Here is a 288,358-nt window from a genome sequence, read left to right on the forward strand (position 1 = left end):
CATGGGATGAGCCTCTGACGCACTGGCAATAGCAACAGGGTGGAATTCAGATTTAACAGCTCACCATTTATCCTGTCCTCTTTCTGTCCAGCTTGGTCTTCCCTTTTACATGCACTAGGGACTGGAAAAAACCCAGACTGCCTCAAACCAGAATCCCATGAGGACATTTTCACAGGAGTTAACATACTGTGTTAAAATTAGGCACCCACACAGTTCTAAATCCAAACAGTTGATTGAGGTGAAAACTACCAAATGCCTTGCTCCAACCGGGATGAGTTAACTTGAGAGACAGTTCCATGTCTAAACTGAGGCCAGAAGTGTGGGTGTACTTGATGTAGGCCCAAATGTTTTAAACTGGGTAGCTCAGGTAGGGGTAAGAGCATCTCTATAGCAGCACAGACATCCCTGGAAAACAGCAGATGAATGTCTACCCAAATTCCCTGACAGATTTTTTTTTGATTCCTAGTTGATTCTGCTGACCATATGAAACAGTGTGCTGTCACTTCTTAACAGCAATTTTAACCAAAGCTGACTAGTTTAAAGTTACTTTTGATACCTCTTCAATTCTATCTTTGGGTACAGAAATTACCTTAGGTAACTTATCTGGCCATGTCTTCCTACATTTTTATCATAGGAGGATTCTGTGAATTTCCAGCTGTGAGATACCACCTTTTATAGAAGGCAAGCAGTGGGGAACCTAAAATCAGGCATTAAATGTAGCGCATTTTGTCGTACTTCTTTTCCCCCTTACAACTCTGAAAAATAAGATACAGAAAAAAACCCACACATGAAGAAAGCATATTACAAGAACTTCAATCAGTGGGTTGTTTTGTTTTGTTTTGGTTTTTTTTGTTTTGTTTTTTTTTTTTTTTTTTTTTTGGGTGGGATTGGGGAGGGGGGAAGGAGACTTGTTGGTTGTTTGGTTTTGTGGTGTTTTTTGGCTTTTTGGGATTTTTTTGGGATTTTTTTGTTTTGGATTTTTGTTTTGCTTTATTTTTTTATTTGGGGGTTTGTTTTTCCTAGAAAGGAATTACAACAACCAGCCACATCCACGACTTTCCCATAAGGAAATCTACCAAGGAAAGAAAAGTCGCCCTAGAACTCCAAATCTACGGGTTTATAACAGAAGTTCATCCTTTTCCAGCATTTACACCTCGTAAACCCATCCTGCGAGGCGAGTCCTGTGTCCGGCGCGGCGGGGCCGCAGAGCTCCACGGCAGGTGAGTGGCGGCCAGCGGGCTCCAAGGGGAGCGCCCGAAGGAAGGAGAGCTGCCGGAGGGCGACCTCTCCCTGGGGGACAGAGGATTTTGACACCCGAAATCTCTGCCTCTCAGGACGGCACTGCACCCACTGTGCTCAAATTACGAGGCGTCTAATTACCTTTTGTCTTGGCGAACGCCGCCAGGGACGCGGAGCGCGGCCACCAGGAAGCGGGCGGGCTGCGCCACCGTCCCTCCGCGGGTGCAGCCCGGGGCCGCCCCGCCGCCCTTCGCGCCGCAGCCCCGTCCGCCTCCGCCGGGCGCGGCCCCCCCGCCGCGGCGAGTGTCGCCCCGGCTCCCCGCCCAGCCACCCACCCCCTCCACCGCCTCCGCCTCCTCCCAGAGGCCCCCGGCCCCCTCCTCAGCCGCAGCCGCAGCCCCGGCCCTCCCGGCGGCAGAGGCGGCAGCTCCCGGCACCCCAAGGTACGGGTCCCGCCAGGCCCGGGCGCGGAGGGCGGACGGGACCCCGCGGGCGCCGGGAGGGATTGGCCGGGCGGCGGGGGGAGGCGGGCGGAGAACATGGCGCCGGGGAGCGGCGCGTGCTGAGGCGAGCGGAGCCGGCCCGGGCGGCGGCGGCGGCGGGGAAAGGCCGGCGCTGGCGGCGGGGCCGCCAGGGATATGCGGCAGCGGCTGTTCCCTGTGCTGAGCCGGGCTCTGCCGGGCTGGACGCGCCCCTGGGCCGCCCCGGCCTCGCGCTCCTTCCCTCAGGGCTGGCGGCGGAGCTCTTTCGGGTACGATGCGAGTGCGGCGGGACCGGGACAGGGCCGCGGGTCCCGGGGCTTTGTGACCCGGGGCCGTGTGCCCCGGGGCCGTGAGGCCGGAGAGCCCCCACGGTGTTGTGTAAGAGGCGGCGGCGCGGCCGGGCGGGGGCACCTTGTGAGTCCAGGGGAGCGCCCGCCCTGCCCCGAGTGCAGCGGGGAGCCCGGGGAGGTCGGGCCGCGGAGCGGGGCTGGCGCCGGAGCTTTTCGGGCAGGCGGTGGGCGAGATGGGGGCGGCGGGGCCGTGTGTGCCGAGGAGGCCTGAGCCCTGCCTTGTGTCCTGCTCTGCTGCCCGGGAGAGCCCGCACTGACGTACTCCGGTGTTTGCAGCTTCACCTCCTTTGACAAAGCAGGCTTGGTCATCAGCCGTGTGGCTTTCGTTGCCCGGGGGCTTGCTTTGTTCTTCCTTCTCAAAAAACCTCCGTGAATTGTCGTGTTACTTAACTTGCCGTGTCTTCCTAAGGCATAATTATGAAAAAAAAAAGAAAAAAAGTTTAAAATCTTTAAGAAGAGGCTGCTCTTAGTTACCCAAACTTGATGGGAGCGGCCTCTTCAGTTTCTGACGAGTTATCAGGCAGTGGCATTGTGCGGGGCTCGTTATTGAGTGTTTGCGTTACCGGAGTCACCAGCTCCGGTGGAGAGAGCGCGACTAACCTCGATCAAGGGAGGAGCGGGCGGGAGGCTTGGCACGGCTCACTTTTAGGGGCAATTTAAACTGCGTAACAACTCGGCAAAGTTTCTCCGGGAAGGGAGCTAGGGTCAGGGACAAAGGCTGAGTTGTTTTCTTTCTTTAATTAACACTGTATCTATTACCTTAGTAGCCAAACCTATCTTTGACACTGCACGAGTTAGAGACGTCAAAAGTAGCATCTTTTCGGGGAAAAAAGTGAGTTATGATGACTCATACTGTCGGCGCTCGAGTGTCAAAATTCGGATGCACTGTTACTGTTCATTATTGGCATTTATGCTTCAGAATTGTAAAGGTAATCCACAGTGTGGAGAAAAGCCAATGCTTTTCTCTGGCTGTAGTTTGTCTTGTTAGATTACTCCTCTTTATGCATGTGAATATATGCAGTATTTGGACTGAACTTTATGTATGTGAGTAGGCCTGTTGTGTTTTCATACTGCCTACAACCATGATTTAATCATCCATTTAATTTTAATTGTGAATTAGGATTTACATAAATGATAATGAAATAAGAGCAGGCATAGTTCTTTCGTGCGATAATTTTTTTGAGATGTGAAAATCAGGAATCTTTTTCTTCAGTTACATGTTCCCTGTTTCCATCTCTGTATTTTGTTCATGCTTGAACTTTTTATTTTCGTAGCATTTTTAACTTTCATCTTTATGTCAAGTAGCAGATATTTTCTCATTTACAATTTACCTTCTTTTCATCTGATGTACAGAATTAAAATGATCTATTCTATTTGGGAAGTCCCTAGAAGGATTCTTATGTTTGCCTGCTATTTTTGCTTGCTTTCTGCTTTTTGTCTTCAGCCAGTGTAAGGCCGTGGTCTAATCCCTTGGTTGAAATTCCCCTTTGGGAATTGATTGAAGTGTAAAGTATATAACTTTTTTTGCACATGAATACAGAAGCACTCCCCTCCCCTGTAAGAGTCAGAAGAAAGAGGGAAGGGACAAGAAGTTCCTTACCTCTGGTGTTTCTCTGTACTAGAAAGTATTAGGCTCCTAGCTCTAAGGGTTATTGCTGGTTATTGTTGAAGTCATTTACTAAAAGTACAGTCAGACCACTTCAGAAATGGCATGTGGAGTTGATGGCAATGGGGTATACCATTTTTAATATATTAATTCTGTTGTATTTGATGTTTTTGTAGTAACCTTGGTGTCCAGTCTTCTAACAGCATAGAGATCAAAAAGTTCATAATAAAAATCTAGAGAAATTGCTTTGATCAGTTTTGTGTCTGGTTGTCTATTTGTATATGCATGATCTGTCAGTGAGTATCTTTGCTTTCACCTTTTATGATGCCTGTAAGTTGCTAAAATGTTCTTACCACATAGTACTGTATGTATGTAATAAGGTGATTTTTGATGGATCTTGTTTGAAAGTTGCTCCACTACAGCCTTCTATTAAAATCTTGCCTTCTGCACCTTGTTTTTGGAATGAGTAAGAACTATAGCTTGCCTGAACAATTGATATGGAAATGAATGCAGTAGAGCTCAGAGTTTATTTATAATTTTAACAGTAGAACCAGAATCGTCCAAAATAGTAAAAACTAAACTACAGAATAGGTGAACTTCATTTGTTGAAACACACCGCTGACTCTTGTAAACTGCTCATTGTTATGGGTTTGTTTCTCATGTCAAAGCCCTAGTGTTAGATGAACAGTTGTTTTTAATGTGGGATTACAGTGCTGTTAATTCTTCAGAATTCTGAATTCTCTCTGTTTTTGTTGCTAGATCAGATTTTCTTGCCAGTTCTCTCATCTTTCTGTGAATTTCTTGTTGTTATGCAGTACAACTGAAGTTTTAATCTCATCTTGTTTTGTTTTTTTAATTCAAACCTCGCAAATTTTTCTTTTTGAGTGTATAAGACAGATGGTAGCATAAAGCATTAAGTGAGTTGGCTTTACAGAGAGTTTTGGGCAATCTGATGTGCTACTTGCACATAAAATCTATGAAATACACATCAGAACACAGTTAGAATAAAGCAGAGATCTCTCCTGTAGCATTCAGTTTAACATTTCCCGCCATGTGCACAGAGCCACATGCTAGACACCAACGCTGTCCTGGGGTTGTGGAGCAAGCCTTGCAACTGTAGGGTGATGGAAGAAAAATGTCATGGGGAGGAAGAGACAATGAGAATCCCTGGTCTGCAAGTATTCTTTGAATAAAGCAATTAATTGAATTAATGAGTACATTTCTTAGGAAAATCTGTAAAATATGCTTTGAAGCAGTTGGTCACGTAGCACAGAAACTAGTCTGATCAGTCATGTTCTTAACATGCAATTTGAAAATACTGATGTAAGCCAAATTACTATGCCAGATGTGTGAAAATTTTAATGATACTATATTTTAATGATATCTAAAGATTAAGACCAGATAATTTTACTTACCCGCCCCCCCATCCCCCAGGTCTTCCAAATAATCGAACGCTTCAAAACTCTTTTGGAATTCTGTAAAATATTGAAGCAAAGAATTGTTAGGGAAAGATTAATTGTTCTATTTCTGGTGAATGTGGTCAGAGATTATTTACTTTGGAGTTTTGGATGAATTGTTTGGGGCAATTTTTGAGGACATAGGAAAACTAAGCTCAAGTAATTAAGAGATTAAGAAAACCTTGTTATCCTTTATTACTCTGTGTAGCATCAAATTGTATAAGGTCCTGCCTTTTAGTTTGACTTTTTTTACCCAGTGCTTTGGAAACTGTGGAATGGTCAAGTTAAGGACTGTAGATGTAGGGCAGTAAACTAGCTTTATGGTGTCTGATTGTATATGCCATCTCGTTTGGCCAGCGCCTCATTGTAATTATCAGGCCAGTTACTCAGCTGGGCCCTGATTTCACATGTGAAACTTCCAGGGAGGGCCCTTATTTTAACCAAGGTCACACGTGGTGTGGTCTCATTAATACCACTGGTAATTCCTGTACACCGGTGTTACACACCAGTGTTTCTGCTGTCACGTTGGCAGTGCAGCCTGTGGCAGACCAAGTTTTATCGCTGTGATCTAGAAGTTGTAGAAGCTGGACTCTGGGAAACAAGAGCATGGCAGGCCGCTGCCCTGACCACCATCATTAGGAGGGAATTTTTGGAGTCAGTTACAGACTTGGCAAAAAGCGGCAGACTGAGGTTCTGAAAATGCTTTAATTGTAGTGAGACTTTAGAATTTCTTCAAAATGAACTACATAACAAAACCTTATAAATATTCATCATCTTCAGACTTGCCTGATTTGGTGTGATTAGTTGTTAATAACTTGGGAACACTGATTAAATCATTGTGGGGCTTTGTAGTTGGACCTTTTGTGTATGAAGTAGTAGGCTGAATTCCTGATGAGTTTAAAAGTGATAAAACATCTTAGTGTTTTGAGCACGTTACGCAGTCTGTCTGCCTGTGCATGCAATCAGAATTATTTAGATCAGTATCAGGAATGTGCTGGGATCTCATACATTCTCTAGCTTCATGGCAGCGCAAGACTGATGCTTTATGGATGTTGAATCATGAGGTATTTTAATCTCTAAGTGTCTAAAAGAACAATTGATGAACATGTAACCTGAAAAAGTATGGATAGTCTCCTGAAGAATCCTTTTTGGTAATGTTCAACATGAATTGATTTTACTTTCCTGTTTAGTCTAAAATAAAAATTATTATACAGGTGAATGGAAATGTTAAGAGTAGCCAGATTCCTGATTGTTTTACTGCTAGCATAATTCTACTGCTCATGATCAGGAGTAGGTGCTGGAGACAAAAAAGAGGGGTGCAAGAATGCAGATTTACTTGGTTGTTGCAAAGCCTTGAGCTTGTGATTGAAGAAGTTCATGGACTCCTCCAGAGTGCTCAGTTTGGTGCTGTCATCCTTGTAAGAGGTGAGAAAACTCTGGCTGTAGTTCTGCAGCACTGGGCCTCCTGCCAAAGCATACAGCGCTTCTTTCACTCCATACATTGGCAGCTGGAGAAGTCTTCATGTAAACCAAGATGGATTAGTAAACAGCACAGAGAACATGTTACCAATGGTAACTCCCTTGCAGGACAGAACAGAGGTTCTCACTCAGTGCAGGTTTCACTTCACTCTGGTAAATGGTAAGCAATTAGTTGCATAAAAACTTGAAGCAAACATCAATTTTAAGACAACTGATAGAAAGAAAGCATCAAAACCTGCTGAGATGGTAACTTGTCTTTCATCTGGAGCAGACCTGTGTACTAGTACTTGACTTCAGTGTGTGCATAATGTCATGACAAAAAAAAAAAAACTTGAGAAGCTCTTTGGAGTTTGTGCCTTGGGGGTCATATTTTTATTAGCTAGTCACATTCTTGCATTGAAGCAGCCCTCAGGAGTTTCTGTTAATTGGTTTTCAAATATGGTCCTTTAATTGTTCAAACATTGGACTTAGATTTGACTACACAGGCTAATTTTTAATTAAAGTAACTTTGCTAAAATAACTCTGAGAGATTAAAATAGTGAAGCAGAATCATATATCACTTAATCCCACTCTGTAATACTCTGTTTGCAGGTGAAACCTGGCATCCCCAGAGAGCCTTCCAAGGGACTGCCTGCCTGGAAATGATTACAAAAATGGAACCTCAAAGAATAGAATATAATTTCACTAGAAGTTATGTAATTGAAAATTCAGTGTTGGTTTTAAATGTACAAGTGAAATAGTTTTGATGAGGAGGAAGAATATTTCCTATTCATTGAATAGGGACATTGTTGTCAGCTCAGAAATCCTTATTCTTTTTTTCTTTCTACCTTTGTAATCTTTCCACCTGTAATTTTTGAGCCAGTGGAAGAATTTCCACTGCCACAGGAATGCTTCATATTGTTCCAGCTATTTTGGCTTTATCAGATCTTTCTCTGTTGCTTCTGCTTTATGAAAGTAATGAGGCAATATTTCTATTTAATGTTTTTGTTAGACTATTAGCTCTGCAATAAACATAGCACTTCCTTTGTGGAAGAATTGTTTTGCTACTGACCAGCAGCATCCAGTGCTTGCTGTAATGACAGTACAGCAAGTAGCTGTAGCTTTTTAGGACAGCTTCTGAACATGTTCTTAGAAATAAAGCTACTTCTCAATAAGTACAGGATTTCTGGTTTTCTTTTTTTTTTTTTTTTTTTTTTTTGCCTGTGGTTAAAAGCAGTTCTATTGTCAAAAAGTGATTTTTAGAATTTTAGGATTCTGGTGGGAAAGAATGGATTGTGGTATTTTATAAAGCAATTGCACTTACGTAAAAGCTGCACAGGAAAACAGTCGTATGAGGGAATGTTTAGTATTGAGTCTTACAGTTTACTCCTTAAGAAAACATAATGGTATAGAAGGTCTCTCTAAAGTGAAAATTTTTCTTCTCACTTTTGTATTGTAGTAACATATCAGGAGGAGGAACTGCACATAAGCAGGAAGGTGTTGGTCTTGTCCCTGTGACGTATTTGCCTTCCAGGAGTACTGCATAGTTGATCAGCCCTTGCTTTTATTCGAGTTGTCTGGTGCTGTGATTCACTTTGCAGCAAAATAATTGTAGGTAATCATGCAAACCCATTTGAAGTTAGAGAATGTTGTATTCACAATGCCCACTGAAATAACAGTGAAGGTGGAGATACAAATTTCAGTCCTTGAAGACTTAATTACTGATGTCATCCTTTTGAAAATTGTAGCTTTTTCCTGCACTGGAATTTCACTACCAAGCTGGATGTAGCCTATGAAGGAGGCAGAAGTAGGGAATCATAATAAAATGAAGTGGAGGTGTACAGCTTTATGAGACACCAATTGAAATCTCATAAGGTTTCATAGCTGCATAATTTGATGAATCACATTGGAAAGATGAGTCATCTGAACAAACAGTAAAGTTCTGTGACTTAGTTATGTGATATAGAAATAACAAGGAGATATCAGATGTTAAGGAAATTGTATAACATTTTAAAAAACCCCAGAACTCGAGTAGCTTATAGTATATATGTGTCTTCTGACAGGCAGCTAGTATCTTATAGAGATAGAATATTCTAGCTGAAAACCAAGGTATAGGTATTCATTAGCAGACACGGAATCAGGAGCTTAAGGGATGTCCTTGTTCTCCTGCATGCTTAGATCTGTCAATGTGTGCAAGTGAAAAACAATTAGGAACAGTTTAGTTACTGATTTTAATATATGAGAAGTATCCACACTCACTTAAAAATTTTACACAGTAGCTTAAGTTTAGTAGAGTATTTCTTAAAACTGAATATGGAGGCATCTTTTAATTGTTAGCGTGGCTTGTATCAGTGCTGTTGATGCAGAGAAACAGAGATGTGGTGCTTGGAATAATCTTTGTATTTCAATGGTATATGCATTTTTTCAGTGGAAGAAGGCCCATAGACATTCCAAGCAGGATTAGCCTGAGCAGGGGGTTAAACTAGTGGATAAATGACCAGTTTAAATGAGAGTGTACACATTTAAATTTAAATTCAGCATTTTGGTTACTGTTTAGTGATTACATTTGTTTTTTAAAGTATTTCATAGTGAGAGAATGATGTTTTACTACTTTATATGTTTCCTTCTAAAATGCATTGAACTGCACATTTGAAAAAGTTATTTGATACTGTTTATAGCTTTTGCTTGGAGACATTCAGATTCAGTCACACTTTCTTAGCATGTCAGAAGGGTATCTTGTAGCATCTGTTAAATTAATGGTAGGAGTTTAAATAAGTGAGCCAGTCTATTCCTGTTTATCATGGCAGTTCTGTAGTCTTTGTATTTTTGTGGCTCTGTTGTAAACAGTGTTACTGTTTCTTGCTTGAGTGTACAAATCCAGTGGTCTGTTAGTAAAATTTTGTTATTTGACCATCAGAGCTACAACACTTATAGTATAATCAGCAATTCGGATACATGAAATACTTTATTGAAGTTTGAAAGTATACTTGAGATAGCAGTATATGCTTCATTTGACTTAAATGTCAACCCCTTATTCGATTATGATAAAAATTATTAAGTTTGGGTTGTTTCAATTACAGTTAATGTGATACTTGAAGCACTTAATTAAGTGATGTACATCTTTATTGTGTTTCTTGGTCTTCAAGGTTTATTTTTTGTTTTACCAGCAATATCTTTCAGGGTCTGAATTTTAGGCAAATTCAGTGAATTTTGCATGTAATAGAACTTCCAGCTGTTGGTATTGCCCTGTATTGTCTAACATAATATTAAAAAATTAGCAATGCTTGAGTGAAAATAATAAGAAATTTCTTCTTTTTTCTTTAAGGTTTCGGAAGGAGTCAAACAACAAAATGAACAATCCAGCTATTAAGAGAATAACAAATGAAATTATCAAATCACCTGAGGATAAACGAGAATATCGTGGACTGGAATTGGCAAATGGCATTAAAGCTCTTCTCATTAGTGACCCCACCACAGATAAGTCCTCAGCAGCACTTGATGTCCACATAGGTATTCAATTCATATTGTGTTAATTATGTCATTAATAAAAATGCTTCAAGTTCTGGTATCTTGATGCAAATTAACTGACAGGAGTGGTATGCAGTTGGCAGCATAGCCTTTTATTGTAATTTATAGTTTATTTAATTCTTTGACACATCAAGTTCAAAATTATTGGAGCTAAATGCTCTTTCTGTACTCTGTTTACTCAAGTGTAGCTCAGTCAGTTGAAAGACTGCTTTTAACCATTAAGTTTCATGTTATGAAAGATCTTTTGTAAGCAGAAAAGGGGTGGGGGCAAGTGCAATTATTTCAGACAGCTCCATCTGTCATCTCAGACATTTTTTTCATGCTAAGTTGTTGATGTGTAGAGGTGAGAAAATGCTGTAGTGCTAGAGAAGTTGGAGAGGCACTCCCTAACTTCAGTGGTGCCTATGTGTGCAAACAGAAATATAGGAAATAGAACGGGGAGGCAATCACTTTGACTCTTTGGAATAATGGAAGCCTTTTCTTATATCTGAGATATATCTCAAGCTTGTGTAGTTTTTCAGTTGATTGGAAGGTAAGATGCAATGTGTGCATAACCTAATTGCCATGTCTGTAGTTGGGAGCTCTCGCTGCTCTTCGTGTTAGGGCAGAAGTAATAGATGGACTTCAAAAACTGCTGGCCTTTTTTGTTGCAGGGATGGCTGTTGCAGATCATTATCTAGTTCAGAGCATCCCAAATGTGGTTTTGTTTAGGTCCTGTGACATTGGTAGCCAACTGCAGCATCCAGTTCCTGCATGTGTGCTGGAGGAGAAGGGTCTGTTGCCTTCATCTCCACTGTCCTACTGCACATTCCTGCACACTCAGAGATGTGACTCCCGCTCTCCCACTTCTGCCTTTCTGTTTCCATTCTTCCAAATCATTGTTGTCTTTTAATCTGTTTGCCTTCACACCTACTAGCTGGTCATCCATAGCTGCTTGTGTTCAGGCAATTACAGGTTATCACTCATCCTATAAACCACAGGATTATTACCTCTCTAATTATGGTTGGCAATTGCTGCCTCTTAACACAATGCATTTATTAAAGTCAAGGTATAGATTTCAGAACAGTGTGATTTGCCAGGTCTTTACAGATTATGAGTCATGGACTTCAATTGAAAATCATCTGTATAAGGAAGTGGAAGCTGATCTGGAGAGGCAATTTGAGACACTAATTGGTTCAGTTACTAATTCTAATTTTTAAAATATTTTTTTGAGGATTAATTTTAGTTGACTGTAGTTGCACAAGTGTCTTCTTACAGCCACAGAATTGATATAATTGATATGTCTGAAGCAGCATACTGTAATACAGAGTACTTTAAAAGACTTAATGTTTTAGTATTAATTCTTATGAATGGCTACATGAAATTTTTCGTCTTGCAGGATCCTTGTCTGATCCCCCCAACATTGCTGGGCTTAGTCATTTTTGTGAGCATATGTTGTTCCTGGGAACCAAGAAATATCCAAAAGAGAATGAGTACAGCCAATTTCTCAGTGAGCATGCTGGGAGCTCAAATGCTTTCACAAGTGGTGAACATACCAACTATTACTTTGATGTGTCACATGAACATCTAGAAGGTGCACTGGACAGGTAAACACATTTTTTAGTATTTAAATTTTTCTTATGGATGTTCTACTTGAATTTATTACTGTAAAAGTTTTCTGATAGTTCTATCATTATGATATTAAAAAAAGGTAAAGCATCTTTTGTTAAAATTGATAACCAGGTATTTTTCAGTTTGAAAGTCTTACTCAATTTTTTTTCGTCTAGGAGAGTTCTTTATCAAAACAGAATTTTTGAAGTTTAAATGTTGTGTTTACACTGAATATTTTTGGAAATGCGAGGCACAAAATATGATCGCGAATTTGCACATTGTGCAAACACTGGGATGCTGCAATCAAATTCTGTGCTTCCCATGGGATCCTTATTGACAGCAAAACAAGGGTGAAGTTTAGAAATATTTAAGGATGCTCTTAGTAGAGGGAACTTGCTGAAATCTCAGTGTTTTGTGGGAGGGGACAGAAATTGAAAGGTGTGTAGCCAGTGAGGTAGAGTGAGTTTTCTCTTTGGCTTCTCCCTGGATGTCTAACAAGACTTATTTGATTGGTGAAATTAAGAGCCTCTTGAATAAAACTCAGAATAGGAGAAATTTTCACTGTGGGAATTGTGATGTAAGGCCCTTGATTCTTGTACTACCTTATATGATGAACATGTTGTTGTCTGCATTTATAAACAAAGAAATTGAGAAATAAGGATATCAAATCAGTGTCAAAACTGTTAAAGAATTTGTAAGTTCTGCGTGAAAAAACAATGTATTCACCTGTTTTCAGGAGGAACCAAGTTTTATACTTTTCTGTTACAATTTATGTACAGTATTCTTGACTTGAAATAAATTTTTTCTCTTTAGATTTGCCCAGTTTTTCCTGTGCCCCCTGTTTGATGAAAGTTGCAAAGATAGGGAAGTGAATGCTGTTGATTCTGAGCATGAGAAGAATCTGATGAATGATGCCTGGAGGTTATTTCAATTGGAGAAGGCTACTGGAAACCCCAACCATCCCTTCAGTAAATTTGGAACAGGTTTGTCAGAATATAATTATCTAGTGGCATTCTGTGTAACATACACAGCATTATTGTTTATATAAAATTGCTAAAGACAAACTGTAACAGTTCTCTTATTTTCCTCTTCATACATGTTTATTATGGTGCAAGTTTTCTTGTTATCCATCTTAAGGAAAGCAGACTGATTAATTTATATATTTCTTTTTGATCTGTAAGTTCATAACATTAAATATTGTTAAAAATCATGTATTGTTAATTGTTTTCATGTTACAGGGAACAAGTTCACTCTGGAAACTAGACCAACCCAAGAAGGAATAGATGTAAGGCAAGAGCTGCTGAAATTCCATTCTACTTATTATTCATCAAATTTAATGGCTATTTGTGTCTTAGGAAGAGGTGAGTTCTCCTGATTGAGTAAGACTTTATGTATATACTTTAAAAAATGGAAAAAAAATCGAGGTTCCAACTGCTTAGAACGTTCCACAGCTGATGTTTTACATAAGTTTGCCAAAGGCTTAATAATAGTGTGTTGAAAACTGTTTGCTTTTTGAAAATGTTCTGGCAGACTAGTATTTGTATGGTGTTTCACAGTAATGCTTAGGTGGTGAGTACGAGTGGAAGTGAGCTTTTTATCTAATCAAGAGCAAGTTCACTGAGGAATTTTATGTGGAAACTTTTACAATAAGAATCACATTGGCAATTGTAAATCTGTACTAAAGAAAACTGTCCCTGCAAGAATAAATGAATGTTTATTTTGCTGATATTCATAAAATTCGGTGTCTTTTAATAGAATACTATACAGTTCACAAAATTTTAATAAATAGTGAACCTCTTGGTTTATATTGTTTTGTTAGTTTTTTTCCCCAGCACAGTTCTGGTAGTGTAGTGTAGGAGCCTGCATATATTGGGCAGGAAAGATTCTACTTTCTCACTTTAACTGGGATTGTTTTCATTACAAGGTAACTGCTTTTAGAAATACTTGAAGAATTGAGAATGTATTTTGAGATGTCCTTGCAAATGATGGTTTTTTTCTTCCAATTCCCATCCTTGGAAGTCTTTCACTAAAAAATTGTCAGAAGAATCTTTTTTTGTCTTATGCTCACTGTGAGAAGTGCTCCAAAATGCATTTCTTGAGGCAGAAGGCAATTTTGAGGGCAGCATTTCAACAGAAATAGTTTAGGTCAGTTTGGGTGAGTTAATGCACATCGTCATATTCTTTCTGCAAAAAGTTTTCTATAATTCTTGCAAAGTACTGCAGTCACAGACTGAAATTAAAATGGATGGAAAATTAGAAGTGCTTGAACAGATCACAGGTGTGTGTTTTTTGTGTGCTAAGGACAGACCTGGCTCACAGTGTACTTGAAGTGCGGGACATGAGCTGAGGCTAAAGAAAATTCAAGTTTTGGCAAAGCTACTTTCACTCTAGAAAATTTGCAGGTGTAATTCTATGTCCCTTAAACTTTTGTGGAATGTTTATTTTTGTAGGTGTTCAATATCTGATGTATCTTTTAGTTCTAGCTTAGTTTAATCTGTAAAATGTTAAGATATGTTTTCAGTTACAGGATTTATTTTATTCATGATTGAACCCTTCCGTTAATAAGAATGGTGCTTCTAGCATGTGACAGTTCAAAATTTATATATGAATATTTGTTTTCTTTCTGAAATTAAAAATCATAACACCATTATAACTATTTTCCTGTATAATTCATGACTCTCCCAAACTATATTAAAAAAAAAAAAGTTTGTTGGACTCCTTATATAATGACTGTGTTTTTCCTAATGTTTCTTTACTCTAGAATCCTTGGATGAGCTGACTTGCTTAGTGGTAAAGTTATTTTCAGAAGTAGAGAATAAAAATGTCCCTATACCAGAGTTTCCTGAGCATCCTTTCCAGGAGGAGCATCTCCGGGTACGTATAGAGTTATGTCTTCCATCCAGAGTGTATATTTTAAATGTTATTGTGGACTTCACTACTCTTTTATCAATGTCCCTGTTAAATTCCATATTTCTTTATTGATTTTCCACTCACTTTTCCATGCTGAGTGTACTTTTGTATAGTTTATAGTAAAGGTTGCACATTTGGTTGCAGTTGTAAGCAATTGTGAGATAATTAGTTTTCTTTGTTTTTATCATGAATGGCTGAAGTGTTGCACTAAGTTTTAGATACTTTTGAGGTTTGGGAGATGTGTTTGTAATGTGTGTGTGTATGTGAAGGGAACATGATACATGCTCCTGAGATGAATACAGTGAATGTTTCCCTTTGTTTATGGGTCTCCTTGCTTGTTTCTCTCCTCAGCAACTTTATAAAGTGGTACCTATTAAGGACATTAGAAATCTTTATGTCACATTTCCTATACCAGACCTTCAGAAATACTATAAATCAAACCCTGGCCATTACCTTGGCCATCTGATTGGGCATGAAGGCCCGGGGAGTCTTCTGTCAGAGCTTAAGGCCAAAGGTAAGTCCTTCAGGGGTGGAGAATTGAAAAAATATTTGATCACACAGTTTTTTAAACTTGAGCTATGTGTCACTTAAAATAGACTTATGTGTTAAAGCCTTTATCTATTTGAGTAGTTTGAACTCTAAGTCATTTTGTGCTTCATTTTTGTTTCTGCAGCAGGGAGGAATAAGTAGGTAACAGTCACTCAGGCTGCTGAGGTTTCTTAGACTCCCCTTTATGTGCCTTGTTTAGAGAGTTATTTGAACTTCAGCATAATGATCTTGTCTCTATTCTGTCACTAACTTTGAGGTTGCTGTCAGGTCACTTAATGTCTGGAACATTATAATGGTGTATCTTTTGCTATTTTACTTTATATATTTTTTTTCCAAACAGAATCCAGTAATCAAACGATCCACTAATCAAACGATCCTGAGTTTGTCATATCACTCTGAGTACAAAATCAGATGGAGCTGACTTGGGTTATGTTTTACTTACACTGTTGCTGTAGGCAATCATGAAGTAAAGGAAAACATATAAATGAATCAAAATGGGTTTTAATATTGCTGAAGCATGCAAAAAGTTGCATAAATTGTTATAGATTTGTTTATGTAATACAGTTTCTTTTTAATGACATAGGGTGGGTAAATACTCTTGTTGGAGGCCAGAAGGAAGGTGCTAGAGGTTTCATGTTTTTCATCATTAATGTGGACTTGACAGAAGAAGGACTTTGTAAGTGAAGCTCTTTGTCTGTATTCCATGTTATTACTGATGTGATGATTTTGTGTTTGTATCTGAAGAGACTAATTGTTATTATAGCTTGAAAGCCAGTTTATTTTAGTTAATTTCTTATTATTCTGTGTTTAGTTCCTCTACGTATGCTAACACACTTCACCTAACATAAGAAATCAATGTATTTAAGGTTATATTAAATTACCTGATTAAATACTTTAAATAAACTTCTTTAAAGAAGAAGAGCTTTTAATACCTTTGTGTGCTACCTATTCATACTATTTAGACCCAAGTTAAATTATATTGTAAATCAGTATTTTCACATAGACATGTTCAGTGCACTTCTTGGAATTAGCTGGGGACATACACACTTACCTTAAATTCATGTCTGAAAAAAGCAAGTTTAACTTTTTTGGTGGGATTGCAGATGTACTTGAAGATCTTGATGTATCAAAGTGTAATTAAAAATAAAACCATATTTGTGTTCATTAAATTTCTTCTCTGTGCAGAATGGAGTGAATTATTAAGTATTTTTTCTTTTCAGTGCATGTTGAAGATATTATTTTGCACATGTTTCAATATATTCAAAAATTACGTACAGAAGGACCTCAAGAATGGGTTTTCCAAGAATGCAAGGTAAGTAATTGGGGCTGTACCATATGAACCATATGTGGTGGTTGTCTTTTTACAAACTTTTTTTATTATTAGATTATATAACTTATGTAACTAGCATTTAAAAATCACATGGTAATTAAGTTTGTTAATTTATAAGATACAACGTGACACAAATGACAAGTACACTCAGAATGCACTGTCTTAACATAGGTGTGGAATGCCCTTATAGAGATGGGATTAGGATGGCACAGTGGAGGTGGAAGAAGAAGGATCTTGCTCTGTCCACAAGGATTTTACATAACTTTGCTTAGTCTTCACTGAAGAAGGAGGGAAACATTTACTGTGGGGAGTAACACTGAAGTGGAAATTTAAATGGCTGCTATTCTACCCCTCCCTTCTTTCATGTGTGAAATTGTATATTTGAGATTGTAAAGGATATAAGACATTGAATCTGCTGTTTGTTCCCCTCATCTTTTTGAAAAGTCAGCTAAAGGCTTTTCATGAAGTACTTTGGCAGTACATGTCAGTCTTTTTTGAAGTGTTCATGCTTCTTACAATTCTGGATACTTCTGTGTACTCAAAGCAAAACTGCAGCATCCTATTAGATAGCACTGCTCTTTTCAGTGTCAGTGTGAAACAAACCCAGTTTTAATTGGTTCAGTACAAATGCTTGGGTAAAGATTCCTTTTCCCATCTCAGCTTTGTTTGATCCAAACTATTGAGTCTCTCTGAAAATAGAAATTCTGTAGCTGGGTTAACTTTGTTTCATACACTTGGACACTGTATACCTGTGAAAGTAGTCTCAGGTCTTGTTATTCTCTGCTAAGAGTCCCAGTGGATTTGTTTAACTGACAGAGTAAGCAGATAGAAGGTTTGGAAAAGGTAGGTCCATCCTTCTGTCTCATTCCTGTGCCTTTCTCTTGCTCCTCTTCTTGCAGTCCCAGAACTCCTGAGACTGTGGGGTGAGTCAGAAAGCTGGCAAAATAGTATAAAAGAATCTTTGAGTTTACTTTCAGCTGAATTGTTGAGTTAATCAGTCTCTCTGCATGGTTTCATGGAAGGATGGACTGTCCTTTTCACTGGCTTTAAAGTCTTAACTCTCTTTAATTCACCCTTGCCATTGTATCCAAAGAATGATGTGTTCTATTTCTCTGGCTGAGACAGCAAAAAGAAACACACTTTTCCTGTCTCTAAACTTACTCTTGGCTGACTGAACAAAAAGAAGAGAAAAGGAAGAGAGAGAGAGAGAGAGAGGCTTCAGTTCATTAATATATGACAAACATTGCACTGGAACACTGTGTACTGGTGGGATCAGAATTGGTGTGTTTTCAGATTATCAGGAAATTTAAATATATGAGAGATGAGGATGAGGCAGATCTCAGTATGAAAAGGACTTACAAGACTTGTGTGTAATGCTTCACATTACGAGACGATCACAAATTGCTTGTGAGTTTGATGCAACTTAAATAATCCTGAAAACTTATTTTAGGTACTTGTCTGCTCTAACATGAATACAGCAAAAGTACTTCCTTTTCTTTCATTATAAAATGAATTAGGTAGCCAGTAATTATTCTTAAAATAGGTAGGCTTTAATTTATGATCTTTAATTATTCATACATTGTTTTCTAGGACCTAAATGCTGTGGCATTCAGGTTTAAAGATAAGGAACGACCGCGAGGTTACACATCAAAGCTTGGAGGAATGTTGCACGTAAGTGGAGGGGGTCGTTTTTGTTTGGTTGTTGTTTTTTCTAATAATAACTTAACAATGTGTTCCACTTAATAAATACAGGCGTCTGTGAGGCCCTTTACACTTTTTGTATGCTGCATAGGCCTTAGTTTTGGCAGTCAGTAAGTCACATTCTGCTCACTCTACCATTTTATCCTTCTGTACTTGGTAGAACTGATTATACAGTAACTGGAGGTGCTGTTTGATCTGTTTCAGTGTTTCTAAAGACATGTGTACCTTGCCATTGCATTTGGTAGCTACGTGTTCTCTAGGGAAATATTAGACAAAGAATATTTTATCATAAACAGTGTTCCTTAGTCCACAGTGTTGAAATACTGCAGTAAGCAGAAATGTTTGTACTAAGATTGCAAATTACAAATGCTTGACTTCACAGATATGATTGCATATTGGTACTGAAAGAATCATATAGCTTTTACTTGGTTTTTCATGCTTCTTGCAAAATTCCCTCATTTTGTGCTAATGGAAGATTTAGGGGGGGTTGCTGAGTTTTTTTTGTCTAGTGAAATTACACAACTTTTATACATTGCAGCCATTCGTCATTTTATACCTAATGCCTCCATCTGTTCAGAGAAACGCTTGGTTTCTTTGCAGGAATTACTGGTTTTGATTGTAGACTTTTAATCTGTAAAGTCTAAAATAATGATGTTTCATTTTCAAATTTTCTATTTGTATGCTGAAAAGTGTTAGACTTGGCTGAAAACATATAAATGGATATTTAAAGAGCTCCTGCGTGGCATGCTGTCTCTTGCTTTTGTTCTGTCCAATGCCTAACAAATCTCTAACAAATGGACTTCTGACTTCTGAAACAGTCTTTCAGTATTTGTTGGATTATTTCTGATTACAATTGCTGTCTCCAAAAATCAGGCCAGGAAGTTGCCAGCAGTGTTCCAAAGAGCAGGGTATTGAATCAGGCCTTTTCTCTTAAACTGTCGTTCTTTTGCTTTGCACTGTGAATGGTAATTTTCGTTCTGCTTTAGTAGTTAAATGACCATCAAATTCTGAATCTTCAGCATTCACACTGGAATTTTTAATAACACAGGTTTGGTTCACTGTCCTTGATCTCCAACCCCCACCACCCTTTCTCTTTTCCAGAATCCTTTTTGTGACTTACTCTCTGTTCTGGAAGTCATTCCACTGTAATTTTTTGTATAATGTATATAATTCAGAAAGCCATTTTGCAATAATTCTGGTTGAGAAAAGTACATTGGTATGGCAAAGTGCAAGTACTCAGCACTTATGTCACCTGGTGATTTTTCCTTGGTAAACAGGTGCTTATCAAGAAAGTTTTCCTGTCAACCACATTAATCATTTTCAGATGAGTTTTAGCTGGTTTTTTTCTTCTTAAGTTGCCATGTACCTTAAGAGATTTTCAGTTTGACCCTTAGTAAAAAGTGTTATTATTTTTATTATACTTTTAGATTTTGAAATATTATTTTCTTTAAATCATTGTAAATAAGAATTGAACTGTTTGAGAGTCCTAAAAAAACCTAGGTTTTTTGATTCTTTGTTTTATTTTGCTTATTTATGTTTTGTTTTCCCTAAATGCACTCTCATGAGTACTTAGTCTTCTTTTATCTTCAGAAATATCCTGCAGGGGTCAGCATTTACCATGTTATTTTTACTCTAATCAAAATACCATTTAAAGGTGGGTGACTTTTATATTGAGACATTAAATATTCTAAGAGAGAAGAATGGTAAATATAAATTATGTAAAATTGCCTCATACTTGAGAAATATGATTGCATAGTTAGAATGCTACTCCCTCTTGTTTAGTTTTGAGGGAGATTTTAAAACATCCTACACATCCCTAATTTGAAATTACCAAGGTAATACAGCTTTAGTGACCAGGAGTGTTTGCTTTTGTTTTCTCTACTGAACCATAGCTTTTTCATGCTTACTTTTGTTTCATTCACCTACGTATTCCTTGGCTTTGTTTTTTAGTATTATCCTATAGAAGAAGTATTGGCTGCTGAATATTTGCTTGAAGAATTCAGGCCTGATTTAATAGAGATGGTACTGGATAAATTGAGACCAGAAAATGTTCGGTGAGTTAAACTGTATTTTAACACAAAAATCTTAAGAAAGCAGATGAACTAATGGAAACACAAAATCTTAGGTGTCTCTTGCAGCTCCAAAGTAAATGTGATTGAAAAACATTCACTATGTTTCTTTGCATGAGAAGGTCTTAGATATGTGTTAATTTATTTTCAAAGGTCGATGTATTTCAAATAATTATTCGATCAAGTCAAATAAACTTGAATTATGAACTATATTTGCAAATGTGATGGGGTTCTGGTGGTTCTGGGGATATGCAAGTAATGATAGAATAAATGGAGTTGCCTATATCAGCAACAGTAGTTGCCATAGTAATTAATGCCCTTTGAAGAAGGGCCTGTATCTTTGTGTGTGGGTGTGCATCAGTGTGTAATGTGTGTGGGATACTTCAACTGAAGCTTGACTATGTCAAAAGATCATTTGAACAAACAATGCTTTAATTAAAATCTCCAGTTCTCTTTCCCAAAGTATTTAATACTTCTCTATTTTGAATGTATTTTCATGTCACTCTACCATCCAAGTTCTTGGAAATTTGATACCTCTAACATATAAGCACTGTTTTTAGTATTAACATAGAGAACGTGGAATTACTTGCTCTCTGTAGAAAGCTTAACCAAATTCCACACGAATGTGAATTTTTACCTAGTTTTAGAATTGCTTACAAGCAATAGGTAAACCTGAGCTGATGCTGATTTAGTAAAGAAGCTGCAGGTGTTGATGAGATCTGATGTTCATTGTAGCTTCACATAGCTTTGAAGTGTAGCTCTTAACATTGCAAGAAAATAGTCAATATTATCTGATTCATAATGTAAAATTGGGTCTTTGTTACTGCCCAGAGAACTTCTAAAACATCTTCTTTCTTAAACACTGAAAAATTGCTGGAAGAAATTAGTACAGGTACATACATTCATAGATTCTTTAGTTTATCAGATGCTGTTGCATGCTACAGACCACTCACCACTTTTCTGTGTTAATCCTGTTGCTGGCTGTGCCAGTCTTTTGACATTCTTTCCTGACTTATCCTGTGAAATTAGAAGAAGAATGTAATGAACTGCAATTTTAAAAAATCTTTTACTTAACTAAGATCCTTCAAAGTTTAGTAAAATATAACAGGAAATAAAATTTTATAGTATCTTTTATTTTAAATTGCGGGCAAGATAAGTTATTTTGGGAAGGGGAAATTTACTTGAGTATTACTAAAAGTGATTTCATGGTACCTTATGAAGATTCAAAAAGGCCACTGCGGATTTTATTTATTGTGGGCTCTCTTAAAAGAATGAGTTGAGATTACAGATGTTAATAAAAGGGTCCCTTTGTGATACACTTTTTTAAAAATTACATCTGTATCTATATGAATATAATGAATTACCAATTCAGTAGCCTGCTCCCTTCTTTGTCTTTTTTGAACAATTTTATGTGCTTGTAAAAAAACTTGTGCACATCTGCTTTCAATATCTATATTGTTTGGTTATCCACCATTTACTGATGTGTATGCTCATGTTTACCTTTCTGTTCGCCCTTTTTATGAAAGAATTATTACGTGCTGCATCCTAACTTTGCCTGTTGTTTGGCATTGTTTTTTTTTTTCCTTTTTATGTCTTGCATATGTTCTGTCTTGAGGTGCTTTACTTGGCAGTGATTTGAATTTTTTCTTTGTATTGTGGTTTTATTTATAATTTCTTTTCCATTCACCTATATTAAGGACCTCTTTGCATAGCTATATTGTAGTAACTGCATTCAGTGTCTTTTCCAAAAGTATAGTTCTTCAACTGTTATTTTCTTAACAAACTTTGAGTTTAAAAAGTATGATAAAAAATCATACTCACAGCTGGTATGCATAGAAGTATGCATGTGCTTCCATTTGACTGACCCATAATAGAAAGTGTTCATATTCTCCCACTTCCACACTACTTGTTGCATTTAGTGCCTTAATTTCACTAAAACAGAAATTTTAAAATGTAAGTATTATTTTTACTTGTTCAAACTGTATTGGGTTTTACCAACCATCTGTGAAGATAAGGGAATAGACTTGGCATGTATAGCAATCTTAGCTGAAAAATGTAATTTTCCTATCATTTCCAAGGCATTTTCCCCCTCAACATCTGCAGAATAAATGCTCTTATTAAAATTTAAGAGGATAGTGACTCACCAGATTAAGCAGCTAAAGAACATTTTCCCCTGGATAGTAAGTGGGTTTTTTTTCCTCTATTGATAGCAGAAGTGCAGCACTAGTACTGTCCTAGAGGGAAGAAAAATAAAATGAAAGCCAAAAGTGTTGATAGAGAAATTTCTTACTACTGGAATTTCACAGACTCTCAGCAAAGTTATCTCGGTGCACTTGGTGATGCTCACCCTGAAGGTAAACATGCTAGAAATGTATCTGTTTGTTTTTAATTGCATCAGATCTGAGCATCCATTTTGAAAAATGACAATTTGTTCACTTATTTCCCCCCACAAATCCTTGGTAGCAACTTAGTTTTGCTGAACAGTAAGAAATAACTTGTGCTTCTGCAGTGTTCAGAGTGCTGTACCCCACCCAGCAGCAGCTCTGTGTGTAGTTTCCCCTTACTCTGGTTTCTGAGGGGGTTGATATGTGAGGGCCTTTGAGCAGCATGTGTTGCCTCACATCAGTTTTACTGATCGTTCTGAGGGAACTTATGGACAAATGTAGGCTTTTTTTATTTTTGTCTCAGTCATGTTGTGTTATGTATTTGAATGAGAAAAAAGTAATTTCTTCCATTGTTTGATAGTATCACAATTTGGAAGACAAAGTTTAAATGAGGTCCAGAAAAAATCAGTCCTTTATAAGAATAGATTTGCTTTGACACATTTGTTACTAATGTCACAGATACTAAGTATTCTAAGTCTATTACTTTTCCACCTTTAGAACCTTGAGTTTCTTTACATAAATCTGGAGTATAATAGTTGATAATCTTTTGTGGAAGTACATTCATTTTAAAGCACACATCCTCTTCCCAAGTAACACTGTCCTGTGGATTTCTCACCCGTAGCTTCAATTTAGATTTCAGGAGGGTGAAAAACAGGATGGTGTTTAGTAAATATGCATCACATTATAGAAACTGTGGTTGTTTCTGAAATTGGGTACTACAGCAGTTTGCATGTATAGGAATGTATATAGAGAAGTAAATAGCATTTCTAGTTTGTTGTGTTCCATATCCATGAATGGCTCAAGCCTAAATATACTTAAACAGGTCCTGTTGAAGTTTACCTGTCTTGATTTCCCAGTGCATTTCCACACTGTCCTAAAACATGTGGATGTTCATAGTGCTGTACAGCACAACAGAGAAATGAAAAGCAAAAGTAATGTTACATAATTGGTGACCTTAGAGATGGATTACAATATACTGAAATGCCTGCATGGCATAGCATTTCTACCTGCTGTGCTTCTCTTCTCCTCTTTTTTTTCTGGTCTTCTTTCCTGTTGGTCTTAAGCTGTAATTCTTGGGCAGACAAAATGCCTTTTGATTTGTTTCTATTGTTGTGGGTATGTTTCCGACAGCTCAAAATGTCATAATCATTCCAGTAGTGATTTGGGATAAATCATTGTTCTGTTGAAGTAGAACTGCTTGAAGAATTACAATGTTGGTTTCCACAATTTTGTTTTCTATACAGTGAGTAGACAGTTATTTTTAGCTCCTGAATTGTAGTATGCTCCTGTAGGAAATGTTTGGGTACTTGGATTGTCACTACTGCTTGAGCGTCAGTATGTTGGAGAAGGGTAGGAGGAGGAAATGTTGAATAATAGACATATTTTAACAGTATATTCTAACATTAAACATCTTTGTCTTGCTGCTCTAGCCATATGATTATTGGAATTTTATTAGGATAATTTTTATACTTAGGACTCTAAATTCTTCTTATTATTATTTACTGTGCAAAAAGATCTTGTAGGTATCTTGCTCTGAAATTCTAAGAGACTTTATAGTTTTTGTAGTCTCTTAGCAACTTTGTACCTGTGTTGTGGTTTAACCCCAGCCAGCAGCCAAGCTCCACACAGCCACTTGCTTACCCACCTACCAGTGGGATCAGGGAGAGAATCTCAAGGGTAATAGCTGGAAAACTCATGGTTTGAGATACAGACAGTTTGATAGGGAAAGCAAAAGCGAAAAAAAAAAAAGCAAAGCAAGGAATCAGTGTGCTGCTTCCCAAGGGCAGGCAGGTATTCAGCATGTCCAGGAGAGCAGGTAGTTGTGCTACCTTTTTTGACCATTTCAAGTTTCTTAGAAACATCTATTTACTCTTGAAGCTAGCCACTTCCATTGAATAGTCTTTTGTGTTGTACATTGTTCAATAGAATTAAAGGAATTTTCTTGATACCTATCATGCACGCTACTAACAAAATACTGATAAGTTTGTAATTTTCTTTATTCTGGATTTCTTTTTGAGGTGTGTTCTTTAGTTCAGGCAGCACCTTGATGATTGGAGCTCTTAGTCACATGGTTTAGTTTTAGGTAGTCCTGCAAGAAGCAGGGAGTTGAACGTGAGATGATCCTTATGAGTCCTTTTCAGTGTGAGGTTGTCTACAATTCTGTGACACTAGGAATGGAATAAAATTTCTATAATCAGTATTTTCACATATTTGGATGTTCATACAGGTGATATAGAAAATGTAATCGCTACATCTATTTTCTAGAAGACTGCAAGAGCTGCTTTGTTTTCTGGAGCAACAAGAGTCTTAAAAATTGCATGCCACACTACTATGGTGTAACCCCAGGTTGTAACACTTCAGAAAAACAGTGGCATTAAATGACTGTGGTAACCTGATTTCATGGTTAAGCTTAGCATGTAGTTCAGTATACTTATACTTGCTCTCCTGCCCTGTAATTGTCTATGGACTGTTTGCAGAAATAAAGGTGTTCTGGTGATGGAACAGAAACAGTGCTTGAAATAATGTCTCAGTCTTTTCTCAGACCCGCTCATGCCAAAGTGTCTCTTTGTTTTCAGAGTTGCAATAGTTTCCAAGTCTTTTGAAGGAAAAACTGATCGAACGGAAGAGTGGTATGGAACACAGTACAAGCAAGAAGCAATTTCTGATGAAGTTATTAAGGCATGTTAAAATTTGTAACATTCTAATATCTGCAAATGAAAGTCAGTAGTAAATTCTTTGTCCAATTTTCCATATATTTGAAGGGGGAACTTAAATCCACTGCTTTTCATAGCATGAAAATCATACAATGAGTCTGTTTAATGTTAAAGGAAGTAAGGATGTTATATTAGTCTTTAGATTTCAAATATTTATTACATAGGAGGGGTATATTTTAATGGTTATAAACCATGTTAAGTGCAGGGAATGTTCTGTGTAACTGTTTCTGAAGTTCATTTTTGCAACATAGAAAGCAAATATGTTTTGCCAGTTAAATGAAATTGTAAAAATCAAAACTCAGAAAAAAGGAGGTGGGCAAATTCTTGTTGAAACTTGTTGTTGTTCTGATCTTCTAAGAAGAGATGGCTGTAAAATTTACCTTAGGGCTGAATTGAACCTTCTGAGTGTGCTGTGAACAGACATTGCATAGGAGCACTTCCTTGGGCTTGACCTTACCTATGTTCTTAATTAGAATTCTTGGTTAAGTGTTTAGTTTAATGTCTTCATTTACGGTTCATGGTAGCAGAAAATACAACATGTAAACCCACCCTCCTCTCTACTATAAACTTTTCAAAATTATTTGTCTGTCATCCTCCTTCTGAGAGCAATTCATCCTGCTGGTAGCCTATTCCAACTTTTTTTTCCCAGCTATTTCTCTCTTTCCCTATTATCTTAATAATATTTACACAGAAGGTACTGGAATACATTTTTAAATCTTTTGTTTTAGTGTAAAATAAATAAGCCCATATATGCTTTAATTAAGCAGAAATTGGCATAGCTTCATTGTTTCTCCTATTGATCTAGAAATGGCAAAATGCTGACCTGAATGGGAAATTCAAGCTTCCAATGAAGAATGAGTTTATTCCTACAAACTTTGAGATTTTGCCATTGGAAAAAGATGCAACACAGTACCCTGCCCTTGTCAAGGTAAACAGTCTGTATTTGTCCTGTTTACTGCCTAACCTTCTGGGAAGTTAGAATTGAATTCCTCTGTTTTATAAAATACAGATCATCTCATATTCCAAAGTATAGAAAACAAAAAAGTACAAAACTTGAATGTTTTGCTGCGGAGACATTCTTGCTGAACTTTGGACTGTGACAATTTGTGTTCCTAGGAAAGTGAATCTAGATACAGCTTGAACTCTCTCTGCCCTTTTGAAAGTGTGTCAACAATTGATAAAAATAGCAATAGAGCTGTTTATTCAGCAGAAGGGTGACTGCCACTCTTACATTTTTTTGACCACTGTTGAGTAAGTTGAGGATATAGGGAAGACTATTGTTTTGTAACTGTGTACAGAAAACGCCTGTGATTGCATGGAAAAATGAGAGAAGTGTCATTTAGTGATCTCAAAATATAGTGAATATATATTCAATAAGCTGAATATATCTATATTCATTATATATATTGAATATAGCAATTCAAACAATATGAATTTAAGGGGATAATTCTAAAAAGCTGTGGCATATATTGCAGTTAAATGTCAGATGACTTAACAAAACCTCTTTTCTTGACACAGGACACTGCTATGAGTAAACTATGGTTCAAGCAAGATGACAAATTTTTTTTGCCAAAAGCTTGTCTCAACTTTGAATTTTTCAGGTATGCAATGTTAAGTATATCACATAAAGTTGTCTCCAAAAGTTTCTTATTTATTGGGAATCTGCATTTGTGTGGCTAACTTTCTTGCACTTCAGAATCCTTGTCCTTACTTTGAATATATAATAAAGCTTAGATGCAGGAAGGCACATCTAAGATATGCAGTAATTGAGTAGCAAGAAATTTTATGTGCTCCTTCTATATTGAAAGGAAAAGTTTACCTAACAGTCCTTTTAAACCAAACTTTCTTTTATATTTTATTTGCTATACCTGAAATATACCTGCCAATAGAACCCACTATATATTGCAATATCCCTCTTTAAAAATCATTCTGTATTTTTAAATTAATTACTAAATCACAGCTATTTTAACATATGTTTTCTTTATGAAATGCTATTCTGATAATAGTTATAGGCTCAAATTCTGTTTTCATTTGCATACTGCAAATCTGTTTAAAAAGTGCTTAAAATGTTGGGATTTTACTTAACTGACACCCGTAACTGATTGTACTTTTTTTTTTTTAAGAGCATTGTCTATATTATCAATGAGTGTTTGATTCTGACCTCAAGATGTATGATAAAATGATGTAGTGTTAATTCTGGTCTTGCATGACTTTCATTATAGGAAGATAATCTTTTTTGAGTGAGCATGACAATGATGGAACTTCTTAATATTCCTTTCAAGTAATAAATTTCTAACTTTTGAATTAAAAAAAATACTGCTGTTTTTAAAGTGTAGCTGATTCTGTGTTGAATTATTGAAAGCCAGAAAAAATTCAGGGACTCTCCTTTTGCCTAAATAAATTATTTGGTGATATTGATGGAAGGGCCATTGTGGGGGCTCCCACAGATGCACTGTTGAATTCTTGTTTTGAGAGAGCACTTGAAATTTTTCTTGCAGGATATTATACAGGGTTTTTTCAGTGTGTGTCGTGGCTTGGTACTGGTTTTGATACTAGTTGGGGAGAATAGGTTGCTTGAGCATTTTCTCTTTTTGCTTTTTGAAACCACAGGCCGGATGGTAGAACTGTTTCCATGTGTGTTAGAACTTCAATGCGTCAGGAAATGGAGGATCAAAACGGGGGCTCCCCCTCTCTCATTCAGAGAACAGCAATTGCAGAGCTTTGCCTTCTTGTTCATTCTTGGTGGCTTTCCCTTGTGCTATGTTTGGCCAAAATCCAAAATAGGATTTTACTGATGGACACTGGGTTTACAGTTGTGGTGTTTTTTTAAATCAGTTCAGGTGAACTATAGTGAACTGTAATATCTAACAATCTGTGAATGAACAAAAGATAATAATTGGGTTTATGCAGAGCACACAAAGGTATAAGTGTATACAATACACACAATATCTTAGAATTGTTTGTTTTGGAAGCGACCTTTAAAGGTCTATTCCAGGCCTCCTGCACCAAGCAGGGAGGGATATCTTATCTAGACCTGTGGAGATGGTATTTCCCAGTTAGATTTGTGCTTTCATCTCAGCGTGCCCTTATAAAAAGCCAGAAGTACTTGAGCTTTGCTGACCATTGTAATGGAATAATTTGCGTCTTTCCTCCTAGAAGCAGTTCCAGGTGAGAGCTGGCTTTTTTCCTTAGTGTTGGGAGCAAGGGTTCTTTCCTTTTCCTTAAAAAGGAGATGGTAATTGTACATGAGCAGGAGTGAGGAGATTTGGACAATACTGAGTACATCAGCTCTGAAAGATGTTGTTAGCAGGTTTGTATAGTTTGGCTACTTAGAAAAGGTCCTTGGAGAATCTGTCTCTATTTGGTCGTGGTGATGGTCACTGAAGGAAATGGTGAAATGTAGAGTGTTTGTTAACGAGACTTGATGGAATCACTCATATCTCATGGGACCAAGTGAACTGGTGAATAAAGCCACCTTTATGACATAGGTTTTCATGAAAAGTCTGAGCCTCAGTTCTAGATCAGAATATGAAGCCTGTGCTGCCTTGTAGTGGATTACAAGAGTTTGTTCACACTGCAGACTGCTTCAGTATGATAAAAAAAAACTAGAGGGATTTCTTCTGCCTGCAGCCTTGATCAACATGAAGCATAAAAGGAATCCTGGTCCAGATGTTGTAGTAGCAATTGCTGTGTAGATAAATTAAGAGGAAGTTGATGAGGTTGGTTTCTCCCTTAAATATACAGATTGCACAGGAACAATATGTGTATGAGCCTCTTGAAGTCACCTTGTTCCAAAACTGGAAATCCTTACAGGTATCCTTGTGTTAAAGAAACATCACCTTAAAAACACCCGACTTACTGCCCAGCCTAAAAGAAGATGATAAGCTTTTGCATTTGTATGCAAAATTGCAACTTAAGAACTCAAAAAGTGTCCTTTTTTAAAAGGAAGTAAAACAACCATGTAATGTGGTGGTGCTTTGAAACGCAGCCCTTCAGTGTTGATTCCAGCTAGGTCACTTAAAACAACAATTCAATCATTAGTGATTGAGTTATTCTACTTCTTCGAGTCTAGTGAAGAAAAGATAAACTAGAAATAACCATTTGTTTATAAAACTGTCAATAATAGGAAGCAACTCCCAGAACACTGTTGTAATAATTGTTTTCTGTTATTTTTCACTTGAGGATTAATGATCTAGTAGTTGTGATTTTGTTCAAAATTCCCAGTTGGCCTTTACCAGCTCAGCGAGAGTACAGAATTTAGAACTGATACAGGCATAGTAATCACTCAAACTGATTAAATATCAAAATGGTAAAGAATTTAAGAGTCTGGAGGAAGGTTTATAGGATTGACCTACATCTCACTTTAAATCTGGTATTAATTAAAAAATTCAGTAGTAATTGGATTTATATCATTTAGCATATTAAAGTTGCTCATTTTTGGGAAATTCTCATTGTAGGGAGAATGCAAAGACCAGTTCTTTTGTCTTTTTACTGACCTGTTTGTTTAATCTGGGCTAAGATTTCAGACTGTAGCAGGCTCTGCTTCTCAAATACATATATTTGAAATTATTAATTTAGTTTGTTAAAATATCTTCCTGTCCTTCCCTTCCTTTTCTTAATCTAAAGGGAAGGCGAAGTTAAAAGCTACGAGGAACCTTCTTAAAAATATCTTTGCCATGTGTTTTAGATATCAGTTTGTGTGTTGTGTTCTTGTTTTACTACATTAGTGTTGATACACACAGTGGAATACCCTGCTGTATAGATGTAAGCATATGTAATAGCCTGAATATCTGACTAGAAGGAAAAAGTCAGGTTTGAATTGTAAGCCATATCCTGACAGCAAATGCTTCAGATACTGGTGATCAGATCTGTGACATTGATAATGAATTTACATGCACTTCAGAGATTTTACCAATACATATAGTACAAATAACTTGTCTTCTCAAATCTTTAAAACAGACAGGTATTTAACAATTAGCATGGTTGAAGCATGACTTGAGTCTTTGAATTGCATTTCTCTTTTTGAGAAATTCACAAGAGTGTTGTGTATGATCATGTGCTCCTAATGCAACAGTAGGTTTTGGAGAGTTGTTGCCATTAAAAAAAATAACACAAAAAAATTACAGTAGTAAGAAAATGGATAAACAGACTTATCTCATGAGCTGACCTTGGCATATACTGCATATTGTCATACCAAAAATTGTTCATTTCCTAATTTTTGTAATATAAACTGCTAGCGTATGAGTATTAATTAATTAATGTTCGGTACATGGACTTTCATTTTGGTCTGTTAAATTCTGTTGGTATGTTTTGTTTCTTTTACTCCTGGTGAATTCTGACTGTGCAGCCAAGTAAATAAAACATGTCTTGATTTATGAGTATAAATAGAATATCTCTGGGATCTTGAGTGTATTTAGTCATCAAACCATATGCAAGCTAAGTAACACTTTTCAGATGTGTTCATATTTGGCTTTGAAATAGGAGTCCTTCAGAATGGGATCCATCAGCATAAAAACACTGAAAATATTGTTTCCTTCAGATCAAACTTAAAAGGCCAAAAGAAACAGAGAAATAATTTTATACTGCATATTTTACTTTCAACATTTTCTTCCAGCCCATTTGCTTACGTGGATCCCTTGCATTGTAACATGGCCTATTTGTACCTTGAACTACTCAAAGACTCCCTCAACGAGTATGCATATGCAGCAGAACTAGCTGGCTTGAACTATGATCTCCAAAATACCATCTATGGGATGTATGTAAGTACTCAAGTCAAGGAAGAGCTTAGAGCCTTAAAACTACTTCCACTCATCAACATTTTTATATTGATTTGATGGAAGGACTTTCAAATAAAAAAATAAAGGCTGTTAGTCCTTTTGATCTTGGTTATTAGCCATCCTTTCTTTGATTTGAATTTTAAGTTGAATTTCGTTAAAAGTCTTCAACAGTCTTTTAGTTCACATTGAGCAAATTTTCTTCTTTATTTCTATATCATTCGTGAAATTAATTAGTTTGTAAGATTTCTTCCTCCATTAAAAGAAACCACAACCCTAATCCAAGCTTACATATTTGTCGGTCAGATATCTACTAAAAGCTTTCTGACCTATGGGGTAAAAGACCCCCTTTTCATGCTATTAAATAAATAGTATACTTCTGCTTTCCTGTTCAAGAACTACTGATCATGAGGCTGCATATACATACTCTTCAGTCATGTTTCTTCATCCATTACCTTGTCACTGCCTGAGGTATCAAAGCATTTCTTTTGTTTTTCTTTTTGTTAGTCGCTACATTTATGCTGATCCTCTCCATTGCAACATGACATACCTGTTTATCAGGTTATTGAAGGATGATTTAAAAGAGTATACATATGCAGCACGCCTCTCAGGTTTGGTCTATGGCATTGCATCAGGAATGAATGCAATACTTGTAAGTAAGAAAAGAACGCAGGAGGAAATGAAACAGCTTGGGAGTTGTTGAGCTTGGAGAAAACATTGGACTTCTGCATTTCTAAATGAGATGGTTAATGGGTTTTTTCCTTGCATATATCTCATGAATTAAAGGCAATGCAAGACTGTATTTTAATCAGTACTGAGTGACCTGTTTTAAGATTGCAGTGTCTTGTGAACGTGTGTAGTGCAATCATTGCATTCTGGTTCACATTTTTACTTGCTTGCATGATAATCTGGAAAGCAGTATTGCTGGTTTCTGTATAAAAATATTAACTTTTCTGTCGAATGAATCCTCAGCTTTACAGATTTTGTTATAATTCTCTAATTCTACTGTAGTGAGCTGTGGAGATGGATTGTGCATGTGTTCATTAGAGTGCAGTGCTGAATATTTATGGCTTTTTCTTTTGTTTTTGTCACGTTTTATAATCTGTTATAAAGCATTGACAATACTTGATAAATACTAATATTATGATAAATTCTTATTTCTTATTCAGCTTCTCCTATGAGATTTATGATAGGAGATTTTAGTAGTCTCTCTTGAAGTTTGGTTAAAAGCTTTTATTAACCACCCTTCTATGCCAGAATGTGTTTTGAAATTTTCTGTATAAGTGTTACTTTCCAAAGTATTTTTGTAGAAGAATGTACTGTCTTTACATTTCTATATGAGAGAGTGCTGCATTTTTTAAAATCAAATGCAAATATAATTTCCTGGTTACATTCACCAAACGTACTGCAAACATTAGGTTATCCTCAGTTTCAAAGCTTGCTATGTTTGTATGATCAGGGTTAATTCCTTCAAAAAAAAAGTGTGTAATTTTCTTAATTTTTAGTCATGGTTATTTTAAATATTATTTGAGAACTTGTAATATTATTTTCCATATTGTAAGAAGTTTTATAATTAATAAGTGTGACTTATTAATGACTATACTGGTGCTTTGAGCAAGGGCAGATGCTACTCTGAGAAGTCACCCATGGTGGTTGTTGAACTCTTTGGGTTCCTATGCTAATTTAGGATACCAGCCTTTGTCATAAATCTATTTATGATAACGTTGTCTTCAGATTCATTGTTCAGCTATGTTTCAGCAACTACAGAACAATATATTCTTCCTACTGAAAAGCAGGAATTCTATATGTTGGTTTGTATTCTAAAGTTTAGTTTTACTCTTAATTAAACTGCACAAATCCAATCAAATTCCTGGTTAGAGATACCAAATGTTGAAGTTTTTCCCTGCAAAAAAAGACTTATTAATGCTTTTTTGCCAGAGAAATTTTCTATAGCTTGATAAAATCATGCAGTAATTTTTAAGTTTTCTGCTATTTTTTAAATGGGCAAGTCTATTTCATTTTTACTTTCAGAAATATGTATGATCAGATCAATGTGTCATTACAATTCCAGGATGACTACCTTGATGCTTTAGCTCAGCAGCATCCTGGTTATAAGGTGTGCTGCTGCTTATACACCCCTTTTTTGTAATATTGCTTACTTCCCCTTAAATATTCTTTGATCGACAACATAGATATGAATCAAGTATTAAAGTAAATTGGAGAAGTAAATTTTAGAAAGTTGTGAATCCAGACTTCACTACTAAAGCGAGGAAACCTAGATTAAAACCATTTCCGTACTCCAAGACTCAACACTGTAATCATTAAAAATCTGTATTCTGAGTACACTTTACTTACACCAACATGAAATTACATTAATTCTGTGCATTTAGAACTCCCATGCAAATATGCAATAATGTATTTGTCAGTTAGTTACCTTTTGATGGGTAAAGGGATTTAACTTAAGAATGATTAAATGTTCCGTAACGGTGAATTTAGCGTAAGTATTGGAAAGTGTCTCGCTCCTGGCATTGTACAAGACTTGGTAATGGGTTTATTCTTTTACCTTCCACATTTAAAACAACTTATGCACTTTTTCCATAGCTCTCTGTAAAAGGTTATAACGACAAGCAACACATCTTGCTCAAGAAGATCATTGAGAAAATGGCTACTTTTGAGATCGATGAAAAGCGATTTGAAATTATCAAGGAAGCGGTAAGCTGTATGAGAAATTCACATTTTGGAGTAATTGAAAATTAAATGCATTGACCTGATAGGAGATCTGAGGGCTGACAATCCGTGGAAATAGAGAGTGAAATGCTGTGTTAGTGGGACTTCAGATGGCTTTTTTTTTTTTTTGTGGCTGTGAGCTTCTCAGAGTTGTGTATGCAACATTCTTTGGTTAAAAATAACTGGTCCTGGAATCTTTTTTTAGTCAGTCTTTCTTAAGACGTATCAAGGAAGCACAGCTTGCTTTGGTAGGAGTAGAAATCTAAGTAGGGGGATGGAGGGGAAAATCTTAGCTTTAAATCCTTTTTGCAATTTGGAAAGGCTGCAGTGGGAATTAGGCATAAAAGAAGTGGGAAGTAGATGAAGGGGGAAAGGAAGTCTTGAAAAAGTTTGCAACATTTCTTTTCCTTGGATTTGTCTTGGTTCCTGGGCCTTGATCCTTTGCTGCAAAGGTAACCACCTGGTTTAGTACATGCTGATTTCTAGGAGTTACATCAACTGGGGAAATTGCAGTTTTCTCCCCATGTCTATGTCAAACAGATGAGGCAGATACCAGCTTCCGGCTTCTGTTTGGAGCAGATGTGCTTGTTGGTCACTCGTGCCCTGAAATGAGTTACTTTTTTCCTACACTGGAAATGCTTGCAGCTTGCCAAAACTATTAGTTTGCACTTTCCAGTTTCTCTGGTAGAGGAAAAAGGTTTTGCTTATTTTGTAAAAGTGCAGCTGGACTAGAAAGGAGGTTTTTTGCAGAAGCTCTCTGGTTCTTCTCTCATACGTCCTTTATCCATGCAAAACATGCAGAGAATTTTCCAGATGCTCCAGATTTTGTCTAAACAAGTCAGCCAAAGTAGGTGACAGGGAGAAAAATGCATTTTCTTTTAGCAGTGTTCCCCCACCCCTGGTCAGCCATCATAGAAGGTGAATTTCCTGGGTGGAACAGCTACCCAGGAAATTTGATCTAAACTCTTGTTTACTGCAATAATTTAAGTTCTAGGCATTAATTTTATGGACAAGTTTGATTTCATGCACATTTCAACCATCTTAATGGTTTCTGCTTAATCCAAAGGCTCAATAGACTGCATTATTACTAAGGTGATATAACAATTTTTTTAAGACTTCGGAGTGTTCTCAACAGCTGAACTGTATCTTTTTGATACAAAGTTGAGAGTACAATGTTAATATGTTTAGAACTCTATTTCTGAATTTCTAATTTGCACCTGATTTTTTGGTTTAGTACATGAGATCACTTAACAACTTCAGGGCTGAACAGCCTCACCAGCATGCCATGTATTATCTCCGACTCCTGATGACTGAAGTTGCTTGGACCAAAGATGAATTAAAAGAAGCTCTAGATGGTAATGTTCTGCCACTTTATTATTCTTTCCCTTATGTTTCTTAACTATTGAGGGTACCTGTTTTGAACTCTGCTCACTATTCAAGGGAAGCCCCTGCAGTGCCAGGCCTGAGCTGATGCTAGCTGTGCTGCTCTTGCCCTCCAGTTGCAAGAAAGTAGAGTAGTTCTTGGAAAAGGTCTCAAATGGCAAAACTTGCAGATAAAAGTTTAGGCAAAACTTTACTAACTTCGGGGTGCATGAACCTGGATATGGTGAATCTAGTACATAATCAACATTGGCAAAATCATTTGGCTCTAGTTGACATCTTACAGGCACACTGGAGTGTATCTGTGTTATACTTCCCAATATGCAAACTATTTTGTTTTTTCCATGATTGGGGAATCCTAGCTTATGTTTCTGTAGATAATAAAGAGCTGTAGCTAATAAAGAAAAAGTGCATACTTTCTGTAGATGATGACAATAATAATAAAGAACATTGTGGCTCTTAACACAAAGTAGGCGCCCCAGTATATTTGAAGGAAGAAGAAATCACTTAAATCTCTTAATTAAAAATTTTTCAAGTCCAGATGGAATGGGATTCTGAGCAATGAGCCTAGTAGATGGTGTGCCTGCCCATGGTAGGGTGTCAGAACTAGATGATCTTTAAGGCCCCTTTCAGCTCACGCCATTCTGTGGTAATTCTGTGTTTGCAGTAATAGCTGAAGAGCTTTTCTCTATCTGTATTTTATGTGTTGTATTAAAAGGCTGTTCCTGGGACAGTTTGCAAAATGTCTTGTAATATCTTCTTGGAATACACCGACATGCTTTTCAAGAAGAATACCTGGCTTTTGTACTTATTTGAGGGGTTTGATTCAGAACAAAAATCCATGAATACCCCATCCAACCATCTTTCCTCTTACTCCATTGATTCTATATGTTAAATTATATTTTGCACTATGTATGAAAACTGCTTTGCAAGGACAGGCTGGATAGAATGTGTGTGTATGTGTTGTGCATCTAGGATATATTGTCAAAATATTTTTCTTGTGTACCCTTTGTTCCAAGTTAATATCAAAACACTATATTTGAGTTGAGGTTCTTTTTTTTAGTCTGAATGCACAGAGTCTTTCTTGAGCATTATAAACTACATGCTGCTTGTTTAGTAAATAACTAAGGCTTTTCCTTGGAACACCACCTGAATGATTGCAAGTGTGTTCTCTGGAGAATGAGTGTTTGTTCAGCATGATTGGAAAGGCAGCTTTTTTTAGGTTTTTTTTTTCCTGAATCTGGGTCAAGACAGCATGTGAATTCTAAGTGAAATAAACTATATGATGAGTGCTGCTATTTGGACCTGGAAGCAGTCCAATGCTGCATTTTTAAGGAGAGATTTTTACTTCATTCTAGTGACAGATTTCTCCTCCTCTGAGAAATGCACTGTATCTAATGATGATTTAGGCCTAGGTCCTTCATAATGTAAAAATGCATTTGAGTGATTTAACTGTCTAAATATGTATTGTAGATGTCACCCTTCCCCGTCTCAAGGCCTTCATAGCACAGCTGTTGTCACGGTTACACATTGAAGCTCTTCTCCATGGCAATATAACAAAACAGGTTGGTTTCATATTTTCTTAATAAAACATTTTTTATTTAAAAGCAGCATAAAAATGAGGCACTAGTTTAATCTTTGCAGATCTTGAAGCAGTTATGCCAAATGTGATTTCATAATTTAACTTTGTATTTTTTTATCTTTACAGGAGCATGAGAGAGTAATTTTTTCCACTTTAGATTTAGTAGGCTAAGTGCTGCCTCTATATTGCTCTTGGAAATTTAATGAAAACAACTTAGGATCTATGTATTTGAAAGTCTATGTTCCATGTTGTTACTTTGATCAAGCTGCAGAAGGAATGATGTGCTGCAAATCTTGCTTTTTTCTACTGAAAACTTTCAGAATAACTAGCAAAGGTTTAAGAATCCAGTATCCTTCCAAATTAAGTCATTTGCACATAGCTAAACAGGAATGGCGGACCATGAAAATGCCAAGTGTCAGCTCTCAGGGGAGTAAAACTCAGAAAACATTTGTTTTGTCTTCCTTTAAAATAGTAACACTTTGTATTTGCATATGAAATCATAAGAAATACTTTAATATATGTCCCAATACAAATTTTAATACTTTTTTGGTATGTTTTTGTGTTCTTTTTTCATAAGGCTTGTTTATAATATTTTGTGTTAGAACAGCTCTGGGATAGTGTACTAGCAAGGGCTGTTATAGACGCTGCTTGTGACTGCTGAGTGTATGGAGGAGAAAGTTAATTTGTAAAGTGGGAAAAAATAAGATAGGAAGGAGCTAATAGCTTGGAGAGACAACCTTTTCTTTGTCAAGAATATCTCTAAAGTATCTGTTAAAAATTTTTACAGGGTGTTCTTCTTGCAGAGAAATTTAAAAATAGTCTCTTTTTCCTTCCTTATTCCTTGCATGTTTGTATATGAAAGTCAATTGCTTCTGGAAATAGAACTGAATGCCCAGACTTTTTTAGATTTCCATGATGATGCAGTTATGTCAGAGAAGTGTATTCTTTACTTGACATAATGGGTGGCTATTGAAAGTCCTACAGCTAAAGAACTGGGAGGGATGTCCTGGTGTACCCATAGCTGTGTAATGTTTAGAAATTATCTGCAAACCTCCCTGAAAAGTAGAAAAAGTTGTCTTTGCTTCAGTACCCATGATGTGATAATCACTGATAAAACTCAGCAATTTTAACCTGGACCTAAGAAATTTTTCCAACTAAAATAAATCAAAATTTACATTGTCTTGTGACACCTTTCAATCATGAAAAAACTCTTCAGTGAATCTGGACTTGAAAAATTAGATTTATATAGCTGCTTGAAATTCCTGTTTTTTTCTTTAAATTCATTCTGATACTTGGGGTTTATTGACAATTTCTTTTATTTATTTGCTGTAAGTGGATGAAAAGTAAAGTAATCCTGTTTGGAACATCTGTCTGAGCAGTCTTGTTGTCAGTATTTTAATACGATGACTTGACTGAAAGAATAAATAGTTTTTTTCTCTAACTTTTTAAACTGTTGTTTTTAAACCTCAGTCTTTTTTGTCTTTGATACTGCATGGGGGTTTTGGAGGTGTTGGTAGGATGTATGTTTAATAAGTTTTCAAACCTTTTGCATGTTTTTTATAAAATCACGTGTTGTGAGTTTATGGCAATGCAGAATGAGAGATTTTAGCTTCCAGCCAAAACTACTTTAGCAAGTTCCTGTAATTTCCTGTGTGCAGGCTACAAGAACACATAACCCTTAAGAGATGAAGCTATTGAGGTTAAATCCTTGAATGAAAGTAATGACTTTGGATAGTTTTTACTCCTTATATATTTTTTTTTAATTCTTACTGTAATCCATCAAATAAAAGAAAGTATTTGCACAATGAGTCCTAACACCACCAGCACATCAATGAAATGCATGCTTTACCTTAACCATTTGTTTTCTTAAAATTTTCATCTACTGAAATGCCATTTGCTCTCAGACATACGTTTAAGATATCTCATTTTCACTTTGAAAGATGAGCACATCAAGTGGTGGAGGGAAAAGGAAAAAAAAATGCCATTGAGCTTCAATTTCAGAAACACTGGGGAGAAGTAGGAGTAGTTAAATGTGTAGACAATTTAAACATAAAGAAGACACAAAAAAAACTCTTGCCCTCCACACTCCCTCTCATCTACTTAACTTCTACTGTATTTGTATTGAATTACAGTATCCCTACTTTATATTTCTGATTTTTTTTTCTTTTCTCTCACAGCACCATCAGTAATTGGAAAGTCTTGCGCTGCTGTTAAATAAAGAATAACTACTGATCATGAAAAATCCTCTTATGTTTTCTTTTCCAGGCTGCATTAGGAATTATGCAGATGGTTGAGGACACTCTCATTGAGCATGCTCATACAAAGCCACTCCTTCCCAGTCAGCTAGTGAGGTACAGAGAAGTGCAGCTTCCTGACAGTAAGTTAAATGATTGATTTATGATATTTAAGGCACATTAAATTGAGATTCTCCTTGCTCACATTTTAAAATGCATATTACTGTGTTGCTAGGAGTGTGTTTTGAAGTCAAACTTGCTTCAAGTTATTCTAAACTTAAAATTCAGAAATATAGTTAGGGTGTGGCTTTACTGATAAATTTATGTACTAATACATGACCTTTCTAGCATACTTGACAATTACTTTGATTTCATTTGTAATTTGTGTATGTAAATTGGACTTCTTAGGATGACATGGATGATCTTTTGGTGACTGCCAACTCAAAGCCCTTCTATGGTCATACAATTCTGCACTTCAGTTCCAAGTCACTTGTTATAATTTATAGAAGTAAGAGGCCTGTCCCAGTCTCTCCTACTCAGAGTATATACATTTGAGTAAACACCTTTCTTTGAGGATTTCTGAGTATCAATTGACCATTAAGATCTGCACATAATGACTCTTTGCAAAAACAAAAAGCTCTTACACAAATAATTTTTTTTTCCCCTACACAAATTCTTTTGATCTTGTATGTTTTTACTTCCATGGTGAAAAAAGTGTTTTTTATAAAAAGGAGGTTCAAGGTATTGCTTGGAGTGGTGACATATGTAGCTGTACAGACAAGATAAATTACCCCTAGCTGATCATCTATGGAAGATATCGTATACAAAAGAAGTTGTTGGTATTAAATGCTGAATTATTTTTAATGTTCATAATAATTTCTGGCAGATTGTCTTTAGAAACTGTTTACATAGTAGAGCCAATGCAGAATTTCATTGCAGTTCCAAAAATACTTGCTTGAAGAGAAGCAGCCAGTTTCAATTTACTTGCTAATATTTCCAAGCAGTAACATTTTGATGGTAAAATGATGCATTCTTTTCTTGTCTTATGAAAAGTATACTCTTAGTGGAAATTCTGCTTTAACAGTCCTAAACCACTTATTATAAATCCATTCCACAAACCTTAAACCATTATGTTTTTAGTTGTCAACAGTAAGAATGTATACTTGCATGAACTTCCATGTTTTAACTTTGTCTTTTAGGAGGATGGTTTGTCTATCAACAGAGAAATGAAGTTCATAACAACTGTGGCATTGAAATATATTACCAGACAGACATGCAGAGTACTTCTGAGAATATGTTTTTGGAGCTCTTTTGCCAGATTATCTCCGAGCCATGCTTCAACACCCTGCGCACCCAGGAGCAGTTAGGTGAGTTCTCAGCAGTGCTGGGTGTGCACACAGAGTGCCACAGTCACGCGCTCGCACGAGACCCGAGGGGTGCTCTCTCCCTGCTTAGTGAATGCCATTTAAAGGGCACTTGCTAAATGCAAATCATCTTAACTGCTGATGACTCAAAGAAATTCTACTGTGCACAGAGTCTAAAATAAGAACAAGCAGGCATGATTTTTAAGATGTCTGAAATATCTGAAATCAGCTCCAACTCAAAAAAGTGCGATCACTGTACAGAAAACTTCATGTTAGAATTTGCCAAAAGGAGATTGGATCAGTCCCCTCAATTTTTAGATCTTCTTAAAGAATCAATAGTAGTTTGATGTTTCCTTCTTGTGACCCTACTTCTAGGTGCACTTCATAATTCATAAAATCACGGAATCCTTTAGGCTGGAAAAGACGTCTAAGATCACTGAGTCCAACTGTTAAATTATAAGCCCTATCTTAGAAATACTGTGGGTAATGGTAAGCTGCTGTATTGGTGAAAGCCTAAATACATTTCAGGCTTTTTAAGACTATAGCTGTTCACCAATAAGTGCAAATAATTGTTACCTGAACCAGTGTGAGGTTATTCCAAACAGAGTAAGAAGGAGAGACAGAGACTTTGCATGACAGCTCCCATGATTGTAATACTGGTGAGGAGTACAGGTTTTCCAAAGGTGAGTAGCAGACAAGTATTTCAGTGTGATGACTGCCAGGGATGTCAGGCAAGATTAGGCTTTTCATGAGCAACTGGCAGAACCAGCCATACCATATTCATCACAGGAGTTTCAAGTACCTCTATACCTGCTGAAAATAGGATAGAACCCAGGTTATTTAACAGGTTTTTGAAATGTGCTAGTGGCAGGTTTTGTATAGAAGTTGGAAGTAACAGCTAAAGAGAGAGGGGGAGGAACTGAGGAAGAACCAGTTTAGTCCAGCACTTCATAATTGCCAAATTATAGAGCTCATGATACTTAGGAGGGGAGACAGTAGAAATACAGTCAAAATCCAGTAAATTTCCTGGAATTTTTAGTAAGATTTTTAAGTGAGAAAGCTTAGGGAAAAAGATGTTAAAGAGTTAGAAGTTTGCTAAACAGTAGAAGTAGTAACAAGAATTCTTTCAAGAATTGGTTAAGCAGTATGAGAAGGTGGGGGAGAAAAGTTGGCAATGATGGGAAAAAATCAGTGTTCAAGTAATTAAAATCAAAATGTTCAAATCATCAGAAAATTCAGGATGGCTTACTTGGTTTTCACTTAATAAATACTGGATATCAAAGTTCACGTCTTACTTTTGAACAGGAAAACAACAGATTAATCAGATTAAATTAGAAGCCTTTAAAAAGTTTAAAGTGTGATGAACTCTGCATTCTATTCCAAAGAATGAAATTAGGAAATCCTGGAATTAAAAGTCTTATAATGGAAAATTTGGGGATGATAAGGCATTGGAAAGATAGACACAGCTAAATGCTACATGTTTCTTTAAAATAAAGGGAAGAGAAAAAGCAGGGAAATTCTAGATCAGTCAGTTTAATTCAAATTCCAGGAAAACATGGAATAAATTTTCAAGCTAGTTCTAAATTCATAGAAGGTAACTGAGAGACTGTTACTGAAGTACCTAGGCGGAATAGCTACACATTTGGGTACAGGAGTTTGGAAGGTCATGACTGGAGAATAGAGAATAGTTCATTTGGAAAGTGATGTTCTGCAGAGCTCTGCTGTGATCCAGTGTTCCATGCTGTATTCATCAAAATTCTGGATGATAGAAGAGTGAGGGTATTCACTGAATCTTCAGATAATACTAATTTGGGAGAGGCTGCAAGTGTGTGGGAAGGTAGAGTTAGAATTTAAAATTAGGTTGACATTTTGGAAACATGACTTGAATGAAGACAAGATGGAATTTGTTAGGAACAGTCTGGCAGGAACAACCAATGGCACAGATACAAGCTACAAGCCAGGAAGCAACTGGCTAGGTAGCAATTTTGTAGAAAACACTGCAGGGTACAGTGGATCAGAAGTAGGACATAAATCAGCAGTGTCATGCTCCTGTGTAAAATGCTGGGATATATAAATGGAAGCATTCAAGATGTACTCACAGTAATACTCCTAAATTGTTTAGATAAAAACTCTGAAATACTGTAACCAGTTTTCACCATGAGCATCAGGAAACTGTAAGAAAACTATAAAAGAGCTTTTAAAGGACTGAAATGTGATAGATTTGTTATTAAAAGGGTAGAGGAAGACTGAAAAAAGGATAAGTTGTTCAGATGATAAAATAATGCAACAAAAAGGAAGGGAATAGTACTTTTTATCTAACTGATAATATGGGAAGTAGTGGTCTTACATTACAGCAAAGAGAATTGGATTGGATGTTATGAAAAAATAGTAAGTTTCTAATATTGAGTCTAATGAAAAACTAGAGTACAGCTTCATTTCTGGTAATCCAATCCTGATGACAGAATTGCTTTTTGTTTTGTCTTAGTGTGCCTCATCTCCTCCTTGCCCCTCCCCTAAATTAATATTGACCTCAGTGAAATAAAGATGTTCTAAAAAAATACAGTGTCACATTTTGAAAACCTGCATTATTTTATTTATAACACAGAATTAAGTTAGCATAGAATTGCCTTCTTGCCAAACATGCTGCATTTGGCAATATCAGTGCTGTGACAAAGGATTTCTTTTCATTTGTGGCTGTTCTTGTTTTGCCAAGGTTACATTGTGTTCAGTGGCCCACGTCGGGCAAATGGCATCCAAGGACTGCGATTTATTATCCAATCTGAAAAGCCACCACACTATTTAGAGAGCAGAGTTGAAGCATTTTTAAAAACTATGGAGAAATGCATAGAAGACATGACAGAAGAGGCCTTCCAAAAACACATCCAAGCTTTAGCAATTCGTCGTCTAGACAAACCAAAGAAGCTGTCTGCAGAATGTGCTAAATACTGGGGAGAAATCATTTCCCAGCAGTATAACTTTGACAGAGGTAAGACAAATGGTAATTCCTTTACAACTGAATGCTTTAGTTTGGCTACATTTGTGACTGTTGAGTGTCATATTCATTTGGGAACAACTTAAACTTTTACACAGCCTATACATAATTTACTGTCTGTTTCCCCGTGATGCAGTCAGATAGGCACTGACATTCCTGACAGTACACACATTTATATGAACCCTATTTCTCTTTGCGTTGTGCAGTTGTTTTGAGGGAGTGCTGACAGAGGCAACAGCAGGTATCATAACTAACATGCAGTCTGTCTCAGCTTAGAGTGGATTTGAAGAAACACTAATTTTTTGGTTTTTTTCATCTGTGGTGCTTTGAAGGTTATACGTTTGTAGGAGACCAAATGAGATACAGCTCTAGTATTATTACTGAAAATGGACTGACATTTGTTTACTGTGTGGTCCTGCACAATATTTAAGTTGTACTTTTTAAAATACTTTTAAAATGTATTTTAAATTTAAAAAAAAAACAAACTGAGATGCATTACTAATACAGTTAGACACATGAGTAATACAGTTTCTAACATTAAAAAAAAAATCATTTTAGGTACAGATCAGTTTTTCCTGACAGTTTCATGTCTCGACTCTTATTCACAGCTCTAATTTTCTGTCTTCATGCATAATATGCTTCCTCCATAAAACTCATTCTGTATTCTGTGACTTCTCTTCTGCTTTATGTGTACCATATTGGCTTTCCATGATAGCAAATACAGTCTTTTTGCTTCACGATGACTCACTGAGCTGATTAATAATGAAGAGTTTTGACTTGTCATCTAGCTTGGTGTAGAGAGCGTAAGAGCTACTGAAAAGTTTCATGCCTGAGCATAAGAAGTGGAATGGAAACTTATCACTTCAAGTACTTTTTTTTTGTGTCAGGTGAAATAGTGTGGTTTTAAGTGTTTCTGTTTATACCATAATTGGATCAATAGTATCTCTTTGGAATTTCTTGCTGCTAAGTGTAGCCATATTTTTAATACCTAAATTCTACTTATTATTTCCCTTGACTTTTATATCTTTAATTCCCCTCTGCCCACTAGTAATTTTATGTCATTAATTATTTTAATATGACTAGAATTGTCAAAATCAGAAATTCGTATTCCAGCCTTAAGCAGTGAAAGGACATTTTGTTTGTACATTTTTAATGTTACTACTTTTACTGTTTTCTCCCAAATCTTACCTAGTTTTCCAAACTGTATTGTTGATGTTTTTATTTCATCCATGTAGAACTTCATATTACTTTAGCCTGCATTACAGGCTTGTTTGCTCTCTGTTCTCTTGCACGTGTTTCTTCCTTGGTCTCCTTGCTAATCCTAAGAAAAGCAAGCACGCCTACAGGAGACCTTCCTGCTTAAGCAGCAGTGATATTAGGTGATTAGTCCATGACAGTTTAATTAATATGAAGGAATGTAGCAACTGAAACACATTGTCCCCAGATATCTTAAAGGTGTGACTACTTCTTAAGGGGGATGTAGGTACCATTCCTTAACATTTCTGTAAAAGTATGTCCTACCATCCTGTTTCCTAACTGTGAATAAAAGCCATCTGTAACCCGTCTGCATTAGAAAAGTGTAACTGATTTGAAGATAACATACAAAAGTAGGCATAGCTATTTTAGCTACTGAATATCCCACAGTGCAATCAGTATTCTTCAAACGTACATTTTTAGTAAGTCAAATCAAGTAGACTTACTGAAGTATAATTTTCTGCCAAGGTTCTACTGACACTTTTAGTGAAGCAAGTATTAACTTGGAAGATAACAATGAAAAGCTTTTCATTTGCAGTCAATTACAGCGTCTGAATTTGAAAGAAATATACTTTGTATAAGCAGTGTGCTAATAACAAGCTGTGATCTGCAGACTTACTCCAATTTGTACTGTTGTTGTGCAGATAACATTGAAGTGGCTTATCTAAAGACCCTGACCAAGGATGACATTATACAGTTCTACAAGGTAAGTTAGTCATGCAGCTAAAATGTTACTTAGAAAGAGATGGAGGTACAACTGAACCTTATTTTTGTGTGCTCTGAAGGGATATACTGACACCTGTTTTAGGTAGGTGGTAAAATGGATGCCGGTATCTTTTATTTCCTGAATATCACTTAGTTTAATAGCAACTGTAAAAATTGCACAGAATGATAGGATTTCGTTGTGTTTTTTTCCTTGCTGGCTCTTATTCTTGTTTCATTTATCTTTTTTTTATGGATATAAAATGTGCTGCTCTATGACCAAGCCTGGCCAAAATTGCACATTTGTTCTTTTATCTTTTTCTTCAACCAATCAGTGATTCAGCTTATTTTATGGGAATGAATTGTGAATGAAACAGATATTTTTAAAGCTTTGTTCACTGTAAATCAGTAGGGGGTTTTGTTCCTCTAATGGTTAGGTAGAGCAAAGGAACAGCATAATGATGCAGTAAATGTACATTTTAACTCAGATGGATATCCAGTGTAAATGATTCAAATGTGTCCCTGTCCTTCCCCCTGTCACCCCCCACCAGTATAAAAAAAACTTAGGCATCATTCTGTCTGATTTATAATGTGTAATAGACTATGGTATTTCACTTTATCGCAAAGTGCTCATGGAGTTCTATTACTTATGGAGTAGCTGGTAGCTCAGGGAGTTCTTCGGAAAATAAGATCAACTTAATGTCTTCAGAATTTACTGTTGGGTGGAAAAATTTCTGCCCGTGAAGAAGCATGGGCATGTTTGTGTCTGTCTTCTTTTTAACTCTGTTGGGCAGAGGGGGTTGTTTACTTTTAATTTTTTTAATATTACAATAGCATACTTGAAGTTGTGCAGCAAATGCCAAGTTAGTAAATGGAATTTCAGTACCTGTTGTTTAATAAATGAGATTTTTTGAATGAATATGCATATTCTGGGTTTGTAGGAGTATCTACTATTTTACTTACACCAATGCTCAGTACACGATTATCCAGCATTCCAGAGCAGAAATAACAGGCTAGATTGGATAGTCCAGCTGAATTTAATGATTGGGTTCAGAGTGATGTGCTTCCAGGAGGCTGCTAGGGATTAAAAGTTCTGCAGAGATTTTAGGTTGCATTCCTGATACTATAATAGTTAATGGCTGAATTTCTGTTACAGTTTTTCTGAGTTACAAGCACTACATGAATTGCTTAACTTGATTGTAAAATAATTCACGGGTACTGTATGGATGACTTTTAATAATAGTTGAAGGCACATCCCAAAATTCATCCCCCATTTTAAGGTTTAAATTAAAATTTAAAAGCTCTCGTTCTTTTTACTATTTTATAGTGTCTAAGGAATACTTCCTACACCTAAGGACTTGATGTTTTTTCCTGTAGGTGCTGTTGGCAATAGATGCTCCCAGAAGACACAAGGTATCAGTACATGTCCTTGCAAGGGAAATGGATTCCTGTAAGTATTGTGCTGAATATAATATTTAATCCTGTTTAATTTAATTCCTGTTCCAGCAAGTCATAGTTACAGATAGCAGTGTTATATCATACAAATCCACTGTAAGAAAAACTCAGCTTTGGAGATGATATACCTGTCAGAGGAAGGAGGTGGGTTTAATCCTAGGTGTACTTCACATGGGTGCTTCAGATTTTTTGTTGGTTTTTTAGACAACTTTTTCAATTCATCCATATTCTGAAGTATATTGATAATATAACAATATATCCTTAAATAGCACTTCTGTTTTCAACAAGATATTTTCAAACAAACATTAAACTTTGTAATAGTCCTAAAGGGGAGAAAAACCCCCAACCAGCCTAAAATTAGAATGTGCAGTTACCAATCCAGTGTGAGCGTTTTTTTGCCAAACTAGCAATGAATGTCCACAATAGTAATTCAAGCACCCTCAAAGGGGAAAACAAACAAAAACCAAAACCTCTGGGAATGTCAAACATTTTATTTAAACTTCAGAAGGTCAACCTCTATTTAGGTTGTATTTTGAAGTAATATAGATCGGTTGTGCATTCTAAACTGTATTGTTCCATTTTAGAATTCAAGAAGGGAAAGGCTAGAAGTGTTTCTGGTTAATAGGAATAAACTGAGAGGAAAAACTTCTAAGGTTTTGTTTGCAAATCTTTCACCATTTTATACTGGACTTAAATTTCAACATGCATTTGTTTGCGAAGTCAAAAATGGTGTGTAGTAGAGAGAGAAGCTCATACTGCGAGCATGCCATGAAAACTCCATTCTGCCTCAGGATTGATTTTTATGGTGGTGTAGAAATTGTGGCTTTGCAGCTGAGTAAAGAAGACTTGCTTCAAAGCACCTTTCCAGTTTTCATGACTGGTAATTGCTAAATAGGAAAAGTTTTAGAACTATTTATATCTAGAGAAGACTACTTAAAGTGTAGTAATTGTATTGCCAGATTGGGTGTTACTTACTTGGAATGGTATCCTCCCAAGACAAGGGTGAGCTTGCAAAACAACCTGACAAGTGATTGCTTACAGAAATTATAACAAGTCCTAAAACAGCTCCCCAGTCCTAAATCTTTTAATCTGCCATTTGGCCTCTTATGCCATGAAAAAAAAAAAGAGATTAGAAATGCAAAAATAAGTTTTGGGGTAATTGGAGTAGGACATGCATGGTTATAGGCAGGGAATACTTGGGGTTGCTGTCCAGATTTTTGGTACCTGGAGAAACTGTCGGCATGTCTTTATGAAATGATGTGCTATTCTTGCACTGCTCTTGTATGTACTACTGGCATTTGCTACTGTTCTTATAACTTGTACTGAGAAGCAGTTTTAAGTGTTTATTGAGCAACAGATTAGCAATTTTTATTTCTATGTTTTCTTCATCTATAAGTAAAATGAATAAAAGCCCCTGCCTCAGCTCAAGTTTTCAGATAAAATAATGGATTAATATCTGTATTTCTAAAGACAGACTTGTAATATAAAAGCAAAATGTTTATAAAACCTTATTTAGTGATACTTCAAAATTTAAATATTTAAAATTTTTTACTTTAGATATTAAAATAAAGGTGCTTTATTTAGACACCTGTCTTATAAGAGAAAGCAGTTAATCAGTTATGTAAAAGACAGTCATTAAATTACGGTCCCAAGTTATTTTTTCTGATGTTAAATAGGTCCTGTTGTTGGAGAATTTCCATGCCAAAATGATGTGAACCTGGCACCAGCACCACCACTACCACAGGTAAAAAGAAACAGCACTCAAAAAAAAATCCTAGCCTGCATTCTTAATCTAGAGGTTTTGTATCATTAAATATAAGTTTATAGGGAGAAACAGACCTCTGGAAATTGCTGCTGTCATGGGGCTGGTGTTTTAGCTCTTTTCTACCTGCATTTTTGTCCTCACTAACAACAGGGATCTTGTTGATTTTTTTAATCCATTTTCCTCAATTTTTTTTAGTCCTCTGAAACAAAAGCTAATAGCAGTAGTAAAGTGCACTGGGTATCTGAATTGTGGATAAAATACAGATGATTGTCTGAAAATACTGATTGTATATGATCAGATAAATCAGGTGTCAAGATAGAGATGCATATGCATCAACAAATTTATCATCTTTGTTTAAAAAAACCCAAACAACCCACCAACCTCAAAGCAACAGCAAAACCAACTACCTGGTCATTTTCTTAAAGCCTAAAATATTAATGCACATTCCTGTCACTGTGTTTAATTGTGGAGGAAACAACTTGGCATATTCTATTCATACAAGTATTACAGATTTCTCTGTGGTTGGATAGGACAGCAGTGGGCCCTTATTAGACCTTCAGTGACTTTTCTTGAAGGATGACAGTGTTTGTCCCAAGTGATTAACTTTTCACCATGTGATATGTCTGTGTTCTTCATCAGAAGAACATTATTTCACCTGTAAGGTGAAATAATTGCCATGAGCAGAAATTTCTGTATGAGGATATATTAGTCATTATGACTGAAATATTAGAAGCTTACTTTGTTACTACATCTAAAAATAATAGTGCATAGAATAGCTGTTGTGGTTATGATCTCAGTCTGATGTTTAAAGGACAGGTGGGGTGCTCTGAAGTAGAATGAAAATGAAAAGATGAGCTCTGCATTTATTGGAGATTCTGATGTTGGCAATGCAGTTACTGCATTATAGCTGTTTGAATGATATAAATGTCAAACTGGTTGTTTAATAAGAAATAACATTGTATTTTGGAGGTTCATGTAATAATGAATTATGAATCGCTAATATTGTAGAAAAGAGCAAGACAGGTGTATTTATCTGCAGCTGTAGCAACAGTTGAAATGAAAAGCTACAAAAGAATTTGCCACTTTTCTGATTGAAGATACTGAGCAGACTTTTTCTTGCATGCACTTTTTTGCAGCCAAGTGTGATTGAAAATATGACAGAATTCAAGCGCAGTCTGCCGCTCTTCCCACTGGTGAAACCACATATCAATTTCATGGCTGCAAAACTGTGAAGAACCCCAATGGATGAAGAAATGCAAATGATCAGTACTGACATGTTTTCAGGGGACTTCATGATGAACAAAATTATTAAAGATCATTGGGATAAATGGTTCTGTTCATTATGAAAGTCCCAAATTCCTTCTTGGTTAATTTAACATTAGCTGTGTGTTAGGGATAGAGGGTATATAAAAATCAGTTGTGGTCATGTGTCATTTATATTACAGACAACCTGTTAAAAACCAAAATCAACTGAAACAATAATAAAAAAAAACTTGTAGATGCAGGATATTTTTAAAATAACATATCCCTCCAGAATTTCATTTTGATGAAATAACCCTCCAGAGCAAATGAAGTTGCTTGAAATGTGCTTGTTACTCCTGAAAAACACCATTTAGTATCCCAATAATTATCTTATTGGGATTTGGAGGGGGTGAGATAAGTAAGTCCTTTTTGGGATGGGGTCAACAATTTTTCTTAAAAATAGAGACTTTCACATTTTTTTGAAGTGACGTGTTGAATGATACTTTTTTAATTGATCCTTAATGCAACCAACATATTTTCTATTTAAGTTTTATGAAGACCAGTGGGGCTGAAAAAAAGGAAATTTGACAACACAGTAATAGGTGAGAGAATTGTCTTAATGAGAATAATTGAAGATAAGGGCATGATTTTAATCTTTCTATACAAATTCGGGGACATTTTATATTAAAACTAGTAAAATGCTGGAAACACTTTATTAGTGCATCTTATTTTTGTTATCAAAAGTGTTGTCCCAGTCTCTTGATACTGTCAACATCCTGTTCAGTTTTATAGCATTACTGTGAACTGTCCATTTGGTATATCAAATACTTTTTTTGGTGTCATCTTTTGTTTTCAGTTGCATATGTCCTGGTGGAGAACTCAGTCTGTTTTGCCTCACCTGTTATGTTTGGTCTCAGTCCGGCAAAGCACTCATTAGTGCAGATAACTTTAAGCACACACAAGTTCTTCACTCAAGAACAGGTGCATGTCAAATAGGGGCTCTCTAATGAGTCAGATGCATCATTATTTTGATACTTGTATGGGTCCTTCTTGTCCTTCAGGAAGGTGTTTGGGACAGTGCAGTGCTGGGGTAGCAGTGCTACAGCACAGCCTGTGCTTCAGGTTACATCACAAAGGGTTTGTTTGCTCCTGCTTCTGGGAAGAAGGCAGAACTCAGAAGGATTAAGAACTATGCTGAAATAATGTTTATATCTATAGATAGATATATATATTCCATAATGTAGTAAAATGATAAAACAATATAAGGTGTCTCACCAACTTTACTGACTTCTGCAGAGTGGTCTTGTGCTTGGGACAGCACCCAAAAAGGAAAAAGCAAGGAGCATGAAGTTCTCCTACCTCTGTAATACATCAAAGAGATGGCACTTAGACAGGACAGAGTATGTAAAGCATTGAAGATATAAAATCTGCTCATCAGAGGTGTTAGTGAGAATTTGCTTCTTATTAAAAGAGCCTGCAAGTAATCCCCTGATGTGACAGGTGTGTGTGTCAAACATCAGAATCCTGGTGTAGTCAATAGGGCTGTTCTGTGATTGAATCAATGTTGGTTCTTACATTGGCTCTGAGGCCAAATTTAAATGAATGCTTGACAGGGAAAGGGCCTTAAGTTGGGCTTGGGAGTCTCTTCTAACTGAATAAATATGGTGCATTTAAAAGTTTTTTCAGAGGCTAATGGTACATGTTTCAGTATCTTTTTAATAAATTTGGTGAGAGTTTGTGATGTAACCTGTTGCCAAGGAAGGCCACTAGCATCTTTTTTAGCCTAATGAAGAGAAAAAAAAAAAAAAAAAACAGTCTAAACAAAATCAGTAAAGATGTCTCTGCTCACATTTTTCATGGATCCTTCTCATGAGGCTTTTTGCCCTCTTGGATTTCACTTTTGTTTATAGTTTTCCTTTACTAAAAGTATTTGTATTATATATATTAAAAGTTTTGACAACATATTATAAAAATATATATTTTGGGATTTAGTATTTAAACATACCACTCTTATGGTGAATATAATGAAATGGCTCCTATTGTGTGTAAAAATAAATATATATATATTCATGGAAGTACTATCAACTCTTAACAGATTATATAAATAATTGGAATTGTAGTGTATCTAACACAAGCTCACAAATCATGTTTTCCTGAGGAAAAAATGTATACCCTCAAAGTTCTGTGACTGGATGTGGAAACCCATGTAGTTTTCCAACAACTCTTAATTGCTTTTAAGTGTTCTCCAGCATTTTACAGTTTCTGAGTTTGATATAGCAGTAAATTTTGATAAACTCAGGCATACTAATGGGTTCATTTTAATGGATCCAAAGCTGCAGTGTCTACAAGCAATAAAGAACTACCTAGAATACACTGTAATTCAATTTTAGTGCTTGTTAATTAGTTTATGTAAGAAACCATAAATTATTATTACATAACTGTAATTTTTGCAAGTGCTATTTTAAGCAGTTGATGTGGAATTGGGTGCATGTGACACAGCCAGTATGACAGAGTGCTAGAGTTATTCTGTTTACAATAAACAATCTGAATTTAATGTTTGGAGTTCTTAATTTGTTTCATTTTAATTTTTGCATACTGGTAATGTTACATCTATCAGTCTGTGCATGTTTTTTATTAGACATTAAATGGGATTTTCTGATATCCAGCTGGACTAGTTTAGGCCAAATAGCATTGCTGCAGGAGTGCTTCCAGGCACTTCTTGGGGAGTTTCCGAGGACTTCCCCATGTGGCATCCCACACCTCTTAGGTAGATCCACCTCTGTTGCCCTCAAGTGTATGAAAAACTTAGTAATATAAAGGTAGGAATATTTGCACAGGACAGAATTTTAATTATCAAATCTGAAACTGTAAATTTAGGGTATGGCTGCAGCCAGACTGAATCTTGACTAGTGCAGCTTTACAGTGTTGCTTTGGAGAAATTACTTTGCCTGGTGATTTTCTTTGTTCTATGCACACCAAAAGACTACATTTCAGAAGGTGAGGAGGGTGTGATTGTTAAAGTATTAAATATTGTCAATTCTGACAGCATAAAGATGCAAGTCTGAGGGGACTCCTTGAAGTAATACATGACAGAGAGACAGGTTTTGTTCTTGGCATTGGGAAGAGTGGCTGGTACTCTCAAGGGAGAAAGAAATTCCAACAGCCCACCTAGAGAATTACTTGTCCCCAACACCAGGGCTTTGTCCACTCCCAGTTGTTAGGGCTTGGAGTAAATCTTGACTTACTGACTTTACTGTCTTGTAAAAACTCAAGTTATCCAGATGTACTTTAACTAATACCATTAGCCATAAAAGAGTGCTTGAGGTTGTTCAGATGATTTAAGTGCTTGGATGTGAGCAGCCCTTATTGATAATGTGTTCCACAGTGTAATCATAGCATCTGGAAAATGTTACACACCTTTTTAACTTCATTTATTATTATCTAGCTCTTGTTTTAAAACAGGATCAGCAGAATTTTATCTTTTCTTGCCTACTTAACTGGTTAGTGTGCTTTTACTGTAGGTCTGCTGTAAAGTGAAAAACCATTATCTTTTACATTTTTGTATGTTTTTCCCATGTTCTTTCAGTAGGTAACAATTGAGCTGACATGGCTATCCACAGTGACACTGGGGCCTTTGCTTGAGCTCATACCTAAATCCAGGTCTGAAAAATTTGGTTTGCAAGTCAGTTTTTAATATTGTTGCTAGTACAAGGCACCTCTAGGTATTTTAAAGCCAGAAGAGATCAGAAAGTCAGGCCCCTTTTGTTTAAAATAAGCCTGGCCTATACAGATTCTGCTGAAAGGCTTTTATTTGAAACATTTCTATTTACCATTCAAAGAATATAAGTTACAGTATGTGTTGTGGGTGGAGTATAATGGTAATAGTGGGTGAAGTTTGAATTGCAGTTCAGAGGAGCAAAGTGTATAAGGCCTAAGGCCCAGGAGATTGTCACAATTAAATCAACTTACTTGAGCTAGCGTCTAAACAGAATTTAAGAAAAATATTTATGGTTTTCTAAATTAACATTTCTAAGCCCAAGTGCAGCATTAAAGGATGTAGACATCGCATTGATGAGCATTTGGCACTGTTAATTTTTAAGACTCTGTCTTTAGTGGTGCAGTGCAAAATTCCCAATTAAATTCCTTGACTGTGCAATGGGTGGGGGAAGAGACAATGGATGGGATTGCTCCAAGTGCAAGGAAGTGACCAGGCTTAGCCTTTGGGAAACTCCAGAGAGAGCCATCCAAGTTTAAATCCTACATATTTCTGAGGATTTCCCACCACTTTACTGGGTGTTAGGTGTGCTTCCTTCTGCATCAGATTTCTATTACAGATTTTCACTGTCTGCTCAGCTTCCTTTTCTAAAAGGGAAGCAAGGAGTTGCGGTACTTCTCCAGTGACTACCAGAGGCATGTAAAATTTTACTGGAGCAGCAGCTGGAACTCAGGACCTTTTCCAGCACTCCCACCCCACCTGTACACAGAACTGGGTGTCCTGTGGTACGTGTGGGCTCAAACACACATCTGCTGTGATGGGGAACACTTACAGAATCAGCACAGGTTCCACAGAGGGGAGTGAGGGGAGGTCCTCAGCCTATGTTAGTAACCTGGAAAGTGGGAAGAACAGGCTAGGGAAGAATCTAATAGAAAATGGAAATGAGGCTGATGTTTTGGTAACCAGCCACGTGTTTTGGTAACACAACCACTGTGTTGTGTATTGAAGAGCCTATGTTTAATATGAAGTCTGTTGTAAAGGAGGGACTCCTGTGATGGCAGAGAAGGAAGAGCTATTTGTGAGTTCCAGGCAGATGTAGGAGACCAATGCTAGTGCATTTTACATGATTAAGGCTGAGTCATTTTAGAGCATGTGCAAAAATGGTGTTGTGGGGTATTGAATGTAGAAAATCTGGGTTTGCAAATGTCAGTGAAAAGGCAGCCCTTTGAAGATGTAAATTTTAGGTGTGATGCCTTTTAGTGTACAGAGATCTTAGAAATTTCCTGAGCAGTACTAAAAGTGGTGGCCTTGACAAGGCAATGTTGGAAGTAGTTTAAAACACCAGAAATACATAAACATTTCACAGTAATAGTGCTCAAAAATGGTTCAGTTAGTCTTTTTTAAACTTTCCAGCTTGCTTTGGAATGAAGTAAGTTTGGCAGGACAGATTTTAACCCCAAACAATTATTTGTACGTGTATGTGAAAGCTAGGGAAGTTCACAAGCTTAGTGCCCATCAGTGCTCTGGAGTCAGCTGTCAAAAAGTTCAGCACCTCCTCACTTTATCCCATTGGCATTACAGTAACTTTTAGCCTGCTAACAGTTCTGCAGGGCCTGAGGCATGGAAGTGTTTTTAACAACCAATTTCTTAAAACCCATTAGTCCAAGTGAAGCTGTTTGTTTTGACTGGGAGATACCCATATCATTCACTGGCACATACATGTTAAGGGGGAAGTTTCAAGCATCTGAAAAAGTCTATGCAAATAATTCTGTTCACAGATTATTGCCAGATAAGATTGTTGGAAGAGAAAGTAATAATGACAATTCTGCGGCATTAAATGTATTTTAGGAAGACAGGAATCTGTATGTATAACTGGATCTATCATCTCCACAAGCTGATTGTTTAGTTCTGCTACTCTGTGTGTCACCTTCAAAGGCAGAGTGGCTGCTGCTCACCTCACCTTGCATGACATCTCCCTGCCAAGGTGAGGTTAGCAGACACTGCCATTGTCACACCAGCCCAAAATGTCACTGGTGTCCCTTTAGCACTGGCACACACTGTGTGCAGGCACCATGCATGTGCCCTAGGATATTTTTTCTGTGATTAGAGTTTGTCTTCTAATCCTGGGAAGCTGTACCTATGAAGTTAAACAAAGATGGCACCTACAGTATGTCCAAGCCTGCAGAGCCATCCTGGGCTGCTGCTGGAGCTCAGCAAAGTGGAAGATTTAAGCAAGTAGAATGATTGCAGAAATAATTTGAAAGCAGGTGCTACTCAACTGAAGCAGGAGACATCTGCTGATGTATGCACAACGATTCTATTGCTGTGAATAAGCTAAGAAAAATGTACCTTATGCAGCCTTTCCCTGGAAGTAGGAAGAGTAGAATAGTTAAGAGTGGAATAGCTTATAGGCTCTGTGTAACTTGAAGAATGCATATATAAAGAATGCTTGTAGTTTGGATTGTCCACTTGAGTTTAAATGTCAGTGATTGTTAGTTTAAAGATACAATGAATGTGAAAATACAAAAGATTGTATTAAGCTCAATGTATACAAAGTGCAAGTGTGAGCTGGGGTGCTGGCCCACACTGTGAGCCAGTTCATAAAAATAATGTTGAGATGGAAGATAATGCATATGAGTTGCATGCCATTTTGCACTTCTTGTCTGATAACCATGTCTGTCTGTCATGTCATTGTGTAAAAATTATAAATTTCTGGGAAAAGGGGTCATGTTACTGTGTGAACTACCAATGCACAACTGTGGTGCTGTACAGCTAAATAATATGTGTTAGGCTTTTTTTAAATGTTGAATTGAGTAATTTAGAGTGAAGTCAAGACCTTCATTTCAGGACAGCTTGTAGTGTCTAAGCAGTCCTAAGTTTCTTTGAAAGTAACAGAATAAAATTATCAGAATTCTCATTGACTTTATTAGCTCCACATTTTCTACCCAACAGACAACAAAAATAATTAAGGCAGTTGAGATAATTGATAACTAAATCCTTAAGCTGGCCTGACAGCTTGAGTAAATGTGTTGCCTTGATAGCCCTATTGATAGCCCTAGATTATGAAATATGTATATCTTAACGATGGTTTTGGCATAAACTCTTGGCTAGTCATTTTAAATTATCTTAAATACTTTTTGAACAGCTAATAGTCCTGGAAGTCTTGCAGTATTCATGTTTTTGTTTTGATCTGAGATCCACTTACAGGATAGAAATATTACACAAGTATCTATGTAGATAGATACATACTTTCTTGGATAGAAAGAGTCCCATAGTTCCACAGATTGGTGGACTGAGCTTTAATTTGGTAATGGTGTCAGAGATCTGTGACAGGGATGTTACAAAGATGCCAGAGGAGCTGCCTTGCTAATTCCCTGGAGCCACCATATACCATGGAAAAAAGCCAATAATATCTGTCTACTTTTGTGAAGTATGCATCTGTAGAGTAACATATCTGGCACTTTTCCTTAAGCTGAAGTAAATAATGTACCTTCTCAAAACTGTGGAAAGATTTAATAGATCTGGTTGACCAGCAGCTCAGCAGAAGCATTTGTTCAGAAAATGGACTGCAGCTCAAAATCAAAGCCAAGTGTCAATTTAGGTGTATAATAAATAAGACTATAAGGGATAGCACAGTGAATCAATTATTCTACTTAGGCTGGTGGTAATTTCTGGTATACTGAACATGCTGAGATGCCCCCAGCAGCCATACCAGCAATGTCCTGGCACCACTGTGCACAGTCTTGGTGCTCTGGCATTGCAGGAGAGAGTGCCCAGTTCAGGGAGCTGTAATGAGAGTGGGGAGCACTGCAGTACCCACAGAGCCACAGCAGATCAGTGCTATTTGTGATGTGATGTTTCTTCCTGGTCCTGGAAGTGAGAATGGCCAAAGCTCTCTGGAGAGGAGAGCGATCCTGCCCTTACTGGCCCCTGGCGATCTCAGATGCACTGGGCAAGCATAAAGTTCTGTTCTTGAGCAGCAATTCCATCAAATCACACCTCCTTACTCCACAGGTCTTTCCTTGGGCTTGATTTAATGTTACATGTTGCTACCTTTTTCTTGTCAAAAAGGAAGTTTAATATATCTCTTTTGCATTATTTCTAGTGCATTAATTAGTGCTATTTCCAGCCAGTTACCTGTGCCTACAGGTAATGGATGTGCATAAGTATTTGAAATTGCTTGTCACATCTAGTTCTTCATCTTTGAAATGAACAACAGAACTGGGTGTTTTATTTATGGTGATGCAAGAGAGTGAAAGACCTGAAGTATTAATTTTTGGGTTACTTGTTGAGTCATTAGAGCTGGGACTTCCGAAAATATTTTTGAAAGTCAAGTAGAAGTGACTAATTGGACAGTAAATTTTGAACTCTTTAGTGCCATTTTTATAGTAATAAATAAAGGAGCAGGACTGTGAAGAATGTGCAAGTTCATGATGTAGTTGTACATATTCAATAATTAGTTCCTGCTGTTTGACCAGGCTAGGGTAAGGGAAGACTAGGAAAGGAAGAATTAATTTTTTGGGTTGGGTTTTTGATTTAATTAGATTTTCTTATCTGTTTCAAAGTTAAAAAATATGCTATGCAAGAAAATAAGTAAAATTTAATATCTTAATTCTTAGAAAGTGTAAAGTTTTTAAACAGGTATATTTTAGTTTTTTAATGAGAAGCTTAATTTTTGTTGCTTGGAAAACAGCATATACTTCAGAGTAAAAACGTCAGTCTAAATGATATACCATGAAACAAGAAGCTTTTGTGGTACCTTTCTTTCACACTGTAATTAAAATTCTTCTTGGTGCTATGCGATACAAGGTTTGCTGTTCTTCCCTGTAACAATGTGAAGAGTTGTGCATCTCGCCGTTATGCATGAAAATTATTTCCTTCGTTCCGAAGACGAAAATCGTGTTTGTACGATTCTACAGATAAAAACTCAAACGGAACTTTGAATGCTTAATCAGAGAAAATAAATCACTTTTAAATCGCAGAACTAGTCCCGGTGTGTATTTTCTAAGGAGCAGGACGTCCTTATCTCCAGCAGCTGCGGCCTGGCGCTGCTTCGTTCCGGGGCTTCCCAAGGGTTTTCCAGGCCCGGCCTTCCCCTCACGCCGCGGGCCCCGGCGGTGGGGGCGGCCCCGGGGGGCTGCGGGCGGGCAGCGGCCGGGCCGCGGGCTCCATTTGTGCGCCGCCCCTGCCCTTTAGGGCTGTGGGGTGGCCGTGAGTTACCGGGGGCGTGTGAGGCAGCACCGAGCGCGGCCGCCGCTCTGCCCTGCGCCCCCCGCCTGGCGGACGCGACGCGCCGTTCTGAGGGCAGAACTGAGCCTGCCCAGGAGGCTGTGCTGGGGCACTGCTCGGCACTGCGACAGCTGCCACTGCAGAGCACGCATGGAAACAACAGCAGTTTTGCCCACGGATTAGGTTTGAGGGACAGTGGCGCACAGGCGGCTGAGGGAAAGAGAATGGCTCTGGTCTGTCCCGGCGTTTGGCATAATGGGGCCTTGATGGTAACGTGCTCGTAGCACAGACTGGTACGTGCAATTGCCAGGGGTTCAAGCGAGGGAAAAGGGTCAGTGCGGGACGGCTTTCATTCCGTGGCACCTGGTGACACCACGCGCGTTATCTGGCGGGGGACACACGGGCCCGTCACGTGCAGGACGCGTGTGGCCGAGCGATAAGCGATAAGCGCCCGGCGCCGCCGCTGCCCGCGCTGGAGAGCAGCGAAGGGCTGAGGCACGCACCCGCTCCAGCCTCACACGGTCACCGACCCACTGACTTTTCTTCCCGACCATCCCCTCCCCGTCTCCGATCCACGTCCTTCTCCTCCGGCCAGACTCAGTCCTCATCTCCTCAGCCATTTGTCACCTGCCTCCTTCAGCCCGTGTGTGATCAACATCCTCCCACAGCCTCCTGCAGCTCCCGGGCTCGCTGTCACAGAGTAATGCCAGCCAGCTCTTAAGCGCTTTTCTCAGTGACGGCTCGGTCCCCAACCTCTTTGTCTTTCCTTCATTACATGTGTTGCTAAAGCCACATTTCATCTTTTGCCTTGGAGTAGGATATGATAAACAGGGAAGTCACCAAGAGCTGTGGAGGACAGCCTTTTTGCTTTCAGGTCCAGCCATACAGCACTGCAGGTGGTGATAAGGTGCTGAGATCCATCCCTTCTCTTAATGTGGCCCTTAAGAAAACCCAAACCCTTGGGAAATTGCAGTTCAGTTTCATCCAATCCCAGCCGAGCAGCTTCATCCTTCAAATTTTCAGGGCGTTTGGAAGATTTCTCATACAATGCATAAAGCACACCACCTCAATCAATCTGAAGTCCTCCCTACCACCCAATTTTCAACTCCTTGCTTCAAACTGTAAGACTGTCAGAGATCTGCTACAATTCCCCATTAAGTGTCCAAACTATGATGGAAGACATCTTCCATAGCTGCTCACTGAGGCCACAGAGCATGGTGTTTGAAACTCAGTGTGAATCTTAGCAATTATTAAAGGAATTACCAGGCAATCAGGTGGTGATAGCAGCATTCCTGTGTCAGGTGGAAGTAGAGGAGGACAAGGAAACATCTTACAGAGCTCTGTAACTTAAGGCTGACACACCCTTGAATGCAATCTTGGGTATGATTGCAGATGTGCAGATTGCAGATCCTGCACATCTGCCCTCCCAAAGTCTGTACGAACAGCGTCCTGTTGGCTGGACTTCCCAAGGGGGAGCTATGAGGATGCACAGGCGGTGTGCAGGCACGTGAGCTCTGAGGGAAGGGCAGCAGAACAAGCCTTAGGACAGCACAAGAACAGGAACTGGCAGCAGTATCTCATTAACTGCAACACGTTGCACAGTGAGCAAAGAACAGAATTACAGAGCCACAGGCCCCTTCCTCTGTGCTTTGCCATGCAGCAGGACCTTCTTTTTCCCCTGGGTCAGACTTTTCTGCTGGGTGTGAGCGTCCCTGGGCTGCACCTGCTGTGGCGACTTGCTAATACATCTGCTTGGAAGAGATGCCTTGTTTGCACATTGAAAGGATAAACTGCTTATCCTGTTTTCTGTAATTCTGTCACAGAGAGGAAAAGCTCATCTGACTGGTTTAACTTAAGGGTAAATACAAGGCAATGTGGTTGAAGGAGATAGAAAATGGGGAAGGGACTCTGAATCAGCTGATTTGTATTTAAAGGCTTTATTCTGCTTGCTCTCCCTTTCTAAAAATATTTTTTCTGGTTTGGAGAAATAATATATAAATGATACCTTGGCAAGAAGTGCATGAAATCTGACAGATGAATAAATTGCACTCTCCAGAGCTGTAAGCTTGAAAAGAACATTGCAGAGATAATGAATCTTCTTGGCTTGAGAGAAATCCTGTCCATTAGAAATATACCTCTCTGAAGATTGATCTAAACTTTTGAGCTTTCAGCTCTTTGAGATTTGAAAAAAAAAAAAGCATTTATTTAATTTCCCATTCACCAAAATTGAATAACACTGCAGTTGGTGATTTAAAATGTTGTTGAATTAATTATGACATTTTGTTAAATTCCCTTTTGTCTTTTCTTTGTCCGTTTTTTATTTCAAAGGCCTCAGTAATAGGCAAAGTGTATCACCCCAGTAGAGATGAGAGATGAGTCAGAGATTTGTCAGCTTGAATGGCCTTAGACCTACACTTATCCCTGCTGACTACCCAGATGCAAGTATGAAGTGATGTTACTTGCATCTTAAAGAGCAAGACTGAGAAAACTCAAGCTTCCTTGCTCAGCTTTGTTCTGACCTTCTCTGCTACAGCCTGTTACAGCAAACAGGTCAGATTCACACTCACAAAGCTGTAATAAATAATCTAAATCTGGCAGCAAAGGAAAAAGTGAAAAGGGGTGAGTCTGAAGGGTGGTTTCGCGAGTGACTGCATCAGTCTCATGCCTGTATTGGGAGGATCGGGTGTGTATCTGCATCCTCCTTTTCAGCCACACACCTCACATTACTGTGCCTCAGCCAGGAGTTGGGAATGGGCAACTCAAACAACTCGTGCTAGGAAGGACAGTACAAACCATTAGTACCCTGGCTCAGCTTAAACCGTGCCCCTGCCCATGCAGATTTGTGGGAAATCTAAAATGGTGTTACACAGAGTATGAAAAGAGTAATCTGTTGTTCCAGCATCTTTCTTCATTCACTCTTAAATTCAACCGTGTAAATATGAAGTCATCTTAAATTTTTAAGTAACAGGTACTTAAGTAACAGCATTAGCCATGAATGTACAGCCCTATTTGCAATCCTGGACAGGATTATGGCATAGATTTCTATGACTTTGCAATATGAGAGTGAAATCTCCACACAAACAGCTGCTTGCCTGAGTCAGGCCTTTGACAGACAGACTGTGTGTGCTGCCAGCCCCTGCCCCTCCCACCCAGCACGTGAGCTCCAGTGCAGCAAATTTGGTCAAAGCTGCATCAAATATGAATGCTTCAGACCACAGGCATTGTTCAGACCACAGTGACCCTTTCATATGATCTGCCTCATATCCACACTGCAAACCAAACGTGCTACCCATACTGAAACAAGGAAGGCCTGCAGCGATGATTTAGAGAATACATGGTAGGGAAGGAAATTACTGCTGCGCTGATGAGAGGCCTGTCAGTTCCTCTTAGGATGTGGTACATAGGTTTGCAACATTTCAAATTTCAGCTGAAGACAAATTTTTTTTCTGTATCATATAGCTAATTTTTATGTCATCCCTGCAATTTTATTGTTCTGTGGCATAATTTACAGCAAGCTATTTATGGGACTAAAATAACTGCCAGCTTGGAGAAAGGACACATTTTTTCTTGTATGTAATGGGGGTTAGAAGACTGTTAGAAGGTTCCTGTCCCAAAACAGACAGCAGGATGGATGCCTGTACAGGAAAGGTGGAAAGATTTGTTTCTTACTCTGTTTTCTTGCTGTCTCCTATTATTGAACGGTTGAATTTTAATTTCAGGATTCTGCATTCTCTTTCTGATTTAGGTATGCCATTTTATATACTCACATCATCAATGCACCTAATATTACAGCTGATGACTATTTTTAATTATGAGAATGATTGCTGCCATATAAATTTCTCTGAGATGCCATTCTTCATTTAAAAGGGCAGGCACATGTTTTGCTACTCCACTCATCTGCACTTTGGTGCACTGGAGCAAAATTTATTTCTGAGAAATGGGCTTTGCATATTTTTATGTATCCTTTTAACACTTCATTAATTTGAAGCATCTTTTGGTGAGAGAGCATATCAAGAGGCTAAACAGTAATTACCTCCCAGATATCACCCATCCTTGGTAGAATAAGCCACCAGTGTTTGGTGGCAACCCCTTCATAATGAAACAGAATGCTGGATTTATGAGGTACAATCCGAAGATAGCTGTTACTGAGACAAGACTTCACAAACCTGAAATGCAAGTTTAAACCAAAATGAATTCATATTTTGGGTTTACAGAGAAAGGTGAAGGCTAGAAAAACATCTGCTGAAGAAAATAGTGCATGCTTATCACTTGAGGCTTGCAAGCAGATTCAAAAAAAATCTCAGCTCAACAGCAGGTGCCCATAAGGCAAAAAAGAGACCTTCGCTTAGGACTTAGTCCTCAGACTAACAACATCCTGCTGCTCTTGAGAGAGGAGTTATCCCTGGAACACTGCATTTGCATTGTGTTTGCTAACGTCAAGGCTTAGCACAGGACAAAAACATCATGAATTTAGCAGAAGTACTAATTCAGATAAGTACAGGCTCAGCTGTTGCTAAATTGGCAATTATAACTAGATAGTCTCTGCTCCCCTGCCATCATCATTGTCGGCGCTGAAGTGTTGTCTCAGTTCAGCGAGTATTCTATTTTCTAAGCTCTCATTTGTCTTCTGTTTGACAGCTTACAGTGATTTTGTTTAGCTGTACTGATGAACTGCTGTCAATGGAAAAAACTCCAACCACCAGAGGCATATGAGGATTAGCCAAAATGTACAATTCCTACACAGTTGGAAAATGGGGAGATTAACTATAAAAGGACTGAACCAGAATATGAGATCAGATCATCTTCTCAGATACCGCATGTGTTCAGGATTGCAAATCCATACCCAACTATCTTTATCTCTGACCTTTTAAAATAACTTTTCAGCACTACTGCAGCTACTGGCAGGAGCAGTAGAAGCCAGAAAAAGAAAACAGTGCTGGCAAGTCCAGCATTTTACCTGCTGGGGACCTAGATCTGCTTTCAGCTGGTGCAGAATTCTGAATTCCAGCATCTGCTCTAGGCTTACATTGCTGTGATAAGGAAGGATAATCTTGTTCTAGACATTAAATGAAATCCAAATTTCTTTTTTCCAAGCAGTTGGTACAGTTCCAGAATTCTGCCACAAGGCTCTCATTTCCATCTTTTGTGACTCTGCGCACTCTGAGGCCAACCTGGCTTCTGTAAAGTTGTACTGTGGTCTGTCTGCATTGGTATCAGAGCCTTATAATGCACCACTTGAGGATTTTTTAAACATAGTACCTTCTGGGAAGAAAGAGGCCATGAAGCTTGTTCCATAGATCAGATCAGTCTTAGCCCCATTCAAAGCAAGTAACAGCCAGCTCAGCAGTTTGCATTTTGGTTCTGCTCTCCCAGTACAGCCATGGCACCCTGTGCCCTTCACGCCTCTGACTGCTGGGCAGTCTGGCTGCAGGACAGGGGCACTGCTGGGCACTGCAGGTGCTTCCTGGCAAGGAAACTGAGCCCAAAGGCTGGAGCATCAGGGTCTCACCTAAAAGATTCCTAACAGCATCCAGCAATCATGTGGAAAGTAGCAATGGACAAGGTGCAGTAGAATTTGAAGCATCAGGTGGCATATTCATCCATGGCTCATACAGTCAGACAATTACTGTTTGTGCATCTGCTTGTCCAGAAGACATCATTCCTGAGCTGTGTAACCGCACCTTAAACCAGCTGAAATTTAATCTGCAACAATATCCAGCTGTGATAGATTTGTCAGAGGTGCTAGAGGAATCCCAGTCCTCTGTGATGGAGAGCTTATGTTGACAGGTGGTTGCTTTGTTTCTATAGATGGAAGAGGGCATTTGTAGGACTTCTGGGACTGAAAAACCAGATTGTGGAGCTAAAAGTGGCCCCGCAGTCACTGCCTGTAGCAAGCACCTCGTACACTTGAGTCACCTGCAGATTTTGTCTCGAGTGATTCTTCCCAAGCTCCTGCTGTGCAGCAGTGCTGCTCCCTCCAGCCAGTGGGACCCAAAAAGGTGAACAGAGCAGAACTGCAAGGGCAGCATGGCCAAGGCACTTGGCTCCCACTCCGGGTCTCACTTTTGGTTGGGCATCAGTTTTGAACAAAAAGGCAGGGTCTGTGTGTGTGTGTGAGCATGGGTGTTGTGGTTTATCTAATACTGATTAAATGTTAATTTTTAAAAATGCAAATAAATTTTAAAAGACAGCACCAAATTTGCCTGTTAATAAGTATTAGAATTTAACTTCATTGTACAGTTTCTTCTTCTGCTTCCTTACCTACTGGACAGGGAATATCAAGTGTTGTTACTGCATTTTGATGGCTATACTGTTCTGTTCCTCTGTAAGTCAATTAGTAAAAAAAGATACTCAACTTTCAAAAAAGGGTTGTTACAGAAAAAAAGCATATTTTGAAGCTATCTAATTACATCTCAGAAATGCAATCATAAGAAAAGAATTTGCTTTTAGAATACAAGACATGTTACAATGCAAAAATACACTTCTGGAGTCTGCCTACTATGAGCCATGTAATTGTGGTGTATATTTGACTTTCCCTTGTTACGTTTCAGCATATTTATTTGCTTTTTGACTGGAGCAGAACTGCCACATGCTGATCAATTCAGCTTGCTTATGCCTTTTGTGCCTCTCCTGGGGTGTGCAATATGAAAAGCCTTGTTGTTTTAAAAGCAGAATAGCACCAAACCAAAACTAAAAATCACCCTCCAAGCTGTACATCATGGCTGATGCAGAAATACTCCATTTCTCCTGGTCATGTTCATAGGTCTGCCAATGTGTTTTAACATTGGCTCAGTGGATGCCATTCATAAAGTGCAAGGAAAGGATTACTTGACTTCCCAGATGATGATGATGCAGCTGCCAAAAGGGATGAATTCATCCTAAGCACTACTTTTAAAAATGCTTTGTTAATTTGCTCGTGAGGAATATCCAGATGCAGCTGATTATCCTGTAATGAGGTTCCTAAATCTGACAAGTCTAACAGGCTTTTGAAGGTGTCTAGCTTATTATACAGAATGATTTTTTATTACTTTTTTTAAGCTCTTCATATGTGGATGCCATAAATGGATGTACTCATCAATAATGAGACAGTCTAAGAGAGGTTTATGGGAGTTAATTAATGTGGTAACAAGGAAAAATAAGATAACAATGAAAGATACTTTCTGCTTGTGAGCTGGAGATTTGCAAATAGTTCCTTATGTAACATCTGAATTACAGATGCAATAAAAAAGGACTGGGCCATCATTTTGAAATAAGAAGCCAGTAACATGAGTTACTATATGCACCTCATAGAGTTTTGGGAGGCTTTAGCACTCTTGTTTCCTTTTCTAAGAATATCCTGTAGTCCCATTATCTGCAAGGCAGAGGTTTATCCCTATCTTGGTACTTGGTTGAAAAGACCAAGGCACAGAGAGCTCAGTACAACAAGCCACATGATGCTGCCCTTTGCAGGGGGTGGACTCAAGACTCATGCCCCGTGCTGCTCAGATTTTTGAAGAGACAAGATGATTTCCCTGACATGTGGGGCAGCTCCATCATCTGTTTCTGGAATTAGCACTAAAATGTTTCCCCAGATGCTACTAGTAAAGCTGGTTTAGTTTTTCTTGGTCCTAATCTGTAGATTAGGGCAAAATATTTCTGTGGGCTGCTAATAATTCTACTCTTCAGTGTTACATAAAGGGATTTCAACACACAGTGTGTGTCATTTAGCTCAGTGAGACCAGAAATGCTGGAAGAATGTTAAAGTCTATCTATGGTCACTTACTCTGACTCTACCCAGAGAGCTTCTGGCCTCAAGGCTCAGGAAATACACATAGGTTTTCTGTCATTTGGCATACAGTACCCCTATGTAAATGTTGTACCTGTACTTCAAAAAAAAATTAAATAAATGGATGTAATGAGTCTTAGCACTTCTGTGCCCCTTTAGAAAGGAAAATAAAAAAATTTGTGTTAAAAAAGGATCTAAAGCTGAAAAAAGAAATGGAAGCACTCATACTTTTGAGATCACTTGTGAATTTACTCTTTAATTTTATCTGCATTTTAATTAATCTTTGAAATGAGATGGGAAAAGCAGCCTAATTATAAGTAAGGTGCTATGTAGCATAAATCCATAGCACAATTCTGTGTCTGCAGTAGGAGACACTTGGCGCTTGGTAATGGGGGAAGGCCAGTTATATTTCCCAGTACAGAATTTATGCTAAGTGGAAAGCACCTTCTTTTTTTACAGTACTTTGAAATTTAAAAACATGCTGAGTTAGAGAATCCTGCTGTTAAAAGATGCCATTTGTTTTTTCAAAAGAAACCAACACAAGAACACAATAACAATTGTTTTGCATTTAAAAGGTACCAAAAAATTTTAAAACCTGAAATATTTGTTTAATGAAATTCAAACTGAAATATTTTTATAGGTTACCACCAATTTTCTATGCTCCTCTCAGCAATTCCAAAAGAATTGCTCTTGTCTTGGTTACAAGAAATCCCACTACCCTTTCACAGCTTCATGCTAAAGGAATTTGGTCCAAGTCTCAGATTCTGTATGTCAAAATGGCATTTCCTTCTATTTCTGTTTTTATTCCTACACACATCCACCCTTCCCCCAAATGCCTTTCATCATGTACCTTCTGTTCCATAGAGCTACTGCAGTGCTCTTGATCCAGAGGCAGTTATTGTAATATTTTATCTATACTTAACCAGCATCTGTCTTGGATTAATAAAATAAAATAAAATACATAAAGCCCCTGAACCACAAATATATTGGATAAGCAGGACTTTCCTCCTGCACTGTAATCTTGGTTTGAAACAGAATAAAGCAACAGAAAAGCAGCAAACTATGATTAGTAACAAACTCTGAACTACCCAAGGGAATGATCTAGTTTAACCTAGAACCCTGCAAGAGAGGTAATGTAGTAGAGACTTTCTTCCATCAAGTCAGTCAAACAGTTCTGAACTAGCCACCATTTTGCTGCAGAAAAAAAACCCCAAAATCATTCTTACTTTTCATCAAACTAAGAATATATAAGAATAGAATTAAAAACATTTTATCTTTTGTGCATGAGAAGTATTTAGAAAATTACGAAGGGGAGGCTCTTTCAGAGGTAGCTTCTTGTAATGATTCATGTCAGAGAAATGACAAAAGCTGACAAAACAGTCCTTAAACGTGCAGTAAATACTCAGAGCAGTGTGTTCCTTTATCAGCTCCCATTAAACTGCAGTCAAGTGTTACTGAGTTGTAGAAAGAGCAGAGGAGCAGTTGAAAAACGCTAAACACCCCAAACATAAAGCTGTGCATGCTCTACCACAGAGTGGTCTGAAGCCAGGAATTGCTTTTATTTTTTATTTTAAAAGCACAGTACTTCCTATGGAGGACCACTGCTTAGGCAATTGCTTTTCCTTGGCTTAGTCACCCAGCATTAAATGAGATGCCTGCATGATATGTTTTGACAGGTGCTGCTGAGTTGTTTGGTTGAGGCAGTTTCAAGTCATGTCTCCTGTTTGCTTTTAGTGGTTCTGGAATGGAATTTTTCTACTCAACAACTCAGTACAGTACACCAGAAATAACTGCTTTATGCTCACGATATTCAGCAGAGCAAAAGCAATAAACTATCCAGAGCATGTGAATAATTAACTGGCAAGAATGGAAAAAGTGGCCACAGGTCTTCAAACCTTCTGAAGGCCTAGGAGCCATGGTCCAATGGGTAGTTCATCCCTGTCTGCAGAGCACACTTTTCACTCACAGCAATACTTTGTGCACATGTACTGGGAGCTGCCCTTCTGGAGAGTGAGTTGTATCACTCAAGCTCTTGAGTAAGCCTTTAAATGAATTCTTGAAATTAACTGGTAAACCCTATCTGGATTTCTCTATCTTAGTAAAGCAGAAAGAATGCTTGGCAAATTTTGGCACACATACTTCTAAGTTTTACAGGAAAGAACCACACAAGCAAAAAAAAAGAAAGGTGAAGGAGGGGTCCATCTAAATCTAAGAGTTTAAGGCAGAAGAAAAGAGAGAAGGGCAGAAGCATCTTCTGTGTATTTGCATAATCACAGTGCAGATAATTTGTGCCCTTATGTTGATGTAATGGCAGTCTAAGAGAAACCATGTTACATGTAAGAGTATACTGAGAAATGCCAGACAACATTTCATAGTCCCTGCCCTGAAAGTAATGGGACACAAATTAGCTATCAGTGAAAAATACGATTCCTTCAGCCAGTATTATCTTTCCTGATGAAGAGGGATTAATGTATTGCCCAAATCAATGCTGCACATCAGCCAGCCTAAAGATATGTAGTCACTTCCCCACAGTTCTGTGTTACTGCAAGTTGCTCATATTGCAACAGTTCTTTTGCTTTAAATGTTTAAGAAACACATTCCCCTATATCACTTATTTATCTCTAGAGAGAAGAAAAAAAAATTGATGTCAGACTTAAATCTTAAAGTAATTCTTTCTTCATCACAAAGATATTTCTGTAGTCCATCAACATAAAATTAATTATATAAATCTTAAGGCATGCATTAAAAAAAAACACTTTCCATTCAGAAATTTTGCTACAGGCTTTTTGTTCAACTGACAAAGTACACTAAGGAGTGTAAAAAATATTTATTCAACCTAATTCAACAGAACTATAATTTTCAATACTTAAAAACAAGATTTACAGAGTAATGACCTTTAACCACTCATGTGAAATCATCTTACAGTCCATACAGTGTTTTATAATTGTATTTTTACAACAGCTTTAACTTCCAGAGGAGACAATGAGCTTTCCCATGAAACAAGTTTCAAACTCACTAATTTGCATCATTCAATTCTTTCCATAAGACTTTAAAAAACAGTAATAAATTGCTTGGAAATATATACAGTGAAGACCACTGAAAAGCTGTTTTCTTGAAATGAGGAATTCTGTAAGAAATACAAATTATATTGTTTCAAGACTATCTTACAGAGTGTAGCAACTTTCAGAGGTTGCTACTCAGTTTAGGTTTTATATAAAAGTGAGCCTACTAAGACAAATATAATCAGCAGACTTACAAGGTTATAGTAATTCTTCCATTACAGCAAGAGCCTCAAAAGTATTTGATATTGATTGAGCATATAATTTTTAACACCTGTATAGGTTTTTAATACTAACTGGCCTTTATATACACTTTTGTACAGTTTTAAAATATTACATCTTGGTAATTAAGATAAACATACTATAGAAAAGGTACCTTACTTTGAATTTCTCCTAACATACATTATTGCAGTCAAATAGGAAGTCCATTCTGCATTTACTTCATTTCTGGTGAAAAGAAATATTTACTAATGAATAATTCCACTCAAAGATTTTTAAGCTATTTTTCATGCATTTGACATACTAATATGAACAGGAGAAAACTTGGAGAAAAACAAAGAAATTGTTGTTAAGAAAGAACTTCAAATACAAAATCCAGATTAGGTCTGGTATGAATATGCAATGGCCGTATAATGTTTGTCAGAATTTACCTTCACAAAACAGTCAACTTCTGTTGAAATTAGGTTTAGAAATACATCAAATAATGGAAGTGCTAATGTCTCCCTCAACTGACTACTTCAGACATATGGGAACAGTAAAGCTTACTGTATAAATAAACTTTATTACACATTTAAGATTTATCCTGTAGTCCTTTACAAAATGGAGCCCAGTTACCTTAAGCCAAGTACCCTGCTGGCAGGATGCTCAGCTCAGGTACCCAGAGTGTAGTGTCAGCCCCTTGCAGCCAGCACTTCCACTAGGGCAGGAGAGCTTAGTCCTGAGCAGAGCCAAGTTACACACTCAGGTCTGGATGCTTCAGGGGATGCCCTGCTCTGTCAGTTCATGTGGAGCTTTAGTGTTCAATGCTGCTTTCTCACAGGTTTTCTATGGGTATTTACACAACATAAAGGAATACAGAAACTAAACAATTGTTCTAAAACTTAACTACAAAATAAGCAAGTGAAATTTATTTCCCCCTTGTAATTATTTTAACTGTGGAGGAAAAAATGCAATCCAGCACCAGTTACAAACCAGTAAAGCCATGAAAAAATTACACTAGGCACTGCAGAAGATACAACAGGACACTGAAAATTACCAGTAATAAAATAGTCACCTGAAAGCCATGCTAATTTTAACACCTAATATTTAGGTGGTTAAAGCTGACATACAAGTCCTGTAGAGAATGATCTATCTTCTGCTTTCTCTGTCATTTGGGTATTTCACACTCCCTGTTTGATACCAGCAAAACTCAAGGAAAATTATTTCTCCTTGGTAATGACTCACATTCCCCTTCTAAAGCAATCTCCCCTCATTGTGCGAAATGCTAAACTGAATGACAGCATGGGTACTAAATCACCTAGAGAAAAGGCATTTGGATATAGCCTACATAACTACACTTAAAATGTTCTGTAGTTCATTTTTTTTTTTTCCATTCAGTATATTGGCTCAAAGAAAATAATTGAAAAGCCTATTGCCCAACAGAAATACCCAAAAAATAATGAAAGCCAAATCACATTCTTAGGTTCAGTGGTTGCTGAAAGGATTTACCCTGCCACAAGACAGTGCTTTATTGTATTTAAAGGAAAAAAAATAGAGGAGCAGCAACTTATCACAATTTCCCACTACTGTGCAATAACAATGGAACCAATACAACATGGAGACCTGTTAGGTGAGACTCTGTGACATCTGGAGGTTACAGCCTTATGCTCCTTCTTGTTCAGGATAATTTAAAATTTTGCGGTGAGCTTGGCGCAAATATTGCTGCTGCTTGAAGTAAACCTTAAAAGCTCCTTTTATAGCAACAAAAGCAATTCCACCCTGAAATAAAAAGATATTTTGAAAACCTGCACAGTTCAGTGTCATATCACTGCAAATGTTCTTAAAAATTTCCAGTCAGAGAAGGTTTGTTTTCTAAACATATGGTATTTTCTTCTAAAGATTAACTAATTAGTACAGTTCCAAATGAGTATTTCAAAGTTTTCTGTCACAATGCACTATTACAGAGGTTAACTTTACTTAAAGGGATTACAGACTGAATCTATAAAAGCTTTTATTTCCTTGGAAGTCTCACCAGTATTCTAAATTTTAAAAATCAAAATCTTATTTCAAGAACAAAGAAAATGCAGATATGTATCTGCTTTCCTCCCTTCTCTGAATGTATACTATACACACAAGGCACAAGGAATAGTACTGATAACCATTCTATAACTAGACTGTGAAAAATGGCACTTGCCAAAAGTGGAGTAAAATAAAATCTATTTTTGTAAAACAACCTTTTTTTCCCTCTAGAAAGCTTTACAATATGTTTATCTCAAGTCTTCAAAATGAGACACCAAGAAGTTTTTAATCTGCATGAACATTTGCTATATCACTGTTTGATCTGCATAAAAGAGAGGTGTGCATAAACATGCAGGAATTGAAAACGGGCTGTGATGACAGTCAGATGAGCAGGGATTCCATATTACGAAACTCAGTGTACTTGTCCTTGAAAGGCTGCAACCAGAGAGGTTATTCACAAAGGAAGAGATTGTCATTCTCTCTCCATTTGAACTCTATGGAGAGTTAATTTTCCTCTCCTTATTAAAATAAGAAACAAAGGGTTTCTCTCAAGATCAGTAAACAAAAGCTAATATGAAAAGGTTTATAATATAAATCCCAGTCTTCTCTTACAGAGACTGTTCTTAGAAGATGCTGGCTCCTTATCTTCATTGTCAGCCTTAATTACTGCTAAGGCCTGCCTACTAGAGTGGCAGATAAAACTTTCATCCTTGTCATGAACTGAGATTAGTTTCAGTCATAAAGACAGTCTTTCACACACATGATGTTTGTCCACTGCTAAGACAGGCAACCTTAAAAAAACCCCTTCCTTTAATCAAATACCATTCTTAAAATTCCAGCTCAATTTATGTTCCTTTTTCCTTTGCCTCCCTCCTTCACAACACTTCATATTCCTCTAGTATAATAATTTATGAAACAGAGTATTGAATCTTACCAAGATTGTCCTTTGTAAATTTGAGTTAACACTGCTGAACATCAGCTTGCCAACTATTGTGGCAATAGTAGGGAAAACTAGAGCTCCACACAGAATACGCGTGGCAGAGACGTGGTCTGCCAAAGGGTTGGCCTCTGCAGGGATACGAGGAACAGGACATCCAATGCCTAAAGGGATAAGAACGAGGGAAGAAAAGGTTACATAGCCTATACTGCCTCAAAAAAGAACACAGAGTACATTACTGTCCAGTCCCCACTCCACTACAGATCTATAGCCCAATTACTTTTTGAGAACTTTTGATACTTTTTGAGAACTATCCCTCTTCTCAGTGAATATTCTGTTTCCATTAAATGACTGCAGGTTTACTTTCAAGTAAGACCCATGAATTTTAGTAACTTGTTTTGTTACTAAAGCCTGAACTGAAACCATGTTCCTGCAGCTCCTGCCACACCTACCTCAGGACATACTACACAAACACAATCTAAACAGAATGAACATGAAAGAGAGGGATAGTGTTAATCACCTCTACTTAAAAACAGCAAAAGCTACTTGCCTATCCCCATCTCCTAAAGGCAGAAGTTCAATCCTGGCATTTCCTTTTAAGCTTAATCACATTACCTGGAAATATGCTGTTCAAAATTTGTAGCTTATTAGAGTATTTGCGCCACAGTCTGAGCACATAGTCCTCCCAACGGATCATCTTGCCCAGTATTAGCATGACTGGGATAGTGGGAAGGCCAATCAAAAGGAATAAAGGATCAGCTCTCTCCATCACATCAAGACCTTCTTTGTGACCCACAACCTAGAAAACATGCATATAGTTCACAAACGTAACAAAGGCCATAACAATGTTACAGTGTACAAATGAACAAAAATGTAACTTAAAAAGTTGAGTTTGTTTGAAGCTGCCCGCATGTTTTAAGTTAAAGAAAAAGACCACTGTTTTACCTAATTTACTCAATTTTCTCATTGTATCCTTGGTTCCTTATGGAGCATAATGCAGGTGGGTGACCTACCAGCCCTATTTTGCAAATCATTATTATTGCAGGGAGCTGTAACAGAATTCCCTACCACCTCAAGAAAGGTTTCATGTGTTTCTGTGTAAGTAAAAGCCTAAACATCCGAAACACTAATAATACAGCAAGCTTTTCAAAATGCATTTAAGAATTTACAGTTTTATAACAATTCTACACTCAGAAACAGATCAGATTCTACTGTTCAAAGGATAAATTGATAGTAGGTAGCTCAGAATGTTTTTATCAAAATTTTATGGTTTTCAGGAATACCTTAGATAACAGAGATCCCAGTATTTAACTTTTGTTTCTTTGAACAATGCAAGAAGATGAACACTATTTTCAACTGTAGAGGAAATATCTTCACATATACCTTATTTTCATATGTAGTTAGTTCAAGGATTTTAAAGGACCATAATTACTGCTATGTCTAGACTTTTCTGCTGATATATAAAAAAATTAATCAGACTTTTCCATTTATAAATTTCACAGGTTACAACTGTAACAGAATGGTGCCTTATGGCTTTTGAAAAGTACACTGCTTTAAGTTTAAATATACATAATAGGACTGAAGATAAAGAATTACATAGAGTGGTAGATATCCTCTAGATTTATCTCAATTTAAGCAGTATAAATGCTAATACAGTCCTTGAATTGCTTCCAGGAAGAACAGGCTCTTTCATTACTTTTTCTGTAAGAATCTGGGAGGACTAAAAACACTAAAATAATAACTATGTTTGTCAGGCACTGGATTTTCTGTGTTTTCATTGACTTCTTATTTTCCCCACAAGTACAATAACTTATCAAATCTTCAATTGCACAAAATATAGAATTAGTAAGTAAGAACATGAAACAACAGCAAAATTGCAAAAAATGAAAATAATAAACCCAGTACTTCTGGAATAGGTAGGACACAGGGAAGAAGCTACAGTAATGTACCACAGTACCTTCAAACTGTACATTTTTGCCTTGCTCTGAAAAGCATTCCATGTTACACCTCTAGAACAGGAAGTTGTGTTATATACCACAACCTCTAAAACTAGGCACAACCAATATTGTTGCTGCCAAAGATTATTCCTGAAAAAAAGTTCAGCATTTGTCTTCCAGCTTCTTCAGTATCTTCTACTCAAGCTGTGAAGTCTGACACTATCCTTTTTCTCCTTATAGTCATTGTCCATCAAAAAATGCTTCAGTATCTTGTATCTTTCTGCTTTACATTACTGTATTTCTCTGCTTTCAGAAACTCCATCTGACTTGTTACTGACTTAGCTACCACAATGTCAATTCTGTATTTATTTTTCTGCACCTGAAGTCTAAAAATAGCTTCTGTGCTTATCTCTGGCCCTTCAACTAAAGGAAAGGAGTCTGAAATGCATTAGGAGAAAAATTGTATTAGAGCTAGCAAGGCTGGGGTGGCAAAAGGGGTGGAACAGTTTCCCTCTACTACCCACTCAATTTCCTCCTCTACAAGCAAAACTAAATTATTATCTTGCCCAGCATGCCATCCCTAGAATCAAAACATTAAATAATGAAAATAGCTAATTCTTCATATCTGGGATGTGACCAGCTGCCTAAACTAATGTTTAGACAGATCCTCACTTCAAAAGCAAAACAACTTCAGAACAAAGCATTTATTTTTCCATCTGGCTACAGAGCTCTAGGGCAGCTAAAAAGGTCACAATTTCCTACAGAAAAAGAGCTCAGTGTAGCAGTGAGCAAGGAGAAAAGGACTGGTGCATTTCCAGTGTCTCGCTGAAGTATTACAGATGGTTTTAGTGCTCCTGTTGGAGCCACAACAACGAAATAGCCAATGAAAAAATACTTAAGTGCACCACTCTGTAATACACAGACTCATCCACTGGAATGAAGGGGGTATTGAAAGCCATTACACATCACCTATGCAGCTGCCCAACCCATGGGCACACTGGTACAGGGAAACTGCAACCACTCATTTGGGCTCCATTTCTGCTTTCAGATCACATAGAAACTGAACCAAAACAGCCCACCATCTTGACAGGGAGTGACCTGCAGAACTGCAGGGCAGTACCACACATCTCAAGAACTAGTGCCAAATGACTTATGAAGAATCAGGTTGTATGTTTAAAATTACAACTGTGTAGAGGAGTATTTATTAACATATTGGTTTGTTAATTCTATCTACAGCTGAATTAGCATCAGAAATACTTTCATGCTTTCAGGCAAAACACTGGTTATAGGAATCGACAACTAAAAGGGTAACGAAGTGCTTCTGATTGTACAGTCTCTGAAAACTCTGGTCTTGTGGTTGAACTAGAATCACCATGAACAAGTCTTTCCATAGTTAATAGGGTACCACCTGTCAACATAACTTTTCTATTTAAATAGAAAGTTCACAAGAACAGAAGCAGGAAAACTATTTTTCCCCTTTCAACTAACCATAGAGTCTGAAGTAATTAAAACATTAATTTGCAGTGTTTTGTATTTCTTGTTTATGAATGAATTGCATCATTCAGAGCATGTATTTTCCTTTACACAATTTAAAAAAAAAAAAATCACATTATCCAGAAAATAATTTACCATCTTTCAATTTCAACCCTTTGAAGGTTACTAGCAAAGTTTTTCTCAAAGTAAAAGAAAAGATTAAATCTCATGTATTATTGGCAGCTAGGTGGTAATGGCACCTTTCCCATGAGAACAGAATTGGGTTCAGCAGTCTGCCATACACAGGGCAGCCAGCTAGAGCAGTAGTGGATTTTGGTAGTTGCAGACTGAACCATGCCCCAACAGGCATACTTGCAGTTACAAACTATGACCAGTTAAACATGAAAAGCCATCTTGAATTCACTGGTAACTACACTGAAAGCAGCTGAGCATGTTTTAAGCCAAGGAAAGAGGAGTCTGGACTGACTTTTGCTTTCAGAGCGGGCAGGAAGAGGGAAGACGCGTGTACCTGCATGACCGTCACCGCTCCATACGTAACAGCTGTCCAGTATATAGAGCCCACCATTATTCCAGCTGCAGCAAAGGGACATGCCTTTGAGATCAGGCGATCTGCAAGATCCAAAACGTAAACAACTGGACCTATGATAAAGGAAAAGTAAGGTTTCAAGAGAGATATATATATATAGATACACACAGATAAAAGCATACTGTAGAAAAGTCAGCATCTATCACCAATAAGAAAGAACAAAAGAGGCAAAGTACAAGTATGACATACCACACGTGCTGTTTAAGTGAATATATAGAATATATTATATAATTAAAAAGCTATTAAGCTAAACCTGTAAATTCTGCCTACCTACCATTTAATTTTTCCAGGAGATTGATGCACTGCTTAAAGCACTAATTTACCCACCGATTAGCTTCCTTTGTGTTGAGTAAGAATTGTTCTTTTGTAGAAACCACTTTAGGCTTAGTGCCTTTTTTATTTGTTAGATATTTTAGTTTTCTAAAGGAAAAAATACCGATTTGTTGTAATGAACTTCATGTCTTTGTCTTTGACAGCTTCACCTGAAAATTCTGTCACTAAACTATCCTGCTATGTAGTAAAAAGTAGCACAGTTAATACAAAAGATTCCTTCCACTAGAAGAAACTGCATTCAGTTTAAAGGATCACCTCTCAAAACACTGGAGGAAAAAATACTCCTATTCAGGTTATTCAATGCCTTTGACAACAACACATGAATAGGTTCATTGTTCTGTCTATGCACAACTGCACTTTCCAGACTTACACAGGGCAAGACAATAAATACCCTGACTACCTTTGGTGAGGTAAACAAGGGCAATGCCTGCATCTTTTCTTTGAGGGACTGCAAGAGCATGAGTGAAGCAAAAGCCAGAACACTGAAATGTACACATGGAAGTGAAAACCATCATCACCATAATCCGCATTACTTTTGTATTTGTCAACAAATTCTACATACAGTACTCCCACAGCTCACATGCATGAACAGTTCCTGTGAGCTCCCTCCTACTTTTTCCTACCAAAATCAGTGAAAATTCTCAAAACCAGCCTACAGGCATTCCTCAAGTAACTAATCCTCCATGTCTCTCAAAGTTTACCCACAGTGACAAAATTGTGACTCCCATTTCATGACTTACTTAGTTCTTTTTCTTGAGAACAGCTCTATTGTGAATTATTTCAAAATCCACTGAGTTCCACTCAGCTTAAGTCAGCTGGTGGAAAAAAAGCAACAGGAACATGCATTTCAACTCTTTATAGTTGTGTTTGACTTTCCAGAACACACTTAAGAAGGTGCTGAGATGTCTATCAGTATGCTGGAAGTAGCAACAAGGTCATAACTGCAAGTACTAAATGCACAGTAGTTTACACATCTTGACTGTTTCCCAGAGTCACTGAAAAAGTTGTTTGGTTTTACCATTTTGAAAACTTATATTTGAAGACAGGAGACTCAAATGACACTGAAGGTTGCCTTATAACACAAGTACTAACAAATTACACCTACTGATACTAATCATTAAGAGAAACCTGGCTAAAGAATCAGGTATCGAATCTTGAGAAAATACTAGAAAAAAATTAGTGAAACAATCTTTTAATTAGACCTTAGGAAGGAAGTAGTGAGAAAGGAGGACAAAACTGGTTTTGCTTTTTAAGGTGCTACTAAGGAAGAAACAGGAAAATAAATATCACTGATACTCAAATTAAAGAAGGACATATGAAATAAAAATATTTTTCATTTTGAAAAATATACCATGCTTTAAAGAGTTTTTTTCTGCCAAACAGTTTTCTTTTTATTAAACTGAAATACTTATCTAAGAGATACTTTGGTTACTTTCAAAGTGGTAACAATATTTTTTCTATTTAGTGAAAGTTCTTGAAAGAGCAGAAAACAGCTCACAGGAACATAATTATCACCAATCACCAGAATTGACAGGCAGTATCAAATGTAAAATGGAATTATGACTTTGAGATATTTCAAGAGAGGTTGTTTTGAACTAGTAAATATACAAAGAAACACCTACTGTTACTTATATTCACTGATGTCTCCTCAAGCCGATATTACTTCTAAACTATAATCATAAATTAAATTTGTGATGAGGGTATCCTTTCACAGAATTTTTAGAAAAAAGTTTCCAGTAGTACATTAAGGGAAGTGTTAAAGTAAATAAGTTTCTGAACTGTGATGCCTCAGGGAAGGGTATGACTAATACTGTCTTCAAAAGACACCTGCTGCAGAAGAAACAGGGCCACTAGCAAGTCTTCTTGGAAAATTCTTACTGTCCTTACTCTGCCTGGTGTGACCTTGACTGACTTGTAGTTGAATTGTGCTAGAACAGTTTTGGGTTACTAGAAGGAGTTACAGAGGGGCAAGACTGGCTCACTTGTTTAAGGCACTTCAAGGTCAAGATTAATGTTCCATGGACCCACATTAATTTCTCTGCTCTACTACCAATGTCTTGTGTACTCTTACACAAGTCTGAATTTTTATGCCCTTATCTTTAAAAATAGAAGAAGATGGTATTATGAGGAAAAATATATCAAAAAGGGAGTCTCACATACCTGCATACAAGAACTGAACAACCTCATGCAAGAATTTTAGGCCAGCTTCAGAATCCAGGAATGTTGGAATCTAAGCTTTCAAATACAGTGTGCCACAAATTTCAGGAACAAATTAAAATGCCTGTTATGTTAATGTATCCTGTCCAAATTATAGTTGCTACCCCTTTTCGCCATCGTCAAAATGAAATGCAAACGCGTCTCACGTTACAATTTCATCAGTCAAGATACAAACAAGAATTTCAAACAGTATCAAATTTTGTGGTGTATTCTGTGTCCAGATGGAAACCCAGTTTTCTTCCCAAAGCCAATGCTAAATGTTATCGTTTGATGCCTTCTTTATGATGGGGAGTTACCCTACTCAGCAAACCTGAATTGTGGCTGTTATATTAATAACTTGTAGTAAGTTTCATACGTGTTCATGTCTTTTTTTATATCAACAATGCAATATTGTTGTGTATATTTTCTTTCCCATATCTCAGTGTTCAATTATGCAAGTAAATGTCATCACTCAAAATTCCCTTGACACCTTCATTTTGTCAGCCCTTAAGAGGTCCTATCCCAAAGAACTGGCAGGGAGTTATTTTCAGCTCTTTCATTACAGAAATAAAATACTTTAAAAAAATCTTCTTTAAAATCCTCTAAATGTCTGCACTCAAATGCTACATCACCATTCCTCTAACAAGCAGTTTTACTTTTAAACAAAATTGAAGTTTCCATGGCGACATTTCATTTTCTTGATTTGCCTAATATAGCCCATAGAACACATGGGCAAACGAGGGCTGAAATAACAACAAGCACTGCTAATTTAAATACATGCAACATACTGTGCATTATCCTACTTGGCTACTCAAGTAAGAGACTCTGCAAGACCATGTCCAACTTTTTTTTTCACCTTGACAAACAGAGCTACAGCAGTACCCAGCAATCATAAATATTCTGCCTCATGATTACAGGGCAATACTTTCTCAGAAACACCTCCTGACCAAAGTGAAAGTATGTTTTTCCAGTAATGCCACGTGCTGCTTAGGAAATTCTCATCTGAATTTCCTCTGATAAGCCTCTCTGCAAGCTGAATCAAAAAAAGGATGTGTTTATGTGCTGTGTGGCAATTGCTGAAAGAAGTCACCTTCTGCTCAACAAGAAAAACAATCCCATTAGCCAGGAAATAATTACAGGTCAATCACAAGATCTATCTATATACCTAAATGGAACAGATCCAAAATTTTTAGAAGGTATTTAACTAAGCCACCAAATAGGATGCAAACAGAATCTAAAGTTATTTCTTTCTGTCTGGAAAAGGGAACACACAAGTTTCCAACAGAAGTGGTGCTCTGAGCACATGAAAGGGGAAAAAAAAGGAAAGCAAGAACAAATAAATAAGCAACAATTTAAATTATCCATATCTTACCTAGCTTTGGAAATACTATTAAATATTCTGCATTGCACTGAGGACAAGCAACTCTAGCAGTACTGTTTCCTCTTTGCTTTTCATCCACCCAGCGCTGCAGACAAGTCTGATGCACCCATTTGGTGGAGCCCCTGCACCTGCAGGGCCTCACCCACTCTGCTGTCCGATCATCCTCATCGGTAGCAAAACAAACCCAGCAGCTTCTGTAATCACAGGAAGGAAAAAAAAGATATTTTCTGCTACTTTTACATGCTTAAAATAAACATTCACATGTGAAAGCATACAGCTTAAGAAAATGTGCATCTAGAGGAGATGATGGTTATTACTTCACTCTTAATCACCAGAAGTGTAAGTATTTTGTACCACGGTTTTGCTATAAAACCAACATAATAAACATAATTTTTCAGATAGCTAAACAACTGCTTTATACATTCTGAATTATTAATTAAACTTTTAGATAATTTATGATTAAAAAGCATTGAGACTATAGTCTGACCTTTGAATAATTCAACATATGGAAAATCCATATTTTTTAATGTTTTATCATCTCCTTCTACAACATTTTGGTAAGATTTTTTAATTTTAAAAACATCAGATCAATACTGTAGTCTGTTACTTGGGAAACTAAGTACAATCCACTTAAATGATAAAACAACACAAATGATACAATATATCACAAAAAACTCTAAACAATTATATAAAATTCATTTGCTCTCTTTGAAAAGATGAAGTATTTAGTTCAAACAAGTTGACTTTGTATAATATAAATTAAGTTACAAAGTACTTAAAAATACTTTTGGACCAGTAGAGAAGGAAAATTCTGCTTTGGACAATTATGTGGGCATAAAAATTCAAATATATTAATTCTGTAAGGAGAAAACACAAGACTGATTGATAGCAGCTTTGCTTTCAGGACCTCACTGTTTTGGGTAGTATTCTATTTGTAAATTGAAACTGTTCCTTCACAGAAGAATAGCCATGCTTTTTTAACAGAAATAACTGTGCCTATAAAGTACTTGCAAAACATTCTTTAAAGCACTAGATCTTTTTAACATCTACAGTAGTAGAAGTATGTTGAAAAAGTTGCGAGTGTGTCAGACCAGAAGGCAACTTGGACCAATTTTTTGCTTGTAAAAAGGGAATATAATTGAGCACATTTAAAAGGCATATATACAATTGGCATACTTATAAAAGGGAATACAATCTGAGATTCAGATTCCAGGGAAGACCAGAGAAAAAGCATATTGATTAATATTGAACAATCCATAAAATGAACCTGTAATGCCCATGTGTCCAGTTGTAAGTACAGAACATATTATAGCAGGTACAGATGCAAATTTAAACTGTGGTTGTCTAAAACTTTGTCAGTTGATGACTGACATCTGGAATCAGAACTGTAGTTTCTTCCATTCATCTTAATAGGAAGGTGAAATCAAAGTCTGACTTGGCTTTTTTCTGTCCTTTCCCCACAGTGGTTTGTATCAAAACTGTCATGCTATTCACTCCTGTAACACCACCCTTCTTTTGCCTCCATGCTCCCAATGTGCACCTCCTGCAGTCCCTGGTGAAAGGACACATCAACCTTCCTGAGCAGGAGGGGCAAAGACAGACAAGCCGCAAGTTAATAAGGATCTCGATGAAAATGCTGAGACCACAACTAAGATTTGTAAGCATTACAAAGCATGGCTGACAGTTTGGTTCATTGCACTCAATATCAAGCTCTTATGGAATACAAGTTCTTGCATTATTCACTGATTTTTATTTACATTGAGAATCCCCAAATTTACTTTAACAACAAATAATACCATACAATACTATTGATAATTGTTCCTCTTCAGAAGTTTTTTTTCTGCATTACAGGTAAACATTCACTCACTCATTCCACATCCTATTTAAGTCTACAACTGCTCTAAATTTGTAATTCAGATTTTTATTTATAAATTAAAGGCTTCACAACAGAGCTAGTTAGGTCTAAGGAACCATCACAAAATGCAAGTCTACAGTTTGTTCAAATAATGACAGATTTAAGCATGAACATAATCTTGCTACACTGCAATTTTAACTGAATTTGTGCATGACAATGGTTATAGATTAAATTCTGTTCTCAAGTTCTCTGTCAAGGTTAGTAAGTCAAGAAAAATATGCATCTTTTCTTTAATTGCTTCTTGCCAGCCAATCATGCTTGAAAACCTGAAAGACCTATGAAATGAATAACAAAATCCTTTACAGACTTAAACCTTCAGCAAGTCATGAATAATGAACAGTAAATTCCCTGTACACTGTCATCAGCTTTATCTCTTTCCATTGACAGCAGCTGTAGCAGAAAGGACTAAATAAAACCATTTCAAAACAGGTATCTAGGCTCTTGCCAGATTTTCCATTTTCTTGTACTGAATAAAATATGATCTTGATTCTTACCACTGAATCAGGCTGCTACTCAGATAACCTGAAATAGAAAGGGCTGAAAAGGTGGAACAAAGCATTGTTTCTCATAGAAACTTGAACCTTTTTCCTTGATGACTTTCTACATAGCCAAATCAATAACACTAATGTATTTTTCCACACTTCCTTGGCTCAAAAAAAAAAAAAAAATCAAAACAAAACATACAAAACTCCAGACCAATATCACTATTGCAGCTCTGAATATAAGGTTACAAATGCCTTTTAGATTCAGCTCCCCAGCAGATTAAGCTTTCCAGTCTCAAAAATTCTATTCTGACTCTGAGAATAAAGCATTTTTTGGATCTGTTTTTTTTTTTTTTCTCTAGCAAAGACAAACTCTTTTCAGAGCACTGCCTGTGTTAAGAGCAAAGCAGATGGGGAGAAAGCTGTATTGAAGACTAGAGATCCTATACTCCAAATGTTACATGACTAAGAAACCCGGGCCTGCCTAAAACCAGGTTCCTTCAAACCACAAATTTCTTACCGGTAAAGGAGCCCCCTCTCTCTGGTACCTGGCTGGAGATACAGCTCCAACACATCCCTAAGACCTCCAGGATCAGACATACCTAGACTACTTTCCTTTTTATTAAGCTATATCCCTTCTAAAGGTTACTTTTTTCCAAAACCAGTCTTAGATGGAAGAGAAGACAGTAGCTAATTCACGTTATTTAAATCAAATCTGACTCAATTTGTGAAAGCTGAATCCATCTTGAAACAGTTTTGTTTTCAAGCAGGCGTGACTGTGTAAAGCAATACAAAAAAGTAATTTCAAAGCAGTATAGTGATTCTTTATACACACTATAAAAGGTTTGTAAAAATTTCTAAAGCCCCAAAAGCCCAGCAGATATCCTCGTATCCACAACACTTAATGGAAGATGATTTGCTAGACTGGGACAGTACAGTTGTTTTATAATCTGGTTTCAAATATTCAGTACCGAAGTAGGAATAGAAACATCTTGTAATTTACCCCTTTATGTTCAATGGCATACAAATATGAATGGTCAGCAAAACCAGAAAACTTCTCAGAATAGAAAGTCCTATTTGACTTTTAGACCTAACTCTTACTGTGGGAAATGCAAATTTGAACATGCATGATGTCCTCTAGAATCATGAGCTAGAAACAGTTTCCCTCTCATTACAGTTCATTCATAAAACAAGAAGTTTTCTGCATTTCTCTCACATCATAAAGCTCTCTTCCTTTAAGTGGCAGGAATTTGCTGATATCTTGCTAAAGCATCCTGCTAAACACAAGGTGTCAGAGCAGCTTATTGCAATTGAATTTCACATCCAAAAAGAAGAAAGTGAAAAGGCTGAAACATAACTGATAGTAACAATAGCACAGAGAGCCAAGTCAGTGAGGGGTGAAAAGGTACCTTGAAAGAAATTACCAAAAGCATTCCAATCACTAGCCATAAAAAGGCACTGTTCTAAAGGATGACCCACAAGTCTGCTGTTTGGAAGAGGCAATTTTTCATGAGCTTCTATAACAACTTTTTATGCATAGTCTATGTCAACAGATAAAATATCTTAGATGATGAACAGTGATATGCTTTACACTAAACTCGCCAGCTACACTCTTAAGTACTACAGGATCATGTTTAAGTTGGAAGACTAGGATGTCAGAAAAATGGAGTTACCTAGTAGCATTAGGCTGCTTTGGAGCTGGCTGGAACTTTAGCAGGGGGACAGCAAACTGTTCTCTCAAAAAGCAAGAGAAACACCTCATTGCAAATGCTACCACTAAGTATTTCCTTTTCCAGAGTGTGAAGAACCAGCAGCAATAAGATCACGTGCTACAGGGACACTGCCTGGTCACAAGAGAATGCAACCATAGCCTACAAATCCCTGATAAGGCTACAAAGGAATACCATTAACCTGAGAAATGTTAGCTTATGTCATGCTTCACAGAGGAGATGAAGTGCCAGAAGAGATGAACCCACTTGCAGGATGGAACACTGCTCTTTCCCCAGTATTTTCCCGGCCATCAAACACACCAGAAAATACTTTAATCTTCAATCCAACAGCCGCCTATCAAACTCAAAACACCCTTACACTATCTTAACAGGAAAAACACAAGGGAAATACACTGAGTGAAGAACAGACACTGGTGCAAAAATAGTGATCTTAGATGCTCCTTGGGGACTTCAGAGGATGCTTTTAAGGCAGCATGGCACAGCAGCCATATGCTGCCTGTATCACTCAGCTAGGAAACATGTTGTCACTTTGAAACAAAGTCTAAAATTCTGAAAGGAAGTCCTGAAAGTCATCTGACCTTATACCCAATTCTGTTCTGCCTAGTCATTGAGGATAGCCTGCAAAGCTAAGTAAAGGAGACATTGTTAAGAATCTAGACATACACCTTACTACAAAAGCAACACTTTCAATAGAAACAGCTCAAGTAAAAAAAAAATCAAGCTAATGTTGGTGTGAACACACAGTCACACAAGTGTTATTTATATATAGGTTCTGACTTCCTCTAACCTCAGGATGACATCCTATAAACTAGATTTTAAAAAGCTTTTAATAAAAGCATGTGGATAACTAAAACTCAGTAAACAAACACATTAAAACCCATAGAATAATTAACTAGAAAGTGCACCAGAAAGATCTACTGATTATTAGAAGCTCAGTTCAAGCTTTATTATATTCTTAATTATGGCCTAAATCAAGGGGAAATATTTCACACTTGAGTTCACTGCATTGTATAAAAGCAGAGGATAGTTCACCCAATCCTGCTGGCTGCTTTCTACTGTGTGGATAAAATTAAACCTTTGACTGCCAGGCATCACCTACTGTGCTTAAATTTGGCCTTATTGTGTTTGCTTCTAGCCAGCTTAGAATAAGGAATCCCTCCTCAGATCTAGCTACCTTGTTGGGTTTTGGTCTCTAGTTTACCAAAATCTAGACTGTCAGTAAAAAAAATTAGCTTTCATTCTGAATAAATAAAATTTTTGCAACCAATTATTCAGACACGTTCCTTTCACAAAGTCTTCAAAATTCAGTTATCTTAAAGGCATTAATATTACCATACTCTCACTTTTTCAAAAGGAAAAGGTGAGAAATCATCAAAGCTTGGTGGCCTTGCTATCAGCCTTTAAATATGCAATGAATTTTGATGTTAGAAACATTTGTTTTATTTCCTAAGTAGGGGAGGAAGAACAGGGCCCTTCTAGACATGTACAAAAGACAAATCAGGAAAAACTACTACTCATACAATAAGCACTTTATTACTAAAGCATTATACATTTTGCTAACTGAACTCTTACTAATGTATATTAGCAGCTTGGCCTACAACTAACAATTTAAGCTACTGAGTGCCTGCTGGGGGTGGGTAACACTGATTCTCACCATCCTAGGAAGAAAAACAAAAGTGACTAAAACTAAGTGGGAAAAAAAAAAACAACCAAAGAAAAACAAAAGTGACTAAAACTAAGTGGAAAAAGAAAAACCAACCAAACAAAACCTAAACAAAGAACCACACACACACACACACAAAACAATTTACTACCAAAATGGAAACATGCTTTGAACAACATGATTTGAACAGAAAGCTGACACGCAGTCAAGTACTTACATAGCAAATAGTGAAGAATTCTAATAGCATTAAGTTAATTCTTTAAAAAATTAATGGATTCTTTTATAGTGCAGACAGCATATGATATGATATAGGGAAAACATTTTCTCATGCCTTGTTTGACAAATCTGTCTATAATCACAAATACAGGAGAGATGTGAAGCAACTAGGAAATTACACATTAGAGTCTATTTCAAGTTATTTCCTTGAATGTGACTTTAAACATCTTAGTTATTTATTAATTACCTCTGAGATGACCAGAATCCAAATGAAGACAAAAATATGTAGTTTCTATAACCAACAATGCTATTTTGCACTGGGGGAGAAGGGAAGGGAGTTGCATCAGAAAAATACCAATACTGGTATTTGTGGAACATGTACAGAAGAGATGACACATGCTACAAATATCAGGAGTGACTTACATACAGAATAGACCAAGTCTGACCTAAAACTGTAACCATCCTAACATTAAGCTGTTGCTGTGATAAGCAAATGGTAAGAAACGCAAAGTTATTCACCGAGTCTGCATCATGTGAGCTCAATCTCCTGCAGCCATCTTCCAGTGTCGGTTAATGCAGAAGTACAAATGAATCTTTAGGCACAGTAGCTTTAGTTACAAAAGTAAATATGTTAGCATAGACATCTGTTAGAAATCAAACATGGTTCCTTGCTTTACATTCAGTTTTGAGGGAAAGTACTTCTGAAATAGAAGTTTGATATTTTTTATGTATTCCAAGAGTTTCATGGTTAAACTGACCATACAGGGTAAGCAATCTTCCTGATGTGTTCTTCCAAAGAAAAGAGAAGGAAAAAAAAAATGGAAGTGTAGTCCTCCGACTCCAAAGCTAGCAAATTGCTTTGAACCCAAGAGTTTATGACAAATAATATTACTCAAGTTATTCTCAGTTCATAATTTCTATTTTTTACCAGAAAATTTACAGTATAAGAGAACAAACCAAAAAGCTCTACTTAAGTCAGTCATCTTATATAATCCTAATAATAAAAATTGGAGCAATTTCTGACCTAAAGATTACAAAAAAATTTTAAATGCCAACAAGATAAATTCTTGGGATGCTAATAGCTCAAGAACAATAAAAACCACCTACCAAATGTGGCAGACATTGAAAATTTGTAAATGTCTTTACTCTGAATAAATGTGAACAAAATTGCAAGGTGTCTGATGGTAACATTAAAGTAACTCTCCTCGACAAGCTGTGGAACTCACTGCATGACTCACCAGCAGAACAGTCACAAGCACCCTGCACATGGTCTTCTGTAATTACATCCCTCACAGAAAGCTAGCTAAATGTTGGCACATTTTAGGCCAATAAAAAATATCCACTTCTAAACAAAAATACTCACATTCCAGGAAGCGCTTAGAAGAACCAAATGAGAAGAGATCGGGGAGGTACATAATGACCACACTGCAGGTTTAAAATAGAGGGTCTTGTCTTTCTTAGGATGTGAAGAAATAATTAATTATATCTACATGGCTTAAAAAAAAATACCACTGAATGCCAGCCCCTCTTGTCCATGACAACTCTTTTATTTCCCATCTTCCCACTGTTCTAGCAGTTTCTTTTACTATGTACACATTGAAGAAGAGCTGCATGGTCATAGAAGGAAACAGGCAGAGATACCTAAACTGAGATCACTAAACAGTCCATACTTTCCATCAGCAATCACCTGAAAACCTAGAAACACTAACAACACTTATCCAAAAAGTTTGTTTCTGTGAAAGTTGCTTCCAAACATAAGCACAATCAAGGATTCCCTGGATAGCCCTTAAATCAACTGGTATTTACTTGTTACAGGGGAAACTATTATATAGCAGGCCAGTTTAATTTTTATGTTAACTTAGAAACGAATGAACAGCTAGCCCCTGATTTGATATAACTTCACTGCAATTTTTTAAAGCAGCATTTAAAAGTGGATATTTTGATTTTAATTTTTCTTATCCTACAGCAGTGTTAGGCAGGAAGTGTCTAATCCTTCCCCCAGAATCACCGACACAAAAATCCTGAGCATAAGCACTTCCATTCAGTTTTAGAAATTTTTGACAAAAAGCACTCATATTAGCATTAACATGACAGGAGCAAAAATTCTTAAGAGAAAAAAAACTCTTAAGAGACAAAAAGCAAATTCCCAACCCAACTAGACAAGAAGTTATCTTAACTTTCAGTTTAAAATTTCAGAGCTGGTGCTAAAAAAGACCAAGTGCAGAAATCTAGAAGGTGCCAGTGGACTGTACCTTCCTATTGGTACCTCCAGCATAGTATGCTTAAATTATGCAGTGTAAATGCTACTGTGCTGTTTTCCCTTAAACAGGGATTGCATCTAGACAGAATCACAGCTTGGAAAAGACCACAGGAGATCTTGTCAGACCTCCTGCCCAAGACAGAAGCAACACCAAATTCAGACCAGAAAGCAGAGCGTTCTCCAGCTGGGTCCTGAAAAGCCCCATGGGCCAAGATCAACATCTGCACTGGGCAACTTGTTCCCAAGCTCAACAGCATAACTCCCATCCTCACATGCTGAAAACTCAGTTCAAATTTACAGTTGATTCTCATCATCCTGCCAGGAACCTCCACAGTCAGTGTTCTGAACAGCCTCCTTGGTAGGCAGAAGGTAATCAGACCACCCAAGCCTGCCCTTTTTCAAACAGGCTTAGCTCCCTCCAGCTTTTTCTAGTAAGTCACATGCTCCAGCCCCTTCACCAACTTATGTAATCTCAACAGTTTCATTTAGAAACATCAGCCAGAAACAGTTTGCTTTAACCACTTCAGATTGACTCCTGTTATTGTTTTGCACTGGCGATGAATTTGCTACTTGGGGTAAACTACAAATGCCAGTAAAAGCATGAGCAAGTCACACACTCTTTTGATAAAGGTAGGTATTTACATCCTATAAAAATCTAGTACTTGGCCCATTCTGTTGCTGAGGGGAAAACAAAAATGTTCATCAGAAAGCACTTATTTTCACACCAGGAATTTTTCACCCTCTTTGCAATGCAGAAAGGCCATAAGCAGGTTGATGTCAAAAGCACCAAACAAACCTAAAACAGTTGGCATATTCGTTACCTTTTAAAGTGTTACTTTTAAAAGTTGCTGCAAAATTGATACCTTAACCTTATGATATTTGCCTATAAATTATTATACATATATTTATTCTATACATTTGCATTAACTGTCAAAAGTTTTCATTTCAGTGAGCACTTAAAGACACCATGGCAAAGGAAACCATTAAAGCTTTAAGCTAACTATTACAGAGTCTGAACATTTTTATATGGAAGAGATCAATAAACAGGAGTTTGCATAGCTTTTTTAGATAAAGTGAATGTAACAAATGAAAATTTTATCTGAATGTCTTCATAATACATGGGATGTCAAGAGTTTGAATACAAAAAATTGTAAGCTGTCTCTCAGGAGTTTCTTCACACTTAAATAGGAAGAATAATTACCTACTGTCTGCAGCTGGAAGTTAATTGTTAAACAGAGACTAAAACACGTCCATTCGTTCCTAAGCGTATCAGAGCAGACATCAGAGATAGAAAAATAACATACATTAGACAACAGTCAAAAGGTTAATGTAGTTTATAAACAACATGCTGACACCTGTATATGTCACATGGGCAAAAGGCAATGTACAGGTCCGCATTAAGTCTCCACTAATCATCTTTACTGGTAAGACACAGGAAGAAGTCAATCTACGTAGAACCTTCACGATAAAGTGAAGCAAAATACTAAGGGATGTACTTGGGATGAAGCAGTAATGAGAAAGCCAAGCTATTATAAAGCTATTATTGTTTCAAACTTTCTTTCTTGAAACCTACTCTCCAAGATAGGTGTGATTTTGCTTTTTCCATCCTGTATCAACATCAACTCCCAAACAGTTGGGCTAAGGACAGGGAAAAACAAACTTCTTGTTTCCTTGGTACAGATTAACTCAGCACAGTCCACTCTCTACTCTTACACAGCCTTTCCTTCTAAGCACCAATAACTTACTCTCAAGGAAGAACAGAAAGCCAGGTAATTCTAGACACTGACAAACTTCAACCAGAAGTTAGCAACACCACTTTCAAAAGGGTTTAACTCGGTTGTGAAGAAAGAAAATAATTACTTGAGGTAGGCCAAGGAAAAGAGACATGCTTAATCAGTAGAAGTAGAACAAACAGACTAACTGCAGAGATGGCATTCTGTGAAAAATAAAGACAATACATAAATCCCGTACTGTGTTTTATGTTGCTTATTACTCTGCATATCTTATCTGGCTGAACTCCACTCCTACAAAGTTACTCGTGTGTCAACTTCCATCAGTGAGAGAAATCAGAGCACAACATGCAATACAAGTCTAAGATGTTCAGAATAAACATCTTCAATCAAGGGCCACACTGCACTAATTACACTGTTGAGGTTGTAGCATTAGGGTCTCAATGGAAAACCGTGTATTAGCTTAGTAAACTATCAACAGTTATTTGTGCAAATAAAACTAAAACAGTGCCTGCACTTTCAAAGAAGGAAGGAAATGACTGATCTCAACACAAACAACACCACAAATGGTGAGTGGAATGGAAAGAAAAACTGAAAGTCATGTACAATACCATACATTTTCTTTTTTCTTGGAAAAAAGAAAAAAAGAGAAAATTACCATGGAATCAGATGACATTTCAAAAAACTGAAACAGAAAATCCAGCACTATTTTGCAATTTTTGAACTACAATTGCTAGCATTTTTCCAATAAATCAATAATCTGGAAAAGAGAAAATTTAATTGCAACAGCACTCTTCTCTTGACAGTAAGAGTAATTTCTTAAGCAAACTACAATTTATTCTTTAATTGTTTTTCCTTTCAATAGGGAATGGCAAGGGTAGAGACTTAAAGTCACATCATCTTGCTCTAGTTTTTGTCAAGGATATTGACCTCAACTAAGCAACTACCACTCAGTCAGAAAATTAAGAATGCTAATTCAAAAACTAAACCATGCTAAAATTATCACTATGTTGATTCTTCAGGATGTACCTGCACAAGCCTTCAACAGATTATTCAAAAAATGTTGACTAACACCTCTGAAGACTGAAGTAACAGAAAGCAAGGGTGACCATGTTCTGACCATGGTGGCAAATATATGGAAAGAAGGGAGCAGCTGACTTTAATTTGGATAGCATATGAAACACCACAAATCACTACCACAGGATATGCTTTGAAAAATAGAACCCCAGCATTCTAAAGCCTTGGCATATGCAACTGCAAGAGCAATCTGCACGTAATTCAACTGAAGTCAAGAGAATAAAGCTTAAAAATATAAGTACATTTTAGCATTACAGCTCACATTAACAGCACATAAAAAACCCACTGGCACATAATTTCAAGTTTTAATAAAGATTACTATAATTCTGTAATTTATGCATTAAACTAACATGAACAAAGGCATTAAAAATAATGAAATAATAATAAAATCTCACCATTTAGCCATATTATTAACACCTGCCTTAAAAGTGTATGCATTAGTCCAGAAATATGGGTTTTACCATAGACTGAAAAGATTTCTGCTTGCAGAAAAGTATTTCAAGAATTATTATCTGGAACTGTTATCTGAACATGCAAGAGAAGAAAAAAATTACATGAGGGATAGAAATTCCAATTTTCAGGCTAGAAAAGATGATGCCAATCATATGGATTAGTTTCCTAAATGCTGCAGATGAGACAATCCACAATGTAGTGCCACTACACTGTCATGCTTCTTGTATTTATGCTACAGTCAATCCTTCAGGTAAGTATAAAATCCTTAGGTAGAAATCTTGAGTAACTGACTCCTTACATCTTAACTGCTATTTATCTTCTTCATTATAAATCCATGGGTTGCTTCCTAGACTGAAATTATGCAGGCAAATAAAGGATGGAGCATAAATACATCAAAGAAAGATGAATCCCAGGCAAGAATGTGGTGATGCTATCAAGTCAGTCCTTGCACTAGAGAAATCCAACTTTATTAAGGAAATAAACCTGTAATCATACAGGTATACAATCTAAGAGTCAAGAGAAAAATTCAGCTGTTTCCTCTCCCAAACAGAGAATTAAAGAACTTGCTCTGGGAGCTCTGACCCTTGTATACAAAGCAGGGCATGCACTCAGATCTACACCAACATCTAATTCTGGATACAACAGCATGGCACCACTCCCGGGGGTGATCGACTGGAAACAGAAGAAAACTCTTCTTTTTCCCTTCCTCAGTTATTAGAATCCAAATGAAAGTTGTCTTCACTGGCAAGCTGTTTTCTGCACCCTTCGCTAAAGGATCTGTATTTTAAAGTATGCACTTTGTGTTAAGCTATAATAATTTGCAATCACTCTTTAAGATTTTGCATACCTTTTTTCTCACTGAGGAAAACAAATATCTGTCATGAGCAAAAAAAGATAACAGGATAGAAGAAGTATTTCCATTCCTCAGAATCCCCAGAGATAATTTAACCATGGGGTATGTCCCTTAAGATGAAATACTGAAGCTTTATCTTGATCACCACTACAAACAACATGATCACAGTTATGTACAACCTTCAGAAACACCAGATGCATAAAAATCTCTTTATTCAAATGTAACACTGCTCCATAAACCCAACGTAAACCAGAGAAATTATTTACACCAACTGCATTTTGAGGTCTTGGTTAGTCCAAAATCCTTCTACTGATCTCATGCTACACTCTGAATTAAATTAAAATCCTAAATACTTGGTTCCTTCTTACTACTACATTCATCCCTTCTGACACTCCTGTTTCTAAAGTTTCCTATAATGAGCCCAAGGAATTCTTACATGAAAGCTCCAGCCTCTCTTCACACCTCCTTTTATGCTACTTAGGTATTTCAAATTCTTTCCCTGCTGTCCTTGATATTAAGGAAATCAGAGACACTGTCCAGTTGTTTTACATATCAAGCTACTCCAAGCCTACTAGGAAAAGTCTTTGAAAAGAGCCAGAGACACAAATTATAATTTCACAAACTTGAAAGGATAGAAGAATATTAAATGTACATCAAAACCCACATCTCTACGACAGGTAACAACTGAAAAACAGTCAACTGGTTTGGCAACCAGGTAAGTAATTCCCTACTTTTTTTTTTTTATTAATTGTTTAATTTAACTGTTGGTCACAACAAAGATTATAAACACAACCTCACAGCCATTTCCCAACAGGGTGAACCAGAACTTCAGAGTATGATACAATAGCCATGGGCATCAGGGCAGCCACAGAGAGTATTATGATTTCCTAGAAATCTGAATATTTATTACTAGACTACAAAATTCAGGATGTAGATGAAAGTTTGTTGGTTTGTTTTCTGTTTTTTTTTAGTTTAGTTGATTCAGCAATACTTTCATAACATAAATCATCCCTTTGTCATCTCTTACCTTTTCAGTTTTTCTAGAACACAAACTTTCCCTCCCCAAATCACTTTTATCCTCTTTCTATATCAAACTGGAACTTCTCATTCCCACCTTCCAGGATGCCCTGCCTCCCATGGTTTCTATTTCCATCACCTGCCTGATGACAGGCTGTATTTCATTAAATACACTTTCCTTAGAGGCAACCTGGAAAGGACAAAACCACCAGGGTTCTTTTTGATTCCTTATGATGAAAACTTGACAGGTTCATCAACAGAAGCCGGACTGCTTCTGGATCCCCATGTTCTGAGATACCAGGCTATTACAACTCCTGCAATAACAGGCTGTGAATGTGGTTTGTTTGTAGGAATAGGTTGCAAGGGCTTCATGGATGAGTCAAAATTACACTGAAGAAATCTGAAGTGCTCAGTGGAACAGAACGAAAGTGCTACATATTCAAATAAAAGCATATAGAGAAAACAAATATAATAAATAGAATTTACAAGTAGTAATTATAGACGAGGAAAGATGCTTAAGTCATAATACTTCAAAGGTTGCCATTTTTTTAAACGCTCTAGAAAACAACTGCAGGCGTTCTTCAGATCATAAAACCAACAACAAAACACATAAGGCCGGCTAAGCTTAGGTCATCTTTTGGTGCCTCACTTTACGTGCACGTCAGTGCGTTCCGTACCCAGAGGCTCTCCTGGGCCCAGGGACAGGCTCCTGCAGCCCCCAGCTGCCCCAGGGCCAGCTCAGGCACACACGGCTCCTGTGGCCGAGGGCTGCGGGAGCGATCCCTCCCGGCCCCTCAGCTGCCCGCGGTACCTTGCGCTGCATTACCATAGCGCTCGCACAACTTCTGTCAGGCCACCAAGGCTTTTAGAGGGCAATAAAGGAAACCGGAGCGGCGACACCGGCCCCAAACCCGCCGCGGCGGGTCACAGGCCCAGCCCGAAAGTTCCCTCCGTGTACCTGTCCATGGTCTGCGGCAGCGCCAAGCCCGTCTGCTCGGCCATGGCCCCGGGCGGAGGAGCGGGCCCAGCGGAGGGCCCGGAGCCTGACAAAGGCGTCACGCGTGCGGTGGCGGAGAAAGGGGAGCGAACGGGAATGCGGCAAATCCGCCCTTCTGCGGGACGGCCGGGGTGGCCCCTCCTTCGGCAGGCGGGACGCGGCTCAGGGCCGGTGGCCGGGGCAGGACGGAGCGCCCGGGCCGCCGCGGGGAGAGGCGGCGAGCGCTGAGCGCAACCGCGCCGCCGTCACCGCCGCCCGGCCCCGCAGCGCGCCTGCGCCAAGGGCAGAGCGCGAGCCCGTGCCCGGAGCGCCGGGAGCGCTGGGAGCTGTAGTCCAGCTGTAGTTCCGCCGCCGTCCCGCCGCAGTCCTGCCGCCGCTGGGAGCTGTAGTCCCGCCGCCGGCGCGGGTTTAAAGGTCCGGCGGGGCGCTCCTTCTGCCCTGCCCATGTCTCTCCTCGCCGCCGCCGTCGCGCAGTCGCTGCCCGGCTCCGCGCGCGGGGCAGGTACGGGAGCGCGGCGGGGTGGCCGAGTGGGGTCTGCGGGGGGAAGGTCCGCGCCCGGCGGCTGCCGCCCCTTCTGCCGCCCCCCGTCGCCGGCCGGGACCGCTCACGGGTGGAGGGAGGGAGGGAGGGAGGGAAGGAAGGAGGGAGAGGTCGGGCCGCCTGCTCTGCCCCCTCCCCGCTCCCGTAGCGACCCCCTCGGGCAGGAGCATCTCCCGTTCCCTCCCCTGCCGAACAGGTGCAGGCGGCCCCCGCCTCTGCTCGGCCGCCGGGCCCCGACCTGCCCTCAGGGCGGATGGACCCTGCCGGGTGCCAGCCCCGTCCGGGCTGCCCAGAAAGGCGGCGGCTGGAACGGCGGAAGGGAAATGAATCCGTTTCAGTGGTAGTGTTGTCAGTGACAAGGACAAGCGCCCTTGTAAGTGGCGCTTGGTGCCCGATGGAGGCCCGGTGACCACTGGTTTCTATGTGCAAGTGGCGTGAGGGATGGCACGGCCGGTGGTAATGGCAAAGCTCTTTTTTGTTGGTGTGCTTCCAAATGGGGGAAAAAAAATCCTTCTAAGGTGCTTTTGGAATTTGTTGTATGTTGAGAAGTCAAGTTAGAGCATCACAATCTAGAAAACTGGAAATTTAGAAGCTGAAGAGCCTTTATAGAGCAAAGAGGTGGATAGTATCTGGAAAGAAGTTGCCTTTCCAATTACCTCCACCATGGGTGTTTGTCTCCTGCCTTCACGTCGTGCTCCCGAAGCAAAGGCAATAGCCTGTTTTTCAGAGGCTGTTGTGACACGACAGATTCTTGGAAAGATTAGTTCGTAAAAATCAACTTTTAATTTTCCTTTTCAGGTTATATTTTTTAAAGAACAGTGCTTATTTGCTATATGAAACTAGTTCCTCTACCTTGCGTAAATTACACTGCAATTGCTGTTCAAGGTTGCAATTTACAGGGCCAAGCCCCGGGTGCAGCTGTGCAGCTGCATCAACCTAGAACTGTTCTTGGCTGAGATCAAGCTTTGCATGTACGTGACAACAGACATCAGGTGGAATAGGAAGGCAAGTTTAGGCAATATACCAGATTCTTTGATTGTGCTGCCTTAGCTAGGGATAAATCAGTCTGGACAAATCAGTCTGGTTTTGAGAGTCTTTGGGGAAAGAAAAGTGTTGTCAAAATGTATGTAAAGTACTTGGACTTGTAAGCAGTATTATGTGCATAATAGTAAGGGTGTTGTTTATTTTCTAATTGCTACAAATATCATAAGGAGGAATGCTGAAGTTTTTACAGAGTTGTAAGTGTTCCTTACAAGAGGTATAGAAACAGATAGGAAGAAGGCATTGACATCCTCTCCCAGAAAATATATTTTGTTCTTATTTTTGGGACCATAAAATTCAGTGTTGCTACCACTGCTGAGGAGTGTTGGATGTACAGTGGCTTGAGTAAACCACATGGGCATGACCTCCTGGAAGAAATCCTAATACACACTGTCCCAATTACAGCTGTCCGTGGCATGTAAGAGCAATATTGGATATCAAGAGTTTCTGGTTCCTATTCTTGGTCTGGACTAAGCTCATTGCCTACTGGCCAGCACATTGAGCAGCTAGGTTAGCCTAGCTTAGGTTTTTTATATTTATTCTCAAGTATTACAAATTGAAAGAGGGAAGCAGGTTTCATTTCTAGGAGTATGTGGTTTGTGTAGTTTCTGTATTTTTGCTTTCGTGTTGAAAGGATATGCTGGTTGCCTGCCATTTATGATAAAGGTCATAGTGGCTAATAATAGCTGTCAAGAATATTTACCTGGAGAAATGGAACTAGAGCCCAGGATCACTTGGCTACCATTTGAGGTTATAGAACTATCTGTAACAAAGGTGGCTAATTTGCTCTACAACTGGCAAAGGAAGGTATGACAAGACTGGAATGGACAAAACTTGAACTGGAATGGTCAAATAGTGAACACTCAGTAGGTTTGGATGTTTTTAAACTTTAAATTAATTTTTTCCAAACATGAAAAATAAAAATGTAATAGGATACATAAAAGCATGATTGGACAGGCTTTAGTGGTTTCAAACTAAAGGACGGTAGATTTGGATTGAACATAAGGAACACATCTTTTACTATGAGGGTGGTAAAGCACTGACACAGGTTGTCCAGAGAGAGGGTGGATTCCTTATCCCTGGAAACATTTAAGGTCAGGTTAAGCAACCTGATCTGTTTGAAGATATCCCTCATTGCAGGGACATTGGACTAGAGGAGCTTTGAAGGTCCCTTACAACCCAAAGCATTCTATAAAGGTAGACCCCTTAACATCCCATAAATAGCTTAAAGATTCTGAAATCCAAAAACTGATTTGTGAAAACTGTTGGCCAGCTTGGGGTATATGTTCTTTTTCTGCTCCTTCCAAAATCAAAGTGTGATCCCAAAATACATATATAACTAACTGGTTTCAAATTTGTCAAAAACCATTTCCTTACTCCTAGACAGAGCAAGAATTGTCATTTTATCCTTCTATATTCTCCTTAACAAGACTGGATGTGCAGCTGCTCTATTTAAATGCTTGCTTTATTCTCCCTTCAATCTCTTCCTTCACTCTCCCTCATCCCCCTTTTCTCTTAATTTTCTCTCCGCTTTTTGTTATTTATGTTTCCTTCTTTGCATTGGCAATTTCCACTGTAAATCTAAGATTGCCTCTTGCATTTTGTTTTCATTTTTAAACTATTGCTTGCTATATCATCCCTTAATAGATCCTTCTTTGTTTCTTCATTCCCTTTCTCTGATGTTCACTGCGCTCTGCCTCGCTCTGTCATCTCTTACCTGCACCTGGCAATGAGTGGCTGCATTTGAGCCGAGAGAACTCTCCTGGGAGCAGGCTCTGTTTGGCCAGAGCAGAGTGAGGGAAAGTGGCTGCTCTTCCTGGAGCTTTGCCAGGGCTCAGCTCCCAGACACTGACTGGAGGTAGCAGCCATTTTAAGTAAATTAAGTAAAACTGCGCAGTTGAAGGCAAGTTCAGAACTTAATGAAAATCACCAAGTATAAGCTATTTAGGGCTTAAAATAGAGCCCTAAAATTGGCCATTGGGTTTACTACAAAATATAAACTTAAAAAAATACAAAATTGTTTGATAACAAATTTATACAGGTTTAAGCTTAATAAAGAAGTTGACAAGCAAGTACTGAAAGAATGACATGGAGGTAGATTGAATATATATGTATATATGACTATTCTAGTGAGGCCTGGAAAAGATGACAAATATGGAAGGAGCTGTACCTTAATATGGTTCTTCTGACCTGGCAGTATTAAAACTGTGGAAATTATTCACTGTTTACAACAAAGCTAAATAACCTGGCAATATAGGAATATTTTATTTTGGCAAATTTAAATGTTATCTGCTATGATAGCAATATGTAAAATTAAATTACAAGATCAATTAGGTATTTTTCGTCTACTTGGTTCCATTTTTTAAAAGAAAGTAGCCCTCAATTAGTCTAAAGTAAAACTAATCTTAGTCGAAAAACATGTTTCTACAATAAAACTTGGGTTTTTTTCAGTACTGTAACACGTCATTTTAACCTTCAACCTAGTTGGAATAGTCACTTTCTGTCAAAAAGACTAGCATGGTTTGTTAGTCACAGGAGGCTTAAAGAGGCTTAAATTGCTTCATAATGAATTGCTTAAAATAAAAATACACCTTATACAATGTTAATTGAATTAGCTTGGCTTATTTTGGGCCTTTCTTACATTTGTTTCTCTGGAACTGGCACAGGTCAAGTAATTCATATACCAGATTGAATTAAGCTCTTGTGTTCTGATTCAGCTGTCATTACTATCTTTTAACTTCCAGTTATGAGGGAGTTGGTTGCTAGAAACAGAAAAAATTGTTTTCTTCTAGTGGCTAGTTGATCAAAAGCTGTCTTTATATCTTGATTTTCTTTGCTTCTGGAGTGCTTTTCCTTATCCTAATGATTGATCTATCAAGTGAAACTGTCTCCTGGGAAGAACCGACAGAAACAGTGCGGTCCCTTGCATGTGGATCCTCAAATCATCTAAAAAGCAATAACTCACAAGTAAATAGGGACATGAAGGAGGGACATAGAATGCCTAGAGGCAGCCCTGTGAGAGGTGGGATAGTTCACAGAGTTAAGTATTTTCTGTTGCTGTAAGAAAACAGTTTTGCTGCCTTTAATGAATCAGAGTAGCACAAACAGGTTAGAGCAAGCGTTGAGAAACTCTTAATTACAGAGTTGATTTAGGGCAGGCAGACCATACAGTCCAACATAAACAGAGTGCAGAAAGCAGAGACGTAAGTGTTGGAACAACTCACTTTCAACTGCCCTAATTTATCTTTCTCAGCTTTAGTCATCTCTCTTTCATGCACAAAGCTATGCATATTTCATCCTTGGAAAATCAGCCTGCACTTTTATTGAACACTGTTATTTTCACACTTCTGATTTCAACGATGTATTTCCTTATGAGCATTACTATTTGGTCTGAATAATTAGTGTTATGAATTACCCAGAATAATTCATGGACTAGTGCAAACTGGAGCACCAAATGCCAGTAAATTAAATTCTGAAAATTTTACCTGACCTCCATTAATGATCACTATATTAATATCTTATGAGAGAAACTCCTGTCAGGCTGTGTATTGATGTGGAGGCTGGAGATATGTAGATGGTGGGTAGTGAAAGGGAGGGAGGGAGAAGTGTGGTACCACTATGTACAGAATAGATGGAATGTTAAATAGTAACATTCACACCTTGATTTTCTTCTGAGCAGCTTTTTTTTTTTTTTTTTTTTTTTTTTTTGGTGGAATTTTCAGTGTAGTAACAGCTCAGTAATAAAAAAGTTGTAACTTACTTGAAAATTGGAAACCATTCAAATAGTACAACTTTTCTCCTATGTACTGATTTTGATTTCTTTTAAAATTTTCATACTTGACCTATTTGTATTTGAGTTTCAGACTATATTTAGAAATTATATTAAGACACATGATTATTTAATATATTCTTCAGCTAAGCAACATGGCACGATTTCCTTCGTAATAGCTGTAAACTTTATAGCTGGTATGAGCTTATAATTAACTTCTTCTGCTAGGAGTTTGTAAGGGAAGTGTGGAAATACTGGAACTATTTCTTTGTCTAGCAGTTGTTTTGAATAGGTGGCTATTTGATCTGGCTTCTAAATCAGACTATTTAAAAGCTCATATTGAGTTAGTCACTTTCAGCTCAGTCTGACAGATATTTCCTCAGAGCTGATGATTCAGATTGCAGCAGTTTTCCCTGGGAAGAGGGAGTTTGCACATATATTTTTTTCCTTTCGAGCTCTCTTCCTTTCAGGAAGCAGCAGTGAAATGCTGTCTCTCGGTAAGACTTCAAACCCCATGATTCCGTGGGAGAGCATGCGCTGAAAGCTTCCAGTTGTCAAAGTGCTCTTGCCACACTGGTCGACTATTTGACATATACCAAACCCGAAAGAAGAAAATAAATATACTGTCCTTTTGTTGATCTTTAAATACAGAAAATCCAAAGGTAAACGTTCCTTAACCATTTCTGTGTTGGCTGCGTGGGTTTCTGCATGCAAATGGATCTGGTATTGCTATGGGGATATAGAGTTCCTGTACTGGATTGTAAATTTGTACAAATACTTACACCAACTAATCAAGAGTACTGCATACTAGTCCCACATTAGACATTGGCTGGCCTGTCTTTCAAAGTAATTTATTAACCAGTATTTTTTTATTTGGACTGGCTTCATTCATTAAAGGAAGGTCTTGACCTTGACAAGAGGGTTGAACGGTGCAGTGATTTTTGCCTTTAAGAAACAATATGGAAGGGAATATGAATCACAGTCCTTAGTATAAAGTTCAAAACCAGCTAGCTAAGTCAAGGTACATATTTGAAGCAACTGCTGTACTAGCCACTATAGATAACCTGGTGACTAACTAATTTAAATATAACTTTATTGACGACAGAATTTTAACATTTCAGCTGCTATGTTTTTCTCTAAATGTATTTTTATACTGATAGGTCAGACCCAGGGGAGAGGGATACACATAATCCTTTTCTCCCTCTGATGTGGAGTCATCAGTAGTTTTATGTAGCCTTAGGAATAATAGTGATGTGGGTAGAAGTGAAGCTAATGGAAAGTTACACAGAGCTTGGTATATTGTGCTTTACTGCAGTATTGCTTTAAAATGCCTTGCAAGGCTTTCTGCACTCCCAGCAGCAGCAGCGCTGCCTGGAACAGATGCAATGGTTTACCCCGTCCTTAGGAGCTTAATGTTGTCTCACAGCATGGTCTGCTCAGGAAGCCTTGCTGCTCACTTTACATACTGAACTGGTAAATCAAGGGGAGCATAAGCAGTAACTTACTAGATACCAGAAACCTCTCCTGGAATCAATTTTAACTAAAATGTGTGTGCATGCCTCAGAAGATATTTAAAGGAAAGAACAAAAAATGTAAGATACACCTGGACCATTTGATGTCAGAAAGGACAGTTTCACACTTTGCCACCTTTCTTAAACAGTTAATTGATTTGGCTTTACATTGTTACATTACAAAAACAATCCTAAAATATGCAGTCTTAGGCATGTAAATGTCATGTGATTAACTCAATAGCAATGCATTTAGATATTCAGCGATGGCTATCTTTGGCATAGTTACTCAATCAAAGTAAGTGATTTGGGGCTCATTTAAAATACTTTTGAGATTTAGAATTATCTTCTTAATTGACTAAAAGCCTGCAAAATATGGAGGTTCCTGTTGTGATCTCATGCAATTGCTGTTCTTTGATGTCTGTATTGTATTAGTACTATTGGGTCTCAAAATCATTATAAAATTATATGATCTGCCCTGTTTCATATGGAGCACCTTTTCTAGCAGATATAAGCCTAAACCATTCCACATACATTTCCTTTCTTAAGTTTAAACTTATGTATTGGTTTAGCAAATAATTTGCATCACTAGTCTTTGTCTTGTGCATATAAAAATGATTTTCAACATGCAGCATGTCTATATTGTAAATATTTCGATTTTCGCTGGTTTTATATTTCATTTGAAAGCATTAGAAAGATCATAGTCTATTTATACCATCCCGGTCTGCTGATTTTGACCTTACGGTTTTCTGATGGAGAAATCACCGATGATTTCATATGTATGTGTATAAATAGAGCGGGTATGTATATAAATAGAGGGGGAGTAGATAGCTATACCTTCAAGTAAAGGACTGCTTTGATGTAAAATAGCGTTTTACGCGAAAAGATCGTAAGGTCACCGAAGGCAAATCTGACACCCATCGGTGGCTTTGTACGCGGAGTGTCTCCGCCCCCCGGCCCCCCTTCCCGGCCGTGCCATCGCCTCGGCTGCCCGGAGCCGGCGCGGGCTGGGCGCAGGGAGCGGGCAGGAAGCGATTGTGCAGCGAGGAGCCGCTCCCGTATCAGCGAGCGTCCCTGTGCGCCTTGGCTCTGATAAACCTCAATCACTGCAAGCTTGCTTGTTAATTAAGGAAAATCGGTACCCGGCTCCTTTAAAGGTCCCCTAATAGAAAAGGGGGTGGAGAAGAGCGAAGACTGGTGTCTTTTTAACCTTGCTGAAGGACGCAGCAGTATTTATTGACGTATGCAAATAAGCAGGGGGAGGAGGTGGAGGAGGAGGGTGCTTGGAAAAACAGGAACCAGAATCAGTTTCTCATTGCAGGGTGAGAGCTCTGAGTTCCGGTGTAAGAGAAAAGAGACGTGGCGAAATTGCTGTATATCTCTGCCCTATAAGCACATCTCTCATTTAGACTGAAGGGAAACAAGGCATCAAAAAGGGTGAAGCATCTTAAAAAATATTTTAAGGGCAATCTAGCACGATCAAAGGTTACATATTCCTAAATGGGGGAGGGGGAAGATTACGGGTTTGCCTTGCAATATGCTGTAGCGTAGTACTAGCAATAGGACGAGATTTTTGGCTGGCAAATGATTAAAACAGACTGGCTTGTGGTATGAATGACAATGTTAATAATCTGTCTTTGTGGTTTTTTCCCCTACTGTTTCAGCTGCGCAAACCATGCAGGATGATTTACTGATGGACAAAAGCAAAGCCCAGCCCCAGCAGCAGCGGCAGCAGCAGCAGCAAGATCCAAACTCAGCAGAAGCCCCCTCTACACCCATCTCGTCGGAGACACCCAAACCAGAAGACAACAGTTCAGTGACTAGTATCGGCACATCGGCTCCTTCCCAAAATAGCAAGGAGAAGATGCAGATGGAGTCTCCCATTTTGCCTGGCTTGAGCTTTCACCAGCCTCAACAAGAACCTGCAGCCGGCACCTCCTTATCTCCCTCGTTTGGCAGCACCTGGTCTACAGGGACCACAAACACGGTGGATGATAGCTTTTTCCAAGGGATTACTCCAGTCAATGGGACAATGCTTTTCCAGAATTTTCCACACCATGTCAACCCTGTATTTGGTGGCACTTTCTCACCTCAGATTGGCCTAGCTCAGACTCAACACCACCAACATCAGCAGCAGCAGCAGCAAGCTCAGCAGCAGCAGCAGCAGCGGAGGTCACCTGTGAGTCCTAACCAGGCACCTTTCGCCCAGAGAAATGCTGCTTACAGCCATCAGCCCATCATGACCAGCAAACCGTCTTCCTCCTCTGCCTCTTCTTCGTCCTCCTCCAGCTGGAATAACCATCAAAACGCGGCTTGGAGTACACCTTCCAACCCTTGGGGTGGGCTGCAGGCTGGTAGGGACCCTCGAAGGGCAGTTGGAGTGGGGGTTGGCGTGGGAGTGGGAGTCGGCGTGCCCTCCCCCCTCAATCCCATTTCACCCCTTAAAAAACCCTTCTCCAGCAATGTCATTGCCCCTCCGAAGTTCCCACGGGCTGCACCCTTAACCCCCAAATCCTGGATGGAAGACAACGCGTTCAGGACGGACAATGGCAACAATCTGTTGCCTTTTCAGGTAAATGACTACACACACCTTCTGCATGATGACAGCTATCACAGATTTCTGGTTTTTGTAGGGCTGTGTTTTGTGTTACTGTTCTGTCTGAGTGGCATCTCCATAACTCATGTTTTCACTAAATAGTCACCTTACATGAAAGAAGTGGGGTTGAACCTAGGGAGTGCGTACACAAAGATTTCCAATTCTAGCTTAAGGTTTAAAATCTTATTTTTCTTGTAACTTATTGTTAAATGTGGTGTATGGGGATTTTTTGTTGCTGTTGTTTTTTGCTCCTTTTTTAGCATCTAAAAGGTAGTAGCCTTCATGATGAACAGATTCGGCAGACTATGTTCCCTTGATGCTGTGTTAGAATTTTTTTTCCTATTCTCCCATATGTGAGAAAGCTGAGATGTTGAAATTGCTGGTTCAGTTTTCTAACTGGGCTGTTAATTTTAACCAAAGATGCTTCTTGACCTGAAATTCAGTTAATTATTTTATCACCATTGCAATAACTAATTATCCTTATGTTGTGGTGGGATTTAACGGGGAGTCCGTTCGCATAAGGCATCCATATGAAAGGCTGTGTACATCTAATACGTCCACCCTGCTGTTATATTCACAGTGGACGTTTTGAATACATCTCGAAGCAGCGTGGGTGTGTATGGAAAGAGTGGCGTATCTGTCCTTTCCAGTAAGGAAATGCCTAATACAATTGACAAGATTTAGAAATGGCAGGAAAGTATTGTATAAAATAAACCATTTTATGCTGTTCAGAATATTTGCAGAGAAAAGAGACAATAGGACACGACCTTCAGAGCCATATTGCAATGGAGTCTATTTACTAGCTACATAGCTCTGAAATATTTAAAGCTGCAGTGCCCTTCACTGTTTTTTTTTTTTAAATCTGTGACGACAAAGCAGATCAATTGCAGCTGAAACTGGGCCAAATGGAAGATTTGCAATTTTAATGCAGAATGAAACCTGTCATGGTGTGAAATCCATTTTAAGTTGGTAAAAAGCAGAGCTTGCACTTGCAGTTATATCTATACTAGGTGAAGTGAATCTTAGACCTTTTCTAGGTTAGCTGTTTTGGTGTTCGACAAGTCAAAATTTTCTGCTTTGAAATACAGTAAAATCATTCATATATGCTTGCTTTTTAGGTAGTTGTTTTCTCAAGAAAGTATGACCTCTCAAACATCTTTAACTTATCAGTTTGATAAGAATAGCATTTAGATTGACACCTAGTTTTAGAAACACAGTAAAAACTGAAATCAAACAAATGTATCCCCACCTCCATTATTTTAGGAGACTGTTGAAGTAAAATATATGCACTTTCCAGTCCTATTCAGAGGACATCTTATAGTCAGCCCTGAAATTTCATTTTGCTGCTTCATTCTGTTTAAAGGGAGAGTTGCAAATTTTTTATTGGCTGGCCTAAATGAAGGTGGAGTGGCTTCTGGTGAGCTGCTGGTTAATGTCTCTGAAGCACTGAAGGCTGGAGGAAGATTACACTTTAGACACAATATGCCTGCTCTAAATACTATGTTGCACAGAGCACAGCACCATAAAAGCTAATAGCTCCTAGTAATTTTTTAGGAGTGGGAAATGTGTTTCAATTTACAAGTATTCAGAATTGTCTCCATGTAAGACATTACAAATCTTGGTATATTTCAATTAGTAGTGAAAACAACAGTAAATGGTCTTATTTCTGTGGTTTGGTTAGGGAGATACATCTTTAATGAATACAGAACTTTATTATTGTGACTGTAAATTGTCACAAATTAAACTGGCAGATACTTACTGATCACAAGGAAAAAAATAGCTAACTGCTTTTAAAGAAAAGTTCTTTTGATTTTGAAATAAAGGTTTCAAAAAAACTGAAGTATTAGCCAATATGTAAATTGGAAACTTGTTTTCTTCTCTGTGGATTTAACCTGGTATTTTCATGTTCAACTGAAAGCAAATGCGTAGGCTATTCTCAGCACCAGCTGGTATAACAGTTTGATTTCAGGAACTCAGAACACTTGTAATTTTTTTTCCTATTAGGCTCCTTTTTTTTTTTTTTTTAATACAAGCTGCTGAATTTTGCTTATTAAAAATTGTAATCTGGGTTACTGTTGATTGCTGCTATACTTAACAAAATGCCAAAGACATCTTGAAACCATACCATTGGTAGGAGGCAACTGTTTAGTTGCACTGATAAAAATGAAATTCAAATTAATCTAAGAGTTTAATATTTGCTGCCAAGGGTCTGGTTGTCTTTTTTCTTCTTCCCCCCACCCCTAAATTGGGCAATATGTTGACACAGTAAGTTCTGCTTGTCAGCACTATCAAGTAGTTCTGGCAGGTTTATCCATTTACATCTGCCACCCTCCGTAACTGTGTGGTTTTGAGCAACTTTAGAAATACCTTCCAGTAAACTTCTTAGCAACACACTTATGCACATTAGCAAGTTCTTTGTGTTAACCTGTTATTTTATGTTAGGATTATTAGGCTTTCTAAGAAAGAAGAATGCTATTAATATATTTGCTGTTTGAAATAACATCAGAGAGCCGTTTTGTAGTTCAGGTCTTTGCAGTGATCACAGATTTTGATCAGAAAAGATCTGTAACTGAGATTTGTGTTCTGAGTCTCTAATATTTGAAGATAGTTGATACTCAGCTATTGATATATTTTGTTCTAGGAAAAAATGTTCGATTTGAAAATATTTCTCTTAAGACATGTATGTAAAGCAATATGCTACATATTTTCATCCCTTAATTTCAGTAATTCTTTAGTGCATCTTGTATGTCAAAACCAATTGGTGTCTGTCCCAAGGAGTTGTGCTGCAGAACATATCAGAGGATTCAAAATATGACTTGGTAGGAACTCTGCTGGTGTTTGCCTTATGGTTGATGTGGAAAGGCCACTAAAAATACTTTGAGAGAGACTACATTCATACACTTACTGGGAAAAGTCAATTGCAATGTATATATTAAAAAAATGGAGATACAAAGTTGATAGTTGAAAGGAAAAAGTGATCAGTCTGGAATGAAATGTAATGTAGCAATTAAGAGTTGGAGATGAGATTATGGGAACAGGTGTGGAACTAGGCCAGAGAGGAAATACAAAAACATGGCCAGTTTGTTCTTCTGAATATTTTTTGGCTTCTGAGTGGTTCAGGTGCAGGATCTCTGACTGTTGTGTGGCAAGCAGTCGTGTTTGCTATTATGTTAGGTGATCCTCAGCTCTGGCATTTGAGGCTGGCATTAACTGATTCTCCCTGGGACGCTGTTCTCCCGGCACTGGCTCAGTCCCATTTTCCAACAGAGTGGTGAGGCTTGTACAGAACTGTTGTCATCTCCTGCTTCTCTTCCCCTTCACTTGTCTCAGGTAAATGGTGAATTTCTTTTGGCTTTGGGCCATGTGAAGATATTGGGACACAGCTTCTGGGGTTAGGAGGATTGATAGTGCCTGAAATAGACCCTTGGAGGCAAGGATAAGAAATTCTCTTTGCAGGGAAGATAGAGAAGGAATTAAATGTTTGCAGACCAGTATTCTAATTAAGTGTATCTACCTTGTGGATTTTTAATTATAGCAGCACTGTAACAATTTTCCAGAAACTGTGCTGAGTTTTGCCGTTTTCCAAGTAATGTTCTTTAGAAACAAAAAATGCATTGCAGTTTGTGCTCTGAAGATTCTGGCATGCATCAAACCATTCTTGGCAGCTTTACTGATAAATATTTCTCTAGCAGAAATAAAAAAGGTGGTGTTTATTGTGTATAAAGATAGTTTTAACATGCTATCTTTTGCAGGGAGACTGAGAAAGGATTTTTGGGGAAGTGTTTTGGTGTGGTGTCTTTTCGTCATTGTTTTTAATTGGAATTAGTCTGGACGAGATAAAATTATAACCTACATTTAGGAATTTTATTTAACTTCAATATTTCATACTTAAACAAAATGCCAATTCTAACATGCAATGAGTTTGTGTTTAAATATAAGTGCATATATATGTATAAATGTAGAGTTCAAATATTGGAACATTCATGAGTCTAGCAATTAAAGTTCTGTGTTTATGACTAAAGGAGTTTTACTGGCTGATACACACTGGTGACTAATTTTAAAAACCTTTTTTCAATCTAGAGGGTTTTTTCAGTCAGAAATAGTTGAATGCAACTATGTAATAAGTCTATGTAAAGATTAATTTTTAAAACATTGTATTTCTTTGTCTAAATTTGTCATTCTGGGCTCTAGCTTCTTCTCATGGTAAATGTCTGCATGTTCAAATTAACTAAAACATAGTAATGGTATAAGAAAAAAAGCACATGACTTTTATATTCAGAGTATGATGATTGAGCACTGATGGCTATTGATCAGAGTTTTGATTTTAAATAATCAATCATAGTTAATATGTCAGAGTAAGTGAAAGTAGAGAAAAGGTCTGAGTTCAGTAGGCAGCTGATGTTCTGATCAACTCTGTACATAGACAGGACTTCCTTAAAAACATTAAAGGTATTAATATCAAACAGTGAATCGACAATTCTGTCTTAAAATTTTGACAGAGGATTTATCTGTCTTTGAGAGGAACAGTAGAAGGGAAGGGGAAGAGCATGGAGTTAATTTTGCTATTTCCCTTCTTGGATCATCTCTCCCAGTTTTTATCTATTTGCCTAGACTGCTTTTGTGAAAGGAATGTAAGAGGAAGAGAGACCTGGAAAAGTAGTGTTTTCAGGTTCCAGTGGTTCTTCAAGGAATAAAGAGTGAATGATTAATATTTCCATTTGTTAGCAGTAAAATAGCTCTCCTTTCATGAAGGTCACTCAGGAGTAATTTCTAGCAGACCTATACTAAGGAGAAGATAAAATATAGCACTGTTTAGCTTAAAGTTCAAAAGTGGTCTTACCTTAAACAGAACACATCTGAATTTTGCTTCTAGTCTAGACTTCAGTTTTTAGGCTATTGTGATATCTTATATGTTTTGTACCTAAATTTAGGGTAGCACTGCCATGTTCTGTTTCATTTTTTTTTTTAATCTAATTTTTCCATGTTTCACAAAAGCATTGCTTTTAAGCAGTTGTTAGAATGCTGCACATGCTGGTACTACCCAGTTGTCTCAGTAGTTAGAAGAATGTAAAATTTTTGTATATAGAATTATATCTTCATTTGTGTAATCATTTTATTATTATGTGTAAATTTTAGAATTTTAAAAATGCAAGTTGTGAAAAGTCACAGAAGCTTTGCTTGTTTGTTTGTTTGTTTGTTCAGACTTGGTCAACATTTTCATTTCCTTAAGTTTCAGTTATATGATTGAAGCTACGAGTAGATTTGTAAATCACAATTAATTGATGTCTTCCTTTTCCTCCTTGTTGTGGAAAAGTGGCTTTGTCTCTTTATTGCATGTTTCTCAAGCTCATTCCAGAGATAGAGTTGTCAATTTTTCTAAGATCTTATAGGAGTGAAGCACTGTGCCAATCAGGATAGATACTGATCTGCTTTGTCACAACAGTGTTAGAAGGGATGATGTGAAGTCCATTCTACAGAGGTAAATAAGGTGCACAGAGTTTGGAAAATTCATTTCTTCTCAATGCTCCATCTGAGAAGACTAAAAAATCATAGGGTTTTTCTGAAATATTTAGAAAATAGGTCTTTGAACACAATGTCCACTGCAGTCTCTTTAGTTTGCTGTTTGTGTGAATCTCAAATTAGGCATAAAAAATTGAAGACAACAAATTGGTTCATATGAAAATTTCAGTTCATGCTACATAGCAAATACTCAGGAATTAAGAATTTTTCATCAGGGAAGAGAAAAGAAGCAAAATATTTAATTGCTTTGATCCCATCTTTTTCTTCAACTGTGTACGTTTTTCTCTGTGCATCTTCAAGATTCTGGAGAATTACTCCTGCTCTAATTATTTTTTTCTGTTTGTGAGAATTTGCAGCAGTTTTCCTTTAAATTCCTGGGGTCTAAATAAACTACTTAAGCAAAACCACAGATTTTGTTGCATGTTAGAATGATAAACTTCACATGATTCATCACCCAAGTTAAGAAGCTTTTGATCAACTCTATAGTTCTTTGTTCTTGGTTTAACAAAGTTAATGAAAATTATGTGTACAGACCCTGTCAATAGGTTTCAGTGGACATGGCCCATTTGCTTTGTTTTATCCACCCTTGAATGTTCAGCTGCTTTCAAACATTTATTTCTTCCTGTTCCTGAATTTTGATTCTTTTTTTCAATGAGGCTTCTCATTTGAGTTGGCCTCCCCTATTCCACTTTCTGTGTCAAAGCTTCAGGTTACAGAGGAAAGCCCAATAAATCCCTGTAGCTGTGTTCACTTAGTCCTGTGCAAAATTAATAGCATGAGGGGTTTTTAAAGTAGGTTTAATCAAAATTCAGGGAGAATGGAATTTTCAGAAATACTGGCTAGAAGTTCTGAATTCTAGAAATTTAGACATTTTAACCAAGTGATTACTTAGTCTGAACATGCAGAACTGATTTGTTTCCCTATGCCCAAACCAAGCTTCAGACTTGGGATGGATTTTTACACAGATTGACAATGATCCACTTCTGACATAAATGAGAAAAGCATTCATTATGGCTTTTTCATGGACTTTTTATATATGATTTTGTTTTATGTCATGGTCATAAATGGATGTTCTGGTGAAATTCACCTTTCTGATGTAGAATTATTGTGAAGGTGCTCATCTTAAAAAGATTAATCCTAAAAAGTTATTTTTGGCAACACTGTAGGCAACTTAAAGCTGATAATTTAATGAGAAATGTCAGACAACAAAGAAATTCACCCACCAAAGCTCTCTGGGTTTTATTCTCTGACTGAGGCTCTTTTTTGCAAGTAAGACTCATTTCCTAAAGAAAATCTTTGGAATTGTAGCTTCTTCTTGAAATTGCTGAATTAAACAGAGCAAACATTTTGCTTTAAAACACTTGAGTGGTTAAATATTGTTTTGGATTAAATGAAAATTTCCTAATTCCTTGTTGAAAGTTGCTGCTTCATTCTGCTGAAGTATCTTGCTTTGTGAAAGAGATGTGTTAAAAGCATTAATGAATTAACATGGAGGTAGCTAGTGTTACTCCCATTTACTGCATGACCTTAACATTTGTAAAGGGTTAAGAAATTATTTATGTATTAACTGGTTGCTAGCATGTTAACAGATGGCTTATAAGCAAATCTAATGTCATCTTTTGATGTGCTTAGCAAATATTAAGGTGTGTAATAACCAAGTGTGTAAAAATGTTTATAGCACACTTTGTGGGTTTGAATTTTTTTAAACTACTTCTAGATAACTCCTAGTTTTAAATCATGACGCCCACAACAGTCTGACTTAATTATTTCACCTCATTTAAGAATCCTCTTGCTCATGTATTCTCTCCAGGATCATATTGTTTTTTTCTATGATAATAGGAAAAAAATTGAGAACAGTGAGACCTCTGACAGTAACTGAAAGGGTTTTTCTTAAACTCACAAAGCCTGAAGTAGCAGCTGACTGTGAAGCAGGAAGACTAAGAAAGAACAAGAGAGTAGAGGAAACAAAAGTCAGGAACAAGAAAAAGTAGGACTTTTATAGTACAGAATGGAAAGGGAACTGTGGCATTTTAAAATATGGCAATGCAACATGACAATATGAGAATTTCTGCAAATAAAATCTTGAGACGTTTGGACCAGATTTAGCATTTAGTGGTAAGGGTCCTCAGGTGGGTGGCTCCTGCTACTTTTGACTGCTAATATGTGAAGCTGTACCTGTGACTTCTGAGTAAAAAAAAAATCAGCCATAATTATCAGCAGATTTTACAGGTGATGTTTTGATGCAAGTTTCTGCAGACAGTCTCACCTCCCTTGTCTAAACAGAAACACACTCTTCTGACATGATTTTACAAAGTAGTAGATTACTTATATAACATTTTTTTTTCTTGCTAGGCAAGGGAGAAGTACCTGCTGTTGTGTATGCCATTCAAAACTACTTCAAAATGGATTATAGTAAATTTTACAGGTTTTTTTAAAGGCTTCACTTTTGTATAGGAACTGGAAAGTTTTCTTGCAAATTATTTTGCTCTCATGGTAGCTTTCTTTGAATATAAACTTGAACTGGTGAATGTCTCAAAATTTAGCTCAGTCCTTGGCTCCACTGGACATGTAGAGCAAGGAGAATTAATTTAAAAGGACAAACACAGTGAAAAGAACTTTTTTTAGGAATACAGGCATGCATACAATCTACGATTTTTTAACCTTTTCACACTTAACATTTATATTTGTGGTTTATAATTGTCCAACTAAAAAACTCCTGTATTTCTATTTTCTGTGTCACTCTCACTGATTGATGAGATCCTACTTTATGGTGAAGATTGAGTTCTTGAGGTCATGACCTAGTAGTTAGTGCTATTAAATATCAGTCTGCTTTGCTGCAGCTCTTCAGCTGTTTTCGTATGATGAGCTTATCTCTTCTGGGTTGATGATGTCTTGTAAATATTATTATTATGTTTCTACTTTAATAACCAACATTACTCATTTCAAGTATCTCAAGTGATCTCAACGAAACTGGTCTCAAGATTTGCCCTTAAGAAACTGCATTATTCACACTTCTTTAGCAGATTCTGTTGAGCACTATCAGTTCTTTCCAGTTTTGCCATTTTCTTTCTTACCTCAATTGCACTGGTTACTTTTTTGTCTCCCTTTATGTGGTTACTTTGCCTGTAGCAGCATGTGAAATGCTCTGTGGAAGTCCTTGTTAGATCAGCCATATCCTACTCTTTCAAGAAGCAGGAATTACCTCTTCCAGGGTATTGTGTCAATAATGCATAATGCTACATTATTTCTGCACTGCGCTTCGTAAGAGACAAAATCCTTGAATTTCAGTCATAAAAACTAGAAACAGTGTTGGTCATCTATAGTTTCATATCCTGCTTGAGTTATTGCAGTTCTTTCATTTTTATTTTGCTGGTCAGATATACACAGTGCTGACATTGTGAGTTGGACTAGCTTTAGTGCTTCCACTGACGGCCTTACTGACTCTGGCTCCTTTTGATTACGATGGTACCATGCCATCAGTTACTGAGTTGGATAGATGATACTGCTTTCTCTTACTATTTATCTGTCTCCTCTGTTTACCCTTGTTTACCTGATTTTCCTCTATGAATGTGAAGAGCAGTTATGGAGGCTACATTATTTTCTCCTGACTTCTGGTGTTTTAAATTTTTTTCCTGAGTCTTACTAGACTTTTTCTAGACAATTGTTGTCCATTGCATTCATGCTGTCTTTCTTACAGTTTCCCTGAATATATGTAAGTGGCTGAACATCCCGGTTCTTTCCTTGTAGCAATATTTTCTTAAGGTGCCTGTCAGTTTTTATTACCCTGTGCAAAAAAAAAAAAAAAAAGAAGAAAAAAAAAAAAGACAGAATTCTGTTGCCAATCAGGTAGACTTTTATCTCAAGACGTTTTTCCTGTCTGGAGCAATCTTTACTAAATTTGCCATGTGCTAATCAGTTTACCTCTTATGATGTAGAAGGAAAGTGCTTTTCCTGCTTGTATGAATATGGTTTTCAATTTTCAATATGGTTTCCTTTTGGTTAATTGGCTTGTTCACACTTGTACTTGTGTCTTGTAAGTGATTTCTGAATTATTTTAATTAAATCCAAATGTGCAGCAGTAATTCAAATGCATAACACCTACCTGACAACACAACTGCTCATGTCCTCTTCTTGTTTAAGGGGAAGAATTTTTTTATTCTGGTTATTTTAAAGAATTTTAACGTGAGTGTTCAGGCATTTTATATTAGTTATTCTTTTCCTCATATCCTCTGTGCCTTTAAGCCCCTTTGGCAATAAAAGATGGAAGTATGCATAGCATGATTCAGTTACTATTTTAATATATTATCATATGAAGGCAATATATTTAATAAATTAATTTTTAATTTGTTATTAAATTGAACTTTTTTTTAAATACATGGCATGATTCAGTACTTGACACTGAAAAAAATCCTTTGTTTATAAAATTTAATCTGAAATGGAATTGCTTGCATATAGTTGATCTGAATAGTTGCTTCTAATTAAAACATAATTTGGGGCTGGGATTTTTTTGCTCTGCTTCTGTCCTTCCTTCCTCTAAGTGGAGCTTGATGTTACAAGTGTTCTTTGGATTGCTGCTGTCTGCTGTTTCCTGTTTCCTGCCTGTTCAGTTGCATATATGCAGCCTTTGGTAATTTTGCTGATGATCAAATACGTAATAGCAATATTTTTTAATTAGAGTTTCTGACATAATGACACTTCTGGAAAAGGTTTGCCTGGTATCTCACTGGCTATACAGGAGTCTTCAACTCTTGTTTAGTAGTAGGTGCACAGCTTGATAAAGCCTGTAGTTCTGTTTTTCCTTACATGAAGGTGTCTGAGGCAGCTTGGGATTCTATGATTGATTATGTCCTTGATGGACAGGAATTGCTACCTGATTATTCTCAATCCCTTTAGGAAGAATGTGACAGAGTGGGTTGTTGCATATTAATCATGCCATATAATGGTATAAAGTTAGGACGACTTGGGTAGTTCACATGAGTAATTGGTAAGTAATTAGTAATTAAAAGCATATTGCAACTAATAGGTTAAATTTTTTCTTTAAATCCTGCTGGATGCAAAGTGACATCACACTACAAAGGTGACGTCACCTCCTTGTCTTCTCTGGGAGCTGTTTTTCCTTGCCAGTGTTTCTGGCCTGCTTTAGGCCTATGAGTAAATATTGGTGAATAGCCCCAGTTCCCCCCAGGCCTTAGGAACAACGATCCCCACTGTACCATTTCCTTTTCTGAAATGGAGCATGACTGTCCTAAGTTCTCCAGACCTGTAGGTGAGGATCTTGTCCTGTGTGAGCAGATGAAATGTGGTCTTTCTCTTTTGTTGAAATAGCTACTGGAGTTCTGATGCATACAAGATTTTTGTTAGGAGGCACTATCTCCTGAGCACGACAGAAATGGAACAGGAGTGTGACATGGAATATGCCAGTTAGATGTTATGTTAGTCACATTTTTCTTAAAAGCACAATGACTTAGGGTGAGAGACAATATTTCATTTGTCATCAGGCTTAAACATTTCAGTGATACTTTGTTTTTCCTCTTAGCAATATATTCCTTGTCACTGATGATCAGTAACTGTAGACAAAACCACTGTTTCAGAGAAATCCTTGAGTCTCCTTTGCTTGGTGGCCATGGTAAATGAAGCTACTGTGCAGTGGTGCTCAGGGATCTGTTTGACAGGATTACTTGTGTTCTTTTCTATCTCCCATTTTGTTTCGTTATGCTATCATACCACGGACAGACTGTAAATCTTTGAGACAACAGCTTCCTTACGCAACATGCCTCTTCTGTCTTTTACATTCTGTGGTCCCGCCTTCAAAGTGGGATTATTCAGCTGTAGCACCTCTTCCTTTGTATCTCTGCAGTGCTTTCATTTTGTGATTTGAAGTTTGCACTTGTGCTGATTTGTCTGGCAAGGAGTTCTTAGGTCAATGTTACTTTTTCCTTGCAATGGGACACATTGGCAACATTCTACTGAACAGAGAGGTAGAAGCCCAAAGGTAACTTATCAGTGCTGAACTCATGCACAGCAGGCCAATGAACCAGTTAAATAATGTCATTTTAATAGCTCAAGGGTATAATGAATGGGCTTGTAAATTCTGCTGCTGACATCTTTTTTTTTCCACTTGCTTGTTTTTGTGAATTGATGGTCATCTTGGGTGTAACTACTTTAATCCTATATTTCACAAGTGTTAGAACTGTTTGTTACTGGAATCAGTCACCATAATAGAAAGTGGATACATCAGCTTTTTGAGATGCATTCAGCAGCAGGACTGATGAGCAGATTTTTATCTAAAGCATCACATTGAACAAAATATGACTAAACATAAATCCTGTCACTGAGTGTTCAGTCAGTTGTACTGTCTGCAGATCATTCCCTACAGTAGTGTAATGGCTGTAAAAAGAATAGATGTTTTGTTGATTCTTCTGATTTTTTTTTATTTGTTGTTGTAGGGATTTGCGTTTTTAAAATATGTTGTTCAATTCCTTTCATGACAAAAGATGATGCTTGAAATATTGTGTTATATGATCATATTTCTATTTGTGAAGATGGAAGCAAGGTAAAAGATGGTGTTCCCCATTGCAGCATTTGACTCTTGGTACATGACTGTCATTGAATGGAGAAATAACACTAGTGATCATGTGAATAGTAGGCTTGGCATATTATAAAAATGTGTATTGGAAGAAGAACTAAGTTATCAGCTGTTTTTAGGAAAATGCAGTGTAAATTGAATTACTTTCTTCCCCCACTTTGCAAGGAAATATTGAATATTCAGGAACTTGACAGGACAGTCAAGTTTAGTGAGTGTGATGCCAAGTCTTATAGCTATAAAGACTGAACTTTCTTCTATATATTTTGAACATCTAGGGTGGGCAAACATTAAGGGTGGGCAGAAAGGGAATCTCAGCTGTGAAGTGGTTTTGAACCACATAATGTAATTTTATTAGTTTTTGTAATTCTGTATAATGCTGATTGTGATTGCATCTCTTAATATTTCTGTGCTTTTTAGTTAATCTGAAAATAAAAATTACAAACATTTCACTAAAAGATTTTAGAACTCAGAATTTATAAGCTGTTAAAGTTTGAATGCAGCTTTACCTTTCTTTCTGGAAAAATTGCTTGAGTACGTCAAGTTTTCAAGGCTTTTGGATTCCGTCTGAGTTCTTGCATGTTAACTATGAAGGTTTATATAACACAGACAAGGTGACTGAATACTAACAAGAGTTTTGAAATACTATTTTTCAAATTACATAGAAATTTTTCCATAATATTTATACAGTTAGATATTGTTGTATATGTGTATTAGTCTTCCTTATTTTTCTTAGAAGCCTTCTAAATAGGCTTTAAAAAACTCACCTTTTGCCCAGTGAACTTCTGAACACCTATGAAAATAAAATGTGCTACAGTTGGTAGTCTTGAAAAAAGACAAATATATATGAAGTTGATGTTTTCTGTGCACGTTCCAAGAGCAACAATAACATAAGAAAACATTCCCCAATTGGTTCCAGGAAAGGAACACAATAAATCCACCTTAGTTTACTCCTACACAAAATTAACTGGAAAGGTAAAAAAGAAAGTGGAATTCAAATAAAATTCCATTAAGACTTGGTGTTAGTCGTTATACCTCATTATGGGCATAGACAAATTTACCCTATTGTTCCATCCTACCTACATTTTATGTCGTATTTGTTTTGGTTCATTTCATTTTTTATTAAATCCAATATAAGGAAGAATTACTGAAATTTCTGGTTGTTCTAGTTCTGTGTGTATCTGGGTTGTCTGTCAGGTTTTTGGGAGCAATCCAGCACCAAGCTGCAAAGGAAGTAACACTTGCTATTTACAATTTTAAAATTCTTTTGTACAGTGATAATTTTACTTTACCGTGTGACCATATTCCTCAGATTTCCTGTATTTTGAAAGACTTCTTTTTTTTAACTTCTCTGAGAATGCAAGTGGGATTGCATCCCACCTGAAGCTGTGAGAAGTGAAGGACTGCCCAGCGAGCCTTTAGAGTGTGCTGGATGTGATCATTCATGTGCACCATCATGGCATGTTGAGCATGTCCCAAGCTAAACTTCACAATACTCTTTTTTTTTTTTTCTTTTTGCAGTTGTTGGCTTTGCTGTTTTGAATTGAGATACTGAAACAAGACAAACTTGTTTTCCTTGTGTTCTTAGTAATTACCTGTGCTGCAGGTGCTAGAACAGAGTGAGCGAGCCCTGTTCGAAACAGTGCTGGCACTTTACCCTGCATTTATTCAAAGCTGTGCTTCCATTGACTTCAGCTTTTGTTGGCAATGCTTAGCAATCCTGTCCAGCCAAATCCAGGTTTATGGATAAATAAAATAGCACAGCAGTGACCCCTGTGAGGAAGTTTGCATTGATAGGAAAGTTGTTTAAGCCATAAGAGTTTCAGCTGTTCCCTAGATCTCACTCATTGTTCTGATGAAAATACTACGAGTAATGTCGCAGGTTCTGATGACTCCTGGCAGCCTCACTGGAGTTTTGGTGTTCTGGAAACAGTTAATATTTCTGTGAGTCGAAGCCATCTTGTAGCTCAGCAGAGTTGGGTTGTGTTGTGCCACATACTGGTGCAGAAAGCTGGAAAATCTAGGGCAGCATGAAAATGAAGAGCACTGAAATAAATTACCGAAACTGAGATAGTGCTCAGAATATAGGAAGCTTAGTAGGAAGTCAGTGAACTGAAATATGTAGACCCAGGGAAATGTGTCTTTGGGGAGGTCCAGATACCTGAGGATTTGTTGCTTGCACAGTAAGGAATATGCAGAGGAGGCATGTCTCTCAACTCCATGTGTATTTTTGTGCTATAGATGTAGATGACCATGCCAACAAGGATTTAAAACATGCAACCATGTGTTTCATGGTTAAGGATTCTGAGTATGGATGATAGCTGGGCTTGGGCACCATGAGTTAGATTGCTGACATGCATTCTTGGGGTAAAACTTTTACCTTTTTAACTGTACTTTAATAATTTATGGTCAAGTGTCTTTTCTGCCATAATCCTCTGCAGAGTCAGAAGAAAATGATACAGCATCAGGTTTTGGAGCAAGATGCATATTCTCCATGTCTCTGCCATGGGATAGGTCAGTCATTTCCTTTTTTAGTTCATTAGTTCCAATTACTTTGGGCTACTATTCAAGCTGAGAGAGTTAATGAGGAAATCAGGCTGTACTAAGATCCACTTCTTACCTGTTATGGTCCTAGCTATAGATTTGGTCTTGACATTGTCATTTGTGATGTAGTCATATATATTTTTCTCATTCTTTTTCTTTCTCTCTCAGCAGTAAAGACATGGTTTGTGTATCTACTGGGAGGGACCTGGAGTAGTGCTGGGTATGCCCTGCCCTTACATGCCCCTGCTCTGAGTCTGATGGGATCAGAACAAAGCCTACCATGTTACAGGGTACAACAAATGGGAAAAAGTTCTTTTTATTTCAAATGTTACAAATGTGTCAGTACTTCAGTACTGTTAAGTAATATTTGTTTTGTAAATAAGATAACTTTCAAAATTACTTTTGCCTTCCTGGAATTTGGTGATGCACTTATTAAAATTCAGCCATCTCCTGGAGTAAGTGACACAGGCATCTGTCCTAGAGATAAACAGACCTCTTCAAAGCACTGTTTTGATTCATTCCTAGAGCTCATTCATTATGTGTGTTGGATGGAGACTGGAGACTTCTGAATAATTGTCATGGTTCTGTAATTAAAGACTAACATTATACATGTGCACAAAAGTGTAAGATCTAGATAAAATGCACATTGTTGTATTTCTCATTTTATTTTAGTGTATTGACTCTGCAGTTATTTTTGGCAGTTACTCTTTGGTTTTGATTTTTTTAATTAAAAGATTATAGACACTGTTATGTGACATTTTTATCAGACTTATCTTAAGTAAGATGTTTAGAGGTAGAAAGTTGAGACCCAGCTCCAACTACAGGTGCATTTCACTTTGTGATTCTTCAAAATCTTATCCTGATATGCATTTGTGATTTCTCACTGTATTGATGTCCACTTTGAGGAAGTCCATGGCATAGATGAATATATAAATAGCAGCCATGAAGGGTTGGGATTTAAAGTTTTGGGACACATCTCTTCTCTAAGAGCTCTTATTACTGAACTGTTTTTTTTCTTTCAAGTCTGGAGAATTCTGAGAACTGAAATATGCTGCCATATACACCAGCAGCTAACAAGGAAGGAGCTGCTGTCTGCACACAGCAGAAATACAATCCAACATGGGCAGGCTGGACTTAATCTTTTGCTGACTTAATGATTATTGTGTAGCCAAAGGCAGTGCCTGGTAGCTGGAGATTTCTCTTTTATCCATAATGCAGTTTATCTAAGTAGGTCTTAGGAGCTTTGTCTTCTGTAGGAAGATATCCGTAGCAAATCTTCCAGACTGGCTGGATTTTAAAGCTTCTTTTCAAAGTTATTTATTATGCTTTATCACTCTGTATTTTGTTTATATTTTGATTTTAGTTCTTGATCCTAGTCCCAGAACTTTCTTGCAAAGTTCTCATGTGCTGCTAAGGACCTTTATGAATTGTTTATGTTGTTGGGATTGTTTGGCAATAGATTGGTGGCCTATGGAAACAATGCAAAAGGCAAATCCAGGAGCTGGAACAGTATCAGCTCACAAAACCAGGCAAACCTGTTCATGCTGAGAAATGAGGAAACATAATTGTGTGTGTGTGCAGAAGTACCAGTCATCTCGGAAGAAATTGCTGAATTTAGAAAACAGTTTTCAAATCTGCTGAGTACAAATGAGTTGCTACTGAAATGAAAGCTACTGAGAAAAATGGTAATAGCCCTTTTATTTAGGAGCTAGAATGTTAGCCCTTACTTGTGTTTTATCACCCACACTGCAAAGTCTGGAGTCAGCACGCATTATACTTATGCACTGCCACAACATACTCGTAAAATCTGTTGCGTCTAAATTTTCTTTTACTAGATTTATCTTGCTCAAGTGCTATAATGGGAAGTGTTATAATTGCCTGGTTTTGATTAAATTGATCTTCCTGTGTTTAATGTAGGCCTGTTTTAATCTTGAAACTATATTGCAGGTTTGTGTGCCCCTTAAAAGGTTAGGAAGATGCAGCATTCCAACAAGCCTGCCCTGCATAGCCTTGCTGCCATGCTATGATTTCTTCCTCCCTTTTTCCACTTATGTCCATGTGCACAGCTCCTTGGCAGGTTACAGAACAAAGCAGGACCTCCCAGGGATTTGCTGCTATAGTAGCATGGTTAAAATATAACATACATATGTTAATAAAGGGCAATTAAATTCAATTTGTAGGCTGTGTCCTCTTCTGAACTCACGCCTTCTGACCTCTAAGACTGTAATCTCAGGAATGTTTGAAGCTGGAATAAACTACCATTGTGGCAAAAGCTGCAGGCCTGCCCTTTAGGTCTCCTGCCAGTGTTGGTTTTGCCAGCTCAGCTCTGCTATGGCTGTATAGTAAACCAGGTCAGGGCACACATCTCACTGAAAAATACTTCCTTACCTCTATTTAGGATATAAGCTATATCTCTGCATTCATATTTTCTCTTCAAAAGGATGTTCTTGTTTAGTTTGAGGGTTTTTTTTCCCTAGGATCTACTTTAGATTTGCTGGACATACACTGAAACATAAAATAAAATGTATTCGTCCATTTGGATAGGGGAGCAAGTACTCTATTTAAAACAGTATACAAATGATGGAATTCTAAGCAGCTCTAGAAGACAAGAATCGTCAACAAAGAGAATTGAAAATGAGTGAGCTCATTTGAACTTCAGTACTTAGTATAGCTTCTAACAGAAATCAAGTATTATTCTTTGAACATCATGTTTGACTGCCAGAAATGCTCAATAGATTAAATAAATGTGTATAGAAAATAATGGTAGTCCACTTATAGAAAATACAACATTAGCACGTTGGATAAGGGAAAATGGGTCTTCAGTTTGGAGTAGGCACTATGGGAACATGAGATTTTTGACAATAAGATTATCTGTATTTCAGAGTTTTCTGTAACAGCAAGCTTTTAATGATGTGTATTTATTTTAATTCCAGAACAGGAATATTAAAAGAAAGCTTAATTTATACCAGTGAACTCCATTCTCTCCTTTAGTTCTATTTAAAGACAACCTAAGAACAAGATGGTTCAAGAGAAATAATATTTATTAAGTCATAATTTTATTACCTTTTCTATGAATACTGCTTTTTCTCTGAGGATTTTAAATACTAGTTTTGCAAGCAAGAATATTTTATAGTAACCAGCATGTGAAAAACATTGTTCCAGGAATTGTGGGAGCATATTACAATAAATGTTTCAGTTTGCAGGGTAGGATGTTATACCACTCATTATCAGCTGTAGCATAATATAGTATACAACACCCCCCTTTTTTTATTGCAACTGGTTGTTCTAGTAGGCCTACTTTTCTTTTCTTTATCCCTTTTACTTACTAAAAGCTGAAGCAGAACTACAGTTAATTAAAAATGGGAGGTTCAAACAATACAGACCAGCCCTTGCTCAGGTTTTTGAGTGCCCTTCAGTGGAAGTGTTATCCTAGCTTGACTCTGTTTTTTCTTGCACCTAGTGTACTTTCCTTAAACCCATCAGGTTAATGTTAGACATTTGAAGAATTAATTGGTACTTTCTGGCACAAAGGTGCCTGCTGGTGTCTTGAGCATTGCTTGCTTCTGCTCTGATATTAAGGTAGCACAGTGACAAAAAGCAGATGACGAAGCTGTAAACCAAGTATCTCTGAAACAATTTCATGTCTCCAGTGTAAGCATTAATACTGCTTTATTTCTAAGTTCTTATTTAAATGACAATATTTAGAATTAGCAGTTGCTTGTATGTATATTTTTAGAAATACTTAAAAGCCTCTTCGCATAGCTGTACTGGTGAAAACAGCAGTTGCAAAATGAAGGGTATAATTTTAAACAACTGTAGACATATTTCTATTTTTTTTTTCTTTTAGAAAGTTTTATCAAATTCTATCATCTAGAATTGGATGCTGGAATTTATATAACAAGAAATGAGCCTATGTTAGAAAATTTAATTTTTCAATAACAATTGTCTTCCTTTGTTTTTTTTCTTTCTTCTAGGACCGGAATAGGCCCTATGACACTTTTAACTTGCACTCTTTGGAAAATTCCTTAATGGATATGATAAGGACTGATCATGAGCCTCTGAAAGGTAAACACTACCCTCCCAGTGGCCCACCAATGAGTTTCGCTGATATAATGTGGAGGAATCATTTTACAGGTTAGGAATATTCATATGTCCATGCTTGCTTGGTGTTTAAACAAAAATCAGCTTTTCAGCATTTCTATAAACTTTTTATTAATGAATGAGTTTCCAGTTTTATGAAATTTCTGTTTTCCTATCCTAAGATAAACGTCTCTACTAGGAAGATAAGGTGAAATGTGTATCCATTTATTCTAAGTATACAATCATAGTATTATCTGACTGGCATATCTGAAACATAGGATTTTGTATCAACAAATTGTAGAGCAAGATCTCTTGCTGCAGTCACTTCAAAAAATGTTTCATGCAACTGGAGTCCAATTGTTGTGTTCAACATCTTTTTCAAAGGTTATACTCAAGTGTGGATTATCAGCTAGGATGTACTGCTCCTAAACAAACCACTGTGTTAAGGTTAATCTTCATAGTTATTTCAGGTTTCTTTTAAAAGAATTTATCTTAATTTGGATTTCAAATTGTTAGGGAGAGCCAAAAGATATTAGCTGTTGTTAAGTGCTGGGAAAGTTTTGATTATTTATGCTGTTAAACTCTGTTCTACAAGGTGCTGGTGTTAGGGATGAAACCATTTGTAATACTTGGCTGATAGCATAGTAAAAGGTGTGGCAGCGTTTCATTGAATTCCTGATCAACCTGCACCCTCCTTTGTCTTTATCTTTCACTGGCTGTGTTTAAAAATAGGTGCACATTCTTGCTGATATGCATTCTTGCTGACTTATAAGACTGAGGATAGTTGTAAGCCATATACCAAGGAAGTATTGAACAAGAAATGATTCCCAAATACTAAGAAGTCAGAATGTGAAGAAGAAATTTAGTTGTGTATAGCACTTCCTATGCTAATGCTTATATACATGTTTTTTGATGTCATGACTGCCTCATTTACTCTCCTCTCCATTGTAAAAATATTTTTTCTTGGTCAAAAGTGCTGTCCCCTTTTTGCCATCTCTTCTGGGTACAGGTTTTATTCACAAGCCAAGCAAACTGGCTTCTTTACCACTGTTATCTTGAAATTTGCTGTGCCACAGCCTTCATGTGTCTTTAACCATTATTCATCCTTCTAAAATGGCAAGGAATACAGTCTCATGTCTATTCTGATCTTACACCTCTGAAATAAGGGTTAAAGTCAAACTTAAATAACCCTGCTCAAAAAAATTGACATTTCTACTGGATATATGTTTCATGTGGCTGGCATTAGAACATTAAATAAAATTCAAATTGCTAGTAAACACAGTTAACTATTTATTGTATCTTGTTAGATACATGGTAATTTAGCTAAAACCCATGATTTTTATGGGGTTTTTCAGTATTTATTTGCATATACAAATAGAAACTAATTTTTAAAGAATGAATTTCTACATGAATCTTTGTGTGAAAAAAAATGAAAAAGATGGGGTTAGAAATTGGACTGGATATTAATTATTGAAGTTGGATATTGTGTAAGGTTTAAATTGATCTTTTCCATTGACAATGGGACCATTAGCTTTTGCTCTAATGAGAGCTTCTGTCTCGGATGGGATGTGCTCTTTCTAACTATTTCATTTTCTCATTCAGTGCTTCTCACCCATTTTGGCCTTCCTCCCTTTTCTGTTAGTTACCTCCCTGTGTCTCTGCCTATGGGTTTTCCCCCCAGTGATACTGTTGCTTTCCCTGTGTTTTTTTTCTCTTCCATCTAAGTACAGGGCTGACTTTGCCAGCCCCCAGCCTGGCCCTGGCCTTGTGTGCACTTTCCCTGCTCCTGTTTTCACACTGCAGTGTGACTGGGAATATTCATAGGAGCAGCTCTTACAGGACATGTTCATTCTCCCTTGCAAGAGGTGTTGCTTTCCTCTGTGTTAAACAGATATATGTTACTATTTTAGCTCAGTCCTTTTCCTGAAAACCATTCTTCTGCAAAAATTGATTCAGTCCTGACACCACTTTCTTACTTACTGTATCTTTGCTGTTTCTTTTTCTGTGAAAATTGGTCTTAAATGTTGTTTTGTACATCCCACTACTTTTTTCTCTACATAGGTGCAGAAGATTTTCAGCTTCTGTCCTTCTCTGCACCTTCCTCACATTTCACTTTGTTGCCTTATAAATTCACTTGCTTTTTTTTATTTATTCCACACTCCTCTGACTCTCCCCCTTAAGGTAGCAGGACATTTTAGTCTGTTAGTACATTCAGAAAGTGATCAGTTCTGCTTGCTTCGGCTTGCTTTTAAGTCATTGCCAAATTTTCATTTATTTTCACCTTGAAGCTTTTTTAATATATTTGTTATGTACTTCAGCTTAATTTTTTCAGTTCCTTGTAGACAAGCCCATGTGAATGCCTCTTGTGGGAAATTTCTGGAATATTATTAACTTAACCAAGTGTCTGAGCTAGTTTCTCTTCATTTTACCAACTCTGTCTTTCAGAGTAAACTGTTTATTCCCTTTAAATCTTTACTTCCTCTTGCATTTGATTATCCTCTCTTAGGTTTGTGCACTATTTCTTCTGTAGATACAAAAATCCCAATATAAAATAAAAGCAATTAGATGGTTTTCAAATGACTTTTCCAAATCGTTCTTCTTTTGGTAAATGAGCCCTTTTTTCTCAAACAATCTCAGCTAGCAGCACTTACAGGTCAGTTTGCCATACATTTACTATCCAAATTTTTAAGTGAAAGTAGGAAAAGGATGAGTACCAAAATCCTCTGATTTTGAAAATACAGGAAGATTTGATTGTAGAAAAACGGTATATTTCTTGGGGCCTCCAGTGCATGTTACAGAGCCTGAAATAGGTCCATGTTTCAGGATCATTTCACCCTGCTGCTGGCAGCAAATACTTATTTTTAGAAGTACTGTCTATATATGTATTAACAAGTAAAATATTGCAAGCATTTTTATCGGAAGTTTGAAACTTTGCTTGGAATATCGTCCTCCTTGGCGTGTGTGCCCTTCATGTCCCAGCAAATACTCGGAACAAAAAATAATTCTCTTGGGTATGGAATGAGAGCTCTCGATTAGAATGTGGGTGGGAGGATTAACTAGAAAAGATTCTGATGGGAAGACCAAATTGAAATGCTTCTGGGATATTTTGTTCTTGTTTTGGGGTCTGAGTTCCTCATGCTTTGTTTGGTTCAGAGGAGGTAATGGAGAAGCTCAAGGTGAGAAAGGCAGAGTCTCTTGTTTGTAGTTACTGTAGTTACTTCATCCCCTTCTCTCAGTCTGAGGTAGGGTCAGGCTATGTCTGTCCTGTAGGCCATGAAAATTGAGTTCATTTCAAGGTCACCAAAGCAGATCACTTCTTTTAAAGCATGATCCACTTGACCTTGAGAGGACATGTGATTAACTGACATTTTTTGGGGAGGGACTTTTTTATTGCTTTCAATGTGGAGCAGAGCAAGTCTGACAGATTATTGGTGCAGCAGAAATGATCTGATCCTCACTCCTGCAATGCTGAGTTACATTGAGCCAGTCTGGCAGGCTGGCTGGGTGCTCTCCAGCAAGGACAGCCAGGGTCACTCAATCCCTCAGTTCTTTTTGTGTATTTCTTGCTGTAAAAGAGATTTGAACTCTAACTCTGAGATTTCTGGACCTAAATTAGCAGCATATCCATCTAAGTTGCATTTTATCATGAGCCCAGTCTTGGGAGAAGGTGCTCAATGTCATCTTTTGTTTTGTTTCTAAAACTGATTTCTTTTTCTCAGCTTTTTGTGCCAGATAGGGGAACCCTTCTGTATGTTCCTGGCTTTCTGTCCTCGTAGTTTGGAACTGTGCAACTTTAAAAGTCATTTGCTATTTTTGTGCTTGGAGATTTAAGGAATGTAAATTAATTGAAAAGGAATTCTCATTTTTGTTTGTCCCAAGACCCTTTGGCAGACTTTCCTACCTGCTTTCTCTACCATCAAGAAGACCAGCTTCAACATTTTTCTTTCAGTCAATACTCGTAAATACTTTCCTTCTTTCTAAAGGAGGAAAAAAAAAGAGGGAAGAAGCTGAGTAAAGGAGTTGTTAAGCTTTGCTTGGTTAATGACAAATTGCAGTGTACAGCCCAAGGTATCTGCCTGTTCCCCATGTCAGTCATAACGAGGCCTCTTTGACAGAATGTGCAGATTCTCCTAAGATGTTTTTCCTGAACAGTCATATTTATTTTCTGAATGGCCAATAAAATATATTATACACTACAAAAGTGTGAGCGACAGTTTTGCTTTAATGAGGAAAGGTTATATTTGCAGTATTTTATAACTTTCTTTATTTACAGTCTGCTTTGACCTAAAGGTGTAGGGCAGAAGTAAATTATCAGAATGGCTATGGATAGATGCCACTTATCACTGACCAGAACATTTCTTTCCTACATAAAAGTGTCTCCTGTCTGTGGTGTAATATGTCACTGTTGTAATATGTTTATCCGTGTCAAACTATTGCATTACAACACAAACAGAGGTATTCTGATCTCTAAAAAATATTTTGATCAGAAGTAACTAGCAGCTGCCTTTGTTCTATATTTAAATAATTAAATAAGATATTTCAGTTAGATCATATGCTGTGCACATGTGCTACTGACAGGTCATGAAAATAAGTATAAAACTGAGGAAAGAAATCATGTCCTTCAAAGTATTTCTTTTAAATTTGCTGTTACACTAGATAACAGTAATATTTGCTTTTTTATTCTAAATCAGGACAGAAACAAACTTTGTCATTTACAAATCTCCACCTAACAAAAATTGTGGTTTTTTTTAAAAGAAGTGTGGCACAGCTTCAAATATAAATAATTGGAGACAACACGTGTACAGGGAGATTTCAAGAGTAGGCTTTAATATACCTAATTTTCATGGATATCATACTGTAGAGAGATACACAAAGCATGTGTTGATTATGTCAGAATATTTCAGTAGAGATCAAGATGTTGAATCTAAATGTACAGCAGTTCACAGGCAGAAATAGCAACTGTGGGGAAACTTTTTATGTTGATTTCCAGTACTTAATGTCACTCAATTTATTTGTGAAACACAGCTGAAGTTACTGGGTTACTACTTCATAACTTTTGTAAAGACTCTATCAGGTCATATGAAAACTCAGCAAATTTAGGATTTCTTGTTTACATTTAAATTACTCACATTTTTGACAGCCAAGAGTTTGAAGATTATATGCAACTTAGGACTGTTGGATTCTGTTCCACAGAATGGACCTTCACATTTCCACTTTGATTTCCATTTCAGTACATGCCACCTCATTTTGTTCAGCTGTAAGTGTTCCTAAGCTTTTTGTAAGCAAAGCACTAAGTTTACCACATGACCTAAAAAAGTGAAGGTGAATGGATCATATTTGTGTTTGCAGTCGGCAGCTGAACACAAAGGTCATGCAAATAGAACAAATGTTGTCATCTCAGTGCTAGGAACGGTGCTACACTGTTGGAGCTTTTTGCAACACTTTCTTTAGGAAAAAAGTGCAATGTTCCAGCATTTCCCAAAATCTCAATGCTCATCTGACCCCTTTCTGTAAATGTTCATGAAAAACAGAATGAGCAGACAGATGTGTTTGCATGTGTATTTGTGTTTAAAATTAGGCCCCTCATGCGAATCCTTTTGAAGGAAAGAGAGTATGTTGCTTTTCTATTTGAAACTCTGCCTATTTTTAAAAATTCTCTTAAATATTTTTTCTCAGGACGGAATAAGGTCATTAAATGGTTCATATTTTTTAAATTAAATAAGTGCCTTTTGCAATGATCCTGTCGAATGGTCATACTTCCCAATTTGCTGCTGGCAAACAGCATGTCCTTGGTTTTGACCTGCTGAATCTGTTTGGTCAGGAGTGGTGGGGGTTTTTTGTTTGCTTTGTTTAGTTTAAGAAGTGGTTATAGAGATAGCAAATTTTCCTTCTCTTTATTTCCCTCTTTTCATTGTGCTAGTGAAGATTGGCCTCACAAAGACTTAATGCTGTTTTTCTTTTTTTTCTTTCTCACTTTGCTACTGTTTTGAGGGTTTTGTATATTTTAGTATAGATTGCTAATGGCGAAGTCTGCTTTGATACTTTTATTTTTAGTCCTTTTAGTACTTTTATTTTAGTACTCCCAAACATGCCAATGAAAAATGCCAATATTGCTCTTTTGAATACAGTTCTAGAACTTCCTGTAGAATGAGCAAGTGTACAAATACTTGTCTACCCCTTATAAATAATGCAAATTTTAACTTTAAGTTCAAGTCTTGTTTTCAAATTACTATTATCTTGAAAATATAGCTGTTTTCAAGCTAAAAATGTTGCACTACTTAAATATGTGCAAGACAGCTGTGTTTTATTGAAGAAATGTAATTTACTTATAAAGTCTGCATTTCACTGTAATGTATATGCTGTTTTATTTTATGCTGTTTTGTTTTTCCTGCTAATAGGATATATATGCTTAGTCAGTGATAGGAAAAACTTTTATTACTGATATTCATAGCTGATAATTATACACTTCCCTTCACATTGCCACAATATGTTTTTGCACAGTTAAAGTATATACATGTGAGCGCAGTAATAGTTCTTCATATTTCCCTTCTGGCAAACAATAGTACTTTTGTTCTGCTCAGTATTTTAATTTTTTTAAAGATCTCTATGTGTGGGTGTTTAAATTATGGGTGTGAACAAATGGCAAATATACATAAAAAAAGAGGGGAGAGAATAAAATCAATAAACTTCTTCAGAGAGCTGCTTCTTATTTTTATTTTTATGTGGACCCTTGCTTACAATATTCTTGGTGTTGAAATTGTCTTGGCCATGTCTGTTAATGTAGCATAGCTTCCAATATATGTAGTTTTGGGGAAAAGGAGAGAATGGTTGAAGGTCTACTCAGGTAAAAACTATTAAAATTCCTGTATATGCACACATGCCTCACACTCTGTGGCCATTTGTGAATCCTGGAGCACACACTCATGGCTGAGCTGGGGATGTGGGGAGCTGAGAGAGGCTGTGGAGAGTCGTGTTGTGCTGTTATCTGGGCTCCCAAATACATGGGAGTTAGATGAATAATCTTATCTCACATGTTTGGGGTAATATTCTGGTTTTTACACTCTTCTGTGTCAAACTTTACCCTACCCCACTTGCTACCTATCTATTCAAATAAGTATTGCTGGATTTTAGTGCCTTTTGTTGGCAGTAACTTGGAAATGATAGAAAAGATAAGAGTGATAAAGGAGGTATTATTACCAAAGAAATAGAGCAGACCTAGTCCTATTGCCAGTTTCATTTGACCTTGCCACAGAATTATATAGTCATAAATTGTAATTGATATCAACAGTGATCTTAAGAATTATGTGAGAGGAAGTTCTCATTCCAAGGAAGTTCTCATTCCCAAAAAGTTCAGGACAGGTCAAAAGCAGACCAACTTTGCTATTTTCTAACAAATCTCATGCCAAATACTAAGTGCTGAATTGGTATAAGTGGTCAGTCTAGTGCAAATCATGAGGTATAATAGTGCAAGAAGTTTTACTCAGTATATAAGCAATGAACATTGTTTCTTGGAATGTTGATTGTAACATAAGGTTAGAATAGGTAACTGTAACCTTAAAAGCCCTTCGCTATGTGAGTGTTCATATCCAGGTGCTGATTAGGGTTACACAAGTTCAAAATACCATAAAGCACTTAGGAAGAGGAAATGAATAAAAGAAGAAATGCAATAGTGGTAAAACTGTGTCTGATGCTCATTTTTACTATTTCTGGAACAGAATTATTTCTCAAAACTGATCATGTAACTCAAAATTATCTAGATAATTAAAAAAAGTTTATTTGCAAAAGAATCAAGAAAGATGCATATGTGGGAAGGGTATACTTCCTTAAGTTGTTAGAAAGATTTCAAAATTCATTCAAGATCAGTATGCACCTTTACAAAGAACAAGGTAAAGTTAAATTTATTTACTATATCATTTCCAGTACAATGCAGAAGAGAGGATGCACAGACTTGATGTGCTCTAAAAAGGAATTGGGCTCTCGGCCATGACAAAATATGATATTGCACATGCAGCAGGGCACCCAGGCAGTCCAGCTAGAAAAGTCTCTCCAAACGTTGTGAGGAGAGATAATTTAGGAAATTGAACAATGTAAGATAAGCAACAGTGCAGCCTGGGCTATACAAAAATCATCAAGCCTTCATTCAGGCTCTGAAGTGTTTAAAGAGCAGGAAGTATACAGCTGGATTTTTTTCCTTTCTAAACTAGGAATTGAAAAGACATGGAAGAGTGATTATTGTTGTAGATAACTGCAGTACTCGAAGTGCATGTTATAAAAGCATGTAATTGAAAATATACTCAGTAAATAGTTATGAAACCAAGAGAGGCAGACTGAAAATGGCAGATGTACACTGAATACAAGTACTGGGGATGTTGTTACTGGAAGGGCTCCTATTTATGATTTCACTGAACTGCTGGAATCCATAACTTCTGTGCTCTTAACTTCCCTACATTTCTGTTTAGTGTGTTATTGAAAAGTGAACCCTTTATCTAGAGATTTTGTTTTAGAACTATAATTAGAAATATGTGCTTATATAGATTTTGTAAATGTTCAGGTAACATACATGTATTTTTCCTAAAATTGATTGTTTTCCAGTTTTCATTTATGTGTTTCATCTAAATAGGTCTTTGAAAGTACATATTCTTAATTACATTTCACAGTTCTACACTGCACTTTTAAATTAAAAAATTATTATTTCCTTTCTCTGCTCTCTTGTTGTTCCTTAGAATATTATGCAGTTTTATAATCTACAGATGGCCTCTTTTTTCAATTGAATAATTTGCATCAAGCAACAAAATATTAAAAACATTATAACCAATATGAAAGGCTGTATAATTGTTCATAATTAATTTGCTGTCTCATTATTGGTATATTGCCAGTCTCTTTTGAATGCTTTTAGTACAGGTGTGTTTTGAAAGGATTCCATTAATCTGTTTCTGTAGAGTTGCACGAGGGAGCTCTGAAAATGTACAGAATTATCCTGCACGCTGGCTTAGCTCAGTGGGAGAACATGGCCTTCTGCTTGTGCTGCTCTGTATTTTCTGCTCCTCTTAAAAGATAGCTGACAAGAACTGTTTAAAAATAGCAGGCCAAGGGCAGGTGACAAAATGTCACACAAGCAGCACCTGGTCCAGTGACAGCCTGGAGGGAGGAAAAAACCAAACCCAGATGTCACAGATAGGATTCTATTTCTGAAGCTGGTCGAACAGCAGAATTTCAGCTTTAGCAAAAGAAAACAGAAGGAGCCATCCAAGTATTATGCATTCAAATTTTACTCTATTTTCACAGTTGGGTTTTTTTTCCTTCTATTCCAAGTATTAATTTTAAAGTACAAATTAGTACAGACACCTTTTCTCTTTACAAGTAATACCTGTAACCTCACACTCATTAATACACTGGTAAGGAAAAGGGGATTAATGTTCATCTGGAGATGTCTGAAGTATTTTAGCAAAGGTTATACTAAATGAAATAATAGCAGCTTTAATGTTTCTGCAGTGCCAGATTAATGTGAAAATATGTATAGGAGAATTATGTCTGCAATTAGGAAATGTGAAGTGGTTAATGAAGATCATCTCTTTAAGAAGCTTTGCTCAAGGAGTCGGAAAGTAAAAATGGAAATTCTATTTACCTTGTTCCTCACTTCCTTCTGGAGGTGCTCTTTGCTTCATAGCCTTATTGTGGTAGCATTTTTTTCTAAAGGGAGAAAACTTCAGTGTGAAGAAAAGATTGATTTACTTTCCTTATCCTGCTTCTGACTTAGTTTCAAGAAGTATATTGAAACTTCAAGTTGCATCTGTTCAGAAAGAATATTCATTACAGCCCAGCAGTTTCTGTGACTGGAAATAGAAAGTTTTAATTATCAATAGGAACTAAAAATGTTGGAGAGGATTGGCTTTAGTTCTGCTTTGCCAGAGTTTGTTAAAATTTGGGTTTGCAGAAGTACAGGAACATAACCATTATATTGTTTTTTCAGTGTGGTGAGTGAATCTTGAGCACCCATATTTGAGTGTCCATGTAGTGAAGAAATGTAAAGTGACCTCTTCCTTAGCTGCCAAACTTAGCAACAGACCTAGAGATAGGAGAAGCCTATGAAATGGAATTGCATTATATACATAAAATTACTTAGAATACTTCATTGAAATAAATTTTTATGTGACTATAATTATCCTTTTACATCTTTTCCCAAGTAAGGACCAATACAAATTACAGCTTGCAGATTTTCTTGGATGGTTTAATTTAAAAAGTCCTATGCCAAAGTGTCTTCAGGATGAGGTTTAATACTTCAGCTCAGTTAAAAAGCATCCAAAGTGAATCTGAACAGCACTGCTGCTGTTAGCTCATTTTTTTGCTCTAACAGTAAAAGTAGGTTTCTTTGGACTGAGCCTCCTTTAGGTCAAGAATATCTATTTTCAAAGTACATATGAATGTACTGCTTGAGAATAATATTCCTTCCAACCCAATGTCTTATCTCAAATGGTAGGTGATGGGACATTCTTAGGGAAGAATGCAAAACCAGGGTAAGAACTCCCTCTCCAACTATCTGTTAACTTGAAAGCTAATGGTGCTGCATGTAGTATGAAAAATAATGATTTATTTTTACCAATTAAATGGAGTTTTGTAATACTGTAATCGTTATTGGAAGCCAGCTATAAATGATGTAAGGCTGAACTTGAGGCCTTGTTTTGAAAGGGTAAGCATAATGTATTAATGTAGGAATGTATTAAAATAATTGTTTTGTTGTTTATATTTTAAGTACATAATACTGAAGGTGCTGTGGTGTTAAATATTTTAAATGTGTATTCTTGGGAAGTTGTCAATAGGTAGAAGATTCAGCTACCCTGACTGTTCATTCCCTTTAGAAATTTTTCATATTAATGAATTTAATTCAGTTTTGAAATAAAAACATTGAAAATAGCTTTTACTTACATTGCAGGGCGTATGGGAATAAACTTCCATCATCCAGGAACAGACAATATTATGGCTCTTAACAGTAAGTAGATAATGTCTAGTGATTTATATTGCCATGTAGAATATTATTTCTTACATCTATTGTGTGTGTAGCTGCACAGTCAGACATAAATATGTGTCAGGTTTACATAGAAGCTCATGTTCACTCTCTGAGAATGTTTTTCATAAGTCAGTCATCTCTGATTCTTTCTATTAACTTTGTAATGGCTTTATGTGTTTCACTGCAAGCTTCATAATGCCTGCTATGGAGAATATTACAGAACAGTCTCTCTTGTTCCTTCTCTTGTGGGTGTGTACGTGTGGTAAAGCTGTAACTTTGATTTCTGATATCTCTCCAGACATTTCTTCCTGTTGGGATGAGCTGTTACAAGTTTTGCATACAATTACATGGACTGATGGCGTTTGCCTTGTTGGTTTCCATTATGTAGATGGGAATTGGGAGAATGTTTAGACATCTAAATAATGAGGAAAACTGCACTTTACTGAGAGATTATTGCTCTTTTTTTCTGTCAGGAAATAAAAGTAAGATTAAAAGTCCAGTCATGAACATATGGACTCAAAAAACCTGGCAGAATGGATGTGGAAGACAGTTCCTGTGTGGGGAGGGTGGGGGACAGGGTGTCAGGCAGCACCAGCAGAATGCTGGACTGAACTGTGCAAATCAAAGCAGATATTTGTCTGTCTAATCCTGAGAAATGCTGACTGTTTCGAAATGTCCATTTTTGTTTACAGTATTATGTTAGACATTCTAGGATTACTTACAAACTTCTCTAAAATTTTTTGCCTTTGCACTGTCTATGTAAGTTAGACTGTGTATAGCTGAAAACTGCAGGGATTTTTTGTGTAGTACTAAGCAAATAATAATTTATAGATTCTTCTATAAATTCTTCTATCTATATAGAGATAGAAGAACCAAGAATTTTTAATAGATAAGATGCAAGGTGTTTATTAACATTTGGCTTTAAAGGCCAGCTTTTGAAAACTGTGACTTTGATTGTCCTCTTCTTAGTTTTACACAGTTAATGGTGTGATATTTTGGGGAGTTTTTGTTGTCATACTTAGCATATAAACCCCATTTCCTTATGGCACATGAAATTATGGGAAATCAAATAATCAACTAGGAGAAATGTTTTGTTTAATTAAAGACTTTATGAAAAGAGGAAGCTGTTCATGCCTCTCTGTGTAAATAAGGTCTACAGAGTACAGGTGTCAGGTGTTTGACATGAATTCTGGTCTCAGAATATATTTGTTGTTCTACAGTGTCCATTTCAACAAGCTAACTGCAATAGAAATATATTTGGGAAGATGGGATACAATTATTGAATTTTGAGTTACCTTTAAAAATTGACAGTTATGATGAAATATATAGTAGCATTTCCTACAAAGTCTAATAGAGATTTTTGAAAGATGGGGATGAAAAACTGAAACAAAAAGTTATACTATTTTGGGATAACTTTCTTTTATCTTAAATGAATGTTGTGTTTTACTCTGATTTCTTTTTGATGAAAATAATGAAAAAAACTTTCTTCCTATCGAATTTCTTTGAACTTTTTACAACAATTATATACTCTAATAGTTTATAAAAAAAAATAATCTTTTGTAGCTATAGTCCTGTTGCATGGTGAACATATCAGCATAGCTGAGGGACCAAAACTATATATATTTATGCATTTGCACTATTTAAAATATCATTGGTTTATTCAAATATTAAATGTATAAAGACTTAAATAAGGCTGGAATAATAAATATGCAATTTTTGCAAAATGAAATTAAGCACAAATCCCCAGTCTGAATAAGTTCCCATATATTTTTCCTTTTCTGCAAGACTTTTCCCTTCCTTTCTCTACCAGGCAAGGCCAATCCATTTTTGGCCATCAGTGAGAGCCCTTTAACTAGAATTATTTTACTGTGAAATCTGTTGAGTTTTGCTTTTAAATCTTTGAAGAGCTGAGAATAAAAGCAAATACTTGAGTACGCAAGCTTAAAAATTACTTTCTGTGATTGAAATCCTTTTTCGTATGTAGCTAAACTTGAAAAATTTAGAACTAGATAATTCCAATGTCATTCATTACCTTTTCTCTGTAGTGGGGAAATATACCAAGAAAAATTAGTTCAAGAAGAAACTTTCTTTTCTGTGCTGGAATGGCTGTGATTTGGGTTAAAAATAAGTAAAATAAAAATTCCCAAAAAATACTTCATCACAGTATTTTTAAAATAATTTTGAGAACTTAAATTATGTCTTTAAATCATAATACTTGTCATATCTATGCTTAATTTCTGTGAAACAAAACACTCTCTGCTGAGTCTGCAAATCCAACTTTCACATTCTATTTAAAGTCATTGCTTCATAAGCATTTTTCTCTTTTCCTGTGAAGACACAGTAATAATCTTAAGATTTATTACTCAGAGCTCAATTTCACACTGACAATGTAGGCAATCTTTTGAAGATGGAATACAACATGTGCTCATGCCAACAGCAATGCAAAACTTCACATGCTGTAGGGAGAGGGGAAGTTTTTGGGGGATGTTTGTCTCTAGCTCCCTGTCCTCTGTGGCAGCACTCCCAACTGTACTTCAGCTATTCCTGTTTGCTCATTACAGCCTTTTGAAACTGGGGATTTTCCTGCCTGTTTTGAGGTGCTGTCTGTAGGTGTTGGAGGGCATTGTTTGCCTTGAGGGAAGAAGGTGTTGCTTAGCTGGCAGCACAGGGGGAGTGTGCCACCACCCTTCTGTTCATTGTGCAAGGCTAAATCATCACCAGCTTAAAACACTGAGTTCTGAAATAATGAAATTCATGGGGTAAAAGAGATTACTTTTAAATGCATAATTATTATGAATCTCTTAATGCCATTAGTGGCATTATGCTTGTGTGCATACAGAGTTCCACATGTGTATAAACATGTTTATGTCATAAATGCTCTTGAAGTTCAGAATTAGGCTTCTGTTGAGGAATGCAATATTCACATATTCAGAGAGATCTGAGCATAATCCTAAAGAGCAGCTAAACAAAAGGAAGATGCAAATATTCGATTGGAAGCATTTTTGAAGGGGAAATGGTATAGCTTTTGTCTGTACTAGATCTAAATGAAATTTCTCTAATTGAAATAGTGTTTTGAATCAATTAGTGACATAAGGTAATTTTTTAGTTCATACTGAGCTGAACAGTACAAGAATTTTTATAAACTTTCATCTACAGCACCTTGTTAAAATAATTGATACTCTAATTTTGATAATCTTAGCTGTAATTTGTAGGGGAAATGTGGCATAAATTTAACTAAAAAGTGTCCTCCATCCTTTCTCTTGCTAATATCCAATACCATTTGTAGCCATACATTTCTGCAGCCATTGCTTCTCTTGAAAATGTGCTCCTTTCTGATTAGCTGAGTAACTAGGACTGAGTGATCAGCATGAATGCATAGTCACCTTCATGGTAGGTGGTGAGCTGTCTTTAGAGCTTCCTGGGAACTCCAGAAAGCCTCAGTGACTTCAGTGGGAGAGAGTGTGGCAGGTGAAAAAGGAAGATGGGAATAAATGAGGATGTGTGATCTCTATAAAGAAGCACTGAAGTGTTGTGCTGGGATCCCTAATAATCTTCTGTAAAATAAATGTAGTCTAAAGGTAGTTAAATGAAACCCCTTTGTGAAATGCTGGAATTTTGTTTTTTGTAAAGCTCCTCTGCACAGTGACTTTGCAGTCCTGTTGGGCTACAAATGTTCCATCTGCTTCCACTGTTCATTCTTGTCTCATATAAAAATGTGTCATCTGTGAGGTCTGGTACTATTTGCTCTCCATCTGACTGTCTTTTCTTTTCATTAGTGTAATTTAGTTCTACTTATTCAGAGTAAAATAATTTGAAAAAGACATTAAGGAAAGGATTTGGGACACTTTTTTAGATGTCTGTGTTGAGATTTTGGTTTTGTTTTATTAATCCCATTTATGTGGGGAAGTTGTCATGCCATGACAGGAAATGTAATGACAACAAAACTATTTCATTTTTTATTTTCTTGTTTCTGTTGTTTTTAAAATTGCCTTGTCTCTTTAAGAGCTGTTGTACTTAGCTCTTCCTGACGTGCTGTTTTCAAACACACATAGTGTTTAGATGTAAAAGTTGCTGAAGTAGCATTTTATATTTGGAAGTTTTGCCAATGCTACTGTTATACCTTTAAATAAACTGCTCCAAATTGAAAGCTTGTTGAATTGCTTTTGTCTTGCAAGATCTTGGGTTGGCAGTTTAACAGCTAATAAAAGCTTTCTTTTTGTAGTGATAATCTGGGCAAATGTGTGACTAAATTCCAAGAGGCATCAATCTCATAGTTTAGTTCTTGCCTGTAGAATTTGTTGAGCTCTTTAGCCCAGTTGCCAGGTTGGGTTACTAATGTGTCACCATCTTAATGGCATATATAGAGTACCAGAGGGGAATAAAAAACACTGAGAAAACTTACAAGGTTTGCAAAACTAAACCTGATTTAGTTGTGAGAAGATCTGAGTGAATATAAGTGGAGGGAAAAAATGCCTGATGTGAAGTGTGAGATAGCAAAGGCAGTGGGGTTCACAGGACTCCCAGAGTGTGGGAGCTGTCACTTTGCACATCACCTTGATAGGTTTTTCAGAACCAGCTGTACAAGCAGTTGGTATTGATGCTGCCTTGGAGGCTGTGAGGTGGGCTTGTTGAAATCTCAAAGTCCCTTCTATACCTATTTAAATTTTAAAAAGGGTGAAGGGGGAAGCAAGGCAGCAATAGTAAGTACATGCTTTTTCTTCTTTCTTCCTTTCAGTTTTTTATATTGGCATCTGCACTTCCCAGAGATCCAGTCTGGTTACTGAAGGCAGTATCTCTTATCAGTGGCTGCTAAAGGCTTTTTCTAGCAGAGGAAGATTTCTTAAGTTGTCTTCCTTTTAATCCAGCTTGGTAGCTCTTTAATAACTTCTTGTTTGTTTGTTTGTTTGTTTTCCCCACCACTTTTCCTGCCTCACCACCTCACCAATGTGCTTTCCTTTCATCTTTGTGATCCTCTCTATTGTGGGTTAGTGCCATCTGTTTCCTCTGAATTTTAAGATTTGCCAGGCTACTCCAAGAGCATTATATATGATGCTAGAGGAGATGAAGCAGCCTGGCTGTTAATGTGAGTTTTATTGGTAACAGATTTTTTAAACTAAAACGAAAAGATGAAAATAGATAAACCTTCCCTCTTGCACAGTTGCTTGGCTGCTTGTATGCCTCAGGAAAGGACACCTAAGCTGGTTTAGGATATTGAATGCAGTTCATGTGTTTGATCAAGTGTTGAGGCCCAGTGTGTGGGACTTAGCTGCATACAGCTTACCTGTAGATTGTGTTTTTCTGGTGATGGGATTCAGTTGAATATCCATGTGAGCATATGTTAAAGGGGAGGTTGCTGTAACACTTGCATTGTTAATATTGGGAAAAAATCAACCACAAGGGACTGTTGAGGTTCATATAACCAAATTATTGTAGTGCCCAACTGCACATCCAGCCCATCTATAAGTGGAAGTTGAGAACCACCTTTTGAACCACTCGTAGATGAGAATCCATCTTTGCAATTCTTTTGGATGATCCCTCTGTTGCAGAAAAACAAATTGCATAATTATGCTTGATTCTGTCACCTTCCCTCTGTTCATGAATGCATTTCCCTGGTATTTTAATTCACTTGTAAACTTCCAGATCCTAAGAACTTCAGAGACCCTCTGTTCAAAAGCAAAAGCTTGACATATTTTCCTTTCTGATCTTAGAAAATCATTGCATAACTCATAATGTCCTAAAGCAAGTATTGTTCTGAACTGCTGACTGCTTCAAGAATACAAATCAGTGTTCCAAGCTAGAAATAAGATTCTGGTACCTTATAAATCAAGGAGGTTCCCAGTCTTGTCAAGTGAACTTTCCTTTAGCCAGTATAGCTCCAAAATTTCTAGTCTGGAAATGCTGAACTTTTTTTTTTCATAGAGGTAATGCTATTTTATGTCAATTTAACATGTGTCTTTAAGATTTCTTTGAAGTGTGCGTCTTTGATATTGTGGCCACATAACTGCATGAACAAGATAAATACCAGAAGTGAAGAAATAATGTTCTTAAAAATCTCAAAATACTTTCTATTAAGTCTTCCATAAAATATGATAATACAAATAAATGTTGTTGTTTATTTCTAAATTTGAAATTACATGATCAAATTAATTTTAAGTTATTATATGGAGAGCATGTAGATCTAGTCCTTTTGAGTTAAAGTTTTATGGATTCACAAATGTATGGTTTCCTAGGACTGCTAATTATTTAAGACAAATACAAGGTGCAGTTTCAGTCCCACATTATAATAAAACAGTCAAAAAATCCCAGAAAAGTTCTTTTTCATCAGTTTCATGTAGCCTTGAGATGCAGTTAAAATTTGAGTGAGTTTTGATTTACTGCAACAATGGGCAATCTTAGCTGCAGGCTTTGGAGAATTCCAAAGCATTAACACTGAGTTTCCTTGATTGCATTGCAAGATTTGAGGTTTGGGGAGTTTGTTCTGCTAGTTTGTTAAAAGCTTAAAGTTCTGTCCTTCATGCTAGAGTTTCATGTTCGTAAAAATGCACTTGGCTTCTGGGATGAGGGGAGTTAATAGTTTCAGGAGAGTTATCAGCGGGTGAAAAAGAATCTGTTGTTCCTTTGCATTTGAGGCCATGCAATTTGGGACACAGCAGTTATGTAACTTTGTACCTGACAGTTACAGAACCTTGCTAAGGATGGACAAACACCAACACAGGGATGATCCTGCTGGGAGCTCCACAATCCATCAGTGCACTTTTTATGTGGGAAAATCTGCTCAGCCCCTCCTAAAACACCTGGGTTTGCCTTAATATGTAATGATCTAGGAGGTACCTGGGAAAGAATCATTTGTGTTGAATTTAGAAACATTTCAGGAGATGGTTTTCTGTGCAAAAGGACATTTATGTGTGGCACCAAAACCAGTACATGGGGAGCAGATGCATTAGCGGGGGTACAATTTAAGGAGCTCCCAGTTGCTTTTTGTCTTCTGTTGGAGTTGCCAAAAAGAGAAAGTAACTTCATGTACATAGCTCTGATAATGTCATTGTTTGTAATAGTGCAGTAATCTTATTTTCTAGCAAATGTCTTCATTCAAAAATAATTTCTAAATTGTTTACTTTCTAAAGTATTTACTCAAACTGGAGGCATTATGAAATTTACCTGATGAACTATTCCTGCTATTTAATCTGTTGTGCTGTGAATTTTGACATGTGAGCAAGATGGGTATTTTTTATTTAATTTGTTTTAATGATGCATTCAAACTTCACATCCTGAGAAAGCAACATAATAAAGTGTGCATTGACATTCTGAAGAGGTCACGCTGAATCTTCGAAAAAATTAACATTTTAATATAAATACTAGTTACAACTGAGATAATTTTCTAATTCTATGTATATGTATACAAAATACAAACAACAATGGTGAAACTTCACCTTCATTGAGTATTTAAATGTGATGCAGTGTTTTTAAATCAGCAAAAGCTGACTTGCTTTTCTTCCTGTTTAACTGAATTGCACTATTTTGTCCCTGGAATTTACAGGCAAATATACCTTCAGTGAGTTTAAGTAACTTTAATGGACTTAAAGACTGTGTGTGAATGCAAATATAGGATAAAAGTATTATTCTGCAGTTCAGTATTGCATGTAAGTGTTACAATACATGAGTAGCAATAGGGCTACTCATTCTAAAATTCTAAAATTTTCAGAAGCCTGTGGTAGATTTCTGCCATCATACACTTGATCAGAGCCTAAAAGTTTACATTAAGCATATAAAGCTTTGTTTTCTTCAGAAGAAACACAAGAGTCTCTTTCGTCTCATACTGAAATAATGCTTCTCTATTTAATTTTTAGATTGGTAACATTCTGAGAAACCTCCTTCAGATAAATTGCTCTCAGAATGTGTCCATAACTATATCTTGAAACATGCTTTTTTTTGGAAATGTGGGCATTCATCAAAACAACGACTTGCTACAAGAGACCTGACCATGATTCTTTGCCATCATATTAACGAATAAAATAGGGCAATAACTAGAAATCAGGAGGACTAATTCTATTCTTGCTGCAAAGCCAGCTCTGGTGTTATTTCTCAGTATTGCCTGATGTGCAAGAAGCAGAGTCTCTCTCAGGGCTTACCAACCACCTCATTGTGGCTGAGAAGCTGTTCACACAAACAGCTGCTGTCTTCATCTTAAATATAAATTGCAAAGCAATTCATCATAGCCCTTGAAATTTTTTAATCCCCCCAATGACAACTACTCATATAGTTGCTTTTTGGTGACCTCATTGATAGTGGAAGAAAAAAGGTGTAGGGGCATGGTGTTTCTTCAGGGCAGGAGGAAGAAGCTGCTTGGGTAGAAGAGAGGTTCCTGTGCTGAAGGAGGGCAAGCCTTGCTCTGGGGAGCCCCAGGGCCCCTCGGTCAAAAGAAAAGTAGCCAGGGAATGCTGAGGGGTCTGGTGGGACACCTGGGTGTGTAGGGCAGGACTGCAAGGCACTGTGTCAGAAATAAGAGATGGGGTTGGGAAGGAACAGGAACACTGAGAGTGTTACAATGAGGAGAGAAGGAAACAAAACAAAGCTCTGGTGCTTCTTTACCTAAGCTTGCTTCTGTTGAAAAACCCATTTAATCCCCAGCCTTCCACATCTGATTACCTTGGGAGGATAGATGGCTTTTGTGATCCATCAGAGATCCTGTGTAGAAGACATGTGTTTTCCAGATTATTTTCTGATTTTCTAAAACTTTCTAAAACTTCAGATCAAAAATTCTGGTTTTTGCATTTGCCACTACATCACAAAATACAGTTCTCAAGTTGTCCAATGTTGTGGATTCACCATTGATGCATGTCTCATTGAAATGCTGTGTTAATTCTGGTAGTTTTGAAGGCATTTTGTCAATCTAGTTTTATTCATCTGAAGGTACTGGCTATTGAGTTCATATTGTTTTAATAGGATTTTAGTATTTACATATGGTTAATTATTTAAATTAAAACATAATTGGAAAATATGTTCTCCACAGCTATTTAATAAAATGCAAACAGGGTTCTTTTAATTAGGATTGCTGTTGATGTTTATTGCCACTTAAAACCATAGTCCTAAATTCTTATCTTATAATACTGTCCTATATGCCTGATTTTTTTAATACCTTTGCCCTTTGCTATGTAGAAACCTTGCACAGCAGGTATGTTCTTTTCTTTTTTTTTTTTTTTTTCTTTCTTCCCTGGCTGTATTATCTTCAACTTTTTTTCTTGTCTTGGGTTGTTTGAATTTCATCCTGCACTTTTAAATGTCTTTTCCTTCTTTATGGTGGGAGGGGAAAAAGAGAAGAGGTAGAAGCTACATTTTCATTGCTTTGGAGCTAAATCTAATGACAGCTGTACCGACAATTTTCTTCTGTGTTTACATGCAGCCAGGAGCTATGGGCGGAGAAGAGGTAAAAGTATTTACTAAATGTTTTGTTTGCTGAATAGTGGGAGAAATAAATATTTAGTTTCCTTGTGGTAATATGATGTTACCAATTTTAACATTATTTAGTTGATCAATTGCTTTGTATGAATCAATCTCATATTCTTCCCTTGCAAAACAGCTCCCTTTTAACAGCATCTTAAAGCAGTGAGGATCCTGAGCTGATAACTTCAAGTGTTGCTATTACTAGAGAACTGGAGGTGGCTGAATGTAAAAATTCTCATGACATGTATTTGTGACTTGAAATGCTCAGTGTTCCAAAAAAAAATCGATTTGGGGTTTATGTTTGGTGTTTGTTTGTTTTGTAGAAGTCCAATGTTTAACTGTTGCACTGAACATTTGAAAATGACTTTTTTTCTTACATGAGACAGCTCTTGCTGAAAATTAGACTTCATTACATTGAATTGCCTCAGATAGAACATGTATGAATACCAATGCTAGTAACTGTCCTCAACAATGAATATTGATCATCATTTTAAAAAGATACAGTATTTGAGCACATTTTAACAGTATTTCATCATAGACAACCCTTAAAACATAAAAGCAAACTGAAAATATTTTATAAATGTACAGTGCTGCATATGAGTTTATTCTGAGCAATTGTGCAACAGCTGTACTGAGCAAGCCACTAATGCAGCTTACATTTATGTCCTGTGCTGTAGCTTACACAGACTGGTTGTTATTGAGAAAATAACAGTGAAAATGGCAGCTTTTAACAATTACTTTTAGGCAGTGCCGTCTTCATGGGGTGCTTTAGCATTAAACTTAATTTATCTTCCTTTCCATGAAGTTCCCTGCCAGCTATGCAGGTGACATTGCCCCCTTTTCCAAATGTAGAATTTGCATCACATGTGTGAAGAACCTTAGAGACAGATGTATCCATCACACAAAGCAATAGTGCCAAAGAGCTTGTCATTTGCATGGGTTGAGGGGGTAGGCTGTACAGGCCATACTAACACAGTTTGTAATGCAGAATTTGCTCTGATTTTGTTCAAAGCTGGCACATTTTAGTGTTCATTTGATAGCTAAATCTGGAACAAAAGATTCAGATTTTCCTCACAAACTTACTCTCTGTGCACGTGAACACTGTTGAATTTTATTTTAAGATTGTGGCAGGTGTTTCCAGATTGATCAAATGCAACCAAAGTAGGAAAGGAGGTAGGAATTGGTAGGATACTATGAATTACTGGCAACTCCTGTTTACTTGTAGAAGCAAAATACAATAATGCAGAACTAATTGTGACGAATTAGGCTGTAATTTAGGCTGTTTTATACAAATATTAGTAAAGACAAAACAGGGCAAACAAGTTCTGAATGTGCTGGCTTTTCATATTTTTTTTCTCACTACCAAGAAGCATGTTTCATGCCACAAGACTTGTTTCCTGTGTGAAATGCAGACTTTTCCATGCTAACAAGTAGAGGTCTGTGTGTGTGTGTCTTGTCAATCATGTTAGGGATTTTGACTTGCCTCATTCATATTGAAGTTTGTGATGTTCATGCTTTATCATTACCTTGACTTTTATAATGGTGGTTTTGAGCTTCCTTAACCTTAAGCATTAAATTCTACAACAGTCTGTTAAAAAATGTGTTGGTTATCAAATATTCTCGTATATCCCTCTCTGTTATTGCTTTTAATATTTGCATTGGGATAATATGCAGAGTAACCACAGGCAAGTCTGTGCAAGGACTCATTTTATGTTTGTTATACTTGGATATTTTAATTAGTGTTTGATTCTGTCATTGGGACTAAGCACCTGCAATGAGAAGAACTTTAGTCAGACATTTCTTGAGGCTTGCCATAAACCCTTAGTTCCCTACTTGATTCTCTCTTTCCTTTGAGAAAAGAGATGAGCATTTCTTTCTAGGTATCATGCTTTGAGCTGTTGAGTCATGTTCTTGGTACCTTGTTTTTTAACTTTTACAATCAGTTTTTCAGGTACAGATGTAAGCACCGCTGTGGGAAATCAGCCCAAACTATTTTGCTACACTGACAACTCAGAGATGCCCAGGGAGGGGTACAGGAGTATGTTAACAAAAAAGTGCATTTAGTGATGTTTTCCCATACTGTTCTCCCAGAAATTTGCCCAGGGGGTCTCTTGAGGTGATGTTTAAATATTTATTGCCTTAGATTGCATTTTTCTCCTGTTCTTATTCATTCCCTTTTCTAAGCCTACATAAATTTTTAAACATCCCAAAAAGTCTGTAGCAAGGGTTTCCAAAGTTTGCCTTGCTTTCAGCCTTGGCATGTACTGATTGTGTTCAATGCAGTTCATTTTTCCCTTACTGGAGAAGACCATGAACAGTCATTCCCCATTCCCTTGTCTGTATGCTTTCCATTATTTCAAATGTATTCTTCTTACATTTAGCTCTATACTTGACTTAGCTATAAACTTTTAGAACATCATTTGCATTTATTTAAGGTGAGTGTGGTGCCTGTAGACTGCCAAGTGTCTGTCATGGTGCTTAGAGGTGATACCTGCTTTCTAAGTTGCTGTGAATTTTTACTATTTCCTTCAGAAGTCAGTCTCCTCTGCAGATCTGTATTTTCGTTGTTATTAATTTGAGATGTCATCTTCCACTAATGGCTCATGTTTGTTGTTTTTTTACTTTTTTTACAAGAAGGTAGGTTCATAGTCAAGAATTAAAAGATTATTTTTCTCTCCAGTAATGTCAATCTCTGAGATATTTTCAGATTTCCAGCTTTTCAATGAGTGTTCTGATTTGATATTTTTACACAGTTGTAGTATTCTTCATTATTGTTTCTCTCATGCAAATGTTCTCTTTTATGTTGAAATGCATATGTTTATACATGGGCATGACGTGTTTGTCCATTAATGGAATATTCATCAAAACTTTTGTGTTTTATGCTCTGACCATTTCTGACAAGTCTTTGAAAGGTAGCAGCTCTACGTCCTTCTCTGATTGTGGCATTTACTCTATTTTTTATGTTGATGTGTAAATGCGCAGTAGGATTTTTACTTCAGTGGATTTTTTTGTCTGTAATCTCTTTCATTGTTTCAAATTCGTTATTATATTATTTTTAATCAACACTTTTCTGATGCCTGATGTTTGTAATTAAAAATCAGGCTGCTGTTGTGTGTCAGTGACTTTCCTGACTTTGTTAGCTCGTTTTCCCTACACAGGATTACTCCTTCTTTTTTTGATCTGTCCTTTGCTACTGGAGACAATTACTGATATTTTCAGTGTATATGTTTTTCTGATTGCTGTCCCTCTGTCTTGATTTTTCTCCTTTCCCCTGTTTTTATTTCCTTCACTTCCTGTGCTGTTAATACCAGTATGATACTAAACCATAGGTCTTGCTATGTCAATTTCATGTGATTCATTACCTTTGAATTTAATTATGTGCACTTACAAAAGTATAAATACATTTATTTTGTAATCAACCTTCCTATAAATTGTTTGTATCAATTAATTATAATTCCATCCCAGGGAGAAATCCTCCAGGGTATGAGGAGACAAGTAGCCTTTTCAGAGTTGAGGTGTGGTTCTTATTTATACATCTCTCTATGTTGCAGGATGTATTTTTCAATTCAGGTATAGGGAATTGTTAAATGCCAAAGATGGCAAGAGTTGCTCATATGCAGTCTTTGAATATTTTTTCTCTTCCTTGTTAATAAATCTGTTCTTAAGATAATGTGTGTATACTTTGTTATAATAGAAACAAGGTGCTATTGCATCAAATAGTTACAAATAAATTTTTTACTTTTCATTAACAAACTGCATAGCAGCCATTTATGTTGATTTTGCCTGTTCATTACTGAAAGGATATTTTAACTCAGTAACAAACAGGATGACAGGCTGTTCTAGCTAACAATGTTTTCCTTCAAGTGCAAGTTCTTTGTGGTTTATTTAACAAGATTTTTTTCTTGTTTGTGGAATCTCTTCACTTCCTGTTTAATATCCACAATCCAAAGCTTTTCCATATTTCCCCCCTACTTCAGCATGGGCCTGTGTTCCATGGAGGTGGAAGTGCTGCAGCCCTTGCTGTCAGGACCCTGTACGGCACTCAGAGGACTGTCCTGCCCTGCAGTGCAGTGGCTTGAGGGATCCTGAGATCATTCCTTCAAGATCTGTTATGGAAGGTGTAAATCTCTAACTGGTTTGAAAAGTAAATCTTGCAAAGGTTATTTCTATAGCTATGATACATCATTTCATCAGATAACTTGTTTTTAGTTTTTATCCATTCATGAGGGTTTGTTTTAAAGCTAAATCAGGTTTATTGTCTTGTAAAGGTAATACACTCTTGGAAAAATAGAAACAGTACTAAAGAACATGAATTGGAAAACTGGACCACCTAGCTGGTCCTTTAGTGCAAGTTCTGTTAAAGTGAAACAGCAAAAGGGAAAGTTTTTTTACTGAAATATTTCATTCTAGGGGAAATAGCATTGACTATAGATCCTACAAAATCTGTTCCAGGTCGGTCTTCACTGTTTCCTTTTGAGGATGGCTTCCTAGACGACAGCCATGGGGATCAGTCGTTATCCTCGGGTCTCAGCTCTCCGACACGCTGTCAGAATGGGGAACGAGTGGAACGCTACTCTAGAAAGGTGTTTGTTGGAGGTCTTCCTCCTGACATTGATGAAGGTACTGTGAATCACTTGCATTGCTGACATGTAGGAATTGGCTTCATATAATTACTATTAAAGAGGTGATATTTTCATAGAGGCAAATGGATTTTCCCAGGTGTGTCTCTTGTAGTGCTTGTGGCAGTGCTTAGAACAAACGCTCCCTGCCACCCCCTGCAACACCCGAGAGTTTACCTGATGTTCTCGTGTAGATGAGAAGAGATGGAGACAGAAGTGGCTGCCTAGCAGGTCTTCTGATCTGCATGTCTTCCCACGACTGTCAAGTGGGAAAGCTGAAAAAGGGAACTTAGTGGGTACTGTCTCTCCTCTGTAGTCTTTTCCTATTCTTGGATGTGGTTGACTTTAAAGACTTTCTTAATGGAGTTCTTACCAAAATACTGTGGGCTTTAAATAATCAGCTCTTATACCCAGCATGTATCTAGGGTTCAGATGATAAATATAGAGTAATAATATGGTTACAAAGTAATAACCTACTCAGCAAGGATGGTCAGAGTTTTTCTCAATCATTACCTGCTCTACTTTCATGTCTCTACAAACTTACTCCCAGACTAAAATCATGACAGTTTGTGGTGCATTTTTCATGGCTGGAATATAGCTGGAATCCACCACTGTCTAGCTTCAGTGGGCATACACAGGGAATTTGAGGATGCCTTATAATGAAATGAAGGAGATCTCTAATCTACTAATCTGAAGCCTAAACCATGTACAGTTTTAATGAAGAAATAGTGTGTGTTGCCAGTCTATGTTTACAAGCACCTCAAATACAGTTCCCACATCACACCAAGAGTTGCAGGGCTGTTGTATGGGGTCTGGTGGGTAATCTGGATTTGCAGCTGTAAGAAGCAGCAGCCCAACAGGGACAACTGATGTGCACACTGCTGGGTCACTCAGAGTCAAAATACATGCCCAGTCTGTCCTGTGAGGAAGTAACATGGTGACGTGGGAGCTGTCACCCGCTTTCCTGAGAGATCTCCTTCAGTAACCCTTTAACCTTCAGCTCTTCAGGTACACAACATGTGTGTTCTGTCTCCAGATGCTTGAAGTTCTGGCATGCAATTCATGGGGTCAGAGAAACTGGACACATCTCAAACAGCAATCCAGAAACTGTAAAACCCCACTGCCTTTTCTCCTGATGGCTTGTTCTGATTTACCTAACATCACATTAGACACGATTTTAATCTAATTCTTTCTTTAAAGTATGTTTAAAAATGCATTGACAAAATAAGATTTTTTTCAAAAGCAATTTAAATTACTATTTTCTGAAGGATTTGCATATAAAATAAAATTGTCCTATAGGATAGCTCGTGATGTGTGTTACATGGTGGTTCCAAGTTGATGCTTAAAAAGTGAAGAAAAAACTGCAGGCAGATTTCAAGAGAGATTTCCTGAAGGACCTGAGGAAGGTGAAATGCCCACAGTGCCATGACCTGCTGCAGCCTCTTTCTAGGGCAGGCTGCAAGGAGCAGCCGTGCTGACATGGAGCTCCTCCATCAGTCCCATGTGGCTGCATCTGACCCTGCTTTGTGGCTATAATTAGAAATAGACCGCAGCTGAAGCATGTTCACTTCTGATAGATCATGTTTGCTTTTAATCCTGCTGCAGACTTCCACTAGTGGAATGTAAAATCACTTTTTTAAGCAGCCATGTACACCACAGAGATGAAAAAATATTTAGGCATCTGCTTTGGAAATCATTGCAGTTTTCACTGTTTTTGTTTTGTTGGTTTTTAAGTAAGACCTTTTTACCTTGCCACTGTCAGTTTTTATGCCCTCTCTAAGGTGCCTCATTCGTTTTTTTTGTAGATGAGATCACTGCCAGCTTTCGTAGGTTTGGACCTCTTGTGGTGGACTGGCCTCACAAAGCTGAAAGCAAGTCATATTTTCCACCTAAAGGTAATTAGTCTAAAGCATACTTAAGAAGGCTGTTCTGGTGAAAGGAAATTACATCCACTATAAAGCAAAGTTTTGACTCTTTATGGTGAATTTTCTATCTTTCATCAAGCATATTTTCAGCCATTGTCTTGATGGGAAAAAATTTCACAATGTGGTTATTGAAATGTGCTCCTCTGTGTGTATTTCTTCAGCACACCTTGAACCCTTGAATTATGCCTTAATTTGCAGCACCAGTAGGTAGAATGCAAGTTGCAGAAATTTCATCGTTGATTCTGTTGTGGTTTGCACGTTGCCAAACGCATGGGAGTAAGAGAGGAAGTCCCTTGGATTGGGTCACTGGGTTGGGTGTGCAGTGTTCTGCAGGGAAGTGACTCCAGTGTGAGCTGTGAGCCAGGAGCTCTGCTCCTGCTTCACATCAGGGCGCTGGGGCACGGAACAGGCTCTGCTGAGAGGGCACCTGGGGTGGGCCAGAGTCTGTGCAGGTGGGGCAGCCTCTGATCAGGCAGCACAACGTTATGCACACCTGCTTTGGGTGAGAGAGAACAGCTTATGGGAAATCTCTTTGGGAGGGTTACTTGGCTAAATCAAACTGCTCTTGCTGTACCCAGCTCTCTCTGATTTTGTGCAGTACATTCTGCTCTCTTTCACATGTGCCTCTTGCATGTAGTTCCTGAGTTCACTCGTGATCTGAAACAGTACCAGGAAGTTGTACACAAGATTTCTGCTCTATATGCAAAGATTTTCATTTCTCATTGACCCTGGAAGCTCTTAATTGCTCATTAAGGCCACTGATTATTTTGGCAGAACAATGGGCTGTTCAGTCAGTGAACTAGCTAATCCTGAAATATTTTGATAGATATAGTTTGACTATAAAAACACACAAATAAAAGCCACCTTAATTTATTTGGAAGCTTAATTGCTGGAGGCAAAATAACACTGTGACAAATACTTGCCCTGTGAACAATATTTGGGACACTTAAAATCAGAAGATAAGCCCATACATGCTTCCTCTTTCCTGTTCATTCTCACCACTCAGCCTTGCTGTCAGCAGTTATGCAGCATCTGTTCTTGAATTTAAAAACAAATCAGACAGCCCCAAAAACAACAAAAAACACCCACCCCAAGCCCCAACCCTCCTGCAATATTCCTAAGGACAGCTGGTAAAATATATGCTTTTCTCTTTTTATGTTATTTTTAAAGATCTCTGGGGTCTTTCTGGCTAGTGAATTCTAATTGTGTGTTCACTTAAAAGTTTGTTTTAAAAAAGTAGAAAAGCTAGCTTCTCCTTGTCCTTATTATCTCTTCGTATTCTCTACTTGTTTCCCTTTTCTTTTTTTTTCTTCTTATTAATTCAGTAAGTAACTATTTGTTGAATTAACATGGGACTTCCAATTTTGATTTTGTTCTCTATGTGACTGTGGACTAGTTATGCCTTAACAAACTTGTAAAATGTTTTTGAGTAAGATCTATTTTAGCAGAAGACAAGGGAATGGAGCCTCACTTCTATTTTTGTCATGATTCTAATATAGGAAACAGCTTTCAAAGCCCCTGCCAGTTGCCCTGAACGTCTGTCTGAAAGTGCTAAACAACAGTCAATCCCAACTGTTCCAGATTTATTTATATCTGACTTCTTAGTTATCAGTCAGGGCTGCAGCATCAGACATCCTGCATGCCTGGCTCTGACATTCACTTACAGTCATGGTAAGCTCCGTAGGTCAAATGTACTTGATTTACTATGATCCCACACAGGCAGCACCTACACAGAAGACAGAATATTATTTGTAGGAGTCAGAGGGTAAAGTTTGAATGTCTGTCCTAAATTTTTCACAGCTTTTTGGTATTTTTTTTTCAATAAAGAGTACTTACTTTTCTAAGTTATTATGGAATCATTTTCAGAAGTACCACAATAAAACGTCTTCAGTGCTCATTTTGATCAGAAGTACCTTCAGACCTAAAATTTAAGTTGGTGGGCTTTGGTTTTGGATTTTTTTGGTTTTGTTCTACTGTTTTATTTTAAGCTGTTTTGGCACATTATTGGACATTTCCTTAAAAAATACAAAAAGATATTTGCAATTATGCTTGGTGCAAAATTCAGTGTGACTTATTCCACTGTCAAGTACTCATGAATTCAAATGTTTTCTCCCTTCATTTTTCTAGATGTCTTGTTTTCCATGTTGCATTGCTAGTCTGTAAATTTTGACAAGTCTTTCAAATGGAAAACATGTCCAAAAAAACAAAGGGCAAATGAAATAATAGAGGAGAGAATGAGCTGGAGTTTGTATGCTAGCAATCTTGAAAGAAAACAAGAAAAATGAATTCTTGGAGTGAAGTGGGCGTGATGCAGAGGCTATTGACACATTGATAAAGGCTGACCTTCAAGGCTTCTCCCAGCTCCTTGAATGTGCCCCAGAGGCAGTAAAATTGAGCCCTGCTCTTTCTGAACATATGTCATCACCTCCAGATGGACTCCAGTGTCCTTTTGATTGATGGCCTTTTCCATTACTGGAGGGTCAGATCATTGGGCAGTGTCTGGTCTTCAGCAAGGTTCAGGATTTTTGTCTGTTTGCTTTGTTAAGTGTTCACTGAGAGCTTTGGGGCAGACAACATCAGTTGGTGATGCCATAGGTCAGCACAGGCAGAGAAGTTTTATGCTGCTGCTGCTGCTTCACATCATGGTTTTCTCTCTTCACTTACATCCAGGTGGTGCAACATCCCCTGCAGTCCTGAGTGAATCAATACAAATTTCCAGTATCTACTTGTTGGTATAATTTATGGAATTTTGGAATATTTGCTATGCTGGTGCAATACATGAATTCCCTGTAGTCGGCCTGTATTAGGAGCACTCTGTTGGTATTCTTAGGGCTAGGAAGAGAGGGCTGCAGAAACCATTAGCCATGGCTAATCTTATCAAGCATGAAGTCTGAAAGATTAAAATGTTGCTTACAGTCTAGTGACTTCCACCAGCACCCACCAGCCCCCACCAAGGGCTTTATCTGGTTAGTTTAGTGAGTGAGTCAGGCCATAGATGTGTAGTCAGTTCCAGCAAGCGTTATTAGCTAATTTAGTAGTTGGTGGGCTTGATTAGCTTAGCTGCAGTGGCATGTAAGCTATCACTGGGACCAGCTGGAGTCCAGAAACATTCCTGCAGCACTGAGCTTGAACAAAGGTTTGCCTGGATTTGGCATCCTGAGCAGGATGGTGTCACCACAGGTCTGCTTAGGCACATTACCTCAGATTTAGCGCTGGGCCTGATGGTCATAAATGTTTGTGTGTGAAATGATGCTGAGCTGGGGTCTCCAGCACGGTGAGTAGCACCAGGCTTATCCCAGTGTGGGCTTAACAGTGCCATTTTGGATCTTGGGGGCTGGCACAGCTACACAGATGTATCTGCAACATATCCCTCATGCACATCATTGCTATCTGTATATTCCAGGTTTTCCTGTTTTCCCAGATAGTCTCAGGGTTTGTTACCCTTACTGAATCTTGCCTGATGTCAGAGAATACGCTGATCAGTGTTTGTGAAATCAGTCTGCCTTTGTCAGTGTTTGAGTTTGGGCATTGTAACGGCAAACCCAAAATCATTCTGTAGATCAGGCACAACTTACCTTACCTTGGTTGCCAGTGAGTTCCATATTTAGGTTGCTGAGAGAACAGGGATGCTCTTGTCACTGAAAGTGAATATTGTGCACTTGGGCAAGAGAAGCTGCCAACAGCTGACAATGTGTGGAAGAGGCTCCTATTTCTACTTCTGAGCATCTGCATTGTTGCCTTAACATTTCTGTTTACCCCTCCTGTGCATTGTAAGCTTAGCACTATGTTTGTATGTTTGTGTCATGCATGAGGTGGTTTTTAATGCTTTGCCTCTGAATAAGGCCAGTTCATTCCCATTGCCTGAGAAGTCTTTGGATTACTTCCTTTGGCATCTGTTTGGATATGTTACTAACTGAACTGGCAAAATTATAAATGCCATGTGTTGGTCTTGGGTAAGCAGATGCCCAGTTCATAATGTTTACTTGGCTTTCACCCCAGAATTTGGGAATTAAATGTGGTTTTTGTTAAAGTATCTTTTGAGTGTCTATGAGACATTTAGAAATAAAGAAATATGTATTAAAGGATGCTGTCAAACGTAGTTGCACATTACCATGTCACAGTCTATTTATCTCTGGCAAAATCCAGATAATTCATGTTTTATTTAAAAATAAATTGATGGGGTTTTCACTTATTTGCTGGTGTGCTGAATTAAGCAATGCTTATGCTAACTACAGTAATTTTTTTCTTTCTTTTTTTTTTTAATAAACAGATGGTGCCAACTGTTTCAAAAACATTTTTTTCAGCTGTTTTTTCTTTAACAGATTGCTAGCTTTAAAACAACTTTTTAAAAACTCGTTACTGGCTTTTCCTTATGATAACTATGATTTTTCTAGTAATCACTTAGAAATGCACCATGTGTTTTAAAATGCCAAAAAATATGCAAAACTTCCTCCTTTTTTTTTTTTCATTTAGAAAGATTGATATTTGGATAGAGATGAGAATTAGAGTGAGAAAATGAAGCACGGAAGAGCTTGAAGATAGGATAGGTTTGGGAGGGAGGAATGCTTTGGCTTTACAGTTGATTCAGATGTGTGATGCAGCAGTCTGATCCTTTTGTGTTTTCCCAGTTCTTCAGTTTGTTATGCTGTTATCTGATAAAATTAAGCACATTTGTCTCTACTGCTCCATATGGGACACTAGGGTGAGGGAGATCTCATGAAAAACAAAACAGTGTAAGCAAAGTTGCACAAAGTAACATGAAATGATTCTCTTCTCATGCTTTAATTTAAAAACAATTGGTGGGACAGACAGTGTGAGCTTCACTGATTGTCTCCCAAGTACTGTTTAGATGGAAACACTGTTGTTGTAGTCTTTTGACTGATCTTGATTTCATGGATGAAGACCATTTCCATAGTTAATTCCATTGCCACTGCAGTGGCAGTTTTTGTTTCTGCCAGAGGAACAAGAGTGAACAGTTGCAAGGAAAAAGTATGGAATCCTAATTCCAATTTCATTAGTTACATTCACAAGAAGGTATCTGGTTTGTGCAAATACAGCAGTCTATTCTAGAAAACTGCCTGCTTTGGCTTAACTGATCAAACATGATACCAGCACAGTCCAGCATGAAATGCTGAGCCAATTTTTGTGTTTAAAACACTGAAGTGAGAGATGACAATATTTGTTAGAATGGAAACTGACAGTCCCTACCCAGAGTTACATTGTATGGCACAGAGTGATTCTGCAGTGTCAGTCGTTGTACCCACTGACATCTGAGGCCATGTCTGTAATTTGTAGTCCCTGTGTCTTCCCACAGCAGGGCAGCATCATCCCAAATCAATGCAAGTCACAAAATGTGTGGTGGCAAAATGCAGTACACACTCATGTGCTCTTCTGTAGCTGTGTGACTTTAGCTTGCTTTTGCAGAGAATTTTCTTGAAGGTTTTTGGTGACTTTTGTTTGAGCCTCCCTTTTTTAAGCTCTTAACACTGTTTCCTGTCTTGTCCTAAATGTTTGAGGATTCAAGGTGGTGTACTGATAATGATGATTTTTAAATACCTGTCTTTGAGACTGCTGTGCCAGGTATCTAAGAGCATTCAAGGAGCTTGCTTCATGTAAGAGAATTTCTGTCTCTAAAACGATGCCATTCACAACTTCTTTTTCTAGGGGAAAACAAGAATCTGGTGAAGCAAAATACAAAAGTATTTTTGAGCCATCCAAGCCTAGGCAGAACAAATCTGATTCTGAAGCAGCATTGCAGGATTATTCTCTCGCAGCTTTCATGTTGCTTTCAACAGATCCTACTTTCTTTCAGAATTGCTAGGTTGCTGTAGAAGAAAGCTCAATTTTTAGCAAGCATTTAAGTATTTTTCAATAATTTGAACATATGTAAGTACATGAAAAGCTTTCCATGTTTATCTGTAGAGGTAGCAGGACCACTTTAGTCAAATGGAAGGAGTTAAATATTTGTCTTATTCTCATTAACCTCTCCTAAAACCCAAGTAGATTTTACTGTGGGTTGTACATGTCACCCTTCCCCAATACTATTTTTATATCTTTTCTTTTGTTTCATAAATGGAGATACAGGAATTGATGTCTAAGTATTATGGGCTTCAGGATAAAAGCTGTCCTTTGAATAGTGTTTAAGTCGAGGACTTAGTATTATTTTGTGCTTTGTAGTAACTTTTGCTATCTTGTTTTGCTAACAATTTAGGAAGCACTAAATTATCCTTTCAAATCATTGAAATATGTTGAAAGGATTGTTGCAGGTGGTGGTACAGAGACAGATTCTGTACTAGCATTGCAGCATATTCATTGTTCTGATGGTCATGTAAAAAGTTGTTCCCTACTCCCACACCCAATCAGTTGAAATTATTTAATGCATTAAAAACTTGTGCTTTCCTCATGGAGTCGTACAGGCATTATATTTATAAAATTATGTATTTGGTTCCTAGGATCACTTCAGGGATTCTACCCTTAAAATAATGATGCAGTAGTTTAAAATTGGTGCAAGATCATTGGAATACAAACATCATAAATTTATCAAAGGTAATACCCCTAATTATATTTGTGCTCTCTCAAATCAGAGGTTAGGACTGACAGTGTGAGTATTTCAAGGGCTGGATATGCTGAGGGTGCCTCTGCCCAAGGCAGTGCATCTGCCTCTCTCTGGTCTCAAAAGCTTGGAGCAGCTCAGAGCTGCTGTTTCCTTCAGCTGTCTCAGTGCTGTGCTTGGCAGATTGTGTCTACTCAATACCCTGCAAATCCTGGTTTTGGGACCTACAGTGTATCTGACTACTGATTATACCAAGAGTGTAAGCAGTAGTCAGCTGTATGCCTGTGGAGGCTGGGCTGTTTCATTAGTAAAGATAAATACATCATTTTTTAGAGGATTTGGTAAGTCCACTATTTTTGGTTTTCATATGCTAATCTGATCTCCCAGGGACATGCATACTCTTATTCACCAGAAACAGTTTCAGATTTTCTTTGGTTTTGGGAGGAATTTGTTGTTCAACATAATCCAGTTTTGGAAAAAAATACTTCTGTTATTAAGAAGGGTTTTTCAAGCTGCATCTTTTTCTTACAGTCAACAAAGACAAGAAATTTGAACAAGCCAGAACCTGAAAACTATCCACATGAACATTCAAACTGGTTATTAGCAGCACCATAGCAGCAAATGACAAATTGATTACTTGATTAAAAGAAGGGAAGTCAGAGCTTAGTGCTGAAGCTCTACGTTCTGCCTTTAAAAATGTTCTACAGCTCACAGGAGAGTTACAACTATACAAAAATCAGAAAATATGTTACTAACTTCATCTGTGCAAATGACATGGGGTGTCTTTTCTTTTTGATTGAAGCTTTGCTTTGAAGCTCTTGACAACAGTCCCAAATATTTTGGGATAAGCAGCAAGTGCTGCTTGCTTTCTTTTTTAAGAAAAACATATAATTTAAAGTAAAAACTATTTTTATTGTAAAACCCAATATCAAATTTAATTTAAATGAACTGAAATCCAGCTAGCCTGGATTTTTGAATCAGTGCTTTCTTCCTCTGAATTTTTTACCCGATGCTGATACTGTGTTTGAAATAGAAGCTGAAATCAAGCAGAGCATTTCTATTTCTGTAGAATTTTTCCACGTTAATGTTTGTTGGAGTAGGACTGGAAGATGGTTTTCTTGCAAAGAAGAGTAACAGGTTTTGTTCAAACTTGGAAATAGATGTCTCTTGAGCCATCTGGTAGAGTAAAAGCAGCAGCAGCAGACCTGACCCCCTCCAGATGATGACCATGAGCTGCTCTGCCTAGAGCAGTCACCACTGCGTATTGCCCTTGAAAATCAAAATTTTAAAAATCCAATTCTGAATTTAGTTGGGTTTTTTTATATTTACTAATTTGAATGCTTTTTTTTCATGCTGCTGACTCAGTAAACTCACAAAGATAGCTTCCATCTCATCAAATATTTATTCTTTCTCATATGAAATCCATGTGACTACTCTTAGAACTACAGTAACCAAATTGTATATTAGAGCCTTTCTTTTATATCCTTTAATTCTGATTTATAGCTGCTATAGATCATGTTGCAGTCTGAAGTCTGATGTTGAAAATGGCTGTGACCTTTGAAAGAGGAGACAACACTATAAATTTGCTGTTGCAATGTTTTACACTAGTCTAGAAGTAAAATGCCAGATAAAGACAGACTTTAGTATGCCTGTGGAATATTCTTTTGGTTTAAAAACCACCAGAAAAAAATCCAAGTAATTTATTTCAGTCTTTTCTTTTTTAATACAGGTGGGTGGGAGTATTTTCATTACAGGACAAACTGAGATGGCATATGTATACATTTCTTTTGGGCTTTTTTTATCCAAGTGGTGAAAGTAAAGTAATGATGGAAAATCTTTCTGCTTTCTGACATGTTTTGGAACTGAAAAGACTTTATAAATCTTTAGCTGCGTGTATTTACTACAGCACTATAGAAATGCTGTCCTTTCTGCTGAGAAAACATTGGGGCACCTCTCCCATGTCCCACAGATAATGCATGTCTAGAAAGCAGAGGTTCTGTGGGGATTGGGTTTCTCCTTCTACTTCAATTGAAGATGTGGAGAAAAACACTCTGTAATACTTATGACAAAATAGAAGGTTTCTGTTTTCTGTTATTTGTGATATGGTAAGATCATTATCAGTAAGGGTTAAGTGTTAGTTTCAGTTCTTTTGGTGGTCTCATGATGTGGGCTGTTTAGTGCTAAGACTGGAATTATGAAGACATGCAATTTATGTTACAGAAGCTACTGATACAGAACCTCAGTTTTCATACAGCTCTTCTCTATGACCCACTGCTGACTTCTCTTGTTATGTCTCCTGTCTTCCATTTGACATGTATGCTTCATTTTATTGCTATTAAGATTAAGGCTCCAATTATTTTTCAGTGTAACTGAGGATATGGAGTACAATCCTTGAATTAAAATCAAACAAACCCTTCCCCAGTACCTGTCTGTAATGTGGCATAGGAGGAATTTCTTACATATCACAGCAGCCAGACTTTGTCTGGTATTCATGAAAAACATGCAAAAATGTAAATGTGCAGAAATAGAGTCACTGTAAGATTCTAGACTGTTCCTATTTCTTATACACCTTTTGTTTTTTAGAGAAAAGAATCAGCTGACAGGGTCAAACACTGCCATATAAAATTAGACTGACTAAAAGAAATTAATCTTTGCAGCCCTGACTAATACATAATTTCACTCTTCTGCAATAGCTAAGTGAGATTACAGCCTTTTCTATTTTGAGGTTTCTTAAGTATTTAAAGCCTTTGAAGTTTTTTTTGAAAATGCAGTCATGTCACTGCAATGTTTAAAGGAAAGTCTGCAGTTTTTTTAACACTTCGGATTTTTATTTTTCAAAAATGAGTTTAATTTTTAATAGTAGTTTCATCTTTGGATTTTGAAATGTGTTTTATTCATGTTCAAAGCATCTTCTAATAAGATTACTAAGGTGACTTTGAGCAATGACCCTTGTCATCACATTAACTGATTTAGAAATTTGGTTCACACTGTTTCTAAATGTTCCTTTCCTGTGGGATTTTAAAACAACTTTATTCTAAAAGTTCTAGTAAATACCACCATAATTCAGCTCAAAACTATTTCTTTAAATCTAGTAAAAAAAAAGAAAATGAGAAAGTGAAATATATATTTCATGAAAATGTTAAGTCTATTTAATTTACTTCTTTGAGGCAGCCATCTCAACCATCTAAAACTAATGCTAAAGAAATTACACTAAAGATTAATTTTTTTTGCCATCCTTTTTTTTTTTTATAATATGAGGTAGATTTATATATTGAAATACTTCTATAAGAAATCTGAGGTCGATGCTAGATTTTCTTGTAATCCTGAAGCTTACAAAAACATCAGAAGAGACACTGTCTAAATGGATGAAAGTTGTACCTCGAAGGTAGTTCAGCTTGTTTCAAGCAGAAGTGGTCCTTCCCTTTTGCAGATGAAATCAGTGCATGTGACTACCCAAAGATGTTTCTGACTTGCTATGCACAATGTAAAGAGGAAGTTCTTCTCTTCATTCTCTTAATTCTGCCACCCATCCTCAGTGTTATCAAGCTGAAAACCTGTGACCCTTAGATTATGATTCCTGTATCTGATTTTGCAAGTGGGCTGAATTTTGGGAAGTATGGATTTCAGATCAATTACATATGAAATCAATAGATGATATGCAGACATGTGACATGGAGATTCAAATACTCTTTGACCTTATATATAACTCTTTATTACAGTATTTCACTTTGTTTGAAAAGAGCCCAGATTCTAAGAACCAGAAATAGGTTAATCTTTCCCTGTTGGCTATGTAACATTTGCATGCCAAATGCTGGCTTTGTACCAGAAGACTCAGCTCATGGTTGATGCATCTGAACAACAATTTATCTACTGTTGTTCTCAAATGCAAGAACTTAAATTATTAATTACATTGAGTATTCACAAGTTGAGCATAAAATGATACCCTTCAGGTATTATAATAAAATGGAACTAATTCACAATTAACTGAAATTCTGAAGAAAAACTCTTGATTAAACTCAGTCTGCTCTGGACTTCATTAAGTGAGAGATCTGTACTTTTACTCCATTAGTACCTTTCTGAAATATTCCTGTACCACTGAGTAACTAGAGACTGTCCAGATAACCTTTACTCTCACAGTGTTTGTAATGAATCACTTCTACTGAACAGAGTATAAAAATTCTAATGTAACAAACTTTGTTCCTACCTTCTCCCATGGGTTACAAAATAGTCAGTGATTTCCTTATACTCCACCAAACTGTGCCCAACCATGGAGCTGTAAAAGGAAGGTGTTACCAGATTTAGAAGAATAAAAGAAAACCTTTTCTCTTTGTAAACATGCTCTTTTCACGAATGCTGTGAAATGCAGTCAGGCTTTTTCTGGTAAGCTATGGCAGGCATGAAGCTGGATAATCTTTAACTCTTGAGAAATTTTTGCTTTAGGTCTTTTCTCACCAACTCTGCTAGCTGTGGCTTGCTAAGCTGAATGGTGTCCTCAGGGTCAGTAAGTTTATTTTTCTCTCACATGCCTAATACATATAATGCAGATTCTGCTATAATAAAGATGAATGAGTAGTTCCTTTCAGTTAATAACATAAGGAAAGGTGAGCAGAATATATACCTAATGCATTATTAGCTAAAATTCCAGTATGACTGCCTGTAATTTGTACCAACACACCAGTTTTTAACATAAAGTATGAATATCAAAATCTTCTTTTATTAGAAAGGCAGAACAGGCGCCTTAATACGCTTTCCACCTAGCATGTTGTTTTGAAGAAAGAGGTCACTGAAGCCTTATTACAAACTGTGCTTGCAGTAATACAGAAAGATTCCCATCATTAGAGAAGATATGCCAATGTTCATATTAATTGAAATAAAGATTTTTTTTTTCCTTACTGTTTAGGCTGGCAAAAATGCATTTGCCAGACTGCAACAACTTCATTTAGCTCCAAGTGTATCTTGCATTTCAAGTGGCAACCTTGTTTCGAGTTTGTGGGACACAGTGTATATGCCAAATTTTTCAGTTTATTCTCAGCAAGGTTAACTGAAATTAGACCAACTGGACTAAATTACTCTTTCATATGGAAATTGTGTCACTGTTTAGATGTCAGAATAGGACATGTACAAAGGAGCTTAGTTCTTACACTGCTTTCCATAAAATAATCAATCTTGGAGTTCAGGGTCAAGGATCTCCTAGGTTGGCTCCATAAACTAGGGAAATTAATTTTCTCCTTATCCTGCCTCTGCTGTACCCTTTGAAAAGTTGTAGTGACTTTTCTTACACCAAAACACATTGTTGCCTTTTCCCAGAGAATTCCAATGTTTTTTGGCAGCATTACAGTGATGTGTTGCACCAACAGCAGAGGAGAAGCTGGATTGCTTCTCCTCTGCCTAGAATCCAAATATCTGTGGATAGAGAGTAGTCAGCTGTAATCAGGTTGCTGGTTTTTGAGGCCTCACATATCTTGCCTGTTTTACTTTATGGAATGTGAGGCAAGGGCAGTCCCTTGAGCCCTCAAACCTTTGGAGTGTGCGGTCACGTAAGAAAGGAGCACTGCCAAAGTTTGACTGCAAACTACTACCACAGTGTGCTACCAAAATTCTGCCATAGGGCATTAAAATTTTGAGGTTTATCAAATCTTTTACTTCTCAGGGAAAAGAGATGCTTTTAAAAGTGATACGATATTTGTGAAGCACGGACAGGAGAGCATGCTAAAGCACACAATGGGGGAATTTGAAGAAACTTTCAGCATCTGCTAAATTGCACCTAGTGTGTGATAATTCTTTACTCAATGCCAATTTTGGCATAGGTATTTTCCAATTTAATTTTTTTATACTGGAACCTGAATTCGAAGTGCATGTTCTGCTAGAGAGTTCCAATCAAATGAAGTGCATCCATGGAATTACATGTTTTCCTGGATGAACAAATAGATGCAGCTCTGAACAGTGGCATTGTGATGAGAGGGTAAGTCTTCAGTAGTAGCAATGCCTAGAACTGCTCATGGGAAAAGCTGCACCTTTCTGAATTTAAGGTTTCTGCATCCCTATGTGCTTCTAGAAAATGAGTAAAAATACCTTTAACTTTGGCAGATATCTTTCTTGACCATATCAACTTCTATGGTCTGAATATTATCTGATGTTCTGTTCGTTTTTCATTTTCATGTAATCTTTGTTACTCTTCAGTACCAGAAGTCTTTAAATGATTGGAATAGATGTGCAGTTACCAGGTGTTGAAGTAGTGCTGGACATCATGTCATGCTAGTCCAGCCTCCTCCTTTTGCAGGTTAGCACAAGGCTGCTCTGTAAACAGCCTCCATGTCTTTGGTGGATCCTTGCCTGCAGCAGGAGAATGGTTTATTCACAGGGGTCTAGAGCAGTGAGGAGCTTTCACCTCACTGAACTTCATGGCAGGCTCTAGCCCCAGGTTAGAAAACTGAAACCTCACCAACTTGGACTAATCTTCTAATCTAGCAACCAGAGAAAAATAACAAGTATCTGTTTGTTTACCTTAAACTGTTAGGGGAAATTATGATCATATCATCTACTGTACCCCCAAAGGGTGGTCAACTCCAACTACCACAGATGTAACCCCTCACTATGACCTAGAAACCCCCCTGAAAAAAGACACACAAGTGGCAAATCACAAAGGTGACACTCAACACGTTCACATGGAGAAAGCTGTGCTGTAGTGACAGTGGAGCAGAGAAGCAGGGCCTGCTCCATGGCCAGGCAGCTCCAGTGATGCAGCAGCTGTTGTTACCTGGCTTTGCTGAGTGCAGAGTGCTGTATTAGTTTCACTTCTCAGGTAGCAAAGCATGGCCTGCTTGGGTCAACTCTTCGTGCAGATTTAACAGCATTAAATAGAACTCCATAAAGTTTTCTTGGCAGCTGCATTCAGCAGAGCACTGAGTGTTACTCACTTAGGTGTACTGGCTAATTTAAAGTCCTAAAATTCTGAATCACATGAAACAATTTTAGTAGACTTTCTTCTTTCTTTTGAACTGCTTCATTTAAATACTAGGAACAATAGCAGGCCTTTTATTAATAATAAAGCACAAAGCATGTTGTTCTTTTTCACTGGACTTAGTGAACATTTTTTTCATATTTAGGTGTGTATGCATAGAATATTTTCTTGTTTACCTGTCCACTTTCTTAGTCCTTTCTTCTAGAGTTTATTAATTGTATATGGTTAGTAGAGATTTTGTGCCTCCATTGTAAGATGTTAATCACTGATAAATAGCTCCAATGCAGCTGTTGGATAATAGAAACCCTCATTCACCAGCCTATATTCTCACTGCTCAGAATAATTCATTAATCAAATAAACATCCTCAGATGCAGCAAATACTCTTGTCTCTGTTCTGAAATCAGTACTGTGGGGCTCTGTAATGAGGGGATACATTCAGTGAATTTAATTTATGAATGCAAACTATCAACTTCAGCAGTTATTTGTAATGTGTATATTTTATCCACTTCTCTGGCTTGTTTGTTTAAAAATGTTCTAGAAATTAATCTGTTACTTTTCTTTCTTGTGCCCTTATTGTTTCCAAGGTTACGCCTTTCTGCTGTTCCAGGAAGAAAGCTCTGTACAAGCTCTGATAGATGCCTGTCTGGAAGAAGATGGAAAACTCTACCTATGTGTGTCAAGTCCCACAATCAAGGATAAACCAGTAAGTAGCTTATGCCATGACAGTTATGCTGGTTGCTAACCCATTTGCTGTTACTCTTTTCAGATAATAAATCAATAAACAATATTTAGAGTTAATTATTTGGCATTTCCTGTTTCTGACCTTGCTGTTGCATTGAATTGATTTCCTGTATCAGCATAACATGGCTTTAACATTTGCTTTTTTCTGATAAATGCCATGTTCAATTAACTTTTATATTTGGTACTCCTGGTATGCTTCAGGAGTATGCATCCTTTTACAGTGTTAGCTGTAAAACAATGGATGGTAATTTTTCATCTATTTGATGAAAAGAAACCCTTATGTGATGAAATGAAGAAACTTAACCCTGCCAAATTAAGATCCAGATAGCATCAAATCTCCCCTGTATTTTGTTAGGTTTTTTTAATTATTATTTTTTATGCATTCAATAGCTAATCAATTTATAATTTAGGCCTCATTTACCTTATAGAAACTATGGGGTAAAATCAACTACTGCAGACAGCTATAGCAGAATAGAAGACATACAGTAGCCTGTCTTTATTGTTCACATCTCTGACATTCTTTAATGCTGGTCCTTTTTTGTGCCTATAGAGATAAACAAATGAGGTGAAAACTGCAGGCAAATAAGATAAAAAATGTGCTGCCTTTTGAAAGTACTATTAAAAATCTTGGAGAGATGAATGAACAACTCAGGACTGCAGCACAGTGAGCAGGCTTGTGTGATTCCTAGGATCAAAAAGTGAATTGATGAACAGCTTTATCTAAATAACTTCTGAGCAGATTTTTTTCTGTTTAATCTAAAGATTTCTTATCAACTGTGTTGCTTGCTGCTCAACAGAATTAGGAATTCACATATTATAAAAATTCCTTTTGTATCAAAGCACAGAAATTAATTTTATCCTCTCCTATCAGTGCTTTTAAATTTGTGGATCACTGTATGTGATTTCAGGAAAGCCAGAAGCCCAAACTGCAACTGCAATTGCACATATGCTCTGAAAGCCCTTTCACAGGTTCCTTCCTATGATGGCGATTAGGGGCAGGGAATTAATGAGTGTAGGAGTTTGTGACAAGGACATTTAACTCAAGCCTGGCCTCTAGAGGTGATAAATGAGTTGTCCCCCTTCTTTCAGATACTTAGATAAGATACGTTCTCAAATTGTCTTGGTTCTTAAAAAACCAACTTACTGCTTTTGAAAAGTTCAAATTTTGTATTTAATTATTGGAAGATTTGGCATGTTTTTCTTAATTTTAATTAAGTGGCCAAGTTCCTCTGCTAAAAATGATCCTTAATACAGGTGCAAATTCGACCTTGGAACCTAAGTGACAGTGACTTTGTGATGGATGGGTCTCAGCCTTTGGATCCAAGAAAAACAATCTTTGTTGGAGGAGTTCCACGGCCTCTCCGAGCTGGTGAGTAGAAGGAAAATGTAGGACATGAAGCAGATTAGGTAGAAAAGATGAGGAAAGAAAAATAGCATCTGTAAAAGATCGGAAAATGGATTCTGCGTTTTCCAAAGATCACAGCTTGCTTTTTAAGACAAGGAATATCTTCCTGTTTACAAAATACCAACAGTGAATATTTTTTATCTTTTAAATAGGTTACTAATTAGGATTTCCAGTAGAGAGTTTTCCCCAACTTTGCATAATATCCTGGAACTTGGCTGATTTTTTGTAATGTAGACCATCTTAATCTGAACCCTGATTTGTTTGCTGAGGTGCAGACTTTCCTTTTCCTTTGACTAGAAGACAAAGACCAGACCCTTCTCCCAGACCCATTCCAAACCAATTCCAACCTCAGCCCTATGATTTCTGTTTCTCTTTTATTCAACCTTAATTCTTCTGTGGAGCTATGGACATGGCCTCTCAGCTATTGTCCCAAAAAAAATTTCTCCCAGCCCAGGTCTCTTGGTGGCCTCACATGGAAGAGCATTTTCCAGACTTATTCCTTATGTAACTTCCCTCTCTCAATTTTTTTTCTTCATCATTAGCTCTTTTTCTTCACTTTTACTTGCAGAGCCATAGACAAGACTCCTTAGCTTTTGGCCAGAGGAAAGATTTATCCCAGCCCAGGATTCCTGGCAGTCCTCATTTTGTTTTGAAGGCCCCATTTGAGCACTGCTTCCAATTGTAGCTCAACCCTAATTTCTTTCTTCTAAATTCTGACATTTTTGGTGAGCCAATGACAAAGCCATGAAGCAATTTAAAACATTTCTCCTAGCCAGTTCTTTTGGCAGCCCTCACTTCTGTTTATACTCCCTTTCCAGCCTCACTCCAAGGCAGCTGCATGGTTTGTCTTTCTCATCCTCTCAACCCTAATCCTAATCCTGGGAAACTGTAGTAGACAACCCCTCTCTGTCACTGTCTGGAAGACTTTCCTTGTACTCCTCAGTTTCCTTCAGCAGCCACTTTGCAGCCCACTGGAACTTCAGCTCCTCACTTTATATTTTGCCTAATCCTAAATCTGTTGGGAAGCTGTACCAACATCCCCCAGCTATTGCTGACAGTAAGATTTCTCTTATTCTGTTTCTTGGCAGCTTTCACTTTCTTCACCATCTTAAAATAAGGCCCAACTGTAAGGTGGTAATTATGTAAATAGTAACAATTAAACCTTAGCTCATTCCTAATGAGTGCCTTTATAAAACTGTATGCCATTTGGCCTGTCATAGATCACATTTGAAATGCATTACATTTGAAAACTGATGCCTTTTAAATAGGTAACTTCTCCAAAGCAGATAAACAGTTTCCATTTCTTCTTGTTTGCAGCTTTAAAGGTCAGATACAGAAGTTTTCCTTAAGATATTTGAACACAGCCTGGTTTCCTTACCCTGGAATCCCTAGATTCTTTGTCTAATGGCAAGAGTAACTTAGTGGAGCAACTATTGTAATTGTGTTCATGATGTTTATTCTGTACTGTCACTTTCTGAGATCACTACCCAAGGGATGATTCCAAATCATTAGAAAGCAGAAGAATCTATTAATCCCTACATTATGCTGGTAGTTTTTCCTTACTCCTTGGAGCAGAATATTACCTGGTTTGGTAGAATCAGTCAGACATTGCTTTTGCAGTTTGCTTGTTGCAAATGGACAAGTTAGCATACTGTCTTCCCTGCACAGAGATTTATACAAACACATATGCCTAGTCAAATTACTAATGAGAATTTTGGGAGAACTATGGGTATTTAAATGTTCAGTATTTGTGAGTTTAAATTTTATTTTGGGTAGTTACATGGTAACTTGCTACAGAAAGTGTTTTCACACATTAGTACAAGAAAATGGCTGACTTGGCAGGGCCTGTACAGGTCTCAGTTCTTGCACTGTCCACCTGACAAATTTGTTGGCCTGTGAGGTTTTACAGAGAGCTTGGCTCAGTGGCGATAGAGCCTTGCACACTTTACATGGCTCTTCCCTGCTTTCTTCAGCCTCTTTACTACTTCCTTCAGTTCTTTCCCTAACTTTACTTCTGTATGTGTCCCAGCCTGTCTGATTTTATGAATTATATATATATATATACTCAACCTGTCTGATTTTATGAATGATATTTATAACTTCTTTACATTTATTGTTAACATCATAAAAGCAACAAACCATTTCAAAAGATCCACAAGCAAGATAATGTTCTACCAAAATACTGTTTTAAATTGTATCTATAATGTAGGTTTGCTTTAGCTGCAGGGACTTTGGATGTTTCATAGATTTTTGTTTCAAATGTGAAGCACATCTTTGATATCTTTTGAACCTTAGTATTTAGGGCAAAGTATCAGATTCTAAAAACAGGAATACCTCTAAGTGATCTTACATGTAAACTAGTATTAAAAAGCCTACCAAATACTAGAGCTTTAATATGCAGTATTGTAAATTCTTGTTCATCCAATACCTATTTTAACAGCATAACTCTGCATTTTTTTCATACTTCAGCCACATCAACTTTTTGCAGATTCTGTTTTTTTGCCTTTATATTTTACTATAATTCATGTAAGGTTGATTGAATCTGTGTTTCACTTTGGAATTCTAGACTTTGGAAGACCCATCTGATAAGGCAAATGGTGCTTTTTTAAATGCAACAATCCAAATGCGACACCATGATTTATGTTAAATCTATTATATTTAACAATTGACTTCTTGCAGTTGAATTGGCAATGATTATGGACCGTTTATATGGAGGTGTCTGCTATGCTGGCATTGATACAGACCCAGAGCTGAAGTACCCAAAAGGTGCTGGCAGAGTGGCTTTCTCCAATCAGCAGAGCTATATTGCTGCTATCAGTGCTCGCTTTGTCCAGCTCCAACACAATGACATTGATAAACGGGTAAGTAAAACAGCATGGAGCACAATGGTTGTTACCAGAATGTACAGGAATTTAAAAAATCTTTATTAGAATTGTGTTGGAGAACATTAAGTTCTGTTCTTCAGATAAAATTTGTCAATTTTTTTAAAGCTTTTTTAAATATCTAAAGCAGAGTGAAAAAATACTTTAAACATCTTAAATAACTGTTTAGTGCTAAACCCAGCAAATAGTTGAGTGTAAGCTCATCTGTCCTTGGTTCCCTTTTGAATTCCATAGGTCAAATTCCATAGCATTTCCCAGCTTTTTTCTCCTTCTTTAGACGTCTGCTCGTTGTGCATCAGTGGCTTTAAGTTTAATGACTACTTGTGTAGCTTCTGACAGTTTTGCTATCATTAGCATTTTCTGTCAGTGTTGTAGGTCTAGAGTTGAGGTCCTTAAAGCACAGGTTTATTGTAATTAAAATAGGTAATGCTGACCTCAAAAGTCTTCTGAATTATTTAACTAAAACCAAATGCCAAGAGATGCTTGATAGGCAGAAGGGTGAGAAATGAGATGATTTTTTTCAGTCCATATTAAATCCCTAAAGGGCTTTTCAAATATGGAGTGAAGTTACAGTATTCACTGAAATTTGACTTGAACACATTAAAATAAAGCATTACTTACTTTCCAGTTGTTTTTTTTTCCTTTAGACCTTCTGTCTTCACCTCTTGATTACATATACAAATAACACCCATGTCGTGAGGTCTCTGCATTTAGAATTATTCAAAAGGACACATGGCATGGATTGCTGCTATGTATTTTTCTGATAGGGATGGCTTGTTTTTTCCTTAATCCAGTGTAAATGGTTTCTTCAGAAATCAGTTTAACAGGCACTGGGTGTGTCTGTTATGTGCAGTATGCATATAAATCTGCACAGCTGCAAAGTTCAAACTATTGTGACTTTGTCTTTACAAATCTGAATTGTACTTTTTGTCAGTTTCGAGGAGGTCATGGAGTTCTAAGTCCTCAAGCAATTTGTTTATGGTGCTTTACACCATATTACAATAACTAAGACAAGGCCATTCCTAAACATTTCTTGTCCATTAGATTCTGAAAAATATACAGAGAGATTGAGAAGATGACTTTTGGAGTCTTAATCACACATTGAACCCTTTGAGATTTATATATCAGCCATGCTTGCTAGAGGGTACTTTCTAAGCTTTAGGCTAAAGCCACAAAAAGTCACTAGCTAGTAATTTTTTTCATCAGTCTGTTCTTTTTTTCATTTGGTGGACTGATAATTTAAGTTTATTTAGTTATCTTTTATCTATTTTAAAAATAGATTTGTCTGTGAGTTTGAAGAAGTTTGAAGTCTCTTAATGAGTCCTTAAATTTTAATCTAATAGATTCAAATCTCTGAACTACACAGCCAACTTTTAAAAAATTATTTCACTAGTAACCAATGCAAGAAAGGATGAGAGAGAGAGACAGAAAGAGACTCTATCTGGGACCTTCACAATTCATGCTTCGGAAATTTGAGTAGGTGGGGATCTAGAGCTGTGCTGGACATTAGACCTGCTTTCTTCCAATTTCATTTGAGACAGTGCTGTTTTATTTTACATGATGCTTCTAATTTTAGTGATATGGCATCTGATATGCAAAATGGCAGTCACTCAGACTTGTTCCATGCAATACTAGTAGCAGGGTGTAATTAAAAAAAATAGATTGGCAGCCCAAGCTGTTCCTTAGGCAAGAAATACAACTCACTATAGAAGCTTTACTTCAAAGGAGTAACATTTATTGAAGTGCAATCAGGATAAGCTGAAGTAAATTCAGCATAAAGCTTTTTTGTAGAATGTTTCTTGTCTTTCAGCTTAACATCTCATTCTATGTTTCTTTAAATCTCTGTGTATTTAAGTGTTGTTACTAGACTCAGGTTTTCCTTGCAATATACAAATTGTGCTGGACTAGCACTTGCACAGTTACAGCAAAATTATTTATAAAAAATATACTTCAATTTTTCTGTCTTTTCTAGTGCACTTGACTGTACTTAAACCACTTTATAAATAGCATCAGAGAGCCATAAGAATTAGACATGCATGAACTCATGATTTCCCTGTAATGAATAAACACTCAATTTAAATGTGTAGGCACAATTCATAGGAACATATTCAACATCTGTAATAGCATTATTGCAAGTGCCCAATCATGCTTCAGTCCTGCTGTGTTTGGCACAAATGCTTTAAGAACAAAAGGCATATCAGCCCTAAGTTATTTACAAACAAGTTAGGACTAAAGTCAGCAGCTCTCCAGACTGTTTGTAATTGATGGCAAGGCCCTAGTCGGAACTACAAGGAAATTTTATTGCACTTCAAGAGCGAAAAATCTTTAGATAGTGATTTTTGCCAACAAAATTGAGAGTATTTAATACAAGTGCATTTAATTTTGTTTCATCTGAATCTCTTATTAGTTTGGTCCTGCATTTTGCAAATCATGAAAAAACAAAGAGACAAAAAAAAAAATCTTCTGAGGAAAAAACTTTTGAGACTCACTAGACCTCTGAAGTTTGGAAATATAATTTCGTTTGTTATAAGTTTTCTTCCTAAATGCTGCTCTCATGGCCTGCAGCTGTTGTTACTCTATTTGGATTCCTGGAGCTTTCTTAGTGGAAAATCCTTGGAGATTTTTACTGTGCTTCCATCTTAGTACTTTGCTAGACCCAACTTTTTCAAGGAATGTTGAATACTTAAGAAAGCACACCCTTCTTTCTTGAGATTTTCTGGCACGTAAAGCTCATGAAAAATGAGCTTTATGAAAATTTAACTACCAACCTCTTGGATTAATCCTGCATCAGCTGAAACCCTTCAGTAGAGACAGAAAGAATTAAAATAGTGGGATTTGTGTTGTTGCTTAGCAAGACTATGAAACATTCTTACAGTTGTTTTCTTGTCCCTGGTGCAGGTGGAAGTGAAGCCATATGTGCTGGATGATCAGATGTGTGACGAATGCCAGGGCACTCGCTGCGGTGGAAAATTTGCTCCATTCTTTTGTGCCAATGTTACCTGCTTGCAGTATTACTGTGAATACTGCTGGGCCAGCATACACTCTCGTGCTGGGCGGGAGTTCCACAAACCACTGGTAAAGGAGGGAGGCGACCGGCCCCGCCACGTCCCGTTCCGCTGGAGCTGAACCCCGGCCGCACCCAGCAAGAAGTACTGGAGTAAATAAAATTGAGTGAAAAGAGAGCGCTGCCTCAGGGCTTAGTGTTCTGGAAATCTGTGCATTCGTCCTCGACTTTAATGAAGATATGGGTCTTTTATTACTATTATTATTATTTACAGTCACATTACTGAACTCAGTGTCCAGTATAATACAAACCGGCAGAGTGTAACTGTACTGATTTTGCACTTTGATTCACACAAACATCTGCTTGGTACCTTAATTTCCTACACAAGACTTGTCACTAGTGACATTATGTAGACTGCCATTCTCATCAGTCTTCACTGGGCTGATGCGTATGTGATGAAGATTTTTTTATTGTAATTATAATTATTTTTATTTTTAAACTGGAGCATGCACTTATTTTCAGAAATTTAGACTTGCCCCTAGCAGATGACTTACCAAAGGTAATATTCACGAGTAGGTGGCAGATGTAGCAAAAACTTAAACAGATATTCAGCAATCATTAGTTTGGGTCATTTAGAATAGTAATAACCCTTAAAGAAAATAAGCCTTTAGTTGCTCTCGATTTTGACTTGTAAGGATGATACCTCATAAGCTGGATCAGACTTTTTTCTTTTATTTTGCTGAGGTTTTTTTTGTTTTCTTTTGGTTTTTTTTGTTTTGTTTTTTGTTCTGTTTTGTTGGGTTTTTTTGTTTTGTTCTGTTAGGTCTTTTAGTGTTATGTAAATGTATGCTGCAATAGCTTTTGCTGCTATTAAAATGGTATTACTAATACCATAATACTCTATTCAGGCTAGGGTATCAATTAAAAATGAATATGTGATTAAAATAGTGATGGCTGCTGAAAGGAGATCAGTATAGCATACAGAAAAGCTTCCAAGGAAGGTCAATATTTTTTGACTGCATGTTTACTTAATCAGGTTGCTGCATGCAATAAATTTTATATATGTCTAATATAAAACCTGCCCACGATGCACAAATTATGAATCTACGTAGGCTACAAAATGCTCAGTAACAAAGAAAAAATTGATTACTGACTGGAGGAAGGCATGCCTCAGTAAATGTAATGCTTCTGAAATTAGGATCAGCCCATTACAGAATGACCTATATTACAACAAATATAAAAACTAGCTGTAGGATATTCTTAAAAAAAAAAATTTGTGGATGGTAGATGAAGTACTTTGCGGTGCTCTGTTATATATTGTGCAATTTATTTTATATAGTAAAGTGATTATGTCTAGTACTGTGATCAAACTTAACTGTTAAAGCCTCTGTATCTGACATTAACACATTTTTGACAGTTCATAACAGGTACATAAACAGAAATGAGCTCTTAGTTACAATCTCTTTCCTAATGCTTGCATCATTTACGTAGCTGCAGACCTTGTCCAGAAAACCAAAGAGCTCATGCTGGCGTACATACACTACCGATTAGATAGTCTGTCAAACTACTAACCTAGGCACATTTAAGAAAGTTAGGAAACAAAGTGGTGCTAAAGAAATGTCTGCATATTAAAGTAACATGAGACGTCTGCTCTGTGGATGTGGCGTTATCTCTCTAATCCCTGGATGTATCCTGTGAAGCTTGAATACAATTAAGACCTGCTAACACAGTGGACATTTTTTTAGCATGAACTATGGGGCTGCAGATAGCATATAAATATAAACACACTTGGTATACTAATGATTGTGAGAATGTGTACACTATTTTTTTTTTCGTTTTCCTCCTTTGTTTTTGCAATTCTGGGGACAATCTGACTGGATATGACACCGCATAGTAGATTTAAGTGTTCTGGGTTTTGTTTGTTGTGATGTCCTTCTTTGTGTCTAATTTAGTAAGTTGGTTTTCCCGATGTTTAGTTGCAAGTATTGGCTTTGAAAGGATTTTTTCTGTTTTTGGAGAAAAAAAAAAGAAAAATAGTTTTTTACTGGTTTAAAATGCTTATTATAATTATCCCTTTTGAAGTTACTTCTGGGTGGTTTTGTGATATTGCTTTTCCCAGCCCAGGTGTCTTTCTGTTTTTTTTCATCTGTACAAGACATTTTGTTATGCACTACTTTTTGTATCTAGACAGTTTTCAACAGTTGGCTGATGATTTTTTTTAAAGAAAAAGGCATGCTTTCTGACTGACATGATCTTTTGCAATACCTCAATTTTGAAATATAGGAAAGAAAATGATATTTTCTAAGTAAGTTTATTCAGAAAAATATATATTAATTTAATTCTGCAAGAAAAATGATTTAACAGATGGGTAACTTTATTTTTTTCATGCTTATTTGAGTTTTTTTGAAAATGAAGAAGTTAGAGCTTTATAACTGTAATATTAAAGATCATAGCTAACCTACAGAAGTCTACCTAATTATGTGAAAGAAGTAAACCTTTTTGAAGAAATACCCCTCTTTCATGTAGAAAAATACTCCCAGAGAGAAAGAGAGCGAGAGCGAGAGAAGCTGGAAAATGTACAATATAGCATAAGGTTGGATTAAATCTGAAACAAAATCATCATAAAGAACAGGTGTAAACACAAACTCCATTTGGTGCTGAAAGTTGTGAATAGAAGGTGAAAAAATATTTTCCCTTAATTTGTATATTTATAATCAAGTGTGATTATGCACGACTGACCAGAATTGTGAGAGTTCTTCTGTTTGTATTTTTTTAAAGAGAACTTTTTTTAGTTTATTAAATTATGACATGCTCCCTTTTGTTTTGTAAATGAATGTGCCCCTGAGTTGTTAATATGTTATATTAAAAGAGGGTCCTTCAAAAAAAGTTATTTTTTAAAATATGGAGTTCTGAACTGCAACTTGACTAAGAAGCCCCTGGGTACAACAGGTCCTATTGTGGCCTTTTCTGATGTGAGACTTGAACTAGTCGATTTTTTTGAAGGCTAACCTAACCTCGACTATTTGTTGTTATGTGCAATACTGTTTGTACTGTTTGTATAAAAAAAAAGAAAAATGAAAAGAAAAAAGGCATAAATCTTTATTGCAGATTTATTTTCATTGCAGACTTTAGACATTGTGATTCACTAAAATCATTTTTCTACTGTCAAATATGTACCTTTTCTTCATGCTGGTATTTTTTCAATAGTAATGTAGCCTTTGTACTGAGACAAATTTTCATTGTTATTTTTAGAAAGATTTTTTGCTAAGAAAAAAATTAAACATATTTACATATTTTTCATTTTTATTTCGTATTTTCTTTAAGGAGTGCTTTCTCAACCATTAATATAGTTGTTTCTGGGAGAGACTTTCATATCTGGTCAATGTCATTAATATTATTTTGTATTTTTACTTGGAATAAATTAATTTTATGATGCTGATTCTTTAAAAGTTTATTTTTTTCATTTTCAGTTATTTTTGAAGCTAAAATCTTTGTAATATTGTTACTAAAGTGTCTAGTTTTTTGAAATGCAAAGCTTTATGTATTAACTTGCTGATGTGGTTTACAATAGTGTGGCAATGATGAAAATGGTTGGTTATGTAAAGTGATTGGAAAATTGTAACAAAGAATTGGGCAATAAAATGACAGAATGAAGCAGAAAAAACGTGATATTTTGAAAAGCCTTTTCCTTTATCAAAATGATTTAGGGAGATAATAGGGATGTCACAGTACCAGTTCGCTGTCTAGATTTATACACCACCAGTGTTGATGAAATACTATTGCCGTTATAAGGAACTAAATCTATTGAACAATGGGTTTTTGACCCTGCCCATTCAGCATAACTCTTCATAACTTTTCTTGTCATTAACTCAATAAACTCTCTTTTCAATAGCCTTAGAGTGAACCTCCTAAAATATATATTCTTCATTGTATTTTGCCACCGTGTTATTTATTTAACGAAATTGCCCCTTTCCTGTACGAGTCCTCTCTGCATGCGTTTCTCAGTGGCAGCGTGGAGCAGACTGCTGGTGCCCACAGCATTTCCTAACCCAGCCACCCCACGTGGCTGGGAGCTGCCAAGTTAATGCAAAACACTCTCTGTCCATCCCCTGGTAGCAATGCAGTAACTCATATTGCCACCACGTCTGAACTTCTGTTCAGCTTCTTTGTCTTTCTCTGTTCTTCTCTGCCTCTCTTGTGTCTTTGTCCTTTTTTCTTTTGTATTGGCAATACCAAGGGCCAGTATCAAAACGCTTTTCACCTCCATTTCCATCACCTTTGTTTCCCTATGCAGCCAGAAGAAACCCCTTCCTGAAGCCAGTGACTCTGTTCTGGCAACTGGAACAATCCAGACTAAAACTGGTGTTGCGTAAACAGGGCATACAATGACTTTCTCTAGACAAAACTCTCGCTTCCACAAGTTGCTGATGACCTTTTAGACTTAACTTCTGCTCGAGTGTTAGAGTGGCTCATCTGTGACTTGTGGGAAGAAATGTGCCCAGAGTTGGTCTATTGTGTATCCTCTGTGTGTTCAGTTCTGTAAGTAATGTATAGACTAGATCAAATAGTGAAGTAAAATTTAGACTCAAATTAGGTACTACTGGTTGGAATGTACACAAATTGCAAACAAAGGAGATTAAGGAATGAAGAGGGAATAAAAAATTCCTGCTAAGTGGTACAAAGTTTATGCTTATATTTCTGCCGACATGCTTGTATTTTATAGCCTGCTAGCAAGGCATGGGCTAAAACAAATTGTATTGCAAATATGCAGTTAGCAAATAACTTTGCTGATTTCACTATCTGTTAGAGTAGTAAAAAAAAAAAAAAAAAGAAAAAAAAGAAAAAAAATATGCTTAACTGGGAAAAGCTCCCATGTTAATATTTCAGTATTGTGACATCTCTACTTGCAAGGTATGAGTGAAAGATTAGTCACAGATTTGTAGAAATGTCTCTTTTGTTTAATCTGGCTTGTATGTAGTTGCTTTTATGCTGGTTTGTATGATGTCAGCTAAACCCTTTTTCTTTTCCTTCCTTTCTTTCTTTTTTTTTAAACAGACAAACTTCTTAATCTCTGCTGCTATAGTGTTCTATCATACCACGGAGTATTTTATATTCATGTTAGTGACTACTCTATACCCCAAATGGGTAGCTGGTCAGAAATCACATTGGTCACATAAGTCTGACACACTCAAATTTACATGACAAAAAGATCATCAGTAAGTAGAAAACCAGGGTGCTAACAAGAGATAATTTTTGCTCTTTTTTCTTTCCTGGATGTAGTTCTGTTGGGGTATAAAGTATTAGATATTTGTAATTTTACTGTCAAACTAATGGACATAACTTTTAGAGCATTCACAGCTAAGATCTCTGTACTTGTTTTTCAACTAATTTTAAATGTACTGTATCTTTTATTACATGTTCTCTTAGATTGATTTTGCTAGTAATTCTAACAAGGCTTCTTCCTTTTTGGCTTGGACTAATGCTTGTATGGAACTGCAGTACTGTGACTAAACATGGAGCTCAATGCTGCTATTGCTTACAACTGCTTAAACTTTGTAGTTTGAACTTTATTTTTTTCTGTAATAACTTATTAAATATAGTTGTATGAAGTACTGATATTTGTCATCCTTTGCACATGGTAAGGAAATCTTGGGGTATGCATTATGGGAATGTAAACTAGATACAAAACCCCCAAATCTTGTACTGGAAAACTGTTTACTAGATAAGGTTAAGCAAAGACACACCTTACATGCACACAAACTGTCTTTTCTAGTTATTTTATAATGCAAGTCCAATTATGTATTCTCTCTAAAATGGAAAAGCCACCTTAAAGAGGTATTTATTATGCTAAACTGAATGTAAATGCAAAAATAGATATGATGGAAATATTTCTGGGAATGTGGAATCATTGCCTTGAGAAAAGGAACTGCTGAATTATTTTCTCTGAGCTAAAGAGAAGTTGCTGGTTGACATATTGCACTCTTTTATTAGCAGCTTAACAGTGGTTGCAGGCAGAAATTAGACTGATCAGTTAAAAAAAAGAAAAAAAAGCACTGTGACAGAAGTTTGTAAAAGTTTATTTTTTAAGAATAGGAGACAATTAAAGCTCAGCAATACAGCTGTTTGGAATGCCACAGGACTCTTCCTTGAGAAAATGTGAATTCTTCTATGCCAGGGCAAGTGAAAGCCTCAAGAATTGTGCATGGTCTGACACTGCTTTCTTTCAGTGTCTACATAAATGCAGCTCAAGAGCCCTGCTGGAACTATCAGCACTAGAAATTACAGGCTGAGTTGTTTTCAAACTGGTAGTGAGTAACCGGTAACTACCAGGAGAATGGTCTGACTGCTCTGCCAGGAGAAGTGCTTTTACAAGGCAGTGATCTGTAATATTTATTCCTGGGCTGAACAGAATGTATGAGAAGCTGGGAGCTTCTTACTTCAGAGCTAAATTTGAGAAGGGAGTGCTTAAAAACACCGTCCAATTAATTGCTTAGTGTAGCCTCTCACCGTACAATATTCCAAGTCCATCTGGACAAAAATCAATCTGAGTTTAGCCCCTCCACAATTAAAGAGAACAGCTGTGGGAATAAATGCAGCTCCTTTGAACTTTCTAACCCACAGTCCTTCTCTTCTTGATAAAGTCAGCCATGCTACTGGCAAGGTACACTGATACTGACAACTCCCTTCTGCAGGTGATAACAGCAGTTACCTCAGCCTTTGCCTGCATTAAAAAAAGGCTGCAGTAATTTAATTTAAACGAGCGCACTTTACAAAAGGCTGCATGGCCCCTTTTGCTTCTGCTTGGTAGGCATTATTTTGGCAAACTTAAACTGAACTAAAATAGTCACCTATGTGACTGTGGAAGTGTATTAAGCTTATTTAGACATGCTCCCAAGCTAAACATTTTTGCACTCAAGGCACCAAAGCAACGTGTTCCCCCTCACACAGACCTGCAGAAAAGCTGAAGCTTAGCTCTGAAAAGCCATAATCTGCTTTCCTCTGTTTAGCAAAAGATAAACAGCATGAGCACAGGGGCAGAATTGCTGCAGTCTCTCCCACGGATGAACCAAGAAATGGGTTTTAAAACAAGAAACCTCTGTAACCTGTTTTCATAAAAATGTTACAAGCTACTTGCAAAACCCTTATAGCACACAATTCAATTCTGAACACAGGACAAATCTGAATGCGCCAGCTGCGCACACAGACAATGCCCGTTTAAATGAATCCTCTCTCTCCCCTGGGGCAAGCAAGATTTTGCAGTTTATTTTGGGTGACAAACTGCTCATACAGCAGTTAGAGAAGGAAACATGATGAAGGTCCAGAAATCTCCCCGTTTTCCTGTTTTTGAAGGAGAAATAAACTATCAGCAAGTATAAAGTCATATGGCAGGTCCTTGGCAACAGCTGGGACAGAATTCATGCTGTCCCACCCAGAGCACAGCAGCTTCCCAGTGTGTCTGTGCCTACCATTTCTTGAGTACTGTGGGAGGCACCTGGGACTAAAGCAGTAAAACCAGGTCTCCATTTAGGAGCTTTAGTGATTTAGATATTTGCTACCAACTTCCTAAAATCCCCTTTGAGCTGCTGCCCTAGCTTTGCTTGGGCCTATGTTTTTGTGAACAGGAATATATAAACCTGCTTGTGTGGTAATACTTCACAATTGTTCAATAACCCAAGACCTACTTGTATTCTCAGGGTATTCCCCTGCATTTTTTTCACCTGCAGGCCTAAATACAGAAAGCACTTGCAAACATATTTATCATGTTTCACATAGCTGAGAACAGAGGTGTATTTCTCCTTCTCTATCCAATAGTCTGTAGTGGTCAAAACACTTGGGGATATCTTTATTTTTTACTATTTTCTTTTTCAAAATGTCCTCCACTAAACCTATTTACTCATGGTTGTGGCAACTGTTCTTAACTATTTTGTGATATGTATTTTGCTCTCTACCAAATGAAGAAGAATGGTCTCTGGAAGAGCACAAGCATCACCATTAAGGTAAATAATCAAAGTTGTTGTTCAGAAAATCAGATGTAACAAGATTGTGCCCTCTGATACACCTTCTTGACTTCCTTGCCAGCTTCAACATGTACCCACTGAAATGAAAGTCTGAAAAAGAGATAGAGCTGGTGCAATTAATATGCAAAATAATTCTGCAAAACACTGTCAAAAGTCATGGCAAAGATATATGATCTCATCTCATCCGTCCTCCAAAATCTTTGCCTTTCAGAATTACAAGACACCCTCTAATCTCATTGTCAAACTACAGAACATGGTCAGAGTCAAATAACAACCATGAAATTCTAGGAGATGGGCAAAATCTTTTCACAATGAATCTAATTGCTCCAACTGTACCTTGTGCATATTGTTGTACTCAGGGCTCACAGAATGACAGCATAGACACATGTGCCAGGAATGTCCTGCTGAGCAATCTGCCTCCACCTTTCTTACTTCTGACTGAACCTGCATGCTGGCATTTGTAAATGGGCACATTTCAGTCACTCGGGCAGAATTAAGCAAATTCAACATCACCGGCTTAATTTGGAGATTCAGCTTTGAGACCTTGACTTGGTTTTCTTTTTCTCACTTCAGATTTTTATAAAATGTGTACATTAGATGCTTAGATTGTCCTATTCAAACATGCTAAATATTGATAGCAGACAACAGCAGAAAATACATACTCCAACAAGCACTGAGAAAAAATTACCTGCCAACAAAGGAAAATTACTCTGAACTGTTGAAGTGCTGAAGATCTGCACGCTGTGAGGCAAAATGTAAAATAATTGATAATGCAATCACACCCCTTGCACCTCTCCATGCCCCTCACCCCAATCCTACAAAGGACAATAAAAGCAAATCCAGAAATAGAATGTTTAAGCACTTTTCTGTCAACAGAGTTTAGAGGCAGAGAAATACCATTACTTTATGGCCATGAAATGAAAGCACCACCCTCAGAGCAGGATCAGATATAAACATGACAAACTGTAATGGTCTTTTGCTAATGTTTTGTTCTGGAAAAATCCATCAGATACCAGGGAACTTCAGTGCTAAAATTCCTTCAGTAAAACTATTTCAATCACTGCCATGAAAAAAAGTTTAGTATAGACTATGCAGCCAAAAGGCCAGAAAAAATCCTGGTCATGAGGAGATACGACTTACTGAGTCTGGAAATCTGGAAATCACTATTATATAACCCAGTAACTTCTGTAATTAACTCCCTGCTGTGTAATGGCTGTTGACATCTAATCCTCAATGAAACTGGGGGTTGTATGAGACAAAGGAAAACAAATGCTAAGATATGTAATATCTTCTGCATTTGTCAGACTATTCTTATACAACATATTAGATAACCCTTAAATCTTAAATTTACCTCCATCCTGTGAGTCTTAGCTCCACTGAACAGAGCCTATAGAGTGTAGGGTACATGTAGGAAGCAAGAAGAAAAGCAGAAAAGTGTGGGGATGCACCTCTTCTGCAGTTTAGACTTTTATTAACACAGTAGCTGTGACACACAAAAGGACTCTTCACACAAGCATAGCTCAGTCTGCCTTTGACAGAGCAACTGCAGCCCTGAGCTGAAGATTTCTGCCACTGCCCTTAAGTAGGACAACCACTTTAGTTTGGAAAGGGATCTTAAGGACTATCATTTCAATCTCATCTTTGATTTCCTGTTTTTGAACAACATATGAGGGCAGATAGGTGACAATGGCCTTTCCACTGAGGAGTGATGCCAGAAATAGGACAACACTACATGACATTCTCCTTTTACTCTTTTAAATACTACTCAAGCTTATGCTCTCCTAACCTAGTTTTGAGTAGAATTTAGAACTATATTTATAGCAGCTTTTCCACTCTGGAAACTGCCTTCACTTGCAGAAAGGATGTTCTGTAGTAATTAAATTGTGTATTATAAGCTGCAGTATTGCCTCTGAGCAAAACAAGCCTGCCCACTTTTGATCCCAATTTCCTAATTATTATGGATCACCGTCTTCACTTGTGTTTCTGTCAAATGTGAAGAGTTCATGGGGATTGGTTGTATCAGTTCTTTTCACAGGGGAATTAAGCTGCATTCAAAATGCTGCAGGAGGTATCACAGAGTCAGCAAGTTGCAGTGCCCTTCTCTCAGACGGTCCTCTTAAATCATGCTCTGAAGGAGGGATGTAACAGAAATAGCATTAGCCAGAAGTGAACACTTCATATCAAATACTCAAGCTGAATCTTTGCCCAATTTCCACAACAATTCCAAATGCGCTATCAGGTTAGAAATTTGGGGGGGGGGGGGGGGGGGGGGGGGGTGTCATCCATTTTGTGATTCTTGCAGAAACAGGACTGTGAGAACAACTCATTGGCCCCAGAAAATGGAGTCAGTGGAGTCACTCAGCTGCAATATGCAAATTCTGAAAACTTGGTTCTCTCAGCTTCCTAAAGCTCAGGCTGTACAGCTGAGCCAGAGCCATGTGACTGTGAGTCTGCCCAGCTCTTGCTAAAATGGGTTCTCCCTGGCTATCTCCAGCACACATACTGTTCCCACAGGCTGAGCCTGTCATCACCAGCTGCACCACCTGCTTGGGCTCCTGGGGCCCTTCTGCAGCTCCTATTACCCAGCCATTTACTTGCAATAGCCTCACCCTGGCAGTGGGACAAGGCAACTGGGGAAGATGCTGGTTCTCTCTAGATCTAAAGAACATGATATCCCTTCTGAGGCTTTGGAAGGTGCTGATATCACTGCTCTGTCGGTTCCACCTCTCCCCAGGAGCACAGTCCCAGACATGCTCTAGACCCTTACACATACATCTCCTCAGATCATCCTTGCTCTGAAGCATGGACAGAAGCCTCAAGTGCACAGCTGAGGAAGGGACAGAGCAAAACCTCACTGGGCTGTCTGATGCAACCCACTGAGCTGCGTGCTCCCATTTAATCTACAGTAGGCAGGAAAACGTGTCATAAACTGAATCCCACTTCTGGCTGCTTTGCTTGGAGATATTTGGGGTGCACCTGGGAACAGCTGTGGATTTGCTGACTGTAGTTCTGTCAGTACAGCTGACAGAAGCCCCCAGCTACCTGTGGCTTTACCAGCTGGAGGAAGAACTGAAGATGAGGAAGTCAGCTAGGACATAGTGAGGAGGGTGGTGTCCAAGGTGCTCATTTAGCTAGACCAACTCTGATGTGAAGTTACACACACAGCTGTAAATGGAAAAAAAACACTCCCAGGGAAATCTGCTTTTGCCACTCTCCCATCTTGACCTGGGTCAGGCTGGACAGGCTCTGCTCTTCAAGGGAGAGACATGGTTAAAAAGGAAGAGAAAGGACTACATTGTCTTCCTGTTATAGGCCCATTCTTCCATGTCCAACGGGGAAATGGCTGATGGCCTGCAGACATTTCTTAGTACATGGGAATAATAATAAAATAAAAATATACAAAAATCACTTCCCAAAAGAAAGAAGACATTCCCTCACTTGTACAGGTTATGGTGCAATACAATGAAGGATCCATTTAAAAAAAAAATCAGGACAAGGAATAGCACCTTAGATTTAAATGTATTTCCCTTACTTGCAAATGTCCCAAACAGTCCTTCCTCTCCCTTAATATTTAAGCTGCTATATATTCTCCCCACTGCCATGAAAAATATTTATCTCACATATAGCATGGAGTTGATATAGCTTCATGTACCAGTTCAAAGAGGCTTACACATTTCTCTCCCAATCCTGGTGCAAAAGCAATTCCATTTTCAATACATCTTCTGGCTCCTGTACTGTCCTACTTCTAAACTTTGTGGAACAAGCACTCAACTTTGTAGAAGCGTGTGTAAAGTTTTTGCCAGTTTTCTGAGCTGCACTTTCATTCAACCTAAATAAACAGTCTCAACTTCAGCAATCCACATTGTATGGCCTCTTAAGTAAACTATCCTATGTTTATTCCCTGTGTTTATCAAGATATCTGTCCAATACATAAATGACAGAGTCTCACAGGATAGAAGCTAAAGCAGATTTTCTGTCTGTGCTGACAGAGCAAAGCAGGCTACCAGTTTTCTACCACAAGAGAGTAAAGCAAAAACTTTGTTAAATTTGGAGGAAGACTCCTGGGAGCCAAGATTTGAACAGCTATAGAAGCCAGAAATTCCCCAGTCAGCAATGCACTTTTAAAGACAAGCCTGACTGTCTGGAATTACTGATGTGCTTAAAATTACATGGACACTGAAGTAATTGCCAAATTGGGGCCAAGAGCTATATCTGACATGGTGAGCCAAAACATTCCCTACCCCAGTATGTCCCAATGTTTCTGCTCTTGAACCTGCACAAAGACCTGTGCCATTAATATGTAACTGAAGCCCTTGACTGAAAGGCTATGAAGGACCTATTGCTAAACATTAAACTAGACATTTGTCCACCTGGACAAAGATCATATGCACATATGTGCAGCTCAGCAAAGCCAGATGTAACCTGTAAAGACAAATGAGCCGGCCACCAGTCTTCTCAGATTTTCTGGACAGCTGTGTGCGTGCTTTCAAAACACACTCTGATGACACCCAGGACAAGCAGATTCCAAATCCAACTTCTGAATGAGGACATGAACCTTGGACTGAAGAAAATTCCTCTGGTTTGTTATCTGTTGAGCCGTTCATCTGCATTTGCTCCTGGCTGATGTAAGGACACCTCATCAAAATGGTTTCTAAGAATATCATACACATTGCTCTGAGTGCCTGCCTCATCATTCAGAGCCGAGCGCCACGGCACAGGGAATGAGCCCTTCATTTCCATTTGTGGCCCTTAGATGAGAGAGTTGTTAATTCAGCAGTTCATTCAGAGAAAAACTAATATCTGCCCCTTTTCATATCAGGTGGGGAGCTGAAAATTCAGGGTTGGTGGATCAAGCAGACAGACTGCAGGCAGAGAGATTGCACACAGAGTCAGGATGTTCTCTGGCATGATCCTATTTATGAACAGGGAACATGTATTCCTCCTTCTGTCAGTAGAGGAGAAATACATGAAATAGGGACAATATCTGAGGTCACAGCTGCAAATGCCTTTGAAGGTGAAATTGTTGGTGTGGAAAAACCTTTAGTACTGTGTTAATCAAATTTCACTGTAGGGCCAAACTGAAAAAATAAAAAAGGATGTAATTAAAAATTAAAGTCCAAAATTGTTCCTGAAAATTCCTAGTCAGCTGCTGCATAACCTTGAAGCTGAACTCTCTAGCTGACTTAGTTGCCTAAAGGTGCCTCTACACAGACCCAGCATTACCTGGCAAAGCAGAGTAGGTCACTATATAATAGCTGCCTGAAAAGTACCAAAATCCAAAGAGCAAGTGCTTTTGTAGACCTGCATTGCATACTTTCATTTCCCACTGCCAAGCCTCCACCTTTTCTCACAATTCATAAGAAAGCTTCAGTTGCAATGATATATTAAAGAAAGAAAAAAAAATTAGTTGACTGCAAGGACACAGAGGTGCGAGTCCCACGTGACACTCCCACATGCTAAAGAAGGGCAAGATGTCAGGTGTACTGCTGTCCACACCACTTCCCCTTAGCTGATCCTGGTGAAGTCGCATTGCCAAGGATGAAAGCATTAGCTGCCCTCAACACAGAGCAGGTTCAGAATTCCCCAACCACCCAACAGGCATCCAACAGCCTATAAGGATGCACCTGCCCTACTGGGTCAATGACATATTATTAGTTGCCCCTATAAGCACTACAGGTAAGTGAATTATGAGCCTGCCTTGAGGATCAGCAGGTCTAGTGACCGGTGTTATTTCTCAAAAACTTGCAATTACTAGTAACAAAGCTTGTTACTGAACTGGAAGGCAAATTAGAATAGTCCACCATGATGATACCAACAGAGTATCTAAACCTGGACCACTCCCATGACAGAAATATTTTCTCTGATTATAGAGGACATTCTGGTAGTCCCAAATCTTCTGAGGGAAAACACACAGACCACAATTTTTGTGTTGCATCTGTGGACTAATCACTTCCTATGTTTAAAGCACCTTGTACAGGAGAAGTGGGGTGAAGCAAACTGTATATACTCTACCCATATTTAAATGTGCCCTTCTATGATTACATCAGTCACTCTGTTAATTAAAATGTTTAAGAGGGGGACGGGGACTTCCTTTAGCTTTTAAAACAAAGAAATTAAAGGCCAGAGTAATTGCAGCAGTAAGTGTCTCTGTAGGTACTCCTCATCATGGCCTGGCACTAACTCAGTGAGAAGGAATTTCTGACTGCACTTATTTCCCACACCTGTGCCACCAGAGCTGACTTAATCTAATCAGTGCATGTTCATTTGCTGTGTCTTCTGCTGCTGATCATGGTTAAGAAGTTTCCACTCCCTGGACACTTAATCCTACTTCTCTGACAGAGTTCCAGCTATCTCAGCTCTTATCTATCTAATTACTACAGAATGCAATCTCACTCTACAAAAAACTCAAGTAGGAAAAAATAATAAAGTAGATCAGCTGGTAGAACTGACATGACAAGAACTTCTGGCGAAACAAAAGTCATAAAATGTAGTCAAACCAAGCATCCCTTAAGCAACTTAATTTGCCCCTCTTACTGTGCCTTAAGACCAACTGTGCTTCAGAGGAAGAGCAGAATTTTATGGCAGGGTTTGTATGTTACCTTGCTCTTTATGCTGACTGGACTCTCAGGTGCTGTTGTGATAAAAGTAATTGGAAAAAAAAAGAATTAATGGAAAATTTACATAATTCTGCAAAGGAAAGCCTATTTTGATTTGAGTTGTTTGTTTTACAGCCGAAATATTACCACATTGCAACCCTGTGCCCCTCAAGGCGCTTGATGGTTAAGTTTTGTAAGCAATCACAGCTGTCTGTGTAAGACAAGGAGTTCTTCAATTTTTACTAAACCTCTTCCAGGCTTTAAGTGCTAGTGACACATGCAGGTATCAAGCTAATTTGATTTTCAGCCAAACACAATTTAACCACTCACATTCCAGCTCCTTCAGACTCAGCTGCGACTCTGCAAGCATCTTGAACATTTAGAATGTTTGCAAAAATTTCCAGTCTCCTCCTTTCCAAGAGAATACTCATCAGCCGATAGGGTAGAGCAGCAAAGATTCCTCTTTCTCAGGCCAGACTACAACTTTCCATTCAAAGTCAGTGTAGTTAATTATGTTTGAAAGTATTTATGTTTCATCAGTGTCTAAAGGCCTCAAAGCAAAGCAAAGCTTTGTTAGGCCTGGCATTACATAAGGCAGAGTGAGTGAGATTCTATCCTGAAGCGCTTTCAGTCTAAGCATGAAAACCAAAATGAGCACATAAAAGTAACAGAAGGACCAAAAAGAAATAACTTGTCTGAGATCTTACAGCCAGTTCAGAAATGCACTGGTCTCACTTGTAATACTCAATAAAGCCAGTCCTTTTTCCAAAAGGAAAAACTAATTAATGTGCCTCCATCTTTTTCTGCCTCCATCTCCATTGTAGAGAATATATATTGGTATAATTTAATTTCTATACTTAACAACTACAAGGATATAAGGAGCTTTAATCGCTGGTTCTTTCTCACTGTGTAAAGAACTGAGGTTGAAAGTCTGATCCCTCTTTTGAAAGGACTGTGTTGGGAGAGAGGTTATGAACATTTCACTGGTTCTCTATCCCCCACACGGGATTTTATCAGGTCAGTGTTTCAAAGGCATGGCTGCAATGTCCATAAGGACTGGCAGTATTCAAACAAAACTTGTACACAGAAAAGCACAATACAAGAAGCTGTTTCTCAGCAATATCCCATTACATACACATTTCCAACTGAGACAGAATTAGTCAAAACCTATTCAATGCACTTAGGTTAACTCTACAAACCCCTTTGGACTGCAAATCAGATGGGCAGAAACTGGAAGAAAAGGTTTGCTCAGACATTAGGAACAACTCAGGAATCCAAGCTCACAACAGTTCTGACTCAGTCTGGCTCAGTTTCTGTTAGGTAGGTTAAAATGTATTGTTTGTACCAAATAAAGCATGAATAACAGCTCTGCCTTTGTCTGCCTCTTGCACCTCACTGCTGCTGGAGCCGTAGGAGACAATGCCCACCAACCTACAACACTCACAGAAACTTCACCTGCAGCTTCCTCCTGTAGATTTTCTGGTGGGGCAAGGCTGGGCTCAGTGATGCAGGGGACTCTTCAGGCAGCTCTGAGTCTCTATATCTTCCTAAGTCTTGGAGTCAGTATGCTGAGATTGTTTCTAATTTCAAGTTGTTCTGATCCAACCTCTCTTTTTTAGAAATTATAACAAAGTGGTGCTCTCATTAACATATTTGATGAGTTACTCTAAAGGATTCAACCCTGCATTAACCTTTTTGCTCAGCTTTATTCTTGGAAGAAGAGCTAACAAGGCTGATTTCCTCGTGTTCTAAGAGTGCATTATCGTTCCTTTGGCCCACTGAGCAGCATGCTGTCATCTCTTTGAAACAACAGGGAAAAAAAGAAGATTAACAGAAAATTGTGTGATATGATGTAATTTGGGGGAAACAAAATCCCTTCTCTTTGTTTTTTTTTCTGTATCCCCTGGAGAGTCAGGAGAATGTTTTTCAAGGAGCTGTAGGTAAGTAGCAATTACATTACCAGGACTTTTTTTGCACTTTAGCCAAAGGAAGTTTTGCTTTAACATGCATAAAATGAACAGTCTGTGATGCAGAGACACAACCACAGTCTCTTTTCCATAGGGAAGCACATAAAACCCAGACTAGAGTGAGCAGCCTGATATCCTTGGACATTCACTCTCACATTCCATACTCCCCACTATACTTCAGATTGTGTTGCATTGTGGAAAAGTTTCAGGGTGAAAGGAATCCCACACAAATCCACTCATATCCTAGCGTGTTGCAGGCCTTTACACTAACATCACTGAACAATCATTCTTGTCCATAAAAATGGAAATAGGACTGGGACTGCCATTCCCCCTGTGTTCCAGCTGTGCTCTAAAAGAAAAGGACAGCAGCTGGTATTTGTGCTCTGTTATGCAACAAGGATGAGGAACATTATTCCTGAATCTAAATGGTTTAGGCATGACAAAAATACCAAACTGTGCAGAAAGGAAGTTACAGGCGTATGAGAAAGCTGCAACTAAGTGCATAGAAATACCAAACCTGTTGGAGTGAGGGACCTCTGCTGGCATTTCCTCAGGTGAGGTTACTCACAGGTCTGGACCTTTGGCCTTGTCTTTAGCCAAAGGCAAGATACAGACCTGGGAGTCCTGAATGTCACTGCTCCTGAGCATGCGTTCTCACTACCACAGTTATTCAGAAGTACCTTAAATTAGAACTAACTTAGTTACCCACTGTAACTCCCAATGAACTCAAGTTTTTTACGGTGGTTCCTTTAATTTTAAGAAGCTGTGGACTCCAGATACGGAGGTGCTCCTGCACCCTGGGATGTGTCCCTCTGCCTGTGTGACTGTTCCTGGGGCTAGAGCAGGTGACTGGACTGCTGCTGCACTGCTGCAGAGCCCGGCCCTCCACTCCCCTGCTGGACAGCAAGACGGCTGCTGCACCATCTAATGCTGCAAAAAACTGCACCAGCTGCACCTCACCACACCTCCTCCCAGGATGTAAAGCCTCAGACTTTCTAGCTTCCAAAGTTTTGCTTTAACAGTATTCACCTACTTAATACTTTTCCCCCCTACTTATGTTTCAGAAACTCAGGCGGCAAGAACGCACTACTCAGCAATGCAGGATGTCTCCAGCAGTAACAAATGGACTACTTTGGAAAACATAATTGCTGGGTTGGGGTTTTCAACACATCTCTGAAAACATAATCTCTTATAATTTGAGTCCTGACTATGCTACCACCTACTAACACACAGAAAGACTCACTGAAGTGGAACTGCTCTTTAGTCTCACCATGATTAACACCTGCCACAGGAGATGTAAATTCCCTAGCAGCTGTGAGCTAGGATTAGAACAAGGTTGAGGTTTTTGTGGGTTTGGGTTGTGTTTTTTCTTTCAATGATGAGGAAAAATAAAGAGTTTTAAGAGAGATAGAAGTCAACTTTTTTTTTTCCAATTCTCTCTTTTCCCATTTCTTAAACACAAGATATTTTTTTCCCCTTTCAGAATCTGCTTTGGAAACTTTAAATGCTGATGGAGAAATTTGTTGCAATAATTTTTAGAGCAACCTTCCTTCCTGTACTTCAAGTCCCCTACCAAATTTATTCTGCCTTAACTACCTGCATCACTAGGTACTTCCTAAAATACAATTTACAGTTCATGAAACATTTTCTGCACATCTGCAGAGAACTGGCTGACTACATGGTCCCAACACCTTTTTGCAACTCAGCAACTGACCTGGATGAAACACCTTCTCTTTTGACATCAGGTTTCCGAGCAGCCAGTGGTAATTCCCCAACAATTATCGGTCATCCATGGGAAGCGAAGAGATAGGACTCTGCCAAACTCCCAAATATTTATGGGAATGTTTCTTGCTCCTCTCACCCCCCTGTAAAGTAGAATCAGCACATTTACACAAAAGAATTGAATTCCAGCTATAATTCTAGTTCTCATAAGGTCAGATAAGTTTGAAATAGTGATGCCTAACATTCTGTTATTTTGTGAACTGTTTTACTTTGAAACTAATGTCTGAATCTGGCAGGGGTATGGGTTGGGGTATGTGGAAATAGCAGAATTTTATGTCTGTGTTGTAAAGAAAACTTGAATCCTGATTAAAAAATTTTAAGGTATTGAGTTGTTGCAGAGACAGATCTTGATGCTTTCCAGTTACTTTGAATTCCTCTGAGTGCTGATATACAGAAGTTAATGATGTACGAAACAAGAATGCCTCTGAAGTCTCTTAGTATGCAGGAGATCTATTTTTGCCATTGTGTCCTTAGCATCAAAAATCCTAATTAGCAACTGGTCCAATCTTTTAATGAGTCTGTAACATCCTTTAACTCTGCAGCAACTTGCCATTCAGATTGTCTTTCCTATTTTAATGCGAGTTAAATTAAGGTTTATCTTTTACTCATCTCCTAACTTTCTCAGCTGTGAATAATCCTCACAGCTCAGTGATTTGGCTGGTATTTGTTACCTGGGACATGCTGCTTAATTGCTGCTACCTGTCCTAACAAGCCCTCTGACTGAGACAGCTGACAAATGTCTAAAAACAAAATGAAAGGGGAAAACAGCAACAAATCCTCCTCATCTTAACTGGGTGGTGTGAAAAAGGGGTTACCTCATCAGCCTTTGTAATTTTCAGGGATTAATTAAAGGATAATGTTTGCTGCAGAGGAGTTTATGAGGCAATAAATAGCTTTTGCGGCTGATTAAGTGCCAAAGCAAAGCTGATAAAGGCATCTAATAATTGCAAAAGCCATTTAGTGCCTTGAATACATCTCTCACGGATGCGAGTCTTATTCTGCGACAGATCAGCAGCAGACTAACGAAACGGAGAAGGGCCCCCCTTGCCTTCAGAGACCTTGGGTGGATAACTAGAAAAGCCCACAAGGTGTTCAACTCGGGCCCAAACCTGGGCTGGTCCTCACCTGGCAGGAATCCACACACCCGCAGCTGAGGCCGTCGGTTTTGCCGCTCGGCAAACGCCCCGACAGCGGAAAGCCCTCGCCGGGCCCCGCCTTGCCGGGCCCTGTACAGCCGCAGCCTTGCCCGCCTCGCTCCGGGGTCTGGGGCGAGGGCTGCTTCCTGGGGCTCGCAATGGCAAACCCGGGAGGGGGATGAAATGGGAAGATGGGGAATTTGAGGCCGGCTTGCACCGGGCAGCCGCCATCAGTGGGCGGGGGGCGCTGCGGGGATCCCGCACTGTGCCCAGCCCCGCAGCCAGCGCGGCCCCACGGGCGCTGAGGGGCCGGCCGTCCGTCCCTTCCCCCGTGAGGGCGATGGCGGGAGCCCGAGGAGCAGGGAGACACTCGTGATTCAGGGGCCCTCTCTTCTCTTGTGCCATTTGGAGAGTGAAGGATAGCGAGGGCATGAAGGCAGGGAAGGGTTAGGTTGGGTGTTAGGACAGGGTTCTTCACCCAGGGGGTGGTTGGGTGCTGGAACAGGCTCTCCAGGGAAGCGGTCACAGCAGCGACCCCGACAGTTCAGGAGCCGTTTGGACAATGCCTTCAGGAGACAGTGTGGCTCCTAGGGCAGTCCTGTGCAGGGCCAGCAGTTGGACTCACTGAGCCTTGTGGGTCCCTTTCAATTCGGGATATTCCGTGGTTTCATGACTCTGTGAAGGCAGCGCTGGCTGCTGCATCCTCACGGCCGGTGCTGGGCCTCAGCTCGTGTGGAGGGGTTGTTGTTTCTCTCTAGATTTCTGTGCAGGTGCGAGAAGCTGTGGGGTGTTTGTAGCCATCTGCCACTTAAACTTATCAGAACTTTGAGTCTGGCTGGTTTGTTTTCTCCTTTGGGGTGGCACAGCAGGCTCCTGTGGTGGTGGTTGGAGCTACTTTTCCTGCTTAAGTGGGAAGGGGATGAAGCAGCACACACCAGGCTCCCAGTGGTAAGGCGTTCTAATCTCTTCCACAGCAGTACTTCGGTGGCTTTGCCAGCTGTGACCACATCTATATTGGAGGCAAAAATACTGCACAGTGGGAAACTGAAATAAACCAAACAGAGCCAGGGAAAATAGGCTGATGGCAAGTGCATCCCATATCCCTTCCTCCTCCTTTGCTTTCCCTGCTCCTATACAGCCCATGTATATCGTCATGGGTTTTGGTGTTTTTTTACTCTCCTTGCTTTGTTTGCTGCCTTGCTCTTCAGCTGATAAATAATAGGCAGAGCCAAAGAGTGATGCAACTTCTAACTGTGAGAACACAGAGTTCTGCATTTTATAAACAATAATTAACTACTGCTGACTGTGTCGGCCGTGAGAAGCCTGAAATGCTGATCACATCTTGCAGCTCTCACCAGGGCAGCAAAGAAAGCAGAAGTACCAACGAATTCTACCATGTTGTCCTTTCCAGCTTGCAAATGAATTGATGATTTAACTGATATGATGCCTAAGTGGGTGAGCTTTAAATTAGTCATAAATGAAGACAGACACTGGTGGGCTGGCACTTACTGCTGGTTTTGTTATTCTGCATGATTCCTTCCTCTGCTATCTCTTGAAAACACATTCTCTTGAATATGAGCATAGGCTGCATTTTGCCTTTATGTCCAGAAGTGAACTTTGCCTGTGTTTATATGAATCCAAAAGTGTCCAAATGAACATGAAATAGCACCTGAGTACCTAAAGTTTAGTTGACAAGTTTGATTCAGTTTGATTGTTGTGCTTTGTGAGTGATAATAATTGCAAAATAGAGGTGAAGAATGAACAGTTACAAGTGTCCCAGAAGCGTTTTATAATCTGGACTGTGTGGGGGCAAGGGCAGCATGGAGAATTAGATCAGAATACAGTGCAGCATTTTCCTAAAGGCACACACTTGTTTTGGTAATGCAAAGTCAAAAGTTGGTTTTGCTGTTAAGTGAGACAGCTCTGATTCAGAAGGCAGGAATTGGAAAGCATAATTTTCTGGAAGTTTATGCATTTTTAATGTCTTCCCTCTCTGGCTACAGCAAAGATCATGACAAATTTAACTGACTTTTTTCAAGCTCTGTTGTTGCAAAAGCAGATTTTAACATCTGCGTTAGCTCTTCCCTTGGCTTACCATTACAGATTTCTACTTGAAGGCTTTATTTCTCAGATGCTGGGCTGTGATTGATAATTAAATCCCTGTAAGTGCAGTATGAGTCACGAGAAACAGGGTCAGAATACATAAATGTGTATCTGGAGAGCACAGTATTTACTCAGAGAGAGCTAACATTGAAACAGCAGCAAAAAGCACACAAGTTAACCACATGAAACGCTTGGGCTGCTGCACTGAGCAGTATTACCTTTTCTCAATGGAGTATGTAAGCACCCAGCCTGCATAAACTGTGACATGTAATTACCCTGACATATGGGAAAACTCTGGCAGGCACAGCCTTGGCATGGACAGCACAGCATAGCCCTGTAAGGCCCCTGGAACCAGAGTGCATTGGAGACATGGCCAGCATGTTCCAATAGCTCAGCTATTTCTGAGCCTCTCACTGAACTGCAGAGTAGTTCACTTTGCTGCATCCCTGGAACAGACATTTGGCAGGATGCAGTGTATCCTTCCTTTCTCCCCCTTCCTGCAGCTTTTGCACCTGAGGCTGAATTTATGGGCTTGAAGTTTCTACTCTCTAGATCAACTTCCTTCCCTCATTTGAAAAGGGAAAATGAACAGTAAATATTTTCCTTTAGTATGCAGAATTTTACTTTAAAAGAAAATACTGAAAGTCATTATCTGAAAGAGTTTGTGATTGTTGATTACTTCGTAAATTGTCGTAAATTTCAAGTTAGCTACCCACATGACTGAGCTAAGAAAACAGAACAAGCCTTGAACATATGACTTTTTAAAGGTTTGATAGCCTTAAGGAAGAATAGACTAACAAATTTCCTAAACCCTAGCGCTGGCTTGTGCAGATGCAAGACTGGTGGGTACAATTTGAGATGTAAAGTTGCAAGTTTGGATCCCAGTGTCTACAACAAGTTAATAAAAATGTCTTAACCTTGGAAAAGGACAACTCTCTCTCCTGTCTTCTTGCCTATCTACTGCAGCATATGCACAGTGTAAGTATAGTGTATTCAGCTGTTGCCCAAGAAAAAAAGATACAGAGGAGCTTGGACCTTCTACTCTTTATGTTAAAATAAAGGTACCTGTTAGAAATAGAAGAAAATTAAGGTTTTGTTGTTATTTCATAAGGCTTATGAATAGAGAGGACTTGGCATTATGAGCGCCATGCTTGCTCCAACCAACAGAGTTGATCTCAGGGTTCATACCAGCAGAGCTCTGCCCGTGCATACACACAGCAGATGAGAGCATCTCCTTTTGAGTGACATCCAAGATCACAGGATTGTCAGTGTGAACTTTAGAGCTCTGTTACCCTGCTGCTTTCTGCTCCTCCCAGGAGGGGAGTGGCATTCCTGTACTGGAGAGGGTAGTGCTGTCAGTCTCACACCAAAGGAAGCTTTCCCTTGCTGGGCACAATCCCTGAGTCTGGTCTGGCTGCCAGAGAATCAATTAAATCCTGATTCCTGAACAGGGAGTTGGCCTTAAAAACAGTGTAACTGAACAGATATTTCCAGACCTGCTGTAGAAGAGAAACTGGAGAACTAGTGCAGCTACTAGAAGATAAGGAGCCAACTGAAAGGGTTTCTGACACAAATTCAATGACTTTTAATAGACCACTGAAAGAATTTCGATGGATTATCATCTCTATAAAAATCCTTAAATTCAGAGAACTTTCCTTGAGTGTAATTCACTTAAATGTGATTTGAAAAATAATGTTTACTCTAAAGCATCTCTCTGGCTGGTTTAAAGAAAGAACTCCATCTTCCAAGCTCTTGATTACAAAGCAACTTAGCACAAGTCAGTTACTGCTGTGATCCTTAAGAGCTTTAAAGCTTGCCCTATGCCAAAGCTCTATTAACACTGCACACCAAACTAGATTTAACAGTACATTATTTACCATTTGTAAGCAAGGTAATAAAAGCTTTGGTATGGGAATGTTTTCATCTTCTAAGTGGAAAACTTTTAAGTTTCCAGAAGTTTCTAATATGGCCTAAAAGCTGCCCTACTACTGCTTGACTTAAGGCTTAATTAGAAACATGTGCTCTTGGCCTTACAATCTGCAGAACCATGAGACAGTAGGAAAGCTGGGGATACCACTAATGGCAAATGTAAGCATTTGTCTTTAAATCTGGTAATCTTAAGGTAAAATATAAGATTTGTAAAGATAATGGGCTAAAGCAAAAGACTCAACTTCAACTAATTTGAGTTAAACTAAATCACTATGTATACCTTGGATATTAAGTGTTATTTTGCTTTCAGCAAGCTTAGGGAAAAAATATTTACAAAAGCATTAGGGAGAAGGATAAAAAAACAACCTAGAAACCTGCAATAGTTATAAGTAAACTTGCAAAAAGCAAGCAGCTTCCTGCCTAAGTGAATTCCAAATATAACATGCATGGAGAAAGTTAAACTAAGAATTCAATCTAACAAGTCTTAAGTACAACAGACATAGCAGAAGGTGTGTTTATACAGACCTGGTACATGTTTGCAGAATGTAGTTCTCCATTTAGTTATAAGTAGGATTTCAAGCAGTCCACTTGTTTCAAAGTCATTCCTTCCAGCCCAGAATGTGGCCACCAGTCAGAGGTACTTAGTTTTCACAGGTTAGCAAGCTCTGAATCAGGCACTACATTAATTTGGAGGTCTGGCTTTGGTAACTATTAGTGGTTTTTTGATGCCATTAAATAATGAGAGAGACTAGTTGAACTCAGTGCAAATTACACACAATGCATCAAACCTTGAGTATGAGGCAGCAGAGAAGGTTGCCCAGAGAAATTATGGATGCCCCATCCCTGGAAGTGTTCAGGGACAGGCTGAACAGATCTTGGAGCAATCCGGTGTACTGGAAGGTGTCACTGCCCATGGATGATCTTTAGGGTTGCTTCCAACCCAAAGCATTGTGAGCCTATGCATGGTTCTACTGAGTTCATGTTTCTTTGGGCCTCCAATGACTCCACCTGCAGTCAGTCAAGGCTTAGGCTGTATCCTCATTAACAAGTAACAACCTGTACTAGGGGCAGAGCTGGAGAGCAAAATGGTTGGTGCTGAGAATGACATATTTGAAAGCTTCATTTCAGCCTAGAAACAAACTTTCCTACTCCAGCCCAGACCCTGGTGTGGTCCAGCTGAATACCCATTAATGCAGTTAGAAGCATTCTAAGAGCTATTTCTTGCTGGAGTTTTGCTTTAAGTGAATCCAGTTTGTGCACTGAGGACACTGCACAAACAAGCCAGATCTTGGCAAATGCTCTGCTAGTTTAAAAAGCACAGAAGAACTTTTTGTTAAATATTAAGGTAACAAAATCCAATTTTTTATATAGTTGGTGCAGTGTTCCTGTTGGGTTACATTTCAAAGCTTTAATTCAAAGAACACTTAAGATCAGCCAGTACATATATTCTTGAAACAATTATTCTGCCTTCCCCTATTTTTCAGGTGCAGGAGTCTTCCTGATGTGGTACCCAAGAGAGCCATCGCTAAAATTATTACGGTTGCATAGCAACCACAATGTGGTAAATAACTGGCTTAAAAAAGTCCTAGGCTATTTCTTTCCCAACAGAACCCAAAGAGTTTCTTACCACTGCACCTAATAAAACTCTTGAAGAAAAACATATGCAATTTTTACCACTAAAGAAGTTTCTTTATTCAAATATCTTGTTATTTCTAGGCACTATCACCAAATTACTGCACCAAGTTTTCTTCAAGTACGCATTATTCCAGCATTGTAACTTCTCTGCAAACACCACCAAGCCCCATCTTGTCTCCCCTGCTTGGATCATCAGCTGAAAGCACAACAGAAATAGTCTGAAGGTAGAAATTAACCAATATAACACTCATAATCCAGCTGTAATTTCCAAAAGCATTAGGTTTTTTATACAGCCAGATAAGTCTTCCCTAGAGAAACAAAACTGAACGTGGACAAACCCAACATGCAAGTTATATATTCCCAGTTTGTTTTATTTTCATGGAATGCTAATTTAGTTACAATCTGGCAGTTCATAACTACTGAAATGTGACATTAATTCTTCTCCAATGCTATAGAACTGTCTTGATTTATATAGTTTTAAAACAATCTTATTTTACAATAGTTGAGGTCTCTGGTGGTTTTTAAGCTCTGATGCTTAAGCACACAGCAAGCTATAAACCTTAGGTTTTATATTTATACATATATTCTATGTATTCAGACAACTGCTGTAAGTTATCTATAACTTAATATTTATAAAAAGTGCATATAATGGTACATATGCACATCTAGAAACACACTTTTATACTGCCTCCCTTTTTTATAAAAAGCTGCATAACATACAGCCATATTATTCTCACTCACTGCTATTAAAGTCTTTTTACTATCTTTGTTACACAACTTTAACTATTCAATTACCTCAAACTGAATGTAGGTATTTCTATGTATATTTTCTCCTAAAGAAAAAAAGTCCTCCCTATTCCTTTAAGAAGCTTTAAATCATGCATTGGTTTAGTACACAGTCACTTTTAGCATGGATTTTAGAATCCTAGACAGTGTAAAATCTACTTCTGGAAAATGTCTGTATATTTAATATCTTCTTTTAGTTACAAAAAATATATAGGATTGAAACATATGGAATACATGCATCTCTCAAAGTGGCTATATTCTAGCCTTATAGATAAATTAAAAAAGTACACCCCTGCTAACAGGATGCAAACATGGCCTCAAATAGGCCATTACCTGTATTTAATAGAGCTCATTACATTAAAAAGTTCAAGTCAGCTGTTCTCACAAGATGGTGTCAAAAGACTGAAGAGCATGATATATAGATATATATAGTCAATATACAAAGGTGGGTGCGCAGGCCTAGTGCCCTTCCATTCTTCAATATTTTCAAGGCTTCTAGGCTTTGCCTCTGGTGATGTAACTCCTGAAATGATCTGAATGAAAGCTTAAGTTGAAAATTGCTTTTTAAATATACCATAAAAGCAAGTTGTGTTTAAAAGAAAAATGTACACTGAACAACCTGAAGTACTCACTGAAACAACTGTACAAAACTATTATAGATACAGAAAGTAATAACGGTGGACTTAACTGCAAACACAAGTCACACTTGTTAACAGATGTAAAACCTGCTTTGTTTTAATTCTTCTACCAAGTAAGAATTTGCAGCTGTTCAGAACAAGTAAAATTTGAACCACCTCACAATGTTTTACATTTAAAGTTTTTATACAGTGCAAACGTTTAAGACAGAATAACTTCCCAGTGAAACAGCTGACACTACTTCATGCCAGTCTTTTGAAGATTCTTCTTTCAGTAAGTCTATTTACACATTAAGCTAAAGGTTCACTCAATATGCTTTGAAGTTTGCTGAATATCAGCAGAAAAATATGTGAACTAGCAGCAGTTGTATTACAAATATGTGGTGGTTACTTTAATGAATGCATAAAGTTTTCAAGACTGTATTCAGTGTCATACTGCTCTTGATCCCATAGTTCTCCAAGGTTTTCGAGTACTGATTTCATTGATGCTTTCCCAGAAGAGGTAGAGGTATCTGCTTTTTCAGTTTTGCCATCCTTCAAAAAAGAAAAAAAACTCCTGTTAATATACAGAATAATGTTTTCAAGAATCTAATAAATTTTTCCAGTCTGATAATTCTTCTGGGGAAATATCACTTCCTCCTGTTGTTCAGAGAGCTGTCTACTATTCATCAGTCCAACTTAGGCATTCATGCGATTAAATTTTACATTTCAAAGCAAAGCTTTTCCCTAAGCTGACTCTATTTTTGGTAGGTATTTGTAAAACTGTTTCTTTACCTTGTCGAGAGTGAACAGATCAAGAAGCTGCTCTGTTCCCATGCTCTGTAGGCTTGCATTTTCTTGGCTAATCACTGTATTTGCAATATTCATTTTGAACTTTTGAAGACCCATGATCTTCTCTTCCAGAGTTCCCCTGGTTATCAGGCGATATACATTAACAACACGTTTCTGAAAGAAAAAAAACACACTTAGCTAAAAAGTATCATCTCAGGTATTCAGGAAAGCATAATCTTTTAGTGTTTATCATGGACAGTCTAGAAGCAGTTTGGCTTGGAGCCACCCTTCAGTAACTCTACTCAGTCTGACAGATATTAGATGGTAAGCACAAGACTGCCACTCTACAAAAGAAGCATCTTCAGTTGCCTCTGTACTCTGGAAGAATTCACTGATTTTTACAGCTCTAGAGGAAGACTACCAGCAGTCATTCTTGCCCTGTCTTGCACCAGAGAAGGACAACCCTGTGGGCTTGTCCCTTCAGTTCCTTGTCTCAGTCCTCAGTTATGTCGTCCTCCATCTAAGGGTGATTCTTCTCTGGCCTCTCCCCAGCAGCTCAGGAAGTGCAGAAGAGAAGACTTACCAAGTTGAGGGTAGAATAAGGAAGTATGCATTTCAGCAGCTGGCATAGTCACAAGAAATAAACATGAATGGATGCTTGGTAGAAACCTACAGATGTCACTTTGCTATACGTTACAAACTCTCTCAAGCAAGTTCAGCACGAGGAAAGCCACCCTTAGGGGAAATGAAGAGGTTTTCACCTGCCCAATGCGATGTGCCCGATCCATGGCTTGCAGGTCTCTCATCGGGTTCCAGTCATGTTCCACAAACACAACTGTGTCAGCCCCTGTCAAGTTAAGTCCCAGTCCACCAACATGAGTGGTGAGCAAAAGAACATCTATAGACGGGTCATTATTAAACCTGCACAAAGGAAAAAGTTAAGTATGGTAAGTTTCATTTAAAGAAAGAATTCATGAACTTCATCTGCTCTGAGGCAGACAAAAAACCCAATTTTGCACCATATAAATAATACAGTTCATCAAATCTGGCCTCAGTTATTCTGAGGGGATAATGCATACCGGGAAACAATGGAATGTCTCTGCCCAGCAGGAATGCTGCCATCGAGTCGTAGGTACGTAACTGAAGGTAACTGAGGTCTCAGAAGGTCGTGCTCCACTATGTCCAGCATACTCTTCAGCTGACAGAAGATAAGCACTCTGTGCTGGGCTACAACTGCTTCTGTACCACTTTCTGAAGATCCACCATTCCCCAAACCACAGTCTAGCAGCAGCTTTAAGTAAAAGAACATTAAAGTGTGTCATTAAAATGACTGTAGAGTGTATGTAAACATTAAGATTCATTGATTATCAAAAGCAGAAATTAGAGAAACAAACTGCAGAAGAAGTACCTAAATGACAGTCACTTAAATGACAAGGCGGCAAAGTCTGGCTTCCCTGTCAAACTATGAAAAACTTAAGTCATTAAAAAATTTTAAAAAACCATTTCCTTTACTTACTTAAATTCTATTTTAAGTAAAGCTATGGCAATGCAATCTAACTTAATCAAGGAAGTAGTCTCCTGTGTAATAAAAATGAAAAAAAATTCTGCAACAAGAGGGACAAGAATAAGATAGAAGTAAGGTTTTTCATATGCCAACAAGTTACATAAACATAATCACCATGAAGATTGTGTTTCCCCCTACATCTTAAATTATCAGGGAAAATAGGGCGTATCCCTGAAACACCTTTGCATTCTTTTTCATTTACTACTTAATTTTAATTAAAAGTTTCCCTATTGATGAAATCTTAAATAAAACACGCTAAACTGTAAAAGCAGTAGACACATTTGGGCAATTTAAGGCACAACACATGTCCACTCACTTGTTTCAAAGCAGACAGCTTAGGTGCGTGTTGGATGTCTCGAAGGGATGAATTCTGAGCTGCAAGTTGCTCTGTAATTCTCTTGTATTCTGGGTGTTGGGTTGTGAGCACTAATGCTGGATGGTTGCAGAGCTTCCGTAAGTACTGCAATGCCTTTAATTATTTAAGAAATGAAGTTCAAAGAAATAATAAGCAAGAACACAGTTACAGAAAAAGGATTAACAGAGTTAGCTGTAAGTACAGTGGTCACTCTGCCACATTCCACAATCTGGACTTTATGGTGTATTTTCATCAAAGTTGCACTTTTAAAAACTGCATTTCAAATTGTATCCAAACACTGTTACACTCATTGTGATCTTGGTCCCTTCTTCCTGGAAAAATGCAAGGATTACCATTTCCCACACTTTCATCTGAGTCTGCAATAGAGGAAACGGGTTTGGGAGCACTTTGAGAATAATTGTTTCCAATTAACCAAGAGTTAATCTTGAGTTCTATAAGATCATGAACCTTCATAAATTCAGATCAACCCTTAAGGAAACATTCTGTCCATGTTTCAGAATCTTAATGTTGAAGTGTAAGAGTTGATGCAATCAGAATTACTTCCCTCATTCTGAAGTTTTGCTCTCTCAGTACTCAGTTTTTACGAGATCCACAAAATAGCTGAACACCAACTGAGCAGATCACGTTAAAAATATGAGGCAGTGTTATGCATCATAAGACACAAACTCATTATTTAAACATAATAGCTATACTTCACATTCCAGCCATAAATATTCTACTCAGATCATATGACCACAAGCGTCTAAGTTCATTATTTTGATTTTCATCTTTTTACTAAACCTATAAATACAGTTACCAAAAGTGTATATACTAGGTAATAGAAATTACTGGGAAAAAATTGTACCTGAAATACATGACCTGTAGATTTAAGCTTTGGTTTCTCAGTTTCTTCATTCAGTGAAATTGAAGAAACTGTTTCATCAATATCACATTTGGCACGAGACTTGGCAAAATCTTCGTAAAGCTGAACCTGCATACCAGACAAGAGAATGAGTGTGGTTTTTCTGACAGAAGATAGTCCTATTCAGAATTTAGTTTCAAGTTAAAATTCTGAATTATCATAGATCAAGAAAGCTATTTCATATGTAACAGAAGATAAACATTAACAACAGAATCTCTTGCCATTTATTTTCTTTCAGCTTGGAAAGTGTTACTGAAAAACAATCTGCAGATGCCTACATGTTGTTCCTGAACAATGCCCAAAATGAAGCTCAAGAAATACACTATTACCACAGGACTGGAATTAGTGTTTAAAACACATACTACAAAATTCTTTTAGTACATCCAGAGAATGTCAGAGCTGATATCAGATTGACACAGGAATACAGAGGATTCAGGCCTCTGTGGTCTTAACTGCGCTGAGAAATTAACTTTCAGCCACTTTTTAAGCATACCTGTAGAGGACTGAGAATACAGTAATAATCTTGAATAATTTTGGGTGGAAGATCTTGCAGCACATCCTCTTTCATTCTCCTCAGCAGGAATGGCAGGACTTGGCGGTGCAGAGCTTCCATTGCAAGTACCCCTAGTGAGGGCAACAGCACCAGTGTTTTAGAAGAAAAACATTTTTCAAAACATTCAGCTCCCCCTCAATCTCGGATGTTAGAAATAACCACACTTTTTTTCATTAGCAGTTCTCATGTAAAAGGCTAAAACAAAAACCCAAAGATGAAACATTTGATCCTTACCGGCCTCTTGTTCTCGACTGGAGCTGCGGGCATCTCTGCTTGCCAGGATTGGTTTGCCGTAACGAGCTGCAAACTGGCGCTCAGTGCCCAAGAATCCTGGCATGAGGAAGTCAAACAACGACCACAACTCTAACACGTTGTTCTGAACATAAAAGAAACATTTGATAAATTATTTTCATAAGCAGCAACTTGTTGCAAGGTATCAGAAAAAATTTCATTATTTACCCAGTGCCAAGCTTCTGGAGCTTGGTGGCTCTTTCATCCATCTGAGTTACAGAAACACCTTTGCATGCACTCGAATGTATAAATGGACTTCCCACTGTGTCCAGTGTCTTAAACCACACCCAGAGGTCTTCTGGTTAACAAAACCCAAAACACCAGTGGGTCAGTCCTGGGTGAGATAGATACTGCACAGCCAAGTCATTCAGACAAAGCACAAAATCTGAAGACCTTAGAATTGAGTTTCCTGCTAATTTTACTTGAGTCATAGGGAAATGGTCTCTTTCTTCCTTGCCCAATACTTAAAGAGGAAGTGGCAGAGAAAGTCTTGCTGCCAACTTTTGAACCCCATTAATACCACAAAACTTGCATTCATTCCCCTATACACAGGTATACCAGGAGAGGGAAAGATGTTGTTCTGAGCATTTAGAAATGAAAAGCTGTTTTACAATGTATACTTTGAACAAGATGATTGTTTAAAGGTACAATAAAGCAGAGTGCAAGATAGGTCTATCTTGTTTGTTTTCCACTATTCATCCAAAATAGAAAATCAATTACCTGGATTGGTGTCCCAGAAAGAATTATCCTGTAATTAGCAGTCAGCTGTTTTACTGCTTTTGACAGCTTTGTTTTTCCGTTTTTTATTACATGCCCTTCATCAAGAATGCAGTAATTAAACTTAATATTTCTGGAAAAGAAGAACACAGACTTAAGTTGCATTTAAAATTCTAAGCTATTAAAAACCTCAGAAAACAAGCCAATTCCTACCTGAAGAAGTCAATGTCATTTCTTACAACATCATATGAAGCCACTATGAGATTGTGTCTTTTCACCTGGTGTTGCAATCTTAAAAAAAAAAAATAAAAAAGAGGAGTTAATGGAAGTGTTCCTTACATGTTGTTATTATTTCAGCCTTTAAGGATACCACCACAAATGTTCCCATGCCCACAAATTATGCTTCAGTAGTAGTAATAGTAAAGTAAATTGAAAAATTCCACGTGTGATATTTTACTCTAAAATAAATGCACGATGGGTTACCTTGCTCTCTCAGTAGGAGGTCCTGTATAGTGCAATGGATTAAGATATTCCTTTGAGCAAAATTTGCCCACTTCATCCACCCAGTGTCCTGTGAGTGTAGGAGGACACACCACCAAGGAGGGAAGAGGGACACTGTCCACCAGTTTTGTTCTTGCATATTCCTGAGCCCTTGAAGAGTATAAAATGCGAGTTTAAAAAAATTGTTTTCACAGAAGGGTTGAAGTAGGAAGGGCTGGTGCAAGCCCCCTAATCAAGCACAGCCACCTACAGTCACAGTTGCCCAGGACTATGTCCAGATTCATTACCACACAAGACCTATCATTGAAGTCTAAGACAGAATGTGATTTGTTTAAGCTTACCTGAGGCAATGATCACCTGCAAGAATGCAAATGGATTGTAACGTTTTTCCTAAACCCATGTCATCACAAAGAATTCCATGAAGTTTGTATTTGTTGAGAAATGCAAGCCAGTTCACTCCATCCTGAAATCAGAAAAGGAGAGTGCCTCAAGTAAAACCTGGCTTTTTGCTAGTTGAGCTTCAGTTCATACATCCAAATGTTCAATGACCCAGCACTGCCAAACCAGGAGCTGGTTTCCCACCATGAATGCATCCCCTACAGCCCATTCACTAAACACAGGGGGAATAAAGGGAAAAACAAACACCCAAATGGTACAGTGAGGCCTGGCTTTGCAGTGGTGGGCTGCCACACTCAGTGTGAGCAAGGCACAGCCCACTGACCATTCCCAGAAAAAAAAAAAGGCAAAACCCAGAAAGGGGAAAATATATCACTAGAACAGTATAAGAAGCATGCATGACTTCATTTGTTCTTCCATACCCAGAGTCCAAGATACACACTGCACAAAAGAAACCAAAAACTCAAATTCACAAGAAAAATGTATCTGAAGAACTCCTACTATCCCATGAAACCATATCGGACTGGAACTTTAAAAATAGAAGTATAAGCTGTTACCTGCTGGTATTTTCTGAGCTCTGCTTTGATTGGTACTGGAATTTCATAGTTTTCCAGTTTTTTTCCATCCAGTAATTGTTCCAGAAAGTGACGTTCCTTAGCCTTCATTCTGATTAATTCTTCAGACATGTTTGGTGGGTCTGGTATACCAGCCTAGGGTAACATTTTTAAAGCAGTCATGTAAGGGCTATAGGACTTAATTGCCACAGAGGAGAAGAACTTAAACCTCATACTACTCAGACATTTTAAACACACAGTAAAGATCTGCAATCTTCTCAACTGTATGACTCTAAACTCAAAATTTAAATACTGTATTTAGCTATACTTGTTTGATTACTTACAGGTCAACACATGCAGGGTTGTAAGGTGCAAGAGACAAATCCAGCCCCAAAAGGACACATTGAAAAGACTAATAAAAATTACACATGAGATAGAAAACTGGTCATGCTGCTAAGATTCTACAAAGACTGAGCTATTCTACCTCTAATCAGAGCATTTATCTGGCTGGCTAGAGAATCCTATGACACCCACTCCTCTTGAGCCACAAGCTACCATCCAAAGTTTGATGGATTTTTCTCCTACTTAGCAGAATTAGATCTAAAGTGATACTGAAACCCACAGGATGAATTCAAGCAGTTGGAAACTGTTGGGAGAAAAAATACCCTGAACCCCTCTAGGTTTGTAACAACAGACCTTACTTGCTAGGTACTCCCCATACCAGGCCAGAAGCCAAAAAATGGCATTTGGGGGCCAAATATGCTCATTCTTGCTTGCTAGTAACATACAGCAGCAGCAGAGGCACTGCTATTTTTCCACCATCACATCTGTCATCCCATTCTTCTGGGCCTCTTCAATCTTTAGTCAGCTTTACTTCAAAACCCATCTTACTAATCATTTACAGAGGGCTCCTGGCAAAAAAAACACCTACCAAATATTTCCACCATGTATGTGGTTAGTAAGGAAGGGGGATGTTAGGGGGATGTTAGTACTGCCCCATATGATATTGAAATACACACAGACAGAAGACAGCAGCCTCCTTGTTCAATGCTCTGCCTACACTCCTTTTTAGAAGAACCTACCTGCAGTATGAACACCGTGGTAGGTAATTTGGTTCAAATATGTTGTCAACTTGCAAAAGAATTGCTTATCAATACAAGTTTGATCAAGTTGAACCATTTATCTTACAATCCTTCCCTCAGTCATACTTTCATTTTTACGGTTGCAAGAATAATCAATTTGAGCATAAAGATGCAGAAAACAGAGCACAGTTAAGTTGCCCCAACTCACTTAATGCTATTTATTTATTGTTAAATAAAATACTGTTCCATGACGAGTATTTTCTCCCAGTATTAATCTGCTTCACTCCATGTTTACATATTTAATATAGTTCAGTATCTGATACTGAACTTAACCAGAAAGGGAAATTTGGAGGCACTTCTTCCATAACTATGGAAAAGAAATATGAAGTGATTACGCACCAGCATGCAATTAATAAAAAAAGTACAGTATGTTTTAAGAGATTCTCACTAAACTTTATTAAAATAGCTTTAACCCTCCCCCAAGCCCTAAGCTATGTGTATTCCACAGGACTGTGTTTAAGATGCATAAGAAGAAGGACCTGGTGCACATGGCACTGCAATGAACACACTAGAAATTAAGTTCTTTGCTCACTTTCAACTCGTTGAACATCTCAGTGTAAGCACCCAAAGTAAGTGTGCTCTTGTTAAGGCAGATCACTAGTTATCAGATTCTGAGGTTCTATTGTGCTAAATTAAAAAGTGAAAAAGTAAAAAAATGCATTAATCTGACAATTGTTTTTCATTATTGCTGTGGAAATTGTAAACTGTCTTCTATTACCATCTGGTGGTCACATGAAGTTACTTAGAAGCATTGTAGTCCTTGATGCACAACATCAGAAGTTGTCTGAGGTATGCAAGTTGTAGCAAGAATGAAAGACTGAAGTAAATCCGTACTGATTAAAGACTATTGCATCGTAATATACAATATTTTGCCTAAATATGTAGGGTGGTTTTTGATTTTAGGAACTAGTAATAAGCAACCTTACTTATCCCCACACTATTTCTATTACTGTTACTTTTGATTTTGCTTTTAAACCAGTATTGCTTTTGAGCATTTCTCTTGACAACATGCTCAGCAACACACATACTTAAGGAGAGTGCACATAGAATGCCTAAAACTTTTAAACCCAAACTAAGAAATGCAGCATTACAAACAAAATTAATAAATCTACCATTTAATTCTAGGTACACAGCTGACATGAGCTTCTTATAAAGAGAAATTTTATTTTAACATTACATTAGAAAATTGCTAGCACAGGGTCCAACTTTGCTCATTTTAAAGGGCACATCTCCTATTATTTGATATGGACTCAGCACCTTTAAAACCAGGTACTCATTCAGCATTGAATAAGCCAGAAGCCTGGACTTTGCAGCTGGTGAGAGTGGATACAGGACAGTTCACATATCCACATACTTACAGCTTGAGCTTACCTCAAGAGGCATCAGTCTAATCAGCGTGGCAAAGCACTGAGTGGCCATAAAACGCACACTGTTGGTCTGATCACTCATTCTACCCAGAACTGGAACCACCAGAAGAACAATGTATGGGACAATACCAACATCCAGCTGCTCCATTACACCTGGAGCGCTTATTAAGGAAATTTTTAACAGTTCAGATTTCTCTGACAAATATACACCCAGGAGATTTCACACTCAGTAACTAAGAGTCATTAATTGTTATGAAATTTCTAGTAACAAAGCAATGTAGAAGCAGGGAAATCTGATCTACCCAATTACATTTAGCCAGCAAAGTGCATGGTTTGAGAAACAGAATTACCTCCACTAAAACGTCACTTGGCAGATCAAATAAGGGCAATGGAAATAAAACTTCCTTCTGTTTCTTTCCACAGAAGAAAAAAACAGCTTAGTATTTTATTTCATTCCTCCTCCCATTTTTTTTCAGGCAACCATTTTTGTTCACCCAAATGAAACAGCAACAAAGAAGTTCCTGCATTTTTGAATATCCAAGCAAGGATACAGGCAAGTGCTTCAATTGCACCCTCTTGTTTGGTGTTGTCATCTATTGCTCCCAGCCAGGGTAGAACCTTCTCCAGAAAGATATTCATTGTTTCCATGGTTGCTATTTTGCTCATAACACCCACACAACGGGAAGCCATGTGTCTAACAGCAGTGCTGGGATGTTGAAGGCACATGTAAAGATGAGGCAAATGCTGTATTAACTGAACAAAAGAAAAAGATGTGGGGAGTAAAGGTTAATATGAATTATTAAAAACTAATCTTTTTTTTTAAACTAAGCTACAGTCTTTTAAAGTCATTTAAGAATGCTTAAAATGGCTCCTTTGCAAGATATAACTGTTTAAAACGAAAAAATTATTTCAGGAGAAAAAGGCAATTTGAACTTTGAAAGTGTATTACTCCCCAATACAGACAAAATATTCAGCATTTCAGTCAAAATCAAAATTAATTAAGCCCTTAACTAACAAGGAAGTGTTTCACACTGAAAATACAGTATTAAATACCCAGAACTTTTTATTAAAGAAAAAAAGAATTATTTCCTAAATACAGATACACAGATTTAAGAATTCCTTCCAGCTAGCCAATTTGTCCCAGACTCATTCCCTCTGTGTTTAGGCAGATTAATTACTCATGTTGGGAATCTCAATTCTGTGTGACAAGGAGGACACCCAGAAGGAAATCTGCATCTCCCCAGCAGGGCATACATCTATGTCTCTGTTGTGTGTGTATGTGTCTTCCTTTTAATCAGTGCAGATATGCCTTTGTATTGGATATCTAAACAGATGGTCAGGTTTCTCCTAGTGTGGAAGTGCCTAGGTACTAGCTTTGATGAACCAAGTTCAGCCTCTGTGACTTTCTACAATTTTTTTTAAACTGCATACAGTATTAGCACCACCAAAACCAATTTACACAATAACTACATACCACATTTATGTGTGTGTATATATATATATATAAAATGCATACATTAAAAGTCTTTCAGTCAGTCACATAGTGCTACATAACCACACTTTTATCTGTACTTTCATAACAAACAGAAGGCATCATATTACCAGTCTGTTCTCCAGGTTTAGGAAATACAGAGTTAGAATAAAGCAGAGCAGAGATGCTGATTCCAGTGTAACACAACAAGACACAACAAAGACTTAAACCACTAGCAATAAAGAGACTGAAGTGTTTCATGCAAAAGCTGATTACCAGAGGATGTAGCTGAGTGTCCATTGAAGCTGCTGTTGTCTCAAAAACCTGCAAGGAATTCACCAGCTCCTGGGCAGGAGCATCTCCTTTTTCCAGTAACAGCTTCCGGTCTGGTAAAAACAGAAAAGGTGCTGAGTTTAAGACTGACATACTGACTCCAGCCTGCCACCCCTCTTTGCTTAAATCAGAAGTGTAATTACCAAAATTATTGATGTGAATGTTGTTCCTTAACGAACCAACCATAGCATCCCAGAGATGTGGCAATCCCGTTGCCATTTCAGCACCAAAATGTTTAGCTATAGTAGATAAGGCAAATTCAGCTCCTCTTCTCTGTACAACATAAGGTTTCTGAGCCTAGAATTAAACAATTCAACAAAGCTGCAAGGTTAGATACATTTCATAATAATTATTGTCAAGTGTGACCTCTCATCACATAAGCATTCAATTCTGATTGTGTTTATACCTACCTACAACACATTCACCAATAGATTTCTTTTTCCCCAAGTTAATTTCTTTATTCTTTATACACATGTAAAAAAAACCAAAAAATCTTTCACAGCCAATTATTTAAAGTCTATACATTTGAGATTTGGCCTTTGCTGATATTGGTCCATTTCAACAAGATGTTTCCAAGAGGTTCTGGTTCCAGAACCTCAGATATGGCCAATATAGTGATACCAAGAACAGTACTACACTAGAAAACTTGCAATATGTGATTTCTTATTTATCTCCCTCTCTTGCTCTCACCCTCTTTGGCAAGCAGAATTATAAAAACCACTAATAATTAAGAACAAAATCCACAACACTGTTTAGGAGTTCACAGTCCTGCCTAGAATCTCATTAAAACATGCTGAAGTTTGAAATTAATAAAAGGGAAGAGTTTAGGACATCAAGTATGGAAGTCACAGACATGCTGTTTTACACAATCATATTTCAATTGCTGGTTTTAATGCTTCAGAGGCATCCACCAGGCACTGAGATGGACCAGCACTAACATGGGCAGGACACAGTTTATGTCCTCTTGTGCTTATTCCACCCATTGTGGAAATCCATCTGCATGAACTGACACTGATATTCATATTCTATGGTCAATACAACATTTCAGGAGTTATTAATGTTCTTAATGACAAACATTTAAGACATCAAACATAAGCTGCTTGCATAACAAAACTTCCTGTTTTGTGATGCAAAACCCCTGCCATCCCTACTACAATGCTATCAACTCCAGTGAATTCAAAGTAATGGAAAGGAGGGGGGGATGTGAAGTTGCAAATTCAAGCTTTTGAAATGTACCTCATCAAGTTCTGTAGGAATGCTTCCACTGCTGCCTGTGGGGAGATCTGCAATAGGGGCTTTTGGAGCTTTTGGAGTAGGACCTCGCCGACTTGTGATGGCAAAAGCAGCTTTCTGATGTCTGTACAGTGTAATTATTCCCCTGTGCTTAGTAACTGTGTGCTGCATCCCATCTTTATCAGAGTTGGGCCCTAAAAGAAAAGGGAGAACAGCTGACAACAATTTAGGCTGCAGTTCAACACAAATGGGGGAAAGGAGAGCTACCTATAAGTCATCTGCTGATTGTGCTTTAAAAAACCCATAGTTTTTTCCACCCTTGAGAATGACAGCGCTTCTGTACAAAGAGCTACTGTGCTGGGACCACATGACAGACTCTGAATGAGAAGTTAAGTGTGCAAACTGCCAGAAATTATAATTCAGGAAGAAGCACAGGTAACATGTATGTTACCTGTGAACACATGAACACATTATGTTCTAAAGTTCCAACCAATTTGTGTTCTATATCCTTTAAAACAGTTCAATACTTCTGTCATGATACAACAAAAGATGTTATCAGTATCTTTGCATTTGTTCATGTTTCCATTTATACTAGAGCTTCATTTTCAATCAGCTATGAATGCTATTCTACTCTGAGATTAAAGGAAGACACATTCATTAAGAAAGAGGAAAACATACAATAGTCAAACCTTAAAGGAGGTTAGAATGTTTCAGAGTATTAAGATCTCAATTGGGTTAATCTGGGTTGTTCATTCAATCCATACATTTTCAATAATGGACAGCCCTTTAAAAAATCCATGACCACTGCATGCATAGGATTATTATATTAATTTTGAACACTGTCCTCATCTTTTTATCTTATGATTAGCCCACGGAATATAACACAAACCACACATTTTTGACAGGCTGCTTTAATTTCCATTTTTACTCAATACCATTTGTAAGTGAAATGTGCTCAGAACTAGATACTAACTAAACAAGAGTCCATACCTAGAAATTGGAATTATAGTATTTTCTAAATATATATAGATATAAAACAATACACATTAGTGGCACACAGTTTAAAATATCTAAATGAAATAATTAATAAATACTCAGATGCTGACATTTTAAAAATCAGTGAAAACAAGTCTCATTCAAATACTCATTTCAACAGCTCAGAAATAAGCAAGAATCTTGGCAGTCTTAGATGTCATACCTTTTGAGTTCTCATGGCTACTCTGAGGCTGTGCAGGACATGCTGCCAGTGGGGTAAGATGTGGATCCACACACAGGGAGTTGCAGAGATTTTTTATAATCTTTGAGTTGGGACAAGGAGACCTTGTTGTACACTGCTGAAGTAACTTTGCGATACATGAAGCCACATAGTTTTGTATGAGTGTATTCTCTTCTTTTTTGATAGCTTCCATTAAGGGTTTTATAACAGGATTAAGTTTTTCTGGAAGTTGCTGCAAGTTCACAACTGCACATGCAGCAAAGGTATGGACTCGCAGATGCAACACTTGCCATTCCTGATTTGTTTCTGTAACAGTCATTTGGACTTGTTGCCTTTTACTGTCCAACTGTTGCAGAACTTTAGGATTCAAAGGAAAGGATGATGTCACCTCATTGAAAACAGAAGTAACCTAAGAGAAAGTAAAGAAAGGAATTACAAATCTGTTTCATTGACTATAAAACAGGATATCCTCATGGCACAGCATGAGTCACTTGACCACATATCACCATCTCCATTTTCCTAGTAAATAACAGGAAATGCCCCAAAATATATTTCTGGGAATCCTGAACTGCTATCAAAAAGAAAATCATAGACATTTAAAGTCTAGATTTCCAAAGCCACAAGAGCAGTCTGTGTACTCCTGCACATTTAGATTGCCCCATATCTGCCGGTTCTACCCAGATACTCTGGAAATATTTAAGCATGTGAGAGATTAGCACAGCTGAATGTGACTACAACAATCCAGAAAGGATGTGCAAGGTCCTGTGCACAAACAAACTGCTTCTCAGCTGATTTTCTTTTGAGGAAAGAGACTAGGATAAAAATCTAAGAAAAAAAGCACAAAGTAGGTGCAGAACCTTCCATATACTTCCCCACTCATAAATGGTTGGCTATTGTTGCCTAATTCTTTCACTGGAAAAAGATTAAAAGCAGATTAAAAGGTCAGGGGCAAGGGGGGTTGAAGGTCTAGAATTTACATAGTCTATTTACAAGTCTTCTGACAATGGTTTTGAAGCCTGCTTTGTTTACTAGTGGGTAGATTTCAATAGTGAATCCACACCTGGGATCAGTACACTCAGTTTTATTCTCCCATTAAGTATGCACCTTGCATTGCACTTGCTGCAAGTTACTGTCTATGTAATAATTATGCTGAAGGTGTATTTCAAGACAAGAACAGATTTGGAAGAAAGGCAGGCATGCCTCTACTTACCAGCTCATTAGCTTGATCTATTGTAAATACACTGCAGTTTACCCTGTTTCCAATGTCAATGTGTGAATCAGCTAGCAATGAGATGAGTTGTTTACATTCGTTTTGCATTCGTGTAAAAGGAACAGCAATTTCATCATAATAGAGATGTTCAGAAAGGACCCCAAGTAAACGAGGCTGAACACAAATAGCCACAGTTGTACACTCCTGTAACAGAAAAACACAATTTGCATTTCTGAATAATCACAGTTTCTTTGTTCAGTCTTGAGCAGCTCAATCTAGCTACAAAAATTCAGTTTCCAGAGGGACTATTACCATTCATAACCCAGAATATTAAAGGATTAGGAAGAAAAAGTCTGCCACTAGAAATGATAGCGAGCAGATAAAAGACAGTCATCTTAAAAGGAATCACTGACCTTAAATAAAGGCATCTTGAGAATAGATTTATTTGTAGAAAAAATGTGAGCATATTTACTGGTTCATAGTTCTGACAGCTGGCATTTATCTACTGAGTCCTGTATCCCTCCACTGTCTAACGATCAAGATTTTGGTATTTAGATGTATAAACACCATTTTAGAAATCTTATTTCAAGCTAAGTACCACACAACAAGCAGTGGATTGAGATAGTAAGTAAAATGTATTTTTGCTGCAGAAACGTCCTACCTTTTGCAAGGCTGCCCACTCACAGATTACTAACGCAACACTAATCCTCTGCAAGGCAGATTTAGAATTCAAGTGGAAGAGCAGTAGCTGAGCTAATGATTCAGCTGGCTTTATTTCTTGAGTAACAGTATTTACACCTGGGTCACAAATGCAGCAACAAAGTGCTCCCAGCAACCTGACAAGACAAAAAGGAACAGTCACTTCAGTGCTATAATTACTCTGCAATCAATGATTCAACGTGAAGATGCAAAAATTGTAATTAGATTTTGGCAACGCCACTACATATTATGAAAAAAACCCATTGCTTTTCAGTAATTTTTTCATATTTCCAGCAAACTGACTTTGCTGCCATCATCCGAGCACGCATGACAACGTAATCCCTGGTTGCTGGATCTTCCGCAATGCTGTCTGCCCCAGCAATGTATTCCTGAATCACTTCCTTGTTCTGGGTTTGACCTTGACGCAGTTTAGCGCCTGCTTTTTCCTGTGGAATAAAGGAAAGGTTGAAAGTGTGTTTGTAATGAAAAGAAAAATTCATATTCCATAACAATACAAATAATCACCACACCATGAACAAGCTGGACTAAGACAGAACACTTCTTGGGTAACAGATTTCTTAAAGCAGTCAATACTTTTAAATCATCTCTCCACTAATAATATTCTGTAGTCCAATTAAACGTAAGCTACATTCCTTCACTCTAATATTAAGGTTAATACTTGACATGCAGCTGATAAACACACAGAGGAAAAAGGAAACGTCTCTCAGCATCTTTTCAGAAACAACACAATGCTTCTGAATTTAACTCAGTCCTGCAAACAGATGGCTTTAGAGCCATGTAAATAAAGACTTGATAAAGTATCCATGTAGAGAACGTTACACAGGAGAACTTACTTCTTCATGGATAACCTGACAAGAACCCTTTTGCTCTACAGAACTGAGGTTTGTAAGACAGCTTACATTTAGAACTATAGAAAGGCAACACCACTCCCCTCTAACACCATTAGAATGTGTTTTATATACGGCTAAGCAATTTCCTGCCTCAGAACAGTCAGTGAGAGCACATTCCACTTACTTTAGATCTGGTTTTTACTTCTAGCAACATGTTTAAGTCAATGGGCAGATGAGATGGCTGCATCATTAAGCAGAGCCAGGCTCCCATCCATGGACAAGCAGCTGCAACAACATACTGTACAGATGCCTTGTTTAATAGTTCCAGCCACACCTTGGAAAAGAATCACAGAAGAAATCATGACAAATTTGTACCTGGTCTACATAACACCACGCACATGCAGAGAAACCGCAGGAACACACTCTCATTTGCTCTACAGTAAAGCATCAACGTCTTTAACATAAGCACACTATACTTCATCTGCACAAAAGTACAGAGTATTTGAAAGCACTATATCCAGGAGTAAGTCATGAAAATACCTTGTAAATAAGATCCAGAATTTCTTGGTTGCTTTCTAAGATACAGAACTGAAATATGTGCCTCAACATGTCTTGCAGAATTGGAGTCAGCCATGTGGAAGAACCCTGGAACAAGGATATCATATGACCAAGTATATTCCAATATGTATGACAGTAAGATATTAATAACTCTAATTCTTACCTGGTCTTGGGTAGACAACAGTGTGAATAACGTTTCCAGTGCTGCTTTTCGCACAGAAGATATTGTGTGATGCAAGAACGGCCACACGCGTGGGACCAAAACTGTCAGGGATTGCTGAATACTACAGGAGAGGGAGAGGTAGAGGCAGTGTCAGGGATAAAAACATACATACACACAGACCTAAGTTAATTTTATTTATTCTCATTTTATCCAAAAGAAACCTTGAAGAAAAGAAAGTATTATAAAAAGAAAAAGCAAACATATACTTGGGGATTTTAAGTGAAGGATTAAATTACTACAGCTTATACATTTAAAATTGAGTTGGTACCTTTTTCAGGAAATTACTGGTTGGGGTTTTTAAACCTGGTATAGAGAACTACTCAATTTAAGCATGTATTTCTACCATGTTTTTCCCCAGATTCTACTTAAGGCTTTGTTCAACTGTTTAGAAAAAAGGAGGGGCTGTTTCTGTTCTGAAGTTGCTGTTGGGCAGTTACAACTTTACCAATAACTTAAAACAAGCTTGCATTTTTTTTTTTGCGTGAACTGGCATATCAACTGATGCAACTGGCATACCAGGTGATGCAAGTAGTACATGCTGAATTAAAGACTGCATTAGTAACAAAACTTCATCCTTTATTTTAGATATGGGCAACCACCAGCTTCAGCAGTGCTAATCATATAGGATGAGAAAAATCAAATGGGTATAGTATCTACCTTAAGTGTAGATACTGTGAGTTTACCATGTGTACTATGAAAAATTTAATACACTAAGGTGCAGTTCCTTTAATTTGTCAGAGTCCCAAAGAGGTAGCAACTAGGTAGTGTTATCAACCAGTCAGAATTACTGGTTGCACTATTGATGTGAATTTATGTTTGTAGCTTATTTCAGAATTGTTCCAATAGCGAAGTTCTACAGGCTCATGAATGTGTTTGGTCTCGTTTGGAGTTTGTTCCTTGTTAAGAAACAAGATGTTTGTGGGCAGGACCACCATGTGACTGGAGCAAATATCCTTTACTACTAAAACACCCAAGATAAATGGACAGAAACAGAAATGGGGAAAAAGTCCCATGTAAACCATGTCTAGTATACATCGTAATTCCTTTGTTGCTAATGTAATCAAGATAGAAGCACCGTCATATCCTTCATTTCATGGGAAAACCAGAGTAGAAATAAAATACTGAGTTACATTAATAATCTCCTTTGCACATGATTTGAAAGAAACTGGTAATTCCAATTTGACAGTAAGTCGGCTAATTGAAAAGTTACCTGCATTTGCGGACCTGAGGGTAAGTCAGAAGGGATGAAAGAAGGATCATGATACTGTTTGTGGAAGCTGTCAAGTCATCCAACTCCAGAAGAGCATCCCACAAGGTATTAAGAATAAAAGGCACCTACACAAATAAGCAGAGGAGGGTTATAATTTAAAAAAAAAAAAAACAACAACAAAACCAGTGCTGCCTCTAAGTGTTATTTTCTTCACTTAGACCAAAAGTGAACTTAAACAGTTCAGTCACCTTCTGAGATTGAAGTTGGACCAAGCTTTCCACTACTGGTACTAAAGATGCTGCAGCAACAGCTCGGACATCATCATCCAGATCTTGCAGACCTTCAATTATTGCGGGCAACACTTTAGGTAATAAGGTGTTGATCATGTCCTGCCAAAAAGATCAAAAGCATTTTTAAACCAAAAAAGCTTATAAAGATACAAGCAACTAAGATGCACTCTGTGTGTGTGAATGAACCTGATTGTTTCAAAGGGATGGTACAGGGCAAACATTGTAATCTAAGTATTTTAAGTTACCATTCATGAAATCAAACAGAGGTTATGCATTTAATGAACTGTAAATCAGCTCAGTTTTGGAATAAACAAAGCTCAGTGTCTGCAGAATGCCAACACAGCTTAAACTTCTTGCAAGACTCTGCTCTGTTACCTCCCATATGAGAATATCACCAAGACCAGGCAGGCATATCCTCCATTTCTAATGTCTTCTGCAAGCACAGCTTGCACTATATACTTGCAGTATGGATATAGAAGTACAAACACCTTAACCCACAGGACTGCTTTGCAAGCAAGCCTGCTTTATCACACCTAGCTACTGTTCATCCACATCCTCTACTTCGAGCAGAGATTTTTTGATCCCAAGCTCTCTACAATTTGTCATGAGGGTGATTACCTGACGCACTGCCAAAGCATACTTTATTCCCAGGAGACCACCATGTCTCACTTCCCACTGTTCCTGTGTAAGCAGCTTCAGGAGAACATCCACAGTTTTATGAACACCAGTTTCATTCATGTGTTTCAATACTACTCCCAAAGTCTGAGCACATGTCTCACGCACTGGTGCCACTACCTAGGAAAAAGTAAACAATAAAACAGATACTTCTGTATGAAATTTGACTTTAAGAGAGTCAGATGACCAAACTGCTATACAAACAAGGTGAAGTTCATGTACCAGCTACCTTTTAATAAACATCTGTGAGCAGTTCTAACTGGCACATGCAGCAGCACTATAAAAGGCACAGCCAAGCTGCTGCAGTGCTATCTCCTGCAGAAGCCTGCTGATCTACCTGTTCATGCAAAGGTAACTTAAACTTACTTCATCTGAAACAAAGTCTCCAAATCTGTCTAGTGCAAACACACAAAGAAGTCTAATAACCAAGTCTTCTAGCCACTCCTGATGCTGCTGAATCATCTGTAAGAAGAGAAAAGTTGAATACCTTAACTACATTTATTCATAAAGCATTTCTGATATGCTTACTTTAGCTAAAACCTGTAAAAGACATGACAAAAAATGTTCACATTGACTCAATACAGTTTTCTTGCAGAGACAGTCCAGGCGAATTCAACTCACCTGGATTATTATAAATATCATAACCTGGATGTTTTCTTCTCTAAAAACACAGTACTTTTATCAAAAGGTTAGTGTCCTACTTTCAGCTGGGAAGTTTTTTTCTCAGTAGCTGATACAGTGCTGTGTTCTGGAATCAGTGTCAAGAATAATGGTGATACCACACTGATGTTTTTTGGTTGCTGCTACATTATGCTGACCCTAAGTCAAAGTCTTATGAATGTCTCATGCTCTGCCAGTGAGGAGGTACACAAAAAGAGAGGAAGCACAGCTGGGATAGGTGACAAAGGGGCATTCTGTGGCATTCCACACCACAGAATGTCATGCCTAGTATATAAACTGGAGGAGGTATCCAGAAGGACGTGAGTGGTGCTTGGGGCCAGGCTTGGCATTGATCAGAGGGTGGTTTTGTGCAGCACTTGTTTTTCTTGGATTTTAATTCTCTCTCTCCTTTTCATTACTGTTACTATAATTAGCCCTATTATTACAATATTATACTTTGTTTCAATTATGACACTGTTGTTTTCTCAACCCATGACTTGTACTTCTTTCCTGATGGTCCCCTAACCCTAACCCTCCCCATACCACCAAAGGGGGGAGTGAAAAACAGACTGTGATGCTTCATTGCCTGCTGGAGCTAAAACACAGCTCGACAGCATCTTGTAAGTTAGACCATTTATTCCTACAAAGCACAAAGTAGAGTCATTCAGATAATCTATACTGACAAACAGCAACACAGTCCTAGAAAGTTAATTAATATGCTGGAAGCAGATTTACAAGTAAAACTCTAAAGCAGTACATCACTGTGGAAGACCCAGTGAAAGGAACTTTCTTTTCAGTCCCATCTCCTCCAGATTTATGAAAGCTCATCTTGAAGCTTTGGCCTCTGCTAGAGACCAACAACTCTAATTTTGTATCTCAGAGCAGAAGTCCCATAAAAACAACTGCTCAGGCATCATCCTTCTCATCTCCACTCTGTGCCTACCAGGTCACCACTTCCCTTGAGAACTACCCTTCTAATGAACAAAACTGAAAGCATATCCTGGATTTCATATCCCCATACATGCCAAAGAATTATACCCAGCGTAGGGCATACATAGCAGCTTTGAAGCTAGCTAGAGTACACACACTTTCCATAAATAGTTAAGAAATGGTTTAAAGTATTTTATTATTGCAGATTGTGTTATTATTACCCACCCAGCCACTCCATGGAACAAATACTACTCAACAAGGAAGCAAGGATAGAGAAAAGTTTTTGTTTTCCCTATTTACAAAGTATGCTGAAGCACACTGATTTACATCTCATTCTTCAAATCTCTAATCCACCAGCTCTTCCAGCTGCTTCTACAGCAAGGGAGTCAGTAGGAATCTGGATGAAATTCACTATTAGTAAACAAGCTATTACTGTCAGGATATTTTTTTTAAATTTTTCTCCTTTTAAGAAGACTATTTTAATTCCTTTTCTCGTAATAAAGAGAGCAGGTTGATAGAGTCCTCTTACTATTTAAGCAAGTAGAGTTAGATGGTCTGAGACACTACCAGAGTAACAAATCAACTTGTCAATTTTTGTTTCACTACAGTCTTACCAGGACTTGAAAACAGTATATTCTAATATGGAAGCTAATGTTTAATAACTTTATACACAACCAACGTATTAATGGCTAATTGTACACTAGTATTGGGTTCTGCACAGGCCTTTTAAAAACAATGTTTTGTCAGTGCATACAGTGATGTCATCCAGATGATTCTGAGCAGAAAAGTCTTTATATTGCCCCACATCACACACCTATTGCAAAGTATTTTAAGAAGTCTCTTTTCTAAACTTCATTTAAGTAAAATATTAAGTCTACATGACTGGAAACTTACCTCCTCTAAAGAGCTATCTCCCATTTTACCACCACTTTTACCATGAGCTTTAAGTATCTCTCTCAGTCCTGTACCTGCACCATGTCGAACCTAAGAAAGTAAAATAAAAAGTCAGTTTTAAAATATTAGGGGACAGAAGACAAAACCCATGCTGAAAAATTGAAATAATACTGTGTTCTTAACAGAGATGTTTAGAGAGCTGCAGAACTAGCACTACTTAGACTTGTGGGAATTCTTAGATCAAATCACCAATTAAAATATTCACCTGTCCAAAAATCAACTTCCTTTTCCCCAAGTATTTGCCAGCTTATGAACAGAAGCATTTAAGAACTGCTTCTATTTTCTAACAGGTCATGATATTTGCAGTAATGTAGCCAACATTCATTTACTTTCACCTCACTATGCAAAATGGCACTAGTTGTCAAAGAGAAGTTTGAAGAGATTACTGTTTTTATTAAGGTTATAAGCTAAAGCAAATCAGTATTATTATAGTTTCAAGCACTTCATGTTTAATATTTTCTATCACTCTCTGTATTGCTTAAACAGAGTTTGGATCCTCACTGAGTATTCTGGAGTCTGCAAAACAAATTTCTGGGAATTTCTATTCTGCATAACTTACAAACCTGCCTTGCTTGACTGGATTTTAGAAATAAGTGAACAAGCAATATGGGAAAGCAAATTATAGGCACTTGCATGCTCTCACCAAACTTGAACAGCTGAACACACTAGGAAGAGTTCTGGAAATAACAAAAGACCAGTAGAAAGATGTGCTAAAGACACACCTGTGTTTCTGGTATTTTTGATACCTAACTGGACTAGTAATTGGCTTCTCAAGGAAAGCTCACTCAAGAGATATGCAAAGTTGCAAAAGCAGAGTTTTCAACTGGGCTCTCATCGAGAGGCCTTTACATAAGTTAGAGGAGAATTAACTTTTTTTTTAAGAACAGTTCAGATACATGCTTGTTGCTAGCAGAAAATTGTTGCATTTCATTTCATGGCAGTAACAACTAGAACTGAGTACTTGGTTGCTCCTCCCTTCACCAGAATATCTTATAGGAAATGCAAACATATATGTCCCCTAGGTACAGCTCAGTGCCTGCTGCTTAAAGCTATAAGCAAGCCAATAAAAAACAGCCAGAGAGTCTAAGTCTTAAAATCTTAATTGTTCATAAACCAACAATTTATTTGGTCCAAGATGGCTCATGAGCTAGGTTTTCCAAGTCAAAAGAAGGAGACTTTGCTAGTTAATGTCTAGTTAATGTCTCAGCTTCTGCAAATACAAACCAGCAAGTCACAAATGTATAAAGGCAATACCAGTAATAGGATTCATCCTGCCTGACTTCAGCTGCCTGTAAGCATGGCAAGCAGTATGAAGTAGTCACCCAGGTGACCTCTAGACATTGCAAGATGCTGCCAAAGAGCCACTTTTAACATACATTTTGAGGCAGGTTAGCCTGCTTTTCCCCCAGAACATCCTGTAATAATGAGTCTGTATTGATCTACTTCCCCTATTAAGATATATGTGCCTTATATCAAATGTACTAAGAAAGCTATGAGAACATCTACATACCAGAAGACAAGTGGACCTGGCCTTCAACTGCAAACAGCCTGCTTTCAAATAAGGTGAGGATTTTTAGCTCAGATGCAGTGATGTGCCACACAAATATAATGATTCTTTTTCTGGGACCAAAATAATTGTGCTGGCTGCATATGATCTATCTCTGTTTCCAAGTTTGAGAGCAAGCTGGCTCTGCCCACACTGACATCACCGAGACTGTGCTACAGATACACATAAGCATGTTAGAGTTGCTGTTAATATTTAACCCTTCACAAGATCAACTCAAGAAAATTAAGTTAGTTGACAACAGTTATGTCCATCTTCTGCAGAAGGAAGTTAGATCATTATCAGCTACTTCATATTTTTACCTGAAATTTCTACTGAAGTCTGTGTAAAATTGTATAAGGACTGAATAAAAAGGTGAGTAGAACCATTCTGAATCTTGAACATAAACAGTCTAAGTAACCAAACATATAGCTTTTGTAGTCACTGAAGGATTGAGTCCCCTTCCTTTGCTAGTAGCTTAGCACTAGACAAACATACCACTGTTGCCAGCAACAGATTCACATAATATTCCTCAAAGTCTTGATGAATCCAAGTTTAATTGCTTAATCTTTTTAACCATAGATTGATGAGATTTTATTTTGCTTGAATTTCAACACTTCCATAATTGTCACTTATATAATGACTGCTTTTCATATCTTTCTCACTCTCCATAAGTGTACATTACACATGGTTTCCATCCCCCTTTAAATGAGTCTAAAAAACACTAAAGTTTGTTAGAAGCAAATTGGTCTTGACTATGTAATCTGTATGCACAAATGATTGAAGTTTTGATATCTGGCAACATTCTCTTAAGTTCTACACATACAATGTTTGCATTTCTGTTGAAGCCCTTTTTAAAAAAACTTTCAGCTCCACCTTAAATAGTGCATGTGTCTTACCTCCCAAGAAGGGTTAAAGAGATCATTGCACACCTCTTCACAAAAGCTTTCCAGAGGCCATTCATTTGCCTAAATCCATAAAAAATTAAGTATGAGATTAAAAAAGAGAGGAATCATGAACACTTCTTATATTGCGGTCTGTGCATACTTCAATGGCTACAAAAAAACTCCAAAAGCTTAAGTACTTTTCTTCATTACTGGACAGAATTGAAAAAACAATCTTCTTCCCTAGCTCAGAAACTTCACTGATTAGCACTGGATCTCTTAAGTAGTTTATGAAGTTTCTGTTAACAGTGTAGCCTCTTCTCTATGGGAATTAATTTTGATGTTCTGGAATTCACCTTTCCTTTAGAAACCATGCTAAAGAAGAAAATTAAGCAGAGTTTCTTACTCTATCCAGTGATCCTTTAAATTTATGAACTTTGTCTTTAAAGAACATAATAGGTAAGTCTCAGTTAGAAAACACACTACAGAACAAAATTGTGTCAATGAATCAGGCAATAAACAGGAAACACATTGCACTTTTCCAAACACATTCCACTTTTTGAAAACCAAAGCATATCCACTATCCCAAAATTTTCTACAAGGAAATTGACATGGCTGTGGAAAGGAATTTTTACTCCCATTATTAAGTTCACATCACATACACAGAGCAACTGAAAGACAGCTAAAAACCAGCAGCTATCCAGCCTGTAGTTATTAATATTTCAGATTAGTTTTCCAACCATTTTTTATGCAAATAAAATTTTAATTACTGAACTATGTCTGGAAAGCTATTTCTGTAGGATACAGACATCTAAATAAAGTCTTCTCAAATAAACTTCTATGCATCATTTATATTCTGGTTTAACATTTCTTAATTTTTAGCTTTTCAGTCTGTTGAAACAAATGCAGTTTTTTTCAAGACTAAGGTAATTGTTTTAATCTTCAACTATTAAAGATAGAATCTAATTCTAAATTAAGCCTAATTAAAGTACAGCAAAGATTAAATAAAGATTAAATAAGCATTTAGATCAAATTATTTGTGGCTTGCTGTAATCCTACCATGTAAGTGTTTAGCACAGTTTTCCAGTTTAATACCCAGGTCTGACACCTGTAGCCACCTACTCGTGTTAATTTGGGTCACAAACTGCTACCAAAGGATTACATGTGTTTTCTTTCTCAATGCTGTAACACAGTTAGAAGCTCACTGCTTCATTATGTATAAAAGTAAGCTGGCCATGACATTCTTCATTCCACTTCCCTGAATGCTAAATGGACTAAAGAATTTGGGCACATGAAGAAATTTTGTTTCCAATTACTCTGCTGAAAAACAGAATGATCTCTCCTGCTAACAGCAGAGCAATATACCATACCTCTTCCTGAGCATTTTCTACCAATGTTTTTGAATCTGTGGCAGGCTGGTTGATGACAACATTTGCAACTTTTCTTCTTTTTTCTTCCGGTTCCCCATCAGTGCTATCATTGCTGAGAAGGAGCAAGTACATGTTTATGAACTCAAGGTATGCTTTAAGGCAAGTAATTACATCTACAACTGACATCTTCAGATACAAAAAGGTATGGCAAGAAGACATAACAAAGAGGCTTAACATTGTGAAATATGCAAGTTAGCGGAGTTTGTATTTAAAAACAAAAAATGCAGTGAGGAGACAGTAGAATGCTGTCCCAAATTCACAATCTGTCTCAGATTTATCCAAGAAACTCAGCAATTCCTAAATAAGATCAAGACTTTTGTTCATCACTCATTATGAGCACAGTGGATACAATAATATGCCACTATAAACTACAATAAAGAACACAGCACACATCAGAAAATTCTAATTTTCTGTATCCTAAATTTTCAGTTGTTCATATTCTTTAAATCCCCTGTTTTCATGCATTATTCTCAGGCCATATTTAATAACCACACATTTCAGCTGTAGCATCCCATTATGTCAAGATGCCTCTGAAGCTGGGTCCTCAACAAAGCTCTCCTGGGAACAAGCACTGCACGCAAGCTTTCCACCATCAGCACAATTAGCACATAAGAGATTTAAGATGCAAAGACTGTAGGAAGTTTCTCAACAGATAAATCAAATCACAATCCCAGCTTAACAGAAATAAAAGGCAACCAGTTCACTATTATACCTCTTCTCATTAGCTTCCACTGCATCTCTGGATCTTTGCTTAGCAAATAGCTTAGCCATTCTTTTGGCTTTATTCTTTTGTCTATTGCTCATACCAGCTCGAAATTCTGAGTCAATTAACTCAGCAGCCTGAAGAGTCTGAAAGAAAAGTCATTCATTGTCAATTCTTCTTATGATGGAAGTCCTGAAAAATTCTCAAACCCACAATGCTCTCAACTTCCCCAACCCTCCATTTCAAACATTTCAGCAGTTTGACATCAAATATTACTAACAAGCAACTATGGGATGTAAGAACTCAGGAGGCCAAAGTACACCACATTAGATGTCAATCATCTTATTTAGAATAGAAATATTATAACCACAGAAGCTCAAATAAAGCAAACCCACTGTATTATTCCTTGCAATCAAATAGCCCAAGGTTTTACCTACAGGTTGTTTGTTTACTAGTAAAACTGAAGAAGGAGAATAGTCCAAATCTTCATCATTGAACAGATCCTCAGTATTCATTCCAATTGCAGCACCCATATCTAAGCCAAGTTTCTTTTGCAGCAGTTTCCTCTGTCGTGCTATCCTCTCTTTAGGATCAATTTCACCTTAAAAAGGGATTTTAAAAGAAGATGTGTCAGATTTCCAACCAGGTATTTTACTGATGACTTTCTCCATGTACATAACAAAGCTAAAATGTACAGGATTCAATTGCACTTGGCTAGTACCATCTCCTAAAACAAATCACACTGATACTCAGGAAGACCTCTTCTGCTACTGCAACTACACAAGTACTTCACCTGTGATCAAGCAAGGTTCATTTTGGAAATGAACAGATGCCACCTCAAGAATGTGTGAAGTTTCAGCACTAACTATAGAACACCTAGGCTTCGGGAGCACCTACAATTGCATTGAAAATATAAGATTTTAGCACCCAAGTAGAATAAAACCTCCAAGCAACCCAAAACTTGTAACTGGTAGGGCTGTCAGACTTCACTCTGTACATGCACAGTACAGAAACGACTCAGGATGAGTTGTTTTTTTGTTGTTGTGGTTTGTTGGTGTTGTGGTAGGTATTTTTTTTTTCAATTACCAGCACAAACTTTTAAGTAGATGACCAATATTGACACAATTCTGGGGTGTACACCAGGCTGAGTAGTAACCAGTAGTTAATATTGTCTATACCAGTAAGGTTTTTTTATCTGCATTTAACTGACAAGCAAATGCAAGCAACTTCCATTCTTTAAAAAATATTTTTCATTTCTAACATCATCTCAAGAATAATTATTAAAGACTGCTAATTCTAAAGATTAAGTTACATTATGTCCATTCATGTTGTCTACTTACTTGAAAAGAGAAGTTGCTACAGAACACAGAAGAGAAAGCAGAGTGTACATTTTCCCATGAGTTAAAAAAAGCAGCAACTAAAGATTTTTGTTTCATTTTCTTAATTTTTGATATTTTATTTCTTATTTATTTTCATTCTTGAAGTTTTTTATGTGAAATCATGTGACACTGGAATAAATATCAAGCTTTTATGAACTGAAGTGTTGGGTTTCATTAGACGAGGTGAAACTCTTACACCACCTTATTAATCTAGCTTAAAAGATGGCAAGCAATAAATTAGCAACCAGCCTGAAGAGACAGGACACTGCTCAAGTTTCAGCAGCCACATATTCTGCTCCTTGCTGAGCTACTGATCTTTTGAGTACCCTGCACAGAACCCATCACACACAGGGAACAAAGGAATCAGGGCTACACAGTCAGATTCTTATCAATAGCATCACTTAATTTGGTGAGGAAACTGGTAGATGACCTGGAACTAAGAAGAGGGAAGTACAGTAATAGCAAAAAAACCCGCTTGTATTAAAATAATTCAGTGCCATTACAATCACAAATCAACTCCCAGCTAAAAAAATAACAGAAAAATGTTAGACAAATCACTTGAAACAAAAAACATCACACAGGCACTGGTACTTGATCTTCCAACTTTGGCAGTCTTATCACAGTATTTTTCATGCAGTCTTTCTATACTTTAAACCTTCAAGCTTTTAAATAAGCCACTTCCTCCTTCTGTATGTGGGAACGCTGTTCAGGTGAAGAACAAGCAGTGAAGTGCCTGCCCCTTTAAAAAAAGTCCACAGAAATCCTTGATGCTTTTTCAGGTTTCCACCCCTTCTTCCCCACTGTAGACACAGTAATACTGTTATGGCAAAAAACCAAACAAACAATACATCCCCCATAAAAAATTGTGTTACTTGAGGAAGAAAATACAAACCACATGTTGAGGAGTAGGTTCTGCCATTATTTCCTAACATTCTGAGAATCCATAGATGGCTAGATTCATAATGCTGCCACAACAGACAGACTTTTTCAAATCAGTAAGTTTTCTTGTCTGCAAGTAAAATATAGATACCTGATTTATCATCTTGGACTTCAAATTCTGCACCAGCAGATCCAAGAAGAGATGCACCATGTTTTAACAACCGACATATATCAAATCTGTCAAAACGCAATCGATCTGTTGAAGGTGAATCTTCATTAGGACTTTCTGAGCCTGGTTCTAGGTAGGAAATAACAATAACATTAGGGACAACACAATGAAATTTTTGTTCAAAATTCTGGCAGAAGATAAAGAAAAAAAAAGATATTATATCTCTCCTCCAAAGAATCAGCAGACATACAGCATTTTAATTCAAGTATAAAGACTCCATTTCACAAAGACAAACTGAAATAGGTCACTAAATCTACCTGAAGAGGAAAAAAAAATGTTTTTCCCTTGATAAATTTAGCTTTTTAAAATCTTGGACACTGACCTACCACCCGGCCTCCTCTGTACACACAGGGCCAGCTTACAGTTTTGAACTGCACATGGTTCACAAATAGCATCACAAGCATACCAACACTGCTGCATATCCCTACCCGCCAAGCATCCAAAGTTGGGAACCTGGAGAGTGTCTCAACAGGTGTGGGAGAAAGGGCTGCTGACACCTAGCAGTGAGCTCTTCTCAAACAGTACCTTTTTCTTAAACACACAATTATCCTTTCAATTTCATTAACAATCCGATAGGCAGAGGTGCCAGAACTGGACAATGCATTTAAAAGGGTGCTGTACTCTAAGACTAACAGGTTACCCAACTTCCATTTAAAAAAGGCATGCTAGAAGTAATCCTTGAACTAGACAAGTGAAATTAACTTCTATACTTCGTAAGATAGAGTATATGGTAGCAGAGTCCCCACCTGTGGTAGAAGGGGATGAAACTAGATAATCTTTGATGTCTTTTCCAATTCAAACTATTCTATGATTCTATAACTAAATTATTAAGTATATGGATAAATATTATTCACTGGGAGAGAGAATTGCTCTGGAAAAAAACACCTTTCAATAACCTGATTATCAATGTCCTTAAAGAGCTGCAACAAGTGGATAAAGGGCATTCAGTGAACATAATACATTTAAAAGCTTTTGGCAAGGATTCATAGGAAAGAATAAATCAAAAGAACCAGGTTAGCACAGAGCTGGGGAGAACATCCTTTTACAAACTGAAAGGTAGAAATTAGTTCTGGAGTCCACTGGGGCACCAATCCTTTAACTGATGGAAAAGACATTCACTAATGCACTCTTCTCCAAGCACACAGGTGACACTAAACTCTCTTGGGCAGCCCAAAGTCACAATGGCACTAAGGAATCCAAGGAGGACTCTCAGAACAGACTAATGGGCAAATAAACATACAAGGTGTAAAATGAGTAACCTAAACCATGCCTACACAACACTGCATTCAATAACAATCTTGGAGGCATTTCTGACAGCTTTCTGTATTCATCTGTTTATTGAGCAGTGAAAGCCAGGGCAGATGACAAAGTACTGGGTCTCACCCTGAAGGACACTGATGGCAGGACAAAGCACATCATTTTGTCACTGTGTGTAAATTTCAGTACTCTAGGGATGCAGGCAGACTGTGTGGAGTTCTGTGCATCTCAAGGAGGACACAAGTAAGAGAAAGCACAGAGAAAAAAAAGTTTTGTAAAAGACAAAGCAGCTTGTGAAGAAAGACTGAAGAGACTGCAAATCTTCAATATGAAGAGAAGCTGTTGGAAGAGAGCAAATATGATGGTTTACAAAAATAAAGACAATGGACAAGAAAAATTCAGAACTTGCTTGTCAAATGCAAAGCCAACAGAACTGGGAGGCACCACATGAAACAAATATGAGATCATCTCAAACAGATGTGAGTTTCATTGTTGCTGTTTTAGGGGGGGTGTGTGTCTGTTTTTAAACAAGTCGGTGAATTTCTGGAACCTGTGACACAAAGCTGTGAACACAGACAGTACCAATGGATTTGGACAAAATCACTTAGTCCATAACTCAACAATTAAGGAAACTAACAACCCAAACATGATGATTTCAGATGAAAAGAAACAGAACAGACCTGAGCAAACTGCCATGTCACCTTCCTCAAAAAGGTGCTCAGATTAAGGGAACAGTGAAGAAAAGAGTTCCTGCAAACTATCAGGACAAAGTTGATTGGTTAAACATTTTGCTATTTTACTAGTTATTCCTTTTCTTTATAAAGGCTTTATGAGGGTACAAAGCACAGGAATTCTAGAAGAAATAAAGGTCAGGTAAACTCATCAGGAGCATCTAAAGCCAAAGAGGTTTACTTACAGTCCTACTTCACAGAATCATAGAATAGTCTGAGTTGGAAGGGACCCAGATGGATCATCAAGTGCAGCTTTTAAGTGAGTGGCCCATACAAAGACCAAACCCATGACCTTGGCATTATTAGCACCCTGCTCTAAACAACTTACATGCAAATAAAACCTACAAATGACAGATGGCTTGAAAAGCCTCATATCACAGACAGTTTGCATAAGATAAACAATGAGTTATACACAGTTAATTTAAGGAGCACCTTGTTTTGATCTTGGAGTTGGATTCCACTCAGGTACATTTTTCACTATTGCTTCGACAGCCTGGCCAGCCGCAATACGAGTATCCCAATTCGTGCTTCTTAAATACACTAACACCTTGAAGGAGAGATAAATAATAAGAATTTGCTTAAAATGCACTTCCAAAAAAATCCATCAGCTGTTATGCTCTATTAAAATATGGATTAATATAACATTCAAACCAAAAACACAAAGGACAAAAAAAAAAACAAACCAAGAAATGCCATCAGCCTTCTCTATATTGCTCACTGCTTAGCAGAACACTTGCCAGAGCCAGACCTTAAGACTTTATAAGATATATTTAGTCCAATCAGTTAAACTGAAACTTCATTTCCTCCAGGTACTGAACAAGGCTTGAGACATGTTTTTATTTTTTGGGTTGGTTGGTTTGTTGCTGGCTTTTTTTCTACAAGGAAGCATTCAAAATTAACAGACCTTAAAACCCTGAAGTAATTTAACCCAAGAAGAGATACAACATGGGTCACTTGAAGCAATATATGCTCTTCTAAACTAATTTATCACTATGTCACACATCTGGAAAAACTATTTCTTTCTCTGGAAGTAGTCTGACATTCATGATTCCTTGGCCACTCTGTTGAGAGCATCAATTGTGGTGACAGCACCTGTTCAATAAGAACAGAACTGAGGTCACCGAGCCATTTCCACCTGTCAGACATGGACTATTTTTGGTGGTTTTACTAGACTTGGTCAGACTGAAGTCTCAAGCTAATGGAAAACTCTTCCCAATTTCCAGCCCTTTTAAGACATACAGCCTCTGACTTTTTTAATGCTTTATCACACAAGTAATAATCTTTAAAGGCAAGTGCAGAAATTTTTGTAAGGCAGTAGAGCTTCTCTTTATAGAAGAAGGTTTGAACTGACAGCAAATACTATCAATACTGAATGCTAAGTGAAACCTCAAATAATCATTTCAGAAGCTGACAGAACAGTACCTTTAACAGAAGCAGCCCCCAAGATCACAATGCATTTTCCTCTCCCCACAGAAGCACACCCCTTTAAACCAGTTTGATTCTCATCATTAAAGTACTAGGGAAAAACATATGCTTACTTTAGATAAGAGATTATTCAGTTCATGAGGATGCAGTTTCACTACTTCCCCAAGTTGCTGTGCAGCTGCTTTTCTTGTTACAGGTGTTGTACCAGTGTCCAGTAAAATAAAGAGACGATCAAGCCTAAATGTGATTGACAAAAACCGAGAAGTTATGCTATTCATAGCTCAGTTGTCCATTTCTATTAATATTCCCCCACATTTTTCAGTTTATATAACTCAAAGAGAAGAGATGTCTGTCTGAAGACTGCCAGTTGGCAGTGTGAATACTGTACTACTTTTCTAACACTAAGCATAGCTGTACTAAAAGCACATTTAATTTGGTAACAAAAAAAAAGTAACTGTAAGAAATGCTAGTTTAAAAAATCTTCAGTTACAAGAAAAAAATTAATTGTTCCTGTCCTTGTTCTGTGATAGAACATTTTCAATCTTGAAACATAAATATGCTGTGAGTGATCACCAAATTCTATTTGATAGAAAAAGCAGAGGGCTCAGCTGACAACACAGCCTGCTACCTGCAACACCAAACTCTGCTTCTCCAGGATGACAAATTTTTACTTTTCACATCTTTTCCTCCTAATTACCTGGAATACAGAAAACCAAACCTACTGTATTTACAGCTTGGAAGTCATCTGATGCTTCTGTTCTTGCCACAAAATACAGGGATTTAACCAGCAGATCTGTTTCCACAGTAACTCTTGTATTTAGTGAAAGACTCCAATCATCTATTTGCAGAACAATTCATTTCTTCCTTGTTTAGTTACTGAATGAGAAATAAAGTCTGTCTTTATGTATATAGTCACATAACTATCTAGATACTCAAATCTCTGACTGAAGTTTGAAGTATTCATTATTCCCTCCACTATCAATGGATTGATCAGAGCTCCCTAATGAGTGCCAAGTTTATGCCTTAGTTCTTGGGCAGCATGAGGTTATTACTGAATACAAATCTAGAACCTGTTCACACAGTGCAATTAAAATTGTTCGTTCCAGCCTTTTCATAAAAGTACTCCTCCTACAACCGTAACAATACGAAACCAGACCTTACACAGCAGTGAAGCTCACCTAGACCAGCCTGGCAGAATAAAGATATAGGCATCCTGTCTTCATAACCACACATCCTTGGTTTGAGCACACACAGGAAAGGACAAATGCCTTGTCCCTGTCAGTCTGCTGCTACTAATTACATTTCATGTAAATTGCCTTTGACATTAGTTCAAATAATGTAAAAAGAAAAAAAATCCACCAAAACCTCTTTCCAACATCACTGCATTTTGTATTTTCTTTGGCATGCTTAAATTGCACCTAATCATGAATATACTTTGATGGGTCACAATACAATAGGAATTGCAGTGCAAGGCCAAGGCAACACCAAAACCCAAACACTCTCATAACTGGAGGTATGAGATTAAGTATTCATCAGATTTAAAATAATTATAACTTTTTAGACACAATTCTGCTATCTGCCATCCTAGAAACAATTGTCTTCCTACTACTAAAAAGGTGAGCTTATTTCAATCTTAGTAGATAAAACTAGAGTTTCAATTGCTATTATTTACTACTTAGTAAGTTGTTTTAAAGTCACAAAAATTAAACCCCAGATATATTTAATCCAGCAGTTTTGTGCAATCAGACAGTCAAGGAGAAAAAGCTTTACAGATCCAACACTTCTGAATCCCTTATAGTGGACTAGTCATGAGAAACATACCAGGTACCTCATTAGTTGCCAGTATTTTTTCTCAAGTACTTTTGAACAGTAATAACCCAACCTTATTTGCAGCAGTCACTATTATTCCATACAAAACACAGCAGCTTTCAGAACCACCACTGTTTGCTCCAACTTCCTTGTTCCCACCCCTTTCATTCTTCAGCTCTCTGTGAAACTCTGGTGTTCCATACTCAAGTTTGTGATTTAGTACCACAGGCTCCTTTAATTATCAAATTCTCTTTTTTTATCTCAAAGTCAAGTACCATGTGTAACTGTGACCACTTCCCCAGCTAGAACTCTTCATGAGTCAAAACAGGAGGAAACCACTAAGCCAGCCTACCCTCAAAAACTCAACCCGAATTCCAGACGTAGTTACAACACTGCATCTTCACTCCTAAAAACCCACAACTTTCTGAAGCTGTGTTACCTGCAAAATACAGCTTGTTTTCTTGGAGTTTTCTTTAACGTACAGTGTGCTTGATTTGGAATTTGTTATTTTAAACTGTAATCTGCTTAACTTACACACAAATGCCAACCAAAAAAAAAATCTTTCACTTGTCTGACATCACTACAGGAAGGTTTCAGCTTTCAACTCCAGCAAAATACATGGAAACAGGACTAGCAAACACAGCCAACATCTGACTAACAGTAGTCCTGGTCACACTAATCATTCTCTTTTCCTCCCGCAGAAGGATGTAAAATTCCCAAACTGATAATATTTTGGAGCTATTGAGATTTTCAAATTGAGTGTTGGTGCAGCACAGTATGGCAGAGCCTGAATTCTGCACGAGTTGGAAGGGTAGCACTGAAAAAGTTGCCTATGATCAGCAGTGCTAGTTGGTTTGCTTTTCAAATCAAAGCTTTCAGTCTGAGTTTCACTAAGAATGAAAAAACCTACTAAAGATTCCAAACAAATTAGCTTTGACCTGCAGTTTAAAAAAGAAGTTTCCTAAGTTCTGACAAGGTTTTCATTTTCAGAACAAACTAGCAGTTTCTAAACAAATTACTAAAGCCAAAGAGAACCAAGTTTTCTAGTGGCATGTGGTTCTCTGCTTCTCTTGCTAGACAGAGCTGTAAACAGGGCACCACGTGCCTCACATCATTCCCAGAAGAGTGGAGCAATGTGGTAGAGTGAGATGCTCTACAATGCAGCTAAAATTTTTAATTATTTTATTAAATACAACAACTCTGTAAAAAATTTGTTCTAAGCCTATGGAAGACACAAGCAAACGACAGAAACACAAGGAATACTTTGGGGAAAAAAACTATTAAAATAAAAAATGTTTATAAATTATTATGAAAAATAATTGTAAATTATTATGAAAACAAATACCAATGCATGCTAAAAATTAAAGATATCTCTAGAACTACTTCTGCACTTAACTGCTGCAATCAGAACTTAAAAATACCAAGTTCTTCACTTTCAACTCCTAAACAATGGTTTAGATCCTTCTGTCATCCTCCAATCCCATGTTAACTACCTCTCATCAACGGGACAGCAACCATACACAACTTTGGTATGAACTCATGCTGTATGAGCTAGCACAAAGCACTACCTTGCTCAAAGAGGTAAATAACTTCTTCCTCTCACTTTGGAAATCCAAGATTTTTCTAGTCTCTGTTGAAGTATATCAGAAAAACACAACTGAGAGCAACAATTCAAAGTTCTTATGATCAGCACTCCACCCAATAATTTTTTTTTCTAAGAAACAACTTTCACAGACACAAAGTCCATTAGAAATGTTTCTGATACAGACATCAATGCAGGTACTTAAGAACAGGCATCCAGTATCATCTGAGATGCTTCACCTACAGAAGAGCCACCACAACTAAATGGTGGCACTCTCCAGGTACCACAGTGATTCATCTTCTGGTCACCAGTTTTGCACATTCAGCACTGAACCAAGTTAGACATGACCCTCATCCAGGCACAGGAGGCAATAAATGACATGTTCTGTTCTTCATGCCAATCTGCAGATCTTTGCTGCTGCCCCAAACAGAGGGTTGTTCTCCATTTGAAGGGGCAGTTGTCATACTATTTAAAGTGAACCTTACAGCACTCCTGTGGAAACAGGATGATGTGGATTTGAGAGCCCTTCAGCTCCAGAGGCATTAGAAAGCTAGTAGCTGCATAATTAATACCAATATACAGGTGTAAGCAACAGTCTCTTCAAAATGTTTGCAAAACAACACACATTCAGCTGCACTGTATAAAGATCCCAACTGTCCCAGTGTCAGTGTCCTGACTGGACTGGATGTCCACAGGACTTCAGATGATGAAACTTCCCATTTATTGCTTTCAGTGGAAGCTTAAAAGGGACAGTGACCTGATCACTGCTGCTCATGAAAGATCTGTTTGGACTTTACATCTCTGTGCCCCAGCATGTTACACTGTCCTGAGAATAATCTTTAATAGTAAAGGCCATCTGGTATGAACACCTTGCAACTACCTTAGCATATCCTCCAAGCCATTAAAATTGTGTGACTGTACAAAATATCCTCAATGGCATGGTCCCTGGAACAATAATGTCAAGCTCTGCCTAGAGCTCTTTGAAAAGCTGCTAGCTAGCACCCATCAGAAGGCAATGGAATCCTCTTAGGAGTTGATATTTACAACATCCAGAAAACTTCCTCCCAGGCACAATTTCTTAATACAGAAATAGCCCAGACACCTTGAAAACATCCCTAAATTAAACTTTAGACTTGACAAGGGTGAAATTCAACCTAAGTTCTAATGGAGTCTGACTTTTCTCGTTGACCTGACAGCCCTCTGCTGTCACTTCATCATTTGGTCAAATCCCAGCTTGGTCAGCTCTAAACACTTGCTCACATGAACGGTTAAGTAATCAAATAAGCAACTTTCAAATATAGAATCAGCCAGTAAGAGAAAAAAAACCCACTCAACAGATTTCAGAACAAAACATAGAAGTGCAATGATATACAAAGAATGGATTGTGATTTAACTTCTCCTAGGTGTGCAAACAGTTATGAAGGTGGGACTGTGGACAGTGAAGAAATCGTGTTTCCCATACAGCAGCTGAAGGAACATCTGGAATGAAACAACAGCTCCATGACCACACCAGGTCACAGCACCATACACTGCATATGGAATCCAACCAAATGCTAAAATTAGTATAATTTATTCCATATGGACTGCTTATTTCATCTATGACCTACAATTTCATGCTGTGCAAGTTTTACTTGTAAACTATTACATATGTATCTCCAACTAACAATGCACCCCAAAATGTGACCAATTACATTACAAAACCTGTGAGAGAGAATTGCAAGTTGAAGCAGCTGTCAGGACAGACTAATACAAGATGTGTATCAGTAAGTTACAAAGTGACTATTCAAATTCCATCTGCTGGAGCAGGTTGGCATTATCAGCACTCAATCCTGACTTTCAATTTTCACATCAGTCTATTAGAAAAGTGTGTCTGAGAAACTGAGAGCTCTATCTCATTTGGGCAGCAGTGCACATGCTAGCTCTGCTTCCCCCCTTCCCATGTCTGTATCAGCCCTCCCACAAAGAGCAGCACAGAAGGCAGTCCACTGTTCTGGTCCTCAATCTCCACCAACAAGGGAAGAGTTACATTATTCTACCCCCCATTTTGAGTCTGAACTCCCATAAATACATTGGTTATAGAATACCTATTCTAATGCTTTGGGCATAGTTCTTTAAGCAGTCGTGAACACATACTTGCTCAGGTTAACTTTTGCTTTTTATGCAAGAGTAGCTTTTAGCTTCAACAGAAGCTAAAAGCTGAATTCTTCATAGAGAAAGTCTGTGATAACCTCAAAAAAATGTCTAAAAGGTATTCAGTGCACATAAAAGATTTTTGATGCAGTATTCAATTTGAAATGTTACAACAGTCATGATGCCAGCCAGTGCAGCCACTTGTTCTTGGGAAGTCACAGCCCTACATTTCAAAAGCTGAGAGCAATACATGAGGCTTGCTTAGTTCACAAGAATTTTACTCTCACAGCCTTTTGACATTATTTATTTTGAAATAAAAACTAGGTACCTAATCTACATATTACCAGTCATACACAAATTCAAGCAAACAAAAGCACTGAAAACTCTAAAAAAGGGTATTAATCTTACACAAATCAAATCAAAAATGGGTGGCAAGAGCAGCAAACAATCCCCTCTATATTTCTGTAAGGAACTGTCTGGAACATACCCTGAAGAGGTTGCCTTCAAGGTATTTCAGGGAGAACTTAAAGGATATACCAACTAAAATAAAATTGTCTACTCTTAATGCACCTTACCAGCCTCCTAATTTTGTTACATTTTAAAAGTACATTGGTTCTCCTTCATACTGCGAAGGCATTCATAACCGGGAGAAAGGCATTAACACCTTGGTGTTAGAATAACACAAGGTGCCTTTAAACACATAAATAAACTGGAAAAAAGTTTTATTAGATACTGAAAGATTATCATAATTTTATTACCTACTAAAACTCTACCATCCTGAGTAATCTATGAGTTGTCATCCTCTTGGAAGTATTACTTTCCCTTCTGAAGTATCTTAAAGGATCACTAGTGAGCCACTGCAATTGTTCACTTGGATCATGCACCTTGTAGGAATGAAGCTGAACCAAAACTCTTCACTTCCTTTTTTCCTTCTCAGTTCCACTATCAAAAACATTGGGATTTTTTTATCAGCTATGCAAACATTATACTACTTCATCTGTAAAATGAAGTTAAGTGACAGAGATTGGTGACAGAAGCTAAGGCCTACCAAATTAGCTTGCACATTCACAGAAGGAATACCAACCTTCCCACCCACCTATCCCTACTTCTGGAGGATGGTGTTCATTAATCTCTCCAGCATAAACTACCAAAGAGATGAACATATACAGTGCAAATATTCTGCAACATCTTTTGGGATGAGGTATCTACTGTTTCACTTCATGTCTGTTTTCCAGAGCATCAACACAAACATTTTACACAGGGAGGTCTTCAATCCATGTAACATAAAATGCAGAATTAAATATTAGACTTTTTTTGTCAATAGGTTACAATTAGTTACAATTACTTTTAAGATGACCTTGCTAATAGCAAAGCTGCACTTTCTCAATCTAATCTGGAGGTATTTTAAAGCATTCCCTATGTTTTTTTGGATCTCCCTGAACAGATTAGGGTTTTGAGAAAGGTTTTCAATGGACCAAAAAGCAGAAACTAAACTTTCCTGGGAAAACAACCACCTGATAATTTATTGGTTTGAAAATGTAACACTACACCAACCCTCACTTCCAAAAAAAGTTATTTTTAAAACAGTTGTTCCAATACAGAACTACCCTGATGAAATTATTGTTAATAGTAATGTTTGGTATGCACTCCATACAGACTGTAGGCTTTAGAGAAAGATTAAATTGAGCCAGCCTCTTCCTCACTCTCCAAACTTGTAGAGGTAAAGAGGCATTCAACAATGAAATATTACAGTAGTCCATAAAAAAAAGTAACTGTAACTACCTAGAGGAAAAGTGGAATTAGAACAGATGCTGGACCAACTAAACCAAACAAAAAATAGTTATGTGGCTATATACACAAGTGCACAAACAATTGTTTATAATATGTCTGAATGGGAAGGACCTTTGAAGTTCAGTGTTCTGAAGAAAGGTATCTTTATTTACAAAAGCAGCACTGACACTGTATCAGCGTTCCTATGGTCCAGCAGCAGAAAGGAAACACCATTTATCAGGAGCTGCTGTCTAACTTCAAAGGGACTAGACAAAATTTACACACTATCACTTAAAATCATATAAACATTGGTGCTCACCAGGGATATTCAAGATGTTTCAGCACTCCAAAATACATATTCTTTTACCTAAGTTACACGTGAAGCTGAAACGACTCTGTACCAACTCACCAGTATTACAGCACCTCTACTGAAGCTCAGTACCTTGTGTTCAATTGTGCAACACTTGGATACTACAACTTGAATCTGAAGCAATATATAACACTACCATTAACACACCAGCTTTCAATGCTTCACATTGAATCTTAGAATCTGAGCCACATCTAGTTTTACTTTCAGTTCCCAAAAGGTGTTAACTAAATCTCTGTACCTCTGCTTTCCACTAAAGCAGCCTTGGTAACTGAAATGGAAATCAGCCTTTAGAGCAGCCACAGCCTCAGCACACAGCTGAAAAGCTCTATCTTGATATTCCTGTTAGCCCCCATATCACATGTACATTAGCCAAGTCGGTTAAGCAGACTGACCAGACCTAATGCAATTAGACGACTCCTCTACTTTACATGATGACTTATTTTAATGTACACGGTAATCTTGTTACAGCAATCCTTACTACTTCCATGTTCTTCTGGACAGATTTGGGGGATGAGAAAAAGCCACAACAAACATATAACAAGTTGATAAAAAAATAAGAGTAGAATAAAACAAAGAGATACTTTGTAGAAACTACAAAGCTTAAAATAAAACACCTGCTACTAGAAGTCTCTAAAAGGTACATTGCTGCCATTAATTCTGATGAAGAATGGATTTCCATTATAAATGTGCACGCCTTTACTTTGCTACACAGAATTGCAAACTTATTCACACAGAGCTACTGAAACAGAATTTACTTTTGTGATAGCACTTTAGAAGTACAGATACTATAACACGTGACTTGGAGCTAATCTATCACAAGCTTAATTTGGATTTATGGTTTCCTTTAAATTATCCTGTTTGGAAGCTTAACCCGCCCGTTTCACACACACGCACCAAAAAAAAAAAAAAAAAAAAAAAAAAAAAAAAAAAAAGGAAAAAAACCCCAGGAATTTGTGCTCAGCATTTTTTATAAAACAGCTCTGTTAAGACACACCTCTGTATCTGTGAATGCTTTAAACGCTGGCACACCCCAGAGCACATGTGTGCAAGCAGATACTGCCCAACATTTTGAGGCAGAGCCAGAATACACTGATCACTTTTCTCCATGAAAGCCTGTTTTATTTTGGTTACTTTACAACTAAAGGCTCTGAAACGCAAAAACGGTTTCTCGCCAGTTTCTGGGACTCAATAGAATAATCTCCTATTCCCTAGCAGTTTAGCCACCCTAGCAAAGACTGGCCAACAAAACGAAGGTGTCGAATTCAGGAGGAAGCCCGAGACGCCCCAGGCAGAGCCCCTGCGGCCCGAGGAAGGGAGGGGGCACGGGAGTCAGGCCAGGCCAGGACGCAAAGCCAGGCTCCAGAGCACGCAGCCACCCCCAGACCCCAGCGGGGCGGCCGCGGCGAGGTCTCCGCAGCTCCCGAAGCAAAAGGAGATGGAACGCGGGCACCCCTCCTCCCCCCGCACGAGGCCACACGGAGAGCCGGGAGCGCGGGGTCGCCGCTGTCGGCCCTACTTCCCCCATTCTTCCCAGCTCCCACCGACCTGGAGACGGCCATGGCCGCCCGGAGCCGGGCCTGGCTGACGGCGGGCGGCGGGACGGGGGGGCCGGGGTGCTGCCCGGGCGGAGGACGCTGGGCCTCGCTCGGGCCTGGGGCGCCGCACCCGGCCTCGGCCCCGCCGGCGATCCGCGGGCAGCGGCTGAGCGCGGCAGAGGCCGGCGGCGGTCGGAGTGTCGCTCCCCCGAGCGGGGCGGCGGCGGCGTGGGCGGCAGCGGCGAAGGACCTTCGGAGCGCGGGTTAAAGCCTCGATTCCCCCATCACCGGGGCGAAGCCCAATGCCTGGTTTTATATGAGCAGCCATCTTGTATTTATTCCCTTCCTCCATGAGAGCCGCTTCCTGATTGGCAAGAGCGCCCAGCCGCAGCCAATGGCGGGAGCGCTTCTAAGAGCAAGGAGGGCGGGAGCGCGCAGCGCCCGCACTGAGCAGGATCGGCCATGGAGCCCGCCGGGCCGGCTGGGGGGCGCCAGCCTCTGCCGGGGCGTTCCATCTGCAGGGCGATGGAGGGGGGCGAACTCAAAGGAGAGCGCCGCAACCCCGAACCCCGAGGGGACAAAAGGACACGAGAGCGCAGAGTAAACGATTTTCCTTTCATGTCCACTGGGTGTTGGCCCTTCTGCCCCGCCAACACGGCGGAACAGGGCGGTCGGTGTTCGCCGAACCAACGGCACACCCCCTCCCTCTTGCCAAGGTCCGCCGTCTATCGGCCATACCCGGTGCTGCGGCGCGAAGTCGCTGCCCGTAGAACTACAACTCCCGGCATGCCCTGCGCAGTGGCCGGGCTCGGTGGCGCGGCCCCACCGTCCTTGCGGGCGGGCGCAGCTCTGGAGCCCCCGCAGTGAGAGGTGGCTGTAGCGCTGCGGGCTGGTACCGCACAGGGACCGTGGCACACGAGGCTGGGAACACCCAAGGGCTTATGAGCGTCGCCTACCACACCAGGCAGAGACCGGACCCGGTCACGGCGCCTCTGTGAGGGGCCACGTTCTTTCCCGCTTTCTGCCGTCGCCCCGGCTGGGACAGCGGCCCGTCCTCCCTCCCAGCCCGGCGGGCCCCGGGCGATGCTGAAAGATCCCTGGAATCCAGCCCGGCAGTGCCCCTTGTTCCGGGCAGGCACACCAGGCTCCCAGCGCTCGCTATCAGCTTCCATCAGATCCAGATTAAGAAATTAGCCTTCGACTAATCATTTAAATTAATGGTCCCAGACTGGTACATAAAGTTAGCTGACGCAGGTAACCTCTCATGTGAAAAGTTGGAAACAAAATAATAGATTTTTTTTTTTCCTGTGATGGCATAAACTTGGATAAACACATGAATTTGCATAGCAGTGTATGATAAAGTTTTGCTCTGAAGCCCATTGTGCTGTGAGTGTTTCACACCCAACCCTTCTAGAGGGATTTCTGCTCGCCCCAGCCTTTCTGGTTGGTCTCCCTCTCCCCAGAGAGTTAACTCTTCATGTATGGGCTCACTCATTCCGTCCCAACGAGCACATATTCCAAACAAACATTCTAATGCTGTCTGCATTATCACTGGCAGTTGACAGTTCTGTCAAGACACTGGGATAATGCTTCAATCTATCCTTGTCCATGCAGGTCCAGCCTAGACTGAAGCCTTTCCTAAAGTATGCCCGGGGTGCCACTTTCCTGCCTGTCTCTTCTGTCCTTTGGTGGGAGCATGGTGGCAACTGGAAAGTGGCATTGAAGTGGCCCCAAACACTGGCAATGAGAGTCAGCCTGAGGCCTTTGAGCACAGTGTGGCCAGAGCAAACCACAGACCTGTTTTTCATTGGTGGACGTGGTTTTGTCACAGTGCTGCACTCAACGACCCAGGTAATGCCTTTTGCCTGTCATTATTCTGATGCAGTAACTACCTTTAAATAGCTCAAAATACCTTCTGTAGCTGAATACACACAAAAAGTACAGTGGATTTAGCTGGAGGCCAAGGGCCTCTCACCAGAATACTCTAAAAACTCCCCACACCTTCCTTTCTGCCACCCCATACCCTCGCACCTTCCTTTCTGCCACCCCATACCCTTGTTGCAGGTGAACCTGCCTGGATCCCTGCCTGTGATCCCAGGCACATGCCTGCTCCTGTTCCGTGTGTGTACATGTTTGATTTAGCTGTGTATGGGGAGGGAAGCAGGGAATTGGGGTAGGGAGCAGCAAGGAACAGACTGAGGGCGGAGATATTTTCCTTGTATGTTTGATGCTATTGACATGGATGTATAGCAAACATCCCTGATAGTATTTCCGTGTTTGTTTAGCCAGGAATCAGCAGCCATCCTGTCCTGCTGTGGACGTTATTGAAATGATCCTCAGGTGATATTTCCAATTCTAACATCCTATTTCCTCTAAGGTTCTTTAAAAACAGTTTTAATAGCAGTCAAGGCAGAGGGCACATCAAACATGCAATAAAATTTGTTTTGAACAGCTCCTACCTGTTAAAAATAAATGCAGAGAAAATATTGGTGGTGGGTCATATGCACTGAGTACTTGTTGAAATTATGATTAACTGCACTTCCAACAAAACAATCTGCAAAAGACAGAAAGAATGATTCCAGTTATTTTTTGTGTCCTGAAAGTTTGTAGATTTGTATTGCTCAGGATCACACCAGCCTCTCTGTAGTGGTAGGTATAACATTTGCTGCCTTCTAGTCTGATAAAAAAAGATTATTTTCATAATAGCTTGCATGCATCTTAGTGTCTGTGTTATTTGATTTCCAAATTCCCTTGGAAATCTTGTCTGAAGACAAGCTAGTCTTAGAGGCTTGCCCCTGTTTAGCAGTTTGCTTAGACAGCTTCTTTGCTGGTGTCTTAATCCAGCAAAAAATGATTATTTTGATAATCTGGGGAAAAGTTTCTGGGAGATACATTTATGCAGTATGAACTTATGCAGGTAAACCGTGCAGGTTCTTTGCAATATGTATTTCTTAATAATGCTTTCTGTTCTGAGGTCTGCAAAGTAACTAGATATCTTGTAGACTATTTCTAACATTTAAAATTCTTATTTGCTTTTATATATTTAACTGCTTCTTCTACAAGTATTATTTAATCTTCCTTGTTTTTATTTGACATTTTATCTCTGAAGGTTAGGCCCCTTTTTAGTAGTGTTGTTAAAATCAGAGTTCTGATGGCTGAAGGATTTTTTTTCTTGAGTAATCTCTTGTTTCTTGCTAGCTAATAGTGTCTCTTGCTATTCTGCTTGATTTTTATTTAAAGGTGTATTTATTTTTTCACTAGTTTCCATGCCAACTCTCATGGCTTTTAATTGTCTTATTTTTACACCAAGGAGGTTTTTTTAGTAACTGCACAACATTCTCCAAAGCCTCTTAATAGAAAGTCAACTTGTTCATGGCCTTCCTTTTAAGTTCTTCACAGTAGGTGCTGGTGGCTGGAGGCTGGATGCTGACTGATAGCTCTCATAGTTTAGAAACACCTCAAATACCAAGGAAGTGCTGGATTCTGAGAGACAAACCAGGGCAAAGCATTGCTACCCACAACGTGCAGCAGCAACATTTCTGAAAAATGTTTGATGGGCTTCGGTTTGTCAACATCAAACAGGATTGCAATAACCACTAGGTAGTGAAAATCACCAAAATTCTAAAAGATTCCCAATGTCACCAGAGCTGTGTAATTATCTCCTTAGATTTCATTACCTCTGATCATATTTAACATTGTCAATTTGAGACAATTTTCCTGAATGAGAAGCTCGTGATATGACAAATAGAGAGGGAAAACTTGTATTTCTCTTCTTGTGATTTTTCTGCTCTCAGGGATTTTATCTCATGAGATGGCACAGACTTGTTCAGAAGTGTTGCTTCTTGCCCATCTCCATTTTAAACAGATATTCTGTACAACTGATCAACCTTGTTGTACAAGGTTGTACAAACACCTTGTTTTTGGTAGTCATGGACTCTAATTTCTTCAGCATTTAGTTCCATGAGCATGAACTTCCCATTTTCTAACTCAGCTCTACTTTCCATCCTATCTTATAACACATGAAAACATAAACTACTGATACCCTTTGGAAACCTTTTATGTACAAAAACTGTAAGTTTCTTAGTTTTGTCTAGCAGTTATCTGCGCTATTCTAAGTTAAATAAATATTTTATAGTTTGGGTAGTTTATTGTTCCTGTGGTATTTTTAGGAAATGGTATTATCTATGCATTGCATACTGTTGGTCTTTTTTTCAAACAAGCTGTTATGCTTACATTTAAAGCCTCCCTCTTTTGACCCCTCTGTGCATGGAACTATGCCACTTTTTATGTCAAGAAAAGAACTAAAGTAAATTTACATTCAGTAAATAAACTTAATACTGAAGTAATAACTTCCATGGACAATTGCATCTTTATACCTCCTCTCTCTCTGACATTTACCATAGCAGAGATCTCCATTTATACATAGAAATATATATATATTTAATGTTTATCATGCACATACACCTACATTTATACATAGATATACATACATATATACACCTATATAAAAATGAATTTAGTATTTCATATCCAGAAAGAAAACTGAAGGTGAGAAAAGCTCATGTCAAGTATCTAACTGGCCTTGTTTGGATCAATGTAACAGACACAAAGGAGCCAGAAAGAAAGGGAAATAATGAGGTCAAACTCTTCCTATAAGTCTGCAGGTCTTTCTACATAGTCCTGTGGAAAAATGCAACATGAAAATAACATGACAGAAACAACTAGAGACCTTTTACTAAGTTTTTCTATTATCTAAGGTTGTGTGGTTTTAAGGGCTTTTTTTTTTATTTAATTTCAGTAGTCTGATTGTTCTTTATTTTTTCATGACCTAATGCAAGAGGGACATTAGTCTGTGCAGTTAAAAAAAAAAAGTGCATATAATTCCAGTGTGCACAAACTGAATACAAAGAGCATAAATAGAAAAGCACCTCTGTCATCAGGGACATAAGGATTCAGAAGCACACTATAATGCTGAATAAACAAGGCCAGAGGTTTCACATCTAGTCCAGCTCTTTCCAAAAGCTGTTGCTTTTCAAAGATAAAAAAGAAAGCTAATCTGTGGTCATCATCACAAGTTCTGCAGCAGTTAATGAGTTTAAATTAGATTTAAAAACAAGTCTGGTGCATGTATCCTTTGCTCTCTATATATTTTAACTCCTATATTTAAGTGATAGAAAGCAATAACTATTTTTTTTTTTACTTTAATTTGCAAATATTGCTTCTCAGAATATTTTTTAGGCTATGAAAGATTTCCAGAATGTAGTGTGAATATCATAATTTACCATTTCCTGTATACCAGAATTGCTGAGTATCTACAACATGATGTCGATACCAGGATGGGATGATCCTATTTTTCATCTGAAGTGTGCAGACGAGCATCGATCAGCTCTAGCACTTGGATATACCCATTTATACTTCTTTTAAACTTACTGTGTGCATCTCAAAAATGGACTTAGATAAACAGATATTAACAATATCTCTTTTCTTCTCCTAAAAGAGTTAATCTTGTTTTGTGGACTTTTGTTTGGTAGTATAACTCTGAAAGTAAAAACTTATTTCTGTTTATGTTAGAAGAGGCCCTTTGAAGAACTACGTGGGGAACATCCTCATCTGTAACAACTTTATCAGACTTATCTATGTTGAGGGTTCTTTCATCTTCCTTTGTGGAACATTCAGTCCTGAGTGTTCCTCATAAAGGAATAAATGTCTTCTGCTTTCAGTATGACCTGCTTGTACTTCTTAGAGAGTTACTTCAGATTTGTTTGTTACACTTTAACTAATTTATAACTGTAAGTTTTGTGTGATGGGTACAGTAATACCAACATTGTAGTGTGTTTTTATGCTGTCCTGAAAGTGTGAGATAAGACAGGTATGTACCTGTAATAGACAAATTGAATTTTATTCATGGATTCCTGATACCCAGTAAAAACTGAGCTTGTTTTCAATGTGGAATAGGTTTGTGGAATAGTTTCTTACTTGATTGTCTGAAATTCTCATTGGATTCTACAGGGAATATCATCCGGATATTATACTGCATATAGACTAGATTTAAGGCTTAGAGAGAAGCCTTAATTAGTTTTAAGATCCCACATGACTTTACTGTAGGATTAGAGGTCTGAGTGCTCCTGTATTTTTTTGATAGCTGTTATTTACATCAGCTCACACAGAGCCACGTGCACAGCTCAGAAGACCCAGATAAGAAGTTGCCAGGAACTCTTCCTCCAGCACGTGCCCTCTTTTTATACCCAGTAATAATCTTTCACCAGCTTTTTACACATGCACCTTTTGCACATTCCTTCCCTCACACTGGTGACTCTTCCCCTGACACTTGCATTTTCATTTTCTGTCCTTCTTTTTTTTTTTTTTTTTTTTTTTTTTTAACATTTCTTTTTCTGTCCTTTCCCCACAACCCCTGCATTGTCTTCTCATCTGAGGAGGACAAAGAATCAAGTTGCTTCCTCACCTGGTTCATTTTTGTCATCTGTTTTTCTGGCTCTCCACGTGAGGAAGAAAGGGAGCTGCTGGTTTGGTAATTGCTGTCCACTGGAACCAGTAAGGCACAGTCTGCTGACAACTGGAGCAAGTAACAGACAGCCTGGAGAGAAAACAAGCTCTAGTGGTTGGTGACAGCATGGAAGCTATTGCTTTTTGTTTGCACGCACATTTTAAATAAACTGCTCTTCACAGCAGCCAAGGATTCATATCCTCTTGCTAAAGCCCAGATGGGGGATACCTTCCTTCTTTTCTCAGCACTGAGCAGGTTCTTAGGTCACAAATGACCTTTGGGTTGTCTGCATTTCTGGATGCTTCACATAAGACATTTTAAGGAAGAACTGATCTTCTTTGAGAAGATGTTGCTCAGGTCACTGAACTGCTGGTCCCCGCACACTGGTTGTAGCAGTGTCCCCCCGATTTGATGGGTAACATCACTGATCATTTTTGCACACACAAAGAGAAAGCCTGCAGCTTACTAGCAGTTACTTCAGAGGCAAATAAACAGGGAAGGACCCCAATTGCACCTGTGGCTTCTTGTAGGTAATTTAGCTTTTGCCTCAGCTGATAGAAAAAACAATCACATGCAAACCTTTCTAGCCCTTTTACAGGTAACCTTGTTCTTCACACAGAAAACTGAACGCTGTACACTGTAGATTTCTACATATAAATTTAGTTGTATCCTTGTGTTCTGGTTTCCTGTTGGAGCTGACCTCTCCTTTTCCCAAGCCATTCTTGGGAATCAGCCTTCTGCACAGAGCTGATGTGAACTTTCAGTGTTTTCCAGGAATCACCTGAACATTTCCTAACTCAGGATGATCACAGCTCAGGGCAAGCTGGCATGAAGGCTTCACCATCTGATAAAAATCCAATGAAAACATGACTTCAGGACAGCAACAGAAAGGTTTTCTGAGAGTTGAGTTCAACAGTTATATATATTAGAACTGTTACAACTTCATTAAATGATTTTGTGCTCAGTCTAGATTTTTTGTATTCTTGTGGTTTTTTTCAAAATTTCACACTCAGGGCAGTGGGAAACCAACACTATTTGGCTTTTTATGCTCTGTGATACAACAATAACTAGTTCTATGTTTGCTGAGAACATACACGAAAGAGACCAGCAAAATTTTATGACCTTTTTGTACAACTGTGAAATAAATAAAAGTATTGTGTTTTAGTTATGAGTGCTGCTGTAATATAATATTCCCTTAAAAAACAAGAAAAATATAATTTCATTCTCTACCATGTGAATTTAATTAGCAATTAAATAGTACAGATATGAATACACAGTGACAAACCAATCTGTGGAATTTGAGATAAATGTCAGCTGGAGTTCATAATGTATTATGTGGGCTTAGTTCTGCATAATTCCCTTAGAAACAGTAGGGCGGAGAGCCTTATCCTAAATTATAAATAAATAAACAAACAAAACTATTTCCATAAAGTCTTCTCAAAACCACTTGTGAAAACAATCATGTCTAACAATATTCCCTGAAGAGAGAGATATTCAACACAGGCAGGAAAGTGACATTTGTTTTGTTAGATAACAGAATTGCACCACCTGGTTGTTTGCAGCTGACCCTCAAAGGGTCCTGCAGGAGCTGACAAGAGCTGGTAAGAGCTGCTGCTGATCTTAACTTCTTAAGCCATGTTTCTTCTTCACTGAGCTTTCCAGTGCACCAGCTTTTCAGCTCTCCAGTCTGAAGCAGCAAAGGATTGACTCTAGGGTCACTGCAATCCTAAATAACAAACCCCAAAACAAAAATACAAATGGGCAAATGTTTTCTGCTCTTTATTCACTTTATGAATACTGCATACATAGTAGGAGAAAACCTCAAACAAATGCTTGTAATATCAGCCTGTAATTCTTGAGTCCCTGCTGGAAAATGCCAGGAAGGGTATTTTTTGTTGATTTTTTAAAAGGATCTATAGTAGCCCATGTTGCAGATCTTTCTTGCTTCCAAATAAAGAAGTGTAGATAAAGATTCTCATCTTACAGCTCAAGTTAAAAAAAAAAAAAAAAAAAAAAAGGCAAGTGAAGGAACAAATGCCTTTTCATAACATTTAGCATTCAGTTCCACAACTGGTTTGTATAGACAGGGCTTCATTCCTGAGACCACATGAATGAAGCTCACCATCAGATTTGATGGCAAATACAATTTAATGAGAAATACAAAGCTGCTGTGAAAAAGACAAAACTACTTACTTTGTACAATGAACAAAGCCAAAGTTGTTCTACCAGTTGCACAGGCAATGAAGCATTTGCAGTATGAATTTATACCCATGGAGTCCTTTGACTAGGGGAACTGTTTGCATGTGTTACCAAACAACAAGAGTTACAAGATACTCCAATCTAGTTCTTATTTACTACAGAACCACGAATTCAGAAATCTGGGCTTTATGCTGCCACTAAAAGGAAAAAAAAAAAACTTCTCTGGGTTGTGGTACAAACACTTTTTTTTCCAGTTTTCTAGTGTATACCTAGATCCCCTTGCTCTCTTGCCTGATGCTTTAAAGCTTTGCTTTTAAGGCAGTGTCTTAACTGTATGACTTAAGTAGCTTGCATTGAATTGTTTATTTTAATATAATGCTCTACCTTTATCCTTATTTATTGTGATGCCTTTTCAAGTATTACTTTGTTAAAATATAATAGTAATGAAAAATGTAGGTATTTTAATTTACGTAAGTGTTATAGTAATACTGTTTTTCATCCTAGGGAATGATTTCCTTATCCATAGTAGGAGCTCTTGGTGCTACTGTGCAGCTGCTGGTATAAATTCAGTCACTGTTTGTTGCACTACCTTTGTGAGAGCCACAGGCAGTTCAGGAGCCTGTTCAATACATGACCCTTAAAGGAGCTCACCTGAAGAAGTAAGTTTGCTGTTCTGATTACATTGCTCTGCTGTAAGAAGAAACTAGTAAACAACAGGACTGAGGAGTAGGACAGATGTGACTGACAAACAAGGAGGTGTAAGTACATAGGCACCAGTGCCCTTGGCCAGTCGAGACAGTGAAGGTGACATACATGACCTACCTTCCCTTAGGATTTGTTGCTGAGAAACTGGTGAAATTTACCTGCAGTGGGCTATTCTGAAACATAGATAACCTAAGGGATCAGGAAAAAAATACACAATCAGGATGAGATATTCCAATTACTGAAAAGCAAGTTTGACATTTAGAATATTCAAATTCCACTTGTTTACATGTTCTTAGCAATCTGGGAAAAATTCTGCTATGAAAAAGAATGCAACTAGGTCAGTTCAGTGGATGGTACAGATAATATGGAGGTAAATTGTGGTGCTGCAGTGACTTTTAGCAGTAATTGAGAGTTCTGTTTTCAAATTAAAGGATGAACTGTACATAACCTGGCTTCATTCATTTCTAAGTATTTTCCCTATAATTTCAATGCTAGTCTACCTGATAGTGTAGTGTTTTATTATGCATCTGGAAATCACATATATTTTAAAGAACTGTAAAACAAAAAACAAACGCAATCACCCAGAAAGTTGTTTGTTTTAAGGGGTTGTTTGTTTCAGGGTTGCAATTTTACTAAAAGGAAGGACTGCTTTAATTCCATGTGTACAGAGACATTGTCTCCAACGACACTTAACAAATACAGCCTAATAAATTTAAAGAACCAAATATCAGTAGAAGCTAATCTTACAATAGAGCCTGTTCTTTACTACTGAAATTTTCATTTAACTAACTTGCTTGAAAACAAAAATTGGTCCACATACAAAATAAATGGGTAAAAGCAATTCTAAGCTGAGCAAACATTGTCTTTTTTATTCAGTTCCAGTTGTAGTGGTCTCTTGGTGGTAAATCATAATGGGATCTCTCATCCTCTTCAGGTCCACAGTCTAGTGGCAGACCATAATTGTAATCAACTGTTACAACTGGTAATCTTTTACTTTGTTCCATGCTTCTGGTAGTTTCACCCTGAAAAGACTTTCTTTCATAGTCTACTGAACTATCTTCTTGGTGTATTGATGAAGATGAGTGCATTGTTCGTGAAGAGTATGGTGCAAATCTGTTTTTTCCTCTATTAAATTCCTCTGAGGGATGCACTCTCCTATTGTCTTCAGAACAATGTGGTCGATTACTGCAAGAACAAATATGAACAGTGAATTTCTTAGAAATAAACCAGTTGATTTATTGTTGATGGCCACCACTAGAAATTAACTGTGTCTAACACTGAAAGAACCATTCAAACCCTCATTCTCATTTTTACTCCCTGAAATTAAAATCATCTCTATGGATATTGCAAACTTGTTTGTATTAATTAATTAATTTCCAATTCTAGTGATTAAAATTACAGCTCTTTACAGTAAGTAATTCTACTAGACAAAGTTTTGTTTTAACTGCTGTTTACAATTAAAATTACCTGTTTATTGAGGATATCTTTACCTAGGGGACGTTTTTTCCTAAGTCTGTGTTTTCATTTTTGGGTACAATATATAATAATATATAGTATATATATATATGTAGCGTGTGTGTGTGTGTGTATGTATAATGTATATAATATAATATAGTACATAGCCTCAACAGGCAATAATGTATTTTGAAAAATATTTTAATTATTAATTTTCTGCAATAGAAGACTCACTCTCCTATAAAATACACATGGAATGATCTAAAAATGCAGATACTATATATATATATATATATTCCCCCCCCCCCAATTTTCTTTGCTCTCAAATATCTTCCTTACTTGGTAAAGTAAGTGGTGTATAAAGCCAATTCAAAACAATCTTTAAAATTTTAAAATCTCCCTTACTGAACCATAGATTCACTTAGACTGGAAAGGATCTCTAGAAGTAGCTAGGGTCACTCAAACTAAGCCTCATTAGATGAGTTTGTACAGGGGTGATGTCCATTCTTAAAGGATGTGGGACAATGGCTCTGGGCACCCCAGTTCAGTGTCCGCCCATCTCACAAAGTAAAATTCCTCAGCTCGTTGTACAGAGCACTTGAGTTAAATACAGCATATGTGCTTTGCTTTTTTACTCACTGACACTTGATTTTCATACTATGTAGTTCATTAGCTTCAACTGTGCTTGCCATGTCAATGGTTATGTCAGGGATTCACACAATAATAACACTCAAAACTCAGTATCAATGGACCACAAATTAGTCACATTATTTGCTCAGCGCTCAGATTCAATGGGTTAAACTGGATTTAAGCAAAAATATTAACACAGATTTTTACACTGTGCAGTTAATTTGTATTTCTTAGCTGGGAAAAAGTGGGAGTAATACTACAAAGGTAAGTCAGAAAGCAATGTATGATATCTGATACTTACCTGTAATTTCTGTTAAAGTCATCATTATCAGACCCGTAATCTCTGTGAAGTGAAGGAGATGAGGAGAAATGAGGTTCTGGTACATTTTTGTGGGAAGGAAAGGACTGACTTCTGCAAATGGCCAAAGGAATTGCATGTTAAGAAGACTTCCAACAGTTGTAAGATTTAGGAAAAAAATATACATCAAATGAAATAAAGTATTTTTTCTTTCAATAAAGATTACTTAAAATTTTAATAAAAATTGTAATAACTGTATTAATTTAATACCTCAAAATCATATGCTTCACTGTAATAACATTCTCTATTTTAGCTGCATAATGGAACAAATTAAAACTTTACTAGTCCAATGAATCTGAAATATATTCTGCAACATTAAAAGTATTTTGAAATATATCAGAACCCAATAGGTTTACTAGTAAGTGATATATGTATCTGTGAGAATATAATGCAAGTTCTGAAGCAGATTTCTAACAAATTATTATCTCATAGAATAAACAAAGGCAAATCAAACTTCCTTGTAGCACTCCTGTTTATCTGTGTTTGGCTGAGGGCATAAATAAGATTTCATATCCTCTTTTGTCCAGAGGACTTCTTTTTAAGCATAAGTTTCTGTACAAAACAAAATGGGACAAGAGTTTTGTTTCAAGGTGACTAAAAGGCAAAGGAAACACAAATTTTAAAGAAGCACAACCTTATAATTAAGGAAACCCTGGCTTCTGAAGCTGCAACACTCCAGCTTATATCAAACCCTAAGTCAAGTAAGTCAAAACAAGAAAAGTTAATAAACTGATCATTTATATAGAAAAAGGATGATTGATTTTTTAAAAAAATTATTTTAAAAAATACTTCATTTAAGTTAAAACTGCTGCAGTTTACACTTTTATTCTTGAATTCTGTTCTAACAGCTCAAGGATGCTTTACCTGTCTGAACACCATTCACGTGGCAAGTCATTGTGACCTGGATGATCATGAAAAGGTCTTGGCCTTTGTCCGTGCCCTTTATTACCATAATCAAAATCTTTTGATTGAGTCTGTTCCTGTAAGCCATCATAAGGCTGAGGGTCATGAAAAGGTCTGCACCTTTGTCCAGGACCTTTATTATCATAATCTTTCAGCTGCATCTCTGTTTTTAAGTCATTACGAGGCTGGTGATCGTTGAAAGGTCTCAACCTCTGCCCACGACCCCTCTTAACAAATTCAAAATCTCCCAATTGCATCTGTGTCTGCAAGCCATCATGTGACTTGTAGTCATGGAAGGATCTTAGTCTTTGGCCAGGACCTCTACTGGCAGAATCCAATTCTTTTAACTGCATTTGAGTCTGAAATTCATCATGAGATTGGTGGTCATGGAACAGTTTTCGCCTCTGGCCACGACCCCTGCCACCAAAATCAAAATCCTTTGACTGCCTGTCTTCTTGCAAATCATTAGGAGATGGATGGTCAGGAAAGGATCTCTGCCTCTGCTCCCGTCCTCTGTTGAAGTCAAAAGACTGTCTGTCTGCTTGCAAATCATCATGAAACTGGTGTCCATGAAAAGGTCTCAAACTCTGTCCATGTCCCTTGCTACTGAAGTCTGGGTCCTTCAGCTGCGTGTCTTCTTGATAATCATCATAAAACTGGTGATCAGTAAAGGCTCTTTGTTCTGGTCCCCTATTGTAGTCCCAATTTCTCATCTGCACTGATGCTCTTAATTCATCCTGAGTCTGATGGTCATGAAATGTTCTTCGTCTCTGTCCTGGCCCCTTATTAACGAAGTCAAAATCCCGCAACTGCATCTGTCCTTGCAAATCATTGTGAGAGTGGTCATCATAAATTCTTAATCTTTTCCCAGACCTGTTAAGAAGTATTGAATATCATACTTAAAAGTGCTACAATTCATTAATGAAAACAATTCATTTTTAACCAAGAATTTACATGAAAGACCTTCATCAAATATGAAGGTATGAAAATTATTAATAATCCAAACTGTATGTAAGTGTTAAAGCAGAAGCTGAGACAAACAGTTGTAATTCTATAGTACTTGTTAAAGAGGCAAAACCAGTGATTCAAAATAACTGCAGATTATTGTAGAATAATGAAGAAGGACAGGCAAAGTTAAACTCAATTTTCCTAAGTGAACGAATTACTTACAGACTTCTAACAGCATACATTCCCTTTCTTACCCGTATCTTGTTGCTGTTTTGTCAGATTCTTAAATACATTTTACATGGGTAGGCTATATTTATAAAATCTCTTTTGAGTATTTATGGTATTTTCAGTAAGAAACAATTCTTTTCCCTTGTGGTTTTTTTTTTTTGGTTGGTTGGTTTTTTGTTTTGAATTCCATTTTTCAGCCTATTACCCCTGAAAATCTTCATTTGGGAACCGCTCTACAGATCCTTCCATTGCATGTGGTGGTGGGATAATATCTTCATCTGCATCCCATACATCCATACCAAGGTTACTAAGAGGGGAAAAAAAAAAATCTCACATAAGCTTCCTTTTTTAAAGCATACTACTGATGAAGAAAAGACCCACTCCCATAAAATTCTTCAGTTCTGAATGACAGAAATTTTATGTTAAGTAAAATTTACAGACAACTCAGACAACATTAATCTTGTAAATTTATTTTAAAAATATGACATGACTCCAACTTAATCCTGCACAGACTATGAAGCAACAATAAGAGCAAAACAAAGGACCTTCAATTAAACAAAAAATAAACAAATCACTCAGGTATTAATTTTAAAGTCCACTTACTGCTACTGCCAAGGCATCATTGGCACAAATACCTTAGGAAGATGTAAAGGTTGGCTGTTCTTAGGAGATGATGATAAGCACAACATTCTTAAACATCAGAAATACAACTACTGTGAACAGAGGGGACAAGAACAATGTTCCACTTTTCTGCATTTTTTTGTTCTTAAAACCATTCTACTGTTTTTTTACTATCTTGTTCTACAGTGCCAACAACAGCAGACAGATCACAGAGCTCACAAAGACATCTTTGCAGTGGCGCCTTTCAGCTTCTGAGAGAATACAGACTCAATACACTTGTGACAGTATGATAAAAGCACAGCAATGCTCAGTAGTAGCTGTCAGATTAAAAACGATCTTTTGAACCATATACATTGAAAAGATGAACAAAGTACACTGCACTTCATGTTATTCATCTGAGAATACACAAACAACTACACATTGTTTTACATCTATATGTTGCTTCATATTAGAGGTTTAAGAGGGAATTAATTTTGGCTTAGGACAGGAAATGAACTTTAAAAATACCAGGAGACACACAGGAAGATCTTAAGCAAACAACTAAAAGCTTTTGCTCACCTTCGCATCGGCTGTGTCCTGAGATCTGTGAGATACACCAGGCCATCCATGCGGTGACCTCTGGCATCGCCAAAAGCTAAAGAAAAGAAAAAAATACAGTCTAATGAAATGGGTCAAACTGAGCTACAAAAACGTGAAAGGCAAGTTTCTGTTCCACATGAGATGCTGAATTTGAAACAATTCTAACTTGGTATTAAATATTTCAGCAAGCTGGCATCATTGCAGTATTTTTTAAAAAGACACCTGAAACTAGTAGTGGTAGCAAACTATGAGTGAAAACTCTTTCCAGTAAAAATAAAAAATTTTAGCAGCTAAAACATATTCCTCCTATGCTGTCAATTTGCTATTGCTCAAGTCCTGCCTGGAATAGAAACAACAGTAAGCTATAAAATCTCCTACATAAGCCAGCACATGAAATTACTGAAAAGATACTAAAATAAAATTGTTGTATTTGTGAGTTTTTAGTAATTGTGAAGTACAACCTGACACATGCCTTAGTTCGAAATATATACCTACCCTGAATTGCTGCCTCGGGATCCCAGCCTTCAACATCTATAAGATATCTGAAGAAAAATATTACTATGTTATTGTCCCAAGGGGAACAGAGAGTAATATAAGGATGCTACTTTTTGTGAAGAATAACTTCTGCTTTTATACAGCCTTACCTACATATAAGATAGCCAGTTCTATTAATTCCGTTAGTACAGTGCACGCCAATGAGTTTCTCTATCAAAAAAGGAAAGAGTCTTTAATAGTTCAGAAAGTGAAATCAACAGAAAGCTAGCATAATTATTTTTTTTTACAAAAAAGAATCTCTTTCTAGCAAAGTAATAATAAATAATGCTTGCTATTTACAAATTCTACTGTCACGCCTGTAAAACAAGAAACACATCCAGACAAGACACACGTCCTCTCCATGCTGGATCTCTAGCAGCTGTTAGCTCACTACTTCCAAACCTGTGATGGCTGAAATTGACTCTGTGGAATGTAGAAAAAAAGAAAGAGTGATGGCAGGTAAAGCAACTAACCTCAGCCACTGCAGTAACAGGAGAAAAATAATAAAATATGGTTTTGAAAGCAAACCTCAACCAGAATAACTTACTATTGCTAGGGTATTTCAAATGAGAGACTTCTAACAGAAACGGGAAACTCTAAAACAGTCATGCAAAGCACTGGTAAAACCCCATCCAGATTATTGATATTCATATTGAAATGTAATGAAAAACAAGCAAGTTTTATATATATATATAAATATATATATAAATATAAACAAATGGCTACTTGTCTTAGTCTGTAAAACCAAATCTGAGATTCTGAATGGGGGGACAGAGAACAACAATACTTAAAGGGCAAAGCTGGTAGAAGAGTAAATGTATAACTGATTAAGTTTTAGGCTAGATTTTTGAAGAAAAATTATTATCATCAGAAGAAAAAAGTTTTGGCAGAGACAGTACTGACAGATGGTCTTTGAAACAGGACATGCATAAACTTTTGAATGACATGAAATATAACTGAGACATGTGTTTGCCGCTGATCACAACAGTCAAATTGCCACAGAAGTTCATTACAAGTTGATGTCCTAACAACTCAAACACTAAAAAAAGAACCACCTTCTTAAAAAGTATTTGCAAAAGGAATTCTGAGATATTTTAGGCATTATCTAAAACAGAGGCCAAATTACAAGGAGGAAAGCTCTCTCAAGGTAGAAGTTAGATAAGCTCTGCTAAAATGCCCTTACAAGCTATAACTGCAGGTCAACATCCAGTAACAAATCAAGAAGTGATTCTCTCAAGATCAGATTCAGACTATTCTTTGTCACACAAAAAAGCACTAGATCCAAACCAAAGAAAACTAATAATCACCGGGTAATTTCCTTAAGCCAAAAAGGAGCAAAGGAAGAACATAAAAACTAACTTCCTGAGCAAGGACAAAGGCTTTTTCTTATACTTTCTCATCTTCCTAGTAGTTCTAATTCAGGCTCTCATATCTGAAATTAAGGTCAGAACTTTTTCAAGAACAGTTGCTCACCCACAGGAAGATCATGGTTATGCTTTGCAGTAAAAACTGTATGCACTTGGGCAGTTAATATTTCTACTTTCTCAAAGAGAATGCCAAAGGAACCACAGCAAACATCACAAAAAGGCCTGAACGAATGATCCACCATTATCGGATAAACAAACAGGTAAAATCTGCCTAATCTGACCACTATCAAAAGAAGTGGGAAGTTTAAAGCTACAAACACATTGTGGCAAAATATACACTAAATTATTTTCACAAAAAGCACCTTATCTAATCTCAGCAAGAACTGTCCTCTTGCACAGACACTGAAATAGCAGCACAGCCACGCTGCGGAAACACTGACACCAGGTCTGCAATCAGATTTTCAAGAACTGTTCAGATCTGAGGGCAATAATGGACTCCTAAGGCAAAGAACACTACATCAGACTAAATGGACTGAAGCTGCTCACACATATCAGTGCCCAGTGCCATCAGAGACCCGGTGCCATTTAAAACACCCACCAAGGGCTGGCAGCTACAACACTCAGCTATGATAAACCATTTGGGTCACACAGAGGAAGGCTTTGCTACAGTTACTTTGACACATAACACAAATGTAACACCATTAGGAAGGGCATTTAAGTTACCAATCATTTTTGAGAAAAACATGTTTTGATTGAAAAAAAAGATAATACACAGTGGTTTGCATAATGGATCTTATCATGATAATAAAGTGGAAAGCGCTGCAAAAAGCCCAAGCCCGAGATCCCTGGTGTCATAAGTTTTATTGAATATTGAAATTAGTAAATGACATGGTTAATACTGAATTAAAATTTTGGAATTTTGGTGAGTTTTTTTACAGCACAGAATGCTGATATTTACCATTTCCTGCATTTTCCCAAAGGAATTTTCTGACCCACTTTTTGAACTGTAGGATAGTAGCATTATCAGGGACTTCCAGTCCAACAGTATAAAGTTTCTTATACTGCACACTTTTAGGTAAATCCTAACAAAAAAAGAAAAAAGCAATGGTAAAAAACACTGAAGTCTTGCAACAATGAGAAACCTTAAGCAGTATCTAACATAATAACAATGTAAACCAGTTGTTCAAATCCTGAATAAGAACTGAAAACAATCCTGACACAATTTTATAGAGATAAACTCTCAGAAACTACCACTAACATTTCTACATTAAAGACCATGTCAGACAAGGAACAGTTCCTACATAAAATTTATTTATCCCTGCTAACAAGGCTGCACATTAACTAAAGGAACAGTTTCTTGGCATTCCATTCTAACCCATTTTACAATTATTGGCAGTATTTGTCCCTCCTACCCACAATCGTGTACATGCTCACAAATTCACTCCCTTAATTCCTAGAGCCCATGTGCACACAAAGATTTGCACTCTGATATAACACTCATTTATTCTCCTTTTCAACAGGAGGCTGATTTATTACAATTGTTTGAACCATCCAGGCAAAAACTTTTAAATTGATAAAGTAGTTTAAAAATGTACACTTTCTTAAGTGGATTTCACTGAGGATCAGTAAAAAGAATCCCCTAGGAATAAATGAGAATATCTTCAAGACACAGGATATAACTCTTCTGCACTTTTTGTGCAGTGCCTGGCACTGAAGTCTTCATCCATTACTGAGTTATTACTGAGTTACCATAATACTAATAAGCCATAAATGCAACTAGCTGGGAGAATGAGCTATTTCCTCTGTGATAAAACATTTCTTTTCTATTGGAGACATAAAAGTAGTCTAGATAGCTTGTCTATTCCAATTCAAGGTAAGAAATTGTGTAAACACTTTAAAACAAAAGTTGCAGTAACTATTTTACATTTTTGTTAGGCTTTTGTTACCTTAACTTCATAGTATCGTGTGGTGTATGTTAAATCAATAATTAATCCAAGCTCCACATTTAGGGCTTTCATTGCAGCAATTAAGTCTTTTGGTGTAAATTTCTGGGTTGGGGTAAGCCTCTGGTTAATTGCCTACAAAGAAAATGGAAATGAAATATTATCCTTTTACATTCTAATTATAAGACATTTGCAATATTCAGCTGTTTTAATTAGTATTAGGAAGCATCAATATTTAAAAGAGAGTGTTTCATTATCAGAACCACATCCATCTATTATACAGGTAAGAGGAACCAAAAAGAAAACAAAAATTTATGAATTCCTATTTAGATGAAAATGCAAGGCAATGTGAGCATTTCTACTTGTACAGTGTTAACAAACATTATTAAAATTAGCTATAACTTGACAGACACAAAAATTCCGAAAAATGCAGCACGTATACATTGATTTTTATATAACTAAACATCATAAAAAGCAAAACACTACAATCTACTCCCCCAAAACAAATTTTGTCCTGCATGGTAACTCAAAACTAGAAGTGTATTTCATATAAAACATAAGAAATTGTGATACAAGAGTTCATTTCTAAAGGTTTAACTTCCCACAAATGTTGTGCAGACATTTTTATCCCTCCTTCATCTCTTGACAGAGTGTACTTGCATATCATTTAGCACTGGGGAATATTAAGTAAGACTAAATATCGTGACTAAGAAAGCTGTGTGTTGGTGGATAATGAATAATTCATTTCATTTGACAAACAGTGAGAAAAATGTTTACTCACCCTATTGTAGCTGTGGTTTTTGAAATGTGTTCTTCACTTTAGGTATGAAAATGCCTCATATACTCAAGACTGGATTTTCTCTGAACAGTGCACTTGTCCATTGTGAGAGCCTTTTGACACAGGCTCAGCCAGAACCAATAAAGACAGTGGCAAAAGATGCAGCAGCCTCAACCACCTGTCAGTTCCTTTGTCAACAAGAAATTCAAGCAGACTGGACTCAGAACTTTTGGAAAGGAAGGCAGCCACAGACCACATACTTCTTAGAACCACAGATGCTATAGGGTAACTAACCATTCCTTGTTTTGACTGTACAGATTCTAATGTAAAATGCTAGCAAGCACTTGTCTCAGTCTGGAAACAGAGACAGGAAACTGAAGTAAAGAATAAACAGCAGGGCAGTCATATCAAAGCTGGTATGTGATTAGGAAGCTTGAGCTGAAAGGAGGAGGACAGAGAGGAAGTAATAATGTATTCAGTCCTATGTATTTCAGACACCAGTGCACTGCTGAAAGAAGCAGATGTTGTAGAAATTTAAACAAAATGAACATTAGTCAGTTATGACACTGCTACTCAGCAGTGGCTCTCAGTACAATCTGAAACTGAACTTAACAACTTTGAGGTGATAAAGGTAAATCTGCAAAAGGTCTATGGTAGAATATTAAAGAACTTTTACTATATGACATGACAGAAACTGAGGAGGAATGTAATGTACAAAAATACACTATGTTTTGAAAGGCTCGCTGGAATTTTCTGAAAAACTCCTGCTATTCAGTAGTTTAGGTGTTTAATAGGGCTTTGAGAATGTGAGAAATCTGAACCAATTCTAAAAATCCTCCTAATGGCATGGGAAAGAACTTGCCCAATTTTTACTACACTACAATGTTACTGTTAGCATTATAATGGCGATGTTAAAGGAAAGACAGAAAATCCTTCCAGGTAAACACATGATCTTTACTAACAGCACATCTTCTAAGACAACAACCCTGTATCTTCAAATACTAAAAATATGTTGTCTCCCTTTGGGAGAAATCACCAATCAAGTTCCTAACACACAGTAAAGAAGCAAACTGCTGCATATTTAAGAGGTGTTCCACCAATTTAATAAATAATAGGACTTCCAACAAACTACAACCAATCAGGTCTTCAGCATTTTCAGACAGATTTACTGACACCTCTGCAAAGACATCACAGGCTAGCCAGTTACATATTTTATGTGTGTTCTGCCACAAACTCTGTGATCTTCAACCACACAGTCTCTGGCAGACTCGTCATTTCTCTGTCTAGCATAATTGAGACTGAACAAACTGAAGGGACAGAAATGTTACAGATTTTGCATCCTTGGGTACCAGACTTTATGTCTGGCCAAGACAGCTTCCCAGAACAGAGATCTACGCCCCAGTGCGATCAGTAGGACAGGAAATGAGTAACAGGCTGATGTGTAGTGGTCCTTGTGACAAGAGCAAAGAAGCCAATTATATCTCTACTGGATTTTGTATTCACAGCTTGATTTGTTGACTGGCAGTCTTGGTAGAAAATCACACAACTGCTGTAAAATCCATCCATATCTTGGAGAACATAACATGTTAAGTATGAGATCCTTGGTGTCCAAGGAACCAAACCATCATCCTAAAGCTGTAAAAGCAGCTGCAGGAAGCAAATCCTGCATTTTATTTCAGTCATTCCTAATAAAAGTGAACTGAATGGTGACTGGAAACATAATGGGTAGTAATATACCCAAAGAACCAAACTTTTTGTGTATGAATACTAGAGAGCAATCTGAAGACAAAAGCTTAGACAAAACATTTCCCTTTAACTGCTAGAGATATGTCAGACCACTGTACTTTCTTTAAAAGTGCTTGGAAACTTTTATTTTCTCTGTGTCTAAAGCAAGGACTTGTAGAAGTCAATTTATGCAGCACTTGTCCTATTTGCCCTTCTGTATAAATTAACATTAATTTGCCCTATGCCTCCAAAAAGGCCTAGGCACTAAAGAACTGAACAGTCTCTACAAGACAACCTCCACATACTGTAGAAACAAGACTTTAAAGATTTAACTCTGTATTTAATAGCTTAGGATGACACTTCATGTTAGCAAGACTCCAAAGGAAATACTAATAAAAGTACTTCATAAACTAATTAATTAGTAAAATAGAAGAAATCTATGAAGGCTTCTTTTTTAGTTATAATACATTCCCACCAGATCACTGAAGCTTTTCGCTTATGAAATTGCCAATTTGGATCTATAATTTTAAAAGATCTACAGTGGCTGGTATCCTTCAATGAGTGCTTAATTTCCATAAAATGATACTTTGGTTTACATTGCCTAGATTGTTATTCATATCATAAACTCTTCCATATGATTTTCTTAAAACAGCCATGAAAAGATATTTAATAAGATTATGAATTTAGGCACTTAATAGTGATCAAATGAAGTATGCTGATTGATTTAGGAGCTTGATTATTTTTAAAAGATAAATAAAAAGAGTAACATCAGAAATAAAGAAAAATAAGAAAAAATATAGAATATTATTTTTAAAAGCCAGATGCTTGAAAAGCTTAAATCTGAATAAATTATTTTCTAAAAAAACTTTCTTGAAATTTGCATGTATAATCATGCTATTCTTTATTGCTTTTGCAGTTTATCTAATACAGCCAATTTGCAGTTACTTTTATACATACCCCTTTTAATGGTACTTTGAATGCAATAAATCTTGTTCCTGGTATAGGCTGCCCAACTGGTGTCAAACTCCGCCATCTGTAAGGAAAGAAATATTAAATTTTAAAGATTTTCAAGTTGCATGATTCAACAGAAGACACCTGCAGCACAAAGCACATAAAAATTGCTGTTGTCATAAAGTATAATTAGGTCCCCAAATCTGCAATAATTCCATGAAGCAATTTCAAAGTATCATCAGGACACTTGAAAAGAGTCTTTCTCCTTCCTTCTTCTTCAACTTCCAGGAAATTCCTCTCCTCAAAATAGCAGGATAACATTTACAAACAAGTAGCACCAATATAAAGCAAGGTGTGTAAGGTTCAACAGGTAAAAATGTATTGTTGTAGTTGGTGGACGTTTTTCAACCTGACTGAATCAAGCACCTTTAAAAAGTTGCCATAGGCACACATCAATCATTTAATTGACAATGAAATGCAAAGTTTACTTTCAATAACAATACAGATGATCTGTATTTTCCAAAAATGTTTCCTTTGTAATATGCTTCTTTTTCAAAGAAACACTCTTGATTGAACTTACTCTCACCATTTTGAAAAATACAGACAATATTCCATCACAACAAAACCTATCACGAATCACCAATAAGAAGACTTGTTACAGCAGTCAAAGCGCCTGCAATTCCAAAACCACAAAGAGCGGGTATGCACAAGTTCTACATTGTGCTGAAAAAGCTCTCCATATATAGTATTTCAGAGATTTCAATTTTTAAAAAAGGATAAAAAGCATTATCTGAAGAGGAAAACAAGTTAATCAGCAGATCAGTTTTACCTTCAAAGAGGTAACTTCCTAAACTTAGAATTATTATTTCTTCTTCTTCTGCAAGTGCAAATTGTTTCTATAACCTAACAAGGTGCAGCTGGATGACTTAAAATTTACACAGGGTTTTTGCATTTTTGGCTAATACCTCAACTATTAAAATACAAAACATTTCCACGAGATTCTTTAACACTGGTGTCCATTCCCTTGCTATTTTCTGAATTAATGCTTAAATTAATCTCTCTCTTTGAAGGGAGCATCCAACAGCTTCTAGATTACTTTCTGATGTTCATAAAACTACAACATTTAATGAAATAAACCAAATATTTAATTTTAAAATATTCTAACCACTGACTACTTTGCTTTATTCACAATTCCTGTATTGGAACATAAAAAAACTAGAAGCTGGCTGGAAAAATTCTCAATGAAATTATGTTTGTCATAGTATATAAATAGTGTCACCATTCAGAGACGCTTGGAAGTAACAAAGAAAACACAAGGCAGGGTGACTGAAGTGTATTTGCTATTAACCAACCACATAACAATCTCTACAGCCATGTCTTTAGCACTAACTTCTCTCTGTAGTCTCCATGATAAGGCAAAGAACAGACCAAGGCTCACAGTGCAGACATACAGGTGCTTAGCTTAATGGACAACACATGAAGCAACAAAGGAGTAATAACAACAACTCATCATTAGGAAGGCTGTTGCAAACTGCTGGTCTGTAGAAGACAGAAACAAGGAGAGAAAGTTGATGGGCAAGCTGGAGATGAGATCACTGAGAGCTGTTTCAAATAAAACCTTTTACTAAATTCTAAATTTTTTTTGCAGGATAAGTCTTCTAAGTGAATTTTCAAGTTTGTAAATTCTGGAATCTGGTAGCTTTATGTTCTGTGAAGTATGAAAACAAATCTGAGACTATGTTCCATTTACTTCTATTTAAGAGATGTGAATTGTACACGAATCAATTAAGATCAGAAACTCAGTTCTGTTTTAACCTGCTTTCTCTTGGAAATCTATGAGTGGAAATAAACCATAATTATTATAGATAGGAGCATTTAAAATTCAAAAAGAAAGTATCAAAAAAGGGCTTTAAAATCTTATTTTCTTTTATTAACAATGTAAAAAAGGCTTTGTAAAAATTCTGAACTTTTTTTCATATTAGGGGATTTACAGAACAATACCCCAGGATTACCCAAGTTGTTGTCAGACCTTAATAAACTTGGGGTTTTATTCTCTTGTATTTAAAGCCATTTCAATCCTCCCAGAAAAAAAAATCTGCACAATCAGCAAGAAACTCAAAAGCTGCTGACAGCGCTACAGTAGAAAATGAGCAGAAGGCACTTTTCATCAAAAATATAAAGGGTATGTGTTCCATTTTATCTTTAAAAGGTATTTAAAAAGGAAATTTCAGCACACTGCTGCAAAACTAAAAATAAAACCAGCAGACTGAAATTAACTAAAGATTAGCTAAGGAAATAAATTCACATTTGTTCTGTTCCCAACAAAGGAACATGGTTGGGAATTAAAAGTGGCCTGGACTGAAGAAAGTCAAACTCTTACAGAATAAGTATTGATAAAGGCAGAATGATGCAAGATGATCATCTGCAGGTGGTCACATAAACAGGAATTGCAGGAGCAAAGCCTTAACTAAGCATTTTAGCAAGTATGAATGAGACTTGTGACACATGATTTGTGTCCTCCTTGAACACGAGTGGAAGGAAAGAAAGGCAGGAGTCAGAGGTATTATCACAAGACTTGGCACCATCATCATCCTTGTACCACTGACTAACAGCTACAGAGGCTTGAGTGAAAAACGGGCTGGACATGAAGAAACTGATCATGGATTACATCCAGCTGCATATTTTATCTGCTTTGGTATTAAAGTTTTAACAGAGCCAGATGTGGAACAAATGTTTTTCTCATAATTTATTTTAACAATAACATTGTTAAGGTCATATGGAAGCTTTAATTTCCAGTAAAATTTTCTGGTTTAGAACTGATTCATAGTAAGATTTACTTTTACAACTACTGTCACCTCTAGCAAGACCATTTAGAAAATACGATTTGGAACCTCTCTTCCTTTTTTTGGCTACTGATACTGCATGATATACATGCAGCCTGATTTTCCAAGTGACTTTCATACCTCTACAGACACCAGATTCAAAATTGATGATAGGAAACACTTTTACAAATAAAATATCATCTTTCTCTTTCACTCACTGTTGAACATGCACAATCCATTGTGCCACAGTATTTAATATTCCTGTCTAAATAAAAATGATGATGCTTTAAGTCTGGACAGGAAAAATTCAGTTAAAGAAGCATGCTTATAGTGTATTGGCAAAAATAATTCAGCTTTGCCCTTCTAACAAAAAGACCCCACTCAGTATTTTTTATACTATTCAAGGGAAACCTGCCAGAAGGTGACATTTCTGCAGATGCTCTTCAGAACTGAACCGGAGTTTATATAATTATTCACACAGCAGGATTTTAGATGCTGAAGCACAATTTAGTATAAATTTGTAAAAACATCATAGTATTTTATGACTTGTTAGGCAGCTTGGACTGTCTGATTCTTCACTAAAACATCATAGTATACAACTACTGAAGATTAAAACCATTTCAGACACCATGAAGAACCAGAGCTTGACTCCATGTGGAAACTGCAGTCCAAGAAGTCAGTTGAACCCTTCTTTCACACTGATGTCTCATTTTGCTACAAAAATTACTTCACCAGCACTATTTTGTAGGTTTGAGACTGCAATGGACACTACACCATTGCCCTGCTCCAAGACATTACTGGTAAAAAAAGAAATATAATTTTCTTTATAATAGAATGGCTTGGGTTGGAATAAGCCTTAAACATCATCTAGTTCCAACTCTCCTGTCACAGGAAGGGACGCCTTCCACTAGACCAGGTTGCTCAAAGACCCATCCAACCAGCCTTGAAAGCACTCCCAGAACTTCTCTGGGCAACCCATTCCTGTGCATCACCATCTTTATTGTGAAAAATTTCTTCCTTACATCTGATGTAAACCTCTTCAACTTTAAAGTCACTACGCTTTGTCCTAAAAAAAACGTTCACCTTTTCTTGTTTAGTTGCACTATTCCTACTTACTACTTTAACTGAAACCTTCAATTTATTGTGTCACCTGAATTAGCATAATGAAGTCTGGATTAAAAACTTAAGAATTGAGGCACTAACAGGAAGACAAAAGATGCCAGTAAGTAGTGTCACTTTCCTTATCTCTTGCAGTACCATTAAACCAAAAGAGTTAAGAGTATTGCTATTACAACATGGAGACTAAAGTTGTGCTTTCACAGCCTGCACTTGTCCTTACGCTCCAGGCTACCACAATCTCACTTCTGCCAACACCTATTTGTGGGGCCAGTGAATTGCATATGCAGGATGACCCAAGCTAGTTTCCTTAAGTCCCTTCCAGGGTTCAGTTCTATGTCTTCCTGGCTTACTGAACTGGCAGTGAAGAACAACATGCTGTGCTAGCACAAGGGTGACATCCACATCCTGCTGCACGAGTGAGGGGCTGACAAGGCCTTGAACTTCATTACTGCCAAACCCCTGTTACTGTGGATGTCTAAATTTATTTCTTAGCAGTATAAAAACTATCTGGAGAAGTTGAAAGCACTTCAGCATCAGGCACTTTGTCAAAAGGTAATACTAACTTTATAACCAAGTACTTGACAGTAGCTGTTTTTCTCCCTGAAAAGTATTAGTTTCCAATTGTAGAAGTCAAAAGTAGCATCCACGGATTCCAAACTTAAGAAATCCGTGTAACCTGGGAGCTTCTCTAGTTCAAATGTGGGGGGGGAGGGCGGGGCAGATAAGAATGGAAAAATAAGCACCTGATTCTCAAAGTTCTAGTAGCAATTTCCAAGGATGAAGAAAACAAGGACAATTTATTGTTTTCCAATTTCTGAATCGCTGCTTAAAAACTAACCCACTTTGGCTCACTTTTATCTAACATGTAACTGAAATTTCATAGAAATTTTCAGAGAAAGACATGTTTAAACAGCTTTTTTAAAAGTTTATTCTAATTTTAATCCCTGAGTTTGCCAGCCATGGAAAGCACTTCAGCATCTTTATTTTTAAAATTCTGTTCATCTTTTGTTTCTATTTACTGGTTTGTGGACCAACAAATATTACAGCATGGTTTTTGTATCTTATTGCTCCTCCTAAGAATGCTCTTAATAAACCTACTTAACACTCCCCCTGAAACCAGCATAATGTAATTCTTTCCTCAGACAATGTATAAACTGCAAGCTATGGCCCCATTACAGTGTGCCTTTGTATCTCAGCATACCCTCCTATCCAAAAAGTTTGTACTGATGCCATCAAGAACACATGAATTAAAACTCTTTAACTTGGACTTCTTTTCTTGTGCTTTATTAGAGCTGAAGAATAGAACTGTATCTGTTTTAAATGACATCATTCTGTGGTCCACATATGCACTCCCAATCAAGTCATCACAAGGCCTGTATAGTGAGTGCATTTGGAATAATTTGGGATTATTTCTGCTGATACAACATTTCTGTCGTACTCTTGTTAGAAACACAACCACAGGATGTTTCTGGATCTGAATTCACAAAAATATTCCTTGATCTTGCGCATGCAACCACATACTCCCATCTTAACAATTCTTTGGCCATTCCTAGTAGGAAACACGAGTTGCCAGGAGTACGGACTACTCTCCCATTTCCCAAGTAAACATACACTTGGGGGTAAAAAGATGAGGAAGAAGGAACTGTGTGTGGCCAATGAAGGAGAAGTGTTCACAGACAGGCTGGAGCATTATACTCACCTGGGGAATGGATGGCTGGGCTGTTCCTGTCTTGGAGAAGATACCTACCTTAACCTGTCTGTAGGTGGTGAAGATGCTTGAGGCAAGAAAGCGCCTGGGGCAGTCAGTGCCCCTCTCTGTGGGATGCCCGCTCCTGCCTCTTGCTTAGTGTGAGGGATACTTACCCATCAGGGATAGTGTTCTTCTTTACCATGCTGAAAGCAGGAGCAGGCAGAGCAGGAGGCAGCGGTGAAAGTGGGCACTGCAGCAAAGGAGAGAGAACCGCGCGGTTAACACGGTGCTAATCTCTTTCTCCATCACTGGGCCTTTGCATAGGGCTGAGTCTCGAATAACACAAACCAAGCAGCCAGCTGGGGCTTGAGGCCGTCCTGAACAAGTTCTGCACCTTGCAAGCTAGCCTACTTCTCCACTGCTACTGCACGACAAGAGGGAAAAACAACTCACCTCTCCTCTCCAGGTGATCACAAGAAAGAGAGAGGAGAGGTGGCAGGTTTCTCTGTAACTCTGGCAGCAGTGCTGCAGGCACGAAGATCTTCCTGGCAGTCCCTTCTGTCCCACTCCTGCGGCTCGGAGCCGTCTACTCCGCCCTTGTGCTCCCAGTTAGAACCCGTCTCAACGAGAAGAACCTCCAGGTAGCTGCAAGATGCGAGACCGGCACCTCAGCAATGGAAGAACCATCACCTGCTCCCCCCTAACCTAGACCGGTCCGACCCCGCTGGACGCCGGGCGCCCGCCGAGCTTGGGGGGCCCGGGCAGGGGGGGCGAGGGGAGCGGCCCCCATGCCCCGCTGCACGGATGACGCTGACGAGGCTGCCCCTCACAGCCGCATGGCCCCGGGACAGGAGCGGCTGCGGGGCGGGCCCAGGGCTCGACAGCGGCTGAGCTCGGGGCAGGGACAAACAAGAAACCGGGGCGGGGGGAGGTCGCGGCCCGGCTGCGGGGGGCGGGCAGGCGGCTGTGGAGGGAGGCGGGCGGGCTGTGAGGGGAAGGGCGCGGGCTGCAGACGGTGACAGGGAAGAGCCCGTGCGGCGGCGGGGCGGGGCGGAGAGGAGCGGGGCTGCGGGCGGCCCGTACCCGGACAGGATTTCCCTGGCGGAGGAAGGAAAGGCTGGTGCGACACAGAACCTTCCCGAAAGGGCCGCGACTGCGCCTGCGCGGCGGCGGCGGGGCAGGGAGGGGCGCGGAGCGCGGGGAGCGCGGCCAATGGGGCGAGGGGCGGCGGCGGCTCCGCGCGTGCGCGGGGCGGGGCGGGGCGCGGAGGGGCCGGAGCGGGCGGGCCCCGGGAGCGCCGCGTCCTCGGGAGTGCCGGTGCGGGCTTGTTCTCCGGCTGGGTGTGTGGAAATACACCGGCTCCGGTAGTCAAAGATGTGCAAGTGATGCCGATTTAAAAAGCAGCTAATCATCTCTCTTGCTTAAGCCAATTTATTTTTTTTTTTTAAAAAGTTCTTGACGTTTGTTATTGCCGTGTACTCCTGCACACCGCTCTGAGGTGGTGTCAGTGAGAGGCAGCAGGGATGGTTGTCAGTGTCAGAAGCACGTTCTGAAAACTTAAACCATGATTTACAGTGAAACAGGTGTTGTAATGTTGGTTGTCAGAATTAGTTTGTTAGTACGTTTTTATTTCTGCTTGATAAGATGTCCTTTAACACGGCTCATGGAGCAAGTACATTAAATACACTAAGCATGTCTTTTTTTGACTGCGTTTTTCTTTGCTCTGTGATATATTTTTTCCTCAAAGACTTCCCTCAGTCTTCAGTAAGTGCTTTGGGGCAGCAGTTTTGAGGTGCCTCATTTATGGAATTTACAAATCCCTTTCCATATGCTGCTTGTGATGCATTCCATATTGGATGAGTCCTCTTGGTGCTCACTATAAACTGGTAGATCATACCTCTTCATTTTTGCATATTTCTTTTAGTATTGTTTAACCTTTTTTTTTATCTCCTGCATAATTACTAAGCATCAGCACTTAAATTTTTAATTTAATCATTCATTGAAATTCATTTTAATCTGAGTCTTTGGGATGTCAGTAGAAATTGAAAAGGACAAGCGAGAACATTTTGTTAATAACAATGCTGCTACAGATCAGGAATAGCTCTTCTTTTTGAATATGTGGATTTCATTACCATAGCTGAGAGTGGAGTCCTTTTTGAAAAGGAAAAACTTGCATCAAGTGATTTGGCTTGGACTTTTTACAAATAAATATTTATGCATTTCTGACGGACGCTCGTAGGCAGTTTGATTGTATTGATAGATTGAAGGAAGGCGAAGTAATCATGGCTGAACCGTAAACCAAAGATCTTGGAAAGGTGACCTTAAGTTTCAGAAAAAAGTTTAAACAGCCCCTCTGAATTCTGTTCAGCAGTACAGTGTGGCACTACCCAATACTTCTCATCCAATAAATGTTAAATATTGGTTTGAATGTGGTAGATTCTTTACGGCATTTCACCGAAATCGCTTTGCTCTGATTTGTGAAAGAACGCAGCAATGTAGGTTAAATAAAGTTATTAATTTCATTTCCTTTGTGCTGGCGCAGCCCTGCCCGCCGCCGCCAGGGGGCGCCGGTGCCGCGGGGCCGCCCGTGAGGGAGCGGGCCCCGCGCCTCGGGCCCCGCGCGTCCGCCCCACACGGCGGGAGGCCCGGCCTTGCGGCCCCTCACACCCGCGCTGAAACCTCGCCGTGAAAACGGGACAGCCGCTGGTCAAGCAGTTTGCGTGTAGGGAAAAATATATGGGGATATGCTCCCCTGGAAGCTTGTGCTGAGGATGTTGGTGGACGACAAATAGAATGGCTTGTAAATCAGAAGCTGCAGGAAGGTAGTACAATAAAAATACTTATTTACATATTTCCTGCTATTGTGCACCTAAACTTAACGAGTCAGTTAGGAATGTATTAATTTTATTTTTACATGCTTATATTGAATAGTCCCATTGAACTTGGTGGCATTTCTCATGGTTTAAGGTAGAGGTTTCTGAGTTTAGTTTTCTCATTCTCTCAGCAGCAGCAGTAGTGACTGCAGAGGATGTGTGAGGTCTTACTGTGAAGAGGGATGCTCCCAAACCTCTGCAAATACTTTCACTGCCCTAAATGAGGAACCCATGCTGCTGTGTGGGCCATCCCCATCACCTCAGCCTCAACTTTGCACCTACCTGAGCAATGTTGGTACATCAGTATGCAAAATAAAGGCTGCCTAATGTTGAAAGAGTACTTAAAGAAAATATAATTTACGTGTTCTGCAGATGCATTGTATTGTCTTTATTGGGGATTGAATAGTGCCTAGACAGACCTGTAATATGACCCATTACTTTTTTTCTTTTTTCCTTTTTTCTTTTTTTTTAGCTTCTCTGCTGTTTAGGCTGTGTCATAAGGCAAATGGCACTGCTCTTAACTGGAAAATCTGGTCTAGCATACATGATGTGCATTTAGAGTGACAGTTCTGTACCTTGATCTACACTTATTGGTCCCACTGTGAATGGAGCATCTGGTAGAACAAGTCTTCCTTAGGACATGTAAGTATTTGTTTTACTGAGATCAGTAAGGAAACTTGTGTATGTATTCAGGTATATTATTAAACATATTATGAGAAGAAAATAAGTATACAAATGGTTGCTCACTTGTATTGTGTTAGTCGTTGGAGGAAGTTTGTGCAACTTACTAAACCTGATATCCTGGTCCTGCCGGAGATGTCTGTGACCCCATTTAAGTTTCTCTAGTGTATGTTCACAAACAACCTCTCTTCACAATCCCCCTGCTCTTGGAGCAGGTCCAGGATGACAGTGCCTGCTACAGCAACTGTGCTTTTTTCCTCAGGTCAGGTTGGGCACATCTGCCTGCCAGGTATCCTACCTGAAAGCTGGGACCAGTACTAAATTCAGTCTTCTGCAATTTCCAATTGACTTTCTTCCCCTCTGTTCAGATATTCTTCATTCATCTCGTGGTGATTTGTTTCTGTTTCCTGACTAAATCTCTTTTTCTTGTTTCTTCTCTAGCTCCTGTGGATTGTAAACCACATGCTGGAGCACAAATAAACTGGAAATTCTACAAATATTTTATTAAAATATTTTTAAATCTTGTCTTCAGCACATCACTGTTTTCCTTAGTTAGTTTTTAAATTGCTACCTGATCAGTATCAGATATTCATTGCAATTGGGTACCAAATTGATCTTAATCCTAAAATACAGTTATCTAATTTACTTGCACTGTGAGTATCTCTGCTTTGCATGGTCCTGATGTAATAAGGTTCAGAGAAATACTATTGCTTGTAGGAGGGTTGACATCAACCCTCAAGAACTGAAAACATATGAGATCGTATCAATGAGTAAACGACGGAACATGATTATTCAGCTGATATAAATCTTACTTTAAAAATCACTTAAATTACAAACCTAGCTGATAAATTTAATTAAATATCTTTTAAGGCTACTAATGTGTTAGTATCAGATAATAGTCCAGGAAGAATTATCATGTATAGTATCAGTAATCATATATTAAACATATGAAAATTTGGATAAAAATTAGACCTTAATGTAACTGTCACCAGATGGATAAATTGTTATCACACAGAAGCATCTTTTGTGAAATGAGTCTGAATCATAGAATCACAGAGTCATACAATGGTTTGGGTTTGAAGGGACCTTAAAGGTCATGTGGTTCCGAAGCCCCTGCATGGACAGGGACACCTACCACTAGATGATGTTACTCAAAGCCCCATCAAACCTGGCCTTGAACACTTCCAGGATGGGGATTCCACAGCTCATTATTTTTAATAATCTGAATTTTGAGTATTTTTCTTCCCACTTTCCTGAAAATTATCTAAAATAATTGCTGGGAAAAATCTGCTGCTGGAAGGAGGCACTCATACATAATGGTGCAGATCTCTTCATGATTCAGTTATGAAAATTTGCATTTGTAGCCATTAAAAAGTCATTGTTACTTAAAAAATGGGGGGTATATCTACAAAGTATAACTTGTTCTTCATAGTCACTTTGAAAATAATTTAGATGTCAAATGACTAATGCTTGAATAAAAGCAGCTAATGCTTTTATGGGAACATCTTTCTGCTCTTTTGTAGAAATGGCTGAGTGGCACTTCATTAACTGATGGAGTGTTACTGGGACAGCCACAGGGAAGGTTGTGAGGTGCTCAGGTGGTTTTAAAATTACACCAGTCAAGGTGGGCCAGTTTACTTTTGTTTTTATAGTTTGTAAAATGATTTGAAGTGAAAGTAGCATGCTTTGTACTAATAGTGCCCAAGTCCCTGACTGTGCCCTTTCTGTAGTAAGTTCTGTTACAGCTACAGTAAGTGACAGCTCAAAAAAGCAGATGAAGTCTGGGCTGGGTTCTGAACACCATGTCCTTATCCTGAAAGGAGACACCAAGGAATATGATATTTCCTCACCAAAAAGAGTCTTCTTTGAACTCTGATCTGACAGCCTGTCAATATTGATGTCTAACTGTTTTGTCAAGAATTTGTTCGTGGAGCATGTTTTCTGAAGGTTTTAGAGAATTCATTTTTTCTCCTCTATTAACTTTAAATTCAAGAAAGCATGCTCCTCCAGGAAAAAACAAGCTCATTAGCAATTCAGATGTTAGAATGCAGGTGAGTTGCTATGGCTGTGAGGCAGCAAAGTGAAAATTTTGTTTGAAAGCCACATTGTTTCTATGGTCCATTAAAATCAAGTGGAAGTTTTACTTAATGGAGGGGCAGAGAGGGTGACTTTTGAAATATATTGAAAATATATATATCCACACATAATCATATTGAATGGCTTTTTCTATTCTGTCAATAAATTTTGATTTAGATGTACCTTTCTTTCTAGATGAAGAAGAAACTCCATGCTCTGATGCCAAGCAAAAACATGCATGCTTTATCACAGGCACCTGATGAAGTGCTTTCCTCTAGCTCCTGTTTCACAGCTGATAAATTCTGCTTGATGCAGGCGGTAATGAATTGTGTATTTTCAAGTTTTATGATGATGAGTGTTCTCATCTGTTAGAATTTCATGTTCAGATCTGTGGGAACTGTTTCTTAGTGCTTCCTAGTTGATTTTTTAAAATAGCTATAATGTTAAACCAGGTAACCTGATTAATCTGTCAGAATTTGAAATGTGTTCTAAAAATTGCCTATGTTATAAGAAATTTCTGTTGCCATTTGTTCCTTTAAATGTTCTGCAATTAATGATAGATGGCTTTATTTTAATGTGCCAAGAAATATCAATGCAGAAATAGCTACAGGAATTTGATGGCTCAGTCACAGGCAAATTTATCAAATAGGCTAAAGCAGTTGAGTTTGATCCCAAATATCCTAAGTATTCATGTGTGAGGGTATTCATATATGATGGAATTGATTATGATAATGTTTAGCAGATTTTCATAGTCTATCTTTACATTTTTTTTAGAAGGAAATACATATTGTCCACACTGTATTAGGAATATTACAGGGTAATTGTAAATACTCTTAATATTTTTCATGCAAGTTTTTTGGCTTCAAGATTACAAATAACAGGGACCAAATTAAGGCTTGTTATGTTTTTAGAAAGTCTAACAGATAAAAGCAAAGCATGGGAACAAACTGAAGTAGTTATCACAGTTATTTAAAACCCCAGAGCAGAACTGTTGCCTGAGATTAGGTCTCATACCAGAATAGCCAAACAGAGGAAGCTGTATCTTCTGCTGCAGTTGCAGAGAGGTCACTTGTGTGCCTGGGATAAAGGTCCTGTCCTCTCCAGGACACCCAGATGTCCTGTGAGCACTCAGTAGCTCTGGGATGTTCTGAACACAGTGGGTTTATTGCATGAGCTCAGATTAACCCTGCAGAGCTCAGGCCTCAGTTCTGATGTGTGAGGGCTGTGCTGGATTTTTGTGTGTCCTGTGCAGCTCACCTGCTTCTGCTCCACGTGTCTGATGCACCTCGTGAATTACAGGTGAATTACAGGTTGTTATCAGTAATATCTGACAATCCAGTGAAAAAAGAAAAAAACAAATGAAATTATTTTGTAAGAAACATCTTTAATTTGCAATACTTCTTCTTAGAAAAAGAAATTTTTAAAATTTTTGTAATGCAAAAAAAATTTTTGTACAATTTCAAGTAAAAGTACACATCTTTTTCTACTTTTCAGAAATTCACTTCAGTAAAAAAAGTATGAACTTGTTTACAACTAAAAGACATTGCAATTAGACCTGATAAATAATTTTGGCTCAGATAAGCCATGTACTAGCATAGGCTTATGCTACTGGTGCTAGTCAGAAAGATATATCAGAAGTCTTGAAGAAGTTTGTGTAAAGTCTGTAAAAGTTAATTAAGAAAAAAGTTATTTTGGAATTGAGGCAATTTGTAAAGCCCTCCAGCCTTGCCCTTACATTCTTTCACAGTATGCAGGATCCAGGGAACAAACCATTCCAAAATACTTTTGAACAGCTGCAAGAAGAATTTAACTTTGTTACTGAAAAAGATATTAAAAAGTGTAAATGCTTCCAGCTGTTGCAGTAGTAAAACTTCTGTTTATAGGGAGATACAACACACATTATTTCAGGAATTTGGTGTTTCAGATACAGTCTTTGTTTTAAACTTCCACTTGATAAGTTGTGTTACATTTAATCTCTGATTTTTAAAATATTTTCTGAATCAACCTTTCCTGTTATTTTTATGTTTATGTAGCAGAGAATTTTGTTCATTATCAACCTAAATGCCAAGTTAGATCTATCTATACTTTCAACATATTTGGATTTACTCTAATTAGAAGCATATTAGATATATTAGTTAACAGTGCAAATTAAAAATCCAGTAAGAATTTTATTGTAGCTTGCAAAATTTTACTTACAGGTATTAGATACATATTAAGATGCTATGGTCCTTTGAAGAAAATTCACCATTTTCCTCTCAAATGTTCACAAAGTGAAGCTCTGGGTAAGACATTTAAAATGTATTTAATGCCCAACATTTTGATTAGATACTGCACCTAGCATGCTGATTTTTGTAGACTGCAATTCTTCACATTCTTGATTGACGGGATTGTATATTGTATGAAACTTTGTGAACCCTTACACTGAGCTGCCACAGTTTATCATCAGATGGAGCTCTGAGGCAGAGCGAGAGTCAGCAAAGGCAGTAGCACTACAGCAGTATGGGCATTATTCCTTTCTAATGTTTCTGGTTTGGGAAAAATTCTGGGTTCTCTAAAGTGTGAACTTCAGCTACATTTAGAAATTTCCAAAGGAACTTGACATCCTGTGAAATACTTTCGCAGTTGAAATGCTGGAAATCGTTTTTCAAAAAGCCGACTGGTATGGACTTCTGTCTTTTCCTTCATTAAAAAGTTTTATAGCTCCTCTTTCAATTAGTTGTTTCAAAAACTGGATATCATGAGGAGATATCTATCACACTCCTAGAAAAGTTGTCCTAATACTTAGATATCACAATGCTTTATTTCTGTCGTGTACTCCAGTTTAAATTTATCACAAGTCAACTTCCTGGACTCTTTTGTGGTGTGCCCATATCTGCTAGTTCAGGATCCTGTACTAGATATGTTCTTCTTCTGCAGAGCTGATAGGCTGTTGGTGGCACTCTGTGTTTGTGAAGTTAAATTGCCTTTCTTCACTCTGTCTCTAGAATGAAAGTTTTCTTGTAAATGTTTCTTTTCTTGTAAATGTTTCTTGCAACATTTTCTGAAGCTTTCCCGTTCATTGAACTAATAAATTAGGGATTTTTTTTTTTTGGTAATAAATATTTTCATAGTGCTCAGTCTTTACGGCAAGATTAGCTATGAAATTAATGGGTTTAAAACTCTTTTCATGCAAAGGATGGGTATATTCTGGGAGTTACTAGTTTTTGAGGTCCATTTTTATAGAGATTTTTTACAGTTTCCTGCCAATGTTTATGCTTATCTTGATAGTTGCAGATGAGGCCAGGAAAAACGGTGTGAGCTCCCAAACTATACAGAGAACATAAATGGAAATTAAAACTGTGATGATTGATACAAACAACTGACATATTGATAGTTTGAAGTATCTACTAGCTCAATTCCCAAACCCTTTGTAGCACGGCGACCTTGAAAAAAATCCCTTCCTGACTAATGATGCAGTTGTTATCTTTACAGATATTACAAAATTATTTTAAGCCTTTCTTGTAAACAGGTGTGTCCACATGAGTGCTGTCAGTGGCAGCTGTACAGGGCAGGGCTATTCATCACATGCTTATTTGAAGAGGTGTAGATTAAAAAATTCTAGTAATTCCAAAGAAATTTATAGTTGCATGAGCAGATGTCAGAAGCAGCTGAGTTACCTAGTCATCTATAGAACATCTTATGAGCAAACTGCCAGGTGAAAAGGGAGTTGAAAGGCATCAGTAGGTGGCAGAAAAACACTGGTGTTGTAGCTTTACCTGTGTAACCAGAACCTGACATCTCTGCCTTTATAATATTTTAAAGTTTTCATCTTTCTCCATGCTGAGCTCCAGACCCCTTTACAAGACTTTTGTTTCCATGTTTTCAGTTATGACAACTTAGCTGTTTTACTGTTCTTCAAATAGTTCAAGTCTGTCATCAGAGGGAGCTTCCCAGATGCTCTGATGTGAAGCAGACAGCTTCTCTTTCCATGAGAAGGGAAGTTTGAGGGGTGGTGAAATGAGAAAGTGTTCTCAACACTGAGAACCCTTGAACTGATACCAAAAATGCTCTAGGATACTGCAACTATAATTTGGAATAGTTGTTTTGCTCTTCTGTGGTTTTGATTTTTTTTTTTTTTTTGCTAGATGTCATTTTTGTATCAGTTTGAAAATGTGAACTCTGAGCTTAGGACTCGAGTCTTTGATCTGCACAGCATCATTTTGGATCCAGCAGTGCTTACTTCAAAGTACAATAATATATGAAAATTATGTCTCACTTCTGTGGGCTTTGGAAATTATATGATTGCATTAACTCTATGCTCCATCTTGAGCTAAGAAAACTCCCTAGATCCAAGCTAGCATATGAGAAACCAGTTCTGCTATCTCTACCAGTAGCACTGTTTCTTGTTCAGTCTGCCAACAAATAGTTTTAGCTTTGTGTTCACAGTTATATCATCTTTGCTTTTGAGAGGATGTGTTTAAGTTTCACATTGGCCACTCATATGAGAAAGAACTGGCTTGGGTCAGTTATCATTCTGTTCTCAGCTCCCCTGGAGCAATTGAAAGTCATGCAAAATTAAATATAAAATATTTCTGTGGTATTTGCAAAACTCTGTAGGAGCTTTTGTTGTTATAAAAGTAAGGTGATAAGGTTTTCAGAGTGATGACATTCTGCAGAGTCCAGTAGTACATATTATAACAACAGCTCTGCTGTATTATCATTTGTGAGGGCTCTTGGTGTCTCTGTATGCCTTGGAGCTGATATGAAGACAGCTCCCTACTTTCCTAGAATGATTCCAAAAAAGGCTTTTCCCAAAACCTTTTTAAGAAGCACTTCTTTGATTTGTGACTACAGTGAAAGGTGCTGGCATATTTCCCTCATGGTGAGGAGAGCATGGAGGCCCCAAGAATGAACTGAAATTAAGTTTGTCTGAGCAACACAAGGAATTCCAAGAAGAATAGAAAGTTCAGTCACAATATTTGGCTTTTAGTCTTTGCAAGCTCCAGACTGTATTCAGCCATAGCTGATGACTATCTTGAGCATATACACAGTAGGAAGCTGGGAAGAAAAAATTTATTTAAGGGGTATTTAGAATATGGCTGTTTGCAATAAAATGTTTAATTGGCTGTTTCAGAATCCTTTTATTGAAACAAGTTGTAAATAACTTTTAACTTTTTCAACTTGAATAGGGTCACAGAAAGTGAATTGCAGAATACTAGATGTCTTAACATAATGGAATAGAACCATGGAATCCTGTAGGTTGGGAAAGACTGCCAAGTCCATTTAATTTTACATTTCCTTAGATTGTCAGTGTTTGAGTGCATTATTCCAAGGTATCTATTCTACTTCTCTGAGACTAGAAGAGGGTTTTCCGTGATAATAGGTCACAAGACATGTCCTTCTGGGAAAAGCCCACTACTGTTCTTCTTGTCAAGTGTTGGTGTCCTTTTACAGAACTTAGCAAGTAGAGTCCTTCGAGGAAGATATAAATAATTAATTGTAGTACATTTCATGTGACTATATCACAAGTTTTACTTGGATGCACCTTGAATTAGACATTTATTTCCTAATGCCTTGGAGCTCATAATATTATTTACCTACATAATTTTCCTCTGTAGTCAGGCTTTGAAGTTACAAATCAAAGTAATTTGTCTGTTCTAGTTCACAGGATACTAAAAGAAATAGTTCTTCAAAGAACATGTATTTCTAAAAGAAATGTAAAGCACAATTTCCAAATAGAATAAATAATAACTTGTGATTTAACAAAGGAAGAAAAAGAGTTTTAGTAATGAACTGTATTAAAAGTGCTGAATGTGCCACAAGAGTTATTGAATGTTGGTCTCAAATAAGTTATTTTAGCATCCAGTAAGAAAAGCAGAATTTGTGAATTTCACAGATTCCCCGAACATTCTGAGTTGGAAGGGATCCACAAGGATCATCAAGTCCCACTCTTTGACTGACAATTTAATACTGTAATTGACAACTTGCTAGTAGTGGCTGTGGAAGCTGAACCAGTAAAATGTAATTTTATTACAATTCCTTAAGGTGTTTTTTAAAGAATATGTGCTTTTGGGAATGTCTGTTTTAGAACTAAGTCTTTAATTCAATAAATGTTTGCACATCTTTATTTCTGTGCCTAGGAAAGTGTACAGCACATGCAGTGCTCAGCAGAACTGAATATACATATCTATTATACCACAAAATTTCAATACAAAATTGTATTGAAAAGTAACTGTAACAAGTCTAGGAAAGTGCTCTGCTTTCTGCATTTAATCAGATTCACTGAGTGGAAGGTGCAAGAATCCCATCATAGACCCTATTGACTAATTTGCATTAAGAGATATTTCTTCCTTACCTCCATTAGTACTTGGCTTAAATCCTGAATGATTTCATTAGCTATGTAAGGGCTTAATCTCTTGAAAATCCTGCTAAGCTCTTGCCCTCATTGAAAGCTGTGATAATTTGTTCTAGTTAATTTTTATTTAAATATATAGCCTTTCAGTTCTACTTAATCATCCTTGCTGGTTTTTTTTAATAATGGCAAAATGAGTAAGAACACCATTTTTTAAAAATTTTATTATTTTGCATCCCTCTGCTGTTTTGTCTTAGAATTTTCTTTTAAACAATACCACTTTTTTCAATCTGTCAATGCAGTCACTGCAAATGTAAGTGAGGTAAAATTAAATACTTATGGAAGTTGATGTCTTTAATCCTGTTTTTTCAGCATAAAGTAATATTTGAGACAGCTGTGATTTTTGCTGTAATTATTCTTTTGACATATGAAAGACTTAGATTTATTCACAGTTGTCCTGCACCTTTTTTCCAAAGGAAAGAGAACAACTTGCAAAAGGTTGCAAAAGAAAGTGCTGCTTTAAATCTGTTTTATATTACTGCAAGTATGTAAAGAAGCTAAATAGTGCTTTTACTTTCTTTTCTAATGGAAATACACGTAATTTCTTTAATCCATTTTGTGTTGATACAGGAGGGAAAATTGCATTTGTACTAACTCTAGAAAAATTCTTTTGGAATCGCTTAATGGGGCTGTATTGCAAGGAGGTATGTTATGAGCAGTTTGATACTTTTTTATCCTCTCCAGAATACATGGATTGTGAATGGGGAGAATTTAAGAATGTGGAGATAGGATGGTTTCCTGTTAAAAAAACCCCAAGGCATGTACTAACATTAAGTATAAACAGGAATATATAAACAGGGATGGCTTATGGAAACAAACAAAACAGGCAGTTTTTTCCAGGAGAAAGTGGCAATGGAAGTGCTTCCAAGCTAGTTTTGTGTTGTCACAGTCTGGCTGATTGAGGAAGGGGAAGAAATTCTTGATGGTCTCTTGTAGGTGTAGTGCTGGTAGGTGTAGTGCTACCTTTTTAGCAACTAGTTTTCTCAAGTCTTAGGATACTTTACAAGAAATTCCCAAAAGAGTCTTACAACCACCTCTGTGTTGTGGGAGGATTCCTTTAGAGCACATAACCTAAACCTGGGTATAGAAGTCTGAAGGGAACTTTCCTAGTGGTTAGAGAACCTGTTGCCCAGTAGGGCCTGATCCAGTTTTCCCATTTGCCATTCAGCTGGTTTTGGATGTGTGGCCACACACCTACTCCTTCATCTGTCAGTGCAGATAGTCTTCAAGGTATTCATAATCTCAGGGAATGGAATATTCAAGTCCTTGGAGATTGTCCTTACTGCACCACAGCAAACAGGAGCTAAGATATGAACACTGAGATGGGATGCAAGGTCAGGAGCATAGAACTGCTCTCCAAAATACAGGTACTTGCCTGGAAACTCGGGCTCTGTGGTATTTCTGAAGGATTTCTCCACCTCTGGAGATCTGCAGCAGTGCTGTCTGGAGTTCATCCATCCTCCTGCAAAATCTGTCCATCCAAGCATACAGAAGCACTTAGCAAAGCCTTGCTGCTGTTTGTGTTCTTAAAACAAATAAATAGAGAACTCTTCTCTGAGTAACACAGTTGATAGTGGTTAGAGAGGGTAAACCAGAACACCATTTGGCAAAATCTTTCATGACATCATGTTGACAGGCAGACTGACAATCTGTCCTCTTCTGCATGGAGTCTCAATAATAAATCTGTAGGTCAAACTGAAGGGAGGGCAAGTGTTAAAAGAACCCAATCTGGTGAGCTCAAGTATTGAAACTTCCATAGTGTAACTGTGCATACAATAATTTTCAATTACTTCTATTCAATTTTATGTTTTAATATTCTAAAAGTTTTTAAGCAATGCTTTACAAATATTCTTTGTTTTCAATATGATAAAGATATCTAAATACCTGAAGGTGCATAGAAAAAGATGTTTAAGGAGAAAATAATTATGCAGTTACACATTATTTGGTTTGGGATTTTTCTTTTCAATGTTCAGTAGCAAATCTTTCTTTTGTCAGAATGCATGCCTTGTTTATTGAAGTTAGAGAAATTTCATATATTACATTTAATTCCAGGAAAGAGCAAACAGTCTAATGTAAGCTTCACGATTGTACCTGTGCCCTAACTTCTAAAATATCACTGAGATGGAGACTAAAAATAACAGTGTGTATTTTGTTATTGCTGCTTTACTTGGTGTTTTGAAAAATTGCTGTTGACAACCTTTTAATACAGGATGACCAACTGGGCACTTGCACTCACTCAGATAAGGCCTTATCTACTCACAAGACTTTTGTTCCTGTGAACATTCAGAATGCAGAGTTAATAAATTATTGCAGGAATATGCTACATTATTTTCTGGCTTATATATATTTTAACTGCAGTATTACTGTTGGGAAAAGTTTTTATTTCTGGTGACGTGTCAGTCACTAAAATGTTGACTTTAAAATTCATATTTTAAACTGAATTTGCAAGGCTGGAAGACCATAAATATCCTCACATTTAAAGTAAATAATGAACCTGGGTCATGGGAAGAAGAGATAAGGCTTTTCTTGTTATGTACAAACACAAAAATAGCTTCAGACTTAAAATTTCAAATCTGAAGCTGAGACTCCTCCTGAAATGTTGAAAAGTATTTGGCAGTCCCTGTTGTTGTTAGGAGACTCAGAAATGTCATGGGTAGTTCCTATTTTGTAATTACAAAAATAAAAGTAAAAAAAAATATAAAAACTTGAGATTTCAAGGCCACAGTCTAGACAGACTTGATTTTTGCTGCCTTAAGAGTGAGGACAAACTTTCCAGATCAAAGTATCCATGTGATATGCATGCTATCATTGTATTAGAGCATTGCCCTTGTTCCTTACAGGGATGGAGTACAACTTGCTCTCCCTCTGGCCCTAGGTCCTCCAAAAACATTTTCACTATCAGTGGTTTATTCCTAAATGGATGGGTTAAAGCTAAGAGGCCTCACAATTTCATTTTTTAACTTCAGGCAAATTAAATTTTAAGAAGGCTTACTAATTTTTGCGACTCAGGCCATAATCACAGCCTTGCTACAAATATGAAACGTGCACAGTGTTAGAAAGAAACAGAACTACTTCTAGTAAGCAGCAGTTATGAGAAGCTCAAAACACTCAAAAATATCTGTGCTAGGATACATCATGTGATTCTATAGTGCCTGCAGCAGGAGTGAGCCTTCACAGCTATTGTAAATAACACAAGTGCTTGTAGCTCTTGACAAGAGGCTATTCCCACATCTCCTGAATGATTTCTAGTATTAGAAATCTGAGATTGCCAGCATTAATGGTTGCTTTTTTGCATGAGATCAAAATGAATTCCACCCCCTGGCTCCTGAACTACTCGAGTTCTTTTGTTCTTTATTTCTTTGTTGCAGCTGTGTACTAGACTCATTGGTAAAGTGTACAGTATTTAGCATATGCTGTGGCTGCAATTAGTTTTAAACCTCCTTCCTGCATGATTTCCTTCCTACTTTTTTTTTCTATTGTGAAGTCTGAGTGTTCCTGAAGCTTATGATATGTCACAGAAAACAAGGGGGGGAGGGAGAGAAGTCCTTACAGCTTCAGCCAGCTACACAAAACACGACAGTTTACATATTTAAAAACAAAAACATAATACAAAGCATAATACACACTGGAGCCTTCTTACTCAAAACTAGTTTTATTTTAAAAAATAAGTTGAATGCATAGCACTCACAAAGATTCCATTGTTTTGGACATTTTGCATTTAGAAGCACCATTCTTATTTATGCCATAAAAACCACATTTTGGTTCTAATAGTAAGAACAGTGTATTTTTAATGTACACTGATAAAGCCCTTTTAAATAATATAGATTGAAACTGTTCAGTGTACATTTTCTCTGTAGTCATGATGCAGCCGTAGTGTCAGAAAAAAAATCAGACTAAATAATAAATTAAAAACAAACAGTATGTAGTGGATCTTTTTACAATTGACCTACTGTCTTAAAATAGTCAAATAAAAAATACCCTATTAAATGTAAAGCCGTGGTATTAACTAAGTGAAAAAGCCCCCTACCCATTATAATTCCAGTGTTAAGTATTAGTTAAATTTTTATATATCAAATGCTTATGGGATAAATTTACTAATACCCCAAAAAAAGAAGAGCCTATACTGCTGTGTCACAAAAAAAGATGACAAGTTAGCTGATTTGAAGATTTTACAGAAAAAAAATTGCTACAGGCACCTGCTGTTATTTCAAGTCATGGTCTATTACAAAACTGTACATTCATAGCATCAGAGGTAGTTAGAGCACTGAGGACTTGGATACAGCATTGCAACAAAATGAAACCAGCAGAAAGAAGTCCATTTCCCTCTAAAATGGGTAACAGTGCTGAGTAAAAAGCATGGCATCTTATAAGGTGGAAAGTCTCTACTTAACACTACTCTCAGACACAGGGAAATATTCATTAAGAGATGAAGAGAGGAGAGGAAAAAAAACCAAACCAACTTTCATTTTAATAAGGAATTGACCACACTATACCTATTTTAAAGTTGATTCTCTAGGATAAAAGGGAGAGGGCAATCTTTTCCATTCGTCCTCCTATTCTTCTTGACTTGCACATCTATGCTACAAAAGCCCACAACAAAAATTGGGATTTAAAAGACAAAACAAGAGAAACAGGATTTCTTCTCCTCAACAATAAATAGGTTTTTTGTAGCATGCTATAATTTAGCCCCAGAAAGAATGAACACAGCTGTCCTCCCTCCATTCTGAACATTATGGTGATAAAGCTTTCATTTTCATATTGATAATGTAATTTAATTGCCCTGCTTTCAAAACAGTTTCTGTAAGATTCACAATAATTCAGTGTCATCTGATGGTACATGACTTTAAGTGCTGCCACTAAGACAGGGAAGAAGATGGTAAAAAACCAAATGAAACTACCAAAAAAAGCCTTAAGCCCACATACTATAAAGATATTTTAAAGTAGTAAGAATCCTGTTATTCATACCACTTCCTCCCATATTCTACCACAGGAGAAAGTCTGATATCTTCTTGTATTTAAAGAAAAACAACCAAAAAAAACCAAAACACCCCCCTAAAAACCCCCAACAAACACACAAAGGACCCCAAAAACCACTTCCATTAATCTCTACCATTATTTTCATCCAAGAGGTGGATGAGAAGCTTTCTACCCTCAGACTATCCACTCCACAGGAGATAGTGTAATTCCATAAAGTTATATTATTAGCACCTTACTTGTCGTGAAGGAGTTCACTCTGCAAAATATTTTTGATCCACCCACTTGGAAGAGCAAATCTCTACATCTTCTGGAACTCCCAAATAGTAGAAGAAAAAGTTGCCCCTTTATTACCTGAGAATTTCCCTCCAGCATAAACGTGACAGAAGTGGATTTCTGTCAGCATTTAAGTGTACTTTTTCTGTAAGGATGATACTGTCAGTACAACTGGAAGATGCTTTCTGTTGGTTAATAGTATTCATGTGTTTGTGTGTGTGTGTACAAAGAGGAATCACAGCCACTGTAGTAGTTCTGGTACAGTACAAGTTCAGTTGAAACTCTCTCTTTTCTTCAATTATCACACTGTTGGGCAGTAGTTCACATCTACATTCTGTGAACACTAACATATCCCTTTGGTACTCTGCATAGATGCCCTGAAGAAAAGCCACTCCACTTGCTATATAGTTTCTTCCCCCTCTGCCTTCCTTCCCCAAGTTAAATCCAATTAGTGTAAAAACCAGCAGCACAGAGTAATGAGTAGAAAAGTCCCTGAGTTAGTAGGAAAGAGTTACTTTAAACACAAAAAAGATAAGGAGGAAAAAAGAGGCAAAAATATACTGTCTGTCCTGTAAGGTACAAAACTTCAAAAACTAGCCAAAATACCAGTTAATTCACATGCATTAGCCTAAAGCAAATAACCAACGCAAGTGGCGAAAAAGGGGCAAGATTATGGAGTTAGCCACATGAGATTTGTTTCTTCCTGTGATCTCCATGTACCTGTAGAAGTCTGGCATGTTCAGTTTCAGTAAGTATAAAGTAAGTGTTAATACTGTACGGTGAGATGACATAAATGTCTTCAAAATAATACTGCATATCTCCTTCATTAAAAGATAAGTCTGTAGTTAGTCCACAGCTGTTTTTCTTTTGAGTAGTATTTCACAGACACACATTAGAAGCAGAATATTCTGGATGTCAGAGTAAGAACGCATTATCCCCAAGCATAGAGATTCTTTTTCAGAGCATGGTCTGTGTGCTAACTTTTTGCAGGCTGTTATTTGAGCTGTGGTACCGGTTGCCAATCCAGTTGCTTTCTTTCCTGGGAAGACACCTTTTTTTATTCAATTTTTTGCCCTCCAACTTTGAGGTTTAACAAAAAAATGAAACCATTTTCCACTCAACTCTCTGCCCCAAACAAACAAGCACAAACGCATTTGTACTTATCACCTCTCAAAGCAGGGAGTAATGCACGAATATCGTCCATTCACTTGGTATGTCCTGTTGTAGGAGACACTTATACATGGCTTCACTTCCAGTGGCACAGCCAGCGACATGGCAGCGCCCGTCTGGACGTGGCCTCGAGCCTGAGCACTGGTTTGTAAGGCAGCAGGGCAAGTCTGGAGCGGGTAAGAGGCTGTGTGAGTGGATGACAGTATCTGCTGGCAGCTTTGCTGCTGTGATGCTGGGTGGTGGTACTGCAACGAGGACTGGTGAGCCTGCAGGTACTGTGGTACGTGCTGCTGAGCATTGGCCTGCTGGGCACTTGGAGCTGGGGGCTGAAACACAGTGTGCTGGGCAGACTGAGCCTGTGGTCCTTTCTGCTTGTTTGCTTCCTTCACGTCGTTATCGTGCGCACTAAAATTGAAAAGGCAAAATGCATCAAAGTAGATATTTATATCATTTAAACTCCTTTGAGTTAACTTTAAGAGCACTCTAAAAATGATGCAAGTATCTGACAGCTTCTGAAACTTAAAAAAAAAAAAAAAATTAGTTTTAGCTACCCTTTACAATCACCTGAGGTTTCAAAATGTGGTTAGGGTACAGTCACTCTTTCCAGCATTTCACTTCATTGTACAGCAATAAAAAACACAGATAAAAGCCAAGTAATACATGTAAGAGAGTGGGATCTAGAATTACAGTGCAGTAAAGTTTGCTACTGTATTTACGTAGCCCAACAAATTGCTGGATTACCAGAACCTGAACTGGCTGCTTCTACCTAATTTAAATTAAACAGAGTATAAGGTTTCTAAAGGAAAGATACCAGAAAGGTTTGCAATATCTACATTACAGTACCTAATGATCATATGCATATTCATATTGGATCCTGTTCTAGAGAGCAAAATCACTTTTTTTCCCCTTCCTCTCACTTTTTTTCTAGCCTATCCAGTACAGCTCATCTGAATTCCCTTTGATTTACAACTGTCTGAAATGTATCTAGACACACTCTTTTTCTCAATTCTGTGCTGAGGTTAAGAAGATGCCACCTACACATTTTATTCCTAGCTTTTTGATAGTGCCCTCCCTCTGTTCCAGAGCAATACTGAAAACACTTCTGCAATAGCACTTGCATGCTTTAGGTACTCCTCCTTTCATTATACACATAAGTGAAGCCAACAGAGGCCATCAAGGGTGATAATGTTACATTTCTAAGGCTGATGTGGTTCTTTCAGATACATCTGTGCATCCTCTGATCACAACTATGTTAGACTTGGGTAAGAGCAAATTTCTGTAGAGGGAAAGCAGATTGTGTAACATGCCTACCCAGGAAGGTACACTTGGCATTCATTGACATTTTTATCTCATGTCAGCTGTAATGCAAAAACGGATACAGCAAAAATAGATACAAACTCCTGGTTATTTCCTCATGCCAAAGCTGGTCACTTAAACGGTCTGCAGGTTTGATCAATCATCTCTTTGGAGCATGCCCTGAACTTCCAAGGCATACAGTCAAAAGCACCTATGCCTTTGGTACTTTTCACTATCTCTTTGCTCTCAGAGCAGACTAGAGATTGGGAACAGGCTATTGAAGATGCTCAAAGCATCCCAGATGTTCAGTGGAAATGCAAGGCAGAAGTTTATTTGTTGAAAGATCAGGAAAGAGATTAGATCTGATAAAGCTTTCTCTTTTGGAAAGAACAAACCAGTTATTGCCTAAAAATATGTACCAAACTTATACATAAGTATTTTTAGAACAGAGGAACGGAAGTTTTTAAAGAAATGTAATTGCACTGCTGGCAGCAGTTAAGCATAACAACAGATGCAGAAACGGGCTTAAAAAAGCCGCTGTTGTTAACTCACATTAAGAGTCGCTCAATACACGGCACCAGGAAGTCCCAGGAGTAGGCAGTCAGGTGATGCAGCCGTGTGGGCCATGTGGGTGAGAGACGCAGGATAATCCTTGAAGAAGCTACACATGCAGTAGCAACTAAAGAAGGGGCATAATTTAAAAATTCATGATCTAGAAAGAAGGAATAAGAAAAAAAATTCCTTTAAGTATGACACTGTCTGTCAAGACAACAAAAGTCATTATCTGAAATCTGTAACTCACCTTGCAATGATACTTCCAGAAAGTAATCAGCATATTTTGCCATATATAACTTAGTCTTCTCTAAGCAAACC

The 288,358-nt window shown here is 37.8% G+C and overlaps 6 protein-coding genes across 14 annotated transcripts in view; 2 read left to right on the top strand and 4 right to left on the bottom strand.

Moving 5' to 3' along the window:
- Positions 1-1,582: 1,582 nt before the first annotated feature.
- On the top strand, positions 1,583-52,392 carry IDE (insulin degrading enzyme). Of its 4 annotated transcripts, XM_084210828.1 has the most exons (26): positions 1,641-1,682; positions 8,052-8,203; positions 9,918-10,102; positions 11,499-11,706; positions 12,524-12,693; positions 12,949-13,071; positions 14,472-14,584; positions 14,972-15,134; positions 15,753-15,845; positions 16,390-16,481; positions 18,090-18,170; positions 20,151-20,254; positions 25,230-25,332; positions 26,173-26,295; positions 26,886-26,968; positions 30,982-31,126; positions 33,743-33,853; positions 35,103-35,223; positions 36,722-36,813; positions 39,096-39,207; positions 40,264-40,431; positions 43,142-43,414; positions 45,319-45,380; positions 46,754-46,826; positions 48,508-48,575; positions 49,733-52,392. In XM_084210828.1, exons 3-26 carry the CDS (start codon positions 9,943-9,945, stop codon positions 49,826-49,828), a joined length of 2,937 nt encoding a protein of 978 aa, XP_084066954.1. In that variant the 5' UTR covers positions 1,641-1,682; positions 8,052-8,203; positions 9,918-9,942; the 3' UTR covers positions 49,829-52,392. The 4 variants fall into 4 exon arrangements, with proteins under 4 accessions (XP_084066953.1, XP_084066954.1, XP_084066951.1 ...); XM_084210827.1 differs by lacking the exon at positions 8,052-8,203 and having other exon boundaries at positions 1,583-1,682; XM_084210825.1 differs by lacking the exons at positions 1,641-1,682; positions 8,052-8,203 and adding an exon at positions 1,775-1,990.
- Positions 52,393-69,200: 16,808 nt separating this feature from the next.
- On the bottom strand, positions 69,201-95,358 carry MARCHF5 (membrane associated ring-CH-type finger 5). Of its 4 annotated transcripts, none has more exons than XM_084210246.1 (6): positions 95,042-95,358; positions 80,679-80,881; positions 76,658-76,800; positions 73,376-73,559; positions 72,758-72,924; positions 69,201-71,583 (listed from the first exon to the last, which is right to left on the bottom strand). In XM_084210246.1, the coding sequence occupies exons 1-6, from the start codon at positions 95,083-95,085 to the stop codon at positions 71,467-71,469; spliced, it is 858 nt and encodes a 285-aa protein (XP_084066372.1). In that variant the 5' UTR covers positions 95,086-95,358; the 3' UTR covers positions 69,201-71,466. The 4 variants fall into 4 exon arrangements, with proteins under 4 accessions (XP_084066372.1, XP_084066374.1, XP_084066371.1 ...); XM_084210248.1 differs by having other exon boundaries at positions 76,700-76,800; positions 95,042-95,356; XM_084210245.1 differs by having other exon boundaries at positions 76,658-76,830; positions 95,042-95,356.
- A 129-nt stretch (positions 95,359-95,487) lies between these two features.
- On the top strand, positions 95,488-175,451 carry CPEB3 (cytoplasmic polyadenylation element binding protein 3). 3 transcript variants are annotated; one of them, XM_084210317.1, is made up of 10 exons: positions 95,488-95,582; positions 103,604-104,511; positions 123,157-123,316; positions 134,193-134,249; positions 148,161-148,328; positions 150,133-150,222; positions 164,352-164,470; positions 165,763-165,877; positions 168,593-168,774; positions 171,694-175,451. In XM_084210317.1, exons 1-10 carry the CDS (start codon positions 95,525-95,527, stop codon positions 171,919-171,921), a joined length of 2,085 nt encoding a protein of 694 aa, XP_084066443.1. In that variant the 5' UTR covers positions 95,488-95,524; the 3' UTR covers positions 171,922-175,451. The 3 variants fall into 3 exon arrangements, with proteins under 3 accessions (XP_084066443.1, XP_084066445.1, XP_084066444.1); XM_084210319.1 differs by having other exon boundaries at positions 123,157-123,247; XM_084210318.1 differs by lacking the exon at positions 95,488-95,582 and adding an exon at positions 103,247-103,376.
- A 21,608-nt stretch (positions 175,452-197,059) lies between these two features.
- BTAF1 (B-TFIID TATA-box binding protein associated factor 1) lies at positions 197,060-240,024 on the bottom strand. Its single transcript, XM_084210607.1, has 38 exons — positions 239,699-240,024; positions 230,606-230,729; positions 229,500-229,614; positions 227,002-227,148; positions 225,030-225,193; positions 224,602-224,738; positions 223,830-223,941; positions 222,475-222,543; positions 219,973-220,062; positions 217,855-217,950; positions 217,432-217,608; positions 216,772-216,912; positions 216,524-216,648; positions 215,254-215,374; positions 215,073-215,177; positions 214,717-214,866; positions 213,985-214,127; positions 213,644-213,818; positions 212,983-213,186; positions 211,755-212,181; positions 210,560-210,750; positions 209,467-209,620; positions 209,267-209,376; positions 208,071-208,272; positions 207,524-207,672; positions 205,014-205,166; positions 204,402-204,523; positions 204,043-204,210; positions 203,773-203,850; positions 203,563-203,692; positions 202,786-202,927; positions 202,492-202,622; positions 201,942-202,067; positions 201,038-201,190; positions 200,237-200,448; positions 199,919-200,078; positions 199,161-199,331; positions 197,060-198,920 (listed from the first exon to the last, which is right to left on the bottom strand). Exons 1-38 carry the CDS (start codon positions 239,710-239,712, stop codon positions 198,774-198,776), a joined length of 5,535 nt encoding a protein of 1,844 aa, XP_084066733.1. The 5' UTR covers positions 239,713-240,024; the 3' UTR covers positions 197,060-198,773.
- An 8,063-nt stretch (positions 240,025-248,087) lies between these two features.
- Positions 248,088-270,198, bottom strand: LOC311156308 (uncharacterized protein; the record flags this gene model as incomplete). The annotated part of the gene is made up of 13 exons (XM_084210157.1): positions 248,088-250,282; positions 251,484-251,594; positions 252,405-253,316; positions 253,825-253,926; positions 254,799-254,874; positions 255,315-255,361; positions 255,464-255,524; positions 257,679-257,802; positions 258,667-258,798; positions 262,124-262,199; positions 267,922-267,998; positions 268,832-269,084; positions 270,194-270,198. 13 exons carry the CDS (start codon positions 270,196-270,198, stop codon positions 249,970-249,972), a joined length of 2,289 nt encoding a protein of 762 aa, XP_084066283.1. The 3' UTR covers positions 248,088-249,969.
- A 13,301-nt stretch (positions 270,199-283,499) lies between these two features.
- CCNJ (cyclin J) overlaps positions 283,500-288,358 on the bottom strand; it is a 9,677-nt gene continuing 4,818 nt past the window's right edge. The window contains exons 3-5 of the mRNA XM_084210237.1: positions 288,288-288,358; positions 288,038-288,197; positions 283,500-286,594 (exon numbers count right to left, since the gene is read on the bottom strand). The exon at positions 288,288-288,358 is cut by the window's right edge and continues 229 nt beyond it. Coding sequence (XP_084066363.1) covers positions 286,183-286,594; positions 288,038-288,197; positions 288,288-288,358 — 643 coding nt within the window. The 3' untranslated portion in view covers positions 283,500-286,182. The remainder of the gene's footprint in view (positions 286,595-288,037; positions 288,198-288,287) is intronic.

Source organism: Fringilla coelebs (genome assembly GCF_963513975.1).
Source record: "Fringilla coelebs genome assembly, chromosome: 8".
Lineage (NCBI taxonomy): Eukaryota > Metazoa > Chordata > Aves > Passeriformes > Fringillidae > Fringilla > Fringilla coelebs.

What these genes read in the sequence shown, in the direction of transcription:
- IDE (XM_084210825.1), top strand. Translation starts at nt 1,878, where the DNA reads ATGCGGCAGCGGCTGTTCCCTGTGCTGAGCCGGGCTCTGCCGGGCTGG. An exon ending in ATGGCAATATAACAAAACAG is followed by an intron (nt 36,814 to 39,095) that starts GTTGGTTTCATA and finishes TTTCTTTTCCAG; the next exon opens with GCTGCATTAGGAATTATGCA. An exon ending in GCAGTATAACTTTGACAGAG is followed by an intron (nt 43,415 to 45,318) that starts GTAAGACAAATG and finishes GTTGTTGTGCAG; the next exon opens with ATAACATTGAAGTGGCTTAT.
- CPEB3 (XM_084210317.1), top strand. Translation starts at nt 95,525, where the DNA reads ATGTCTCTCCTCGCCGCCGCCGTCGCGCAGTCGCTGCCCGGCTCCGCG. An exon ending in CGGCTCCGCGCGCGGGGCAG is followed by an intron (nt 95,583 to 103,603) that starts GTACGGGAGCGC and finishes CTACTGTTTCAG; the next exon opens with CTGCGCAAACCATGCAGGAT. An exon ending in ACAATGACATTGATAAACGG is followed by an intron (nt 168,775 to 171,693) that starts GTAAGTAAAACA and finishes TCCCTGGTGCAG; the next exon opens with GTGGAAGTGAAGCCATATGT.
- MARCHF5 (XM_084210245.1), bottom strand. Translation starts at nt 95,085, where the DNA reads ATGGCCGAGCAGACGGGCTTGGCGCTGCCGCAGACCATGGACAG. An exon ending in AATAGTATTTCCAAAGCTAG is followed by an intron (nt 76,831 to 80,678) that starts GTAAGATATGGA and finishes CCTTTATCATAG; the next exon opens with GTCCAGTTGTTTACGTTTTG. An exon ending in ATTTACAAAGGACAATCTTG is followed by an intron (nt 71,584 to 72,757) that starts GTAAGATTCAAT and finishes TTTTTATTTCAG; the next exon opens with GGTGGAATTGCTTTTGTTGC.
- BTAF1 (XM_084210607.1), bottom strand. An exon ending in CCTCAGGTCCGCAAATGCAG is followed by an intron (nt 215,375 to 216,523) that starts GTAACTTTTCAA and finishes CCTCTCCTGTAG; the next exon opens with TATTCAGCAATCCCTGACAG. An exon ending in TTCCTACAGAACTTGATGAG is followed by an intron (nt 209,621 to 210,559) that starts GTACATTTCAAA and finishes GTTTAATTCTAG; the next exon opens with GCTCAGAAACCTTATGTTGT.